This window comes from Pezoporus flaviventris, unplaced genomic scaffold (assembly GCF_033815535.1).
Source record: "Pezoporus flaviventris isolate CSIRO_AGI_PZ_B2104156 unplaced genomic scaffold, CSIRO_AGI_Pfla_v1 ptg000050l, whole genome shotgun sequence".
Lineage (NCBI taxonomy): Eukaryota > Metazoa > Chordata > Aves > Psittaciformes > Psittacidae > Pezoporus > Pezoporus flaviventris.
In genome coordinates this window covers 5232066-5519734 of record NW_026892598.1, presented here as the reverse complement: position 1 = coordinate 5519734, position 287669 = coordinate 5232066, and the positions used below count along the sequence as shown (strand labels likewise).

The 287669-nt window shown below is 44.6% G+C and overlaps 7 protein-coding genes and 1 long non-coding RNA gene across 13 annotated transcripts; 3 read left to right on the top strand and 5 right to left on the bottom strand.

The window, feature by feature from the left end:
• Positions 1-113058: 113058 nt before the first annotated feature.
• On the bottom strand, positions 113059-166065 carry CORO2A (coronin 2A). 2 transcript variants are annotated; one of them, XM_061468761.1, is made up of 12 exons: positions 166015-166065; positions 133895-134095; positions 128891-129007; positions 124184-124333; positions 123462-123641; positions 122660-122776; positions 121671-121775; positions 121387-121483; positions 116282-116394; positions 115398-115488; positions 114837-115108; positions 113059-113773 (listed from the first exon to the last, which is right to left on the bottom strand). In XM_061468761.1, exons 2-12 carry the CDS (start codon positions 134093-134095, stop codon positions 113642-113644), a joined length of 1575 nt encoding a protein of 524 aa, XP_061324745.1. In that variant the 5' UTR covers positions 166015-166065; the 3' UTR covers positions 113059-113641. The 2 variants fall into 2 exon arrangements, with proteins under 2 accessions (XP_061324745.1, XP_061324746.1); XM_061468762.1 differs by lacking the exon at positions 166015-166065 and adding an exon at positions 165891-165911.
• Positions 166066-170301: 4236 nt separating this feature from the next.
• On the bottom strand, positions 170302-188874 carry TBC1D2 (TBC1 domain family member 2). 3 transcript variants are annotated; one of them, XM_061468746.1, is made up of 14 exons: positions 188480-188869; positions 185928-186441; positions 185158-185290; positions 184120-184261; positions 182583-182719; positions 181811-181998; positions 180284-180670; positions 179291-179401; positions 177419-177606; positions 175773-176243; positions 174781-174901; positions 174011-174196; positions 173239-173360; positions 170302-172545 (listed from the first exon to the last, which is right to left on the bottom strand). In XM_061468746.1, the coding sequence occupies exons 2-14, from the start codon at positions 186333-186335 to the stop codon at positions 172344-172346; spliced, it is 2796 nt and encodes a 931-aa protein (XP_061324730.1). In that variant the 5' UTR covers positions 186336-186441; positions 188480-188869; the 3' UTR covers positions 170302-172343. The 3 variants fall into 3 exon arrangements, with proteins under 3 accessions (XP_061324730.1, XP_061324732.1, XP_061324731.1); XM_061468747.1 differs by lacking the exons at positions 170302-172545; positions 173239-173360; positions 174011-174196 and adding an exon at positions 174378-174677 and having other exon boundaries at positions 188480-188874; XM_061468748.1 differs by lacking the exons at positions 184120-184261; positions 185158-185290; positions 185928-186441; positions 188480-188869 and adding an exon at positions 182324-182463 and having other exon boundaries at positions 182583-182632.
• Positions 188875-190611: 1737 nt separating this feature from the next.
• ELP1 (elongator acetyltransferase complex subunit 1) lies at positions 190612-219284 on the top strand. Of its 3 annotated transcripts, XM_061468752.1 has the most exons (36): positions 190612-190820; positions 191262-191414; positions 193078-193159; positions 195056-195136; positions 195471-195556; positions 196797-196896; positions 197771-197861; positions 198336-198459; positions 199181-199271; positions 199707-199937; positions 200215-200385; positions 201027-201126; positions 201623-201805; positions 202584-202690; positions 203187-203290; positions 204118-204171; positions 204273-204378; positions 205119-205234; positions 205949-206022; positions 206648-206726; positions 206963-207042; positions 207973-208113; positions 208659-208744; positions 209292-209440; positions 210193-210316; positions 210774-210871; positions 212021-212222; positions 212910-212971; positions 213469-213531; positions 213650-213710; positions 214413-214526; positions 215179-215290; positions 216465-216592; positions 216991-217145; positions 218164-218242; positions 219146-219284. In XM_061468752.1, the coding sequence occupies exons 1-36, from the start codon at positions 190671-190673 to the stop codon at positions 219211-219213; spliced, it is 4005 nt and encodes a 1334-aa protein (XP_061324736.1). In that variant the 5' UTR covers positions 190612-190670; the 3' UTR covers positions 219214-219284. The 3 variants fall into 3 exon arrangements, with proteins under 3 accessions (XP_061324736.1, XP_061324734.1, XP_061324735.1); XM_061468750.1 differs by lacking the exons at positions 205119-205234; positions 206648-206726; XM_061468751.1 differs by lacking the exons at positions 205119-205234; positions 206648-206726; positions 207973-208113.
• A 2682-nt stretch (positions 219285-221966) lies between these two features.
• On the bottom strand, positions 221967-223225 carry LOC133277082 (actin-like protein 7A). Its single transcript, XM_061468646.1, has one exon. The coding sequence runs from the start codon at positions 223223-223225 to the stop codon at positions 222080-222082; it is 1146 nt and encodes a 381-aa protein (XP_061324630.1). The 3' UTR covers positions 221967-222079.
• Positions 223226-224661: 1436 nt separating this feature from the next.
• APTX (aprataxin) lies at positions 224662-233836 on the bottom strand. Its single transcript, XM_061468770.1, has 7 exons — positions 233705-233836; positions 232248-232294; positions 231173-231502; positions 229624-229683; positions 225743-225969; positions 225386-225489; positions 224662-225102 (listed from the first exon to the last, which is right to left on the bottom strand). The coding sequence occupies exons 1-7, from the start codon at positions 233832-233834 to the stop codon at positions 224948-224950; spliced, it is 1053 nt and encodes a 350-aa protein (XP_061324754.1). The 5' UTR covers positions 233835-233836; the 3' UTR covers positions 224662-224947.
• Positions 233837-235038: 1202 nt separating this feature from the next.
• DNAJA1 (DnaJ heat shock protein family (Hsp40) member A1) lies at positions 235039-242224 on the top strand. Its single transcript, XM_061468765.1, has 8 exons — positions 235039-235407; positions 235569-235746; positions 236916-237020; positions 237119-237346; positions 238763-238877; positions 240530-240645; positions 241095-241195; positions 241850-242224. Exons 1-8 carry the CDS (start codon positions 235276-235278, stop codon positions 242066-242068), a joined length of 1194 nt encoding a protein of 397 aa, XP_061324749.1. The 5' UTR covers positions 235039-235275; the 3' UTR covers positions 242069-242224.
• A 4764-nt stretch (positions 242225-246988) lies between these two features.
• Positions 246989-259022, bottom strand: SMU1 (SMU1 DNA replication regulator and spliceosomal factor). The gene is made up of 12 exons (XM_061468763.1): positions 258925-259022; positions 258481-258691; positions 258197-258349; positions 257548-257658; positions 256684-256812; positions 255780-255899; positions 255263-255379; positions 254939-255066; positions 251981-252107; positions 250590-250757; positions 250141-250293; positions 246989-249143 (listed from the first exon to the last, which is right to left on the bottom strand). Exons 1-12 carry the CDS (start codon positions 258948-258950, stop codon positions 249045-249047), a joined length of 1542 nt encoding a protein of 513 aa, XP_061324747.1. The 5' UTR covers positions 258951-259022; the 3' UTR covers positions 246989-249044.
• Positions 259023-259373: 351 nt separating this feature from the next.
• Positions 259374-262195, top strand: LOC133277095 (uncharacterized). The gene is made up of 2 exons (XR_009746086.1): positions 259374-259540; positions 261563-262195. It is a non-coding gene; the product is annotated as an uncharacterized LOC133277095 (long non-coding RNA).
• Positions 262196-287669: the final 25474 nt, after the last annotated feature.

Sequence of the window (287669 nt, the reverse complement as noted above, 5' to 3'; positions counted from 1 at the left end):
CAAACTGCAGCTTTCTCTCTTTTCCAGACTAAACAAGCTGAAAAGAATCGCTTTGACAAGACAAGGTAGAAATAACAATGATTGATTCAGTAAAATATGTCAAAACTAAAATGTCATTAAATACAAGACTCAAAAAAAAAAGTTTTAACTATTTACTTTTTTATAGATAATAAAAAGTGACAGTGATGGACGATTTTAGGAAAGAAGAATGATGACAGAAGAAATAGGAGAAAGATACCAGATAATATTAATTTTCTGCATTTGTTTCTCCAGCAAAAAGAAACCTCAATAAAATTATGACAGTAGCAAGTTGGGTGGTTTTTTTCCTAGCAGTAACTTTGTGGTTTGAGGTTTGGGGAAGTGAGCTTAGTTTCAAGTTCATTGAGAACAGCCTTTCTAATGTAGATTATCAGATGTTGTAAGGGAAATTGGGCACCCTCTCCACCTGCTCCTCTATCAGTATGAGCTACCACAGAACAAACTCCCATGCTGTGTGATTGCCAGTACACATGCACACAAACTCACTCTTCTTTCAGCTTCATCTGCTTCTACTCTGACCCTGAATTTTACTGGAACAGTGAGGATTTTACCTAGAAAACAGGTAAGATTAGCTCCACTGCATTTCTGCAAGGCAGGTGGAACATCAGGCTCCAGGGCTCCATATTCAGCATCTCACTGATGAACAAAAGCGAGGAATTTTGGTATGTGGAAAGACAAAAAACCAATCAAGCTCTCTGCATTACTGGAGCCTGAAAAATAGTCTCTTTGGGAGTTGTGAGGGATGAAAAGAGATATAGATCCTCTCTAAATTTTTTCCTAAACTGATTCACTCCTCAGTGGTATAAATTGTCTTGGGATGTGCAATTGCTATCTCTTAAATAGATCTTGCTGTGGATATAATAGGAAACTTTAACTTGCTTCTAAAAACATAATTACATGTGTGAATGCAGTGAGCAGCCTGATATTACAAACTGATAATGCCATTCCCCATCCCTACCCTGCTATAAATCAGGGTTAATGACATGAAAATCAGTAAAACTCCAGTGACATAAAACAAGTTGAAAGTATATCAGGATCACTGAGGGCTTAACTGTGACACAGTATTTATTTTTTCTGTTCATTTTCCTCTTGACATTCTTTGTTCAGAATGAAATTGCTACTTATATGAATAGGAACCCATGAAATGTTGCAAGCTGCTCTATTTCACACTTGTTTTAGGCACACCGTCCTACCTAGTCCTGCCCAAAGCCCTAGGGAGCCAAGTTTGCAATCTACTGTGAGAAGACTGCTCATGCTGAGACCATTCCCTGCTGTAAAACTGGGTTTGCATCAGACGGTTCCAACTCTCAATATATAAGACAAGTCACTGATACGGGGATAAAAAGGAAAAAAACAAAAACCCCTTAGAATGGTAAGACAATTGAAAGCAAAAACATCATCACATACCAAAACAAACCACCCAGATTCACTGAACTTGTTCTTTGTGTCACATCCATTTTCCACTGGTAAATTAATAGGGAAAATAAAAAATTATTCTTAGCTTTTGCATTAAGCTCTTCCTTCCCTGAAACCCAAGTGCTGGCCCAGAATTATTTACATTCTTGACTTTCTTTTGCTTCTGTTTCTGGTAACAGCCTTTCTTTCCTCTGTTCCCTTACTGAGTTTTCATGCTATTTTCCAAAGAGCAATTCTGTCAAAGAGAGGGGAGATTTAGTAGCACAGGTAATTATTTCATCAACCGTCTTTATGGAAGCTTGAGTGAAAATATAAAAGGTGGTATGGCAACATGGGAGAGAGCAGTCCCAGATCTGCCACTGCCTACCAGATAGCTTTAGGGAGGTCAGATCACCTGTCTGGTCTGTCTCAGCTTTCTGCCTGTAAAATAAGAATATCCCTACTCTCAAAAGGACCCGTTTTTTTAAGCGATTTCTGAATCTTGTGCCATTTATCAGATATTCAAGGATGGAAAGCAGTGAAGTCAGGTTTTCAGAAACCACATACATTGCTGATGGAAAAGGGTATCATATAGTAAATATCAAAAAAAGAACTTGCTAAGGCACATGAAAAACAATAAGGTGGTTGGTGACAGCCAGCATTGCTTCACTAAGGGGAAATCCTGCTTGACCAATTTGGTGGCCTTCTATGATGGGGCTACAGAACTGATGGACAGGGGTAGAGCAGTTGATGTCATCTACCTGGACTTGTGCAAAGCATTCAACACTGTCCCACACGACATCCTTGTCTCTAAATTGGAGAGACTTCAATTTGATAGGTGGACCACTCAGTGGATAAAGAACTGGCTGGACGGCTGCAGACAAAGAGTTGTGGTCAATGGCTCAATGTCCAGCTGGAGACCCGTAATGAGTGGTGTCCCTCAGGGATCAGTGTTGGGACCGGTCTTGTTCGACATCTTTGTTGGTGACATGGACAGTGGGATTGAGTGCGACCTCAGCAAGTTTGACGATGACACCAAGCTGTGTGGTTCAGTTGATACACTGGAGGGAAGGAATGCCATCCAGAGGGACCTTGACATGCTTGTGAGTTGGGCTGGTGCCAACCTCATGAAGTTTAACCATGCCAAGTGCAAGGTCCTACACCTGGGTAGGAGCAATCCCAGGCATAGCTACAGGTTGGGCAGAGAAGAGATTCAGAGCAGCCCTCTGAAGAAACACTTGGGGGTGTTGGTCAAGGAGAAACTGAACATGAGACGGCTTCACTGTTGTCATGGTTTAAACCCTAGCCAGACACCATGTTAACTCACTCCCAGTGAGTAGTGCCGGGCTGAGAGCAATTGAGCCTCACCCCGCACCCACCAGGGCTCTTTTCCTCCCCACTCCTGGAGGGATGGGGAGGAGGATCAAAAGAGTGCAATTCCCACGGGTTGAGACAAGAACAGTCCAGCAACCAATGTACGACACAAATCACCACCGCTACCACCAATTACAACAATGACAAGAGAAAATAACAAGGGAAGAGAATACAATACCACCGGTCAAGAAACGAGTCCAACCCAGAAACCCGTGTCCTTCTGGGTAACTCCCAGTTACCCCCCACCCCGGGCATGATGTGCTGTGGTATGGAATACCTCCTTGGCTAGCCTGGGTCAAGCGCCCCGTCTCTACTTTCTCCCGGCTTCCCCTCCTCCCTGGCAGAGCACGAGCTTCACAAAGTCCTTGGTCAGGGTAAACATCGCTTAGCAACAACCGAAAACATCGGTATCACCAGCACTGTTCTCAGGCTGGAAGTCAAAACACAGCACTGCACCAGCTACCAAGAAGGAGAAAAATGACTGCTACTGCTAAACCCAGGACAACTGTGCACTCGCAACCCAGAAAGCCAACTGTATCCTGGGCTGCATCAAAAGGAGTGTGACCAGCAGGTCAAAGGAGGTGATCCTGACCCTTTACTCTGCTCTCGTGAGACCTCACTTGGAATATGGTGTGCAGTTCTGGTGTCTTCAACATAAAAAGGACATGGAACTGTTGGAACAAGTACAGAGAAGGACCACAAGGATGATCAGGGACTGGAGCACCTCCCATATGAAGACAGGCTGAGAAAGTTGGGGCTGTTCAGCCTGGAGAAGAGAAGGCTGCGTGGAGACCTCATAGCAGCCTTCCAGTATCTGAAGGGGGCCTATAAGGATGATGGGGAGGGACTCTTCATTAGGGACTGTTGTGGTAGGACAAGGGATAATGGGTTACAACTTAAACAGGGGAAGTTTAGATTCGATATAAGGAAGAAATTTTTTACTGTTAGGGTGGTGAGGCACTGGAATGGGTTGCCCAGGGAAGTTGTGAATGCTCCATCCCTGGCAGTCTTCCAGGCCAGGTTGGACAAAGCCTTGGGTGATATGATTTAGTGTGAGGTGTCCCTGCCCATAGCAAGGGGGTTGGAACTAGATGATCTTAACTTCCATTCCAACCCTAACTATTCTATGATTCTATGATTCTAACTTGTTGGCTAAGAGAGTGTTCATCCAGGTCTTTGACACTGAAGTCAAGACCAGTTCTGCATTAGTTTCAGTTCATATTTCCTGAGATGAAACCTGTAACAAGGACAGCAGCATACAGTTGAAACTGCAGAGCTCTCCATAGGATCTTTGAAAGGGTGTTGGAGAAATATTTAAATAACTCAGACTGGTTTAAGTTGGGGTTACCTTACTTTACCACATCTAATATCTGCATTTACATCTAGGGAAATGCAGAAAGAAGAGAAGATTTCTTCAGGAAATTATAATTCTGTTCACAAGTATGGATTAAAAAAATTTAGGAAGGACAATATTTAATCACATGGAGCAAATGCAACAGCAGGATTTTTTGGGCACAACATCCCCTTAAATATTTGAAAGGGCCTTGCCTTTTTATCTTCTGAAAGACAGGGTTTTAAACACGGAAATTTAGATACCCTCTAAGAAGTCTGTTGACCAACCTCTTTTCTGCATTGCACACATTTCACTCTCAGTCTTCCCAAAGAAAGGTCAATGTAAAGCCATTATTTGCTACGGTGTGTGCAATGCTGTCCTCTTCCAGTTGTCCGTGCCAACCTGAATTCATGTGATTTTGCAATGTAAATGCCTTACGAGGGCAAGTTTTATGAGGTAATGCTACACAACAGAGGTGCCCTGAGCCAGACTGCAGGCTCCAGAAGAGGCACATGCAGATAAGGCTGGGCACAGCTGCTTGCAGTGGGAACAAGGGCACAGACACTCCTGACACTGAATATGATACCAATATACAAATATCAACGTTTAACAATATAACAATGAAACAGGTATGGTTTCCTGGAGAGGGGAGACATTTCACTCCTGTGAGGTGCCCCACAGTCTCCTTCCTGAGATCAGAACTTTTCAGATCTATCCAGAGTCTTTCTCCACCAGGAAGATACAACCATGGTTCACTTCTCAAGCAGAGAAGCTATAAAAATCTAATCAGGGAACTCAAGGAAAGGAGAGGTGACAGCACTGTTAGCACAGCTTAATTGCTGGGAATTTTGCCCTCCAGCCCTATCATGCCTTCCCACATCACTGTCACTCTGATGTGGGGATGCACTTGAGAGCAAAGGCAAAGCTTTAAATGTGCGTTTTTATATAGAGAGAGAGATATAAAATATATATATAAATATATATGCCTTTTCAAATATGTGTATGTGACTGTAAAATTATTATTATTAAAAAATGCAGGCACATCCCTCAGTCTGAGAGGTTCAGCATATCTAATTTCTCTTCAGAGCAAACACACTGAGGCACAGAGCAATGAACTTCCCCTGCTGTTAGCTGTTTTTTAAAAGAGCCCCACTTCACTTTTCAGACAGCTCTTCCTCACAGCAGTATTGCCCTGTAATTTCAAGTCATAAAACTAATACTGAGAGCAAACCAGAGTAAATACAGCTGCCGCATTTTCCCCGCACCCCCAGCCGCTCCTCCTCTGCCTTTCTGCAGTGAGTTCATTAAGAGGCTCACCCATGCATGTTTCACCTGCCTCTACCCTGCCTGGCAGAGCTATGGGATTATTTTCCTAAGGCAGGGATGAGGAGGGTTCAGAGGAGCTGGTGTATTACCTGCAGTGCTGGTTTTCACCTCGCATCAGTTACCTGGTTTTGTACATTTAAAAGGCCATGGTGACATCTCAGTTAAATGGTGCAGTCACAGCAAGGGCCTTTGGAGGATCAGGAAGAAACATTATGATTGAGGAGGTGGGAGGGAAAGATCTGTCAGGTTGGCTGGTGAAGCTATATTAGCACTTTTGTAAGAGGTCTGGAGCAAAACCTGGGGAAGGCAAAGCAAAAAGGAGAATAGGGTCAGGCTGCTCTATCACTGTCCATGCAACGCAGAGAGGAATGGGCACTGCTGCAGCTTTGCAGAGCATGGGTCTGCTTGCTCCCTCTGTCTTACACTGCTAACGCAGCAGCAAGGCAGGGGAAGAGGATTATTTGCCTGAATGTAGCTCTGCCAACAGCCAGAGACGAGAACAAAGAGAAGGTGAAAATAAAAGGGACAGTGTCTTTACGCACAGTGACAGAGAATGAGTCTAAATCAGAAAGGAAGGAGCAGCTTCTTCATCTGCCCCAGGCAAGTAAGAATCAGTGGTGGTGAATGCACCAACAGAGGATACACTCGCAGTAACACAGTGTAAGCCAAATGCTTGTGGCCCGTGCCACCGTTGTCTCTGCAGCAAGTACATAGAATCATGGAATGGTTTGGATTGAAAGGGACCTTAAAGCTCATCCAGTTCCAACCCCCTGACATGGGTAAGGGACACCTTCCACTAGACCATGTTGCTCAAGGCCCCGTCCAACCTTTCCTTGAACACTGCCATGGATGAGGCAGCCACAGCTTCCCTGGGCAACCAGTTCCACCGCCCTAATAGCAAAGATTTTTTTCCTAATATCTAACTAAAATCTACCCTTTTTCACTTTAAAGCCATTCCCCCTTGTCCTGTCAACGCATGCTCTTGTAAAAAGTTCCTCTCCAGATTTCTTGTAGGTTCCCTTTAGGTACTGGAAGGCTGCTTAAAGGCCTCCCCTGACACTTCTCTTCTTCAGGCTGAACAAGCCCAACTTTCTCAGCCAGTCTTTATAGGAGAGGTGCTTCAGCCTTCTTATAATCTCTGTGGCTTCTTCTGGACTCACTTGATCTGCTCCATGTTCCTGTTTTGTTGGGGGACCCACAGCTGCAAACAGTACTCCAAGTGAGGTCTCACGAGAGCAAAGGGTCAGGATCACCTCCTTCGACCTGCTGGTCACACTCCTTTTGGTGCAGCCCAGGATATGGTTGGTTTTCTGGGCTGTAACCGCACACTGAAGCCAGCTCATGTTCATTTTCTCATTGACCAACACCCCCAAGTCCTTCTCTGAAGGGCTGCTCTGAATCTTTTCTCTGCCCAACCTGTAGCTGTGCCTGGGATTGCTCCGATCCAGGTGTAGGACCTTGCACTTGGCATGGTTAAACTTCATGAGGTTGGCATCAGCCCACCTTACAGGTGTGTCAAGGTCCCTCTGGATGGCATTCCTTCCCTGCAGCGTATCAACTGAACCACACAGCTTGGTGTCATCGGCAAACTTGCTGAGGACTCACTCAATCCCACTGTCCATGTCATCGACAAAGACGCTGAACAGCACCAGTCCCAATACCAACCACTGCATTCATCCTTGTGCAGTCAAGGGGCCCTGACTTCCGCCACATCCCTGAATGTCAAGCTGCTGAAACACGATACTCTTTAGAAAGGACAAGATCTGACCAACAAGGCCAACTACAGGGAACACTCCTGGAGATTTTCCTACAATCACCATGTACCACAGGCTTCTTTGTGGGCTTTCCCAATGTCCAGAGAAATTCAAAGCACTAGGGTAAATCTCTGAGGCTTGGTCAAGAGGAACTTGAAAATTTAGTGAAAGGAAAAGGTAAGTTTACTACAGGACTTTCTGCTTGCTAAGTATGAGTCAGCATCACTTCAGATCTTTGTCTGGGGCAGGGCTTCTGTATTTTTTATTTTTGCATTTTCAACAAAACACAGGCAGAGGGTCAAGTCATCTACCACCAGTAGATGCAAGGGTTATAGTCCATCTACCACTGGTAGCAGTAGCCAAATCCTGTGTTATCCATGAACCCCAGTCTTGCTGAAGAGTACTGGTGCCTCATGTGAGAACAATGCAAGCATAAGCAGTAGGAATTGTACCTAAAAGGAAGTAAACTAAGTGGACAGGTAGATACATAAGATAAGAAAGTGGATCTCTATACACAAACCAAAGCCCACTCTTTTTAAATGAGTCATAATGATTTTGTCTAGTCCTTAAAAAAAAATACAGGCTAATAGTAGAAAGCAGTACAGCTCGGGAGTACGTTACACAGAGGTGTTGTAGCGGCTCATCATTGGAAGTTTTGATGGCTCAGTTAGACAAAGACACAGACTTCATGCTAGTAGCAGTTACTCTTTGAGCAGGAGGCTATAGTGGCGTCCTTCACAGTCCCTTTCTACTACCATTTCTAGGATTTTATGGAAAATACTGCAAGCTTCTCCCTAAAGAGGGGTGAGTGAACATCCTAAAATCCCATGGATTTGAGAGTATTCATCCCTCTTGAAGTCTGACATGAAATTCAACGCTTATTTAGCATAACCTCCTCAAACTATGCCTGCTAACAAAGCTGCCATTCTCCCTCAACTTGTGTTAACTAAAATTTCATGAAAACCAACTATCTTGTTATACCACTAATCTTCTATAGGTAAAAGAGTGACTCGTGCTCACACCCTTAAGTGACCTCTTCCAGAGAGCTGATCGGTTCAGCACAAAGCAAAGAAACACCAATTATTTCTGCAATCAGTAGCTGTCAGTAATAGATTGAGCACTCTTTAAATGCATAATTTAATTTCATAGTCCATTAACTTTCCCCCTTCTTAACCTGCCATTGGTCTGGCATTATGTTGTAATCTTTAATCCAGTGGAGGAATACTTCAACATTTAACCTTTAAGATTTTTATTATTTCTTATCTAATACCTCATGTTCTCCATGTTTAAATAAAAAGAAGCTGGGGAAAAAAATAATCTTTTTCTCTTTTTTCTGATTGAAAGTCAGAAAATAACTGAATATTGTGAGCAGGAAGATAACATCTTGTACCAAAGCCCATAGGTTTCCCAGAAAGACTGTAATTAAGTTGCAGTACATAGAAATAAATAAACTTGTTTATTTGCTGTTGAATTGTCAAAATGGCTCTCACTCACATCCTAAATCCTGTAAGAATCAAAGAATGATGCTTCTTCAGAGGAAAAGAAAGATTTCACTATAACAAAATATATGATTATATGTACTATTACAAGGAGCAAGCTAGTTAGCTAGTTCCTTGCCTGATGATCAGCGCTCATTTCTGTAAAACAAGAAAAATAAGACAAATAAATACAAACAGATAAAAACAAACACTTATAAAAAGCTTTTTAGTAGGAGATCATAGAAAGGCATTAACTGCTTAAAAAAAAAAGAAGAAAGAAAAAAAGAAAATAAATTATAATATACTGCATTTGGCACCTCTTTTCTCAGATATTATGCCCCTGACCCAGATTGTCTCTTATATCTGATGATCTTCATGAGCTGATTGAACATCTTCATAGCAGGGCATGCCTGTCAACCTCAGCCATGAGTCTGGTTTTCCGTTCTTCATCACAGGGAGGTCATGTAACTCCAAAGCTAGCTACAGACTGAGACTATACAGGTCCTTCCTACACTGATTGTGAAAAAAAAATACCAATTTTTGTTGCTTATTCAGGGATGTCTCTTTGATTTCTGCTTAGGAATTTGACTTCTTCTGATTTTTAGGGGGCAATGAGAGAGGCCTAAAATAAACCTGTACTCAAAGTAGCAGGGCCCCATTCAGAAAACATGTAGTGTAGAGCATTGTTGCTGTGGTGTTCCCTAGCCTCAGTTTAAAGCTGTTCAGCAGCTTATTAATTTCTGACTGATGCTGCAAATTGAGCAGACATCTTCATCGAGCTTCCACAAAGCAACCCATAGCTTATTTTTTCCCTGGGAGGTGACAACTAATTCGGAAGCCATCGATGTATATAAGGAGATTAATTTGTTCCATCCGATTTGTATTCCCTTTGCAGCCATCAACAATGAATGTAATTTACCGCCATGTTGCCCAACTGTCTCAAGCTACCTGCAGTAGTCTTTTCATCAGCAAGTTTGGCCGCTTTGCTATTCAAATGACTTCATTCAGTAATAGCAGAAACTACTGTGAATTTTGGAAAACACCCCTTCAGGTAAATAAATCCAGAGCTCCTGATAGCAGCCATTACATGAAATAGGGCATAGGAGATAAATTATGACATGGGTTGGATATGGCATTCTTACATATTTATGCACGTGATATTAACCGTAGCTACTTTCTTCCCCATCAACCTAGCAATACATTTCTAATGTGCAATACTATTATTATTCTTTTCTTACTGTTGGGAGAGCAAACAGATTAAGGACTCCAATGCCTCAACGTTCTTCTGCTATTCTGTGGTATTCACAAGTGAAGCCTTTGCTTTCAGCATGTGGAAATCAGAAGGCTTTTCAGGTTTAACTGGCTCTTAGTAGAGAAGAATCAGTGTCATTCAGACTGACTTACAATCATGGGCAGGGAATTATGCTGGACAGGCAAATGTTCCATAACTTGGTGATGATCTGTGTTACCTGCCTAGGGGCGAACAAGGAGTCAGCAATGGAGCTCATAGCATGACTCAGACCTACAATTATTCTCTAAATATCCTTCTACTCAGGAAGAGAGTAAAGTGGGCCACTAGTCTATAAAGTGAATGATATGAAGTGCTTCTGGTGCCTTTTGTAATCTATGCATTGTGTGTATACTTTGCCTTACAGGCAAAGGATGCTTCAGCTCATCCTTAAGGATCTGAACTGCACTAATGGACCCCCACTTAGAGTCACTACTCAAGACCATGCTCGTGCCACATCACTGTTACAATGGCTGCAATTTCCAAAGGCATGCAGAGCATGCTAGATTGGACAATTAAAATATGGAACATCTCAAAGCCTCTGAAGTCTGTTGTGAGAGTGATTTAGAAGTATGAGGTTGTGATTATGTCAGAAACATACCAACCTGCAAATTTCATTTCAAAAAGTCAGTAAACGTCATAATCCTCTTAATTTCAACTTCCCTCTGCTTCTCTTCAGTTTCATTTCTGCTTTAAATGCAGTGCAGTCCAAGCAGTCATTGTGCAAGGAAACAGAATGAAATACACAGTGAATGTCACTTGCAATTGACTCTAGCTTCTTCCCAGAGGAGCTCGGAGAGGTCCAGGATGAGTCTGTAGTCCCACCAGGAACAGGGCTGTGAGTGCTAGAAGAGGCAAGGGCCAAGTGGGATGCTATTGTAGTGAAGTTTATTTACAGATGTGGGTGGGACAAGAAGAAAGAAAACACAAATTGTGCTTCCAAATCACTCTATGCCAATACCATCCCAAGACCTAAAAAAGAGAATTTCTTCACAAAAGCTGTCTATCGATTCACAGGCTGGGAATGTATGTCTAAATGCCTGTAGCCACACCTAAGCTACAAGACCATGCTGTCCTTACTGCAGGTCTTGCCAGTATCTCAGTTCTGGCTTAAAATTGTTACCTCTAGGTATGTCAGCCTCAACTGCTCCTTAGCGATGCCTTTATCTACAATATCTGCTTCAAGGAGTAGCCTTCCGAAGTAACAGATGTAGCAGCAGTTAATGAGGAACCAACTACTTTGGTTTAAAGTGACAACATAAGGGAACAGAGCAGCTGTCTAGCACCCCCCCATGTTTTTTTTCTGGCTAGAGGAGAAGAGCACAGCTGCACAGTATTTTGTGATGAACCACAGAGCAGTGACACTGAACCAGCTCTATGCCATTCATGCTCCCATGTAATGACTCACATGGAAAAGACACAGGGTGATGGGCACAAGTTTCTCCTGGGGAGATTTCTACTGGACACAAAACAAGGTTTTTCACAATGAAAACACTCTCCTAATTGTTCACAATGAGAATAATCTCTGCAGGGGAGTGATGGATTCACCAACATTGGACACTTTTAAGATTAGACTGGACAGGGTGCTGGGACATCTTGTCTAGGTCATGCTTTGCCTGGAAAGGTTGGACCAGATCATCCTTGAAGTCCCTTCCAACCTAGGATTCTGGGACTCTATAATTCTATAATTCCAAGATGAGAGACTCTCATAATAAGAATTTATCAAACTGCTAGGAGGTGTCAGAAGGAGCAGAAGGATGACTGGGTGTAAAATAAGGTTCTAAATTTGCAGGAGCTGAAAGACCTGTTATGGTCTTGCCTATGTGTGAAAGGGGGAATATGTGACTTTACAGTAAAGCTCATCATAAAGTATATCAAAACTTTGTCTACATACAAAGTATCTTCTGTCTTAATATGTGTAAAAAAAAAAAAAAAGCAAAAAACTTCCCCAAGTGCAGTGCTCTTTGTGTGAAACTCAGCACTAGGCGTACAGATGCCATTCAAGAAGCAACAGAGTAGGAGGATTTCATGCTCTGTGGGATCTCCGGCTTTTGTAGTCAGTATTGGCTTTGATTTACCCAGAAAACTCTACATCAATTCTCTCAGGCCATCAGCAACTTATGTAGTAATAGAGAAGAGACAGAAAAACAATTTCCTGAATCTTAAAAAGAACAAAGTCTCTGTAGGAAGGAGGTCAGAGTGGTGAGGAATAGAGTGAGAGACACAACCGAGGTATGCTGCTGCAGCACACCGCCACACCTTCAGGAATTAACAGCACAGTTAGGTTTCCTAAACAACCTCATGCCAGGAATAGTAAGAACAATAATCATGTAAAGGTAAGTCACCAGGGCCAAACAAAATTCACCAGAGAGAATGAGAACAGACTGAAACAGAAGCTTGCAGATTGATCATCCTGGAAAACTGTTAATCCCAAGGAGGTCTCTAGATCCTTCTCACATTAACATTCAAAAGTCCTTAGTTTGAGGCTTCCAGCTTTGTAAAATGATGAATACCATCAGGAAAGACAGAAAAGGCACTGCAGTGATGGAAAGTATATACCTCCAAAGTATATACTTTGACCTTATTTTAAGGAGCAGAGAGTTAAAGTTGGAGAGACAGTGAAGAGCTATCATCTGCCAGGACTTGAGAATGTTGCACCATGAAAGGGTTTTGCTTCCTGCAGTAATCCAAAATGCACTACATAAGTTAAAAATGTAAGGTTACTGTAGAGGGCAGAAGGGTTTCACAGTGTAGGTAGGTACCCAGTAACTGTAGCCATGGTCTTACCAAGCTGCCTGGGCTGCAGCCACAAGAGGCAAATACTCCATGATGCCCTGTGCAACACAATACTGAGCTGCACTCCTCTCCCAGCAGACAGGATTTAACAGATAACGTTTTCTTGTCTCCACTGCACCAGAGGCACCGCTGCCCTTCAGTTTTCACAGTTTCTATTTCAAGGGTCTATGAGTTAATGCTTTCACTGTATTGCACTTGCAAGTGCAAGTGCAAGTTTCACTTGTTGACTTGCACTTAACACGTGCAAGTCAAGTAAGAAAGAGGATTAGGTCTAATGTCTGTAAAGGATATGAAGACAAGGTGTGTCCCTTTAGAAAATATGTTAAAGATGTAAAGACCAATAAGGTAAAAATCGAACCAGGCTTTTTAGCAAAGTTAAAGGATTATTTACCTCCGGGCAGAGCAGAAGCAAATAATACTTCTGCCTGGGGTATGTCTATGCAAACAGTGTCTTTGCTTGTTCTCAGACTCTCAGCCTAATTACTGTGCTGAATACCTGCATTTGCATTAGATGAAATACATATTTAAATAGAAACAGAGGGTCATAAGAAGATATGGGTATCACTTAGGTACCTTACTACTATCATTTAGGAAAAGCCTTCCTATAAACAAAATTTTTTCACTGCAGCTGCAAAACCAAAACAATTGAAGATGAGTTTGATTTGCATAGAGGTAAACGTATATTTTCCAGTGTTTCTTTTTCCCATACATATCTAAAGTACAACAATAATTTATTTTGTTTTTGAAACTGGCATGCCAAAGAAAAGTTAAATGCACAGTTCTGCCCTCTTACTCAAGAGTACCAAGAATCTTTTTTATTCTTGTGTGCAAGATGGTTTCCCAGCCTGACCACCACAAGTGTATTGGTCTCAGCATATTTTTCTCACTCCTGTACTATATACTACACAGCGACGATGTAAACCTCTTCACACACCCATGTCCCAAAATGTTTTATGCAGTATAAAGGAAGGAGGTACTATATCACTACTGAGGAAAATGACATAATACATACTCCATAAATCATTTCAAAACAAATTGCCACAGCTGTGAACCTATCTTAATTTTGTGGATTAATCTTAATCTTGTAATACAAATGCCATCCTGCAGCCTGTAACACAAGCTCTCAGCACTTTCATGACCTGAACAGTACATGTAGCACTGCAGAATACAACATACAATTAACTGGCTATATGCACATGCAGTAGACCAATATCTGCCAAATTACGTACTGTGGTTTGCCCTTTAGTGCCTTAGGTATAAATATAATAAGTAAAGATGATCAACACCCCATTTTGGCATGAAATTGATTTTCAAGGTATGCCATTTTTATAGATAAAGTTGCATTCATGTATTACACTGAAATGTCTCGCTTCAACAGCTACAGAGCATGAGATTGATTTATTTTGTAGCTGGAAAAGACAAACTTGGAATCAACAACAAAGATTCTGTCCCTCCAGAAAGACTCCCTATCAATAGTTGTCATTCTTGCCAACACAAAAGATGTCTCCTCATAACCACCTAGTTACAGAAATGCACACTCAGGGAAGGAAGGGGGGAGGTAAAAGATGAAAGAGAAGTGTTTTTTAAAACAGATGAGGTACAATGAAGGCTCTAGCTTTTTCTGTAGCACAACCCGTGTCAGAGTAGCATGATTTCCCTAAGTTCCCAGCCACCCCTGGAAGAATTAATAGTCACGGTCAGATGTGTGCTTCTTCCCAGCTGCTTGTCCCTCCTACACATTGCTATTACCCCCTCAGAACTACAGCGTAACATCACACATGATCATTCCCTGTCACAGCAGAAGTATTTAGTACCTGTGCTCTTCCAAGCCATGTTCACCAGCCTCATCATGAATTATACTGGAACTACAAAGTACTGTTACAGCTAAGCAGACAGGCTTGCTCTCTCTCAGAATCTACAGCGTTCTTCAGCATGCTTTCCACCCACTTCCAAGGACTCTGAGTTATGTGAAAACTGTTTCCAGTGCTTCAGGGAACATTAGGCGAGTGATCCAGAAAAGGATTCTGCCACACAGGGATCCCTGAGCATAAAATGTAAGACAAGATTCAGAGTCCAGAGCATCTCTTGCTGACACTACTCGGAAAAAATTTTCCCCATAACAGACCAGAGGTTAAACATTTTAAGTTTTATACCTCCCCACTACTTCTCCTTTCTCCCTTCCTTCCACGACTGCAGCCTAGGTCTGAGCAGGTATAAGTTCACCTACTTATAGAGAACACTCTGCGGTCATGAGGGTGAGCAGGCAAAGCAACTACAGTGCCATAAATTTTCTGCATCCCAAAGTTGCAGAGTTATTCTCCTAAAGTAAGTTGATATATTTTTCCCTTTTCCATTTTTCCATGAACATATCAGCATGAATTGAAAGCTGCTTCATGGGAAGATGTGAAGAGAAAGCACTAAGTTTGATACCTACAGACTATAACCTGCCAGTTTAATACAAGAAGACATCAGGTTTGCAAGTAGATTTTGGGTGCCTAACCTTCACAGCCCAGTCTTAGCTATGACCAGTACTCTCTGGACACATCCAAGGAGATGCAGAAGAACTGCTGCAGGAACACACCAGCTAGATTGGTAGCTAATCCAGTGTATGTCACCCAGCTGTTTTTCCTTTTCATAAGCTCTTCCACCCATTTTCTCAGTGCCCATGTGTGTACCAGAATATAGCAGTGATTCATCAGTTTGCATTCTAGACATCCTCACACATCCTCTTAGGGTTGCAAGGGCTTGATGGGTTTCTTCCAGGTCAGAGAAATTAAATCCTGCTTTGTAGCTCTTTATACACCTTGAATGAGTGGGGAAAATTTGCCTCTGATGTTCTAGGCCATAATTGCTACAGCAGTTTCTTAAGATCTAGGGACAGAATATTTTTGTTATTGCTTCTGAAATAAAATTCTTGTTGGTGCCCTAGAAAACCTTCCTCTATATATCAATGATATCAGGAAGAAAGTGTTAGTCTTCTGTGCAGTAGCAATCTTCCATTGGATTAACCACTAGGTGGGAAGACCATTTTGCTAGGGAAAAGGGAAATTTCCACAGATGTCAGCACTGAAACACTCCATAGCTGTTCTCTGGAGTGAATGTAGTCAGCAACTTGAGATTAAGATACAACTAATAACACTACGAACATGCAATAGAATGAGCAAGGTTTCTGTGTTTTACAACCTGTAAAGTTGCTGCTGGAAAGGTAGCATTCAATATAGAAATGTAGCTAGCAGCCCTTCTCTGTGGCAGGGATTTTCTTGTAATCTGTTTTGCAGTATGTTACTGGGGACCTTCCTAGGCACTCCAATGCAATGTGGATTTTAGTACATGTTTTAGTGTTAGCAATAGTGAGATCTTTCGGTTTCACAAGTCCCCTGAGGCCCCTATGACAAATTTCCAATAACATGTAAGAAGATGGCCATTTCTTCATGACTGGCCCTTGCATTACCATCATTTTATATGAGAGATCAGAGGTGATCCCTCTTGTTGCTTACTCTTACTACTGCTCTCTTGTTCACAGTTGCTTTAACCCCAATTTGTTTTTATGGCAAGAGAAGTCATCTGCTCCCTGCAGAGTGAGTAGTCCCTACTTTCCCTGCTTTCTCTGCTTTCACAAACAGCTCAGTGACATTTCCAGCCCAGGTAATGAGGGCACTTTACGGGTATCTCTCTCTGGGAATTTCCCAGTGTCTGATTCTCAGTGGTGGCCATTTCCCACTGTGTTTAACTGTAGCTTGGCCTCCTTTGTCTCTTGGGAGATCATGGAATATGCATGAGTTTAACCACCATACAGTTCATGTTTTGGGTCTCCCTCCACACACTGTTTCCAGGTGCTGACATTTCAGGTAGAATATTCCTTTCCCATCACTGCCAGAAAACTGCCTAATCTACAAAATATCATGCCTAAATGAAAAGCTTTCACCATCCCCACTGCTGCACAGGCATAAAAGCATTTGGCTGATGCTCGCTGCACATCTCCACCTCCCCTAGCTTTCTTACCACGTTCACAGCCTATTTCTGATATCAGACCCATAAATACACTGATCAACAGAGCCAGCTAGTATGTTGAGTGGGAACTGACCTCTGGAGGGCACCTGATCTAGCCTTCTCAAAGCAGCATCAACTTTAGAGGCAGATACAGGATAAGGGGAAAGAAGAAAGAGGCAAGAGCAAGAGCTGTGAAGAAAAAAGGGCAAGGAGATACATACACAACAAATAACAGAGAAAAAGCTCACTTACATTCCTATTTCTAGACAGACCTCTAAGAAACAAAAAGTTTAAACAGAAGAACAAGAAGAATCTTGAATATCACTAGTCTTTTTACTAGCTCAAATTTTCTGAGAGTGACCTGTAAATGCTGGCCTGACGGCCAACCAGGCTGAGCCCTTCAGGTTCCCAGATGGTCTTCTTCTCAAGCACACACTTAAGATTCACAGTACCACTTCTGATTAAACATACACAGCTTCTAGAAACTGCTGCTGCCTTTCTCTACCACCCCACTGTTGTTTTTTCCCCTCTGGCAAGGTGTAACTTCATGGCTGCCTCTTGTGTACCCTTTAATGCACCTTCTTACAAAGGCAGCTGTGAAGATCAAGATTTCTGTTTGTATTCTACATTCATCATACAAAGCAGAAAAGAGTACTGCATGCTCTTGTTCACAGAGCAGAATGGGAAAGCTAAAGCTAGAAAAACACTCAAACCAGAGTGACACAGATACACAGGTTCAGCCTTGCAGGGCTGATTGCACCCATGCAGAGGACCAAAGTATGGCCACTTCTGAATTTGAATTAGTCTTCTATGGAACTACTAATATCTTCATGAGTAGAGAATTAGATTAGACGTGGTATTCAGTGGATTTCTATGTTGCTGTTAGTTCTTTTGGTGTGATCTCCACTTAAAGGGATTTATTTTCTCTTTTTCTTTTTCTTTCATAATTTATTTTCTTTGGTACCAGTGAGTGTCTGTCAACTCAAAGTTCTTTAATAAGTCTAAAGTTCCTGGGAAATGATGGACAAACAGCTCATTATACTTATTTGCATGAGTAAAAGACAAACAACTGAATGTATTTTGTAGGGCTCAGTAACAAACTGCTCAAGAGTAAACTGCTGCAGCAGTATGACTACTGAAAAGGAGGGCCTTCTCATCAGTTTGTTATTGATGTGATTATTTTCTTGGAGTAATACTGAGGAGGATGTGCTTACCCACATCATGGAAGGGAGGAAGGGAGGAAGAAAAGCGGGGAGGAAGGAAGGAAGGTAGGCAGGTAGGCAGGCACGCAGACATTCAGGAAGGGAATATATATACACCTTATAAGTGTATATAAATATATAAAGGGGGAAGTGTCACGAGGATGGAGCCAGGCTCTACTCAGTGGCAAACAATGATAGGACAAGAGGTAATGGGTACAAACTGGAACACAAGAGGTTCCACTTAAACTTGAGAAGAAACTTCTTCTCAGTGAGGGTGACGGAACACTGGAACAGGCTGCCCAGGGAGGTTGTGGAGTCTCCTTCCCTGGAGACATTCAAAACTTGCCTGGACACATTCCTGTGTAACATTATCTAGGTGTTCCTGCTCCGGCAGGGGGATTGGACTAGATGATCTTTTGAGGTCCCTTCCAATCTCTAGCATACTGTGATACTGTGAAGGGAGGAAGGGAGGAAAGAAGGAAGGAAGGGAGGAAGGGAGAATGAGAGGAAGTAATTCTTTCCAGATCCAAAGGTATTCTTCTTTTAAAGGCTCATTTCTAATTTCTTTTGGTAAGAAACATTAGAAACTGCGAGATAACAGAGATGCTAAAGTCTGGGGATTAAGTTATTTTCCTTTCCCCTCTTACATGAATAAATATTAGCCATCCAGTATATTCCTGTCAGCATATTGAACTCTCAGTTGTTAATAACAAGATACCAATTAAAATACAAAGTCAATAGGAGACAAGATTCGCACCATGACTCGCCTATGAGGGGGCGCAAGATCACCCAGGCTAATCTGGGTTTGGAGCTTTGATAGAGTTAAGTGCTGGGCAAGATCAGATGGCACATGAGATAATTAAAAAATATTAGAGGGAGGGCTTCACATATTTGCATTTTGCAAGAAGCTTTAATGACTCCCAGGGCACTTCAATGTAACAAGTATCGTGTTGAGAGAATACAAACCTAGTGTTAAAACAAAATAATTATTTGATTAGACTGTGGGGATGGGTGAAGAGGGAGAAGGAAAATTAATATTCATTTTGCACTGTCTGAATAGCCTGAAGGAAGTATAATTTAATTAGTCCTGCATATATTTTTAAAAGACACCATGTTCATAGCTAAAGAGGAAAGTCTGTGTTCTCAGGCAGTAAAGCAAGAAGAATACTGAGTTTCAGTGTGCTTTCACCAAAATAAATAAAGAAAAAGGACCATATAACTGATTTCCTAAAGGCAGCTGAGATCAGTCTGAATAAAATGTACAGTGAGTAGTACTTGCAAATGCAAAAAGAAAATAACATTGTGTAGTTCAAGAACATACAGACAATACGCACATGAAAATTGGTTACACTGGCTCAAATGAATAAAAAGAAAAGGGCAATGAAGCTGGTGCAGGGTCTGGAGCACAAGTGTGATGAGGAATGGCTGAGGGGACTGGGGGGGTTAGTCTGGAGAAGAGAAGGGTCAGGGGGGACCTTATTGCCCTCTACAACTGCATGAAAGCAAGTTGTAGGAGGATGGGGGTCAGTCTCTTCTCCCAAGTAACAAGCGATAGGACAAGAAGTAACAGACTCAAACTGCACCGGGAAGGTTTAGATCAGAGATTAGGAAAGATTTCTTCACAGAGAGGGTGATCAGGCACTGGAACAGGCTGCCCAGGGAAGTGGTGGAATTACCGTCCCTTGAAAGTGCTCAAAAACCATGTAGATGAGGCCCTCAGTGATATGGTTTAGTGGTGGACTTGGCAGTCCTGGGGTAAAGGTTGGACATGATGATCTGAAAGCTCTTTTCCAACCTAGTTGATTCTATGATTATGTGATTATATGATTATATGATTATATGATTATATGAAATGCGTTAATACTGAGGAGTGGGACTTCTAATAGAAATTTTTACAAAGCACTTTGGAATTTATTTGTAGGGAATCATATGTAAATAATTATCTTGAAAATGGCACTGATCCCTTCCACAGGAGTAGCTGATGACCACGCTATTTTCTTCTCATCCCAGTAGAACACCTTGATGGGATTAACAGGAGAATAATACTGAGCATACAGCAGAATACTAGTAAGATTGCAGCCATGCAGAAAAGCAACCAAAGAAAGGTGCGAAGGCTCAGGGTTAAAAATCCATGGACGCATGCTCCCTGTGGATACAGCTATGAGAGCTGAAGCTGCAACTGCCTTCAGGTGCCTGCCCACTGGCTAACACAGACACCCTCATGCCTTCCCAGGCGAGCCAGAGACCTAAAGTCCTGCAAAGGACTTGGCTCTTTCTGACTGAAAAAAAAAAAGCAGCTCTGAGGCAGAGATATCTTCTTGTGAAAAGGTGGTGCAAAATTAGAGAAAAGCTGTTAATTAGCTGAGAGGAAAACATGGATGGATGCATGTGGAAGGAGAAAGGGAGGATACTCAGGAAAAGTGGTTTTTATTTAAAAGTATATATATGTGTGTAGGTGTATGGGTGATGAATATACAAAGATTGAGCTAGGAGGAGGAAGAAATTATGGCAATTATGTATTTTCACACAGAAAGCAAATACAGGAAAGAAGATGGATTTTTGTATGTCTGCATGGTATATTTCGGTGTGATTGTTTTGGAGGACATAAAAATAGGAGGAAAAGCTCAAATATGTCTAGGGGTGAGAGGAGGGCAAATGTTTCCTACTTCTAAGCTTTAGAATAGTGTTGTCATATGACACTGATCCACACCTTTCCTTTGCATGTTGACTATCTTTTCTTTCAGAGCAAATCTAAAACTCATTGCTTACTAACCAGCTTCACCACTAAGCTTCTGATCTGTACACCATAGTCTTTCTTTACTTCTAGTCTCTTCTCCAGACCTCTCCAGCATGAGCTCCAGTGTGTCTCTTGAGCTCAGTCAGGCTACCATCATCATCCAAAACCCACTTTCTGCATCAACCTGTATTGACCATTCTACACGTCTCCCTGAAAGACACATGTCTCCACCAAAGACACTCTCCTATCCAGCCCACATGTTGCATAGATATGCTGGGATAACACAGCGTCACATCCTGAGACACTTCCCACCCACTACATTTGTGCACAGACTGATATTCCTGGCTGGAACAGAAAAATGTGATTTGTCCCTGGTTTCTGCCTTTCTCCAGTTATAGTGCAATGGCTTCAGAGAAGCAGAAAGGTGCAGTTGTGGCTCTTGGGTTCAGTGCCACTCTTTTTCCCAGTTCATTGTGGTTTCCTTCATAAACAGAATTAGTTATTTTTTACATACTAAAACACTGGAAACACTGCAGTTACTAATCCATGTGTTACAGTGCAAAGGAAAAACATCGAAGTCTCGTAAATCAAGCCTAACCCTTCCTGAAGTTTTTCAACATCTGGGAGGGACTGTGGGGGATATTTATCCCAATCCTATTTATAGAGTGCCTGACACATGGTTAAGTGCTTGGCCTCAACAACATGCATTGTAAAGTCCTACTTAGCACTAGTGCACTGAAATGTCTCACGTTAGCTGGTCAGAAAGCAAAACTTACTTCTAAATTCCTAAATCCCTTGCAGTACCCTTTCACAGATGACCTTTTCTTTTTTTCTTTTCTTCTTTTTTTTTTTTTGACAGCCTTTCTTGTCTTCCTACTGGAGCAGAAGAGACCAGCTTCATGGATAGTTGGATCTTGACAGGACTAACACAGAGCAGATGTGGTCTGTCAGAGAGAACCTGTGACATTTCCATGCCTTAGCAGCAATTTGAATTACAGATTCAGACAAAGCAGCCTGTTGTCTTTGGTTTAGATTTTTATTTGCATTGAAAAGGCAACTTTCAGGAGTGAATTATGCAGATAAAATAGGAAGCAAAGGGAGGAAAACAGGAGGTTGATCAAGATGCAAGTGAATACATATGTCAACTTCATACTGCTTTGCCTTAATGTATGTTTGCCATGGCACCTTGGGCCTCTGAAACACATTGCATGTTGCAATGATCAGCTTACTTAGCTGTTCCAGCCACATAAGAGGTGCATTTCCTCCCCTTTGGCCATGTCCTTTCCATCAGGTTGTCTGGGGACCTCCTGGAGATGGGCAGCTCATCAGGTGTAGCATACAAATCTCTGACAGCAGGTAAGTCTGGCAATAGTTTCACAAACATAAATGCTGTTATTCCCACTTCTGTCAAATTTGGGAAAGGATTTGGATTTTTTTTTTCCTAATATCTGTGAAATCCTCTTTCCCTTAAGGGAGAATGGGAGAGCAGCACCAGAACCAGACCAGATTTTTTGGCTCTCGTTACAGTCTCTTTCTCCCTGCAGACAGCAAAAGAAATGGCTAAGAGCCCTCCACGTGGGAAGAGCAAAAGTTGTAATTTTGATTTCTCCTGGATGGAGGACTCAAAATGCTGAGAAAAATACAGAGCTTCTCTGTGGCTAGTCCCTCCCACCACTCCCCATCCCTCCCACCACTCCCCACCATTGAATACACACTGCTGACACACTTCCTGATGAAGATGATGGCTTTCCAGCCAAGGGACATATTGGTCACAGCCTCATGGATACCAGGAGCCCCCATGAATCTGGTAAGGGTTCTTGCAGGGTGGCAGAGAAAAACTCCATCATGGATGTTAAATTCTGCCACATCCACTACTATTCTGGGCTCTCCATATTGAGAAATGAGCATAACACTCTAAGGAGACACAGGACTGCTTAGAGGAGGTCTTGAGAAAAAGACTCCTTAGAGGACTCCTTAGAAGAAGACTTCATCATTGCTCCTTCCTCTACTACCATTCCAGTTGCTACGGCATAGCTGGCCCTGACACAGTGGTTACATGATAAAAAACAGCAAGCCAACACCAGTGAGCTGACTAAGGCAAACCAAATCATGCTAACAAAGATCCTTCAGTCTCTCCACGCTCAACACATAAAGGATTAATCAAATACATATCAGGTTCATGGCTCATTCCCCGCTCCATGCTATTGCCAATAGAGCCAAAGCCAGCTGGCTTCAAGACAGACCCACAACCGGCCAAAGCTGAGCCCATCAGTGATAGTGACAGTGCTTCTGGGATAACGCAATTAAGACGATGAGAAAGTTGCTGTGCAACAGCAGATGGAGAGAGGAGTGAGGACCTGTGAGAGCAACAGCCCTGGAGACACCAAAGTCAGTGCAGAAGGAGCGAGGAGGTGCTTCAGGAGCTGTAGGAGAGATTCCCCTGCAGCCCATGGTGTAGACCATGATGAGGCAGCTGTGCCCCTGCAGCCCATGGAGATCCACAGTGGAGCAGATTCCACCTGCAGCCCATGGAGGACCCCACACCAGAGCAGGGAGATGCCCAAAGGAGGCTGCGACCCTGTGGGCAGCTGGTGCTGGAGCAGGCTCCTGGCAGGAGCTGTGGCTCCATGGAGAGAGGAGCCCGCACTAAAGCAGGTTTGTTGCAGGACTTGTGACCCTGCAGGGATCCACACTGGAGCAGTCTGCTCATGAAGGATGCACCCCGTAGAAGGGATCCACACTGGAGCAGTTTGTGAAGAGCTGCAGCCCATGGGAAGTACTCACAGTTCATGGAGGGCTGTGTCCTGAGGGAGGGACCCCAGGAGTGTGAGAAGGAAGAAGTGGCAAAGATGTGTGATGAACTGAGGTAGAGAAAGTCAGGAGTAACCCTGAGGCCAGGAAGAAAGGAAGGGTGGGAGAAAGGTGTTTTTAAGATGTGGGTTTATTTCTCATTAACCTACTGTGATTTGTTTGGTAATAAATTAAACTAATTTCCCCAAGTCAAGTTTGTTTTGCCCATGACAGTAACTGGTGACTGTTCTCTCCCTGCTCTTATCTTGGCCCATGAGCCTTTCTCTGTATTTTCTCTCCCCTGTCCATCTGAGGAGGGCAATGATAAAGCAGCTTTGGTGAGCACCTGGCATCCAGCCAGAGTCAACCCACTACACCAGCATAAAGTATCAGGATATCTGTGTTCAGATTTCCCTGGAAACAATGGGTTTCTAAATAAATTGGTTGCTGCATTGCATCTCTTTTCCTCAGGGGAGGCGGGGGAGACAATGAATTTAGAAACAAACCAAGAGTGACCCAGAGCACAAAAGAAAATTAAATCAGAGGGAGAGCAGGGAAGGCTCATAATAAAAGCATATCCCTTTGAAGGCACCTTCACATACATATTTTTCCCTCTAGCTGCAGCCATTTTGCAGAGCTTTATTAAAATAGCATCTCTGCAGAGGAATTACTTAAAAGAGAGAAGTAATGGGGTTTACCGAACCAATGGAAAAAAAAAACAAAACAAAACAACCAACTCTAGAAATAAGAGAGGTTTTCTTCCCCATACAGTAGTTCTTTAACTCCGATCTCATCTGCATCCATCACAGGGGTGAGATGGATCAAACCACAGCAGAGGTCTGTGATGGCAATGCCAAATGCCTTAGAATGCCCTGGCAGGTCAACAAAGCAGTTAAACAACCAAAGACCCTGCTGCTAATGCCCTGCAATGCTGAACCGGGAGACAATACATATCCTTTCTGAAGTGGGTAACAAGGCCATGCTGGAAAAGCGCTTCAGTGACGATTTTGTGGTGGTGGTTTTGGGCAGCATTTCAGCAACTTGAGCAGGAGGGGGAGTGGGAGGAGGTGTGGTCTCTGTGGGCAGCTTGCTGCCTGCGGGAATAAAGCAGAACAGATGCGACCCTTGTATGCAGCCGATCACATTTCCTGGCAGATTGAGATATTTGAATTGCAGATTTATGGCTCTTCCTAGTTATTTTATTTGAATTTATTTTATTTTATCTTATCTTATTTTATTTTATTTTTATTTTATTTATTTTTAATTGAGGTTTTGGTTCTGCATAGGCTTTTTTACCTTTTTTTTTCTTTTATTACATAAACTAGAGAACAACCAGGAATGAGCTGCAATTGTACTGGAAAAGAAATGGGAATAATACTTCGTCTTCCCAATATCAGTGACAACCACAGTTAATTCCTAATAGAATAACTTCTGTGGGTTTCCTTGCACTACTGTGGGTGATGGATTTTTAATTTGTTTCTCCAATGATGAATTATTCCACTAGGTCTTTGGATCTTTGTAAACTAAGTGCCTTCAAGACCTCTAACGCAATGACAGTATCTCAGCAAAAGCAAAAGTGGACCTAATTCATTGTGTCTCAGCCTTCATGGGCTTTCTCTCGAAAAAAAAAAAGTTTTATTTGGCAATCAATCAGCACTTTCAGTTTGACATCTGGTTGCAGACATCAAGACCAGCTGCCTTTTTCAATGCCAAAGCAAAGTTCTAACCCCTACAATGACTGTATCAATGAACTTTATCCTTGGAATCTGGGTGCAGTCCTCTATACTACATGACCTCTGAGAGAAAACTCAGCAAGCCAGCCTAAGTCTGTTTACTGCCTTCACAGCTAAAAATACTGTATCAGTTTCAGGGATGCATTTGGCCAGAGGTACACAGCTTCAGATTTCTTTCCCAAAACTGGCTATCCAAAAGCAATGCAAATATCAAGAAAGCATGGCATTTTTTAACACTTTCCAGCTGACGTTGCAGGATAGATTTATGGGAACAAACACTCAGATATCTAGGGTAAAAAGGAACTCCTGCTGAAGGCTGGAACTGCATTGTGGCAGGGTCAGTTAGCACTACTGCTATGTGTTACCTCATGACCTTTCATGGGTGTGATAGGCAAAATATAAAAGCTATTCTTATCCACCACATTTAACAGATGGGGTGATCTGAGATTACTTCTTGTCCATTAGGGCCGTTAAGGACAGCTAGAGAATGGGACAGGCTGAGCCCGTAGGACACACTGCTTAGCAGGTCTGCAGGAGCACTTTGAAGACCTTCTGGGAGTGTGAAGGGGGTGACCTTTGAGTGAGACCCTGATTCTCAACATGCTCGTGCCACATGTACAACCTCAGGCATGGGAATGAATTTGGGAATGGAGAAGATACAGAAAGAAGAAAGTGATTTGGCAAGGTAATTCAGAGTTCCATTTAATGTTGTCTAGAATTGCTTGTCTGCAGCATTATAAACCTTAACTTTCCTTTGGGGTGAAAGCAAGCTTCTTTTTCTCAGAATCCTGGAGTCAAGGACCTGTGGGTTTGCTGTTAACAAGGAGCTCTCCTGAATGAAGAGCATACTAAAAATATCCCAGGCAAAAGAGGTTCTGACAGGAGCAACAATTTTAAAACAAAGAAGCAACCGTTTTAAATTCTAAAATAGATAAATAAAACCCACCAAGCAGAGAGCAGCTAGCTATGGATCAAGATGAATGACAGAAGCATCAAAACTGCTCTAAATCTGATGTTAATGTTCAACACAACACCCTTTACAGTAAACATATTTGTTGTTCTGCTAAATTGGAATACTGCACCTCTGAAAAGAAATCTCTCTTTGCTAGAGTTTTTGGCATTCGGCAAGAACTCCTTCTAAAAGGTAGTTCATGCCAACATCCTTTGGAAAAAGATTAAGGGATCAGAGAGCAAAACCATCACAACCTCTGTAATGTTATAACTAAATCCCTTTACCCTAAATAACAAGCTTTCTACACTAAGCCTGGGTTGTTTGACTTCTGCTCCTGAAAGCTAGAATCTTGAGCTACTTTAAGTCTTGTAAGCAAAAGAAAGAATCTTATTCTTATATTTCCCCTTTATTTAATGCTTCCAAACAATCTCTGGGACAGCATTGCGCCATGACTCTGGCTTCAGACAATTTAACCAGGCAATTACCGATTTTCCTGCAGATCTCTGTCTGACAGTACTCACTGCAAGCAGAAGATAAATGCTTCATTGGGGTGCACAGAGGGGAGAAGAGGAAAGGAAGAAGGAAAACAGATCATTTTTCTAGATGTGCTTAATTCTCCCAGCTACCTTTCTGGGTCTGCTTCTCTGCTACCTCCTTTCATGTGCAGTTAACATCTTAGAGCAAGCAGAAGATAAGGTGCTACAAGAACACATGGACCGACCTAGTTTTCACCTTTTTCTACTGAGAAAAATTCAAAAGTTCTGTCTCCAAATCTGGATGAATAAATCTGCTTCATCCATTATAGCATATAAGATGGCTGATACTCATTGCAGGCACAGCTGTAACAAATACTGTTCTTGACAAGGAATAGCAGGATTGTATAAGTACAGTATGTAACTGCAGTAACATCTCTTTTATATCTCTGTACATAGCAGTACAGCTATTTGTTTAGGGACCATGAAAAATATCAGTTCTTGCCTTCATCAAAAAGAGCACTCTGCTGAGATGAAGCTAAGTAAAGCAATAGCAATGTCAGAGCAAACCAGTTCTGTTACCTGCCTATGTAAAAGTTACCAATCCGACATATCTATTTTATCTTGATGAGATCGGACTGGCTGCAACAGAGTTAATCCTGCTTTACAATGGCAAAAGTGATAATGATAAAACTCCCCAGAGTTTTCATAAAAGCTGGTGATTTGAATTCTGCACAATTTTGTAGTACACAGCTGGGACATTCCCAACTGCATTCTATCCTAGGCTTTTTATTCCACTTAAGATACCTCTGACAATATAAAACTGCTCTGAATTGCCCCTATATGCATCTATTTACTAAGAATAGAATCTCTTTACTCTATTAAATGCTCACAATATAGATATAATGAAATATTCTCATATAAAAACATTCCCATAATACTGTACTAACCTGTTTTAAAAACTAATAATGGTGATAAAATACTTTAGTTATTGAATAAATATAATCTGTGGAAGCTAGAGAATTGCTAAATAAGGATCAGCAGCTTAGCCTTAGCTTTATCCTGGTCTCACATGTGTAATCTACATACTCTGATATGGTGTCCTACGAGAAGATACCTCACATGTTGCAAGCTACATTGTACCTTGCTTGACTTTCATATCCCAGGGTGAGTTTTCAAAGCTGTCAGGAAATGTGTATATATATGTTTTGTATATGTATATGTATGTGTATATGTATATACACTATATATGTACATTATATATATACATACACTATATATATGTATACAATTGTCATGGTTTAAAACCAGGCATAGGGCTCGTTCACTCACTCCCCGCCCTTTTTGCTCTCCCCCTACTCCCGGTGGGACGGAGAGGAGAATCGAAAAGAATGCAACTCCCACGGGTTGAGATAAGAACAGTTTAGTAACTAAGGTATAACACAAATCACTGCTGCTACCACCAATAATAACAATGATAAAGGAAATAACAAGGGAAGAGAATACAACACCTCAGCACCAGCCGACCAATAACTTGCCACCCCCAGCCCGACCAAGCTCTGACCGATACCTCCTCCAACCCTGCAGTCTCCCAGCCCTTCCGGCTAACTCCCAGTTACATCCTGGGCATGACGTGCTGTGGTATGGAATACCTCTTTGGTCAGTTTGGGTCAGGTGTCCTGTCTCTGCTTCCTCCCGGCTTCCCCTCCTCCCTGGCAGAGCATGAGGCTCACAAAGTCCTTGGTCAAACCAAAGCATCCTTGTTATCAGCTCTGTTCCCAGGCCGAAAGTCAAAACACTGCACTGCACCAGCTACCAAGAAGGAGAAAAATGACTGCTACTGCTGAACCCAGGACAACTATACGTATATATATACATAACTGTATAAATATATAAAGATGTCTCTCTGTGTGCATAAATAAATAACACAATGAGAACAGAAAACTGTAGAAGAAAATCCTGGCTTTCACATGATCAAATGACTTGAGAACTAAGTCATTTGCTTCAGTAGTTGACTGGACACCTTTAACTTCTCCCCCCATGAAGTGGGAATGGCTGTTGCTTCCTGTCATACAAACAGATTCACAGGCTTAATTAACACTAGAGAGTTTGTTAAGCTCAGGGATTGATTATAAATGAAGGACAATTCACTCACACCCACATCCTCCCAGTGTCTTTCCCATCAGCTGGACAGTCCATTCCAGCAGAAACTGCACTTGAGGCTGGCACAAATCTGACACTCAGCAAAACAGTAGTAAAGCTGTTTTTCACCATGGTGTCTCTCCTACTGAAACAACTTTAGCCTTCACATCCCTCCCTGCTTTTAGGATCTATCAAAGTCTGAAGAGAATAAAGAGGTCCACAGAATCAATGTGGTGGGTAAAAGGCTGCCCCTACCATATGCCCCATGAGTACAGAAATGATGCCAAAGCAGCATTCACAGTGCTCTACACAGAACAAATCCTATACAAGGGGAAACTTGAAAAGACTTAAGCTCCCCATCCCAGCCACAGTTATTGCCACCAATTTCTATAGGGTTTTTTTACTCTTCTATGAAATGTCTTTTTCATTCCACAAACTCTCCAATTCTCCAGTAATCAAAATGGTTTGGATTTGGAGAGTGTTATTTCACATTAAAAAAAAAAAAAAAGAAAACAAAACCACACACAACATTTTTTCTCTTATAAATAGTAAGGAGCAAGGAGGTATTTGCTAGCCTTAAGACACTTCTGTTGTCCTGATGCCTTAGCAGAATCTAGGCACAGCAAGAACCCCCAAACACCAAGTGAGTAAAGCCTATAAACAGTTATACAGCATGGGAAACCCTTACTGAAAAGTAAAGAGAAGAGCTGTGAACATCTGGCATCACAGGCAGTGCTCTGAATATTCCACATTTATATTGCATATATGCACAGCGGTGATCGCTTAACATCCTCCACAGCCTCCTGCCAAGTAAACACCCAGAAGCAGTAAAGAGCTTTTGTGAGACCATTCCAGGCCAACACTCTCTGTTGTTATAGGTTGTTATAGCATTGTTATAGGTAGCATTTCATCCAGTGACCCTTCTTCCCCTGCTCACTAGTGGGGTCATTTTAGTCTTCTGGTGACAAGTACCTCTGGATCCTGCTTTGTGCATGGAGAGGAGCTGCAATGGGGATGGAAACATTTCAAGGCTCTTTTCTTGTTGATAGAACAGGAGAGAGAGGTGTTACAGCTACCTCAGTCGCCTTCGCAAGCTCCCAGTCCCTGGTATGTTGTTGAGTGCTCTCAACCTATGTCTAACGGCACTGCAGAGAAGCATCTGCTCAGGAGCATGTGCATGGCCACCCTTCAGCTAGACCAAACAAGGATGTGTCCAGGCTCCATTATTTCATTATTTTATATATATATAAAATTTTCTTTTAATTATAACAAGCACATTGTTAAATAGCCTGAATTTGAAAAGGGAGAAGGGGAGGGAGTCAGTGGATGTTGTGGGACTTGTATTATATTTATTTATCTATCTGTTTGAAATATCAACTGAAAGTTGAAATCTCTCATGCACTTTGAGAGGAGCAGAACTTGTTTTGTATTTGATGTACATATTTTGCCACTCGTTTCCAACCCTTGGCTTGGGATGCCTGCAAACAGATGGTTTAATAATGTTTTTCTCTTGTTGTTCATGCTGAATGGAAATTAGTATTTCTCTGATGTTCTACACCTGTGTAAACACCACAACAAGACACTGCAAGACAAAATCTAATATCCAGAACCTCAATGGTAAGTGGGTACTTCACTTCCAGTGATTTCTTTGGAAAACAGGTCATTAATGCTTTGGGGATAGGTTCTTATGTTGCAGGCTTGAATTCAGTCTAATTTCTAGTGGTTCAGATCTTTCTTCTTTTCCTCTTTCATTTTCAGACTATAAGCTACATCTCAGATAGAGTTTGAGGGAATGCAAAAGAATTGCAAAGCTTGCACAGATTTCTCAAATGTGCCAAAGAAAATATAAAAATGTAACTTCTGCAGGTTCTCACATAGGCTTTCCACTCAGGCCTAAGTTAACATCAGAACATCTATACTCACTTCACAGTATTCCTATACTGTTAACATGATCTTTGTTGAACCTAGCTGGCACACCAGAGTAATGTTAAAAAGTGGGCCAGATAAGAAAAAGTCTATTTAAAAATATATAATATGCAAGTTATAAATGTGTTGAAGTTTATGAGGAAGTGTCAGACATCCCAATAAAAATGTTACTTCATTTTAAATGAAGAACAGAACTGATATATAAGAAAACACAATTAAATTGATATTAGAAATTCTAAACTCATATTTGACTAGAAATTATGATCATCTCTTAGTGGGAGAGGTATGAAAAAACAAAATGCATGTTCCTTTGTCAAGGTGTGGCCCTCTCTGTTTCTAATACGGATCAAGGCTACACTTTCACTGGATCTTGTCTAACCTGAAACACTTCTAGAGGATTTGCAGCTGTAAAATATGAGGGAAAAAGAAGACTTTTTTTTTTTTTTCTTCATTGGCACAGGTCTTTGACATGAAAGCATCTTCTTTTTATACTGACTGCCAAATTCACCTGTAGACTTCTGGAAACTGAATGGATTATGGGCCTGCCACCCCAGAATACTGCCTCACTCTCCACCTTCCCTCCTGTCCTCTGACAGACATCACCAGTAAGACACCTGCTCCATGAAGGCTGGTAGATAGCAACTGGCTCATCATAATCTACAGTCATCATCACACAGCTGGGGTCTTCAGGCTCTGCCAGACAGCAACATCAAAGCCATAGAGACAATAAAACTTACAAACTGAAAAGTTACCTGCCTCCAGAGTTCATGCTTATTTCTGGGAGACCTTGAGCAGTGTGACTTAATTTAAAGGTCTACTGTGCCCAGGGATTCAGTAGTGAAAGGCATCAACCATAAACTGCTAGCCCAAACCCTTCTGCAACACCAGTGTCAGACCAGCATCACAATCCAGTGGGTGTTTCACGAGTAGGCAGATGTAGATTGGAGCTCCCAATTCACAAGCCAAAGCTCAAAGCGAAGGAAAGTGGCAATGCTTAGTTTTCTTGCTGTGCAGGATGCCACATCAGAGCAGGCAATTGTTGCCTACAATCTGCACAGCTGTGCCACACATCTAAAAAGAACAAACCCAAAGTAATCCAGCTTTGTTTTTCTGTTGGTTAAAAGGGTCTGTGTGGTTCAGAGAGAGGATGACACTATCTTTGTGGCAGACTATCTCCCTTGTCGTGGGATCATGAGGATGCAGCATCTCTGCAGGGAGAAGTACTGATGACAGTGTATTAGTGAAAAAAGCATAGTGCTTTGGCTCAGATGTCAATTCCTATTACAATGCAATACTGTGACAGTGTTCTGGTAATACAATACATTTTGGCAGTGTTTTGCTTCATTGTCCTTTTTATAAAATAGGGGGAAATACAGTAATGATAAATCTGCTTAGTGAATTAACTCAGGTGACAATCCTGTTTCTCATATCCAGACCACAGAAGAGCCCTCTTGACCACCATACCTTACATCTGCTCCTACTTTGTCACTTCTGTTCCCTGAAAGACAATCTCATCTGCATTGCAGATGAGCCTTTAATCCTCACGTCCTACCGGAGCACATCCGTTCAGCATGATTTGAGCTGTGAACACACATCTTCTGGCTGCAAATGTGCCTACAGGTTGCTGTCTCTCTGCCTCCCCTGCTCTGTGTCACTGCCTTGTTGAGTCTGACATCTGAGGTATTGTGTGAGCACTTTCTGTTTTAAACAGAATGAGCAAAAATCTACTGCTTACACTTGACAACTCTCTTTTACTGAGCTGTAAGAGCTGGGAAGGTCCCTGCAAGTCGCAGAGCCAGCAGAGCTGGGGGAAAAGTCACCTCCTGCGGAGATGTGGATACAGCAGGAAAGACGGTCTCCGTTTTCCCCACCAGCACCCATTGCCTGACCAGGAGGAAGGTCTGCATCCCCTCTGTTGGCTGTCTTGGAGTTATGCAGTGAGAAAAGCCAGCCTGTTCAACAAACTCTGCAAGAAGGCAGAGGCAGAGCCCCACTAGTCTATAGGTGTGGAATTGCTACCTGCCATAAATCAGCACTCCATCCCTTTTATTTTTGAGTTCCACTGAATGACACTTCTCAAAATGCACAGAGGTTTGGTGCTAGCTCCCACTGGAGTCAGTAGGAAGCCTCCAGTGCTAAATTCTGTCCAATTTATGCCAACACATCTGAAACTCAACTATGGTACACCAGGTAGTATTCCCCCTAACATTATGTTCTTAAACAAGAAAGAAAGTGATAGGTCAATGGCAGTCTGAAATAAAATACCAAGCTACACACTACCAGTTGATTTCATCACCTGCTCTTTTGCCTCAAAACAATTCTTTAAGTCATTAGTTTAACTGAATTTAGCTCCCTCAACTCAACAGCAACCCCTGGTGCAAGGCTTTTTGAAAATCGGTGCACATATAGGCAAATTCACAGCCGTTTATCAATCAGCTGTCCCTCTAGATAGATAAAGTTGGGCTTTGACTATCCTCCCAGTTTGATTATCTTGTTTTCCACTGAAATTGACTTAGACAACAAAAAGCTCACTGAATCAGAATTTTGGTTCTGCTTCTCTTTGTCATATACTAGCCCTATTCTGCTGCTAGGCTCCCACTCGCCTGCATTTTTTGTCCAGTAGTTTGGAGATTTGACAGTGTAAATTATTTCCTTCCCAGTGCTGAAAGAAGTACAGAAAAAATTCTTATGTATTTAGAAAAACTTTGCATATAAATGATATCCATCTTCTAACCACATGATTGTCTTTTTCGTGGTCAAATGTACAGGAGAAGGAAAATCAGCACAGAGATTTTGCATGGGTCACTTAGCAACCAAGTACTGAGCACAGAATCAATTTCCATCAAGGGACCAAAGATCAGGTGCTGGAGAAAGAACATGGAGAGAAAGAGCCTTTCAAAACTGGGACAGTTTGGATTAAAATTGTTGCAGTGTGCTCCTGAGATAAAAGACAAAAAGGGTATTTTCCCCAATTTTTCTTTCCTTTAAGCTTGTGTTAGATTCTGAAATGAGACCCAGCTGAAGAACAAAATGCGCATCTGAGAGAAAGGTTTCTCTAGTAACATGGGATTTCTGTTGGTTATGATAACTGGGGAGTTTGGGTTAAGGTGTTTTTTGTTTCTGAGAGTCCCAGTATCTTTTCTTAATCTTGGTGTTTCAGACTCACAAGTGCACCCTCTGCTTGGAGAAAATCCCTTTTCAAAAAAGCATGGAAGAATATTTGGTTAGTAAGATGGATAGTAGAAAACAAGAAATGAGAAGCATTGTGAGGAGGGAACACATTCAGAAGGCAAGAGGTAAATTAGAAAACACTGCTTCATCTTTCCCTGCCTCTCTGCACCCCTGGATAGTAGTTCAGTAACATCTCCCCCCACTGAAATTTCTGCATTAGCAATTTACACAGTATCAAGTGTGCGAGTGGCACTGTCCTGAAGATGGGTGGAACATCAGAGGTTGCTCAATCATGCTGAAAGGTTATTTAAAAATGTGGCACATTTACAGTTTCTGAATTGCCCTAAGAAGTGAGTTGTCTCTGGCACTAGCTCCTTGTGAAACTTGGGACAAATCAAACATAAGCTCTGCAAAAAATCAGAGGTGATATTTACTTCATAGTGACCCTTTAACTCACCAAGACCCTTGGAAAAAGCCGATGAATGTGCTGTGATTCAAATGCCCATTGCCACTTTGGAGACCCACGTATCTTTTACTCTGTGATTGAAACAGGAGGATGGGAAGTAAAAGAAAAGCTACCTTTAATTCAGTTTTACCAAAATTTTCTCATCATCTTTTTTAAACAGCTTTCTCAGCAATTTCTTCCCTTTCATAATCTGAAAGGTCATTTTAATTCATGGCCCCTTTAACATTATTAAGAGGTTTTTCCCTGAAGGAAAAGTCATTCTTTTTTACCCATATCATCCATTCCAAAACAAATGGACCTCTTTAAACTGAGATTATACTTTGTCATTGGCATTGCTCTGGTACTGCATTGAACTATACGCTCCATCCCTGCTGCTTGCAAATTTTTATCTGCTTTTTTTTACCTGATCCCACATGAACCTCAGTGTGTTTCTCATTATCTGCCACAACATAACTGCTTGCACAGTTCAGTAGAGAGAGATTATTCTGTGCATATTTCACACGTATGTTCAGCCAGTGTTACTTTATATCCAGTGAAAAAAGTGATGATTTCAAATGGCAATCCAAATAAACCCCATCAGTTTCTGTCTGATTGAGTATGTGCTCTCCCACACCCCTTCTCCTTGTAAACAGAGAAAGAACAATGCAATCTGATTCAGATAACTTTAGCCAGTTACTCTGGGCTAGCTTCAGCCAGGATTTCTTCTATTAAAAATAGGTTAGTATTGAGTTCAATGTCCCACAGGATCAGTCACTAATTCAAAAGAAACACTTGCTAGGAGTAGAATGTAAGACAAAACTTTATTTATTTGTCAGATATATGATCAAGAGGTCTGAGATTAGGGTGCTTGGGCAGGCTCTCATGATGGCAAATTCAGCTTCTTGTGTGGCCAAAACTGCTTTGTTTCAATTTCCCAGCCTCTGGAGCAGAGGTGACAGTTACTGCACCTAGCTTATGTGTCCACTCTGAGATTAATTAATACCTGTGAAGTCCTTTGAAGATCAAAAGAGTCATGAGAAAACTAAGGGCTAGGATGACAAACAGACCTTTTCAAATACAGTATTGCAGCTGGAGGTATATTTGCTGGACCTTGTGGCATTTTTATTTTCCTTCCGAAATCCACTTCAAGGAGCCCAAGCAACCACTATCACATAACAGATGCACTGAGATTAATGGCACTGAGAGAGAGAGGAGCTTGGTCCAGTGTGTAAATTCTTGGATAAGTCCTTTGAAACAATGTGAAAATCCTATTCTATCAATGTTATCTTGCCCTCACAGGCACAACCTTAAACCTTAAGTTTTCTGAGCTCATGTTTTATGATATCTCCCTGCCTGGCTTTAAAGCAATAATTTATACAGCCTTCTCCTGCGGGTGTGCTCTGCACCACTGGCCTTGGCTCACAGCACGCCTTGTTGTATATTGCCCCGTTGCCTAATGAGATGTGTGAATGTCAGACAACACTGGATGAGAGGTAGCAAGGCAACTGGGAAGTCCTCATCCAAAATGTATGAAACATTATGCCATTAAACAGCCACAGAGGAGCTCAACCTGTTTTTTCTGCATTTCCAGCTCTCAGGTGTGCTATTTTCATTACTAATAAAGATCCAGCAGCAGGTTAGAGCATGGAGGGAGTCATGGTCATGGTGCTGGACATTACATTTGAAAGCCTAACGAGGATGCCTTAAAATGAAAACAAAGCCCAAAAACCATTTCTGGGCGTATTCTGGAAGCAGGGGGAAGGCCTCCCTGAGCTCCTACCTCCTGTAGCTCATGGCAGCTCACCATCTTCCTTGCAGTACTCTTGCACTTCTCCTACCCCTGCCACTCACCAGCAGGACCTGAAGGAAGAGTGTGTGTTACACTGAAACAGACCACAGCCACTGGCTCACGAAAGGAGGCTCTTTGAAAGATTCCGCTGTCTCTTACAAAGCTTGCAAAAGACTCCAGCTCTTTTTTTTCCCAAAGTTTAACATTTGCACCTCGGTTGCTACCAGCTAAGGCGTCCGCTCACCACAGGCACATTCAGAATTAATTGACCAAGACTTATGTATGCTACTAAAACCACAAGCTTTCTCATTACACAGCAAAGCCTTTCAAACATAACAGCACAGCACACACAACACATGCAGAGCAGCTGTGCCTCACACCCACATTTCTCACTGTGGTCCTTTCCCTTTCTCTCTGCTGTGCTTTAATCTGCCTGAGTCAAGCACCATTTGTCATATGGATCTGATCCCTATGGACTGAAATCCCTGAGGGAAGAGAAAGAAAGGGATATTTTTGCCTGTAGTCTTCTGGCATCAGACTTATAAATGTCATGAATTTTTTGGCTGGTAGAGCAACTGGGCAGTGTTTTTAATTTAAGACATTAGTCATACCATTTAGGTGACAAAACAGTGAACAAATCATATTTAGCAGAAGGAATGAGGGAATTAGACAACTGCTAATGGTGAAATACATTCTAGCTATTATTTCCAGATACCAAATTTAACACCTGTAAGGAAGTCCTTCACCCGTCAGAGGAAAACTAATTTATGGAAGTATCATTATAAGAAGAAAAAGGTTTCTTGCTGCAATGAAATTCCCCCTAACTGAACTGCGCATTTCACTGGCAATGAGAGGAAACTGATCTCTGATTATCCATGACAATAATTTGGCTAATGTTAGCACTTTTAGGAGCCCTCCTGCAAATAGTTTGCCAGCTGCTGACACACCAGTGAGAAAATTAGCCTAATTGCTTTGTCTGCAGCTGACATAATTCCTGGTTAGTATATGCAGTGGTGTGAAATGTGTGTGCAATTTAGACCACGAAGATACCTGCAAACACAAGTTACCTCTCTGTCCAGGCTGACACCTGGGGCTCTTTGGGGCTCTTGCTCTCTTTGCATATCCAGTCTGTTAACTTTGAGCCAGCTCCACTCATGCTGAATTTGATCTAAGAAGCCAGGGCTTTCACCACGCTTTAACCCATTTGGCAAAAGATCACACTGCCTCAGCAAAGACCCTGCAGTATAAATTCTACACAACATTCACTCCTGACACTGTGGCAAGCTTAAAGGTGACCTTGCTTCCTTTTTAATTTAGTCATTCCAAACTTATTATACAAGGTATTAGTATGCAAGCACAGGCCACTGTCCCTATGCACTGAGGAATGCAAATTGCTTCGTAACATTTTTCAGATAAAAATCTGCACTGTAAATAAATCCATACTTGGCAGTGGAAAGATATACACAACAACACGCACAGTTGCCCTATATGCATTAGCTTAGTGAACAAATAAGCAATTATCAAGCACTTTGAAAGCATTGCAAACACTACGAGCAACCCTACCTGACAGGTGAATTTACTTTCAAGTAATGCAGGCTACTAATTATGAATTCCCATGGAGTCTCATCTCCCCCTAGACCAAGGATCCCTGTAAGAAGAGGTCCTGCCATTTGACATACCACAAGCTTTCTCTTCCCTCAGAGCTCTTCACTGAGCCAGTGACTCAGCATGATGTCAGAGGGCAAATGCTTTCCTGATGAGATTTAAAACTGAGGTCTCAATCTGCTGTGATAATTAAAGATTCTCAAGTGCTTTTTGTAAGTGTGGGTTTGTTTCCAGGCTAAATCATACTTCAGGTAATGACATGGCACAGGCTTAAATCACCTCTCTGGCTCAAACAGGACAGAGTCTCCATCCTGGGCACAGTTTCAGTTGGACATAGCCACGTTTTCTTTCTGTACCACTGGGCCAAACATCATCATGTTCAGCCTTACACAACACAGCATTTCACCTCACAGGCTGCAGAATTCCAAGCCACCTGGCGCCGATCCCATTTCACAGCTTGTGTATTAATTAAGAAGACACTTTTACTCAGGCCACACATTGAAGGGTTAGGGTTGGCACAGAGGTAATCCAAAGCTGCATGGCCTGCAGGAAGGTCAAGCCACGCTCTGAATGTCTATTCAAGGAAGAACAAAATGTAGAATGTAATCTCGTGGTCATGTACTGGGCTCCTACAGAGGCCCCTGCAGTGTCACAGGCAAGGTGAGCTTCTGAAGAGCTACTGTGCAGACTCACATTGATGTAACACAACAGGGTATCTGTAGCAGGCTCTGCCATCCATATCAGCCAACTTCAACTAGATGCCAGGGTGTTTAGCTCCTTCTTGTTTGGCACTAAAGGGATGCTGGGGCTCTGAGTTTCTTTCTAGTCTCCAGAAACAACTCAAGACTACTCTTACTCCTGTGCCACCAGCACATCTCTGTTTATCTTAATTCCTGCCCTTTTCTGTCTGGTATTCTTTCTCTCTTTCTTCCCCCTCATCCTCTGTCATGACATCCTTTTTTCCTCAGTATCCCTACCATTTTTTACTTCTGTTCTTCCCCCACTGTCTCCCACATCTACTTGATTTATTTTCTCAGCATTAAGATTTCCACTAAGGCACTAAACGCCTCCCAGACATTACCATAGAAGCCACTTCAAAGCAGAAGACAATACTTCCACTTCTACAATGACATGTCCAGAGACTACCAGTACATTAAGCATGGTATCCCAGAATGAATATCAAAGGGCAATACCATTGACATCAATGGAGATGATGAATCCTAAAGATCCACTTGTGGCGGAAAGCAGGTCAACCTGCTCCTGAAGCTGGTGTCAAGGACCTTTTCCAGCAGACTTTACAGCAGCTTGCCTGGTATTACAGATATGAAGGTAACAGCTCTTTCTGTTGAACTCCATGGCCAACACTGGGGTACACAGGACAGGTACAGGACCCCTCAGTTGCCCCAGTAATGAATAAAAGTACAAACAACCATCAGTCCCTGGCCACTCTTAGATCTAACAGCAAACATCATTTCTAAGCACTGATTGTCAGCCAAAAGCTTCAAGTGTGGTCTCACCACTAACCTTCAGATGGCAAAATTGAAGTGGTAACTTGCTAAATAGTTTAGTGTCAGACAAAATAAACCTAGGAAATATATCCTTTCAATGTCACCTTCCTTCTCCTTGTTGACTATTTTTGCAGTTCTGCCTCAAGAAGACCAGCAAAAAGATGAATCACAAAGAGAAGACAAAAGAAAATACAGAATTACTCCATCTGATCCTACTCTCCCCATCCCTCAGAATTACTTCATTTGCCATTAGTATGGAGTGCATTGAACCAGAAATCTCCAAAGGAAAGTATCAGAGCAGTCCACCATAAAAAACACACAGCTCATATGCCAAAATATCATGAGTGATGTGAGTCTTAAGGAGGAAGGAACAGTGCTGCTACTTGTGTAAAAGCTGCAGTAGATCACCTCATGTAAACAAAGCCAGCAAGGAGTTTCAAACGCAAACATGCCCTCGTTCACCTTATGTGGGATGCAGGTATTTTCCACTGCAGCTACATCTACAGGAGCTTCTCTTATCTGGCGCGAGAGAACTGAGCCAAACGGTGCAGAATGTGCTCTAACTAGAGATGCAGCACTTCTTTCATCTTGTCTCAAGTAATATTGCTTTCTGATTTATGTCCCATATATTAAATAATTTACAGCCAAGGGAGTTGCTGGGCTAGCTGGCATTCTCAGTTTTTGTGCCAGGCACATAGCATAGATTATGTGAGTTTCTTTTCTTCTTTTTTAATATTCTGAAAAGAAAACATTTGGATTCTGTTAAAGGAGTTGTGCAGTTTCCTGCTTGTGCTTTCATTTGTTTGGGGTATTTGTTTTTTTGTTTTTTCTTGTAATTAGAGTAACACAGTTTATATTGCCTTTAATCACAGCATACGCACTCTGTAATTACTCAGTAAATACATGCATATGAATTGTTTATATGTGTGGAGGTGGGAGAGCAAGAAAGTGGATGTAATTATGTGTATAGGGAAATGTAATGATTAATTATCTGGAGTATCTTAGCAAGAGGCTTGATAAAGTGCAAGCACAACTGTCTCTCCTGTGTGCTAATTACTTACAGAGACCTTGATCCAGCTGTTTCTACTCATGCAAATTCCCATTCCAGTCTATCTGAATGGGAATCTATAGGCTGCAACCCGTGAGTGCTTTCCCTGAGCAAACAGTTCTCATCCATACATATTCACACAGAACAGGTAAAGCTGTCTTTAGGTTGTGGGGCTCTATCTGCATTTAGACAAGTTTAACCCTTCAGCATGGACCAGCAGGAACAAAATTGTTGCTGTTCTTCAGGTTCAGAGTAGGAAGAAGAGAGATGTGTCCTGCTGAGAAGGATGGTTTCCCATGCAGCCTAACCCAGAACACCTGAATCAGTGCAGCATTTATGAATGGTCTGTGTAACAACCAAGCATGTGACAGAAATCCTTTTTCTGCACCAGTGACAGATGGGACAGCACCAGATTTGCATGCTCTCCATAAAAAGCATCAACTTAGCTTTCCAAAAGAGCCCAGGAGCCAGTGGGCTGTGTCGATGAAAAGTCTGCTTTTTCCTTCTGGAATTCAAAGCATTAGCAAATGGTACCTTGCAGCAGAACCTAAGTTTGGAAATTCTCAAGGGAAATGCCACTGTGCTGATGAACCAGTCACCACTTCACTCGCTCAGGGCGACAGCAGCAGCATCTGGTCTCCTCTGCCTGATGCCAAGATGAACAGTATGGTTAAATACTGTGTGGTGGTGCTCTGCAGCAGGGAGCAGAGGAGGAGATGAGAAAAAACACCTAAACCCACTGAAAATAAGTTTGTGCAACCCAGGCACGGTGCAGTGATACCAAACTGATATATATGATATCTTAATACACATGCAAACTATCTCAGAGCTTTCCTTTTTGTTTAACTATTTTTAGTTCAAAATAGTTTCCTTTTGTAGTTCATGAAAAATACATTTCTACAGTCCTCAAATGAGGCTTTCGGGCATCAATACTTTTTTATTTCTCATCCTTGCTGTCACAAGAGGCTTCATTTTGCTAGCAGTTGTGGTGACAAGCAGATCCAGCATGGGTGCCCTTTGACAAGGGCAGGGGAAGTAAGCACAAACTTAGTTCATCACTCATAGCTCCAGCTTCTGATGACTTTGGGTTCAACAAGTGGCCAGTGATGACGGCCTCTTTCCTCTCCCACTACAGACCAGAATGTCTTCTATGACAAATTAATGTGCTCAGTCGATGTGAGGGGAGCAGCTGACATTATCTACCTGGATCTCTCCAAGGGTTTTGATATGGTTTCCCACAGCCTTCTCCTAGAGAAGCTGTCTTCTTATGGTCTTGTGCTTGTATGGTCTTGTATGGGTAAAAACAATACAGGACTGCAGCACAGACTGGGATCTGCCTGGCTGGGGAGCAGCTCTGTGGAAAGGGACCTGAGGGTCCTTTTCTGTAAGCTCAGTATGAGTGATCCCTGTGCAGCTGTGGCAAAGGAAGACATCGGGATGCTGTGTTACATCCACAAGGGCATCACCAGCAGATAAAAATGTCATTGTCCCACTCCACGCAGCCCTTTTCAGGCCACACCTGGAACACTGTGCTAGGTTTGGACCCTGCTATACAAAGAAAGGTGTGAAGGGGCTGGAAAGGGTCTAGAGAAGGGCCAGAAAGATGACCCAAGGACTGGGAAGCCATACAAGGAAAGGCTGATAGAACTGGGTTTGTTCAGCTTGGTGAAATAAAGGCTCAGGGCAGACCTTATCACCATGTTACAGTGTTTAAAGGGTGGCTTTAAATGGAGACTCCCTTTCACAAAGAGTTATGTGGAAAAGACAAGGAGTAATTGCACAAGTTATTCCTGAAGAGATTCCGACTGGACACAAAAGGAGAATTTTTCACAATGAGAACAATCAGCCACTGGAATAATCTCCCCAGGGAAGGGGTGGATTCCCTACTTAAAAGTGGATACTTTTAAGATTCGTCTGGACAGGGTACTGGAACATCTCGTCTAGGTCATGCTTTGCCTAGAAAGGTTGGAGCTGATCATCCTTGAGGTCTCTTGAACCTGGCATAATATTCTATGATTCTATGAGATCTTCAAATTTCCTCCCCAGAGCTACTGGTACTACACACCAGCCACGGGGAGTTGTAAGCCTGACTTGTCTGCATGCACATGCTTCTTCACATTTGTCTGTTTTCCCTTTCAGTGACTAAGCCTGTCTGTCATTTCCTGTATGAGCAGAAAACATTGGAAAGCATGTTTTAAAATTTCCTGTTGATTACTGCAAACCTAGATCTGTGGAGAGGCAAGTGTGAATAACACAGCTTTTCCTAACACTCCACTCCTACATGCTTATCCCAGTCTTTCGGGAAAATGAAAAGACCTGGCAGGAAAAAGAATGTCATGGGACTTGTCTTGCACAAGGACAGACATAAGCACGTGCTTGCTGCGCCAAGGACTTGCTGCTGCATTGCTGCTGCACTGCAGCAGTCTGGTTCAGGGAACAGTATACAGATATTTGGCTTTCTATCACCAGTTCATGCCAGATACCAGTGTTCTGTATGAAGATGTCGTTGTTTGCTTTCCCTGGCTGAATACAGCTCTCATTTTACAGAGATTTCTTTCACTGGATTGCAATTATCCCATTTTCTTGTTTTTACTACTCCATTTCTCTCCTAAAACATGCCAGCCTGGCCTAGCTCTTACAGACAATGTACGAGGACACAGTGCAATGCTTGAAGAATTCTGGCATAAAACTGACATAGAAAATGTCCGTATTTTTATTACAACCCAAGCATCAGTTAATTTCAGTCAAAACAGTTCACCAGACTTGAACAGCTCCTTGAGAAGGTAATCTGAGAATGGCTTATAAAACAGTGTCAGATGTTTGGTTAAGTACAGCTGGAGCTACATTAGTCCTTGTAATTTCATTCACATTCCATACAAAAAGGAACACTTCGATGTCTCAGTCAAGCTGTACTGCAATCTTACCCTACTTTTTTATCCTTTCATATCTCTCTTGTAGCAGAGAATAGATGGGAAGTTATAGTCTAAGACTTCTACAGTTCTCAGTTAGCTGTTCATGACATTGAGGCTAATGTCTCTTTCTAAATATTTTTTCCATCTTGACAGACTGTCCTGTAAGTCAAGGATGTGAATATTGGAAAACATCAATAGCTATTTAATATCTGAAAGCAATGTTACTCCTCTTTCTTTCCCACAGTGATAGAGAAGTCGTTTATCCTAATGCTGCTGCTGGCATTTAGAACAATCTATCTCAATCAATAGGTGGAATCTAATTTCTCAGTCCTGATACCTCCATGTCCAGATTGTCTCAGCTGAAGTGACAGCTATCAAAATGGTGTGAGGTCCAGTCTTTGATCAGATGCTCTTTTGCTGAAATCAAGCAAGGCACAACTTCTCTGCACTCTCACCTCCCAAAAAGAGTCACAGGAGCGTGCACAGCATCATTGGTATCAGATTCACTGAAACTCACTGCAGCTTGTCTCAGCCCTGGCAGCACTGAAAAGAATTACCATAAACTAGTGTTTTCAAGTGAAAGCTGCTGGCACTGTTATCTCATTCATATCAAGTACATACCTTGAAAAATGGAGGAACTGGACCACAGTGACAACCATTTGCGAAGTATTCAAATACCTATGGAAAAGACTTTCTAAAAGATAGTGTAGCAACCAAATATAAACTAAATTTTGATTTTCTTCTTTATAAAAAATCACTAACTGGAATTGTTCCATGATAGGTGATAATTCATAGTATCTCTATCATGGTGTAAGTTCCAGGACTAAAACAATACAATCACTCAATCTTTGTGTATGAAAGATAGCAGAACTACATCAGGAACACTTGGAAAATACAGATAACTTGTACAAATGTGACAAGCTCTGTGACTGGGAATTTGGCAACTTTGAGTGAAAATTTACCAACTTTAGCACTTTCTTCTGCTCCCAGAAGTGTACACTAGCTAAAGATATGGTGAGGTTCTATAGACATTTTTATCAGATTTTCAAAGTTCCCCTTCCCCAGTCAGAGGGCACAGGCAGCCTACAGGGTAAACAGGTACTAGATATGAAAGTCAGGCTTTTTCAACAGTACACAAAAGCACATTGCACGAATCAAAGCATAAGCCTTAAATATTTGAGTCCAAGTGAAAGCTTGTCTAAAGAGCCATAATTAGAGTTCATGCTTCATAAATAATAGGCAGGAACTTACCTGTTATTAATAACACATAGGTAAAAAACACCAGATATTTTTCCATGAAATTATCATTAAATGAGCTTTCTCATACCTTCAAGGGCAAGTCCAAGGCAGCGTTCCTCATTCCTTACTGTTGTTGCATTAAGAGTTAGCACTATTTTTTAAATAAATTTAGGTTATTTAATGAATTCTGTACGTTCACATGATTAGCAGTAACAATACAGTGCGTGATTTAATAAATGTCAGCAGCATTGATAGTACTACAGGAATGTTGAGAGGCTCACAGTTGTCAGAGGCTCACCAGAGACCTCTTGCCTACAGAGCGAAGCTATGTATCTCCCTCAGGGAAAAAAACAGAGACCTCTTATGCGGAAAAACATTGAGACTCTTCCTCCCATGGGTCTTTCAGGGGGCAAAGGGAACACTGATCAGTCCCATTTTTACGAAAACTACTGAATAGGGAGTGACTGCAGTTCTCTGGAGATCTGCACCATTCTCTGGGGTAAAACCAGTCTTTACACTGTTATACTGCCCAACTCTTCACACCTCCTTCTCCTAGTTATGGGTCACCAATCCACATGCAAAAGTCAAAAGTAAGGCTTCACACACACATACGCTGACATTTTATACATGTTTATCTTGTTTACTCATAACCCAAGGGAAAGGTTTGGAAAATTGACTGGGAACACAGTGCTTTGTTGTCAAAACTAGTCTACTTAATGCCACCTTTTGTTGGCCCAGTCTCACAAGCAGGAGTTGAGAGGAAACGAACATGCTACCCAGCTGGAACAGCAGTAGCAGGCAGAAATCCTGCATCCACTTTCCTCTAGTTTAAATGCTTACAAAAAGTCAGGGTGCAATGGAGAACCATATCTAGCCTTGCCGTATCTCACAGTTCTGAGATTTTCTATACAATATTTCTATAAAATGGTCTTCCCCTACTGATTTCACTGGAATTACTCTGACATTAACTTACACTCTGGTCCTGTGTTCGAAACAGCAAAGCACAATGTTTTTATAACATATTTTAAGCTGCTGAATGGTTGTATTGTGCTACTGAAATATGATAAATGTAAACCATAGCCTGGTAAAACATAAAAAGAAAACAGAATTTACAATAGTGCAGAAGGTAAATAAGTATTGTGTTCCATTGCTGAACCAATGTAACTTAATTAAAATATACATGAAGTTAATTGTTCAGTTGCTAAAAGGAACTTGTTTAATTCAGAAGTACAAGAAATCTACCAATACCCACTGCAGAGTATTTGTGCCCACTCTTGCTTTTGAATAAATTAAAATAGTAACATATCAGATCAAAAAACATATACAAAAGAAAAACAGTATCAAGAAAGAAGCCCATAAAATAGAATTGATTAGAAGAAGAGTTACAAACCTTAGTATTGTTTTACAGAGAGTTTTTCCTGGTTTGGAAGACATATTGACTAGTCAGAGCTTACTTTGGACTACTCACTGTCCTTCAAACTCCTTTCATTCAGCTTTAAAGCATCCTTTGACTTTGGTGGGCTTTGAATAAGGCCTCACAAGCTGCAGGAACTGTAATTAAATGCCTTCTAATTTACAGTTGACATGACTATTCGTGAATCAATCAAGTCACATGTGCAGCTCTGCAGTAAAAACTAGTCTGGAGCAGATCTTACACTAAGGGACCTTTACAAAAGGCCCCTGAAGTGGAAAAATACCATGCCTTTTTCTGTGACAAAAATCAGTATATTCATGATGCTACACTTCTGGGGAATTAGAGTGACTGTGATAATGAAGTATGGGCTAAGGCCATGATCTAGTATTACTCTCCGTTATTATTCTACCACATAGGTATTGGCACCAGGACCCAGGAGGTTTATAAATGCTAATCAGTTATAATAAGACAGTTTCACATTCAATTTTGTGTTTGGCTAAATGATTGTCCAAGGTTCAAGGATCAAATCCCTTGAAAATTCTTGCAAAATGGATCCCTTGCACCCTGAGCAGTCTACCTGGAGCCACTACACAGACTGAACTCTGGAAAGGGCAAACAATGCAGACTGGGGCAGTTGCTGATTCTTTTAGCAAACACTGTGCTTCATCACCCAAAAGCAGATGCTTTAGCATCATTGAAACACTGCAGTTATGGCCTATATCTCAGTCCGAGGACATTCACCCTGGCTGATCCCATTTGATTTAGCAGCCTAAGTTAAAAGAAACACACTGCAGCATTTCATCTCTTCTGTTTGGTACTACTCAGCTCTGCAGCAAGCACTGTATGACAAGTACAAATACAGAGGAAGATGCCGAAATGAGTTTTTGAGCTCCTTCTGAGTGCTAGAGAAAAAATCAAAGCACCTACTGTATGCTGTTATTGAACACCCTATTGCAATTTCTCAGATTTACCTTTGCTAAAAGACTTAAATAACAAGTGTTAATGCACTCTGTGGAGTGACAGTCACACTCTGCATGAACATCATACCCACAGCAATGCAGTGTACAAGACATGCACGCATAAAAATCTCTGGGAACAACATCAAATTGTTGCACTGGAGCATTTGGGGACATAACACCAGATTCAGACAAACAGATGAAGCTGTGGAAATAGATTGTTTCATTTAAGTGAAAAGCATCTAGGCCAGAAAACACAAGAGCCCTAGCTAAAAGCAAAGTAGCAGGGCAAGTGATCAGTGTCTGCCCCCTCCTGGATGAGCCACCTATCTCTGAACTAGGTTCTGGTTGTCATTTCCCTGCTGTAATCCTAAATCTGTGGTTTGCTTCCCATGTGGATGAGTGACCCATCTTCACTGGGAGTGAAGTGAGTGCTGAACGCAGCATTTCTTCATACCAGTAATCAGGAAACTACTTTGGCCTGCAGGAGCAAAATATCTAGACCCCACTGAGGGCTGAGGAGGAGGATTTCATTACAGGATGAAAAGAAGATATGGAAAAATCAAGTGCAAATACATCATGGACAGGAATCCAGCATCAATCTTTAAAGGCAGAGTCTATGATTTATTCTCTATCTTAGACAGAAGACATTTATTGGAAATTAGAGTGACTCCAGGCTTGACTGCAACATCTTAAGTGTGACTGCTAAAATTTAGAAAATACTGAATTATTTTTTTAATGTCTCTCATTTTTTTATTTTCCTCTGCACAGCAATTGCTGCCTTAGCAAAAAACTAGTTCTTCTTCTTTTAAGTGTGTGTGGAAGGAAGAGTCTCCAAAGTAGCTTTCATGTGACAAAAGACCAGAACTGGTTGATGATCTTTGAATTCATGCCATTTTGATTAAAAAGGTTTTCAAAAAATGTCAGTTTTCACAGGAGCCTTGTTCATTGTAACTGTGAGACAAAAGACAACATCCACCAAGTTAATTAAATAGGAGAGAGGGAAAGAGAGAAAGTAGAAGTTAGGACTTAATTACCATAACAAAGATAATGGGGGAAGGAAACCCTATAAATGTAAGACAGAGAAAAGTATGTTTTGCCAGGGACAGGATGAATAATAACACTTTCTTCTTCACTGAAAACACATTCTTGGCCATCACACAAGCCTTCCTCTTTTTCAAAAGTAAAACGGAAATGTAAACTTATTTATTCATGGGCTTCCAGGATCTGGGGGAAAGATGAATGGGAGATTAGTTTCTGAGAGAGCTCTGTAAGGAGCTAAAATTACAATAGATAGATAGATACATACATACATACATAAAGGCAAAAGAAAGCAGTCTTACTGGTCTTACATATCGTGTGACTGCTGCCTGTCATCATGTACACACTTAAACAGCCCCCAGGCAGCCGGTTTGGTTTTTCACAAGCACTGCTGCCCCACTTCCTGTGCAGGCTCCTACTTCTCTGAACAGCAGATAAAGCCAAACTGCAGCACAATGCTGTAAAATATCAGGGGAAGAAAGGTTTAGCAGTGAAGTCAACTGGTAAAGAGAAGAAGTGAGAACACCATCCCAATTTGTTTTCCCTCCCTTCCCGTTAGAGACTGATTTTCCACCAGAGAGGCATGCAGTGGCAAACTTAGCAACCGTAAAAGGTGCTACTGTTTTAGCTTTGACTGAGGACCCTGGCTGGTTAGCTATACACTGTTGTCAAGGTGCGTTTCAAAGGACTGTTGGTTTTGACTCCCAAGCAGATAGGAAGAACAACTAAAAATTGTGTCCAAAACATACCCACAAATTCTTTGTATCATCGGAACAGACGAGAGCCTCAAGTTGATGCCTACATGGAAACTGAGCTGCACCCTTAGTGTGATTAGCATTGATTTAACCAACAGCTTCTTTTGTCTAACAATGTGAGTGAACAGGGACCAAGGGCCCATTCCTCACAGCTGTTAACTTTTCTGTGTCTTTTACATGGTATTTCATGCATATTCTTAAAGGAGTTAATTTGCATGCTGGCCAATAGCTTACAGGTACACAGAGATTTTGATTTATTCTTCTAAGGTGAGGCATTTGCCAGGACAGAAACACATACTGCACGCTACACTGCGCTACTGACAAAACAAACACAGCACTTGAATTTAACAAAATAATATTAGGCAGGCTATCATTTTTCCTGCATCTGTTTCTTCAGCAGTCTGAGGAACTAAACAGCAAAGTAGGCTGTAGAGCTGATCCCTCTGCCCAAAGGAAAAGAGCGCTTTGAACTATTTTGACAATGGTTTCGTTCATTTTATTTCATCACAGTAGGGAATAAAGTCCCCTGCATCGGGGAAGACAGGATTATAAACATCAGTTTATGGAAGTGAAATTATTAGTTTGTCTTCTTTCTTTTGAACTTTCTTGTTTCTGCGCTGTGGATCAGGCTCTATGGGGGATATGTTGCAGGGGCTGGAGCTAATAGCCTGCAACACCTGTGTTAATGGCAGCATGAAACCTGATGAAAAAATACGAAACTGCTGAGCAGTGATTTCTGTTATATTTGATGCTGACACTTCATGGGCCAGTGTTTCCTGTCAAAGAAGTAGCTCGAGAGCTAGCTGCATCCCACTGAGTTATGTTTTAATCACTAATGCTGTAACTACAACAAAGGGGACATTTGCTGCCTTTAGCTTAACAGTTCTCTCCGCTGTGCTTCATTCATTAGGACCAGTGTCTCCTGATTAGCTGCCGGGAGACCCCTGGAGTCACATTAATCTTGTCAATTCAGTCGGTTGCTGCAGCTCTGCAGGATACAGCTGCTGACTGCAGGACTACAGAGATGCTCTTCTGCCTGGTTTAAGCTCAGTGTGGGTCCAGAGGCTAGCACCTCCCCACTTGTTCTGCGCTCAGAGGGCTGCATGTTGGAGTGTGTCCAGGTAGAGGGACCTGCTTGAGCTCAGGAAGACTGGTGCTTCCAGGCTGTGCCAAGGCAACTCTCCTGCAGATCAGCTAGGCACATGCAAGGGGGCCAGTGCTCCCATGCACAGCAAGGCCTGTCAGCTAGATAGTGTTTCCTCACCATGCTGCTGGTGCCTGAGGTTTAGAGAAGGTACGAAACAATATCAGACATGGCTGGGCAGCTTTGACTTTGAAGGCACTTCCAATGCAGAAAGCCAAAAGATACAAGAAAAACCTGTAGCTTTTCCAAGAAAATTTCTGTCAGGCTTTAGAACACTTTCCAGCATGAACAACTGGTTAGGATTTTGGATAAACACAAAATGGCAACAAGAATCATAGAATTAACTAGGTCAGAAAAACCCTTTAGATCATCAAGTCCAGCCTTTAAGAAGGGCCAGGTTCTGCTTTCAAATTAAAACCCAATGACTAGAAAGGACATAGTGCCAGGCACTGAACAAGGACTGGAGCATGAGGAAAATTAATGATTGCTGTTGCTTTTACTTTGCTTTTATCTGTACAGTATTCCAGATAGATTTGTTCACACCATTGTAAAACCCTAAGGACTCAAGAACACCTGAACCTGACATAGACCAGTGCAGGCACAGCGTTGCACAACAAAGAGCTCCAGGCATCTACCTGAGTGCTTTGGTACCCACAGGTGAGGCTGCTCTCATCCCAGGAATGTGATGACACAAAAAACATAAAGGCTTAGCCACTAGAGAATGTTAAAGAGTGTGGAAAGCAAATAGGAAGGAAAACAGATGGAAAAAGGGCCATGGAGAGTAAGGAGGATGAGCTGGGATTTAAGGAAACCTGGGGGGAAAAGAAGTCTGAAAGGGAATGGTGCAGAGGAGAGAGGAAAGAGGGTGAACCTGAAGTCACTGGTGAAGACGTCAGTCATGTTTAGCGACTGAGTGTCCCCAGTGACCACTCCAATGGAGGTCCCACCTTAGAGCACTCCTGGATGAAGGGCAGTCCTGTCTGCATCTCTCCAAGCACTTAAGGGGGAGGTACTGCCCAGACACCCTTTCTGCCTCGCCTGCCCTGGTAAGTGGCCATGTGGGGCTGCCTTGCAAGGCAGACTCACAGAATATCTAAGGATAAGCTTCTTTTTTCCTCCCTACAACACTTGAGAGGCACTGAAGACCACTGTGATGACTAAATAGATGGTTAAACACTGCTGTGTATTAACAAGCTGGCTGGGTGGGAGAGATTTCCTTGGCAGTTTGCTTTCTTTGCTGCTGTTCAGTTGTAGGCAGCATGAGCTGGGACTTGTATTGATTTTTCTGCTTGTAATTTATCATAAATGCAAATGCAGGTTGAGACCCAGCATGTTCTGTTTAGTAGAAATCATGAAAAGAAAAGAAAATCACTATAAATTAAATGTTCCTCTCTTCAGGCACTGTGATGGAGATTCTGATTTATTTTAGCTGTGGCAGAGAGAAGTAGTTATAACAAAACATGTTTATTTGAGGGGGATTCTCTAGAAGCTTACATCAGCACAGAACTTTTTTATCTCAGTAAGTGCAACAAGAGACTTTAAAATACTGTTAATAGATAAGAGCACAGAAAAACTTTGTCAATAAGTAACATGAGAGCAGACAGACATTTCAAACCTAAGGTTCATCTAGTTCAGAATCCTGCCTCCAGCATGGCTGCAAGCTGAAGCCCAGAAAAGAGCAAGAACAAGGCAAGTACATCCTTCAACCCTACTAAATACTCAACCACAGCTCTATTTGAAGCCCTGAAATCTTTCTGATCCCGATGCAGATGCATTTTTTGATACATCCTTGCATGCCTGATGGTTTCTGTATGTCTGAAACCAAGCAGCACATCTGGCTTCATCCTCCTGCCAGAGTGCCAGTCTGGCATTTCTGATGCAAAGTTATTTCAATGCACATAAGGTAGAAGGGTTGTCTCCTCTCCACAAATGACTTAGATCAGTGATCTCAACTCTCTCTGCATTTGATAGTGTTTAAAAATCCCTACAGACTGCAAAATGCCATCAACTAAAAGCAATATTCAGAGAGGAACTGAAGGCTTTCTTCTTTTACTGAGATGCATGATTTTAAAACCCATTCCTACCCTTGAAAAGTTATTATGTGGATGTGAAATCCTTTACCTTTAGTTGGAATTATATTACAGAACTTTCTCAGCAGCAAAAATAAGTTTGTTTTGCTTTGGTTTATTATGGTTTAGTTTTGTCGGTGCTGCAGATCCAACATGAATATGGAAAAGGGATCAGATTTCATTCTGGTTTGTGTTCAACAATTGAATTATGAACCAAAAGGAGAAGTTCAGACTCAGCAATGTTTCACACGAGACCAACGGTAAATTTAAAACTGGGTAAAAAGGGTTAAAATACATTAATGCATTCAAGGTTTTTGTGGGCTTACTTACTGCATGAAACTTCATGGAGTGCAATGGAAAGAAGGAAGCATAATTCTCTACTGGGCAATCATGGGCTGCTGTTAGTGGTCTAGTGTCCAAATCAGTAGACTGGCCTGATCCCTAGCAATCCAAGTGATCTCTAAATAAACTCACACTGGGGAAACTAAAGCAGTGTGCACAGAGCCCAAGCCCACAGCAAGAGTAGAAAGAAAATAATCATCCCACAGCTCTACACCACTGCAGTGGTATTTCTCAGTAACAGCAGAGAAGTGAGGCTCAGGGTAAAATTAACTTCGCTGTCCTTACACTGGTAACAATGCCAAGTTGGCATAGTACCGCTCTGGTGCGAACAGCCTGAATAGGGCAGTGGGCTCCCATGTCCCTCAGAGGACACATCACCTTAGGAGTCACCCTGGAGTCCCTGGCTGGCTTCACTGACAGCAGCTGCTGCCACCGTGGGGGAATGCCTTCAAAAGCCCCCTTAATTCAAAGGACTATGCGGATAGTAAGATGAGCTACAGGAAAGCAAGGTGATATGAGACATGCTGTCAGTGAGGCATGTGTGGCTTCAAAGGGATATTTATTTCCAGAGAGAAGAAGCTTGTGAGCAGGAGTGAGCCCTCACGGAGAGCACTCACAACTTCCTCAGGCATGCCTCGAGCTCTGGCAGAGACACTGCAGGATTTTGCAGCGCTTTATCCAAAAGGAAAAGAAATAAAATCCAAACACATAAACAAACTCCAAGCACGGTACAGAACTCCAAAGCCCATAATCCTCTCCCTGGGAGAAATGAAGCGCGAGGTAAGTCCTCAAGGCATGACTACAGAGGCAGCAGACACCCATAGCCTGCCACCTATATTACTTAGCTGCTCCACTGCACTGCAGCCTGTGCTGCTGCAGCTCTTGAGACTTCATAGCGTTATCACTCCTGAGCCATTTGTAAAACCTCAGTTCTAGGAGCTGTGTGACAACAGTAAAATGAGTTCCTGGTTTTGGAAAAACAAAAGTTTCCAACCTCCCTTGATGCTGAGGGCAAAAAAAATAAAAATAGGAACCAAGAAAGGCAAAAATAGCTAAAATGTGTGTAATCTTTTTTCAGTATAAGAAACGGGGCTCACAAGTTTTGACAACTTACAGTCCTCCATAAAATTGTGTTTGCTACACAGATTTCCCTCAGGCTCATCTGGCATAATTTTATAAATGTCTATGCCATTGATTTAGTTTTTAGGAGTTTATTCTTTAGAAATAAATAAGCTTAGAAATGTAAAGAAACAGGTAAAGCTATTTTCAAACTCATAAAGATGTTTATAATGGAAAAGTAACAGTTTATTTAAACACAGCCTACAGGGAAAAAAAAAAGAAAAAGGAAACTTTTCTTACAGCTATTAGGTCAGCAAGCGAGATGATGTGGCTTGATTTCCCCCCTACCCTTTGAAGTGTCATGTGATGTTAGCCTATCTCTCTCCTCTTGAACAACTGGGTACCACTTTCCTACTTTGCAGGGATGGGCATAGCAACCCCCAAGACTGCCAAGGCTCCCACCATGTAACTCACCAAATGGGGATGGACGAAGGGTCTCAGGAGGGAAATGCTAAGAAAAAAAGCAAGAAGAAGTGAAGGAACTGGCAGCTGGGCAGCTTTCTAAACCTATGGCTGCAGATTCCCCACAGCATTTCTCTCGTGTTGCTGGAGACAGGAACTCCAGATCCCCAGGGGCATATTGCTGAGCTCAGAGTTGGGAGACTTTCTCCTCACACATTGCTGCAATGCTCCATGGCTGAATTGTCTCTGCCAAGAGAAGCCACCTCCTGATGCCACAACTTCCCCTGCAAAGCTGAGACAGCCAGTCTGTAAACTGAAATGTGAGTGAAAATGAGCACCTTTAACTTTAAGGCAGCAGTCAGTGTGCGCTGTGTTAGAACGAGCAGATTTTAACTCGACTCTCAGGATGTCTGAAACCCTCTAGACTGCACTGAACTAAAGAGATAATGTAGCTAGGACAGAGCAAGCACAGTTCTCCTCTGCTTTGTGCATCATCCAGGCATTGCAGGCAGGTTATGATGGCAGAAGCACATGGCAGAGAGGCCCATTCGTGAGAGTCAAAGGCAGAGATTTACATGGGTTTTGGATAAGTGGAACTCAGGGTCTGTTATGCTTGGACAGCTTGGAAACATCTCACTTTTGACTGGAACCACCATACGTATTGGTTTGTTTAGAAGCACTGAATCTGGCTTTGTTTAGTGGGGTTTAGGGATGAATTGTATGTTCTAACCCATTTTTCACTTCCCTTTGTGACACCTGTCAGTTACTCAACAGCTGACAGCAAACGTTGTTATATTGATTTACTTTTCTAAACACTACAGATCATGCTGGAAGATGGATGTGAACCTGATCTAGCAAAAATATTTCTTTAAAACAGAAAGAAGGGGGAAAAAAAACAACAATAATAACCAATGAGCCAAGCTTGCTTCCCCTGCTCCCCTAAGGTAAATGGATAGCTGTAAAACGTGTGATTTTGGGCTTCTTTTAACTTGGTTAAAGCTTGCCATCTAGCGAAGTGAAAGCAGATCAGCTGCTCCGCTGCTGGAGGAAAACAAGGGAAAACACCCTCTTTCTTACAGAAACAACCGTCTGGTCTCCCTACAAGACAGAAGCTGGATCAGACATTGCTGACCTTGTCTGCCTGGAAAGCTAAATACAGAGCTGAAGAATGATTGTTGGCACATCAGTAGATTTTGAACCTTGACGGTGCAGCTTTATTTAATTTGATCAGCTCACACAAGAGGTTTTAAATTGCACTCAGCAAAGACACACTGCCATCCTCTCATAGATTTTTAAAAGCTAACATTATTTATGATGTATAAGCTAACTATGTTTTATGATTTCAAATGAAATGAAAGAGAATCCCTTGTGACCAAACACCAGACAAATATAATCCTTTATCCTTGAATTAGCCCCTTGTGAGACTTCTTACCAGCCAACCGCATTATCCACCTAAGAGGAAAGGGAAAATGAAGGACAGACAAAGAGCCATGGGGCAAAGACAAAAAGAGAAGGAAAAGAAAGGAGGGTGTGAGGGAGGGAAGGACGGAAAGAAGGAGAGAGGAAGGGAGCGAGAGGGACGGAAAGAGAGAGAAAAAAGAAAGAGAAAGAGACCAGATCATTTATATAGGATTTCTATTAGAGTGCACCAGCAACAGCCCCTTGAAGCAGCTGCTTCAAAAAGTAGGTTACGGAGCTGCCAAGGAAATATGATCATTTTTTCATTGCTGTTCTTCATCCTGTAAAAAGAGCAGATAAAATACACTTATCCAGGGATACTCCACAGCTATCTTTCCCTATTTTTCTCTCAGGCTAGTTACAATTCAAAATTAAAGTGAGGTTAATGTGCCAAGATCTATTTTTAAAGCAAGCAGAAAAGCACTTTTGAATCCATGAGGGTTTTTTCCTTCTCCTTTAGTAGAAAAAAAAAATATGATAAGTTTAATCACTCTTTTTTTCTTCCTCATATCACTAGGAAGAAATGGGAATTGCAGATGAAGGGCTTTCTATCAAAAGCTGAAGCTTGAAACCTTGTTCTACTGAAGTAAGATATTTCTGCTTTGAAAGTGAAATCCTGTTTCTGCTGGAGCCAAAGCCAGAAATCTCTAGTCAAGGTCACAAGGAAGCATAAGTGTTATGTTACATAGCACTGTGAGACAGCAAACACCCTCCTTCCTGCCCTGTTCCTCACCCGAATCGCATTTTGGGGTTATCAGCTGAAGGTATACGTATTAATCAGGGTGTTACTTATGGGAGCAAGAGCTGACTTCCTGCTAAATTCCTCTCCTAAATTGTATGCCATCCACTCCTTATGAAGAACAGAAAGATAGGGAGGGAAGAGCAGGGGATCATGGGAGACCTCCCTCCTTCCCCCCATCCTCCTCTGGTGCAATAGCCAAAAGCATATCTAAATCCGTTCGGTTAAAACAGCTGTGGAAGTGCATGACAGCTTGCAGCCTGCCTCGCCCTGCCCCGGCTCAGAGAGCAGTTACGATCGTGGCTGCTACTCGTTTATACTGCAGTCAGAGCCAGGGGATGAATTAGTGTGATACAAAGGTAGCCCTCTGTAAAAAAAAAGGATTCCGGATGCACTCCTCAGCCTGTGTCCCTGTGTGCTGGCTTAATTCACTCAGTTCTCTGAGAAGCACCCATACTAAAGAATGGTTTTCCTTCACCTTTTTAAATTCCTGACAGTGCTACCCATCAGCACAGCCCCCGAGGAACTCTGGCCACAGACCAGAAACAGCACCTACCATACCTCTTTTCAGACAGTGCAGCCCTCTTCCTGATGAGGCTGTTTAATCCAAAAGACACCAGATGACTCTCATTATTATGCTCTATATGACTTCAGACTTTTCCCTTTGGAGGATGTAGGACTGATGGCAGCTGAGACAGAGCATTACGAAGTCTGTGGCATGGTAATTCCTTTATTGCAAGAAATGAGCAGAAACATTGCACTATTGTGTAGTAAAACACCAAATAAGGACCTTTGTGTGTAAAAGCATCGTATGAAATCATTCTATGCAATAACAAACAGCACAAAAAGCTACTGGTCCAGCACCATTTCTTTTCTGACTTGCTACCTACGTGGGTAGACTACGCCTAGTGGTCAGGGACTTTTATAATTTGTGATATTTTTGTTTTGCTGGTCTACCCCATGTTTGTCTCTTTCTTCAGGATAGGTTGGTGGAGTTTAGGTCCCTCAGCTCTTTGCCTTGCTGAGTCTCTCACCATCCTTAGTGCTCATGATTCCAGCTATAAACTCACTAGGATTAGCTCAGTGTGGGAAACCCTGGAACAGGGAATGTCTTCACTGTCTTCCTGCCAACCCATTGCCTCAAAAAATGTAACATCTAAGAAAGGAAAAGGCTAAATTTTATATACTAATATAACACCATAGAATTTTATGGCAAAATAAAACAACTTGCCATACAGCAAGGCTGACAGAAAGACTTACTCTTTACAGCTGCAATCTAAATTTGTCCCTCATCTGTGAAGAAGGCAACATGTTTCAGTAGCTTACAAACTACCCATGTTGGGGACAAAGTGAGTGCTATAAACTTTTAGATTTCTATTGCATCCAGCTGCAGAAACTGGATTGTTTTTTCAGGCTACATGGAGGGTTACGAATTTCTACACAATGAGTTAAATTCTTTTAAATTAATTCAAAGCCACTGAAATATCAATGGCTTCAAACTGAAGCAGATAATAGAGTTAGGTATAGATTTATGAGTAATTGGCAAAAGCAGTATTGTAGGTCTCCAGGATGACTAGCTGAATAAAAATGCTAACGAAGTTCCCAAGTAAACAACATGCGTGATAACAGAATCACACAATGACAGTATGGTTGAGGTTGGAAGCAGTACCTGGAAATCATATGGTCCAACCCCTTCCCTCAAGCAGCACTTGCATGTTGCCTAGAATCATGTCCAGAGAGCTCCAAAAGTAGAATATTCAAACTTCGCCACCTCTCTGGGCAACCTGTGCCAGTGCTCACTCACCCTCATAGAGAAAAAAGTGTTTCCTGGTATTCGAAGGGAACCTGCTGTGTTTCAGTTCGTGCCCGTTGCCGTTTGTCCTGTCACTGGGCACCACTGGACAGAGCCCTGCTCCTCTTTACACCCTCCCTTCAGATATTTACATACATCAGTAAGACCTCTCCTGAGAATTCACTTCTCTAAGGCTAAACAGTCTCAGCTCTTTCATTGTCCCCCAGTCATTGAAAACTATTGTCCCCAAATTGAAAATTCCAGACAGATTTTTCAAGGACATGTAAATTTTGTCCTTGAAGGTTAGCTCTCACAAAGCTGTCCTGAGCATGTGCTACACTGGATGTTGGGTATACTTCAGTCTTTGCTCCCTACATTTCATGATTGGGTACCCTGCCATTAACTAATGGTTAACAAGAACATGGTGTCCCTTCCCATGGCAGGGAGTTGGAACCAGATGATCTTTAAGGTCCCTTCCAAGACAAACCTGTGATTCTGTGTCTGTGAAAGCCTCAGAGTTTTGAAGTAGTGACACCTACCATAATGCACAGTAGGGCCCAGGAACATGACTTCTATTGAAACTTAGAAACTTCATGGTCTGCTGACATCTTTAGCCACCTTAATTCTTTTCAAATTGTGTACCTGAAACACTAAAACTTTTGTAATAGAATATTAAGTAAACAAGTGCTGCCAAGGGAATATTAAAAGGAAAACACCCAAAATCAATGCATGAATTAAGGGAAAAACAAAACATGAAACAACAATAATGAAAAGAACCTTTATAATCTTCAGCTTGAGTGATTTTGCCATAGTTACTTCTGTGACAGCTTTGAGAACATTTCACAGGACTCCTGAGCAGCCCACAGGACAACCAGTGTTCTCTCAGGCACAACCAAAAATGTGCAATTCTTATCCTAGTGTTGTCAGCTGGTTTCAACAGCCTAGTCTTTGTAGCAGTATCAGGACACAGGAGCCCTAAAAGGGGCAGAACCCCGCTATTCTTAAGAGTTTTGCTTTTCCAAGGCTATCTCCATTGGGAAAGGGGCATACATTCTTTCAAAAGTAAGGTCTCTTTGCTTCTGAGGTTCTGAGGTTCTCTACCCTACTTTGGACCAAGAAGAGGAATTACAATGACTTGAACGTGATCTAACTTGGACATGCACAGAGAGGAAGCACAGATGTGCACCTCCATGCCCTCTCTGTAGCTGAAACAATGTTCAAAAGGCATGACAGTAATACTCTTTGTCTTGTGCTTACTCCTTTACCATCACTTTTACTGATCATATGGCAGATGTTGTCAATTAAAGGCTGCCTTAGTGTACACACACTACAGATTTACATGAAACTTTGAACAAAATTTCAGCTAAACCTGGCAGCTCTTTCAAATCAGGTAGCTGACAGTGCGAGCTGGAACCATCACCCTTCTTATTTGAGCTTGTAGTCCTGGAGTCAGCTCTAGATATGGCTTGCAGATCTGCAGACTCCAGAATAAATCTGCTGTTACACCAAATGCATGCCAACTTCCACCCATGCCTCTGATTTCAAGGCCAGATCAGCAAATGCAAAGCCAATGTGTTAAAATGATAAGTGCCAGGTCTCCAAATGTACTTTAAAAATAAAATTGCATTAGCATGACAGTACAAGGAGCTCTCTCCCTACAGTTTCCAATCTTAATTTATATATATAATATATAGATGATGTTCTGCTACAAGTTCAAGCTCTCTGAAAGCACAGACAAAAGAAACTCCTCATGGAGTTAAACATGGCCTGAATACACTGAAGAACTGCTCTAAGTAGAAATAACACGTGTGTTTTTAAAATGATGCAAAAGCAAGCAGGAGAGAAAGAGAACAGGGGAGAATGAAGGCAGTTCTCTGCAGTGATGTGATAAGAAAGCACATCATATTTGAAAAATCATGGCAGTCAGGTGAAGGTCCTGATGACTGGAAAAAGGGAAATATAGCCCCCATTTTCAAGAAGGGGAAAATGGATGATCCAGCGAACTACAGACCAGTCAGTCTCACCTCTGTGCCTGGCAAAATCTTGGAGCAGATTCTCCTGGAAGGCATGCTGAGGCACACGAAAAACAACAAGGTGCTTGGTGACAGCCAGCATGGCTTCACTAAGGGAAAATCCTGCCTGACCGATTTGGTGGCCTTCTATGATGGGGCTACAGAACTGATGGACAGGGGTAGAGCAGTTGATGTCATCTACCTGGACTTGTGCAAAGCGTTCGACACTGTCCCACACGACATCCTTGTCTCTAAATTGGAGAGACATCAATTTGATGGATGGACCACTCAGTGGATAAAGAACTGGCTGGATGGCTGCAGGCAAAGAGTTGTGGTCAATGGCTCAATTGACCAGTAACGAGTGGTGTCCCTCAGGGATCGGTGATGGGACTGGTCTTGTTTAACATCTTTGTTGCTGACATGGACAGTGGGATTGAGTGCACCCTCAGCAACTTTGCCAATGACACCAAGCTGTGTGGTTCGGTTGATATGCTGGAGGGAAGGAATGCCATCCAGAGGGACCTTGACACGCTTGTGAGGTGGGCTGATGCCAACCTCATGAAGTTTAACCATGACAAGTGCAAGGTCCTACACCTGCATTGGAGCAATCCCAGGCACAGCTACAAGTTGGGCAGAGAAGAGATTCAGAGCAGCCCTGCAGAGAAGGACTTGAGGGTGTTGGTTGATGAGAAAATGAACATGAGCCAGCTTCAGTGTGTGCCTGCAGCCCAGAAAGCCAATCGTATCCTGGGCTGCATCAAAAGGAGCATGACCAGCAGGTCAAAGGAGGTGATCTTGACCCTTTACTCTGCTCTCGTGAGACCTCGGTTGGAGTATTGTGTGCAGTTCTGGTGTCCTCAACATGAAATGGACATGGAGCTGTTGGAAGAAGTCCAGAGGAGGGCTACGATGAAGATCAGGGGACTGGAGCACCTCCTGTATGAAGACAGGCTGAGAAAGTTGGGGCTGTTCAGCCTGGAGAAGAGAAGGCTGCGTGGAGACCTCATAGCAGCCTTCCAGTATCTGAAGGGCAGGCTATAGGAATGCTGGGGAGGGACTCTTCCTTGGGGTCTGTAGTGACAGGACAAGGGGTAACGGGTTAAAACTTAAACAGGGGAAGTTTAGGTTAGATATAAGGAAGAAGTTCTTTACAGTAAGGGTGGTGAGGCACCGGAATGGGTTGCCCAGGGAAGCTGTGAATGCTCCATCTCTGGTGGTGTTGAAGGCCAGGTTGGACAGAGCCTTGGGTGACATGGTTTAGTGTGAGGTGTCCCTGCCAATGGCAGGGGGGTTGGAACTAGATGATCTTAAGGTCCTTTCCAACCCTAACTATTCTGTGATTCTATGATTCTAAGAAAACTGTGTCATGTCATACAAGTAAATGAAATATTTAAAATGAAACAAAATATTTAGGTCTAGAAGACCAATGCAGGCAAGTAAAATAGGCATAATGATTACTAATTAATTATGCCACGTGTTTACCCTGTGATCAGATTTCTTGTTTTGGATTTCTAAAGACTTCTCATCACCACTGCATTTAGCCTACACTGCCACTTGTAATCATTCCTTGTTCCCAACTGATTGTCACTCATCAAAACTTTTGCTGAGCACAGCTCGATAATTACATGCTGCAGAGCGCAGGGGGGTTCCCCATCCCAGGCACACACGAAAGGTAAGGATGTAAACCTTTATGGGAAAGGAAGGGGTTTAATTATTTAAAATAGCGAGAGATTTCTCAGGTAAGAGAAATCTTCTGTTGTTCCTCCTAACCTTGCTGGCAGGGGAAAAAGATCATTTTTGTCTCCTTCTCCACCTGACACACAGTGCTGCTTCATATGAAACAAATTACTTAGGTGCAGCTGTGGATGCTGAATTTAGTTGGTTTCGCTGTTAGGTGAAAACTTGAGCACAGCCTGGCAGCTGGGAATTCACTAGTAAGCAACATGCAGATAGATTAGTTATCCTCAAAGTCCTCCTCTTCCCTTTCATTAATAAGGTCTGACTGATGATTATTTTTAGAAGTTGTTTACCACAGAGGAGGCAGATCTTGATCGACAGAATGGAGCCAGCATGAGGGGACTGAAGGAGCTCAGAGGAAAGCAGCTTCTGCAGCCAGAGGAAACTTTCCAACCCTAACTATTCTATGATTCTACAGTTCAGTGAGCAATTTCAAAGACAGGTTCAAACAGGGAAAGAAGGGAGGTCAGTCTATCAGCTAATAGAGAGGCAGGCATGTGTCTTGAGTTACTATTGCGTATACAGGCACATTGGACCCGAACTACAATTTTTGAACACTGTATATATCTACCCCATATATCTATCCCATATATCTACCTCATAGTCACCTGGCACTGTCACCCTTTCCCCATTTGTTTTTCAGTGCACACAGTGCCACCATGTTGTGGACGTCGATGGGACATCCAGTTTGAAGGTCCACTATGAATAAAATCGACCTGGCAAAGCAGTGAGAGAGAGGAGGAGCTGGCTTGGCTATTCTTAAATCACAACTTGCTTCTCCCAGGTGCGGATGCTGCGGTGAATACCTATGTCTGCAGAAAATAATTTCTAAGGCTCTAATCATAAAATTGTTACAGAGACATCCATATGAACCTAAGAAGCCGGAGAAACACAAGAGACAGGAGAAAAATGTGATTTCTATCTTTATCTCTTCCTCTTCTCTTAAAGAAAGGACCCCATTTTTGCAGCACTGAAAGCTTAAAGATGCCTTGTGCAGTTTACCACAATGTTCCAAAATTATGGCCTATCATTTATAGCAGCGGTCTCAGGCAGGATAATGTAATGACACTTCTCACATCTTCTCTCACTGATGTCAGTGGTAAGCTCTTTACCCCTTTAGTCAGTGTAAAAGGAGACCTGTGATTTGTTCTTGGCACATTTACCTCACCCACTCAAATGTCCTGTGGCAGGTAGAGTGTTTTGGTAATACCAACAGACTACTATTGATCTAGGTCTCCCAAAAATCAGAGGTAGTTCTTAGACAATGTGTGGCAGAGTAGCAGGCTTCTTCAGCAACTGAATGTATTAAAAAATATCAAGAGAGGATGGTATAGATGTGATACGAAAACTAGCACTTTACTATCATAAACTGATAGGATTACTATTCCTAGAGGGTTTTCCTATTTGGCTGCTAAGATAGCAGAATTAAAGAGAGCGTGGGAAAGTGTCATATCCTTGCAACTGTACAGATAAAAAATATGAAGTTTTTCCCTGCTGTGGGTGGATATTAAATTCTACTTCATTGCTTCCAAGCACTACCAAACCAAATGATTTAAGAATGAAAATGCAATCTAAAGTCATGACTGTATTACTTTATACATCCTAACTTTATTGGCTGAGCTGTCAGAAGTGTAAACACATTCATTAATGGTGGAGGTAGTTGGGCTAATCTTTAAAATGCAAATTATCAAAATAAAATCACTCTTGTTCAGTGAAATGCATGGGTTTACACCAGGTTAAAGAGAGAAACATTTCTCTATCTAATGTTACCCTCTGGATAACACTATTTCATGCACTGATCCCTTGCACAAGTCCAGAGCTTGCTCCTTTGAACTGCGGAACACTTTAAAGACAGATCTGAGGTTAACCCATTTGAACATTGAGAAAATGGAGAATTCACTATGTCTCTTGGTATTTTGCTTGAAGCTTAATTAAAGTTTAAGAACAGCATGAAACATTTCCCCTGTAAATTGGCTGTGCTTCTCCCTGACAGATTATTTTATACACAGTGTGTTCGATTTCATCATGAATAGATTCAGGAGACTACACTATGCCTCCAGCAATGGTTCCAAGCAGTTTTATGAGGAAATGGTTTCCTAGTTTCCATAATTGCCCTCATGACATTTCATAGCAATATAATAAGCATGAATGGCAATCTGCCATTCAACACCAAAGATGTTCCCAGCCTCTTCACAGGGACCAGTATTTGGAAACAGATGATGTTTGCATTTTCAGGCTCCACTCCACAAAGAGGAGGTTGTGGAGGGAAGGAGCAGTTATCAGGCATGTAGAAATAAACAGACTGAGAATAATGAACTATACTTGCAGGAGTAAAATTAGGATTTGGGGATCATTTCTTATGTGGGTAACAAAGGTATATGAAGTGAGTGGAATAGTATATATACCTAAATAAATCATCTTTCCATGAATACAGTTTGACTGAGGGATGTCCCTCCTCAGGACTTTAGCCTTGGCTAGTTTTTATTCCTGGGGGAACACTAGTGTTTCTGGGCACTCACCCACTATTAGTGGTGTGCTATGTCCTAGATGCCAGACCCCACGTCTGCTGAGAGAGTAAATTTAGATAGTATCTTCACAGACAGCAATGCCTGCTCTCAGACATCCTTGACATGCCTTGGAGTCATGTCAAGGACTCCAAGCTGTAAAGCCTCAAGTTGGGTTAAAATGTGACCTCAGTGTGAGCTACACATTTTGGCAGACATTATTTAATATTTGTGAAAAGAAGCCAGATTCTGTGGGCTTCAGGATGCAGGAGGGTTTTCATCCCAGCCCATTAGAGCTGAAGCAGGTTGGCTCCCAGAACTAGGGTGTTCCCCCAGCATCTGCAGATCCCCCTGACCTATCACTGATAACAAAATGTCAAATACAGGTTGTAAACCAACCCATAGAGACCTCAACTAGGAACAGTTAACTGGATGATGTGCCGAAAAGATCAACTTTCTTTATCTTTCAGTGAACTGCTTCTAAATTAGATTAGTTCAGCATACACTAATTTTGAAAAGTGTGAATCTTTTTACGCAAGAATGCTGAACTAAGCAAAACATCTTACAAGAACATAAGCATATTATATCAACACAATTCTCACCATAAAAATTATCTGGATTCATTCATTGTATTACCTCGTTGACTACGCTACCACAAAACTTTTCCCCTGATCATTTTGAGAGGTGGGCCCCACTTACTTAGGTTATTATACTTTTCCAAGGACTCTCTGTTTACTGAATGTTGTTTATTTTAAAAGAACAAAGGCTAATTATCACACTTGTATATTATTGTCCTCTGCCCTGAAATGTGAGGAAGAATATTTCTCTGCAGAACTCTGCATAGAGATTTGCAGCAAATTGTGAAACTTAATTTATAAACAGCTTTTCCCACAGACGCCTTCCCGGGAAAGACTGCTGAAAGCTTCACAAGTCTATCCTGATTTTGGAATAAACCTTCACCAGTTCAGAACTTCACATGAAAATCATGCTATATGCAGACAACTTGCACAATTTTACTACAGTTAGCAGGAACATTTAAAAAAAAAAAAAAATTATATTGAAATATGTTACCTTCTGGAAGCCAAGTATTTTCAGAGACTTATTCATTGTCACACATCCTCCTCTAAATCTTTTTGCCATTCTCAGGGGTAGGCAGGAGAAAACCTGGGTATTTATGAATCAGCCTCAGTAAAGGAAAACGAGCCCAGACTTCTGCCTTCCTTGTGGGCATCTTCATTTGAAATTCGCTCTGGAAATTGCACTAGTCTTCTTATGAGAAGTTCCCTATAATTTCCCTAATTATCACTCTGACAGCTTTACATGCAGCTTATATGCAGAAAATGAAAGGAATGATGAGGGAATTTCATGGAAGAGCTTTTATTTCCCTTGATAGAAATATCATCTCAACGTACTTTGCATGTTAATGTTTCAACATCACCCTCCATATCTTATTGCTGGAAATATATCCACTCTCATAAAAACAGAAAAAGAGAATTGATATTTGTTCATCTTGTTCCAGCAAAGCAGCTCAAAAAAAAGAGTGAATTTGGGTCAGACTAAGATGTTGCTGTCATAGTCTATATTCAGACATTCAAATACAAGTGATTCCTTTTAGAAACAGAGCTAAAAGGAGAAACATGATTGCATTGCTGCATCAAAAAATAAGAAATATTATAGGACAACCTAGGATTTACAGGCAAACAAATAATTACATGTCCTCTTTTCGGACCATACCCAGGAAAACTGGGTCGTGCTAATGAATTGTTGCTGCACCTTAGTGGTCATTACTTACCCATATTCTTAACATACCTCTTGACTTGCAAACCTTAGCAGTGTTTGAACTTGAAAATGCTGACAGCTACTGTAAACCAGTAAGAACTTCTGATGCTCATATCCTCAGGACTGCTAAACGGCAAGCTGAGTAATCACAGGTTACTTGGAAAAGTCTCCAGTCACTCACTGCCTCATTTTCTCCCTCTTTAAAATCCATAGTACACCCATCCACAGATTGTTTGAGCACTTCCAATGAAAAAGAGTGCAATTGCAGAGGTCTGTATTAGCGATCACTTGATAACGATTGATGGCTATTTACAAATCTATAAATGGTTGATTCAGTTCCAGTATCAAGGCTTTTGGGCTTTTTACGTTGCTGTAATTTGTCTAGTGACAGACGAATATCTTTTATAGCCCTGGACTGAAAATGTCATTGCCTCAGATTCCTCCAGTAAGCCATTATCCATTTTACTTTAACTAAATGCTATGTGGCTGGAAGATGCACAGAAATTAAGAACTGAAAAGTCTGTGTTCTGGGTTAAAGGGAAAAAGCAAAAGAACAAAAGTCAGTGTAACTATATGTGGTTAACATTATTTGAGTTCTCAGCTTCTGTGCTGCCTAACACTTTCTATTTAAACTGCAGTGTGCCCCAGTAGCATGCATTTTTGTAGGTAACCAAGACACCATGGAAAAATCTGGCTCTAGATCATAATACAAAGTGAGAAGTTCAACTATACACTCAACGACAGTTTTCAGATTTTCTTATTTTTTGTGTGCTTATCTATATAACTTAAAATTAGAATACATATGTTCTTAGAAATAATATGATACACATTCTCTCTAATATTTTACTCACGTAATGTGAAGAGATTTCCAGTAAGTTCTTTTAAACATGCAGTGTGTATTCAATAGGAGAAGGATTACAGATACCTTCTGTGTCTTGTCACAAACAGTACTGGCAACGTCCACATCTCAAACTGAGGTTTTCAAATCAACTCAACAGTAATGCTTTAAACATAATATGCTATATTTATATTCTTCCTGTAGGGAGATAGAAACTTAAACACTATCTTAATTAACTCATAAAGGATAGATTTATAGTTATCACTAAATGTGTCTGCAAAATACTGCTTAGAAAAATATAAGCGTCATTACATGTACAGCCAGCTATTCTGCTAGATAATAACTCCAGAAACTTACAAGTTTAAACCGTTTACAGCATGGAGTAATTGCTGTTGTTACTGCTCTTCCAGTGTGAGCATGGAAAGTGCTGATCCCAGTTTATGTTCAGCACTCAAAACTGTTCAGAAGACTAAAATAGACTTAATGAATGCTTTTAGAAAACTGTTTTATGTCTAAATAAATGGGTGAAAAAAATTTGACTTAACCACAGTCCACACCGTGACTTCAATCTCCAATAAGATTAGAGGTATGTCTTATTTGCCTTCTTGGCTCAATGATTAATCTAAACATTATGATTTTTTTCATGGATAGTTTACACACACTATTTGGCTGCATCCAGGGGAAAAAGTAAAAAACACTTTTGCTATAAATAGTTGAAGCAAGCAGATATCACGTAGATAAGGTGCTGGGAAACACAAAGAAGCAATTTATGAAGCTTACATACATATAAAAAAGCTGTGCTTTGGAAAGCCACCTCATGCAAAGCAACAATGTTACTTTGATTAGCCAAAGTACTGAGCCTCTTGAAGTAAGAAATGCACATCCGTCAGTTATCTAGTCTTTCTATAGGCATAGCACATAAAAATCTATTGCAATTATTTGTCATTATTTAATTTCACTCTTCTCCTCAAAGCTTCATTTTGCTTTAAAGACTGGCTAATTCCAATGCAAGTTAGTACAACTGCTATTTTACAGTAAAAGCAAGCTTCCCTTGTTGTTGCCTCTCTGAGAGCAGAAATTTTGTCAAACTGGCATACATCAAGAACAGCACTGTTCATTTTAGATTGCTGCTGCTAAAATCTCAGGTGAACATTCATAAATAAATCTTTTTTTTTAATTATACATTCATTTCAACTCATTCATCGCACAAGTGCTATTCATTGAGATTTACCTATATTTAATGATTTCTATTTGTTATTCATTATTGTGCAGCATTGCCTGGAGAAAGGTCTTCAGACTGCAGTGTCTCACCAAATAGCTAGACAGCGATTTTCTGGCATTAGAAAATGTTTTTCTCAGTTTAGACATTACACACATGGTTAAACTCAGAGCACTAAAATTTCAGCTTTGTAAAGACAGGACAGAGGACGGCTTGTCCAGCAATCCAAATGAGCTGATAGGAACTAGGCATCTTCAGGCAAGCATATCATCTTCTTAAAGCCATTTCAACTTCAATTTCAGTCTCCCTACAAGAAATGAATCTGGGAGGTCCTATAGCCATTGTTAGGAAGAGGCTTCTGTGGTCACAAGAGTCTTCTAAATCCAGCAGAGAAATTTCTGATGAAGATACTAGAGGCTAAGATCATAGAATCACAGATTCACAGAATAGTTTGTGTTGGAAGGGACCTTCAAAGCTCATCTAATCCACCCCCCCACCCGCAACGAGCAGAGACACCTTTAACTAGATCAGGTTACTCAGAACCATATCCAGCCTGGCCTTGAATGTCTGCAGAGATGGTGCATCCACCACCTCCCAGGCAACCTCTTCCAGTGTTTCACCACCCTCACTATAAAAAAGTTCTTTATTATACCTAGTCTAAATATACCTTTTTAGTTTGCAGACATTACCCCTTGTCCTATCACTACAGGCCCTACTAAAAAAAGTCAAGTCTCTCTCCATCTTTCTTACAAGCTTCCTTTGAAAGGCTGCAGTAAGGTCTCCCTGGAGCTTTCTCTGCTACTCTGTCTGGCAAGCTGTCTGAGGCATGGAGGAGCAGAACCTGAAGGCATTAGTCTCTTCTCTCCATACCTCCTGCCCAGATCTGGTAAGTCTGATGTTTCCAACCTGTCCAGGAAAAAATGGGGCTCCTGTGCAGCACAATGACATTTTAATGAGCTGGTTTAAAGTAATTTTTGTTTTAAATACACAGGAGGATAAAGCTCTCACTTTATCACAAATCTGCACAGTTTAAGGGGAAAAAGGTGACTTTCCCACTGGCGCCTCTGTACATCACAATGAGCTTCATCCTCTGATCTATCTGTGAAGTGAGTTATGCTGATCCTGGGCTATCTGCCATTAGAGGAAACCTTGCTAGTGAGTCCTGTCACAGCAGGATCAAATGCCTGCTATGGGTCTTCTACCAGGCAGGTATTAATCAGTCAAGCACAGCAATCCACATTAGACTTTTAAATGGGTGAGGGAAAAGCTGTTGCAATCAATAACAAATTGCACAGAAGAGAACAACCTACTGGTAATTGGTTGTAACTAATTAAGTAAGCTGAACACAGAGGCTACTTATGATAGCCAGTTGTTAAACAGCTACAACTGTTAATTGTAAAAGTTTCTGGAGCCTTTTGACATGATCTTTAGCAGGTCATATGCAAAGCCACCTGGAGGAATAAATTAATTGCAGCTTTGCCATGTCCAGAAGGAAAATGGGTAGGGAAAATGCAATGCAGGTTAAAAATGAAAAGGTGATTGTCAGAATAAAATGAATTCTTTTAAAAGAAACAAAGTCAGACAGAGGACTTGGTCAGCAGAAGTGTGATGAAATGGGAGCAAGTGTTAGAGGACTTAAGAAAGTTCACTTACGTAAATGTGCCTTAAAAACAGCAAGCGTACCATCATCAGTTACTCAGTATATTGCAGACAGCTGTCTCCAATAACAGAGCAGTGGTTGAGGCCTTACATTCTTACCAATAATTCACAGGGGAAAAAAAAAAGAATCAATCTTAAAATGAAACTTTCTTTTTTTTTAACAGCCAAATTCTATTTGAAGTCAAAGAAAACAACAACAACAACAAAATAAACCTGAGAAACTAAATACCCTAATTATTCATATCTCTATTTTACTAAAAGGCAGCTTGCTCCATTCATCCAACATGCTACCCATATGCCTGTAAATCTGACATTTGATACACCAAGAACAAGAGATTCAGTACACTGGACCAGGGTCACAATCCAAATGATAATTTACCTAAACACTTTTGTGGCAGGCACTGTAGTATACACCCTACCCTAATGCCTGTTCTCCTTAAAAAAGCAGAAAACTCTTGTCTACTTCCAACATTTTGTGTGCCCATTTTATAAAGCATCACCAAACATCACCACTCTTCCCAGCATGGATTATTTACCTTTTAGGTATTCTGGAGTGCATCTATTTCTGTTTGCATTTGCTGACCTAACAGATTATATTTTCTGATGTATTTCATATGGTTAACCCTGCAACTCCATTAATAAGCTCAAGTATGTACACTCTTCCAAGTGGTTTCCATTACAGGGTAAGTATCAAGCCAATTTAAAACTTAGTTACAACTCAGGTTCAGAACATGTCACTGCAAGTTTCAATATAGAAGAAATTCCAGCCTGTGTATCACAGTACATAGTCTAATATGTGGCATCATAATAGAGAGAAATCCCGGGAGGACATAGAATAGCAGGTCTTGTTAGCCAAGAAGAAACGGTATGAAATGTAATTGGCCACATGTAGTCTCTTGACATTCCCTTGGAGTACTGAATTGTCTGATGTGAAGGAGTCTAAAGAAAAAATCAAAGGTGAGGTTGTGTTATTTTTGTTTCCTTTCTTCCTTCTTGTCACAGCTGAACATGGTTCATGTTTTACTTGATACAGTTAGGCATTTACACCCACATTAGTCTCCTAAAGAAGCTCATGTTTCTAAATTCCTCAGAAATCTAGCAGCTCCCATTTGAACTAACACTCTAACTTCAGTTAACCATTATTTTGAACTTCTGCCAAAACCTGTAAGGTTTAACTATCAGACAGCCACTGAATCTCCTATTACATACTTGTCTCATAAAGTGCATGACATTTTACTTTAAAGCGTTCCTGTTACATGTAAGCGTATGGTCAGGTATTACCTCCTCTGAGGTAGTACCACTCTGCCAAGGTTACATGACTGCTGTTCTTTCTATAAGCAAAAAAATTGCCTCCCACTCTTTCAAGATTTCTACAGTTTTCATAAAGACTTTTGAGTAATTTGCAGATGGCAAATGTTTCACCTCTCAGGAGAAATGCTTGTATCCCACATCCTTTGAAGGATGTCAGGGAGTTATCACATGACACAAGGATTTTATTTGATACTGCAAATCTATCTTTTTCCTCTTCAGCCACTCTGTTACAACCCAGGGAGTTATCTTGACTATCAGGATTAACAGAGTTTGCCCAGGTTGTTCCTCCAAGCAAATAACATAAACTCTGTTCCAGGTAATGTAAGGATGATAAATCTCTGCTCTTAATTCTTACAGATAAAGTAACTTCTCTTTCAAAATAGATATGGTTTGTATGCTTATTTTTATTAAATGGCACTTAATGTTAGACATCTGAGAATATCTTCATGACCATCATGGCTTTTAATAGAATCTCGTCTATGTAAGTAAGCACAGTTTGGAGGTCATCCTCTGCAGCAGATACACATCATGTGGCTACCTGGAATGAAATACAGTGATCTTTTTGTTGTTGTTGGGTTGGACATTTTTTATTTTTTTCTCAAAATTGTTACATGCTGCAATAGCTCTTATTTACTTATCTGGCTCTGGAGATGATTTGTCACACTGGAATTGTCCCCATTTCCTATAATGTAGTTTTCAGTCAATGTAATTATACTGCTCTCCTGGTTCTCAACCAGGTAAAAACAGCATGATAGCGTACAACCCAAAATCCATGTGAGGACACTGAGAAATTGCCACATTCCTGTAGAAAACTGGGTTTGCTCTCTCCAAATCTGATCACCCTGGAATAACCTTGTTTGTACCATAAGGAGTCAGCAATCGTTTGCATTATATATAAGACAGTGAATGTGGGCTGAAATGCTCTCTCTGAACCTTGATGATGCAATTCGAAGCAACAGGGTCAAACTCTGGGATTGATCCTTCATATCCACAGCAGTGACAGGAATTACCAGTGAGAAAGGAGAGCTAGGTCATCTGGAATGGATAAGGCTTCATTCTGATGCCTGGGAACTCACAGGACATTCTGTGACTAAGCAGAGCTGACAGGTTAATGCACCATGTGGCACACCCATCCAGGCTGTCTGAAAAGGCACACCATAAACAGCAGAAAGGTGAGTGACAAGGCACCCCCACAAGCCTCACCTTTGACTTCCAGCACACCATGCTTTGCAAACCCCCTGAGGACAGAAAGTACCACCCACTGTGCACTGGCAAGTCTTTTCTGCAAATCATACGGAAACATGCAATAAAACAATAAATTGCCCTGTAAGCAACTGATTTTCAGCAAATTTGACTGTTCTAGCCAGCTGAGTTTTAACTGAACTACACTGAGGAAGTGCTCAGTGCACTCTGCCACACTTCATTAGGCAGCAGAGTATCTCTAGCACATAGAAGCCATAACTGAGGCATTAGGCCTCCAGTGGCTTAGGCAATTGCCCCATGCATATTTCCAATGTATCTACTCTAGCCTATAATAGGGACTGATTTCAAATGTCACTTTTTTCGTTCCACAAGGGGGTCAAAGGTGTCTTTTCATTAACCAAACTAATCTACTTCCATGAAATCCGTGGTGTCTTTGACTATACCCATGCCAATAACCTAAAGAATGACAGGCAGTAGGGCTGGGGATGTACACCCGTACTGTTTAATTATCAAGACATTATCTGGCACATTTTTTTACGGTGACAATTAGCTCCTACTAGGCAAAGTTTGGGCATCATTTCAGGAAGAAGCAATTCCAAAATACAGTAAAGGGACAAGCAAAAGAGACTTTAGTTGTGTGAATGGGTTTTGGTCTGGTTTAATTATTACTAAAGATTGATGGGGTTTACATCATCACCCCTTCAAGCTGAACAAAATCTCTTAGGTGAATTCACATATAGTCTTACAAGTTCATCTGACAATGTAAGCATGTAAACCTCAATTGTTTAAAAATACATCAAAGGAGTGGAAGCACTTCTTGGCAACCCAATTGGTGTTTTCCAATAAGCATTATTGAGTTCCTGTTTTTTTCAGGAGGCCATTACATGCCATTCTCAGATTGGGCAAGCTTATATTTCCAAAAAGCTTTTCTTTGCAGTAATTTACCATGTCCTTACTATCTTTATTTTATCAATAGAAAAACTAGGAAAAGTGAAATGCCATCCCAGAGCTATCCAGCAGAGGAGTTAGCTGGATGTAAGGTGTGCTTCCATTCCCTAGATGTTTACTTTCTCTTCTTCTCCTTCCTCTAGGAGCTGATAATCTTCTTCCACAATTAGTAATTCCCTTTTCTAGGGGAGTTAGTACCCTCCATTAACGCAATATCGTTAAATCTGAAATTATTTTTCCCAGTCACTAGCTGCAAGTATTCCATGTCTGCCTCACCACTGAGTAAGGGCTAGTTCAGCTGTAATCTTACATGCATTTTCTAGTTATGTGGGTCAATCTAACAAATTACAACACTTCTCTTTACAGGTGTCTCTTACGGTCGAAGTTCAACAGTGCTACCAGCATACCAGAAAGTCTACTTAACAACTGGATGCGAAGCTATCAGCACTGAAGACAGGTCTAGATAAAATATTAATATCGTTGATATCCCTTGCTGATTCTTGGCAGAGGAGCCCAGACATCGTGACTGAACACAGATTTGCTGAAGGCCACACACAAGTTCAGTCATATTGTCAAGAATCCAGCCCAGACTATAATCTGCAGTCTTAACCTCAGAAATATCTGTTCAAGAGTGAAAGATGAGGATTACCCGTTATCACTCAAGACTCTTTTGTCAAGTCTTTCTCACTGCAGTCTTGAGAAGTGTCAGAAGTGTTAGACATCTGAGGAGCTTTGATCTGTTTCTTCTGCATTCAAGAAGAACAACATTGGGTCACTTTAGAAAGCTGATTTTTAAAACAACCGATCACATGCACAGCAGCTGCATCAGGTAAGTAACTGCTGGAAGGACAGATAAATATGAACAGACCTCTGCAAGTCTGTTTCATCATCCACATCTTTTCCCTTCTCCAGTCATGCTTCCAAGCCAGCTTGCTTTCACCCAGCAGAGTGAAAGGATGGGTTAAATGCTGTAATACAGATGAATTTTTAGCAGCATGAGAGAAAGAATTCCAAAGTCAATACTGATCTTGTAAAGATTCTGACCTAGGGGAAGCCTGTGAGCACATAATTGTACTCGCCAGTAATATTTGTCTGATTCATACTCTTGAAAAGTCCATTTTTTTAGAGGTGTCTTAGATTTGTCTTAAAAGGTGCTTACAGATTTTATGATGTATTATCTCCAAGAACATGATGCAGAACATGCTCATAATTAATTTTTGCTTCCCCATTTCTTTCTATTCAAACAGTTGTATAGCTAAAAATAGTTTAACTGCTGCGCAGAAACATTGGGAAGATAACTTAAATAATACAAGACACTTTTCTCACTGTTTTTAATTTACCTTGCATTTGGATATACTTTTAGTCACCCATCCTGTTCTGTGATATCCCCAGCCCCTATTTACTTCTTAGGAAAGCACTACTTAGAGATTCTGGAAAGGAATTAGCATGCAAGTAAGTCACTATAATTTTTGCACAGTCATCTTCAACTAGGCTTGCTGAAGGACCCAAATGATATTTTTCCTAAGTTTTTTCCCTAGGGCCACTAAGAATTAGGTTTGAAAACTGTACCCAGCACTAAAATCTCCCAGAGCACAACAGAACAAGTCAGTTATACAGAGCATAAGCTTGTAGAGACTCATGGCAAACATGTTAAAGAAGGCATGAGCAAAGAATGGGTAGCAATCTGTATGTGACTACCAGAAGAAACACAGCTCCCAGGACACTAGTGCCAGCAGCAAAACTGAGGGAAGAGTTGTTTCCGTCACAACCACCAGGCCAGCAATCTTGATGATGCTACAGACCCCACAGATCCTGCAGTCCACACACAAGAAGGATGGCTAGAAGGCTATGGCTTGTCACTGATATTTATCTTTTTGTGTTAGACCATCAGGAACAGACATCTCAAATATACATCACACAAGGAAAAACAATAGACAGCAATGTGATGAAAGGCTTATGAAAGGTGAAGTAAGTACAAACCCAGGGCAAAGGATTTCTTCATTGCAACATGTGATTTGTAAGAGATATAAAAGTCCAAAAATTAATGTCTCCTATCTGACAAGGACTTTCCAGCCAGCACTCCTTTCTGTCTATGTCCAGGCCACATAGACTCACAAATTTTGAAGTTTGTGAGTTTGGAGTGTGAATGTATAAAAGAAACTTGCTTAAAGACTTTGTCAATAAATGCCACGTTCTTCTTCCAAAACTCTTGCACTGAATCTTGTTGTGTTAATTTCCCTGCAAGTGAGAGTCAGAAACCTGCGCACCTGGGATTCTTCTGCAATTAGGTTTGAAAATGCAGAACAGGAAGATAGGAGCAAATGGCTTCACAGCAATGCAGAGGCTGTTCCTTCTGTACACCTCCATCCTTGTGGAAGTGTAGTCCTATTGGAGCTAAGAAAAAGAGGAGGTCCTGAGGCTGGTTATTCCCAAACTTTTCCTGCACTCACCTCCTAAATTTCAGGAAGACATCCCTGTTCCTTTAATCTACACTGCCACTTCAGAAAAAATCTGAGTGCAAAAGAACTTGCTCTAAATTTTCTTGTAACCTTTTCCTTCTTACAGAAAGCAACATGCATCATTGAGACCCGTACTTGCTTTTTCTTAATACCTGGCAACCATCTCCACAGAAAATCACCTGCAACTTTGGCACTGCTAGTCTGGAGGGGGTTTTATCAATGAGAGTAATGATTTTTAGATAATTGGCATACAGATACAACTAAACTGATTCTGAGGATGACTACTGCAGAGGACAGTCTCATTGAGTCTTGCACTGAAATCAATCAAGAATGTGCACATTTGTTCTAGTGCATGGGGGGAAATTATTCTGTATATATCATTGTGCATGGCTGAACGATGTCTGGCAATCAAGAAGATTATTTCTACTCCTAGAAATTTCCCAGCAGTATTTGAATAGTGACCACTGTGGACTACAGTAAATAGGGTAAAACTCAGATGGAAAAAGTACTTCTTGATTCTCTTTTTCATTCCAGTTGCACCTAAAATGCGTCTGGAAACATCCATGTAACTTGATGTAATAATCTTATTTAAAGTCAGTCTGGTTTCAAGTTTGTTGGACTCTTCAGTGCCACCTTCAACAGCTCTTAGAGTGTAGAAGTCACTGCATGACTTACACACCCTTCAAGTGTTTTCTCCCACCTTGCCAGCCTCTCCTCTCTGGACCACCTCCCTGTAGTCCTATTGACGTCTGTCTCCACAAAATACATCTATCCTCGGAGCAAGTGAATCATGCCTGTTGAGTCACATACACCTCTGTATGGGTTTTTTTGACTTCTACATTTGTTTTCCTGTCCTGAGAAAGCCTGGGTTTTTTTTTGTGTTCCAATGTCACGAGCTCACAGGACAGCACAGGAGAAAGGAAGTGGGAGCAAAGCTGGCTGCCTTCTCCTCCATGTGCCCTGCTGAGGGCTGCCACACACAGCATGAGGCTTGCCAACCAGCAAGGCCGTGGTCAGATGTGAGTTAAGTGGGATGAGTATTTGGAGATGAGCTTGGTAGTGACCAAACCGTTGCATTTATTCTGTATCAGTAAAAGCACTTCTGTGTCACTGGCTTTCTGAAGGCATACTGCCTTTGTGTTAAAGATCAAAATATATTTGTGACAGCCCAGAGCAAACAAACATCAGGTCAAAAGCCTGTGTTTGCCTCTGCTGTTTGCTATCTGAGCCTGGAGCTGAACCAAAGTCTTTCCTCTGCCAGGAGGCAGGGCTTAAGCAGGACTACCTGTCTGTCATCTTCCATATTTACAACCAGCAGTTTCATCCCATTCATACTGGTAAAAACCAGCCACTTCAGGAACCAGCAAGCATTTGCCTTCACAGCACCCTGGACAGGTGAAATAGGTGATAGCCCAAGGTCTGCAGCAAATCCACCACCCGACTACTGGCCACCTCCATGAAAGGAGAATGTTTTCATGGCCTGTATTTGGGACCATGGAGGAAAGTTGGCTCTGATGCTAAGTTTCCCACTCCTCTGCATTTTGGGTGGTGTCTATCAGTGCCTCACCCTGGAAATGTAGTGGGAACACACTTACAGGCGCCACAATCGTGCATTTGGTGACCATGCCACCCAATCCCATCCCTACAAATTAGTGCCTCTGATAGCTGCACCCACAGGCAGGTTAGCACAGACCCCACTGAGGGAGGACACTGCAACTACTTGTGCCGCCAGGTTTTCTAACATGTAACGGTGCTCCATCTGGCAACCTCATGAGAAGCAGAAGCTGCAAGTGAATTAATTTACACATCTTGCATACATGAGGATCAGAGCTTGTGCAGGACTTGACTCTAAAGTGCAGGAAGATCGACTTTCAGTTCAGCATCCACTATATATTAGTAGCATTTACAATTTTCTGTCTGGCAGACAAGCAGCTGTTTTGCAGAGCACCACAGCAGAGCAACATGTACATTTTACCAGCTCTCTCACAGTAAAATCAAATTAACAGCCAAGAAGGAATGTTAATTTAGCTTTTTCAAAATAAGGCTTTTGCTGGAAGCCACAACAATCACCAGTTCAAATGCCCAGCTTTAGCAGGTAAAATTTCTGCCTGAAGAGATTGAGCTGTGTAAACCAGCTTGCTTTCTTTTTTCTTTCAAAATGGTATTAAAGTAATTTCTCACCTTTCCATTAAAAATGATTAAATGTTATTGCTTGTCAATCTTATTTAAGATTTTTTTTACTGTCTCTTTGCCTATCACATCTCTCTCTGTCCTTCTTTCCCTTTAGGTCTCAATTATTCTCAAGTATTATGTCATTAACATTATTACTTATACACAAACAGTGATAAAAATAAGTCTTTCTTTCCCCTACTTGCGGTCTGAATTATCACTTTAAATAAATAAATAAAGGCTTACCACAGGCTCCTCTCTTCCTGAACCTTCTTGTTGTTTTCATTAGTTTATGAGTGTAGACATTCATAAACAACAGATTTCGTGAGTTTATGAGCCCTGATGTGATGTTAGATGTATTTCCACATTTCCACATTGGAAAACAAAACAGGACAGGGAGAAGCTTGCTTATAGACTGTGTTAAGGAATATGGTGATACTCTCCCTACAGAAGCAGGCAGTCTGGATCATGCACCTGACACACACAGGCTTTTGGGAACTGCTGCCCTACACTGGAAACAGACAGAAATTAATAGCCTGTCTATGGAAAGCGTGGGCAAGCTGTTAGTGAACCAGTAGCTGTACTCCTGGATGCACCCAGTGTGTGAAGTGTTTTGTCACATCATTTCTCTTTGGGGGCTTCTTAGGAAGACTTCTTGACATTTTCTTTGGACACATGGGGCCTATGACATACCTCTTCTTTCTGATGGGGTAGTGAGAAAAGTACAGGTCCTCAGAGCAAAAGTGTGCCTTCACAAATGATGTTCCCACAGACCTCCCCCAGCACTACCGTTGTACAGAGAGTTGTACAATGCAGTAACACAGCTCTCTTCTACCTCCCTTCCTTCATTTTCTTATTAGCTGCTATTCTTTACATGATAGAGGTCCGCAAAAGTCTAGCCTGGATCAGGACTGTGTTTTCCAGGATGGTGTACCTAACAGGACACAGTCTCTACCCTTAGAATCTCAAACTTACACTGAAAACTTAGAGGAAAAGAATCACCACCCCTGTATCACAGAACCTAGCACTCCCAGGTAGTGGAACTTGTGGCAGCAAAGAAGAATGATTTCCCTGTCATTTTAAGTGAGTGCTGCCATCTATCACAGGCATAAGCAGCCATGTGTCTTGCCCTTACCCTGACTGCTTGGCATTTCAGCTCTCCACTTCATAACAAAGGAAATGCTTTTACGCCACAAGTGGAGGAAGTCTGATACAAAACTAAGAGGCAAAAGCAAGGTGTTTAGTCAGCTTAACTTCACTATGGAGGTCCACCAAGCAACCATATAATGGCTCTACTGGCATGCGGGAGGACAGAAGGAACAAAGAGCCAGGGGCAAAACTGTGTTTTCTAGAGACAGCATCAGTTCATTCAGCTTTGTGGTCATGGCCAAGCTACCCTGCTTTCTTAGCCAGGAGACAAGCTTTCTAGTGCAAAGGAACATGAATTCTGCCTTGCCTTCCTGGTGTGTCTGCAGCATGGCAATGCAAACCTGTACCACCTTCAGTCTGTCCAAAAACAAAGTATCGCTAAGAGCAAAACAGTGCAGTTCAGGGAAGAACTGCCCATATGAATACACAGGTTCTACATAAGCTTGTAAACGAAGTGCCTTCTACCACAATGAATGCACTGGGTTCCCACTGTACAGTAGCCGTGATATCTGTTTGCATAAATCTGTACACAAAAACATTCTGTTAAGGCCTCACACAGCTCTCAGGTGTTAACACAGTGCTATACAATAAGAAGAAATATGTGCCTCTGAAGACTATGTCCTAAAAAATCATCAGAAGAGTATTTACCATTCAAGTAAGAAAAAAAGCAGAGAGGGTTTACTTGCAGAAATTGTGTGGCCTGCTTGGACAGTTTATCAGCAGTCACTCCATCCAGGATCCTCTCTAAGGGTCTTGGACACAGAATGCTGCAACCCAGCCCCAGTCTTCATCTAAAGTAATTGGTGTTCACAGGTGTCAAAGCAGCCCTATTCCTGCTTCCAAAACGTAGTTTTCTGGATTGCAGAAAATGAGTGCACAAAAAATTATTTCATCTGCCTGCTGCAAAATTATATGTCTGTCCTGGGTCTCACTACACTATATGTCAATGTGTTGCAAGACATCTGTTGCTGGGCTCACTGCCAAGTCCACAGGACTCAGCATGAAACTGAAGTTATGAAAGATGCAGTTACAGAGCCACAACAATTTTATTTTCTGGATCCTGTACCATTCTGTTTCTCCACGACTGGTGGGAACAGTAGTCTTTCCAGGTAGCCTTCTCCTCTGGAAAGGGGCCCAACCTGTGCTGCCTGGCAGGAATTCTGATTTTGCTCCTTTTCGTCTCCTTCCTCTTCATCCCTTCCATTTTCCCATCTAAAACATAAAACAATTCAGAAGAAATAAATAGGGCGCTTGCTGTGCACAGAACATATACAAAGTGTCTTTGCACAGCCCTAGGATGAAATTAATAGCTTATGAAGTGAATGCTTGGTCAACAGTCCCTTACAAAGTGGACGGGTGTCTTTCCATCACCTTGAGTGTGCTTTGCAACAAGGCAGAAATTATTAGTGAGCATGTACTATTGAGATGTGTGATAAAACAGTAAATGCCCCAAGCATTTCCCAAAGCATCCCACACATTCCCGCTGAGGAGATGGTTCAGGAAGAAGTTTCAGAGATGGAAGAGAATAAGCTGAAATCCATGAAAATCCAGCACTTTGCTAAATGTGTTGACACAAGTTGCTTGTAGAATATTATTTCCTTTTTCATGCCTCCCTCCACTTTATTAGCCTTTGCTCAGGACTTACAGTTGTATAAACAATTGCACCTCTTCCAATGACCTCATCCTTCCAATCCCTCTTCAGTTGTTCACTTTAGTGGAAGTGCAATTATCTCTCCAAAATACAAATAGACAAATGGTATACAGACACACAGAGAAGCCATTTTGAAGTATTATCTGAATCTGTTAAGTGTTCTGCAAAACACTTCTATACTGAAAGACATTCAATAGTGTTGCAATACAGAGAGGAAGAGATCAATCAAGATGCATAAAGTCTCTCCTTTCTTTCCTACTGTGTCATATGTCTTTTCAGACAGAACAGCCTGGTCACTGCATTATGGGGCTTTGGGTCTTGGGCTTGTTTGTTTATTTTTCTATAAATGAGTCCATTAACAAAGTTGTGAGAGAGATTTACAGGGTTGTAAGTTGGGGTTCATACATGGGGCTGGCTAGGAGACAGACAGGACTGACAATGAAGGAGATAAAACATATAGTTTAGGGGAACAAGGCCATTCCAAAGATGGACAAAGTGACAATAAAAGGGACCTAACATAATAATCTCCTCTAGTTTGTAGAACTCTCTCCCTCCTGTCAGTTCAGAGAGCTCAAGAGAGCACATTGATCAAAGATAGGTTCTAAAATGAAAGGGTAGGTAAAAAGTGGAGGAAAAAAAAGAGCTTACAACTCTAAAGCACATTTTAGTTCAGAGGTGCAGGATGCTTTTCAGATGCTGCTTGAATAGCGGTTAATTTACAGCCAACATTCAAACCAACATCTGAGATCTGGGATGTTTAATTCTGCTGGGAATATGAGAAACAAGAAAAACCTTGTTAGTCACAACATGCCTCTATTATGTTTTTCTTTTGAATATTTGTGCTATAACATCTGTAACCTGTGTCTGCTTTTTTTTTTTTACTAATAAATGTAGATAATAGCACTGTAGAAACAGCACCAACATTAGCTTCACAAAACATCAAACATGAAAGCATTGTCGACACCATGTCGAGAGCATCACAATAAATGATGTATTTTTATGATGACTTCAGAAATGCTTCTCTCTGAGAACTGAATTTTCAGTGGTATTGTTCCACTACAGAATTGCCCAGTCTGATTCCTTGGTGAGAGCACTGGAAAGAACAGCCACAAGAAAAATGAATTTCATTTTGCTGTGCAAGTGACTTTCTAAAGTGATTCTTCTATCCAGAAATTAAAAAAAAAAATAGTTAAAAAGAGAAAATGGTCATCTTGCAGTCTCAGGACAAGCTAACTTATCAATTTTATAGAAGCTGTTATGCTGGCTCTGACCTCAGGCATATTTAGGCCAATATCCTGCTCAATACTCTAGATTTCAGGTGAAAGCTAATAAACAAACTTCTAGCATACACTGTGATAAAATAATTTGCTACTAAGGGAAGGTTTTTTAACCTCATCCAGTTAAATTTAACTTACTTCCTACACTTCAGGAATTTCTAGATAGCAGCTGATCAACATCTGTCCACATAACAACCAAACAAAGACCAAGCTTTCTGAGAACTCCATATTTATGAATACACAAGCTTTAATTTATTAGTTACCATTCAAAAAGAAACTGTACCTTTCTGCCCACTTTAAATACATCATATCCAGTTCCATTAAGATCTCCTATGTCCAGATTCTCTTTGAGGGGAAAAGGGGAAACAGGAGCAGAAAGAATGTTTGCACTATCTCCTGTACAATTTTGTTATTGCTATTAACTCTTATTTGTCTCCTCTTTCAGCTACACAGCTGCAGCCTTTTACAGTATCGCCTTCTTAGGCTCTCCATGAACTAGTCCACAACTGATTCCCTGCTTCCCATAAAACAGCTGGGGGACTGGGAAGCAGGAAGAATACCACCACCACCCTTTTTAACAGACTGCAGCATCCCTAGATAAGCTGGTCTCGAAAAACATGGGATAAAGAGGATTTCCACAGCATTTTAAGCCATGCTGCCCCAGGAGGTGCAAGTAAAGAGTAGTCTCATGGGGTCTTTTTATTTTCTTCAAAGCTCCTGAAGTTGCTAGCGCAACAGCCTCACCCCCCAGTGAATTCCATAGTAACTCATATAAAGCCATGACAATAAAATGTATTTACACTGAGCTGCCTATTTGAACTTGATTCTTTTGCATGCTGTTAAAAAACACCCTAATTTCAGACTCTGGCCAGAGATAGATTGCCATCCAATTGTTCCCAGGAATGAGAAATATAAAAGTAATAATAATTCACCAGACTAATTGAACTACATACAAGTCAGCAATTTTGTAGCTTTTGCAGTGTGGGTTGTAACAAAAATGATGAAGCTGTGATATAGCTATGCTCTGTGAGGCTCCATTTAACACTACCAGTTATGAATACTCTATAAAAGACATTTACACAGATGTGTAAATGCGTACTTTATGTACTGACTTAACCCATTCAAGGCTCTGGTTTCCTGATTGCAAACACTGGTTTTCACTGTTCTGCAATAAACTACATGACTCCCTGGCCCTAGTTTTGATCTTGGAGAATGGATATATGAGTCTGCTCTTTTCTTATTATATACACCTAATCCACAAATTGGTCTGTTAGGGATGTGGCAACAAATTTCAGCTCTTTCCCTGGCAGAGGTTATAGATCCCAGGTGCTTTGCTGCATTTCTCTGAAGCTTCAGAATGTGTTTCCTGCTGATATGCTGCAAGGGAATTAATGCTTCTTAGATGGAAAGAACAAGAGATAAAGAGGGAAGTTAGCTAAATTATTATAATCATTTTCTGCTTGTATTTACAAGAGGCAGCAAATAAGATGTCAGACATAAGATGGGCATACAGATAGAGGGATTCTACAGCATTAGTAAAACACTCTGTTCATCACAGCTGAAGGGCAAAACACTGAAAACCTCTCAAAACTGGGTAAAACTGGAGAGTGTATTAAGTGTATCAGGAGCGTACTTTGCCACTATCTTGTTGGTGTAATTCAATGCTCTACAAAAACTGGGAGAGAAAGCATTTTTCTTTTGTTATTGTGGACCCACTCTGAGAAATTACTCATTAATCACAAAGCATACTGCAGAATAGAGGTATTTTGTGAAACAGAGTCATCTGTTTCATAAGAGCAGGCTTTTGATAAACGTCTCTTGCCTTCAAATGGTGCTACATTATTTTGTACCAGTGGAGGATTTATTCCACACCTTCTCTACTAATTTTTTTAAAGGGTTATTCAGTATCTTCCATCTGCATGGTTGTTACTCATTCCACCCTCCCTACAGTTATTTCAGCACATCTGTAATCTTCACTTCCGGCAACACAAGACCACAGTTTGTCTTTTGCTAAGCCTGGGCTGTCTGATGGTGATGGACCCAGCACCTTGTTGCCTCACATATGGGACAGGGCAAAGAAAAAAATGAGTTCTTTCAGGGGTGATGACCATTTTTCTGTTGTTCTTTGCTGCGGTTTATTCTTCCCTGTATATTTGGTCTTGACTTGCAAGGTGCCACAGGAAAATAAAGAGTAAAAAGCCAAGGGCCTTCTCACCTCAGCTGGGACCAGCTGCACCACAGTGTGAAGTAAGGATAAACATTTCTTGGCAAGGTGCAGAGCAAACCTGAGACAAAAAAGCCTTTTTGTTTTGGCCACAGGCAGGTCACAAATTGTATTAGTGCCTTACAAAGCCACTGAAGACCAAATGACCCTTTTAAAATATCAGCTGCCAGATATTGGGTGATGACTGATATCTGCAGGAAGACAGCCAGCACAGCATTAAGGAGGATGAAGCATTTCTAAAAACAGCACTACCTTCCCTATGAACTCAACTTCCATTATAGTTGGCTTAATAGTTTTGGGTTGTCTTTATCTAGCTGCAGGAGAGGGTTGTTCTGGAAACACAACTGTGTACATAGTGTACATGTACATAAATACATGGGGTACAAAGATTGTGTGCATCTTTTTACATTAATGCAAATAAAGGTCTTCCTGCAGATACTCTGCAAGTTGAGAAGATGCATACTCCACACATTTACAAGCTCAGGAGTGTTGCATCCCAGCTGGAAGGAAGTGCAGCAGGAGGGCCAGGAGACGTCCTTGGATGGATAAGGAGCTGCTGGGGAAAATTTGAGGGAAAAAAGAGGCTTCTAAAAGGTGGAAGCAAGGACAGGCAGCCTGGGAAGAATACAGGGATGTTGTCCGGGAAGCTAGGGACCAGGTTAGGAAAGCTAAGGTCCAGTTAGAATTAAACTCAGCTCAGGATGTGAAAGATAACAGGAAGGGATTCTATAGTTACATTGCAAATAAGACAGACTAGGAACAATGTGGGTGGTCCCAGGAAGCTAACAGGAGAACTGGCTACCCTGGATTTGGAGAAGGCTGAGGTTCTTAATGACTTCTTTGCCTCAGTCTTCACTGGCAAAGGCTCTGACCAAACCACCCAAATCCTGGAAAGCAGATGCAGATGTGAGAATGAAGACCTTGGGCCCATTGTAGGAGAGGATCTGGTTTGAGACCATCTTTAGAACGTGAACGTGCACAAGTCCATGGGACCTGATGAAATCCATCCATGGGTCCTGAGGGAGCTGGTGAATGAAGTTCCTAAGCCACTGTCCATCATATTTGAAAAATCATGGCAGTCAGATGAAGTTCCCGATGACTGGAAAAAGGGAAATATAACCCCCATTTTCAAGAAGGGGAGAATGGATGGCCTGGGGAATTACAGACCAGTCAGTCTCACCTCTGTGCCTAGCAAAATCTTGGAGCAGATTCTCCTGGACACATGAAAAAACAACAAGGTGCTTGGTGACAGCCAGCATGGCTTCACTAAGGGAAAATCCTGCCTGACCAATTTGGTGGCCTTCTATGATGGGGCTACAGAACTGATGGACAGGGGTAGAGCAGTTGATGTCATCTACCTGGACTTGTGCAAAGCATTTGACACTGTCCCGCACAACATCCTTGTCTCTAAATTGGAGATACATCAATTTGATGGATGGACCACTCAGTGGATAAAGAACAGGCTGGATGGCCACACACAAAGAATTGTGGTCAATGGCTCAATGTCCAGCTGGAAACCAGTAACGAGTGGTATCCCTCAGGGATCGGTGATGGGACCGGTCTTGTTCAACATCTTTGCTGTTGACATGGACAGTGGGATCGAGTGCACCCTCAGCAACTTTGCTGATGACACCAAGCTGTGTGGTTCAGTTGATACGCTGGAGGGAAGGAATGCCATCCAGAGGGACCTTGACACGCTTGTGAGGTGGGCTGATGCCAACCTCATGAAGTTTAACCATGACAAGTGCAAGGTCCTACACCTGCATTGGAGCAATCCCAGGCACAGCTACAGGCTGGGCAGAGAAGAAATTCAGAGCAGCCCTGCAGAGAAGGACTTGGGGGTGTTGGTAGATGAGAAAATGAACATGAGCCAGCTTCAGTGTGTACTCGCAGCCCAGAAAGTCAACCGTATCCTGGGCTGCATCAAAAGGAGCATGACCAGCAGGTCAAAGGAGGTGACCCTGCCCCTCTGCTCTGCTCTTGTGAGACCTCACTTGGAGTATTGTGTACAGTTCTGGTGTCCTCAACATAAAAAGGACATGGAACTGTTGGAACAAGCCCAGAGGAGGGCTACGATGATGATCAGGGGACTGGAGCACCTCCTGTATGAAGATAGGCTGAGAGAGTTGGGGCTGTTCAGCCTGGAGAAGAGAAGGCTGCGTGAAGACCTCATAGCAGCCTTCCAGTGTCTGAAGGGGGGGCCATAGGGATGGGCTGAGGAGGGACTGTTCATTAAGGACTGTAGTGATAGGACAAGGGGTAACGGGTTAAAACTTAAACAGGGGAAGTTCAGGTTAGATATAAGGAAGAAGTTCTTTACTGTAAGGGTGGTGAGGCACTGGAATGGGCTGCCCATGGAAGTTGTGAATGCTCCATCGCTGGTGGTTTTCAAGGCCAGGTTGGACAGAGACTTGGGTGATATGGTTTAGTGTGAGGTGTCCCTGCCAATGGCAGAGCAGTTGGAACTAGATGACCCTAAGGTCCTTTCCAACCCTAACTATTCTACGATTCTATGATTCTATGATATTTAACAGAGACAGTGGCAGGCTAAGGTCCAGGCATCAGGGTTGGCTCTAATCCAGTAAAAATGAGTGAGGAGAATCCACCTGGTGAGTTAGGAATAAGCGATAACATCTTAACATCTCACTCGGGAAGAATTAGGGTTCATCACAACTAAGCACACAGAAGACTCCTGCTCTTAAGCAGAACTGGAGCTCCTTTTGTTTAGGAACATTTCTTACAATACTAAAACTAAAATACCCAGTTCAAAACCAACAACTGTTTGAAAAAGCCACACTGACCTGCAGCTACTTGTCAACACTCAAATTCTCCCATTTTGCTACTCATTATCAAATTTTTTACCCTTTTTTACCACTTTGTATCAGAATTGCTTCTTCGTGAGCCGACCACATTATAACCATGGAACACATAAATATTTGGCAAAGCATAGGTCTGATCTCACAAAACATTTTTCCTCAGTAACATACTTTAGTATTCTGCCTCTAAACCATGCTGGGAGTATGAAAGCTGGGAAATTGTATACCTAGAACTGTTCAGGGCCAAACTCTGCAGTCAGTAACTACAATGCAAAAAGTACATGCAGATGACCTGTCCTAGACTGACCCAGATCTCATCAAGATCATTCTTGTAGCAATACTTCATTCTTTCTAGAACTTCTCTGTCACATAGAATCACAGAAGGGTTTGGGTTGGAGGGAACCTTAAAGATAATCTAGTTCCAACCCCCCTGCCACAGGCAGAGACATAATGTATAATGCTTCCAGGTGGTTTGAATGAGCTGTATGCACATTGCCTGCTGATGATTTCTTTTGATAGTCTTTTCCTTTGATCATGGGCAATGAATTCAATGACACTGCAGTCTTTCCTGAGTGTTTTATAAAGACATAACACAGTGTCACAATTCCAGTAACCAAGAAAAAAAAAAAAAATTGGTGTGCGTGCATTATATTGACTGCAACAGCTTTCAGAATGATCAGTTCTCCTCATTTTCTTTCACTTCCTCCTCCTCCATCTCTTCATTAAGTCAGTGAGCTTCGTCTGACCCTTCCCACCCCTTTGCTATGAATAAATGGAAAACCTCTTCAAAAGCTTGGTACTGACAGATTCTGCTTTCTCAAACACTAATGTGCATGTAACCTGCTGGGCAATGTTTTGTAAAAATAATGATGAAATATTCATGGGAGCATGATGGCAACAAATAAATGGAGTAAAGAGAGACTACAAAGCAAGACAAGAGGTCATTTATCGTATTACTCTAAGCCAAAAAAAATTGAAATAACGATGCAGTCCTCCAAAGCCTGCTGGGTGAAGCATGAGCTTTCACTTGGGCCTATCGGTATCAGATTCTTTTCTATCACCATATCAAATCAATCTGCTGGCCTTTGCTTGCTCCTTAGTATGATAGCTACCACTGTAAAATCTATCGGGTATACCAAAATGGAGAGACCTTGCACTACAAACAAGTCTCTGTCTAGATAAGGCTGAATAATAATATACATATCAAGACTGATTGTTCAAAACCAAAACTAACATGAATGAGAAAACATTGCTATAGAAATCACTCCAAACCAGGTCAATGGCTGTGGGAGCTTTGGCAAAGCCTGAAGGGAGTGAAGGAGTTAGTTACAGAAAGACATTTAAGGGTTTATACACCCATATTCCTTTCAATCTTACGCATGCAAAAATAATTGCCAACCAGTTATTTCTGGGAACTGCAAAAACTTCACAGTTGCCAGAGAACAAAGTGGGACTCCAATTTTTAAGTAGTGATTTCCACTCACACAAAGTAGGTTCAAAGCACTAAGCAATCAGAATGGTAACACTTTTACAATGGCTTTGCAGAAGTGTAAATGAATCTAAGTAAAGACTACGGCACCTGACATGCAGACTGCAGTTCGCTACAAGGATATTAGAGCAGGTTGCCCTTGTCTTCACTACTGCAAAGTCACATCTTTTTGATCATGGATTTGATTCATCCCTTTTATTGCCTAAAATGATAAAACATTTTAGTAAAGCAAGGACTGTGAAAATTTCATCTACTGCATAATCAGAGCTGTGCTTATGTGAAACCTTCAACTGCACTTTAAAAAACAATGGTCTATTGTTATCTGCTTCATAAAATCATAAAGCTGCTTCCCACAGCAGCAGCAGCAGGCAGGTACCCTTGGAGGCCCCCCTGTTCACCACATGCACACAGCAGGAGCTCAGCTCTGGGTCTGCAGCTTCCAAGGGTGGAAACTCCAGGGCTTTCAGGGCAGATCTTCCAGGGCTTGGCTATTATCCTTGGAAAGGAGAAGGAGTTCCTTACATGCATCCAGGCACTGCTGTAAAGAGCTTGTCCCTGCCTTGTCTCATTGCTCCCCCCACCAGGCATCTTAAGTGCTGCTAGGTGCCCTGAAGTTCTCTCTGCTCCCAGCTGAATCAACTCCAGCCCCACAAGTGTGGTGTTATCTGACCTCCCAGTTCAGCACTAGAGGCAGTAATGAGGACAGGCCTCAGAGCAGACCCTGAAAGACCCTCCCCCTCCAGGCAGATACAGCCCAGTGACCACCACCCCTGAGCATAAGCACCCAACCAAGACTGCTGGAAGCCTTGCCAATGCCAAAATAAATAATATACCCTGCTCTTCACTTGTCTACAAATGAATTTATTACACAAGGTAACCAGCTAGTTCAGGCATGATATACACTGGTCAATGGTTGGTGACTATCCCAATCACCTTCTTGTCCCTCATGTAACCAGGGATGTGCTCCAAGGGGATGCATGCCATGATTGCTTCAGGGAATTAAATGACTGGCCTGATGTTCCCCAGATCATCTTTTCTCTCCTTTTTGAAGGCAGGTACAATATTTGCCTTTTTCCAGTTGTTGGGAATTTGGAAGGCTCTCTCCACAGCCTTCCAAAAATGCTTGAGGGTGATCTGAACATGAACCTCAGCCACCTCTCTCAGTACCCTTAGGTGCAGCCTGTGAAGTCCCATCACCTTGCATGGATTGAGTTTGTGCAAGTAATCCCTGACTCAGCCCTTATTCACTTGCTGATTGTTCTCCTCTTCCTTGACTCCTGTCTCTGGGGAACCCCTCAGTGAAGACTGAAGCAAAGATAGCAGTGAGCACCTTTGTCTTATCTGTGCCTCTTTTCATGTAATCTGCCTCATGCAGCCCACATTTTCCCTGTTTACCTTTTCACTGTTGATGCAGCAGCTTGACTTACGAGATTAGCTTTTGATAATCATTTTGCCCAAGATGGAAAAGAAATGACTGCTATAAAAATAAAGAATGACAAATTTATTGACATTGTCTGACAATGACAAGTTTTAGGTTACACTGAGTGTCCATCATACAATTACATCACACAACAGTTACTATAGAGGTACCCCTTCACACTGTTCTTTAATGAACAAAGAATCCCTTTTCCTATAAAGAAATTGTTTCTGCTGATTTAAGGTTTGTTTAATAGGAATCAGCTTTGCCAGTTCTTTTTCCTTATTTTCATTCCATCCAGCAGTTTTATCATATCATGGCTTTCTTTCAATTGAGATCCCTGGAGATCCTTTACCAGGAGATTGCCATACTTAGACTTGATGTTCCTAGGAAAGCACATCAATGTAACATTTCTGAAAGGCCAAGTTGTTTCCTGTTGTCCCTTAGGAAACAATATCACTTCGTGCTATCGTTGTTTAAATGTACCAAGAGCTTTCTGGCGCTGTGCCTGAACAGAACTGTCAAGATTGTAAATTCAAGTTATAACCCAAGGAGCATTCACGGTTTTATCTTATCCTGAGCTGCCTAACATCAAAAGAAATATTGAGAACACAACCAGCCTTTTGCATCCCTGAAGAGTGAAGCTGCAGAAACCTCTAATTTAAAGCAGTCAGAAGTACAGCAGCTGGTTTAGGGAAGGTTATAAATGAAACTATGCTCCTTGTAGTTGCTGTTGTCAACCAAGGTAAATCTACATGGTTAGACTTTGTGCGAGGATGAGCTTTTCTAAGAGGCAGAAATGGTGGTGCATTCGTAAAGAACATACTCTGAAAGAGGATAATGCAGCATTCAGTTTCTCATTTCTGTAATTACAGAAGTGTCTTCCTCCTCTTCAAGTGTCTGAAGCCATAAACCTCTATAAATGATGTCTGTAGTCCAAATTTATAGAGATAGAACTGGCACAGACATCTGGCAAACTGAGCTGAAATCTCTTTAAACATTAGCCAGCCCTCTCAAGTCCATGGACTGACCTGTTTCATGGAAAGAAAACTTGATTCACTTTTTGAGTAGTCATGCCTAGATTCCAAGATACCTTGGACAGACCTTTTGATATGTATAACTTCTTGTCCTTCATTCCTCATAAAAATCTGCCCTTTCAATTACAATTTTCACATCCCAAGGGCTTAAGCATACAGTAACTGGAAATCATCCCCAAATTAAATAAAAGCATGGAGTACCCCTGGATAACAATTCAATCCTGTAGCATACACAGTTTTGAAAGGGGCTTTTGGTTTCCCGCTGAAAAAAGACCACTCAGAATCTTCTTAAAAATACAGAAATGTGTTAAAATGCAGTATTTTTAAGTTCTTAGGTTTTCCAGTTCAAGTATGTGTGTCTTTGGCTGGGACATGGGCCAAGCTTGCAAAAATTCCAGATGGAGAACTCAGCCTGAATTTTTCATGTCAGGTAGCTCTGAATGAGATAGATGAGAGACATACATAATATGAGATACATTTCCTATATTTCACATTTACACCCTTACTGCAATACTGTTGAGAGGCAGTATCTCCTGGTGTTTCTTATTTCCTCACCTTAACACGAAATAGTGTTTGTCAGTGAAATATCCTTTGGTCATCTGGGTTTTACAAATGCTGCAATGGTAAATACAGGCATATAAGATGCTGGAGGTTGCTTTAGAATACCCACATTCTCAGTAGCTCTGAAAATACCAGGACACAGAGGTCAAAAATGGGATTAGAGATCAAATGGTTAATTTCATTGAACTATTTTGTGTTTCAAGTTGGAAACTTGACTATCCTAAATTACAATGTTTTACACTGAACATTTTTACTCTTTAAGCCCCAGAAGTCAGATTTAAAGAAAAAATAAAATAAAATCAAGCAATACAAATTAATGAAAATATACCCCTGCTGCCAAACTGGTTGTCATAGAAACAAACGTCATCACATCCAGAAAAAGGATTAAATGGCCATTAGAACTAACCTTCCCACATGTCAAAGCATGGAGAAGCTTTACATGGTAGCACATGACAAACATGACTCACCTTTGGGCGTACATAGCCTCTTGTGACAGGCAGATCACGGTTTGAACTCCATGTCAGTTCAGCTCACGGAGTTGCAGTGGGTAAAGGCAGCTGATGCAATTGTTTCCAAAGCCCTCTGGTTGGAATTCCTTCAGATGGAGTAACAAATTAAAATCAGACCACGAAGAGAGAAGCCCTTCTCCAGTGCTAGACTTCTGGCTGAGGTCAACAGCTCAGCAGCATGGACTACATGAAAGGTCATGAAGCAGCTCTTCTGCACAAGCACCAGGACAGGGTACATAGAATCATAGAATCATAGAATAGCTAGGGTTGGAAAGGACCTTAAGGTCATCTAGCTCCAACCCCCCCTGCCATGGGCAGGGACACCTCACACTAAACCATCTCACATAAGGCTTTGTCCAACCTGGCCTTGAACACCGCCAGGGACAGAGCATTCGCAGCTTCCCTGGGCAACCCATTCCAGGGCCTCACCATGTCAGTATGCCCAGGACCACTTATGTTTAAATTCTTGATCTTGTAAAACCTCAAGACTAGGCTTCAACTCTAAGATGATGCATATATTCACAACCAGGTAACTCTTTACATGCTTCATTATTTGGGAAAGAGGTAATCATAGAATCATGGAATGGCTTAGTATGGAAGGGACCTTCAAAGACAAGCTAGTCCAACCCCCTGCCATGAGCAGGGACATCTTCAAGTAGCCCTTGATCAGACCCTCATTCATCTTAACTTCAAATGTTTCCAGGCATGAGGTATCTACAACCTCACTGGGCAAACTGTTCCAGTGCTTCATCACTCTCATCGAAAAAATTTCTTCCTTAAATCTAGTCTGAATCTCCATTCTTTTAGTTTAAAACCATTAACCCCTTCTCCTGTTGCAACAAGCCCTGCTAAAAGTCTGTCTCCATCTTTTTTACATTCCCTTTTAAGTATTGAAAAGCCACAATAAATTCTCACCCAAGCCTTCTCTTCTTCAGGCTACAGAACCCTAACTGTCTCAGCCTGTCCTCATAAGAGAGGTGGTTCAGCCCTCTGACCACCTTCATGGCTCCGTGTCTTTCTTGTGCTGAGCGCCTCAAAGCTGGACACAGTAGTCTAAGGAGGGTCTTACCATAGCACAGCAGAGGGAGAGAATCACCTTCCTTGACCTGCTGGCCACACTTCTTTTAATGCTAGTTGGAATACCAGATACAGTTGGGATGGATAGTTTCTAGGCTGCAAGCACACATTGCCAGGTCATGTCCAGTTTTCATGGTGACGTTTACTTCACCCTGATTAAGCTTTAGAATAAATCAGGTATTATGACTCACAAGAATAATTAATTCCTTTTAGAATATCCAGTTCAAGGACCTGGCTTTCAATCTGTGAGCTGCACACACTGTAAGAAGTCCCAAAAACTATACTTAGTGCATCTGGAAAAGGTAATTAAGAGTAGTAAGCTGTTGGCTTGAATTCAGAGGGCAGTTGTCTGCATCTCCAACATCCATAGATTTTAGGGGCCTACAAACTGAAGCAGATTAAAAAACGGTGCTTTTCTGGCCCTGACTTTACTTCATAAGGAAGACTTGATTGAAAAATCCCCGTTTGTCCTTGCCTTATACCTTAGGGATCTTCCCTTTAGTTGAAGGACCTTTCACACTCATGAAACTGCCAGCTGCATGCTGAACTCACATGAACTCAGGCCTCAAAAGACTGAATAAAACTTCCTCCACAGGCTACCTGGATCTATCCCAGCTGGACCCCCTTGCAAGAAACTGTGGAGGACCTGGCCCTGGGAAGGACCTCAGCAGCACAATGGCTGTTTACACCCTTACTAGAAACTCCTTTGTGACTCCATCTCATATCAGCTGCTTAACTGAAATTTTCAGTTTAGAGCCACAGAGTTTCATATCACAGACCACCTCTGAAATTTTCTCTCTCTTTGCACTGACTTTAGAGCAAACGCACAGAGACTTCAGTCCTAATCTGGATATCTCAACCCATTCCCCAGTGTGAGAAGTGAAGGGTCCAAGCAATGGTTTGATCTAAGCTCTAGAACTGCAACTGTGCTGAATGGTCCCTGCCCATGCCATAGGTACCTCTTAAGGAAAGGGGAAGGTGAAATTATTAACAGACTAAGATCCGTGTCATGTTGGCAATGTGCTCCCTTAATGTGCATCTTACAAATCTAGTGTCCTTAATCAATAGTCACTGCAGGGAAGCATGCACTTTCACTGTTCATGCTCTGCTGACAAAGGAAATTCGGCATTTCTGATTCATTTCACAACCACCCATCTTACGCAGAGCCTAATCAGGAAGCAAACCAAAGCTTCGCCCTTGACTTCAGCAGACTTTTGGGCTGTTTCACTGCAATGTTTGTGCTCCTAGACCAAACTGTCATGCACCACCTTTCAGGCCACAGTGAATGTTTTTATTGCAGTACTATATTCTCTGGAGGAACAAGTTTTATAATGAAAGCAGTGACACCGACCCTTAACTAAAACACAGCTTTGGAAGCTGCTATTGCTCTGCCTTAGCAAGTCTTGTATCAGCTTCACAGCAATAAAGAAGAAAAAGCCAATTATCATGGTACTGTCAGGGAGCATTTCAGTCATGTTCTGCACATATTATTTTTATTCACCCTACCTTTGCCAAATTTTAAAGTCTATTTCACATCCTCTCTGAATACATCTGCTGTTGTCATTGCACTATAACTTCATTTGCTCTCTGATCTACACAAGCCGTTAGATTTATGTCATCACTAATTTGTCTGTATGCATACAGCTCATAAGCTGATCCATACCTTTAAAATAATTTCTAGTCATCAGCATCTAGGCCAATTCACCAAGGCAAATGTGACATCCACCTACTAGAATGGCCAGAAGGAAGATCCAGGGAACTACAGGCCTGTCAGCCTGACCTCAGTGCTGGGGAAGGTTATGCAGCAAATCCTCTTGAGTGCCTTCACACAGCATGTTCAGGACAACCTGGTGATCAGGTCCAGTCAGCCTGGAATTATGAAAGACAGGTCCTGCTTGACTGACATCTCTTTCTGTGACAAGGTGACCCATTTAGTGGATGAGGGAAAGGCTGTGGATGTTGTTTACCCGGACTTTACTACTAGAGACTTTGACACCATTTCCCACAGCATTCTCCTGGAGAAACTGGCTGCTCATGGCTTAAATGGATGTTTTCTTTCCTGGGTTAAAAACTGACTGGATTGCTGGGCTCAAAGAGTAGTAGTGAATGGAGTTAGATCCAGTTGGTGGTCAGTCAAAAGTTGTGTTCCCCAGGTATCAGTATTAGGGCCAGTTCTTTTAATCTCTATCAATGACCTGGATGAGAGTATTGAGTGCACCCTCAGTAAATTTGAGGATGACACCAAGTTGGCTGGGAGTGTTGATCTGCTGGAGGATCTGGACAGGCTGGATCTATGGGCTGTGGCCAGTGGCACGAGTCTCAACAAGGCAAAGTGGCAGGTTATGCATTTGGGCCACAACAACCCCATGCAACCCTACAGGCTTGGGGAAGAGTGGCTGGAAAGCTGTTCAGGGGAAAAGGGCCTGGGGGTGTTGATTGATGGGGCTGAACGTGAGCCAGTTTGTGCCCAGGCAGCCAAGAAGGCCAACAGCATCCTGGCCTGTTATCAGCAGTAGTGTGGCCAGCAGGGCCAGGGCAATGATCATCCCCCTGTACTGCACTGGTGAGGCTGCACCTCAAATCCTGTGTTCAGTTCTGGGCCCCTCACTACAAGAGACATTGAGGTGCTGGAGTGGGTCCAGAGAATGGCAGTGGAGCTGGTGAAGGGCCTGGAGCACAAGGCTGATCAGGAGCAGCTGAGGGAAGTGGGGAGGTTTAGTCTGGAAAAAAAGGAGGGTCAGGGAAGGCTTTATCACTCTCTACAGCTACCTGAAAAGAGGATGGAGTAAGGTGGGGATCAGCCTCTTCTTCCAAGTTATGAGCAATAGGATGAGAGGAAATAGCTTCAGATTGCACTGGGGAGGTTCAGGTTGGATATTGGCAAAAATCTTTTCACCAAAAGGTAATCAAGCACCAGAACAGGCTGCCCAGGGAAGTAGCTGAATCACACCCCAAGAGGTATTTAAAAGAAGTGTAGGTGTGGTGCTTGGGGACATGCTTTAGTAGTGGACTTGACCGTGCTAGGTTAATGGTTGGACTTGATCTTAAAGGTCTTCTCCAACCTAAGCAATTGTATGATTCTGTTCCAAAAGCAGTCTGGCTTTTCCCTCTGTCCTAGGTAACTCCTCCTCTTGCCTACATGTGTATCGATTTTGAACAGTTCTGTGTGGCCAGACCCTGAAGAGTCTCACCTTCCCATTCTGCCACATTCCTTGCTACAGCATGCAACTAAAAAAAAAAAAAAAAAAAAAAAAAAACTGTGAAGATTTAGGTAAATTATCCCTGGTCAGGATCTCAAGGCTCAAGCCTATGATTCAACACACTGTCTTTGCTTGTCCATTATGCGGCACAAATAAAGCATGACAGAGAAGGTAGACTTTGAAAGGCCAGGATGTTTCAAGCATCTCCTGCCAGCCAGCCCTCATTGCTGATCCATCATTTCACAGATGAAGCACTGCAGAAAGCTGTCAGTATTGCTGTCACTATGATGAATGAGGCCACTAGCTACAACTTTCTCAAACAATATATTAAGCTCATCTATTGTCAACATTTATACCACCCCTCTCCCAGGGCTCTCCTGGGCAGCTACCACTTTAGCAGTTGCTTTATTTGAAGTTGCTGGAGGAGTTCTTTGAGTAAACACCTTAAAATTAGAAATACAGGGAGTAGCTCATAGGTAAGAAAGTAGTTTGTAGCAGTCATCAATCGTAGCAGTTACATACAAAGATGCTTAAAGATCACATGCTCAGCTGCGTTAGCCATTGCAAACTATGTATTTTACCCAATAATCACATCTTTCATTACAAAATATGTTAACCCTAAAACTATACACATAGCCAGGTTTTCTAAATTCTCACCATTGTGACTTTTTACAAGGGCATGTAGGAATAAGACAAGGGGGAATGGCTTTAATCTGACAGAGGGGAGATTTAGATTAGATATGAGGAAGAAGCACTTTACTGTGCGGGTGGTGAGGCACTGGCACAGGTTGCCCAGAGCAGCTGTGGCTGCTCCATCCCTGGTAGTGTTCACGTCCAGACTGGATGAGGATTTGAGCAAGCTGGTCTAGTGGAAGGGGTCCCTGCTTGTGCCGTTGGGGTTAGAACTGGATGGTCTTTAAGGTCCATTCCAACTCCAGCTATTCTGCGATTCTATGATTGTGGCATCTGATTGTGTGATTTGTTAAAGTATCTCCTTCACAGTAGGACAGACTTAAAGCCTTTCTACTACCTTATCACCAATTGCTCTCCTACATTCACTTGTGGAATATATAGTAAGCTGGAAGAGCAAACTGGTCCCAGTCCAAAACGTGGGAGATCTCAAGCTTAGAATAACTGGGCACTGGGGGAAGTTGCATCTATGTTTGCCCTGTTCCTATATTCCCTTACATCTGATTCTGATTACTCCTGAAGACCAAATAGTGCTGCAGACAGCCTTTTGGTCCAGTTCATCAAGACTGTTTTTATAGTCTTCACAGTGAAGAAAATGATCTGTGCCTTTGCACACTTACATACTACCTTGTGAGGTATATGTGTGTGCTTATAAAGTTTTATAGTGTTATCAAGTGACATACTGATGCACTGATAAACTCATCAGCATGGCTGAAATATTGGTTTGAAGTTCATGTGAACAGATTTTTTTGCAATAAAAGCCTTTCTGTATATGTTGGTCCCTGAATCTTTGTTGCAAGATATTTTGTTCAGGTTAGCACAATAAACATGTATTTATTACTTCTGTTTATAAATAGCCAGCTCCAGAAACAAAACTGAAGTCATTTAATGTTATAATTCCAACTACAAAACAAAATTTTGTTGCATAATCCTAGGATCTTAATGGCAGATCTCGGGTCCCTTAACTCCACTGTAATGATCTCCCACAGCTGCTTTCAAATGCAGCCATTAATCAGCAAGTACAAAATGTTAACTGATGTATTTTGTCTTTGCTGTGATTAAATGTGAGACAGAAAAAGAGGAAACTGCTTAACAGAAGGCTTGATTTTACAGTTCTGCAGACTATACAGTGATAAAAATAGCAGTAGCCAGCCTTCATTACTGCTCACATTTGTTTTTTGAAGGGAGATGCATACATCTCCTACTCCCTTGATTCACAGTACTGAGTACCTTTTCTGAGTCTGGAGAGGAAACGAAAGGGTGACTGTTACCTAACTCACCCATGCTCAGGCACACCTTTAAGCTGGTTCTTCCTGCCCAACTTCAGACTGCACCCATGTCATGACCAAAGGAGAATCAAACCATGTAGCTGTAAGCAAGAAAATCCCTAGAGCCATCCTTCATGGGGAAAGGAAAAGAAGAACAGAGCAACCTTTCTTTTATCATTGAAAAGATATGAAAATGACCTACAACAAAATACAGCTCAAAAACCCCCAAAATTAGTCTGCCTGTGTATGAAGTCTGCTGTGTTCAAGCCAGGATCATTGTCATTTTGTTTCAATTTACTGTAATCTACCTGTCCCTAACCCTGGGCAAGTACGTGGAAGACGCACTGCCTGGTCTCCTACCTCTCCAACTGCTGACAGCTAAGGGTCAGAACATCTTAAGCAAGTGTAGCATGAACTGCCAGAACTTCTCCAGAGGCATCCCTAGGACAATAAATTAGGCCTTTTCAAAATGCTAGGAAAAAAAACCTGTATAGCAGGCAAAGTAGCACTAATGATGAATACCAGCCATGTAGCTGAAATGAGGCCAGAGGAACAAACGTCCCAGAAGGTGTTCTAAGGAAATAATAAAAGCCAATTAGCGCTGCATATATCTTTCCATGGGTTTTTGCAAATCTGTAGTACCTATAGTGCCTTACTGTGATATCTGATCATCAACAGCATCTTTGCCCTCAATAAGTTCCTTTGAGTTAGGGGAAAAAAAAACTTCTCCACTTGTGAGGCTGAGACAGATGAAGGGTGGGACTGATCTATCTAGATTACACCTTTGTTAAATCCCTTAGGATCACTGTGACATTGTATTCAGGATCCCTGTACCCTGCACAGACTTTACCAATTTGAGAAACCAACTTTTCCTACTCAAGGCAAAAACGTCCTTTGGAAGCAGACTGCTCCTCCACTGACTTTGAACATACACCAGGTGCCTACAGCTAAACAGGATGAAATCCATCCCAGAAGTTGGCCTAGAGTTGGTATACCTCCATTGGTATAGCAATGTAGAAAGCAGTGGTGCAGCATAATCCTAACTGCTTTTTCATTGTCATTTCTTCCCAGCAAACACCCTGACAATGCTCCAAGAAAACTCACAGGACAGGCAGGTCTCACCCCACAGGTAGAAGATTAAGATTTCTCTAAGAAATGCTCAGCTAATTTTCCAGGCACCGATATTTTAAATACCCTCACACCTTTTAAAATGTTCTGACCCTGACAATTACACTACGTACCTCATCCACCTGTTTACATTTGTAAGCACTATTTCCTCTCTGGTAGATAGCTTGGGTTTTCCTTTGCAAGCCTATGGTGCGATCATCTAAAGGCAGTCTGAAAAGTACCAGCACTACAGCTCCTGGATAAGCCTAAGCTTGTTTGGGTACTGTCTCTTTTATAGATCAAAAAAAAACCCCCAGCGTTTGCAACCCTTCCTTGAGTCCACTCACTTCTGCCTTGGTTGCAACATGAGTGTTGGCGTGCTCCTGCCCCAGCAGTCTTTCAGAGCAGTTGCAGGAGCTATCTGTGTCCCCTGTTCTCCCTCATCCCCTGACAGTTTGTCCATAGGTCTCTTGGGAATTCTGTGCTTTTTAAAGGGACATTTTTATCATTTTTTGTTTTATTTTAAATCTTATTGAAAAAAATAGTCTTATAAGACTATTCCTATCCTTTTCTCCCATGAGTTTCTGTCTTCCACTTGCACTTTCACAAGCTTGTATTGATTGCTCTGCTATATGTGGTACCTATTCCAAAGTTAATATACAATCCACCATCATCTTTTGTGGTAACCTTTGAATTAAAACCAAAACAGGTAACATCTTTTGCATTTTTCTCATGGAATTTCTGAATAAAAGTTGCTTGGGTGGTCCATTAGAAGCTCTTTGTGAAAGTTTCCAGTTGTTGTTCTCTGATACTTTACAGCCTTCAGTGGCACAGTGGCTAGCTGTTAAGTATATCAGACAGAAAAGTAATGACAAGCCTATACACAACTATGTGCTTTTCTTTCCCATTTCTCACCAAAAGGGATAAATTTCTTGGTCACTGCCTAAAGCAAGTAGAGAGTGCACATGTGTATATGCATGAGAGTATACATACATGCATCTATATGCATGCATTTGTGTGGTGTTAAGAGAAAGGTGACAAACTCTTAAGTTGTATCACAGTAGAACTGGTCCTATCCATTGTACAACCCACTGGACTGAAGCAGAATGAGAAGAAGCTAGCAGAACACAGGGACAAGGAATAACAATACTTCATCACAGTCCTGCAGCCAACAGAGGGACAGAGAAATCCCTCAGAAAGGATCTCATGTAAGGTAAAGGTAGTGGAGGACTAATATTCCTTACAAGACAGAGCAAGCCAGTGTCACGTAGAGCGATACCACAGACTCGGTGGCTCTGCCTTTCCTGAGGCAAAAACTGCAAGGAGTGGGGCTGACAGCAGCTGTCAGAGTACCATAAGGCTGACAGCAGCTGTCAGAGTACCATAAGACTGACAGCAGCTGAGAAGGTCAGCAAGAGCAGAGAGTTGGAGGTGGACAGGTGGAAGTGGGAACGCAGGTTACCAAAACTTGAAGCAGCATCCTTGAAAATAAGTCCCAGACTGGTGTTAATAGCTCAGCTCCTGAGTGCATGGAAGTATGTTGACAGTTCCTGAATAAGGAATCCCCTGAAGCAAAGTAAGTGGTGGCAGCCAAGTGCTGAACTAAAGTGTAACCTAGTTCACAGGCATAGTGACTATTTAAGCATTCCCTCTCTTCTGTCCTACAGCATCATTACAAATTAGATTCCTGCCCCTGAAACTGCAACAATAAAAGCCACTGCTTTACAGTGTTATTCCGAAGAAGATACAGAGAAATGGGTCATGACAACTTCAGCTGCAGAGCTAATCCATCATAATACACCATAGCGCTTACAAATTGCTGCCCAAGGCAGACAATGGCAGGCATTTCCAATCAGCCCCAGATGGCTAATATGTGGCAATGTTTTGTAACCTGCGTATGCTAGACTACCACAGCTGCTCCAGTAAGCCATCTTGAAGTATTGATGGATGCTCTTTTTTGACCCAGAACATTGAACACATTTAATAGAGAAGTATTGCCACCAAAATCATTCCCTCCTCTTCCTTTCCTCTACATTCCTAATTCAAAGGTCAGAAGTAAAATCAAGCTCTATCAAATCTATCTGGTTTTCTCATTTTTGGAAGAGATATTTGTGCTTTCATCTGACAGCTCAGTTGAAATATTCTATCCTGTGCCAATAGAAAGGATGGTTCTGCACATTAATAAGCAGCACACAAGTAAAATGACTTTCACACCCTTACCAGGAAGTGTATAGGTTCTCTTTGTAAAGGGGTACACATCAGGTGTTTTCTCTGTCCCCAAAACTAAAATCTGGCTTTTATCTGAAATATGAAGATGGCACACTGTTTACCTTTATTTAAAAGCTAGTTTGTGGTTTAATCATAAGAAATATTACAAACTCACTCCAATTACTTATGTATGTGTTTGTGTGTATACATATATTGGTGTATATACTAACAGTCACACATGAGTTACGGACAGTTTAAGAGGCCAGCCCATGCAGCAATCTTTCATCTGATTTCCCCAGATAGACTTGAACCTTTACTTTGTTACTCATTCTCCCCTCTTTAGAAGCCACATTGTCTACTAGCACTGAATTTGCCTCATTTTCTATGTTCCTTTTCAGCCTCCCACATAATTTGCCTTTGGCATTGTAAACAGCCTGTGTTCTCACCAATCTTTTGCTCATTCAATGATTTTAAGGCTGAAGGGATGTTTGGATTGTCTGATGTGATTTCCTACATGGCTCAGTCCAGAAAAACTCACTCAGGCACTTTCACAATGGAGCCAGTGACTCATATTTAACTAAAATATTATCTAATAATCACCTTGCCATAATCTGAGGACATCACAGGACAAAGAATTCACCACAGCCTTTTTGTCATAGTGTCTTTTGCGTGTCAGCATTTTAGAACTGAAAAGGAAGACTTACTTTCATTTTGCTCTTCTCTACCTTCACTTTCTGCCAGCACTTTCTGATTTTTCTCCAGTATTTTTTGAATACTTGTAGTTTATACTTAATCTTCTTTCTTATATGCAACTATGTGTAGTTCAGTACATAGGAAAATATAAGGCTTTCTGCCTACACTGAAAATTCAAGAAAGAGGCCTCATTCCAACCCTAACCATTCTATGATTCTGATTCAGAGGATGAGATCCTGCTCTATAATACCCTATGGTATTCAAAAAAATCATTCTTGTAACATCCACCATGGAACAAGGTATCAAGACATACAGTCTTTTCGTAAACAAGTACAAGAGGAGGGAATGAAAGCAAAATTTGAGCCAGATAGGCACTCAAATGACTCCATGAACAATGTTGTTGAGTATGGCTGAGCAAGAATGACTGGATAACGGCTCATTAAGGTCCATAATAAAGACAGATTCCCAGCTATTGTAATTCAACATAACATTGTAACATCCAGGAAAAAAAAATCACCTGCTAATTCTTGATGGCACACTTATGAAATTTAAACTCCCATTCCTTCCTCATCAGGCATATTTTTATTTCAAGGTGTTTAGAAAATGCTTTCCGTGAAAACATGTGAAATACTACACATAGGCAAAAATCATCATCTGAAAAATCCAAGGAGGAAAGCACATAGCACCTCTATAAGAAGGGAGGTCAGGATTACAGTGAATATGATTCCACGCATTTCTGCAGGAAAGCAATCATAAAGCATTCAGAAAAAGGGCTACAGCCGAGATAACCTCTGAATGAACCTTTGTCCTCTGGGAGTCTGTGTACAGTGCTGCATCACAAGATTTGAGTAGACCAATTTAAAAGGACCCAGAGGATCAGTGAGACTAATCCAGAGAAGAAAAAGAGAACAAACTGAGAGTAATTTCACCTACAGAGGAGGGACTTAGTGGTCTTCAGCAAGGAAAAGAGCTAATGCAGAATAAAAAAGAATAGTCTATTCTACAGTTCCACAGAATAGGACAAAAAAGTAACAGCCTTAAGTTACAGAAAAGAAAAGCCAGGTAAGACATTAGTGTAAATCCTGCTGAGGGTGAAGATGGAAAAGTCTTGGCACAGATTGCCTGAAGAGGACACGCATCTCCATCACTGGAGCTTTTTAACAGACTAGACAAACACCTGCCAGGAATGGCATGGATGCATTTAATCCTGCCTCAGGCAGAGAGATGGATTGATGACCTCTTTAGGCCTTTTCAGCTCTGCTCTATACATAACTGGAATAAAAAACTAATAAGGAAGACACATTGGACTCGACTGCCCTTACTCTCCCCAGTGAGTTCGGGATCACATTTGCTTGATTTTGTAAGTCTGAAATACATTTGTTTGGTTGTATAGCAAAAATCTTTTATACATACAACTTATAGAGCATTTCACATCATAGCAAATTACAGCTGTAAATGCAAAGATTATAATATAGCCTCAAGGTATTATATGGAGTACTATCTGCTTAGTTTATTGACAAAAGATGAGCTACTCTAAACTGTCAGTGTAATGTCTTGCCATCTTAACTGCAAATTAAGCTATTGTTCTTTCCATTTGGAATATCATTGTCAATCACTAAGATTCAAGAGCTGGAATTTCAACTTCTGATTTTTTTGATGGTTCATAGGGCAAACCATCATAGCTATCTTGCCACTGTGTCACTATTCCTAGCAAAAATAAAAAAATTATTTGGAAAGTACAAGAACTGATGAAGAGGAGGATAACAACAGCCAAAAAATATGCAAAATAGATGTTATTACTCAGAAAACACAGAAAGAGTGAGAACAAGCTCATTACAAGTGGCCATGATTACTTCTTCCCAGCCATAGACTGTAAAAACCAGCATAGCCGTCCTGCAAAGTGCAGTGTTGACATACAGCAGCTGAAAATCTCTCCCACTGGGTTTAACTGGAGTTACCAAAAAAATGCATTTAGCCTATTGGTAGTAACCAGAAGTCATTCTGGGGTGTCATCCTCCAGGCAGCCACACTTTAGAAAGTTCCATCAGTTCTGCTTTTCGTCAGGAAGATGAGCTAGTGATGGCCATGTGAGAAACCAGAGAAAGCCATTCAAAATAGCTGCTAGAATCAGACAACAAATCAGCAAGACTAAAGACAGCTCCAGAAGACAAGTTTTATTGGTCTGAATATATTACCTTTCCGTTTACCAGGAGTAATGAGAATAATGGCATGGTTTAACTGACAAGCCAGTAAATGGAAGTTTATGGTAGGCCCTAGTTGTCTATTCAGATCTAATCACAGGTGCTAGCTAGCATCACTGACAGTCCAGCAGACTTGCTTTCTTGTATACTAGTACTAGGGACACCGTATCTAGGACATACTGTTCACGTATTGTTCTAAAACATTTAAAATAGCATTGATTCCTATTCTCAGTCCCAGAGTATATACCTAGACTTGGGCTCCACAAAAGCTGATGGTAGTTCAATGGCTTCATGTTGTGCCTTCACTTGTAACTTGGCATTCATTTGCATGATTTTATGTATGATGACAGGAGCATGCAAAATATGTCAGGATACAAATACTTCATTTCACGTTGAGGCTAAAGATGGAAACACAGCTAAAAATGGAATCATACCATCATCCCTGGCCAGATTTGAGAAAAGGTTTCCTTCTCCAAAAACATATATTAGCTACAAGAGCACTGGCTGCTAAATTATCTCAGCATATTCTCACAAGAACTGGATAATATAATAATAATTTAAAAAAAGAAAATCATTCCCAATAAAACATTAAAACAAAAAAAAAACAAAAAAAAAACAAAAAACAAACCAAACAAAAAAACACCAAACTAAGCCATTTATAACACCCAAGTTCTAAGTATCAGAGTGCTCACTTAAAGGAATCCGTACACGACGGAAAACATTCCTCCCTTCCGACTTATAGCAATGGCTTACAGCAGAAAGCTGCAAATGAAAGGATTCATTTTTTAATACAGGCGAAGGAACTGGGGCTTTTTCAGCCTGGAAAAGAGAAGGGTCAGGAGAGGCCTCAGACCAGTTCTGAGTGCCTAAAGGGGCCTACACAAAAGCTGGAGAAGGACTTTTAGAAGGGCATGTAAGTGACAGGACAAGGGGGAATGGCTTTAAGCTGAGAAAGGGGGAATTTAGATTAGATATAAGGAAGAAGTTCCTTCCTATGAGGGCGGTGAGGCCCTGGCACAGGTTGCACAAAGAGGCTGTGTCTGCCCCATCCCTGGCAGTGCTCAAGGCCATGTTGGACGGGGCTTGGAGCAACCTGGTCTAGTGGAAGGTGTCCCTGCCCATGGCAGGGGGTTGGAACTGGATGAGCTTTAAGGTCCCTTCCAACGCAAACCATTCTATGATTCTATGATTTAATTTTCCCCAGACAGGCTTAATAAAAAGTACATTTAAACCCAGGTATGTTACCAAAGCAACCTAGTTAACATAAATTTTTTCACATGCCAGAAAATCAGTGGGATTTCGGGTGTTCCTGTTTTATGATAAATATTTCAATTTAATCTACATATTTTTATATCAATCACCAATGTAAGAATACTCTAAAAGCAAAGATACGTGGTATTTCTCTGATCTTTTTTGGCTTTGTCAGAATCTCTAAATAGCTCAGTTTTCATACCTCATCTTTTGTTACCATTAGATAACAAAAAAAGTTAAAAAAAAAATCATCTGAACCCTAGAGTTTATAAAGTTTTTTAAACTATTTGCTTGTATTTTCCATAAATGAAGCAATAGTCCCCTCTTCTGGACTGAAGTAATGTTGCAATTACTGCGGAGAAACCACTGTTGAATGAAATTCCTGCTAATGTTTACTGAGGGTTTGGGGCTTTTTTCCTAATTACAGTAACAAGAAAAGATTTCAGGTCTATACACAAGTCAAGCACACAAAAGAGGTGAAGAAATCAATGAAGTAATGGATTGTGGAGTTTCGTATTCAGTTTCAGCTGAAGGCGCTGATAGCTACAACAGCTATAAGTAAGGATCTGTCACCATTTCAGGAGTGAAACACAAATTCCCTGTAATGCATTGACTCACAAACTCTCAGTGTTTCTTAAAAAAGCTGCACAAATCACTGAGCTGGAAGGAGGAGTTTATTTTAAACAAGTGTTTGATTCAAGGTCTTCTGCTTTCACACCTGAACGTTGATTGTATAACCAAAGACTAGGTTAGAAATCATCACCCACTGAAAGAAGAAACACTGACCAAAGCAAATAAGGCAGAAAAATCTCAAGGGCTCAAATTCACGGAAAAAAATGGCCCCTCAAATACACCAATTCTCATCTCTACCTTGACCAAAGTATTAGGAAACAAATACGCAAGGGAGCATAAGCACCTGAAACTTAATTTTGTTCTCTCCCAGGTTTTAACCTTTTGTTTGCAAGAAGCAGCCCAGAAGAGTAAAGTATAAGTACAGAAGAACGGGAGGAACTGAAGCATCTAAGGAACCTGCATCTGAAGACGAATGGCAGCTAGCCTCAATCTTGCAAACAGATGTTACTGAAGTCCACTCCAGAACAACACATACAGGAAATTTCACACTCCCAGCCCTGCTTCACAGACCTCCATGATTCTTGCCTTGGTGGCAAGGAAACCTGAGGGCCTCCAGAGAAGCCTTCTTGTGCCTCGAGAAAACCAGAGGTGTGAGAGGTGTTGCAGTGGCTGTCATGCAGCCTCACCTCAGCCTGCTTTCCTCTGAGGGGCCGTGCAGGGACAAGCTAACCAGCAGGGACTGCCTTAGTGCAGATGACAAGCAGCTGGACCCCAGCAGAAAGCTCAGCCAGGAGCCCATGGGCTTAAGGTTGTGGAGGCCCAGAGAGCTTTCCACCCAGAGTGGGGCAGGGTCTCCAGTGGGGCTAGGAGGTGAAAGGGCCTCCACCTGGACATAGAGCCCATGCATTACCCTTTTCCTTCTTCATCTCATCCCTCTCCTCCTTCCCCTTCTCCTTGCACTTTCCCCATACCATGGCTCAGCGAGCCAGGACCTCCTCCTGCTCTGACCTGGGGCCTTTGGTTTGCACGAGGCACACAGACTACTCACTCCCAGCAGAATGTCCTCCATCCTGCAGCTCCGGCCAAATGAGGAGGGATGCTCCGGCCAAATGAGGAGCTCCCTCCAGCTCAGGGAGCTTCTCTGGCAGCTTCAGTCTCCACCTTTCATCCCCAAGGATGCTGCTTGGCATTCCTTCCCTATGGAAGATTTGAAAGAAAACATCTGGGCTGGTGGAGACAAGAGAGAGCCTTGGGGTGGTACAGGTGCCCAGCAGCAACCACTGTGCCCCATGCACACAGCAGCAACACTCACATGTCCTGGAATGCCACCTTCTCCCTGCTTTGCATCATCTGGTGGTCGGGTCACTCAGCAAGGCAGGCACTGGGCACCACGTGCACGAGGGTCCCAGCTCCTGCCTCCCTCTGGGGAGCAACCCTGCCTGCACTGCCTGCAGCAAGACTTGGCTGCTGGCCATGTGCTGTCACAGAATCATAGAATCATATGGTTATTGTTGGAAAGGACCTTAAAGATCTAGTTCCAACCTTCCTGCCATGGCAGGGACACCTCACACTAGACCAGGTGATCAAAGCCCTGTCCTGCCTGTTGCTGTGAGGAGCTGCAGGCTGGCAGAGACTGCAATGACAACAACATCTACTTATTCTGACTTGAGCTGCCCCATTATGAATGTCACTGACCCCCTTCTGGCTGCAGCTGAAAGGCATGGGGTTTGGGCTGGACACATGGGACTGTGGGTACCAAGAAGACATCAGGTGGGCTTTGTCCCCCTCAGCATGTTCCTGGCAGCAGCCATGTGGCCCTTCACTCTGAAGGCCATTACCCCCACCGCCTGGCCAAAGCTGACATGCTGTGTCCCAGGAAGCTGAGCTGGTCTTTCCCCAGGATGGACGGCACTCAGAGGCTGTGACACCATGGCCAAGTCCCTGCACTTTCTACCCATGTACACGCAGATGTCAAGGATCAGCTGCTGCAGAGCTCACTGAAGGAAAGGGCCTGTACTTGTGCCATGGCAAGTGTTACACTTGGCCAAAAAACACCCCAAAACAAAGGCTGCTCAAAACAGCCCCTCTTCGAAATAAAAGTGCCCTGTTGAACAGAAAGAGTGAGACTGTGGAAATATCATAAAGATATTTAACAAATATTTTTTTCAAGGTTTTTCTTTTTTCAAGACTCTGCAAGCTCTGAGTGCTCACAGTGTATTAGAAAACTTGCCCACGGCCTGGTCAGACTCCAGTATGTCCTATGAAGCTAGTCAGGCAGAAAAGACAGATATGCTTGTGTTCCATTTTTTTACTGTGCTTGATTGGTTTAATAATTGGCTGAAAGAAAACACAGAAAACTTTAACAGAGAACTGGGCCGTGGCCAACCTTTTCTGCTCTGAGGTCTAAAAAATAAGTGATCCAAGAAATACGTACTCCACAGATTAGTAACCCAATGCTTGCTGCTGGGATACATGATAAAAAGCTCATACCACACATACAAAGGAGCCTGTGGCTAAAACAGGCCTGTGAGAGGACCATCTTCTACAGGGACACAGTGGTCACCTTTAGCCAGCTGAAGGAACAAGGCTCAGTAGTTGGAATATTGACCTGCTTTTTCTGGTCTTGAATTAAAATGAATAGCCAAACATGTCACCCACAGTTGTCTTCCAGTGGGGAGAGAAACATAGGTTTGAGTCAGATGTTTCTTCGTACGTTCTTTTTATGAAACAATCACAGATGCCTGTTCCATCACTATGAGGTGATCCAGGCTAGACACAATGATTTTGCTCCTTTCCAGTGAGCAGGGGAACTGGAACTCAGCTTTTCTTCATTCTGCATTGCTGCATTTCCACTGATTTTCATAACACCACGAAATCCCTCTGGCCACAAGGGCCAGGGGCAAAAGCACTGTCAGTGCCTGAGTGTGAGCTGCTACAATTCGCTTCCATGTCCCTAAAAACAACTAAGTCCCTTTTCACCACCGTTCTCAGATGAAAGGTAGGCATTCTTATCTGCCCCTCACTTTTTCAGGGTGCTTCACTTCCTTGAAAGAGAGCTCCGTATCTAGCTTGAAGATGACTGCAATTTTAACTTCACCACCCCCAAAAGCAATTGAGTGCTTGTGGGCAGTCAAAATTTATGACTGCAGAAAACTGTGTGACACACCTCAGATCAGAGTGTGTCCAAGACTTAGGAACACCAGTGAATTCCCAGTCCCTCCCTAGAATCTATTTTCAAGAAGTTTCAGCAGCAATGGAAAGTAAAATCAATTCCTTATTTTGCAGCTCTCTGTAAATGCTGTTATTTCCACCAGTTTTGAGGCTCCAGCTGGAACAAAGCATCTTTGCTGAGTGTCCTTGATCATGAAAATAGTGCTTGAGCATAGCTTCACTCAAATCTTCCCAAAGAAGCTGCCTCACAAATCATAATGCCCTGCAGGGCAAATGAAGCAGCATCAGCTCCATGCTTGCTTCTGCTCACATCTCCCCAAGCACGCCAGGGGTACACACCCTCAGGGTGGGAAATAAGAATGACAACTATTGTGCAGGTTTGAGTGGAGTTTATTTAGCAGTTGGCAGCTGGCCTGGAGTAGTGGGTGAAGATGTGATGTGTTGTGGCTCTAAATACAGTAGGCAAGTAAAACTGCAGGCCTGTGTTTTGCTCTCTCTGTGGTTCAGCAACCATAAACCCAGGATTCCTCTGCTTTCCACACCAATAAATCACTGCTGCCTTTCCCAAGGCCTTGATCAGAGCAGTGAGCCTATGTCAGACCCACCCACAGACCCATCCCAGGGCAGTGGCTGCCCAGCCACCCTCCCCAGCACAAGGTCCCTTAGTAGACAAACAGGTCAGGATTGTCACAATGCCCTGATTGCACAGCCGGTACATGAAGTTCCCAGCACCAACTTTCTCCAGTAATTTCCACCTGTTTCTGTTTTCCTAAGACTGCCTTGGGATATGTTTTATCAGACAAAAGTTACACCCTGAATGCAGCCGTCAATATTCCTGTGAATATTCCCATGCCCTAAACTGGGATTGATCAACAAATCTGGCTCAGGGATGGGCATAGGCAACGCAGTAGTGTTGCTTGGGGAAGAACAGGAGGAGCCAATTACCTCAATAGAAAAGGGAGTGTTAATTTTGTTTTATATTAATAGCTATATCAGTTAAATGATCAGCTGGTTGTACAAGTGTTCTGAGTTAATCAAAAGGTGTGAATATCTTCCTAAGCCAGCTAGACCAGTATGGCACTCAGACCAAAATAAAGCATAAAAGCTGAGCAACCAGCAAAACGAACTTTGAAGAGAGCTATGGGGTTGAGCTGGCTTCAACACACATATTTCTTACCAGTGACTGGAGATATGTAGCATCATGATGGTAAATGAATATAGACCAGTAATGGCAATTTTGTCTATATTCTGGTTCAACGGGATTTTGTAAATGCTATATTGTGCTCTTATTGTGATTGCTGCTTCACTCTGCTAAATCAAAATCCCAGGTAACAATAAAAGTTTCCAAATAAGTAAATTTAGTAATAACACACTAAACCATTCTCATGTGGAATATCTGAATGAGCTTGGTCAGAATGCATTGGACAAAAGAAGTGCCAGGACTCCAAGGCAACATGGTCAGGACACTCCTCGTCGTGAGGGGTGCATCTCCAGGGGAGGCTTGGTTTACTCAAGACAACATGCACATCACTGTAATGCAGGACGATTTAAAATGTCCACCCCTTTGTAGCATCAAGGGCACATGGGGAATATGTGCTTAAGACGGTGTACGTCTACTAATGTAAGGCCTCAACTTCATGCAAGAAAGGACAGCAGGTGATATTTCTGTCTGACTTTGATTCAGCTTAATTTTTAGCCACTTCAACAATGCAGTGATAATAAGAAACCAACAACCTTGCATGTATGAAAAAGTAGAACTCTAAATACATTTATTATTCAGTTACATTTGTTTTTCATTGCACAAATTTGGTTTTTATCCCCATGGTTTACAGTTTTTTACAAAGTTGTTAGGATTTTTAGAAACTATTAGAATGATCACTTAAGTCTATTTAGGCACAGTTTATTAATGCATAACTGCACTTTCTCCACTTTTTTCTCTGTGTGAAAGATATACACTTGCATTTAAGCTCCAAATTGAAATACATTTCACAGTCTACGCTTTTACAGGCATAATGTCTAAAAAAGAAGTTTTGATTAAATAGTCTTACCTTATCAAATTTTGCCAATAAAGCCTAAATGAAAGCAACTTCTTTTCCAGAAATGCTGAAATCAACACAACCCTAAGACAAGAACCATGGTAGCTGGCCATTTTCTATGCTAGTCAGTCAGAGGGTAATGAAGAAACAGTCCTCAAAATCCCCTGGGAAAATTACTCTAACTTGGAAATAATTTAAATAATTTATTCTGTATGAAAAATAACAACAACAAAAAAAAAAACCACAATGCAGCAAATGAAACACATATGTCGACAAGGATGTGTCCTATCCCCTGGAGTGCTGAGGCTGTGTCAATTGCTCTCCTTTCTGACAATGATAGTTTGAAAACCAGAGTACCATATCCCTGGGGCTACCCTCTGTGAAAATGGCTTTGAAGTTTGAAGCTGTCAGGCCTGTTTGACATGGCTGAAAAACTGTGAGCTTCTCGATTTTTTATGTAGCTCTTCTCTTTGGTGAGAAAGCCTGACTACTTCTGGTGTAATATTCATGTATTTGGATTAAAGCTCTGTAACTTGCGTTGAGCTGCTTCTGCATGTAACTGCATACTGCAGTGCTTGCAGGGCACAGGGAAGTCCATTCTAGAAGACCTGAAATGAGCTGAAGTTTATTTCAACAATTTTGTTATATTATTTTTTATTTTTTTTTACAAAAAGAGTAGTGTTAATTGACCAATGGTAAAGGACTCCTCCTGATGCACATGAACAACTACCCGCTTTCTGTAATGCTGCAGAAAGAAACAACAGTATTTGTGACTTTTTAGCACCCACAGCTGTTGTTGCTATTGATAAATGAATGGAATATTTTGAAAGCGGGTGATGTGTTTGCAGCAGGGAAAAAGGGATGCTGGAGTCTGTGTGATTCTCTCTCTTGAAGTATTTAGTGCCCATGAGCTCCCTGCTGGCTATAGCTTTCAGGGATAACCGGAGGGGTATCTCACATGAGCACAGGCAGTGCACAGCTTTTAGTTCCCTTGCTAAGGATTCCTGTCTTTGGAAATTTCTGACTACAGAGATACTTAAATTTCTTTAGACTTTTGAGAAAACATTAGACACCAGGCAACTAGAAGGGGATAGTATTCATTCCTGCATGTGTCACAACAAAGGTGCACGGATACAGGTTAAAAAGCAGTAGCTTGCTCTGCTTGGGTTTAAGACATCTCCATAAGCTCTGCATTTGGGACATTCCCACTCTGGTGTTGCTGCTGCGCTCTGATCCCAGGGCAACAGACAGTGCACTGCAGGAACAAATGGGAAAAAAAAAACAGGCACCAATGAGGCAGGCAGGTCTATGCCCTGCATGGGTGCTCGGCACTGCGGGCAGGCTGCATAAAAGCTGGTCACAAGTGTCAGCCCTGAAACCAAGGATGGGCCACATCCTACAGCTGCTTTTATTCCCAAGAAAGGTCTGGGGGAGGCAGCAAGCTAGAGAGTTGATGCTGAAGGGAAGATACATGTGTGTGGCTTCAGGGCCTGGGGACACAGGGCAGCCCTGGAGGATGCAGGAGGCTGGGCAACACAGCTGGAAAGAGGGAGCCTACAGCTGTAGATGGCTGCAGGCATTGGACAAGGCGCTGGCAACTTGGAGCTAAGGAAGCAGAAGCTGCAGACAGGACAAGCAGTACTCCAGCAAAGGGGGAGGGCTGTTTGTGACCAGATCTGACAGCAGATCTTTGAGCAAGTGTGCTCAAAACCGCAGCTTTAAATGTTGTTCTCATTTGCCTGATGACCACTGCAGCATCACAGGCCCCCAGCTGACTGCCACTGGTATTTGGCAGAAGGAGGGACAGAAGGCCACTGACTCAAAGGACCCAGAGACCTCCGCTGCACTTGAAGCTTCTCTGCTGACAATCAGCCCACAACACCACCCTTTTAATAGTAGAACCTTCAAACATCAACTCTCCTTTATCTATCACCGTGTCAGCCCCAGTGCAGCCTCCCGCTCAGAGCAGGACTATCTCCAAGTTAAGGGCAGCTATCGCTTTGCCCAGCCACTCAGGTTTAGGGCCGAGCCATGAGGCAAGAGTGGTGCATGAGGATCACTTGGGAGCTAGAGGTGCCTGTGAAGCTCAGTTGCAGAGTGGTCTCCCAGGGTAGGAGGACAGCAGCCACAGGAGCCGCACTGCTGAGTCCAGGAGTGGGAAAAGAAGCTGGTAGCTGCCTTCAGTGTCCATCTTGATGTCATGTGGAGGAACAGCAATACAGGTTGTTCCTAAAGGATCTCCAGGATCCGAAGAGCAAGATTTTCCAAAGTGTCTCACTAGCATTAATGCATGAGCTTCTGACACAAGTGAGCTTGCGAGCAAGGGGAGCCTGGAGAAGCACAGCAAGTCCATAAGTAACTGTCTGGTGATGATTAGGGAAATACAACCACCACAAGCCAGGGAAGTCCATGCTGCCTGACACATCTTTTTTTCCCCCAGCAAAAACACTAGGAGGAGTCATCCACAGAAACAGGAGTCTGCTGCAGTTGTCAGGGGTGCCAAGAGCTGGAGGCCAGCACCCTCAGTAACTGTCTGTGTCCATAGAGAAGTTTCCACTTTCCAGCTTCATCTGTTTAATTTGAACATCTCTCTGGTTTACCAGCTCACGTAGTCTACGGATTTCTTCCTGTTGTCGGTAAAACATCTGCAAAAGCTGTAAGAAAAGTCACATTTTATCTCCCTTACTGTAAGGAAACACAGACTTATCCTGTCAAATGTCACCAGTCCTGTCAAATCACTTCTGAGAGAAACCATTTAAGGAGGAAGACTTCAACCAACAGAATGAACATCAGCAGTACTCCTGCTGTCCTCTAGCTTGTGCTATAAATGCATGTGTTTCTCAGCACCATTTAGTGATGATACCTTGGATTAATTCGGTGGAAAAGATCAGAAAAATTAACTTTCACACTTCTGATCACTCCAAGAGAGCCTAAACACAGAGAGTATTTGGAGTCTAAATTCCTGGATCTGCCATGTCTCCTACTCTGACCTTAGGCATGTCCTTTTACTTCTGGTCTTTTTTCCTATTGATCCTGCACCACTGCACAAGCTTTGGTTATGATACACAGAGGGGTTTGGCTGTCAGTTAAGTCAGATCATGTTGTTGCCAGGACCTTTTCTGGAGCCATTCCCAGGAGTAGGCAGTGACCAGCAGCCAGCCTCAGTGGCACTGTGCTGCCAGCTTGTTCCCCAGCAGTCAGCTTCCAAGACAGGGGCAGAGCCAGCCCCTTTCCCATGTCAGGGTCTACAATATAGCTAAGTGCTCAAGACTATATGGATGCACCCTGGGCCAAGGAAGCAGGATACACCCACTTCTTCCACAGATATCCCTGATGCCTCATGGGGCTATCTGAACACAGCTCCCATAGAAGGTTTACACTGCATATACTCCCTTCTCTTCTCCAGAACCTGGAGGTCACAAGCGCCTCCTTGTCCCCAGACACCAGGCAGGTCAGTGCACAAGAATGCCTAAGAAGCAGGAATACTGACTGCTCTCGCCTTTCCAGACTCCCTCAGCTGGTGCAGCTGGGCCACATTTCTGCTTCAGCTCTGCAGCCAGAGCATGCAGAGCTTCTGCTGCACAAAGAACAAAGAGCTTGCACTGGCCAGGTCTGCAAAATAAACCCTCCCCAGATTCTGTCACCTTGTGAATGGCATCCTTTTGCTGGCTGAGGCTTCCACCCACAGTCCCAACCCTTCACCCCAGATATTCACACCTCATTTTCTGTTTTGGGTGGTGGACACTCAAATATGTCAAAGCTACTGGAGAGGCACATTTGCTCATTTTTTGGCAATTTCTCCTCCACTCTGAGAAGTTTTCTTCTATGTTCAATCTCATTTGGCTCCTGCACATCCTCCAGCGGCATCCTTCCTCCCCAGCCCTGGTGCCGGCTCAGGTCATCAGTCTTTGCGGGTGGCTCTGGCTCAGAAAGCTGTGGTAAGGAATTCACAACTCCAGAGCCTGGTCTCAAGGATACCAAGAGAGGTCCTAGGGGAGGAGGCAGGTGACAGGTTAGGACTTAGGAACCACATTCAGAAATCAGCTGTAGGAAATTCACTCAAACAGCCTGCAGGGATAAATGAGTAGAGCAGAGCAAATTCCTGAGTTCGCAGTGGTGAAGATTTTAGCCACCAAATTATTTTAGCTTACAGCCACATCTGTTATGTCTCTCCTTTTCCTTCCCTTCTTTCTCTGAAACTTGACAGGCAAGGGAGCCAGTAGCAGTTTATCTAAGCCCTGGAGAGCTGGAGGGCTGGGGAGTTCTCCATGTACTGACCTTTGTTAACTCCATTCAGCCACTCTTGTGCTGTAAGTGCTGGCTGGGCTGCTGTCGTCAAAGGGTAGATGTCTTCCTGGTATGACTCCGACTGCAAGCAAGCAAAAGTCCAGAGTCACCGGATCAGTGAGATTTTGGCTTAGAGGGATTATACTGGATTGTGGTGGAGAAAGGAGTTTGTTCCACCTCAGCACAGGATGTGTCATGAGCACTCACCAGCTTGGACATAAAACCTTCTTGTCTGCCCTGAGCCTCTCTTCTCCTCACCCCAACTCAGAACTGTATCTGAAGGCCTATTTTAATACCTGCCAATAAGATCTTTACACATCCAGACAACAGACTGGGGGAGGTTGGTGAAACACTAACCCAGTTCTCTCAAACTCAGCACTCCTGAGGATGAAGAAGTGGATATGAAGGATAGGCACAAGTCACAAATTATTAGCTGATCATCAGCTGACAGAAACTGGCCAAGCAGATAACATTGGCAGAACATGCCTGATTGGTCATTGCAATGAGCATTAGCTCTTGCTGCCTTTCTGAACTCAAGGCACTCATACCTTCCAGTGTTTCTGGAACCCATTGTTCCCTTTTTCCATGGGTAATTCTTCTTTCTTCCACAAGCAGATTTTCATGTAACTCAACAACACTCCAAACTCTTCTCTCTTTCATCATTATGTCAAACACAGACACCTAACTCCCGAGTTACCCAGCCAGGGTTTGTTGGCACGGCTTTCCCACAAACTGACCAGCTTTGTCCCTCAGTCCAGGAGAGCGAAAATCTGTTATACCTACTTTCCTGCCCTCAAGAGTCACAGAGAGAGGGTGCTGCCTTATTTTTCACTGATATTTGTCCCAGACACAAACATGACCTGAAGTTAACTTACCCGTCGAGGCACAATCATGGAGATGGGCTCAATCATGCTTTTAGTAGGTATCAGTTTGTAGAAACGGAAGATTTCACAAGCTGACACTTCAAGGCCTCTCTTTGGCATCATTCCTGGTAGGATAGCATGAAACAAACAGGATATAAATCTCCCTAGGAAAGTTAATGTCATCCATATTGGAATAGGTATGACACTAAACAACAAAAGGAATCACAGCATCAGCTATACAGCAGTGAGGTTTGAAGTTTGCAGTCAAAACTGGCTCAGTGGCACAAATGACAAGACTAAATAATTTTGGTTTCTGTCCAACCATGAAGCTACATATAAGGGTCTGTGTTTTTCATGCCAAGCCTCCTGTTCCTTCTTCATTCTCATGAGCTGCAAATTGAGTGAACAGGACTGAGCAGAACTGGCAGGGAATGCCACAGGATTTGACTATCAAGATCAGCAGGAAGGGATTTCAGGACACCTGAACACATTAGAAGAGCTACATGAGTCATGCTGAAAGCCGTTCCAGCTCAGTATCCTTCCCTCAGCACTGTACCAAAGCAGAATGGAGTAGGAGCAGGATGTGAACATCTACTTTGTCAGAAAGCACCATTTGTCCTTCAGGGACTCACTGAGCCACACAAAGTCTCAAAGTACCTGGTAACCTCACTGGATTTCTATCCCATAAGCTTCTAAAGCCCAAAGCCTACTGTCCTGGCTTCAGCAGTAGCAGTCATTTTTCTTCTTATTAGCTGGTGCAGTGCTGTGTTTTTTACTTTCAGCCTGAGAACAGCACTGATAACACCAATGTTTTTAGTTGTTGCTAAGTAATGTTCACTCTGAGCAAGAATTTTCTGAGGCTCATACTCTGCCAGGGAGGAGGGGAAGCCAGGAGGAAGCAAAGATGGGGCAACTGACCCAAACTGACCAAAGAGGTATTCCATACCACAGCACATCATGCCCAGTATATAAACTGGGGGCAGTTACCCGGAAGGGTTAGATCACTGCTTGGGTCAGGCTGGGTATCGATCGGTGGACAGTGATCGGTTGTATTCTCTTCCCTTGTTATTTCCGTTATCATTATTATATTGGTGGTAGCAGCAGTGGTTTGTGTTATACCTTAGTTACTGGACTGTTCTTATCTCAACCCGTGGGAATTGCATTCTTTCCATTCTCCTTCCCATCCCTCCGGGAGTGGGAGGAGGAAGAAGTGGGGGGGGAGTGAGCAAGTGGCTGCATGGTTCTGAATTACTGGCTGGGTTTAAACCACGACACCTACAAAGATACATCCATGTCAATTCCCTTAACAAAAGGGATTATCTCTCTTTTAGACCTTGCTTCATTATGTCCTACAGAAGCTTTGTTTTTTACTAATACCAAATGACTCCATTAAACAGTAGATTCTACATGAAGGGCCAGTGATCATTACATTGTGCATTCATCTAAATGTAAACCTAAGCTCCACTCCTCTACATCTACATTGTATTCTGTTTTGCAAATACTGGGGGATAAGATTTAGTGAAATAACCTTAGCAGTATGATTTGATCAGGATAACAGGTCAGACCAGGGAAGTATATTTGATTCATTCAGGCCCTTTAAAAACACTTGTACACTTCCTTTTCAGTGAACAAATTTTAAGAAGACTATGACAACCAAAAATTAGGATACTATATACTGCAAGGATCGTAAAAGCTGAGTAACAGACAGATACATATTCCAGTTAAGTTTTAAATAATTTATTCCTTTTCAATAAGTTTTTTTTTGAAGGACACAGGTATAAATCCAGTGCTGCTAAATGTCTGTAACTATGTCCTGGAAGAATGAGAGTGTCTGCAAGTAGTGTGGAGGGGTGGCAAATGGTCCTAAAAACACATGTTTATAGAGGAATACAGCTTACAGGGTAGACTGGAGAAGGTTCAAGAAAAGGATACCAATAGGGTCCGAGAGCTGAAAGCCAAATTGTGTAGCTTGAATGAGCTAAGCAATGGGTAGTAAGTGGACAGGTTAATAAGCACGGGTCTCCAATGGAGGAGGGGTGACCTAATCACAGCAAGTCCATCTATAACTGGGAAATGCCAGCAAAGGAGAAGATAGGCAAGCAGTAAAGGTATTCAGATGTGGAGCACCCATTACCAGAGAAACCCCAGAGTGGAAACAGTGTCAACAGAGTTCAATGCCAAAAATCTTGGAGCAGATTCACAATGGGCAAGAAGCATCCTCCACCTTTAAATCCAGACTATCCTCCTGTCGTGGTTTAAACCCAGTCAGGTAATTTGTTCGCTCACTTCCCCCCGTTTCGTGCCCTCCCCCTGCTCCTGGAGGGATTTAGAGGAGAATCGAAAAGAATGCAACTCCCACGGGTTGAGATAAGAACAGTCCAGCAACAAATCGCCACCGCTATATCAGCTAAAACAATGATAAGGGAAAATAACAAGGGAAGAGAATACAACACCTCAGCACCAGCTGACAGATAACTCGCCCCCCAAGCCCGACCAAGCTCCGACCGATACCTCCTCCAACCCTGCAGTCTCCCAGCCCTCCCGGCTAACTCCCAGTTACATCCTGGGCATGACGTGCTGTGGTATGGAATACCTCTTTGGTCAGTTTGGGTCAGATGTCCTGTCTCTGCTTCCTCCTGGCTTCCCCTCCCCCCTGGCAGAGCATGAGGCTCACAAAGTCCTTGGCCAAACCAAAACATCCTTGTTATCAGCTCTGTTCCCGAGCTGAAAGTCAAAACACTGCACTGCACCAGCTACCAAGAAGGAGAAAAAATGACTGCTGCTGCTGAACCCAGGACATTATCCACCCCTTATTCCATACCATTCACGTCATGCTCAGTTCCCACATTTTCAGTATACCATCACTCTTATCTTAGTGCATGGACCAGTCCCTATAAAGCTGCTGAGTCCATCTGGTCCATGATGGCAGGCTCCATCTCTTGTAACAGTCTTTCAGAGCAGGAGAGACTGTGTGCAGTGTTCACACTCGTGAATCACCTCGGCAATAGTGTCCATTGCTAAGTCCACCCCTCGATCATGAGTCCATCTCTATGTTGCATCTCTGCTCTGATGGCCTGAAGTGCCATGGGCCCACCAGGCTCAAAATAATTCACTGTCCCCTTAAGCAGTTTCTGCAGCTTGTTGCTGGGGACTCCATACAGCTGCCTTCCATCTCCGATGCTTCCAAAGCACTGGAGGGGCCCAGTGGACTAGATACTTGCCCATACTGTCCCACACACCCTGCCACTCATGACTGTTCAGCCTTGGGGAAAACCTCTTGGTCCCCCTATATTGTCGTCTAACCCCAGACAAGACCCAAACCTGACTCTGCTTAACTTTTGAGATCAGACAAAATGGTTGTGGGTAGAACACAGTCTGTGTGTGTGCCAACATGCTGATCCCCATCACAATCAGCAGGCAGGTCCCAAGGGTACCCAAAGGCCATTCAAAACCTTCAGAACTCTCAGTTGATGCTGCTGTACTTGTCACTGGGGCTGGTGTAGCTGCTGTGCTTGCCGGCTCTCCCACCACCAGCTTCTCTTTTCCTGAGTCCAGCTCTTCCTCCTCTGCCTTGCTGGGAAATGCTGCGTGGTCTCCTGCATCCTCCTGGCGCTCGGCGGGCGGCTTCCGGGAAATGCTCTCGGCCATCGCGGGGCTGGGCTCCTCTGCGGGGCTCGGCTCCTCCGCGGGGCTCGGCTCTTCTGCGGGGCTCGGCTCCTCCGCCGCCTTATCCCGCTGCTCGCCAGCCCCTTCCTTCTGCTCCTCGACCGCCCCGACCTCCTCCACCTCCACCGGCAGCCGTCCCTTCGCGGCCTCCGGCCCCGCTCCCACTGCCGCTTGGTCCCCGGGGCCGCTCTCCCGGGCCGCTTCAGCAGCCGCCGGCTCCCGGGGCCGCTCCCCCTCGGCTCCCCGCAGCCTCACGAAGATGGAGAGTAGGGTGAGGGCCACGACGGTGAAGAGCAGCCGGACGGCCAGGTACAAGTCCACGGCCACGTCCGTCCCGCCCTGCTGCTGGAGCCTGCCTGTATTACAAGCCATTGCCATGAAGCACAGTGAGACAAGAACCTTAGCCCAGGCCCCACACTTGATAAACACTAACACAGCAAATACCGGCTCTAAGTAAGTTACAACGGTCTGAAGCTGTGAGATCAAGAGAAACAACTCTGAGAGCCATTAAATCGTCATTGTGACGAGTGACTATTAATCCAGTCAGATCTGTTGTTATCTCAACCCTTCGTGCCCCACGCTGGGCGCCAAAAAGAACTGTCGTGGTTTAAACCCAGTCAGGTAATTCGTTCGCTCACTTCCCCCCCTTTTGTGCCCTCCCCCTGCTCCCGGAGGGACGGAGAGGAGAATCGAAAAGAATGCAACTCCCACGGGTTGAGATAAGAACAGTCCAGCAACAAATCGCCACCGCTATATCAGCTAAAACAATGATAAGGGAAAATAACAAGGGAAGAGAATACAACACCTCAGCACCAGCTGACAGATAACTCGCCCCCCAAGCCCGACCAAGCTCCGACCGATACCTCCTCCAACCCTGCAGTCTCCCAGCCCTCCTGGCTAACTCCCAGTTACATCCCTCGGCATGACGTGCTGTGGTATGGAATACCTCTTTGGTCAGTTTGGGTCAGGTGTCCTGTCTCTGCTTCCTCCTGGCTTCCCCTCCCCCCTGGCAGAGCATGAGGCTCACAAAGTCCTTGGCCAAACCAAAACATCCTTGTTATCAGCTCTGTTCCCGAGCTGAAAGTCAAAACACTGCACTGCACCAGCTACCAAGAAGGAGAAAAAATGACTGCTGCTGCTGAACCCAGGACACCTCCCTTCCACCTTGATTAGGTATGCAGGAGGGGATGGATGCAGCAGTGACTGGTAAAGCTGTGTGGGCCATGTTCTGCTGGTCAGAAGGGAACCCTCAAACCTGTGCCCCTGTAATATCACCTGTGATATAAAGGTAAATTGGGTCAAGCTGGCTGCTGTGCACCTGTAAACCTGAATAGAGACTCAAATCTGGCCCACTCTCTTTTCTAAATGATATTTTAGATAGTCCTGGACTCTGGCAGCCTTTAAAACAAAGAAGCCACCTCTTGTAACATTTGACATATGCTGTCACTCACCCATTCCCTTCTGTGGTAAATGAGAACGATATTCCATCAGGTAGTACAGGTATGGTTTCTCAGGGCTTATCTCATAGTACCGTATATTTCCATCACCCTAAAGGCAAAGAAAATCAACGTAAGGCAACCTCTGCTGCTTAGTATGAAAGCATGAGAAGATTGCCTGGCCTCAGAAGCCATGCAGAGTCAAGAATGAACTAAACATTTACCCCCAGATTCCTATGTGGGAAGGTTAGGGCTCTGCAGTGTGCCTCCCCAGCATTTGCTGAATGGGAAGCACTTACCTTTCCCACCACATAAAGCATGTGTGTGTCTGAGTCGTAGAAGGGAAATAGGATTCCTGAGGAGCCATCCAGATCCTCCTCCAATAAAGGCACAGAAAGGTCATCCTGGCAGGACACAGGAAAAACAGAGAACTTCAATCACTGGCCAGTCACCTCAAGTTAGGGACATCTCACCTGAGCCCCACCTGACAGTGGCACATAAGCCATCTTCTTCAGAAACTCATACTCTATAATGACCCTAGGCCATGGCCAGCTGCCCTGAGCAGAGGGTCATGCAGAAATTTATTCAAAGTTCTGTGGGTGGGAAATGGGTGCTCTGTCCCAGGCTCTCAATTTGTACGAGTATCAGCTCATGATACTCGTACAAAGGGTGACAGCACCACAAAGAGGCAAAAGACTGTGTTACAAGGTAGTTAACACAGAGGGATGAAGTGAGACACTGACAAAGGAAAAGAATATCACTGTGTAAGAGAGGGGTAGAGAACAGCAGGGTTTCATAGGGCTAGCAGGCATCGCGATAGGAGAGCACGTCTTGGAAGTGATCAGTACTACCTCAATACTCTAATGTCAAAGATCATCAGAAAACAAACACACCACATTTTTTAACTCCATTGAGGGCTTCACCTGAGTAGGCTGTGTCTAAAGCTCATTTCTGTTTCCAGTACAAGTATCAATTTACCAGTAAGACCAGGAAGAGCTGCTTTTAAGTCAGAGCTACAGTGACCATCCAAAGGTTCTTTGAATGATTTCTACCCATAGCAATTCTGGTGGATTTCTATGCTGAAAGTTTTGAGAGCTTCTTCAGAAACTCATACTCGATTAACAGTGTCATAACAGTAAGGACTATCACCAACTAAGTATTTGACAGATCACTTCTGAATTGCTGTTATAAACCGGTTGTTGGGTATTTGGCAGGTAGAAAAAGTTAATGAGACAGCAAAAGAGAGAAAACTGAAGCTGGTGTGGTTAAGATTGCTGGTCCAACTCACTTGATCCCATAATGCAATTTGCCTATTATTCCACCGAGATGTTCCAGTAGAGATCAGTTTTTTCATGTTTCCAAGGAACAAGACTTTATTGGCTTTGTGAGAGTTGTAGCTGGCTTCCTATAGGAAGAGAAAGGACACTGTGTGAGGAAGAGATAGCACCCATCGCATAGCCAAATTTCATGTTACGCAAGACCTCTGACTCAGTAACATCTGAAAGATCTGCTCAGCCTGCCTGAACTACAGTGAGCAAGATTTCATGGGCATCTGAGAAAGGCAGCTTAAGCTCTTCAGAGCCATCCGCAAAAGCGCAGTCAAACTAATGAATTACATATGTGCAAAAGGGTGATCTCTTAATTGCTGGCAGGGCTTTGTGCGCCCAAATCTGTGCAAATACCTAGGAATAAGTCAGCTTCACCTTGCCAACAAATACAGAATCCAGGCAACAATAACAACTCTGGCAATGGGACACTTGCACCCTTCTGTCCACCTGATCTCTACAAGCCCTGATCTCTACAGGTCTTCCCTGTGGCATCCCACACGGGACTGCATGAGGCAGCTATCAGAACAGTGCCCTTCGAAAGGAGTTTCAGGGAGCAAGAAGCATGGTAGCAAGATGTGGAAACTCTGTGTTCAACAATGACAGCAAGTGTTCCATGAAAAGTAGAAGGCAATTGCAGCACCTAGTGTGTTGGGCAATGGAAGGCACAGAGGAGTCTTCTTTAATGGCAATGAATCTACCCAGAAGAGAAAACACTCCAAAGGGTGAGATCAGCTGAACCACAAACCTCTGAACCCAACCTACCTGTAGGACTGTTCCTGCACGAGGGTCTATCAGACGTATCTTTCTGTCCCTACAGGCTGTGGCAAGGAGACTGCCATCTGTGTTGAATGACATAGAAAGGACCACATCCCTGTGAGCATTGAGGATCTTCACTGGGTTTGAGATGACGGTCTTCATGGTGTCAAGGTTCCAGATCATTATCTGGAGAAATAAAAGAAAATCAGCCCTTTGCTGCCTGACCAGCTGGGAGCTTTTTGTACCCTATTAACCTCTTCTCTGCATGCATAGGTCTTGCCATCTTAAGTGGTTGTTCTCCAGGATTTAAAATATTCCCTGGTACTTACAGTAATATATCAGGGATACACTGCTCAGAATGTCAAATGTTCTAATTTCCTTCACAGCCACATTTTATACATAAGAGTGGCCACCATCAGTGCAGATATTTGCACTAGCATAAGAATGAAGCCAAATAAAAAAACACAAAAAAGTGCATGGCACTGCATATTGTATCTAATCCAGTAAAGGAGAACGGCAGAGTAGACTTAAGAGAGACTGGAAAATTAGCAAGTCCTTCTGAACTTGCAGCAATGTCCTTTTGCCTTTGGGGTCACCATGGAATTTCACCCTGGGGAAGGTTTATGAACTCTTTAGCATTAGTTCACAGCTTGAAATTAAAACAAATTTCAAAACACCCTGCCAAACAGGGTACCCCAGGAGGAGAGCTGCACATAGAACAGACCCACCTTGTAGTCATACCCAGAGCTGAAGAGGATGTTATTAGCAGTGGGATGCCATTCAATGAGACCAACTCTTCGAACATGCCCAAGAAGTTCCTTCTTCGGACTGGTAATGGTTTTTGTTAGCAAGGGCTTGGGGATCTCCCAGATTTTCACCTGAATGGCACAGGATGGGTCTTTGTGAGATTCCTGAGTAAGGAGCTGATTTGGAACTAATAACTATTATTCCCTTGGTATTATTATGCCCTTGATAGTGAATAGGAATGCTCCTGGCTTTATTGAATGCCAGTTATTTAAATTAGTATCTTTACTTTTCTGTGGGCCTGAGGAATCCTCTTTACCCTCTATCTTTAGCCAGCAGTTCTACCAGTTTGTTTTAACTTGGTAATTCAACACTTACACTTGGCCAAGCTGTCAACACAATTACAAAAACTTATTTCCAAGGGGAAAAAGTAAATGACAGATCTTGCAGACCTTGCCTCATAACAAACTTTGAGCAAAAGCAAGCAAATCTGAAATAAACTTTGAAGAGTCACAGAAAATATTATAGCAGTGATCAATCCAAGCAGTCATCCACTCAATACTAGTGAAAGAACTGAGAACTCCCCTGGTCAGATGACAACTATAGTATTGTTTGTCCCATAGAAACTGCACCAGTGCCGAACACTTTGCAAATGACACAGCCATTTGTCAAAGTAGACAGAGCCCACTCAGGTGGGTAAAGTACTCAGAAGCCCACATAGCAGATGTCCCAAAAAGAGAGACTGAGAAGCACTGCACTGAAGTTTATTCAACTTCAACTGGGAGTGTGGTGTCTCATAACAGGTCTACCTGCAGCCCTGGGTTCTTCTACAGGGATGCTGCATGAAGACAAAAAACCTCTGTCCTCCTGGAGTAGAAGAAGAAATAAAAGAAACCTGCAAAAGGGGCTTGACCTATGCAGGTATAATGAAAGAGTCCCTCACTAACTGTAGACACACAACTATTTAGGATTCTAACAGGTGATGAAGCCTTTGGCACAATGAAAATTACTATGCTTGTCATATTTTTTCCTAGATTTAGCCTGAAGCAAAAGAGTAATGCTCTTTGACGTAGATAGGTCATGGAAGTTAGCCACATCTGCCCAAGTCTCCCATTGTTTGGCTGATGAGGATCACACCTTTCTAAGACAAAGAAGGAGAGCTATAAATCCTGGGACCTGCTGGGAAAGGTCATGAGCATTCTTCTCAACTGAGGAATCAAGGTCATCAGAAACCTAAGGACTGCGGGGTCCAGTAGCCTCTAGACAAACTTCCAGAGTGGTAAGAGCTTCAACAGCAATCACTAAAGCAATAGAGCTGAGAGTGTAAGAAAGGGAAAAATAGGTTGTGTTCATACTGAGAACTGCCTAGAATGAGCCATTCACCCTGCATGCTATTAAATGGTTGGTGGTAAAAGCAGGGAAAAGCCCCTGGTGTCTCAGACTGTATTAAATGGCAGAAAGTGTCAGTGCTTAGTGAGCAGGAGTGGGTCTTGGAGCCAGCCCTGCCAGGTCAAGCAAGAACAATTCATGAACCATTTACCTTGCTGCATCTTGAAGAAAAACTGACAAAGCAAAGTCACAGAATTGCCCTTATAAGCACACAGGACATCTTCAGCAAGCTGAATTCACATGTTCCTGATTGATGTGCCAAAAGGAACAGAAGGGGTAAGAGGATAAGGCCTCTCCCCATACCGTTCAAACTCTCAGTCCCTGTCCACTTGCACTGGCCTCAGTTCTAAGCCTGCCTGAAGCAGCACTGGGAACTGTAAAGGGCAATAGGTGAGACTATTGACTACTGACTCACAGAGACTATCCATCCCCTCCCATGACAAAAATTACCACTCTACAATCTTCAGCTACACACTGCAAAAGATAGCTGTGGTACCACCAAGGCAAGCTCCAGAAAGGCAGATTAATGGCCAAGAAACCTCTGAGGAATGTGGGTAATGGGAAATTTCCACTACCTTCCAGAAGCTTGTGGCCATCCTCAAAAGCTCCAGGGAGACACAGTCCAGTAAGAACAATCAGATGCATCCTTGCACACAAGCCAGAACAGTGGCTAATGCCACAGTGAGGCTCAGAAATGGTGCAGAGCACCATACCTTTAACAACAGAATGCGAGGAGTCTTGGGCTCTGATGTCCAGCCCAGTGGAAGTAGTTGACACCTCTGGGACCCTAGAAACTTCCTCAGACTTCTCTCAGGACAGAGAAAGTGTTGCTGTGGAGACGTGCCAAAAGTACATCCAGTCCAAGCTCTCTAGTACAGGCCAGCACAACACAGATGTTGACACCATATCTGTCAGTGATGTGTGAATCCAACAGCAGGCACTGAGATGAAGGGGGAATGGGAGCAAATCTGAGGAGAGGTGGGATGAAAAGAATTTGTTCAATTTCTGGCTACCCTTCAAGAAAAGCACAGAGGAGATGGAGCCAGAGTCTTTGGAGGTGCACAGGGACAGCACCGAAAACAATGAAAACAAATGGCAATATGGGCACTCCCTGGTGATCAGAGGAGCCCTATTTTGCCTAGAATTTTGCCTTCAACCCCTGGAAGAAGGGACCAGTGAGGCAACAGCATCTGAAGCCTTGGAGATCTTCCAGCTCACCTGGACAAGGCTTAGAACAACCTGATTCAACTGACCTGCTTTGAGTAGGGCTTGGACTAAGTGAGCTCTAGAAGTCTAGCTACTGGCTACCAGGCAAACCAGTCACACTAAGAAACATAGTCTGTTGTCCTCTGTAGTTGGCAGGGATGGAAGAGGTATCCCTACATTATGTCATTGTGTAGGGAACCCCTAAGGTCCTGGTGCCAGGATGACGGGAAGGTGATACCAAAACAGAGAGCATATTCACAAACAGCAAGACTTCTTAGAACAACTTTTATTGATGACACCAGTGACAAGCTCAGTATTTTCATTGTTTAGATCATCAGGGAATGATTCAGCGCCAAGTTTCAGTAGGAAGCTGGAAAAGAAAGCTGACAGGGAGCAGCTTTCCTGCATAGACTCCAGAGTCCTGGGTAGACAACAGGATAAATATGACACAGCAGCATATCCTGGTGGGGATGAAAGCTAGCAACATCCTGGCCTGATACAAAAGGAAGACAGCCGTTAGATCAAGGGAAGCAATTTTTCTCATTTACTCAGCTACCATTAAACAGCAGCTGGAACACTGCATCCAGTTTTGTAGTATCTCAGTGCAATAAAGATGCTGATAAACTTAAGTGATTCCAGTGGAGGCCACCAGGATGCTCAGGAGGCTGCAGCACTTGCCCTTTGAGAAGCTGAGGGAGATGGGCTTGCTTAGCTTGGAGAAGACATGGCTTCAAGGCAAACTTAAGAGAAGCCTTCAATACTTAGAATACTGCTAAGAAATTTCAGCCAGGCTCTGTCTTGAAGAGCAGGGTGGTAGGACAGGATACAGCAGTTACTAACTACACTGGGGAGGTTCTGACTGCATATAAGGAAATATATTTCTCCATGGAAGCAGTGAAGAACAGGAACAGGTTGCCCAGAGAGGTGGTGAAACCTCTATCCTTGGGTTGCCTCCTGTGCTCAACAGACCTGCAGAGGAGAGCACCCAGGCTCCTTTAACACAAATGGTTTTGTGATTCTGTAACTGCAGCAGGAAGTTTTGAAGCTTCTGCTCATTCCTTATCTAAGGATCAAAAGAGAGGTCATGGTAGATCCTTCCTGCCACAGGTCCATCCGGAAACAGTATGAAAACTCAGCAGACAGGTTGGAGGATAAAATGAAACCCTCACAGACAGCCCGGAAATTTAAAGCCTTCAAAAAATAAAAGACAAATATATCCGAAGAAGCAAAGGAAAGTCACTACATGAAGGACAATTAAAAGAGCCTAGATTTCTAATTCAAGAGTGATTTTCGGCAGAGCTGAAATGTCTGAATGTGCACTAAGTCAGGGTTGAAGGAAATGAGAAGGAAAACCTCCCTGATGCTGTGTGGTAGAGAGTGAATATACCCAGTGGAAGAAAACATATGTGGGATCTCTGGAAAAAAGGACAGTAGTTAGTCAGGTGGCTCTATTGCAGAAGTCAACATCCCGCTTTTGACAGGACATGGAAAAACAACCTTTCATGGTCACTTAGATACGGGTTAAATTGCCCATTACAAACATTTCAGTTACTAGTCTGCACCTACACTGAGGCAAAATGTGTGACTGCATCTTAATTATAATAATACCAGGTAAGGCACTTATTGCAGAATGGTATGATGCAGATTCCTCATCTACTCCATAAGTGATCCAACATGACTTTACAGAGTAACTGAGTAGAGAAACAAACTCAAATTTGCTCTGCAGGGAATTAATCTGAAACAGCTGCTCCAGATTACATTGTATTGAAGCTTTTGTTTGAAATTAAAGAGTTTTATAATGATTAAAATTGAATAGTAATTCCATTTTAAATTCATACTCTTGTTTTCTCATGCAAACATACCCAAAAAGACAGAAGTCCCCATAAAACAGATCTTTCTTTACACACTGATTTTGATATATCATCTGGAAGGTCTGACCCCAAGAGAAATAAATGATCTTACTTTTACCTGACTTCTTTATATGTATATGCATGCTTTCACATCTCAGCCATGGGCCTTGTGGTTTCTTTTTCATTTCACTCCCCAAAAAGGATATTAGCTATGTAACAACACCGTCGACAAGCTGGTAAACTTACTGTGGCATCTTCTGAACATGAAGCTATTACAAAGTCATTGAATGGGTTCCACTTGATGTCCAGAACATTCCCTCTGTGACCCCATATTCTGGGATAATGTGGGTCAAGCTTCCCTGTCTGGAAAACACATATCAACAAACCTAAGATGAGCCATGTAATTACAGGACATTTTTAAAGAAGATCCAAGCCAGCTCCAGCAAAAAACCTCTTTCTCCTTGTTATGTTCCAAGTGCCCTGGGTGGCCTCTGTCTATTGAGAATGGGCTTTTGCTGTTCCTGCTAAGCAAGTCTTGATGATACCACTGAAAAGAAAGGAAATAGTTATCCAGGCCTTTCTAATTACACATTGCTATGAAGAAATCTGTACACATGCAGCAGCTGAGACTGCTGAAGTTAGAACACAGTATTTGGTTCAGACACCAGGATAAAACTTTGAGGGGAAACACTCATAAACAAGTTGAATCCTCCATATTTTTTAAAGATCTTGGGGGGAGAAACACACACACCATAAGATTTCTTACCTCTTACCTCTTTCAGAAGACATTTTTTATAAGCAGGAAAAACATGTATATATATTTTAGCTTTTATTCTTTAGTTTCATCAGCTAGAGTTTATTTTTCAAGCAAAAAGGTATTTGTGACACAAATTACAAATGTAGTTTTTCTTTCAACAGCTATCTGTTTCTCCCTGATGGTGCTCAAATCCAGCCATTCACCAGACTGAACCAGATTCCAGACTCTCCTAAAAGACTCAAAGTTTGGGTGGCATCTTCACTACTAAAAATCCTGCACGAAGTGCACAAAGGAGTATTGAGAGCCTGATGCCACATGGGAGCAGTCTTGCATCAGGAGAAAAACATACTGCAGGCACAGTGCTACAAAGCCAAACCAGTGTATTACATGCTAGGAAGCTTGCTGGGAATTTTAGTACCATTGCAGCAGCACTTGCTTCTCCCTGTCAGAAGCAGGAGAAGTACGGACCCACTTTCTATCCAAGACATCTGTCCAAAAGCAAAGGTCAGACACCTAAAGAGATATGGTGGGAAGCTGGTCCTGCTCACTGCTTTATTTTTGTCCCACCTCAAAGAATTACAAACCAAAATGAACACAAATGCATGCTCTCATGGAAAGGAGACACTTGTGTTGGTGCTCTCCCTGCTCCTTTCCAGAGGTGGGCCTTAGGAGTGCACAGCAGAGGGAAATCAGTGCTGGCTCTAACATGGATGTGGCCCGAATGTAATTTTCCCAGCCTTTAAAATGTGTATGGTTCTGAATGCAGAACAGGACACGATATGTAACTATTCTGGCCTCACTGGAAAGTTTATCACATAGACTGGGACTAACCTGCTTTAATCTGAACACTAGAGGGCTTTGAAATGTAAAAGACTCTGCTTTTTTAGACTACAGTCTAAAACAATTGTGACAAAGCAAAGTGACTTGGGAAGGCAGAAGAGAGATAAAAAGCCTTTAATAAGCAGCATTCCCCCACCCACAGTGTCCTTTTGTAGGCTTCAGAGCTTGATTTCAATTTGGCAACTCAATGGGCTGGGCAGCCAGCTCCACAGCGATGCCTTGATCCCTATGGGAACTGTCCCCTCCTAGAGCTGGCTGGCTGACTGCTCCCCATTCCATCTGGGAGACTCCCAGGCTGCCCTGAGCCTGCTCTGCCAGTCCCATCCTGCAAGGCTGTCCTACCACCATGTCCCCAGCAGGCTCAATTGGCCTTGGAAAAGGAGTCCTTGCCCTTCCAGCCACCAGCCCCAGTGCAGCCTTGCATCCATGGGACAGAGCAGGACCCCGCAACACATGAACCCCCAGGCTGCCGATAAACACGTAGGACAGGTAGAGCTGCTGGTCTCAGATGCACATCTGTATGTGGAAGTGAAGCTCTTCACATGCTGGGGGAAGTTTTCATCTCAAAATTAGTTACTATTTCAGTAACTAATGTATTGTTATTCATGCAGATGTACCTGACTTCCACAGAGATTTGCAGGGATTGAAAATTAGTAATTTTTCAACCTCACACTTTCTAAACTCCCAGCACTTCTGAAGAGTAACCAAACTCAGAGCCCCTTGACAAAAAACACTTCTACTGGGACAGCCCTTACAACTCTCCCAAGAGCAGAGTCTGTACAGGGTAGATATCCTTCCTTTAACAGCCAGTGCTGACGCACTGAAAGACTGGAGATCGCAAAGACTTAGATAAATATCTCCTTGTCTCTTGGGACTTTGTTCTCATTTTTCTATCCCTTTGCTTTATGCTGCAGAGACAGATGCAGTCTCAGCCAAGTCTGGTCATTGGAGAAGGAAATAGTCAGGCCTTTGCCACAAAAAGGAAGGCCACAAAACTGCTCTCTCAGTCAAGATCTTTGCTTGCTATGCACTGCATGCAGTTCCCAAACACATCTGTGCCAGACACCAATCTACGCACCCTAAGAAGACCATTCATCTCCCAGTTATAGTCACTGAGCCTGTGTCTCCTTGGACTTGCAAGATTAACAAAGGCAGTCAGTCTATTCAGCCATCTTCCTCCCTGGTGAGATGTGCTGCCATTCAACGGTACATCTTCACGAGGACCTGTCTGACACATCCTGCATCAGAAGACCATTCTCCAAGTGGCGGCAAATATCAAACTAATTCCTCTTCAGGCTGAAAGCAAAGGCCTGCTGAAAGGAGAGTATCTGTGGCAAAGAGCTACCTCCCTATATAACCTCTGCTGCTCTCAACCCTAACTCTCCCCCAGGCTCTCAGAGAGGAAAAACAGTGCAGTAGTTGAGAGCGGGATTTACGCAAACTGACGAGAGAGCTTGGTGCCCACAATAAGGAGCACAACAAGCCAGCAAGGAGGCACAGTCCAGAGCAAGGTTGAGCCTACATTTAAGCACATATTGACGCAGGCAGTCCCTCTAGTAGCATGTGCAGAAAGAACTCCAAAAAGCATTGGAGGGACAAGAGCAGCTCCAAGGGCAGGTTATTCACCCAGCCTGGAAAGTGTAGGCCTCCCTTTCCCAGCTACCATATCCTGCGTTGGCTAAATGTGATGTCCTGGCTCTTCCGCTTTTCCTCCACACGATGGCAAGGTTGTAACGCAGCTGCTGCCTGTGAATCCAGTCAAAAGTAACCACAGATCAGAGGCTCATCATGAGAAGGCAATACTGTCCCATGCATAGTCTCCAGAGCAGCTGCCTTTGGCTCCCTGCAGCTGGGTCCACAGTATGCTGTCTATCATGGTCAGCATTGCAAAGGATGGCAGCCACAAATACCACCACCAGGAGCAAAAGTCAAAAGCTGCCTGATTTTACCAGGTAGGACCAGCTGAGAAGTGTATCACAGTCCCCAGGCTCAGGGAACCTCTTTCTGTGAGGGGCTGAGCCCACTCTCCACACCCAGCAAGGGTCAGGAACAGGTATTCAGAGAACGGCTGTACAAAGCGCAGCACGTACAGATAGTTTCCCCGATCCACCACCAATGGTCAACCCTCAAGGGACATGCATCAGAACTAACACAGTTCATAAAATGCTCTATAACTTCATCCTGGTTTACAACCCTTAGTTCTTCTGGTCTCATCAGCATCTGGAGCAGTGAGCTCTACATCTGAACTGCAGAAGAATTCACATCGGCTGATAACAGTTTGCTCCCTTTACCAGGATTCCAGGGACTCCATACCACAAAAAAACAAGAAGAATTACTCCTTATGCTTGTTCCTCATCCTCATGACAAGTTTTATATATCTCACTTCTTTGTCTTTTTTTCCAGACTGACTGAGGCCTAATCTACATCTTCCTCACATATTTTCATTGATGTACTTTAATAACCTTTTTCTGTACCTCCCAGTTCTACCATGCCTTTGAAATAAGGCAGTTATTTCTGCAGGCAGGTATTTCAGATCTGGATGGAGTGTTAAGCAGGTGTTAAGATGGAAGAATTACTACTGAAGACTAGCCTAGAGAGCTCTAGAGAGCTGAGAAAAGGTGAGAAGACAGAAAAATTAATAGTAAGCAGTGCAAGCACTCTCAACTCATTTTGCCAACACTTTGAGAGCTGGCTCCCACCCCCTGTCCCACAGTCACCAGCTTACAGATGCAGCTCTGTGATAAGGACAAGTTCTTCAGCCTCAACAGATCATCGTTGAGGGGGAAGAAGTGACTCAGTCAAGAAAAACAAGGCAAGGGTTAATTTTAGAAGGACTGTCTTTGAACAGCACCTGCAGAGAAGGAGATGAACAAACAAAGTCTAGGAGAGCCAGGAACTGTGCTAAATTCTTCAAGCATAGCCAGTTCACTTTCATCCTTAGCAAATATATATTGAAAAAGTGGTAATGCAATAACACCATCAATTAACTTTTAATTAAAGGCTGAACTTTTGCCTTTCATCTGTTCTGCCCTGATTCCAGAGAGCTCATAATCTCATATTCAAGTTAATCCACATTAGTGCATGCCTAATTTTTTCTGAAGCAATAAACATCAGATGGCCTGCTTCTCTCCCTCATCAGATCCGTAAGTCATCAAAACCCATAAACATCGGATTTGTTACTGAAAGGGAAGCTTCTCCAGCATCGATGCTTTAAGCTTAAGAGCTTCATTGGCTGATAATCATTTCTCCACTCTTTCACAAAGGAGGAGGTAGAGCGAAACATGCCACATTTTCCTTTTGTCATATCTGAAAACATGCCAGTAATGCAACTTTCAGATTTTGCCCCGTGTCTCCTAATTACTTCTATATTTAAAATTTCTCCTAGCACAGTTCCTGCTCTTTATACAGGAAATGCAAATGAGATGTGAAATGAATGAAGGTGCTAAAAAGCTGCAAGCAGCAATGTAAGAGACAAAACTAGACACAACCCAGGAATCACCTGCCAGAGCATCTGAGGCCCCTCCTATCACTCTGCAATCTGGACAGCTGCATTAACTGAATATCCTCTGTGTGATCTAGCTCCCTAGAAAGCCTGGCTTTCCTCCAGCCTCTTGATGCTCTCTCAAAAGCCAGCCTGCCTCAGGAGAGCTCACCTGGTGTATGGGAATGACAACAAAGGCCCCCCCGCACGCACACTCAGTCACCACTGCAATGAAGTGGGGGTTTACAGCGCAGAACTGGTTGTCGTGGACGTTGTGGGTGATGGGCACGCAGTCATAGCATTTCTCCTTACTGGCTGGTCTGCCATACACGTGGCGGAACTTGGAGGTGCGGTACTGCAGGTTCCACGACATCTGCAATTGGAGAAACACAATGCTCCGTGACATAAGGACCAAGCAAGGCTTGCAGACTCCCGCTCCCCAGCACAGGCTCACCCCTCCGCATCTGTGCTTCTCACATCAACCCTCAGACAGCAAGCAGCAGTCACTTTTTTCTCTGGTGGTCTTCACCCCTGTGGCATGACCTGTGTCTGCACCCGCTGCAGATGGAGTGATGAAGAGAAGAGAGTTCAGGGGAGAGAAGACAGCTCTCTCCATCACCAGCTGGGCTGTGCATGCAGTCCCTATCACTGAGGCAGGGCCACACGGCAGCAAGTTTAAGAGGAGATGAATCTTGGTAGCACAGAGCTCAGGAAGGATAAAAGATACATCTTAGGTGGGGAAAGCCTGAAAGATGGCAAGTGAAAAAGCCAGTCTGGATGCATGCTTCATTTAGTCCTGAGGTGGCTTAGGACCAAAAATAAGTCTAAATTTTGCACATATGAAGGGAAAAAAAGATCTGACAGGTTACAGGAATAGTTGCTGTCACCTCTGGGTTTTTTCCCCACTAACAATGAATGACATTTTGCATGACTAGTTTATAACTGCACCACAGCCTTCTAACAGGCAGCATTTTAAATGGTGTTTAAATTAGATACATAAATCATGCTAAACACAAGAACCCTTCCCACAGAGAGCACTGGAGCTTAACAGAACTCATGCAAGTGCTCTCAAGTAGGAAACTACCAGTGTTGGGCAGAAAAGGTCGTTCAGACTATTAACTCTTGCTCTCTCAACAAGACCTAGACAGTGGGGATGGTCCTACTGCCTAAAGGAAAAGAAATGGAGATCAGGCAAGAAGGTTATGGGTGAAAGAGATCCCCAGTCAGCTGTGAGTATGAGCAAACATTGGGAAAAGGCTTGATTTTACCCAGTACTGATTTCTTTAACATGAATTTGGTGAACACTGTTATCAGCAATACTGGATCAAAATACTCCAGTCTGAGATGGGAACCCAACCAAGCAGCTTTTGAGTTACAGCAAGACTTAAACCACTCACTCATGTGGGTAAACGTTTAAGGGGAGGCATGCAATGGCAGGAAATCAAGAGCGTCATCACCTGACAAGGGGTCTAAGCAATTCTAAACTTAAATATCCTTGTTGCTGGCATGTTTTTGCATCCTCTTATGATGACTGTTTGAGGTTAGGAAACTGTATTGCTTGATCCTGGGCTGTTAAACTGAAACTTTACAAGCACCCATCAACACAAAGATCCACAAAGCTCACATCCCACATCACACCAGAAGATGTGAGCTATCAATAGTGCTAGGACACAAGTCCTGTCCTATCTCCTGTTCCCAGAAGGAGCACAGTGTGGTCTGAAGTGCCATGACATATCTGCAATACAAAAGGGATAGATGCCCATTCTGAACACAACTGTGGTGAGACACATGGAGACACAAGTAGCAGCCAAGATAGAGAAGCTGGGAAGAGCTGGGCTGGGCAAAACACTTCTCTGCAGGGCTGTCCTTAAGCAGCTCCCAAGTTTTGGGAAAACATAATGTTACTTGCTGCACTCCAGCCAGCTATAACAGGTCTTTCATCTTTTATTCTCCACTCCTGCAAGATTGTCAGCCACTCAAAACAGCTTCCTGGCAGTAAGCAGAGCAATCACTTGTGCCACCAGCTCCATTCCCCACCATTCTGTCTTGCAGGCAAGCCCACCCTGAATTCTCTCCCACCCTGGGTGAGTCCTGCAGCAGAGCAGGCCCCACCTTCTCCATAAGGGCCTTTGAACTCCTCGATGACCCCCACACTGGCATGTTTCCATGTACACCTCACCGTTTCCATTCCCCACCCTTGCCCACCACCTCAACATTAGGAGGATGGTCCTCTCCCTGCTGGAAGCAGAGGCAGCAGCGGGCTGCACATCATCAGAGCTGACTCCATGGGCCACAGGGAGTTAGCTGCAAAATCCTCCCCAGAGCAGGAGGCAGAGGCACCTCCATGGGGAGGCCCTCCCCCGTATCTTTCCATGGCAAGCAGTAAACCTTGGTGTACAAGTAACTTTTCCCAGTTCTTCAAAACCTACTGAGGCTACAGCTGCACTTTCCACCTACCTCCCCCATCCGAGGTGCCACTACACTACAGCACCTTCTTACCAGCCTTCTCCTGGCCCTCATCACACAGCCTCCCACTTGCAGAGGAAAAGCAAACTGGACAAGGAGGTCCTGACAGTAGCAGGGCTGCATCCGCCCCCCCTCTGCTCACAGTGCCACGCCCATCCGAGGGCGCTGGGATCTACCAGAGGCCTCTGCTCAGTGTTCCCTGCAGGGTCCTTCTTTTCCATTTTCAGACATTCGCTTCCCTCTTCTCTGTTTTCAGGTTTTGACAGTCACAATTATTTGTTTTCCTTCCTCTCCTTTACTGCCACACATGGTGGAGAAGAACACACAGGAACACCAGGCAAAAGAAAGTGATATGACCACTGTCCAAACATAGAATCATAGAATGGTTAGGGTTGAAAAGGACCTTAAGATCATCTAGTTCCAACACCTCTGCCATGGGCAGGGACACCTCACACTAACCCATCTCACCCAAGGCTCCCTCCAACCTGGCCTTGAACACCACCAGGGATGGAGGATTCACAACTTCCATGGGCAACCCATTCCAGTGCCTCGCCACCCTAACAGGAAAGAATTTCTTCCTTATAGCCAATCTAAACTTCCCCTGGTTAAGTTTTAACCCATTACCCCTTGTCCTACCACTACAGTCCGTAATAAAGAGTCCCTCCCCAGCATGAGGTCTCCACACAGCCTTCTCTTCTCCAGGCTGAACAGCCCCAACTTTCTCAGCCTATCTTCATACAGGAGGTGCTCCAGGCCCCTGATCATCCTTCGTGGCGTCCTCTGGACTTGTTCCAACAGTTCCATGTCCTTTTTATGTTGAGGACACCAGAACTGCACACAATACTCCAAGTGAGGTCTCATGAGAGCAGAGTAGAGGGGCAAGATCACCTCCTTCGATCTGCTGGTCACGCTCCTTTTGGTGCGGCCCAGGATATAGCTGGCTTTCTGGGCTGCGAACACACAGTGAAGCTGGCTCATGTTCAGTTTCTCATCGACCAACACCCCCAAGTCCTTCTCTGCAGGGCTGCTCTGAATCTCTTCTCTGCCCAACCTGTAGCTGTGCCTGGGATTGCTCTGACCCAGGTGTAGGACCTTGCACTTGGCATGGTTAAACTTCATGAGGCTGGCATCAGCCCACCTCACAAGGGTGTCAAGGTCCCTCTCAATAGCATTCCTTCCCTCCAGCGTATCAACCGAACCACACAGCTTGGTGTCATTGGCAAAGTTGCTGAGGGTGCACTCAATCCCACTGTCCATGTCAACAGCAAAGATGTTGAACAAGACCAGTCCCAACACCGATCCCTGAGGGACACCACTCGTTACTGGTCTTCAGCCAAACATTGAGCCATTGACCACAACTCTTTGCATGCAGCCATCCAGCCAAGTCCTATATCCACCGAGTGGTCCATCCATCAAATTGATGTCTCTCCAATTTAGAGACAAGGATGTTGTGTGGGACAGTGTCAAATGCTTTGCACAAGTCCGGGTAGATGACATCAACTGCTCTACCCCTGTCCATCAGTTCTGTAGCCCCATCATAGAAGGCCACCAAATCGGTCAGGCAGGATTTCCCCTCAGTGAAGCCATGCTGGCTGTCACCAAGCACCTTGATGTTTTTCATGTGCCTTAGCATGCCTTCCAGGAGAATCTGCTCCAAGATTTTGCCAGGCACAGAGGTGAGAGTGACTGGTCTGTAATTGCCCAGGTCATCCATTTTCCCCTTCTTGAAAACGGGGGTTATATTTCCCTTTTCCCAGTCATCGGGAACTTCACCTGACTGCCATAATTTCTCAAATACGATGGCCAGCAGCTTAGGAACTTCATTTGCCAGCTCCTTCAGGACCCACAGATGGATTTCATCAGGTCCCATGGACTTGTGCACGTTCAGGTTCTTAAGATGGTCTCAAACCAGATCCTCTCCTACAGTGGGCCCAAGGTCTTCATTCTCACAGTCTCTGCATCTGCCTTCCAGGATTTGGGTGGTTTGGTCAGAGCCTTTGCCAGTGAAGACTGAGGCAAAGAAGTCATTCAGAACCTCAGCCTTTTCCAAATCCTGTGTAGCCAGTTCTCCTGACAGCTTCCTGGGGGGGCCTCCATTCTCCCTAGTCTGTTTTTTATTTGAAATGTACCTATAGAATCTCTCCTGTTATCTTTCACATCCCTACCCAAATTTAATTCTAACTGGACCTTAGCTTTCCTAACCTGGTCCCTAGCTTCCCGGACAACATCCCTGTATTCTTCCCAGGCCGCCTGTCCTTGCTTCCACCTTTTAGGAGCCTCTTTTTCCCCTCAAATTTTCCTCAGCAGCTCCTTATCCATCCAAGGAGGTTTCCTGGCCCTCCTGCTGCACTTCCTTCCAGTTGGGATGCAACACTCCTGAGCTTGCAGCAGGTGATCCTTGAATATCAACCAAGAGTCTTGGGCCCCCTGCCCTCTAGGGCTATATCCCATGGAACCTTACTAAGCAGGTTCCTGAAGAGGCCAAAGTCTGCAGGTTTGGGCTTAGGAAAAGTAAGTCTCACCTGGAGTTGAATCTGACTCATTCATTCATGTGAATGGCAACAAGAAAGTTTCCTGCAGGTACCACAGCAGTAAAAGGACAACTAGGGAAAACTTGAGCCTGCTGAGAAGGGGAGCAGGAGTCTTCTGACAAAGGACACAGAAAAGGCACTACAGCCTTCACTGCTGTATTGGGTTTGCATGGCAGGGTTTTGGTGGTGGAAGGAGCTATCAAACCCTGCTGGGGGGGGGGGGGGGGTCTTCTGCAAGAAGCTTCCCCCATGCCCCATAGAGCCAAATGCTAGCCTGTGCCAAGAGAGACCCACGCTGGCCAAGGACAAGCCCACCAGTGATGGTGGAAGTGCCTCTGGGGTGATATAGTTAGAAGGGGAAAGAAAAAACTGTGCAACTGCAGCCCACAATAGGAGTGAGCTGTGGTGGTTTAAGCCCAGCTAGTAACTCAGAACCATGCAGCCACTTGCTCACCTCCTCCTTCCCCTTCCACTCCAAGTGGGATGGGGAGGAAAAATTGAAAGAATGTAAACCCCAAGAGCTGACATGAGAACAGTACAGTAACTAAGGTACAACACAAAACCACTACTGCTACTAATAATAACAATAAGGGAAATAACAAGGTGAAGACAATAGGAAACTAAAAAGGGAAAGGAAAAACAACAACCAACTCAAGTGCTCAACAATACAATTGCTCACCACCTGCCAAATGGTACCCACCCTGACCCAAGCAGTGATCTGGGCCTTCCGGGTTACTCCCCCCAGTTTATATACTGGGCATGATGTGCTGTGGTATGGAATAGCCCTTTGGTTAGTTCGGGTCAGGGGTCCTGGCTCTGCTCCCTCCTGGCTTCTTGTGCTCCTCCCCACTGGCAAAGCATGAGAGACTAAAAAGTCCTCGGTCAGAGTAAACATCACTTAGCAAAACCCAAAACATCTGCATGTTATAAGCATTATTCTCAGACTGAAGCCAAAGAACTGTGCCACCTGCTAGGAAGGAGAAAAATTACAGTTATAGCTGAATACAGGAGATGAGCATATGAGAGTGCAACAGTCCTGCAGACACCCATGTCAGTGGAGATGGAGGGGAGGAGGTGCTCCAGGCCCTGGGCCAGAGATTCCCCTGCAGCCTGTGGTGCAGACCATGGTGAGGCAGCTGTGCCCCTGCAGCCCATAGAGGTCCATGGTGGAGCAGATTCCCCCTGCAGCACACGGAGGACCCCACACCAGAGCAGAGGGATGCCCAAAAGAGGCTGTGACCCCATGAGCAACCCGTGCTGGAGCAGGCTCCTGGACTAGCTGTGGCCCCACGGAGAGAGGAGCCCACACTGGAGCAGGTTTGCTGTGTTGTCCATGCACAGCCATGTCTGAGCAGAGTGAGCCAGCATGGACAGAGCCCAAGGTCCTGAAAATCCCAGGTATGCAGCACTGGGTAAGGCCTGAAGCCACAGCTTGGGATCCCCAGCTCACCTCACCTGCTTGTGGGGCTGCAAGAAGCCAGGGCTGCAAGGAGCCATGGTCCTCACAGCAGGAGCATGCAGACAAGCCCTGCACACTGGTCAGTGCTCAGGGGCAGTTTAACCCCATCTTGAGAGTGAGCTGGAGCTGAAGTCTGGGTCTTTTCATCTGGCCAAGGAGGTAGAAGATCCTCCCTCACTTGCTGCTCAGGGCTCTAGTGTCACTGTCCCAGGCACAGAGACTGATGCTAAAGAGACAAAAGGATGAAAGGGACTGATGAAGGGACCTCTGCCAGCATGGCACAGAGCCCTTTGAATCTTGGAGAAAGGAGGAAGGCAGCATAGCCTTTGCAGTCCAAGCCTCCTGCCCTCCCTACCCATCATCCTGACCTAATTCCCCATATCACGAGCCTCTCTTTGGGGTAAGGCGAACTGGGATGGAAGGAGACACTGCAGACTGTGCTAGTGTTCCTATGTTTCTGACCGTACAGCCGATGTGAAGAATGTGTTTAACACTACCCTCCCCTCACCCAGTTCCGAAAGACCAAGCCTTTGAGGCTGTCACTCCACTTCTTCCAACACAGAACATCACAGTTTTTTTTCTGAAGCTGCCAAGGAGTCCTGAAGTAGGATACAGAATTCCCTGCAGCACTCCTCAGACCTCTGCTTGCCAGGCTGCAGCAGGCAATCAGTGCAAGCTTTTTCAGGCGGAATGGTGTTTCCTAGGCAGCTTCTGTCCATTGAGATGTGCAGCCCTAGCACTGGGAGTACTATCTCATGAAAGAACATTCAGCGCTTTATAGGAAAGAGTAAAATGCATTCATTTGCTTCATATTTCCTCACTGCTGGCATAAACAGAGGAAACAGCTCCTCTGCCTCTCCAAGCAGGATAATGCAACTGCAAAAACAGAGAAGGGCATATAGATGGTTTAAAATGATACCCTGAAGCCTCTCACAACAGGCATTTCTGGGTGCTTGGTTCTAAGCTGAAGGCAGGGAACAACACAGACTACTCCGAGAGAGAGATCTGACCGTGTAGAGAGTCTCAACTACAGAGCAGAAGAACCATGGAGGCCAGTCTCAAAATACAGAAAGATCCTCACCAGAGATTGCCTCCGATGTGCAGCAGAGTGCAGGCTTCACAGAAAGCCACTGCAAGTAGTCCTACTCTTTTCTATGTGTGCAGAAGTTAAATCATATGTGCAGCAAGCACAGTCAGCAATGGCTCATGCTGACTGTGAAGGAAGACCTGAAGGGAGTCAACCTAAAATTGATACCCAAGTCTGCTGCCTGCAAGACCTTTTGTTCCTCTTTTTTTTCTAAGACAGAGTCATATTGTCCTTGGCTCAGCAGCTGGGTCTGATATATAAGATAAAACAGCAAAGCCATAGCAATTCTCCACCCAGTGTTGAGAACAAGTGGGATTCCTCTTCTTGGCACCTGGAAAGGTGCCCAGAAAGCCACTGTGGTACTCTGATACCCTCAAGCACAGCCTACTCAGCCTTTCTGTGCTTACTTTACATGAACCTGTAAATGCGCATGTGACCTCTAAAGAGCAGACAGTTAAAGATGGAGAATCCAGGTCCATCACTTTTCTTCTGAAGTATGGTGCAGCAGCACTGAAGGGACTTAGGTCTGCCTTAGCTCTGACCTTTTCATAAGGGCGTTTATGAAAAGTTACCTTTCCACGACTCATCCGTGAAACCTCACTGCAAAGGTCCTCACTCTTTGCTGAAGGTGTGAACTCCTAAGAGGGTTGTGAAGCCTAGCAATGTCTGCAGCACCCAGAAGCAGTCCTAGGAGAGCTATGCTGTGGGGTATTTACTGCTGTCCACGAAACATCACACAAAAACAGGCATATGCATGTCCAACTGACTGAATGTCTGCTTCACCATAGACGAGTGTGTTCCCACTTGCCCTACTGCATCCCAGTTAACCTGGGATTAAAGATTTGACCAAAACACTCATGAAATTTTTGAATTTTGGATGGATTTCTCCTGAACCTGGACAACATAACTAGATAGGAAAAGTGAAATATGTTTAAGGAAACCCAGACATATGATAGCCTAATCCAGACCCAGCTGAGAGCACCTTCTCCTCCGGTTCACAGTATTTTGTGAAAGCGTCACAGCAGCCAAGTCAGCCCTAATTGTCTCAAAACTCAACACATTTACAACACTTTTTTTCTGTCTTCTACTATCTTTGGTATCCTTGGCATCGACAGTACCAAGAGCTGGAGGGCGAACAGACCTGGAAGTTATTTTCCTTATACGCTAAGGAAGGCCTGAAAGAAGTTTGATGGGCACCTTATCTCTGGGAAATACCAGCTGTCAGGTTTGGCTCCACATAGGTATGAGCTGACCTCTCTAGTGGTCTCTTTCAGTCCCAGCCATGAGCTGCTTTCTCTTGCTCAAGAGCAGAAAATTAACCTGGGGTGGGAGTAGATGGGGGTTTAAAAACAAACTACAGAATACAGCCCTTGAGCAGAATCAGATCATAAGAAATACCCGATGTGGGTCAAACAGAGAACAAATAGGTGGGAGTCACACTACAGCTGGGAGCAGAGGGAATTGGAGTGTCTTTGACAGCAATGAGATACCCTCAGCTCACCCAGAGAACTACAACTGGGTGGTGTGATGGTCTCACTCCAGGGAAGGAGAGGCTACGAACCAGCCCATGCCTATTCCCTTTTGTATAGGCCTGCAAGTCTCTAGCAATGGCTGGACACACATCAAAGGCTGTGCTGCACCTAGTTAAAGCAGGGAGGAATTTAGTCTACATCGAGGTCAGATGGGAGATGGGTCTGTAATCTGATCAAGAAGTCTGGGGGTCAAGAAATCCCACTTAGCATGCGCAGTTTCTGTACTGCACACTCTTCAGAGCATGCCAGCCTTCTGCTCTCAGTCGCCAGGGAGCAGCAAACTCCAAAGCAGACGCCATCTGCCACCCAGGATCTCCGATCATGTTTACACTCACAAAACGTTAACAGCAGACCCCCACTGGGGCAGGTGATAGGTGATATCAGAAGATGAGGGAACTGGGACCTTCATGCTGGCTGCCAGGAAGGACACTCATCTTCTAATTCCACGTGCAAACAGCAAAACAATCAGCTACCAGGCCCCCATCTGCCAAATGGACACCAGCCACTGAGCATGCATGACTCTTTGTGGAGCCAAGCGTGTCCCCTACCATCCATCCTGATTCCGCAACTGGCTTAGCGTCAGTGACTACTTTCCACTGACTTTATGCAAAGGCAAAGCCTAAACAATACCATCATTTAACAACCTGGATGGTGAGACAAGGAGGCAAAAAAAGCATAAAATGTAATCCCTTTTAAGCAATGTTAAGTGTGACGGCTTTGTAATGGAAAATAACTGCGGTGCTTGAAGGTAGTTGACATAATTTCAGGCCCTCAGGACCTCAGTACAAAAGGTGTGAGAAAAGCAGAATAGAAGGACAGGACCTGGGGATGGGGAGTATCTGGGACTAGCAATTGTCCAGGGTGGGCACAGATAAACTAACTGATAAGTAAAGGACAGGATGATTGCTATGCTTGGGGTGTTAATAAACCCATTAAGCTGGTGTAAGCATCTACTAGGGAGTAACCCGGACTAGCAGATGCCCAGGATAGGAGCAGTTAAACTAACTGATAAGTAGAAGGCCAGGATGATTGCTATGTCTGTAATGTTAATTAAGCTGGTTATGAAGATTGTTGGGAAAAGCAAACGACCCTTAAAGACCACCATCACATTTCTGTATGCATGCCCGAAACTTTCTGGAAAACGATGTAATATGCTCAATGACCACATAAGGATGGCCTGCATGGCGATACGGGGACACGCGTTAGGAGGAGCTATACCCCGTGTCTCCCGGCGCCGCAATAAAGAATACCTGCTTGTCAACTTGAAACTGCTGGCGAGTTTGTTCCTGGAGTTTTCTCCGAATCAATGGTCACTATGTATTTTCTTTCCTCCCAGGCACACTCCCTGCTGTGAAAATACAAGCAAGGAATGAGGTAGTCTGGCTCTAAGCTGATATACTTGAGCACGGCAGGAGCTGTCTTTATTTCCAGAATAGAAATAATACACAAGTGCACAGAGAGAATGATGCTGGACTGTGAGCTCCTGTTGCACTCCACATGCCTGTACTGGGATATCTCATCATAAGCAACACAAACAAGAGGAATTAGAGAGGTGGGCACATCTACGGGGGTATGATATTATAGGCATCCCAGAAACATGGTGAGATGGCTCCTATGACTGGAGTGTTGGAATGGAAGGTTACAGGATCTTTAGAAAAGACAGGCCTGGCAGGCGGGGAGGGGAAGTTACTCTTATATGTTAGGGATAGGCTGGAGAGTATGGAACTCTGTCTGGGGACAGGTGATCAGTTAACAGAGAGTTTGTGGGTCAGGGTTAAAGGGATATAGCTATGGGAGACATTACTGTGGGGATCTGTTACAGACCGCCTGATCAAGGAGAACCTGGGGATGAAGCACTCCATAGACAGATAGGAAAAGCCTCACGCTCGCAGGCCCTTGTTCTCATGGGGGACTTCAACCACCCTGACATCTGTTGGAAGGATGGTACAGCCCAGCACAAGCAATCCAGGAGGTTCCTTGGTTGCGTGGAAGACAACTTCCTTCTGCAAGTAATAGAGGAGCCGACAAGGAGGGGTGCCATGCTTGACCTAGTGCTCACCAACAGGGAAGGGCTCATTGGAAATGTGACGCTCCAGGGCAGCCTTGGATGCAGTGAACATGAGGTGGTCCAATTGGAGATCCTCAGGACAGTGAGAAGAGCGTGCAGCAAGCTCACTGCCCTGGACTTCAAAAGAGCAGACTTTGGCCTCTTCAGGAACCTGCTTAGTAAGGTTCCATGGGATACAGCCCTAGAGGGCAGGGGGGCCCAAGACTCTTGGTTGATATTCAAGGATCACCTGCTGCAAGCTCAGGAGTGTTGCATCGCAACTAGAAGAAAGTGCAGCAGGAGGGACAGGAGACCTCCTTGGACGGATAAGGAGCTGCTGAGGAAAATTTGAGGGGAAAAAGAGGCTTCTAAAAGGTGGAAGCAAGGACAGGCGGCCTGGGAAGAATATAGGGATGTTGTCCGGGAAGCTAGGGACCAGGTTAGGAAAGCAGAGGCCCAGTTAGAATATAAACTTGGCTAGGGATGTTAAGGATAACAGGAAGGGATTCTACAGGTACATTTCAAATAAAAAACAGACAAGGGAGAATGGAGGCCCCCTCAGGAACCTCTCGGGAGAACTGGCTACACAGGATTTGGAAAAGGCTGAGGTTCTGAATGACTTCTTTGCCTCAGTCTTCACTGGCAAAGGCTCTGACCAAACCACCCAAATCCTGGAAGGCAGATGCAGAGACTGTGAGAATGAAGACCTTGGGCCCACTGTAGGAGAGGATCTCGTTTGAGACCATCAGAACCTGAACGTGCACAAGTCCATGGGTCTTGATGAAATCCATCTGTGGGTCCTGAAGGAGCTGGCAAATGAAGTTCCTAAGCCACTGGCCATCGTATTTGAGAAATTATGGCAGTCAGGTGAAGTTCCCGATGACTGGGAAAAGGGAAATATAACCCCTATTTTCAAGAAGGGGAAAATGGATGACCTGGGCAATTACAGACCAGTCACCAGTCTCACCTCTGTGCCTGGCAAAATCTTGGAGCAGATTCTCCTGGAAGGCATGCTAAGGCACATGAAAATCAACAAGGTGGTTGGTGACAGCCAGCATGGCTTCACTAAGGGGAAATCCTGCCTGACCAATTTGGTGGCCTTCTATGATGGGGCTACAGAACCGATGGACAGGGGCAGAGCAGTTGATGTCATCTACCCGGACTTGTGCAAAGCATTTGACACTGTCCCGCACAACATCCTTGTCTCTAAATTGGAGAGACATCAATTTTATGGATGGACCACTGGGTGGATATAGGACTGGCTGGATGGCCAAAGAGTGCCACAAGACATTGAAGCTTCCAACTTCATGAAAGCAAGCAGACTGAAGTAGGCAAAAGGATACACAACTAGAAGGCTCCAGAGGAGATACGTATGCTATTCTCAGCCCTGTGTCAGCAGTCCATGAAATAAAATCTTTAAATACACACAGCTCCAAGCAATAAAACCAAAAGCAAGAATCACTGGCCTTCCCAAAATCTGCCTACGCCCATGATTTTCTCTTGCACCCTCTCTTCCACCATCTTCAACTCAGTTTCATTCATCTTACCCTTCTCTCCTGCTAAATCCTCTCTCCCACCTCCCTGTCCTTCCACACAGCTGATCCTCTCAGAATTCACCCCTCTTCATCCAAAAACAAATAATGTAACTTGCTGCCAAAAGACATGACCAGTCACTCTGGGAGACTCAAAAAGCCCTTAGCTATCTTGTCTCTGCCAATGGCAATTAGATAATGTTTAGAGCCAGATGAACAAAAGCAAGATGCACATGAAGTCAGGCTTAACAATGCACTGAATATCAAGCTGCACATGGAAAATAGGAGAGACATTCCCATTCCCAGTACCCCAGGACTGCTGGTTTTATGCCTGAGAGCCAGCTAACATGCACTGCAAATTTCATTGCATGACCTCATGTGGAACAGATTGTACAAAAGAAATCCATTAAAAGTACTTCTCCTCACCTCACTCTGCTATCCCCACAACAGATTTGTGCTTAATCAGGAAGACAGGTGCTACCTGCTCCCAAACCAGGCTTGTGCAATCTTCACACATGCACAAGGTCTTGGTTTCAGTGTCTTCACTTTTAAAGAGACTGTTGGCCCCTCTTCTGATGAGACAGAGGCATGCTTCTTGATGAATCTTAGCAGAGGAATAGCAGCAGAGCAGCATGCTTCAAACCTCTGCTCTTACCTAGCCAGCATCAGCTAGGAAGCAGTGCAGCACACACACCAGCTCAGCAAGGTTAGCGTTTCTTACTGCACAAGGTAACTTTCATCAGGATGTGGTACAGCAGCAAGCCTCACATACAGGCACTTCCACTGGAAAACAGCCTCTCCTAGCAGATGACTAACAAAGCCAACTAAGACTCAGGTCCACCCAGCTAGACTGGGACAACTTTGGCAAAGACAAGTACATCACATCATTGTATTATGTGCAAAGACAAGTACATCATATCATACTCTAAGTAATGCTACTAGTGCTTCTCCCACAGGAGAAATATCTCTCCCCAGGACCTGGTACTGCAGGCCACATGCAGTAATACACCCTGCCCCTGAGGTTAAACAAGAGCATTCAAAGTGACAAAAACACTGAAAACACAGCGTTTGGAGGAAATTCTCACACCCAGATGGCTTAAAAGCTTTCAACCTCACAGCACTCAGCATGCATTTCTCACCCTTTCTTCTTGCCTTACACAGAGAAAAGGCTGTTGGCTGCAACCCTGATAGAAGCACAGTGATCACAAAACAAGCAAGCAGCTAGAAAGGCGTGTGCAGGTGCCATCCCATGCATCCTTGCTGGCCACCAGCTTTCCTGACAAGAAAAAGGGCTTCATTAGAAACAGCAGAGAGGGCAAACATGTCCCTCTTTCTAAATCAAGTGTTGTGGAAAGATACAGTTTACTACGAACAGCACACAGAGCTGGCCCACACTGCTACAGGGTCATTCTTGGTTTTCTCTGAAAGGTGATGGCAATGGCCTAAGGACTGGAAGAAAGAAGATGTCATCCTTATCTTCAAGCAGGGCGAGACAGATGATCTGGGGAACCTGTTAGAAGGTTTTCAGGGGATGCTGGGGAAAGGAAAATGACATCAAAGTAAAAAATGACATCAAAAAAGTAAAATATTAGTTGATATACAGATAAGAGTGAGATAGATGGAGAGTCAGCCCTGCATTTGTAAACCCTTGCCAGGCCTCACAAGCCAAGCTGCACTAACAAAAGCCGCAATCTCTGTGATACTGCATACCCAGTTTCCAGTGCTACCATGGTTCCTCACCACAGTGATACGGTTAGCAAGAAGGTCCTCAAGTGGATAAGTGGTTTGTGAAAAATGAGTAATACTTGCTTTTTGAGTGCTACAGGCTTAAGTTCAAAATAAACCCTGGCCACCTTGTTCATAAGCCTACATATCTCCAGGAAGGCTAAATTCAAGGAACATAGGCAGACCATCACAGGTTTTGGAAGTCGTCTTTTTCCTATTCTTCTCATTCATTTCTCTATAACCCTTCCCTAGGATCCTTCCCTAAAGATCTTTTTTCTAACATTCTCCAGTAATGGACAGACCATCATCTTCCTGTGAAGCTTATCTGAGCACTTAACTGCCTTTACATGACAAAGCTTTTCCTTGCTTTCAAAATTTAATCTCCTTTTGTGCTATCAATGTCCCTTGCTTATCCTATTTGGCCACATCACAGGAAAAGCCTATTCCCCTCTTTCTGTTGCAAGCTCTCCTCCGCAGTTGACACAGAGCTTTTCCGTATTCTCCAGTTTTTACCTCCTTCTTCTGTCAGCCACATTTTCTCAGCAGCTGATAAATTTGTCCTTCTTGCTTCCAGTCTCTTTGGCTGATCTGTATTCTTCCAGAGCAGCTGCATCTAAAACTAGCATACATCTATTTTACTGATATGGGTGAGCAGATGCCCTCTTTATAATTCACCAGATACTCTCCTGTTCATAGTTACCATTTTCTTGCCTACAGCATGTCACTGTGCTGTGCTCAGCCTGGAAGGAACTGCAGTCCCTGAACACTTCTCTGCAGAACAGCACTAGTCTGATAGTACTGCATCATCGAAAGACCTGAACCTCTCACTGCAGAACTGATTTTCCCATGCCATCTCTTCAGCTCATCAAGGCAATTTTAAAACCAGAACCCTGTTCTCCTGCAGGCTTCCTGCTCCTCCCATTTCCTGTTCAGTATATATTCCTTTGTCCTAATTACTAACAAAAGTACCAAAGAGTATCAGATGGTAGGAAGAACCCTGTAAAACTCTTCTCAATAAATCCTCACATTCTGCTAATTAGCTATCACATGAGCTCTCCGGTATAGTTCTCTCACCAGATTTACTGGTACCTTACCATAGACAGGGGTATCTAGTGCATATTCGCCTATCTTAATTGTGTCAAACTGCACTGCACACTTTCCTAGTCAAGATAAATGATGCCTGCTTCTCCATATCCTCTGTGCTCACCACACTCTCCAAGAGGAGGTCTGAGTGTATTGACATGCTTAGTTTTGCAATGCTCATCTACCTCTTTTGCCTCATTATTTCTCCCACATGTTCTACTTTTTCTTGTTGTTCTGATATTTTCTTTACAGAAAGGCTGCAGCTTCCTGCTATCCAGAGCTCAGGAATTTCCTCCACCCTCTGCAGAGCTCTCAGAGACAACCTGCTAGTTGCTCTGATTTCAGACAGTTCTTTCATGTGTCCTGCAGCCTGCACTCACTGGAGTTCCCACACATCTGCCATGAGCACTGTCTAACCTTCCCTGTCCCACTGTAGCCCAAATTACCACTCATTCCTTCTTGCCTGTTGCAGAGGAATTTAGCTAGGCTTGGGTAGGGCTCTGCATTTGTCCCTCAAAGAAGCCAATATGGCTGGAAGCAGTAAGCCCTGCCAAGCAGGGCTGTGAAGCTGGGCTGATCCCAGGGCACATCAAGCCTGCTTAGGTGGTAATAACCGACCAGTACCCTAGTACACTCTGGGATCCAGGGATAGGAAACTGCTTGTTGTTCTTAACAGCCCACCAGGGATGCAAGTTCTTTGGGATCTCCAAGTTTTTGTTCTCATGGGGCTTCAGAAACAGGTTTGTGAACCTCAGACCTTAAACTGGGCTCCACTCCAAGCTATGGATGCTCTCCTAGGCATACCTGCAAGAGAGCAGGTCACGCACTCCCAGACACACCTCACCATTCAAATTCCACATCTGCTTGTGTAGTAACACTATCAAGGAGAAATTATCAGTAATAAATTCCTTTGGATCCAAAGTCAACGAAACAACATGGTTATGCAGCAGCCCAGAGCTTTAAATATCATTTGTATGTGTCATCTCAAACCATACCACAAGCTCCGAGGCTACAGATTTACTGTTATGAGAGTAATAAACAGCAGATATGTGGTTTTCACTCTTGGTTCCACCTAATGTAGGGCAAAAGGAAGCACTTGCCTCTTCCATAACTGTAGACTGATAAGCAACATCCTGCCTACAAGGATGTTATCAGTTTAGAGTCCCCGTATGGACAACCTGACCAGTGGATCATGACCTTGACCATGTCACTTGACAGCCAGTTGCTAAAAGACAGCAAAAGGTTGCTTCAGTAAGAGACTACCTGGCTTTTTATGCATTCAACCCACAGAGCAGTGCAACTACAGTCAGTGGCCACAACTAGGAAACAAAGTCTGCCTTGCTGAGTCTACCACCAGATGTGGTGCAAGCAGGAAAAGCATTTCCCATCTGTGACTCCATGGTTCACAGCATCACTTAAAGCTGTTTCTGCAAGAAGCACACACTGCCAGCAGCTTAGAAAGGGATCTCTGTGGGTTCAAGCAATCCAGGCACAAGTACACATGCTGCAGTTAAGTCTTTTCCCACAAAAAGAGGGCCCGTATCTCAGAGCGTGGCACCCTCAGCCCTGCATGAGGTCCTCCCACTGTGGCTAGCACGCAGAAACACAGGAGCTGCCTCCCACAGCCCTGCTGCAAGTGGTAGGTGCTCCGGCATCTGCCTTCAACAGTGGGAATCCCCATGGGTCAGACTGCTGCATATACATTAGTGGAGTGTCCAGCATGGGACACAGTTTAAGCAGCCGCCTGGTTTTTCAAACCACGTTGGCATGCACGCCACACCTCAGACACTTGAGCAGTGTCAGAGAAGCAGTTCAAGTCAGTGCCACAAGAAAAGTGAATTACCGGTGAGGTCTCACAAGCAGGACCAGTCTAGCAAGCAGTTCCATATGAATAATGCATTAAAAATGAATAAATAAATCCAGGAATAGTTTGTAAACTAGAGAGGAGGTGGAGAGCCATTAGTGAAGTGATCTCGCATTGCTTTTTCTATCTCAGTATTCAGGGAAAAAAAAGGCTTAAGAGCAATCCAGACTCTCAAGTTAATCAACAAAACCAAAGAAAGGACTACCACTGCTCACAGCCTCCAGGCAGTGCATTAGCTTTTAGGGAAGGTCTCATGAATAATGCAGCATGTCTTCCAGAGCATCTGCTCTCCAGTCAATTCATGGTAGGTGTCGTGGTTTAACACACACTGGGTTTCCAAAAAACACAGCACTACACCAGCTACTAAGGAGAAAAACGACTGCTACTGCTGAACCAGAACAGTAGCAAAAATTAAACACCTTTCAGCAAGTCTTTCTATCAGGCTGCAGGACCTTCTTACAACTGCTTGGAGGCATATCCTTGGAAAATCAACCCTATCTGCCGCCAGAGCTGGAAGCCTTCTAAATAAGACTGCTGGGAGCCAGTCTTTTCAATAACCCATCCTGCAATGGGCCTCGATTTTATCAATTGCCTTTCTTTGTCCACACTCACTGTTAAGGGGCTCAGATCAAGGCTTCAGTCCATGCCACACCAGAAGCATCAGCCCACAGCTTGCAGTCTGCCCAGGTGCCCTCTCTTCCCTACAGGGACAAGGTAGTCCCATAGCACACCAAGCCTCTCTCCTGAGCTGTAAAAGCAGCTTCATAATCAAAGTACCCTTCCCCAGCATGGGGGTACAAGCAAAGAGCCTTCACCAAAGCCTGGCTTCAGCCATACGCTCAAACCTCTCTGTTTTCAGAGGCAAAGCAGCCGATGGACAGCAGTGCTTTGTCCACGTCCATCACTAGCACCAGTTTGAACATCAGTCATCTTCAGAAGCACAAAGGTCCCTTCTCCTTAGCAGCTCTTGGGGAAGGAGTTTCCTCAGAGCTGAGGAAACTGCTTCTGTCACTTCCTTCCAGCAGCAGAATCTGAAGTGAGAATCTGAAGGCTACTGGTGACCTGAGGGAGAGCATGCTTCTGGTGCAGATGGATTAGGGTCTGCATAGGTGGGGTGGGACAAAATGACAACAGCAAAAAAGATCTCAAAGGAGACCATATTCTAGAGAGCTTTCATCAGAAAACCCAGGCTCCAAATAACACTTAAAAACATTTGCAGTTCTCCAGCATGGCAAACATACTTAAATATAGTGCCCTGGAAAGCTGGTTGTGAAAAACACCTCTGCCTGTAGTATAAACATTGCGCAAATGCAGAGGATGTGAAGCAGGGGGTAAAGTTGTCACTCAAGATGGAAATAAGTGGATTCCCTCATCCACAAAACAACGAGGCCCAAACCTTTCCCTGAGCAGGAGCAGCAGCCCCTCTTGCCCCTTGTTTTCAGCGCACACTAGCCAGGGCAGGACATGAGCTCTCACACGTGTCTCTGGGAGAAGGCATGGCAGACCTTCCCTCATGCTAGCAGTAGGTCAGAGCTTACAGAAGGTACATGGTGCCCACAGCCTTAGGAGAGGTGGGACAGCAACTCCTCTACTGACACAGGCATCATCTGTACTTTTGCCTCCACCAAGTGTCAGTTTGGGCTCAGGGAAGCAAACGCTGCATGAAGATTTGGCCTGTACTCAGCAGCAAGGTGTCAGCATCCTATTGCCACCCTGCACCCCACAAACATCGTCACTAACTGATGCCACATCATCTCAGAGCATCCTTCTAGCAAGGGAACCCGAAGCAGCCCACCAAGGAGCAAGGACATACCAAAGCCCCAAACTTTGCAAAAAACACATTGTGCAAATTTTGTTCCTGTTAGAAGATACACTGACTATTGTGAACCTTAAAATAACTTCAGACATGTATGTCTGGACAGGCATGGGCTGCTAGGAGTGAAACAAGAGCCCTCTCCACAAGGCAAAATTGGTTGAGACAGTAAAAAAGCAGTGACCACCCTGGCCGAGCTTCCCAACTGCATTTGTACTCGGTCAAAGCTGAAACCACAGCGCACACCCCAAGGCAGGCAGCAATGCTCAGCAGTGTCCAGCACAGAAACCTCCCTGATGGTGACACCTGCTCGCGGTATTGCCGCATGCCCGCCACCCGGTATTACTGCATGGCTGCACTCTTCTGTCACACTGGCACAGCAGGGAGATGGACGAGGAAACTATAAAATAGCCCAGCCAGGGCTATTTTTAACTGGGTCATCCCAGCACAGCCAGCGGCAACAGCCAGGAGCAGGGAAGAAAGCAAGGAGAAAAGCTGTCAGAGACCGCAGCCTCAGGCGGCTCTTAAGAAGCTGTCTCTGCTATCCACCTGGGCTAATGAGGAGCCCGACTGTATTTTGGGGAGGCATCCCCAGAACAATGTACAGTGAAGCCACATCATGAAGTACTGGCTGAATTGTCACCCATTCTTCACTGCTGGGGTCCCTCCCAAGCCTGACAATGTGTACTTGAGCCTCCCCTGGGACAAGTGGGAGGAGCAAGAAGAAATTAAAACAATAAAGCATACAGAAACACAAGAAAAAATAGGCCAGAAGGCACTTCTGGAGGCCCCAAGTCCTACCCTCAGTCCCAGCAAAGCCCACTGCAAAGGGGCTCATGTTGCTCAGACTTTCCAGCTGAGTTTGGAAGTCCAACAGGGATAGAGATCCCACAGCCCCTGTGGGAAACCTGTCTGCCCACATTCTTGTGGAGAAGCCCAGGCTGCAGGGCTTGCAAAGTGACCTAGATGACTCTGGTCAAACTTGTTGCCCACCGGAACCCCATAGCCTTCACTGACGAGTAGCTCTCTAGCCTGAGCCATTGCAGGGAGCTGCTGCAAATCAGGAGCAGAACTTGACATTTACCTTTACTGAAACTCATGGGGGGCTGGTCTTCCCCTCTTGAGAGGCATAAAGCTGTCAGGAAGCCTTCAGGTTGCTTAGGGAAGCCCAGGGGCTGGGAGGTGCCCATGTAGGGGTCTATTGCCAGACCTCGGACTTCCCTGCAGTGGCCAGACAAACATCGCTCTTCCCATGAGCAACCCAAGTGATTTACCCTGGAGCAAGACAGCCTGTGGCTCCTGCAGCACCATCACTGTCCTGCTGCCAGTGGTGCCTGGAGCTGCACTTCCTGCAGGTTCACACCTCATTGAGGCTCAGGGAGTGAAACACCACCTCACTGCACACACATGCCCCAGGCTGCAGAAGTTGCCCCGTGAATATTTTAAGCCAACATCAGTAGAAATCCAGGTGAAGAGCATGGCCCACCCTGCAATGAGTGTGGAGAACATTGTGCTCAGTCAATACAAAGTCAGCTTGTTCTGATTTTTGTATTGACCAAGCATTTGTATTCCCCCTGGGGACAGGGCAATCTCCAGGGATGCTTTCACTCAGTGACAGCACTGTTATCTGACAGTCCAGCCTCCCCCCTTCACCACATGTCCCATATCAGCTTCATGCGGTGGCCCCTACTCCCCAAGCTCTGGCAGAAAGATGATGCATTAAGGACACAAATGGCTTCAGTCAACAGGGCCTTGGGTCAGGGAAGTGCGAGAGGCTGGTGAGACCCAAAATGATGCTGAAACTCAACTCAGTTTCATTAGGCTTATCAGAGCTCCCAGGAAGGGCAGGGAGCAGTGTGACTGAAGCAAAGGATGGGGCCGCCTCAGCCTCATTGGAAAGCAAGCTCCTCCTTCCCCGGCTCACCTGCAGCTTTCCAAGATAGCCTGTGTAGTCCAGCAGAAAGATAAAGCCCTGCCTACATTCTCCAGAGACAATACCCTCTTTCACTCTGCCAGTTACCAGGGTAGCAAAGAAAATATTATTGCTTATCAACTTCCTTGTGAGTATAATGTGCCTCTGAATTCAATGGGAGAGCAAATTCCACCTTATAGAGCTCTTCTACCCTGGCAAGATCCTGTTCTGTTACGAAAGAAAAGCAAATACAACAATCCTGATTCAAAGAACAATCAAAACTGGAAGCCTCCTCCACCCCACACACTGCAAAAAACTCATTAGAAAGAGGAAGTGGTGAAATGCACAAACTTTAAGAGACATTGACGCATCTCTTGTTAGAAAGGCAGCCTCAAAAAGCTCATAGCCTGACCTTTTGCAAGCTCAGCAGTTTCTCCTGAAACCAGAGCACCATGCTTTTGCTCTCCCAGTTCACAGGAAGAAGCCTCCTGCTATTCAAGGACAAGCCAGATTCTGAGTTTCAGGCACCCATTCAAAAGATGAAGCTGGGTCTCAGTAGCCAGCCATGTGCTTTGGCAAGATAGGGATGTTTCGTCCTACTGCTCTTTATCATCAGGTTTAAGTATGCCTGCAGACATCTGGAAGATTGGGTGTCTCTGCTAAAGGCTACTGTACAGAAGGCTTTCCTTGCAGAAAAGCTGAGATTTACTGGCTTGGGGGGGGGGGGGGGGAGGGGGCTGGCTACCTTCAGAGAATCCCAAGACTTTGATTAGTTGCCCACAGAAGCCCAAATGGGTAATGGGTTCCAATGGGCTAGCCAGGGTTCTTCCCCAAACTCTTCTGCCTAGCTGAGGAGCTGTGGCTGCCCCCAGAGCACAGGTATGTTAGGAAAAGTGAAGTGGCTAGCAGGGTGGCAAGGCAGTGGAAATACACCCGTTGCAGGTGTTTCTCCTGAGTTTTGTGAAAGTTTGTAAGCTACACTTGAATGTCTAAGATGCAGCCCTTAAAATCTAAGGTGATTCAACGCAACGGCACTCCCAGGACTGAAGGTTTGTGCGCTGCCCAGACCACGCAGGTTAGAACGCTTGCGGGATGTGAAGGGATTCTATGGAGCAAGCACAAGCCTGGCCTTAGCATCTCATCTCTGAAGCTACCTGGGAAAACTGAGTCTGATCAACCAGGTGAAAATGGAAACTAACACAGAGCCGGGCACTAACCCAGCTCTGACTGCCTGGGTTGGAGAGCACAAGCACAGATGCAAGAACACAGCCAAAGGGACCTCATTCATCTCTGGGAGTCCCCAGGACAGCCTCAGAACCAACCTGTAGCTCTAAATCAAGGTAGATGTGGAGCCTTCAGAACCCCAAAATGAGGAGCTCCACCAGCCTGGTGACAGGAGATGCAGCTTTCTCTCACGTCTGACCTACTTCCCTCCAGCTGCAGCTTACGTCCTTTTCTCCTTGTCACACTATCTGTCACTGCCAGGAGGAGTCTGGCTCCGTAACCACCCTTCCAGGAGCTGTATCACAGTTCTAGTAAATAAGTTTGGCAGCAAAAGACACAGGTACCTACAACTATAGACTACAGAAGAACCAGATGTGGGTTTCCTACTCATAAGCCATGGAGCAAAGGGAAGTGGTCCCCATCCTTCAGCAATGACAGCAGGACCTTGTTCTTTGAAAGGTGGCAGACAGCATCAGATCTTCTCTGCAGTCCATAGCTGCAGAGTTCCTTCATCTTCCTTGCAGCATCATCTGCCTGGAAAAAACACTCAAGGACGCACGGAACAGCAGAATGTGGAGAGCTCTCCAGCAACCATTCAGTGCCTGTGGAATTGCTTTATGATTGCAATTGAGGGTTTTCTCTTTAACTGGGTGATTAAATAAGAATTGGCATTGCTCTGTTCTCTAGAAATCTAAACTCTTAAAGCACTTCAGCTAACAGCAGGCCCCATTTATCTCATGCATGACAAACCAGCAAGAGAGCACAGCAAAGGCAAGTGCTACAGGCACAACAGGCAATGCTTTCTGCTGCAGTATCACAAGTTTTAAAATCAGTTCACCATTTAGAGCACCAACAGCAGGTTCATTTGTGCTCTTTTCAGTTTTTTTAGCCTATCTTTGACTAATGCTAACTAAGTGGGAGGACTACCAATGCCTTCTTTGCCAGGGAAATGAGATTCTGTGCCCTTTTATTCACCCTGTGGGCTTGGCAAATGCAAAATGTCTTGGAAATCAGTGACATCATTCTGAACTGAATCCATTGGTGCAAGTGCAGCAGTAGTGTTTGGTTCAGACTGGAAGCATGTTTTTGAAGCACATCTCCTTACTGCTGCCATTTACTGCACTCCAGAGCTGTCGTGGAGCATGCAGACAATATTCATTGCAGATGAAACTAAAATCATTCCAGGATCAGAAGCCAGAGCACTCAATCTGCTAATGGGATCAGCTGAGTCAGGTTAAAACATCAAAATGCCTGCAGATATGAAGTCCTGGTACCACCTCTTTCACTTCACAGATCTGCTCCTCTTGCATTGTAGATGTGGCTACAGTTTAACAGAGGGGTGAGGTCGGGCACTGCACAGGCACTCTTCCATAGATACCCCTCTCTTGACCCTCAGCCTTGCCTGCCTTAGAGTCATAGAATAGTTTGTGTTTGGAAAGGACCTCCAAAGTTCATCTAATCTAACCACCACCACCACCACCACCACCCCCCCCCCCCCCCCCCCCGCAAACGAGCAGGGACATCGTACACTAGATAAGGTTACACAGAACCACATCCAGCCTGGCCTTGAATGTCTCCAGGGATGGCGCATCCACCACCTCTCTGGGGAACCACTGACAATGTTTCACCACCCTTACTGTGAAAGACTTCTTCCTCACATCCAGGTCTTCAGATACATGGAGGAGAAGAGGTAAAGAAAACAGTGTGTTGATCTCTTTTAATGGGTTTGAGTGTTCCTCCATCTCTGACCATTTTGTTCAGCATCACTGCTCTGTGACCTATTCCCCTCTTCACACCTCATCAATGAAGATTAGCCTCTCCTCCCATATAGTAGCTTATTCCACAAGTACTTCATTCCTGACAGCCTCTTTGCATATCTTCTCCAGTACAGATTTTGATCATTCTCCCTCTCCTGCACCCCTTACAGCTGGAAATCACCCCACACAGAACCTCCACATCCCAGCTGAGCTCCCTGCTACAGGCTCACTCTCTCTACCGCTACTTTCCTATTTCTCCAGCACAGCTGATATGATGCCAACAAGCCGATCTTTCCTCTGCCTCTGAGTCAAGTCTGGGCACCTGTGCCTCATGGGCTTTTTGAGCCAAGGGCTTATCTGCCTGCTCAGCCAGCCCTAATGGATTTTCCACCTGCAGATTCATCTCATGGGTTTGCTTGAACCACATCACTGACATCCCGTGTCAATGAGTTCCACTGTTTATCTGTATTCTGTTGTTCCTGGGCAGTGATAAACAGAGAAACAATCACACCCTATCTGAACTCCACATCTCATCATCCTACCATATGTCATATCCCTTTTCAGACATACCTTTTCCAAACTAGTAGAGAGGCAGTTGCTCCTCTGCTGCCAGTCTTCTGCACTACCAGGTCCTCAGTGAGCTGCAGAAAGCTAGCATTGCATGAGGCATTCAAGGCACAGCTGCACTGTAGCTGTAGCCAGACAGTGTTTGATCTTTTCACAGCACCAGTAGAAAGGGAAAATAAAAACAAAAATAAGAATAGGAAAGGTAGCATAGGCCTTGAAGTCTGGCTGTGAATTAAAGCAGCATTTGAACTCCTGGTACAATAACGCAGGCCAGGCAGCTTGGGATGCAATCTCCATGCCTTAGGCAGCAAAAACAAAGACTGTCTGTGTGAAGAAGAGCAAGAAGAAAAGCACTGGGTAGGATACACTGGGCTATGCTGCACCTGACTGAATATGCATTTTTCTCTGTATATCTCATATGTGTTCATGTAATTATATCTGCATCTAGGGCTCTTCAGTACCAGGGAAAGTCTTCAGGCTCCAGGAAACTTCTGCAGATGGCTCAGAGCCAGAGGAGCACCCAGCTGCACTGCTGCTCAGAGAGATGACAGCAAGTGGGAACAGCCCCACAGAGGGATGGAGCAGGCCGAGAGCTACCACTGTTCTGTGTGAGATCCTGCAACACCAGGAAACTGAGGCACAGGAAGGACAGCAGATAATGATGCAGGCAGGTATGGAAGCAAAGAAAGGGAAGGAGGCTTAGAAAGAGCTTAAAATAGAGATGAATTTCCTGGGAAAGACATCCCCGTACATTTATAAACTAAGACACCATGCAATCATCTGCCAGTATCAGTTGCACCAGAGGCAGCAGTGAAAGGTGTGTGAAAGCCTTCTTGTGCCACAATGGTGTCTGTCCCATTGATCTTCCAACCCCCACAACTAAGCTTGAGTGCAAGACAGGCAGAAACACTTATTTTTAATATGTAGCTATCCTGAAGCCACAGAAAAGTTCACGTTGCGAGTCATTCGTGCTGTCAGGGAAGGAAGAACAGGTAAGACGCTGGAAAACACTTCTGAAATACACAAAATCGTACACAAGGTAATGACTGGTTTCACTGGTTTCTCAAAGCTGAAAGAAGGAGGAGGTAGAGAAATCGACACTTCAGTTCCCTCTTTACACATCAAACAGTTATACATCAAGCTTTCAGTTAAGCTCAAGAAGTCCTGTTCCACTAACAGCTCACAAAGGGCTGGACATCAAAACCAAGCTCAACAGTCAAAAATTCCCCAAGCTAACAGCAAGATGAGCTTTACTGAAATGCTTTTTGAAGCTGCAGGGATGAGCACAATATATACAAGGACATCCTTTGATATTTTGCCTCCATCCAGTGAACCCATAAAGCAGATGTGTACTGCAGCAGAAAGTTCTCACCACTCACCCAAGTTTAATACTTGGCATGCGTGTTGGGAAAGAAGCATTGGAGATAGGGATCAAAGCAGACTTTACAGGTGGACTTCAGCTATGGGTTTCTTCGGTTTAACTTCATGGAATATCGTCTCCTAATGTCATTACCAGGTTTGCACTTCTAGTATCATGACAGAACCACAGGCAAATTTAGGCTGGTAGGAGACTCTGCAGCCCTAGCTCCTAGTCCAAGCAGCCTCTAAGTCAGCCTAGGTGTGCTGGGTTCAGCAGTAGCAGTCATTTTTCTCAGTAGCTGGTGCAGTGCTGTGTTTTTGACTTTCAGCCCGAGAACAGCACTGATAACACCAGTGTTTTTAGTTGTTGCTCAGTAATGTTTAGTCTCACCAAGGACTTTTCAGGCTTGTGCTCTGTCAGGGAGATGGGGCACAGGAAGCTGAGAGAAAGCAGAGATAGGACACCTGACCCAAACTAGCCAAAGGGTATACCATATCACAGCATGTCATGTCCACTATATAAACTGGGGACAGTTTACCTGGAAGGGTTAGATCACTGCTCAGGTCGGGCTGGGTATCAATCGGTGGACAATGATCGGTTGTATTCTCTTCCCTTGTTATTTCCCTTATCATTATTATTGGTGGTGGTAGCAGCAGTGGTTTGTGTTATACCTTAGTTACTGGACTGTTCTTAACCCATGGGAGTTACATGCTTTCAATTCTCCTCCCCATCCCTCCAGGAGTGGGGAGAGAAAGAAGCAGAGGAGTGAGCGAGCAGCTGCATAGTTCTGAGTTACCAGCTCAACTTGAACCATGACACTAGGTTTCTTAGGGTCTGGCCCACATGAATTCTGAAAATCTCTGAAGGTGGAGGTAGGCAAGCAAACCATCCTGCTGAGGCCCTGTCTGGCTGGTAACTGTGACCTCAACCAGGCAGTACCCACTGCCACAGAGGGAGGTACTGGTCCTGCACAGTGCTCTGTGTAGGGGATGACTCCAAGGGGGTGAGTCACCTACCCCTCCTGCTCCAGAGCTCCAGCCAACACAGTCAGAAGTCCGTTTTCACTTACAGTTAGTGTCCAAAGTGGCTCAGAGGACTGCTGCCTTCAAACTGTCATTCCTCCAGTGACCATAAGCCAAAACTCAAGAGAGAAAGTTAGTTGTCATTCTGGGGAACAAGAAAACCACCTTGGGGCTCTAAAAGCAAAGTCCAGCAGAACACAGAGAGCTCAGAAGAGGAGTGTATGCCCTCCAACATGGTGAGACAGGATGCTCTGGGGGCAACAAGCCAGGGAAAGGAATCTCTGCAGGATGCCAGGTGGCTGCTGTTCAGCTAAAGGCAGGCTGAGAGATGTCACTACCTCCAGAGAACACTGCTGTCTGCACTGAGAAGATCATCCTGTTCAAGTTTCTAGCAATGCATCATCCTGGGATGCTCTTCCCACAATTCCTCTTCTTTGTTGCTAAAAAACACAACCACATCCTTATTTTACCAAATAATAAGTTCTGCTTCCAGCTACTGGCTCTCATGTTGGTTTGTCAGCTGGATTGAAAAATCCATTATCTATGAAGATACAAGAGGATTCTGATCTTTTCGACTCCACAGGAACCAAGAGTTCACCAAAACACAACCTGGATGCCAAGACATAAGTGCCAACTTTACACTTGAGCTTTTACTTATAAAATCTCAGTGAGGGCTTGGGTATTTCTGCTCAAAGACTTGGTTTTCAAGTTGCATCACACCCATTGTTACTGCACAAGGCTTAATGTACAGCAGGGGCAAGAACCTCAAATAGATGCAAGGGGGTCAAGCCCTTCAATCCCTACTAAACTTTTAAGTGAGTGCCATGATCTTTAAAACTGTGAAAAACTGAATTCATATTGATTTCTACTGGAAGCTGTTGGATGCCAGGCTATCATTAGCAAAATCAATCTTTTCAATTAAGACTTCAGGCATCAGTTACTGACACCAAGACCTTCACAAATTCAGAGAAACATGAGCTACAGCCATGACCACAGGCAGGAGGGGTCAGAAGAGAAACTCCGATCTTCCCTGGCTGTAAGGGAAAGAGCCTCTATATGTAGGAGGAGCTGAATATTATGAGAGCAGGAACTTGGAGCAATGCTATTCTGATTTTGTTTTTGTCCCTCTGTGCATGTAGTTTGGTATTTAAATTAAATTAGGGAAAATGGCAGAGAAAAATAATGCGAACTAATTACATTTAAGTAGATGTTAGCAAGACAGTCTTTGACTTCTTCTATTTGTCTATTGCAATTAAAGAGCTGCCTAGGTCCTCTGTGCCTATTACCCTGCAATTCTGTTGCCAGCACAGGCTCATTTCAGTGAGCAGATAGAAGAAACCAGAGGATGACAAGGAACACTGGTCATTCCTGGCATAATTCACGCTTCCAGGCAGTGCTCCCAATAACATCAATATGAGGTTCCTTACAAAGGAGCATTGCAACTGTGCCTGTTTAAGCACAGCTCCCAGAGCTGGAGAAGGAAGAACAAGATGGAGTTTGGCCTCTCCTGTTTCCTTGAGGCTATCTACTCAGTTTCCAAGGACTTTGTCTCAATCTCAGGAATAAAATTACCACAAAGGGTGGGAGTTTCTACTGCTTGGTCTTCCTTATCATTTTCAACTGTGACTTTGTCCCACAGAGTCAGTGCAGTCACTGGTGCAGAAGACCTCCTCTCTGCAGGTAGGAACGTCCATGTTTCGTGGCACAGAGTTAAAGAGCACAGCGACTCACCAGACCAGAAAGAATCCCCTGCACAAGTCCAGAAGGATGCTCAGGAGGTAGAGAGAGGCCAAGCTTTGGGCACCGCATTGGAAAATGTGAAACTGTGTGAAATAGAGCAGGTCAGCAGGAGAAGAGAGAACAGGGCTTGGAGCTGCATGCCATCATGCAGCAGCATGTCTCCACTCTTCAGAAAGGGCTTTGCTTCGCTTGGGGTCAGAAAGTCCTATTTGCAAATCTCAAAGTGCTTTGGAAATAGTAAGCACCAGCATTACCCTAATGGAGCGCTGAGGGGGTGTATTTTCAAAATGGAGACTTGCTGGCAAGCCTGGAGCACCGCAGAGGGGAAATCCCTGGAAATACTAGGCCAGTCTGGCTTCTCCTCGCAAGGCAGTATAACCCTGTGCGTGTCAAACCCCCTCAGCCCATACAGCCTCCTGGGTGATCTAAAGGTCTTTCCTGTTTCTCCTGCAGAGAGGCAGGAGGCGCGTCAGTGTAATTGCTACGTGCTACGGGCTGCTCACCTCGGCTGGCTCTCTGCAGCCAGAGCAGCTTAACGTGCACTCCAGGGAAGCCAGGTAATGACTACATGTGAAACACCTCACCACAGTATCACTCCTGTCTTCTTGACAGGGAAGCAAGAGACCAGCCCACATGCGTGCATCAGGAGGTGCAGCCACCATCCAGCCTCAGTAGGGATGGGTCTGCAGGTGCCCTTGTGTCTGAGCAGGAGGTTCAGCAGCAAGCTCTGCAGCAGTATCCAGTCCTCATATCACTGGACAACTGTGATACTGTTAAATGAATATTTTATTGTTAAAACAGACTGCTGCTGTTTGTAAGTGGCATACAGGAACACTCGGATAAGACAGTGGGTTGTTTGGGGTTTTTTTTTTAATTCAGGCAAACTCTCTTGGAGAGGGCTTATTTATGAAAGTGAAGGACAGGGTCTGGCCATGAAGGTTCAGAACTCTGCTGAGGTCCCCTTGGGCCAACCAGGAGGTGATGGTGGGGAACTGATCTGGGTCAGTCTCCCCCCACCCTGTTTCTTCACAGAAGGTCTGTGTCATACCCTGCCACAACTCACCCTCCAACAGCTCTCCCACTGAAACCCTTGCTGTGGAAATCGGAGCCCACCAGGGTGGAATGGAGGCTTCATGCTGTGCAGTCACTGCACGCCGAAGAACACAAAAACATCAAAGGCAACAAACTGACTGCAACATAGGAGCGGCCTGCAAAGTCACGTGCAAAATCTACCTTATCTTGCACCTCTGGGGCAGCAGCCTCTCACTGCAAAGCATCACCTTTGCTTCTCGAATTTGCTAGAGCTTTCAGCTTTCTCCCCAAGTCTAACACTGAAGCATTCTTGTGCCTGGGCACCTGCAGCTCATATCACAGAAACTGGATCCACACTCACGTGTATGTCCACGAAACCCATTTTGCACAACAATTGGACATCTGGCAGCCCAGAGAGCCCATGGGCAAGGGAGAGCGGACCTTACACAGGCACAGCATACCAGTTCCAGAGACCAGCAGCCTGCACAGTGCCAACCCACCTAAAACAAGACTCACAGAAGCCTGCCACGGAGCCAGGAAATCCAAAATCCAGCATTACTTAGCTACTAACAACAGACACAGACACATTCAAATATTATTATCCAGGAAAGAAAATAAAGTGATAAACCCACCCCATCTGGAGGTGCCCTGATCTGCTGCACACACAGCCAGCACAGTCTGATCCATGGGATGGAGGTGAGTGATGGGGCTGGCCAGGCTGGTGCAGCCACAGAGGGCAGTGGTCTCCCTCCCCCCTTGGGACTTGCACAACTGGCACCCTTATGCAGAGTTGCTTTGCTTCCGAGGAAGGCAGGTCGGGGGGACCTTGGGGTAGAGCCATGTCTGGCTCTTTGTTCAAACATCTCCAGTGCCCGGGACTCATATTTCTCAGGTCTGTGGCACCTCTACGGAGATGACGGGGTTTGATTTGTTGCTATGGCCAAATGGACTGAATTAATTTGGAGCTATAGCTTGTCTGCAATAATACAAATTCTCCAAAAAAACATCAGCACAGATGAAAACACCTCGTTTTTCCCTTGTCTCTAAGAAACACCCAGCTCCTCCCTATCCTGCCTACCCCAGCTTTGCGCGAGGTTTTCCTGAAGTGCTCACAGCAAAACATGAACTCCCTTCATGTCTCCAGCAGTCACCCCTATCTCTGATCAAATCAGGAGAGATCCAAACAGGGCACAGCCAGTGAGAAAACAAAAGGAGCATCAGGGCTACACAAGCTGGTCCTTTGTTAACCCACTGGGGAGCCCGCACTGGGAAGCTTAGAAGGCAACCAACACCCAACCTCCCCCCAAGTGCAGAAATCACTTCCCCTGAGCACCCAAGAGGCCAGAAAAGAACAAAACTGTCCAGGCAGACTCCCTTCAGAGGGACTGCAGCAAACACAGTGCCTTCTGATGAGGTTAAGTGAATGGGGTGAGGGGTGGAAATCTGAACAGCCAGAATGCTCCAGAGCAAGACAAGGAGGGTACCACTCCCTGCAGGGTGAACAACGGGTGTTCGGCAACACGCTGCATATAGCTGGCCTCCCGAGGCCACCGGAGACTTGTTTGCAAAGTACTGTCATCATTACATAGCCCTGCGCAACGGCCCCGTCAAAGCTGCTGGACCAAAGCCAGACCCACGGCAAGAAACAGTTCCTCCAAAGCTCTGTTGGATGAAAGTAAGACCGCTTCCAAAAGCTTGCCCAGAAAGGGGTACCGGCACCAGGAGACCCTGCTGCTGGAGAGAATGGTCCAGATGTCATTTACGTAGCTGTCATCGTAGTCTGCACTAGATGTGGACAGACATCAAGCACCTAAAACACCCTTGACTACAGCACAAAGGGGCCAAATTCAACCACTCGCACACACAGAGCCGTGGATGAGGCTCTCGCTGTACCACTTGCAGTCACACAGACGCCAAGCCACGCACCAGCGGGCAGGGCTGGCGGGAGGAGGAGCGGTGTGAATCCCGCCGCCCGAGTCAGCGGCGAGCCCTGTTGCTCCTTGACCCGACCGCGCATCGCGGCGGCTCCCGCCGGGGCCGGCTCTCTGTCTGCCAGGCGGAATACCGCCCGGGGAGGGCACGACCGGCACCCGCTGCGGCACCCGATGCCGGTGGCTGAGCGGCAAGCCCCGCTGCCGCTCCCCGCTCCCGCCGCACACGCCGGGGGATGCCCGAGGCCCGTGGCACGGGGCGGCCTCCACAATCCCCGGCCGTCGATGCGCTCACGGCTGCGGCGGCCCTGCACAAAGCGGGGAGTGGCAGGAGGGGTCTGCGGCAGCCCGAGCGCGGTGAGCAGGCGCCTCGTTCTCCGAGCCTCCAAGCTCTGCAGGCCCCCGAGCTGCCGCAGGTGCCGCGGCCGGCCCTGCCCACCCGCATCCCGGCCACGCAGCCCTCGCCATCACCCCGACCTCGCACCTTGCCGCTGGCAGCGGGGGTCCAGCGGAGAGCATGGCAACCAAGCCGAGCGGAGCCGAGCCAGCCCAGCTCTGCCCACCCGCGTCCCGGCCCCGCGGACCCCGCAGCCACCCCGGTCTCATACCCTACCGCTGGTGGCGGGGATCCTGAAGCGCGCACAGGAGTGGAACTGAGCTGAACCGTGCCAGACCCGGGATTAGATAGCTCTGCCCGCCGGCGGACCCCGCCCCGGCCGGCCCCTCACGCCGCGCCCCGCATCGGGGAGGTGCCAGCGGGGCTCGGGAGCCGTCCACCGCCCTCTGATGCGGGAGCCCGAGCCCGCAGAGCTCCAGAACGCTTCCAGGGGTGCGTCCGGTACAGAGCGCTCGGGTCCGATCTGGCAGCGCTCCCGTGCCCAGCCCCGAAACGCGAACTGCCGTGGGAAGCGTGGGGTTTGCCCTGCTGCAGTCGTAGGGAGAGCCCTGTAACCACAGAAGAGTGCTCGGGCACCTCTTCTTTCCCTGAATCGATGTGCACAGTTCCCTGTCACCATTACCCATAGGTCCCCCGGGGCTGTGCCTGGAGAACCTTGTGAATCGGAGTACGTTTTCCCAGGTGATGAACTAGGGAATCACCTAGGAACACGGTCCTGACAGCACCAGGACCTTGACATCATCTTTGCGGTGTGTACCCACAGGCCTTGCCTGTGTGAGCAAGTGTGGACCCAAGCTGCAGGGCCTTCACTGGTGGCAAATGTCTCTAGAAAGCTTTTCGTCACTGAGGAACTCACATTCAGGCTTTGGGGTTAGCTGGTACCCTGGCAGCACTACAAGCCCACCTGGTACCCTGGATGAGGAACTTGGCAAGTGGAGATCAATGGCCAAGATCAAAAGGCAAAGGAGATGACCTTGGACAGGTGAGCCACTGAGCCAATACCACTCTGGTCCTGCCTGAAGAGAGCCTGAGAGAGCAGGCTCACCTCCATGCTTCAGTCCCACTGGTCAGTGGGGAGCAGTGGCAGCGCTGGGCTGAGCCATCGGGTATGGCAAGACTGCACAAATGGTGTCCAGTGCTTCCTTTCACACACACTGTGCTCCAGCCCTGATTGAGCTGTAGAAGACTGCATGCAGGACTGACAGGGGGTGCAAAGACGTCTTTGAGGTTATTGGTGAGAAACATTTCTGCTGCCTGCACAGTAGGCATCTATATAGTTATGCACAAGTGCCACTCCTCAGAGGTGTTTCAGGCGCTGACACAGTGAATGGTTTTGCTGCCCACTCGCCTTTGCAGTCTAAGACAGGGTGGCTGGGACTGGTGTCTCTACTGGGGTGTCCTTAGTGACTGGAGTGAGCTCCGCTCTCTGACTTCTTTCCTGGGACATCTCTTCCCAGGCTGGGCAAACTAATGAGAAGTGGGAAGCTACTGCTGCTGGCAGCAGTTAGCTATGGAGGGGAGCCTGACAGCAGCACAGCCAAGCACCACCGTCCCACATGAAACCACATACAGCACTGCAACCTGCAGCAAGCCACTGGGAAGAGCAGAGCCGGCACTTGCAGTGGCTGCTCAGTGCTGCAGGGGCCATATTCGTGGTATCTGTGCAGCTACAGACAAAGCACCTCTCGCCTGGCTGCGGCAGTTCCCAAGGAGCCAGGTACTGCCTTGCAGAGAGCAGCTGCAGAAAGGAGTGAGATGAGACAGAAGCTTTCTGCTTGGTTATAAGCCTTGTGACCCTGTGAAGGGTTTGCAGAGACAATATCCTCAATTAGATTTAGTTCAGGGATATGTTGTATCAGTGCACAGCACTTAACACTGTACTTTGATTCATCCCAGCCCGCAGAGGACAAGGGCCTGACATGCCCACAGTAGGTCTGGATGGAGCCTCATGGAGGAAGCTGCTGATTAATTATACCCAATTAGCATCATATATAACACCTCCCCTGCTGTCATTATTTCCAGCTCTGTGCAGTGACTGTACCCATGTTTAAGGGGCAGGTAGCACAAAGGGGATAAGCTGGAAGCTGAGCCATGCCAAACCCACCAGCTTGGGGGGTTGATTTAAAACACCCTTGTAATGGAAGTGCCAGAACTGGCAGTCCTGTTAGTCTTGTAGCATTGACATTCCCTGTCTTCCCCCCACCCTCTCTCCCCAGTGTGCAAGAACTTTTGTCACATTGAAAAATGTTAAATTATTGAAAGATGAAGCAAAAAATACCAGTTGGCTTTAATTTCCTTTTGGAACTTCTCCTACCTGCAAAATGCTGCCATAAACAATACTTTTGTACGTAACAAAATGGTGTTATAAAAGGAAAAAATAAAGGTGTTTTTAGAAGGGGGCTGTGATGTTGGGCTGAGTGCTATTTTTTCCCAAGGCACCCTGAAATATAATTTTTCTTATCTTGAATGCTGCCTTAAGCTTTCTACCAGCTTGACACCAGAACATGCCAAAGAGGTTCTGTATTGTGAAAATCAAGCTTAAAAGCAGAGCAGATACTGATGGACCAGCTGGAATCCCAAACCCAGGCCTCACACTATGCAGGAAGCCATCAGTTAAGAAGAAATGAGGACTCTGTCTCAATGCAAGTGGACCATGTGCCTAAATCAAGTGTCTGGCTGCAGCGGGACAGGGGAGCCCTCGCCCCACATGTGCTCACCATAGTTAGTGGTATCGCCTCTTCCACACATCCCGGTGTGCTCTTTCCCACTCTGGAGCGTTCCCAGGGCTGAGCAGGAAGCACACACGGATATTCTCACGATCTAGCACAGCCCGCAGCCCCTCACTGAGCTCCAGGAACTACCCTGGAGGGCACTAAATTACATCAGCTCCACCATTGTGGTGCTGGCAGGGGAAAGTGGTTTGTCTTTTTGCACCTGGCCTGTCCCAAGGCCAGGCAGAGCTTATGTTCTGTAGAGGAGCTCTTAGCACTAAGAAACATCTGGAGAAGTCCTAGCTTTGGCTCAGGCCACTAAAGTGAGCTCTTAAATGGGAAGAGTATCAGCAATGGTCTTGTGTCTAATGGGGCAGGTGGCAGCCTGCAAGCTGGGGGAGAAACTCAGCACTGTGGGCTATCTCCCACCACAGGGTGCTGCTGCTTTCTGCTCATGGGCAATGCCTTGTCCCGTATCTCCCTCCTTCATAATGGATGAGAAGCCTTGGGATAAACATTAACTCACACAGAAACAACCTCCCTGGCAATGCTTCTTTCAAGGGCAGCATGCCAGCATACAGCATTAGTGCCGTGCACTAGCACTTTTGCATGCAAGGGCTTCAGCATGTAAAGACTCAAGATCCTTCCAGGCCAGTATCACCCGGAGCCAAAAAGGGGTGAGGAAGGAGGCCTCCCAGCTTCTACCTGTTTGCAGCACAGGGATTTACTGAGCCAGCAGTGGCTTTCTGTGTGTTTGGTCACCCTCCACCAGCCTGTCCTCTCAAAACCACATCAACTCTTGGTGGCCCCAAAGGGCTGCAACAAGGCAGTCTATAGATTAGTTGCACATGGCAGGGAGGGAGGGAATCAGAAACATAATTTTTAGGGTTGGAGCTGGTATCCAGAGGTTTCGATTAAGGCAGAGACTTAATCTACAAATTACGGCTTAATCTACAAATAATGTCATGCATACAGCAAAGCTCAGCAAAGGCTGACTCTGGGGTGAAGAAGCACCCACTTCATGCACAGGCACAAGCACATGCACAGGCAGAGGGAGCTACTGGGTTATGCAACCATGTTAAACTGTTTGCCAACCACAGAAATCATCCTTGTGCACTTTATGCAGGGTCAGCCTCAGTTTAGAGCACCCCTGGCACTGATACTCACTGCAGCTCTTGCAAAGGCTCAAAGGACTTGTGCAGGGCTAAGCTAACCTCTGGGACCAGCTGGCATGTTGCGACATGAGTTCAGTGCTTTTCAGTAGCCCTAAAGTCTGTGGAACAAAAAGGGAGGAAGGCCAACAAGGAATGCCAGCTTGGCTCCAATGTGCAGGTCTGCGCAGGCCTGACAGATACTCCTGCATCCACCACATTTCAGTAAGGAGCAACCACAAGTGACTTGTTGACAGAATGACCAGAGAAAATGGCCCTCAGCAAACACACATGTGGAGCAAAACCAAGAGCTGGTGAACACACAACAGCAGATAAACTTCCAACAACACCGAGATGTCTTTCCCTTCCAATTTCAATTGTCTTCTTCAGAAAAGTTTATTTTTAATGGGTCATTATATATCACACAGACCAGTATTTATTTATATACTGTAGACATGCATCAGCCTGTGGGTTGGTCTAATAATGGATGCTTTCAAATACCTTTTTTAAAAAACATAGTGTCAGGAAGAAAAGAGTTTTGACCTACTGCAAAAGTCTTGAGGAAAAATACAGTACTTAAGTACATTTCTAATTTCCACAGTCTTGATATCAAAGAAGTCCGTAACAGTAGCAAAGATCTGTATTTGTGTGCACCCATGCACATAACAGTATATTAGATCAGCAATATCATCTGTAAAGAAATACCTTTTGCCTTTTGAGCTTCTCTAGGTAGGTGGCATCGTTTTAAAACCAGTGCTTTCTTATTAGAGATAATGTGGTAAGACCCCAGCACCATTATCTTCTTGTCCCACACTTCCAATGTGTGCAGCTGTTAGTGACATGCAGGGGACCTACCTCACTCTTGCCCATCCAACTACTCTTCCCGAAATCTCATATCCACTTTGATTACTTCCATGCTGTGTGATTGGCCTCCACAGCTCTCTCCCAACTCAGACTTCTATAATGCTTTGAAACTGTCTGATTTGTGCAGGTGTGCCCAAGCAGACAATGTGTCTCAGGTGAACAGAGACTGGTGCTGTTTCCACTACAGTCTGTGATCCTGCCTATGGCCCACCTGGCTGAGATCAGTATGGGCTCTGAATACTTCCTTTTGCTTCCTCTGCAAGCACTGACGGCTTCATACCACAAGAGGTTTGAAAGAGGCATCATCCACTGAATGGGCTTCAGTTCAAGGTCAGTCTGAAAACATAGAGCAAAGCTCATCTTACAGCAGGGTCTACTGGATGCTGAAAGTGACAGGACTGCTGGCACACCTGGAATAAAGCACTGCTCAGCAGGAAAGCAGCGCAGTTCTAGCACTGTGTTAAGGAAAATAAGTTGTATTTATCTAAAACACTTGACCTATCCTGGATCTGTGATGGATTGAGCTGCACAGTCCAGGTGATGGCTGATCCTGGGAGGCATGGGAGAATCAGACCCCATTCCCAGAGGTAGGCAGGGCATCTCCATGTGCCAGACCCATAAAGCCAGCTCCTTGGTTCAGAGGAAATTAATGTTTTTTCTAAAGAGTAACAAGCCATCTTCTCTGACCTAGTCCAAGTGGTTTGTAGGTTCACCAGCAGAGGGCCATAGTCCATATTCCGTCAATACTGGAAACTCCTACAGAAATAAACTCCTCCTTTCCATTATGAATGGGAGTCACAGGAATGTCAACACAGAAACCTGGCACAGGAAGAGCAAACTGTGAGGCAGAGGGAGACGGCCACACACTCATCCTGGTCAAGTGTGAAGTGATCAGAAGACCCAGGTGTCCAGAGCAGTCAAATTCTCCGTAACATTAAGTAAGCCCTGCCAGCAGCCAGGCTGTGGTTGATTTCACTCTGAGATAAAAGATTTTCCATGGAGCAAACCCACCTCTGGAAGGCACAGTGCAGCCAGGGTCAGGCCAACTCATAGATGGCTCTGCTCAGAGCTAAACAAAGAGGAAAGGTACCTCCCAGCATTTCCCAGCCAGGCAGGCAGACACATCTTACGCTCCCATGGACTTCCAGAGGAAACAAAATAAACTAGACGCAACTCCGCTCTCCCACAACACATTTCAACTGTCCCAGCCCAAGTCCCATGGGAAGACGCCCTCAAGCTCCCAGAACTTTCTTGGGCCCAACACTCATCAGGAGACTCAGGAACTGCAATGTTAAACACAATGCTTTCCTGGCCGGCTATCCACTGAAGGCACCATGCCTTCATAGAGCAGGTTTCCTTCCTGACCAATTCAGCAGCTTCAGGTACCAATGAGGGAATGCTCTTAGTTCATTATTTCTGGTAACGTTACTTGTATATAAGGGTATCTTTCAAGCCTCCATCAGAAAAGGTAGAAGACTCCTGCTTGGCTGGGTCTTTTGTACCATCTCAAATTCTGTCATGGTAGCACAACTGGTTATTTCCTATGGACCATCAGCTGTAATCCTGAACGGCACAAGACAGGGTAGGCTGAATGAGGGAAAGTTCAAAAGGAGTAAAATGCCTTTGACACCTTCCAGTCGATTACAAAGCTCGGTCCTATATGGTCCCCCAAATGGTCCTATATACTTACAGCCTTGTTTCCTGAGACAGATGAACTCCTGCTGTGACTGCCTTTCCCCCTCTGCTCCATCTCTTACAGACAGTTGCTACCGAAGACTGCAAGGTGAGAGGGAAGTGATGAGGAACTCTTTTTGTTAAATCTCTTCTTCCTCTTCACTAACAACCTCCTTCAGGTCCTGAGGTCCCTGCTCTGCTCTCTCTTTTACATAGGCTGCCTTGATCTGTTCCAGTTCATACAGCTCTGCCTCCAGCTCTTCCCTATGCATCGACCTGCGGTTCTTCAGCAGTTTCATGGGGAAAGGATTTAAGTCATTGAAGGCAATGTTCATCAGCTTCCTACAAGGGAAAAGACAGGCCTGGTGAACCGATTTACTGATTGGTGACAGATGGTAACAGATATGCCAAGTGTATCCTGGGGAAGGCAATGTGCAGAGCCTCAGGTTTCAGCTCTCTGAGCTCAAAAGTCACCAAGCAACAAAGTCTTAAAGGAATCACAGACAACTCCCGACACAAACACCAACCCAAGCAACACTTTAAACAGCCTTGCACTACACCACCTTTTAAGGTATCAGTGTGCAGCCACCAGTCAGGATATGGGGGATCAGATGCCAATTCTGATGGCCCCTAGGGGAGGAATATTCCCAACACCAAGCTCTTCTGATCACAGAAATCTTCCTCTCAGACACACATTGCCATGAAAGGTTGTGAGTGCTGCTGTGTTCCCAAATACCCAAACTACAGCCGAGAGAAACCCAGCAAGTGGCAGCACAAGTTCCAGCTTCTGCAAAAAGGAGGCTGGCCCAGACTCAGGGGCCTGCTCTGCTGTAGTTGCCTTTGCCTGAGCCAAAAAGAGTTTAAGTAACACCATGAAGTGGAAGTCAAAACCAGACAAACTCATACATGTCCTGTGGACCTGCCAATGCACATACACCTCTCTTAAAAGACGGGTCAGAACTCCATTTAGGCTGACCTAACAGGCAAGCAAGTACAAATCAAGGATGGAAGCTTATCTACAACCCACGGTCCTACCTGCCATCCATGATCATTCTTGTGAAAAAGCGTAGGTACTGGTAGATCTCCACACTGTCATGAATTCTCAGGATTTCATCCTCATTGTATTTAAAAATCGCAAGAGCATAGCGGAAAATCACCTGGAGAGTTGAAAGGTATTTGAGTTGTCAATCTTAGGCAGTTGAAAATCAGGCTCTCCTTCTATAAAACTTGGGGTGGGGCACATATTATTGCAGTATGGGCTGGACACTGGGCTTCTCCCAACAGGCTATGTTAGGGCAGGCCTAAAGAAGCACAAAGCCAATATGAAGAGAATGGCCCTCTGTAATTTACAACCCGAGAGGATACCAGATCCTCCAAAAGGATAGGACACCACAGGGATTCTACAAGAATTCTCCAGTTCTCACTATGCACAGGGGCAATGCTAGACTCACTTCTTCAGGTACTAACTCTCTGCCCATCTTCTTTTTCCTTTATCTGTCATACTCTCAGCTTTGTCCAGGTCACAGAACAGAAGACACCATGACCTGTCAGAGAGCTGTTTCATGGCAGGACCACCTGCTCAAAAGTGCCAGGGATCCTAGGCACAGCATCATGGACTAGCTCTGCCTACCAGAAGCAAGTGAACAGACAACACAGAGGCTGGGAGGCATCAAGGCATTTCATCAAACAGGCAGGATAGGACAAAAGATTCAACCCTCCATCTCTTTGAAACGTGTATGTCCATTGCCCTGCCATCATGTCACAGAGGTGGTGCAGATGGGAAGTAGACCTAGACTGAGAGTTTCACCTTAGTTCCCTCATACAAGAAGGCATCCCACACTCGCAGGAGGATGTCGCTGACCAGGCTGTCCACAAAGGCCACAAGAAACCAGTTGAAAGTGATGAGTGAGACATCAATCCGATAATGCTCAAAATGAGCCATAAGGCGAGGCAGCTTCTCTGACAAGAAGTCTCTGAAGACTCTCTGATCTACCTAAAGTTGACAAAAAAAGAAAACATGTCACAAGCATCCAGTTGAATTACAGGGTTACTCATAGAACAACATTTTACATCAAATGGCCAGAGCGCTGTCTCATCTGCAGGGAACCCCAAAGTCAGAACTAATGCTGTATTTGATCATGTACTGAGGCAAGTACAGCGAATATAAAAATCTTCTATTTGCACACGGCACTCCAAAGACAGGGTGCAGGTTCCAAAGAAACATCTGAAGAGCTGCAGAATGGGGCTTTCTTCATGCTCGGTTCATACTTAGGCCCTTCTTAAAATAAGTAACTGTGTAATTAACAGGCACCTTCCTTCTGACTAATCTCACCTTTATGTAATTACTCAGGAGTGGTGCCCAGTTTCCTAGTGCTTAGGGATCAATTTTGCTGCTCCTGTGTGTGTAAAAACTTTGTACTCTCAAGTCTACAACACCTCTGCAATGAAAGGGATTGCAAGGTGGGTTCACTTTCCTGTGGAGAAATCAAACACAACGGAAGTTGACTGCTAGCTTTTAAACCTTTACTGTGAATTACTACGTCACAGTCCAAGAAGATGCGAGTGTGCCCAGCTAACCTGTGATGTTATCAGTGTGTCACTGTAGTAGTCTGCTGGCATTAGGTTCTCCACAATATGGACTAGGCACCAGAAGGCACTTTCCTCATCTTCCAGGACCAGTAGGGAAACAGCTGCCAACCTGTGATGGACAAGACATGGTGAGGCACTACAACACCACCAGCACAGGAACTGCAGAATGCAAGACTCCTCTTGGTATGTCTTTACTTCTATGAGTGTCCAAAACATCAAACACGGCAGGACTGTTGGTCAGAGAGGCAAGTGAACTGTTCTGCAGGCTTCTGACAGAACCATGGGGCTATAGTTTTCTTTTTCATATGCCTCTGTCAGCAAACAGGAAGCATCAAATACAGAACTGATGTGACAAAGCCAGACTTGCCAGCTAATGGGACGCTCTGTAGATCTCCTGAAGTTACCAGTATGCTCATTTTTGCTATTTCCATACAGGAAAGAGGTCTCTCAGAGATACTCCATATTATGGATACATTAAGTGACACACTCCATGTTAAGTGACACAGCTCACTTTCCCATACATTCTTCTAAATCCCTTACCCTCTTCAGCTCCAGCCTTAAGAAATGAAACTTTAAGATTCCCTGAACCTTCCCTTGTCCAGACAGAACAACCCCAGTTTCCTCATCCTCTCCCCATGTCATTTTCTACAACTCCCTCATCTCCAACTTCCCAACATTTCCTCCAACTCTTCTCAGCAATAGGAATCACCAGGATGATTTAGAGTTAGAAATTCAGCCTCAGTCTCATGCTGTTATACTGGGACTGCCTCACTCAACCTCCTATGGCTGCTCCTTCCTATTCTGTAACTATGGAGATGCCAAACAAGTGCATCCTGCTGATTCCTTAATTCCGGCAACAACACTGGATGAAAAAAAAACACACCAAATGCAGTACTCAGGAGCCTGGGGTTGCTTGAATCACACCCTGGAGTACGTGTTTATACCTTCTCAGTGAAGAAGCAGCATACCTGGCTCCTCACCTGTTCAGTCCCTGGCAGTATCCAATGGCAGGATTGTGCCAGGAGAATGCCAGCAACACCCTCCGAAGCTTGGGGATGAGCTGGGAGGTGGGAGAGGAAAAATGTTTGTTGTTAGTCAGTGTGCGGGGCAGATCAAGCTCAATCTGGCGGCAGGCAGGGTGCTCAGTGCTCTTGCTCTGCCGTAGCAGCTGCTGGTAGTGGTCAGGCCGATGGCCGCAGTGCCGGCTGACAATCCACCTCCAGACCCGCTGGCGATGCTCCACTGGAATGCCGCTTCGGATCAGGTTCTTCAGCTCTGCAGAGGGGCTTAGCTCTCCAATGCTGTTCCACCTGTCACGGAGGGGCTTCTCTACTACTTCCTGGCTCCGCAGATTGTTGGACTTTATCTCCAGGGCTTGGATTTTGGCCAGAAGTTTCCAGTCCTCAACTTCATATTCAGGTACAGTCATAAACCCATACTCATCATACTCACTGGAGGGACACAAGTCAGAGATTAGTTCAAAGGACAGTGCTGGTACCTGCATCAAGGACCACTTACTGCCTGGGTCCATGCCAGCTGCAGCCTGCTGCCAGGTTCCCGTCACCTGTGCTGGAGCACAAGTGCTCCTTCACTTCTATGACAGCCGCATATGAGAGCCTGCCATGCCTACTGTCTCAGAGCCCTGAAGGCAAATGAGCCTGCAGCAACAGCATACATGCACAGACTTACGTAACTTTGCTCCAAGCTACAGCCCAATCTCATCAGACCTCTCTCACCTCACCTGCTTCCCTGCCCCTAACAGATTGTCTAGCTCTACCTGTGAACCTTCTCCTTACCGCATTCAAGTGCAGAGACAGTTCTGTAAGAAAGGACTGCAAAGGCTTTGGGGCATGAGACTGAAGAAGAGAGATCCATAGTCCCTTCTGATGTCTCCCTCTACACAATGCAAATCTCCTACTCACTGAAAAACACCAGGAGCACTGAAAGTACAGATCATTGAGGGTGATCATCATCACTCCACAGGCTGGGATACTCCGTAAGACAACATTATATTCTTGACAGAGAGCAAGCCTGGCCTTGGTGATCTCATCTCCAAAACTACCTGGAGAACCTGTGAGTCTGACCCAGTCAGATTACATGGAAACTGCTACAGAACTGGGGCGTTAACTGGCCAGGAAAGCATGAACACAAATGCAAGGACCCTGCAGCACTGGTGTCATGGCTCTCTGGAGGTCTCCAGTCCAGTCCCCCTTCACTGCAGGATTGTCCCCAGAACCAAACAGGGTGATGGCAGCTTTGTACAGGTGGAACTAAAAACCCCTAAAAGATGGAGATCCCCCACTTCCCAGATGGCCTCCTCTCCTATGGAAGAAGATTACCCTCATGTCCCAGGCATGCCATTGCTGTTATCACTTGCTATACTGTCTTCCACTGCCAAGAAAAGTTTAGCTGTATCATTTTTAACTTTTCCTTCCTACAGTGATATGCTTCCGTCAGACACTTGTGGTCTCCACACCACCAAATCAAACCAGCCTCCTCAACATCCACTCCTGGGTCATGGCTTCAACTCCCTCCTACAGAAATGTCCCCAGCTATTACTTGCCTGTACACTTCCCTCCACAACCTCCTACAAGGGTGTGAATATTGCCATGCTCTTGCCCCTCACCTTACAGGGCTCAGGTTAAAACCTTCTTCTGCTTTTTCCTTCACATCCCACTGGAGTGCTTCCTGGATGAGGTTCCTCACCAACTCAGCATGGGAGATGGGCAGACCAGGCACAGCCTCCTGCAGCTTCCGCAACACTGTCAGGTACTTGCTCTCCATCTGGCAGTTTTGTGCTTGCAGGCAGGCACACTGATGGGGAAAGAAAAGCAAATGAGCTGGCTCAGTCATAGTTCTTCCTGCATTGCTACTGCTCTCTATTGGCCTGCTCTGCACATAAAGTTAAGACTCCTGAACAGCAAAGCTGAAGGAAACACATCCAGCCGTTTTCTAGTCAGTGCAACTACAGCCATGAATGATCACCATGGTTTATGAACAAGCACAAGCTGCAGTAGCTAGCATGAGCAGATGTTGCTTATTGACTGCAAGAGCTACTGCAGCATCCCCTGCTTTATGTGGGTGCACTGACAGCTATGGCTATCAACTGAACTGCATCAGTTGATAGCCATATCCCAGCCAGCTCAGTTCAGGACACAATCCAAGACCCACTATGGCAGCTGAATTCTCTGCAGTCTTTTTTCCCTGCTCCTCAGACAAATAATCTATCCCACATTGAGCTGTACCCTGAAAAAAGAAAATACACCACTCCTGAGAGTGAGCTATGGCCGTACAATTTTCAGGGTACTTGGTAGCATCACTATCAAAGTGACCACATGTCCCCCCAGCAACCCCAGGTCCCATGGCAGTGCTACACAACATTTCTCTAAGACAGGAAGCCCAATTGAGTTCAAACAACAGCAGGAGAGTCCCTGCCACCACCATACTCCTGGCACACAAAGCAACAAAAGGACTGCTACCCCCACTCCACAAGTGGGGAACTGAGGCCACACAGGTGACAAGACTCACCCAGTGTATCACACGTAGCTCAATGAAAACTCCTCCTCAGTGGGAAGCAGCAGTTGAAAACAAAAACAAAACAGAAACTACAGAGAGAGTTAGGCTGCATATAGAGGGGACAGAAAGGAGAATAGGATTCTCTTATACTACCACTTTAATCAGCATTCTGCCTCACATTCACTACGTTGGTCTGATTACTTCCTCTCTGATGGTTATGCTGGTTTCAGGATCAGAGAAGGGGACTAAGTTAGGAGGTAGGCAGGGTTTCAGAGGACAAGAAAGTAAACAGATATAAAAATTGTAGTAGTAGTAATAATAGCAACAACAACAACTTCAGAAGCAGGTTTTTGCCCTGCTCCAGAATCCAAGCCTTGGAGACATTCCGTAAAACCCAGGGAAGTAAAACACAGGGAGAATCAACAGTACAAATGTCAGAATACATCACCACCCTGGCCAGTGGTTCAGAACCAGAAGGCAGGATTAGACAAGTCTCAGAGTAACAAAGCTATGCACACTTACAAAGCTAGAAATAAAAATAGAGCTTAAGAAAACATAAGAACCCTGATCCTGCTGCAGGACCTGAGAGCAGTGCCACCTAGTAGTGCCAAACCTGGTAGAGATATCAAGACTAGATGGAACCAGGGCTCAGACAGTCTGCCAGTTCTTAGGAAAAAGTTCTGATTCCCTAAACAGTATTGCTTTTTTATTTGTATTCAAAAGCATAGCCAAAATGCAGAAACCTGGGTTAAGTTTCAACATCCTTAAGACTGAGCTTTACAAGTATTTTACTGAAGAATGAATATGATCATGTCTAATTTGGGAAGAACACAAACTGGGGGAAAAAAAAAAAATCACACTAAAAAAACACATTGAGAAAAAAACTTATTCCTGGTGTGTTTTGGACCAAAATCCATTACAGTACTGGCTTTGGAAAATTAGTAACAGCTCTCACCAAGGGAAAAAAGTCACTTTGCCTTACCTTCATCAGAAGGGCTTTTTCATTCTCAGCAGCATTTGTCCAGAGTTGAGTAACCTGGTGGATCTCTGAATTGAGAAACTGGTTCTGGGTTTTGTATGCCTCAATATCATCCTGCCACAAAGTAAAACAGTCACACAAGGAGAGTTCTTGAGGGGCTTGGAATCTCCTCCTACTTCAGAGATTCCATATATGAATTATGTTAAGGACAAGAAAGTATCTCAACAATTTTGTGTGCTAGGGAGAAGACAGGACTCCCCAAGACAAATATTGCCTACAAAGGAACTCAAGGCACAACACTAAATCAAAATGTCATGCATTGACAAGGCAATACTTGAAAATACCAAGTGCACTGCATGTACACGGTTAGAAAACACAGATACATGGGGGTGATATAAAGCTAGAGAAGCACCTTAAGCAAGATAGAGAATATATGTGGTTTGTCCTATAAAAAAAAAACCCAAAACAACAAAACCAAACCAAAACCAAAACAACACCAAAACCAATCTGACACAAATCTCAGCCCCATAGCTGGCAGCAAAAATGAACACTCTTACCACAATGTGGTTAAGTGGCTCTTTTGGCAGTTCTCCACCCCCTGGCCAACTGGTCATTGTAACTGTGCATATAGTGACACACAATAGGCTGGATTTGAAAGAAGCAGGATGTATTGGGAAATTCTTCACAAGAACGAAAGACAAGGGTAACAAACCTAATGAAGGCAGCGAGGCTGAAGCGGTTAAACAAAAGAAGGGCAAAGAAAGAGGCAGGCACTGAATGGTGACATGAAGTCAAACAAAACAGGCTCTGAGCTGAAGCTGAAAGTAACCCAGATGCTTTTGAGCACACTGTTGGTATCAAGTGAACTCTTTCCAGCCTGACACTGGTTTGGAGACAGATGAGCAATTAGCAGAAGTGTATTCTGTGCTTCCCACAAGGAACACCCTCCCACTGAACAAATGGGACCTCCCAAATGACCCGTGCCATCTCACACACCTTCAGGTGCTCAATCTCCTCCTGCTGCTTGTACAATGTCTCCATAGTGATAGTGTTGGCTTCCTGCAGGGGGTCAGACTGCTCTCGGGCCATCTGCTCTTTCAAGGCCATGATGACTTCCTGTTTGGCATGGTTCTTCTCCATCAGAAGCTGCACATGCTCCTTGAGTTCCTCAATATGGCTGTCTCTCAGAGTCAATATCTGCTCCATTTCCTTCTTTTCTTGCTCAAGAGCTTCCAGTCGACTGGTAAGATCTGCGATTTGTCTCACTTTGTGGCGCATCAGCTCCAGCCTGTCCTTGTCTTCTGCTGCAGTGAGATACATGCTAGATATTCGCTTCTCCTGCTGGGCTGCCTCCAGAGCTTTGTGAAGAAGTTTAACCAGCTCCTGGAAAAGGAACACAAAGCCATCACATCACAGTGCTGCCCAGGGCAACGGCAGCACAGAGAGCACAGACCCAGTCAGTAATAAGCAAACAATGAAGGGTGCTCAGGATCTTGAAATCCACTCCTTCAGAAGCAAAACTGCATGATGCAATCTTGAAATCACAGTGCCTCCTCAGAGGAGTTCTGCTCTCAGAGATTGCCTGAAAGGTCTCTGCAAGCAGGACACAGATGACTTGACTTTAGGTGAATTGCTAATGGACAAGCTGCTGCTCACACTGTCTGAATTCTGGCTTTCCTACAGTCATCATTCCTGGGAGGCCCAGCAGAGACCAGAGAAGCTGGAGATCTGGTCAGCAGTGTGGTACAATAGGAGGGAGAGAAATAATTTAGTCTACATCTATCTGTGCTACCAGAAGGAACTGTGGTATCCGTTCTAACCTTCCCTCTGCCAGAGCCCTCCCTCACTCCATCCCACACAAAGGCACGAAAGCCTGCCCTGGCAACATGCTGCTAATTCAGGCTTAGCCTGAATCTCAGCCACTTAAGGAATCGAATCAAGGATGCAACTGATTGCCCACCATGGGATCTGGCTCTCCTGCCTCTTCTACTAGAAATGCTACCAGCATCATTAGTGCAGAGCCTAGTATTGCTCCATGCTTGTGAAGAACATGACCATTCAGGAGAGAAAGCTCTTTCAGTGACCCACACGCTGACTTCTACAGTCAAATCACTTACTAATGGTGCATCACTGTTCAAAAAGAATGACCTGCTGTTAACAGCATGACTCAACCTGACAGTTCCTGCCAGTACCTATTCAGGACCGTACTTCTATCATTCACTGACCAATAGAGATGCATGAGCAAGACACCTGCAGAGCACAGTTAGATTTGTTTCATCTCCCTTTCTCCCTTTTCCAGACCATCTGCTAGCTGCACTCCCTAGCAATGGCTGAAGGACAGCCCATTCTCCCTTGTGCTGGGCAAAATCTAGCACATACAAAGGGGCACCACGAGCAGCTTCAACTGGTCCCCAGTGAGTGCTGGCTGAGCACTTCTCAGCCTAACACCAAGGTGAAAAGCAGTCCCTCTGACCAGTCTCAGGGCCCTGCCCTTAGAAACAGCAGACTCTTCAACACACTCACCTTCTGTGACTTGACTTCCTCTGTGAGTGTCAGAGTCTGTTGCTGTAGGACACTCACTTTATTCATTGGGTTCCTCTCCCTGGACAGTTCTTCAGGCAAGCCTGGGAAGCCACTGTTCATCCACCTGGCTTTCCTAACCCAGTTCAGCCTGGAGTCCATTCTTTCATCCTCTAGGGTCCCCCCCTTAACTGAAGGGAAATAAGGTTAATTTATATGGAATTGGGACTCCTGAGACTTGCTATGGGGAGACTCACAACAGCTGAGAAAAGACTGACACACAGGAAAACTGACCTGCTGGGATCCATAGGGTTGAAGCACAGACAGTAGGGAACAGCCACAAATATCCCCAGAATAAGAAAAGCTGTACTGTTTTACAGGTAACAGGTACCTGTTAACCCACCTTGCCTCCCAACCATTGGCAAATGCAAGTTACCATCACAGAGAAGTAAATTCCCAAGCATGTAGTGGAGCTGCTGAACTTAGCCTGTAACCATGCAGCAATTTAACATTTACCTTGAAGAAATAACAGCATGTGCTTGCACCATGGATGGTACTTTTGCCTCTGCAGAAGGTTCCAGAGGTAAGAGACAGATAGAGGCAGCCTGAAGCAGAGCTAGAAGAGTCAGTCTTGTGCCAAGAACACAGGAAGGGACCTAAGATAATGTGAGAGTTTTCATATCCCACGACAACTTGCTACCCCCTTCCTGCTAAGTCTGATCCTCTGCTAAAAGCCACCATACTCAGCCAGCTCACGCAGCTCAGTAACAAGCACCTGCACACCCTGCCTCCACTTCTGCCTCTTGCTTCTCATCCGGGTTCTCAGGATGCTCCTGGAATTCACTGAAGGTAAAGACATTCCCATTGTTCCCCCACAGCTGCTTTGAGCCACAAATATTGTAGACAGTGTTCCTGAAATAAGAAGAGATCAAGACAGCCCTGTGAACAGGAGAAATCAAGATCACCACAGTCAGTGCATATTCAAACTATTCAGTGCCTTACTTCTCCTCTTATCCCACCTTTCCTCCCAAAACCTATCTCCTTCATGGGCTAGGAAAAGGAACTGCTCATGGCATTGGTGGATCTGAGGAGAGTGAGGTTATAACTGGCATAAATCAAAAAGGTGCCACAAAATCAGTACCAGCACAGCAATATAAATCAGCTGGAGATCTTTCCCCATGTGACTGTGCCCTATACATAAACACACCAGGCTGCACAGAGGGATCAGAGGTAACAGTAGAGCAACCACATCCCTCTCTTGCTCCCTCCCTCTTCTCTTCCTTTCCTCTCTCCCTCTTTCCTTCTCCTCTCCATTCCTTTCCTTAGCACACTGCAGAAATCCCCAGGTGCCAAGAAAAGCTACAGTACAGCCAAAACTGCCACAATGATCACATTTGAAGCAGTCACAGGTCCTGTGCTCTGAACCACATTTAATAACCTTGCCACAACAGACTCAATAGACTTCAATGCAGTAAACAGATTCAGGAACAGACTGCAATCAGACCCAGAAACTGTTACAGCTGCTGTGACCAGCTATTGCCAGAAGCACTAAGAGATGACTTCACAGCATCATGCAAAACCACAAACGCATGAGTATTTTCTGTAAAACCTACACAAAAAGGTGTGAGAGTTGCTTATTTCTACACAGATACCTTCCCTTCTCCTCCTGCATTGTCCATCAACTGAAACAAAACCAGACCCTTGTTTTGAGGTCTACGCAAGACACAGTGTCAGCTACTTCCTAACTGTAAACGAAGTTGGCACTTAGATATTATTCTGCTTTTGCCTTGCTACTGTAAGGCTCCACCACAGAAAAGCAGACACTTCTGACTTCAGACAACATATTGCCACATAAGATCAGCAGGCCTTCATTCCCTGTAGTCTGCAGCTGGTAACCGTCCAATGAAACTTTCCTTTCAGGGTTCTTTGAAACTACTGGAAAGTGCTAATGGGCTTCTATCACCAGCCTACAGAGTACAGGCACAAGCTGCCTAGTGTCCCCCAAAAGTGATGTGCATATGCATCACAGCAGGCACATTAACTGCTACCTACGCCAAAGAAAGCTTAACCAAGCCCTACAGCTGCCACTAGGATCTTTGCTAAGAGAGCTAGAGGACAGGAAAGGCATTGGAACAGGGTGATGGAAAAAGCCCTCTAGCAGGAATTTTACTTTCACCTGAAATATCCTTCAAAACGCTACTTCATGGCTCTTCTACCTAGGCAAGACTCCCATTTCACACAACATGACAGACAAGGAAGGCACAAAGAGGCAGGCTAGCATGTCAACCACCTGCAGCTCTCCTCACACATACTGTATCTCTGTCCAAGGGTGCTTAAGGGAAATGTTCTGCAAAGCAGTAGATGTTTGGGGTGCAGGCAAGGATGCTGCCTTTAAACCCACTGCTTCTGTTGGCGTTTTCACCAGAGGCAGAAAGTCTTCACTGTCAACACCACCTATGTAAAAACAAACCAGGACACAGAAACAAGTGAGGAAGACAGAATTCCATTGGACTTTGGCTCCTTCAGGTAGCTTGAGAGTCACAACGTTTTACTACAGGTCTACATTCCATGTTCAACGGGCCAGGCGGAAAAAGGACAGCAGAGCATGTTTATGTAGTTTCAAGTCAAATTACAGAAGGTTCCATGTACAGTCATCTATTTAAGGATAATGAAGTCACTTCAACCATTTGTATATGAGAATGACAAACCCTAAGCAATCAGAGTTTAGCCACCTAAAGTAATAAGGAAGTGAGATGTTGATGTTCTTTCCACCCCAGTGTTTGGTGTTTTTAATGCACAGATAACACTCCACAAACACAATTTGTTACCAAATTATCGCCTGCTATAGCAAAACGCGAAGTTATCCAGAATCTTCTAGAGCAGACATTTACGATGGAGGGGGGGTTATTTGTTTCAAACAAAAGTCATAACTAAGCAGGTGGACACCCTGCTTGTGCCCTCCCCTGATCCACTGGACTGTGTACTCCCACTGCTAGGAATACACATCTTACCTGATCACCAGTAAAAAAAAAATTGTTTGCTGTAAATTTCCTCACAAGAGGAAGGGGATATCCCAAATGTGCACATTTCACATGCATGAGAAACATCAAGAGGAAATTAATGACTGTAAGATACCTGAGCATCTCCAGCCACACGCTGTGGATTAGGAAACAGCCCATTCACATTCACCCAGAATAAGTCCAGAAGTTCCAAACATTGACCAAGCATTGATAGCTGGCACCTGCATTTAAAAACCTGGCCAAAACTTCTGCCCACATACAGATGAGGAGCACCATTCATCACAAGGGAGGCTGAAAGCAGAAGAAAGGCTGACATAACGCAACACCTACTTGTTCTGCCAGCCAGAGGTTCATTGACAAGCTGGGAGCTGCCCACAGGAAATCTGCTTTGAGCATTGCAAAATTCCCAACGTCTCATTTGTAGCTGCTGCAGCCAGTACATCATTGCCTGATTGCTGATTGCCTGTATTAACACAAAACAGGAAAAGGAGGAAAGTAACCTCATCAGCATGAGATGTATCCCAAAGGGCTGACCACCACTTCAATGCACAAGTCAGCAGAAATAAAGGCCAGCTGTGTCAAGCCTATGCGCTATCCTCTGGTCCTAACACTGACACTGACTTGGGAGGACAGAGGAAATCTTCAGCACAGCCTTAGTATCAGAACCTCAGTGGGCTGCTGATAAAATTTTAACTGGTTTTTGATTCATTATGCTCCAAGTCTAAGCAGAGATGTCACAACTATTTCAGGCAGGAATCACCCACAGAGCTCCTTAAGAGTAATTTTCACAGAGATAACAACCTAGAAAAAGCTCTTTCTGGGGCAACCATTTCAGACAGAAGAGCCTATTTCTGTTCAGCAAATTATATGTGGACTGTAGGACTCCTCAACGATTTTAACTCAGCCCCCAGTTCAGTTTTTACTCCTATTTTGTTAAACACTAGCCATCTCACAGGTAATGGAGTCCCAGTCTTGCCAAAACAAAGCAAGAAATTTAGGTCCAAACAGTAACACTCCAGGCTGGCCGATCTTAGCAGACATGTGTCTGTACTGACTGGGAATGTTTCATAATAGCTCCACAAGAAGATGCTGCTCCTTACCTTCAAAGTAAAAACTCTGCTTGGTGTTCTGATCTCAAAAACCCCTTCCCCATTTTCCACCTTGCAGTCAAAACTGGCGCTGGAGAGATCAATAGATCCCAAAGGGTTGATGTCCTGTGCAGTTCTGTAGTATAATAAATTACACTTGTTTTCATCATAAAAGAACCAGCGAGACTTCCAGGTCTTGATTGGCCCCTTGATGCCCAGCTTATTTAAATAGCCACAGAGTTTTTTTCTGGATGCATCTCTGCTGGGTTTCAGCCGTACATTTTCCAGTTCTCCAGAAGAGGAAAGCACATCTTTCTCTTTTGCTGAGGCTTCATTGCTGCTGTTACTGTCTGGATCTGACTCCACTAAATTGCCTGGAGTGGTAAGGGAACAAGCTCCACTTTTCAGTCCTTTTTTCATCTCTTTCAGGAAACAGACTCAGAATTGTATTGAAACAGGAAATTCTCTGAGTAAATAAGTAACAGCAGATACCGAACTACTCAGCTCCACATAATTGTTATAAAACCTGCAGCAAATGAAAAAGGAAGAATAAACCCAGGTCTGGCATACAACAAGAGACACTCCCTAGCTTTCAAACTGCCCAGCCAAGGTCTCAGACTTCTACTTTTGGTCACTGTTGCCTGCCTTCCTTAGCTCAGATGATCTCTATGTACCTCTTTTCTCCCTTTTTCATTCCTACATTAGCCTGGACTACCAGCCGAGAAGCAGTAACACAATCCCTTGAGTGAAAAATAAGTACAGTCTATGGACATACCAAATTAATAGCAATAACTAGTGCATTTGAAGCCACAAACAACAACATTAACAGTTGCAGGAAAAAACACTGCAAGACAACAAGCTCTGGCAGGGCAAATACTTAGATCAGGAGATTTCAGGTAATTGCATCCTGCCATTTCCAGTAAATGTTCAGCTAATATTTTAAACCATTGCGTCTGGAAAAGAATCCAGCCTTATGCTGCATCCCTATAAATCCTTTGTGTCAGTTGAGAATTGTTGTTAAAAAGTACACATATCATGTGTTCAGTCTCCATCCAATAGACCTCATTTGATGGATTATGTACCAGACAAAGTAATTCTGTGATGCTTACAAAGGAGACTTGGTTGCTCAGTGGCCAATGTAACCTGCTGGGTTCCAAAGAGAAATGCAGAGTGCAAGAGAAAAATAGAAAAACAAGAAAGGATATGTGGAGAACTTTAGTCCATCTTCCCTCTATTGAGAGGGGAACATCTTCAAAGCTGTAGACAACTACTCACGTCTACATTCTAATGACTTTTGATTACATGCAAGGATGGCAATTCTGCTACATTTCTGGGTACTTTTTCAAGTGCTTAAAAGCACATGGCAGGTGTCATTTTTTGCTCAGAGCTGCAGACACCCATGGCCTTTGTATAAAGAAAGCACTTTATACAACACTCCAACACCTATAAATAACCTCTTGCATTGGTTTTCTTCAGTAAAAACATGGTTTAAAGATCAATAAAAAGACTTCAGTTCAGAAACTAACATATCTGAAGCAAATATGTATGCAAATAAATTGTTGCAGTGTTAAGTTAGTGACACTCCAAGCACAGAAACAAAACTATTGACACACAGCCAGCTGTGTGACACCAGGTGAATGGAGATTAATAGTGGAGCACACAGAGAGGTTGCCCAAGCTCATGCTCTTCCAAACGACTCATCCTCATGACCAAAAGAAGGCTTACCCATCTCAGCGCTGGGTAAGCCTCATCATGTTTATTGCTGCCCCCTCCTGTTCCCACATTAGCTTTCTGCTGACAACGCTTACGCTTTTTGGAAAGCTACTGAACACCTTTTAGTTTATTCCCCTGACATCATGGATCTTCCTGCGGAATTCACTCGCAAATGCCAGGAACAACCCTTCATGAAGATACCTACTCAGCCTCTGAAACACCAAAAAGACTATTTTCCAAGCTAACATTGCCTGGTGCAAAGGAACCATCATCTGGAGCAAAAAGCAGTCACAACTCTCCCTAACAGACCCTGTGGCTTTATGGCAGTGCTAGCATAAGGACCTCCTGCACCATCTGAAGACTCCACCTTCTACCTCTTGCCATGGGTCCACACCATGAACAGCATCTAACAAGCATTTTGGATTCCGGCACCAAGTTACGTGTCATGTTATAAGGTGCAGAGAGAACCTTATTACTCTCTACAACTACCTGAAAGGAGGTTTTAGTGAGGTGGGGATCAGCCTCTTCTCCCCAGTAACAAGCACTAGGACAAAAGGTAACAGCTTCAAGCTGCACCAGGAAAGGTTTAGATTGGATATTAGGAACAATTTCTTCACAGAGAGAGCACTGAAACAGGCTGCCCAAGGAAGTGGTGGAGTCACTGCCCATGGAAGTGTTCAAACCCCGTGTAGCTGAGGCCCTCCGTGATATGGTTTAGCAGTGGTCCTGGCTGTGCTGAGGTAACGGCTGGATCTTAAATGTTGGTTGATGATCTTAGAGCTCTTTTTCAACCTAGCTGATTCTACGATTCTGTGTCAGATCTGCACTGCAAATAACTCTAGAGATCTCACCTTCTTAACAGCAGAGATGCCCTGAAGTCACCGTCCGTTGGCGTACTACTGCAAGTACCACGGAGCAGCCTCCAAACCAAACACAACGGCAACAGAAGAGGGTCTTCTTCAAGTTCCCTTCCGTCCATCCACCGCCTGGGAGCTGTCTGGAAGAGACGTTGCTGGAAGCAGCTCCGACACTGACTCAACAACGAAAAGACAAACCCTGCACAGCCCTTTCTGCATCTGCTAGCGCGAGCTGCACAAGGCAGGCCCCCTCACCCCGTGTCTGCCTCAGCGCCGCAGAAGCACCTCCCAGCCCAGCTGCACCGCGTCGGGGCACACGCGAAGGCTGCCGGAGCCTGGCACCGCGCTGCGCCGCCGGCGACCGGGCCCTGGCACCGCGCTGCGCCACCCCGCCCCGCTGCGCCGGGCGGGGGCGAGCACCCTGGCTGCGGGGGGGGTGGTGGAGGGGGCCCACAGCCCCGGCCGCGGTACCTGCTGCGTCCGCCGCCCCACGCTTCCCGCCGGGTCTGGCGGGGCGGGGCCGGGCGGCACGACGGGGGAGCAGAGCCACGGGGTGTGAGGCGAAGGACGCCCGCTACAGCCACGGAAACTAAAAAGAGGACATTGCAGACGGATACCGGGGAGAAAATGATTCATCGGCGTGGTGCGGCGCGCTGAAAGCAAGCCAGAGCGGGGCAAGGGGGACCGGGAGGTTCCGTCCGCTGGGCGGGATGTGCCCCATGCCTGCAAAATCGCTGGGGCAGTGGGTGCAGACCCTGCTGCGCCCCAGACACAGTGCAAGAGCCACGGTTGTGCAGCTGCGGCTAATCGGATAAGGCAAACGAATTTCACATCCAGAGGTAGTTGGTGCCAGGAGGTTTAAGGTTGTATGATCAAGCTGGGCCAAAGGGTGTAGACTGACCCCTGGAAAAAAACTCCAAAAGAAGTACGGATAGGGAATAGGGGTGTCAAAGACCCTTAATACAGTGGTGCAGATCCACTGACAAGATGGACATGCAGCACAGCCAAGCTCACATGCTGTCAGGCAGCTGCCTCTCCTGCAAAGCCTTGCTGGGCTTTGTGGAAACTGGGCTAGACTAGGAAGGCACTTTTTTCACCCTGTCCCCAGGATAGAGAGCCTGTACAGCTATGACTTTCCCTGCATGCAGTGATAGCTGAGCCGTGATGATGATGATGTGACTCACTTCAGTTGCTCCCAAGAAATACCTGAGTTTAGCCAACTTTACCAAGTTTTATCACCAACTTCAACCAAGTTTAGTACCTCAGCAGCAAGAACCAAGTGTCCAGTTGTCCAGTGGCTTATCCTTCCCCTGGCTTACAGTCCCAAACCATAGGACACATGGAAATGATCACAGCATACAAACTCCACACATTTTCTCACTTAAGGTGATTTCACACACATTTGGCTTATACAGCAGTTGGCCATGAGATTAGATCAGCTGTGTGAATAAGTCCTTCCCTCTGATACCTGAGCTGCCTTGTCCCCCTTGGCTACAGCTGTAAGGAGAGGACCAAGTGTGACTCAGAAGGTGGTAGTAGGGCAGCAGTAGCTCATGTATAGGCTGCCCTGGACACATTTTAAAAGGCTCACCTGAAGTTCCTCAAATTGGTTAGTACCAGTATGGCTGCAAAAGAACTGTCCTGCTTCCAGAGCCGCCTTACACCCTGGCACCAGCACGGACATACGCGACTACGAAAGGGAGCTAAGCTGGTGGAAAACCCAAGTCACGGTTTTGTACTCAAAACCACAACGACTTCCAGACCCAGCACACACTACGTAGCTCACGAAAGGAAAAGCGGCTGCCAGACCATGAGCAAAGGCCCCACAGGAAGAGCCACGCAGCCACCCCAGACCCGCCTCCTGCGCCGGGATCCCTCTCCATACGGGCGGTGGGTGCCGCCGCAGGGTAGACGAGGTGCCCGGGGTGGGGGGCTCAGCGACAGGCTCAACAGAGCAGCGGCACTGCAGGGCGGTTTCCCAGTGTCGGCCGCACTAGGAAGGTCTTGGTCACCCCCACGAGCTCTTGCGCACGAAGCAGGACATGGCGGGGGCGGGGTGCTCCGATAAGGCACAGCTCAGCCGCGCATGCGCTCGTCTCCACGGATGCTCCTCCTCTTCACCGCCCGCCGCGCAGAAGATGGTGGCGCTGTGAGCGGGTCCGCGCTGTCCCGAGTCCGCCCCGCCATGAGGAACCTGCGGCTGCTGCGGAATGGCGGGTGCCGTCCCGCCGCCATCTCGGGCACCCCGCAGTGCTTCTGCCTCGGCGCCGAGCCCGGCACAATCCTGGTGGGTTCCCAGTACGGCCTGCTGGAGCTGGGATCCGCCCGGGACACGGTGAGAGGGTTTCCTTGCCATTTTTTGAATGCTGTGTCTGTGAAGTCTGAATGAGCCCTCACAAGTATTGGCGCACGCCAAGCAGCTGCCCATGAACATCTTCATGTTGACACTGGGTGTAGAAGTATTAAAAGGGGAGGATGAGAGATAACTAGCAACGCATTGGAAGTTGTAGTCTTGCCGCGTTGTTTTCCCTTATGTGAGCTTTCTTCTTGTTTCCTAGCTCTTTTAACATAAGAGGACCTTCATAGTTTTTGTAGGTAAGTGAAGATAAGTACATGCACATTGCATGTTTCCTGCTGCCGTGTACATACTTCTGTGGTGTAAGACTGTGTAATTGCAGTAGGATGAGATGTACCTGTTTATGTTATTCTGTCACTTTTGCCAAAGTCTTGGGGAGATGATGTGTATTTAATAAGTCATTGGTTTCTCTACTTCAAGGTGACAAGAGAAGTTGACTTAGCTGTGGAGGGTTTCATGCCTGAGGATGGAAGTGGCTGCATCGTGGGTATTGAAGACCTTCCAGAGCAGGAGTGTGTGTGTGTTGCTACAGCAGCTGGAGATATCCTACTGTGCAATCTCAGCATGAAGCAGGTAAAATGACAGGAAGGACACAGCAATACTGAGGGATTTCAAAGAAAAAGTTGACACTTTTAATTTTTCAGAGGGCAGTTGTATGTTTAGTGCATATTGAGCTGTGGCTGTTTTCCTTTTTCTGGGAAGATGAGCTGATGTTTGTGGGGGCCTTGAGCAGAAGTAAAGTCAGAATATAGACTCCATGAAAGAGGCAGAATTGTAGGAGTGCCTTGCTTGTTAACAGCCATAGTCCTTTATGTTTGCTCAGGGGGCTCTTGGCAGCCTTAGAGAAGTAGGATATTGCTGAGACTAGGTACAGTGTAAAGTAATTAATTCATAACTTGGTGTTATTTACCTTTTTATTATTATCAGTCAATGCAGAACATTGTGCTGACATGACTTCACTGAAGAGGGGAGAAAGTGTTATGCATTGTGATTTGAAGCCCTAGAAAATACTAAAGGGAAACCAGAATATCTTAGCTGAGTAAATACTGCAGGAACTGAGATATTTGCTTTCTGTTCCTTCCTTGCTGTTAGATTTGTATGATCTTCAGCAAGACAAATACCACAGCAGCAGCCTCTGAAATCTGTGTCAGCTCCTGCAGTACCAGCTCAACAGTGCAGGTGTAGGTAGGCATGAGATGACAGTGGTCTGTCTGGGTTAGCTGTCAGATAGTGGTTATTTGCAGCTCCCCTCTTTGGGTTTTTGCTTGGGTTTGATTTGCAGATACTAAAGTTCGCAGTTGTAGCTGAAAAATGCGTCTCATATTGCAACTTAAAACATGCTGTAAGGGAAGAGAGATGAGCAAAAGATACGATGCCCAAGACTTCTTGCACTGATACATGGGTCAGAGGTTTAATTTCATATCTTTTATTTCACAGCTTTTTGGTTCACTTTCTCAGTTTTAAGGTTTGTTCTTTTGGTGCATTCTGGGCACCGAGAAAGAAGTCCTGAAGGTATTCTGGTTGTTCAGAAACCTTTTGCATGTGGGTATGGTTACCCTGCCCATTGGTGCCCAATCCCACTTTTTTTACCTTAGAAGATTGTGACACCCAACTTAATTCCTTGAATGGCCTCCTCTTGCTGTTTATCACAATTGTTCCGTTCCATGCCTTTTGCAAATTAGGGTAACAGTGCATGACAGAAGTTCCCTGCCCACTGCTATTGCTTATGTACTTGTGATGGCCCAGTAAAACTGGCCCAGTTTTTCATAAACTTTGGAGTTAGTGCAGCTATATACAATTGCCAAATTCAGCATGCACAAGCTGGTCAAAGTTTTAATGGATACGGTGCCTATTAACTGCATGTTGAAATTCTCAAGAACCATTATGACTGTGTTTTGTGACTTCAGTGTGTTTACCAATGTAACTGCAGACCTGACCAGGCAATATTAGTATTAACTAATCAGGCTGACTTAAGACTGACAGTTGCAAAATAAAGAGCTTATTAAAACGCTGTATGGCAGAAAATGCTAATCTGTAGGTTATGTGGGCTGTCATACCTAAACATTCTGGAACTATCTTTGGTTTGAAATGTTTATTTTGTTTCATTCAACAAAAAGAGCAAAGTAAGGCTTGTTACTTTCCTGAGTAGGAAAGGATTTCAACTCTCTTGGTGACTGATGGCTTTTGTGCTGGGATGGTGTTTCTGCACTTCTGTGATCTTACTTTGGTCTTACAGGTGGAATGTGTTGGGAGTGTGGACAGTGGCCTGAGTACCATGAGCTGGAGTCCTGACCAGGAGCTTGTTTTGTTAGTAACAGGTATCAGCAACAGTCTCTAAGGTTTCTGCCAGTGAAACTCACTGTGGCCACAATCACAGAATCACAGTTAAGTTTAAGATAGAAGAAGCAAAATACAAATTTATGAAATTAGAATTCAAAGAGATTAAAAGACCTCACCTGATCCAACATAGGAGATTTCATTTCGTGGTGCTTGAGATGTTTTGGTGATAAAAGCAGAAGCTATTCACACCCAAAAAGCTGAGTGTTATAGAACAGTAATTTGTCTTTCAGATCTTCCAAAGAAATATATATGATCTTGCTTCTAAATTGTGAAGACTCCTGCTTTATATATCCATGTGATTTCTTAGTAACAGAAATTGCTTCTTGTTCTTTAGTAGGAAATTCATGTGTCACAGGCTTAAGTACAGAAATTACAGGCTCAACTTAGCTACAGGTGTGTGTTACCCAGAAAGTAAAGTTAGCTTCAAGCAAAACAGAATCACGGGATGCTTGAGATTGAAAGGGAAATCTGGAGATCACCTGTCCTACCCCCTTGCAAAAAGCAAGTTACCTGGAGCAAGTTGCTGGGAACTGTACCCAGTCAGGTTTTGGATATCTTCAAGAATGGAGACCTCACAACCTCTGTGGGCATCCTGTTCCTGTCTGTGAATGCACTTACAGTAAAAAATGGTTTTCTTTTAATGGAATTTGCTGTGGTTTAGTTTGTTCTTATTGCTTCTTGTGCTGTCACTCTACATCACAGTCTGGCTTTGTCATCTTTACTGTACCCCACCTCCCACATAAGATGTTCATACACACTGATGAGTTGAGCCATGAGCATGGCTTCTGTCAGCCTCCCCTCATGTAACAGATTCTCCAAACCCTTAACCATATGTGTGACCCTTTGCTGGACTCACTCCAGTATGTCTTTTTCTGTCTTGTACTGGGAGGCCCAAAACTGGAGCCAGCATTATACGTGAGTCTCACCAGCACTGAGTAAAGGAGAAGGATCACCTCCCTCAACCTGCTGGCAACACTGCTAATGCAGCTCAGGATGCTGTTGGCCACCTATGTAGCAGGGACATACTTCTGACTCATGCTCAGCTTGGTATTCCCCAGGAAACACAGGTCATTCTTAATGCCAAGCTGTTTTGCATCTGCTTGGCTTCCAAGTCTGTCCTAGTGCATGGGATGATTTTATTCCAGGTGCAGGTGTATTGATGAGGTTCTTGACATCCCCTTTGGACTGCATAACAATGTCCCTGTGGAGAGCAGCACAACCTTCTGGTGTACCTGCTGTTCCTCCCAGTGTCACCTGCAAACTTGCTGAAGGTCCCATTCTCCAGATCATTAATGAAGGTGTTAAACATTGGCCCTAGTGTCCAGGGACATATCCCTGGTGACTGACCTCAGGCTGAACTCTCTGCTGCTGATAGCAAGTTTTTCAGCTTGGCGGTTCAGTTGATTTTCGGTCCAGCTCACTGTCCTTTCATCTACCCTGTTCTTCATGAGTTTGTCAAAAGCTTTATTAGAGTCAAGATACATGACATCCACTGTTTTCCCCATATCCCGAAGTTAGTCATCTCATTGTAGGAGGCCATCGGGACTTCCCCTTCATAAATCCATGCCAACTTGTTTCCAGGCACCTTGTTCTTCGTATCTCAACATATTCTAAGAGTGCCAGGTTCTTTGAAGGGGAAGTGGACTTTTTAAGGTAATGCCAGGAAGAATGTTTTTGAAGTGAGAACCTTAGAAGTGTTCTTCTGTTCCAGTTTGTGATTTTCTGGTTTGAAGGATATTTCACTTTAGTGTCATATTGCTGTTAGAAATGTTTCTATGTTTGAGTTCATAATAGAATAGTAGGACAACACACGAGAACATTTAAGTTTTTATTTGCCAGAGATAACATTGCCAATACTGTTTTCTACCCTGCAGGTCAGCAAACACTCATCATGATGACAAGGGAATTTGAACCAATTACTGAGAAGCAGCTCCACCAAGATGAGTTTGGGGAAGGTGAGAGGTGCACTGAAATGAAGTTCAAACTGATGTCACTGGTGTGTGGTGAGCATGTAGAAAGTAACGAGCTGAGCACTTACTGGGCCCAAGGAGGCGTTTTAGACTACTGCTGGTGGGCAACTGAAAGGGAGCACCAGTATTTTACTTGATGTCATACATTCAAGTGAATTCTCTGTACTAGAGGACTTTCTGGGCTATGTGCATTTCCTGCAGATTTTTAGAATGAAACCTGGATGGAAGGTGTGAGTGGCTTGGAGCTGTGGTTGCGTTTACCATACCGTACAGAGTACTGCTGTAAAATCTTCCACTAAAATGATTATTCCTTTTTCAGGAAAGCTTGTAGCTCTTGGATGGGGTAAAAAGGAGACGCAATTCCATGGATCAGAGGGAAAACAGGCAGCACATCGCAAACAGGTGGTATTATACTAGTTCTCTTACGTTAGGCCTATAGCTGTCTCTGGTAAACATGTATAAAGAGAGTTTCTGTTATTCCTGTGGTGCCAGTTTGCACTGCCTTTCTGGTCTTCATAGACTTCTGGTCTTCATAGAAGTCTTCATAGGCTTCTTCTGTTTCTGTTGTTACCTGAAATCTAGCATCTTTATCCTCCTAATTTAAGGCAGCACCTGGGTGTACTTAGGACTGTTCATACAGAGCTCAAAGAAAGAAGGTTTGCAAATGATAGTACTTGCAGCAATAAAGCTGCCCTTAAATCAGCATGACAGGTTTTCTTTAATATATGCTCTATAGCAACATCCATATGACAAGACAAACAGCATGCAATTTGGCTGAGAGGAGCAGAAGTAGCAGTAGTTTGATATCCCAGAAGGCAACAGTATAACATTTTGTGCTACTGAGCATCAGCAGTCATATGAGGCACCTCTGTGTTCCTGCGTATTTTAGCTCTTTGGTCCTTTGTCTAGCACTTCCTTGTTTTAGTCTTGTTTTCTCTACCTTTTATTAGCTGAAAAAACATTCCACTGCTGGATTTTTCTTTCTTTGTTTAAGTTTGAAAATTGAAAAGTCCAGCTGAAATTTGGCAGGCCAGAGTGCAGGCGTAAAATGTAGCCTCTTCTGTCTTTTACTGTTAGGAGGGACAGGACGAGGCTTGGCTGTATCTGGGAAAGTGTGCTTGATTTGGCAAAGTTAAACCTTTGAACAGCTGGGTCTTTATGTGTATTCTGTTGAGATTTTGTTTTTTCCCTGTATTGTTCTGAAAAGAGCCTGTTTGCCTCAGAGAACACTACTCATCCCAGCCTCTGTCTGCCATACAAACTGCTTGGATGGCATGCATTTCTCACCTTTCCCACTTTTCTCCTTCCAGGGGGTCATGACTCCAGGAATCAATCAAACCCTGATTTACCCTCATTTCCAGCTTATGCACAGCTGGTCTAAGGTAGAGGGGAAGGATAGGGTGTGGTCATGTGAATAGACAGCCATTTGCACTTGCAGGAGGAGCAGATTGAATTTACAGACAGTTTTAATAACTATTTTAATAACATCTGAGTAGCGAATTTTAACTTTGAAGCCTTAAGATTTTTAATGGTTTGATTTCATGCCAAGGCTGTTGAAAGAGCTGGCTTAGCAATGCAGCTTGTTTAGACAAAGACAGCAGTTGCCTCCCAAGCTTTGATGCAACTTTCTTTTGCGTGACTTCAGGAAGTATCATCTGCTTCAGCCTGGGATGATGGCAGACCTCGGGTGACGTGGAGAGGAGATGGGCAGTTTGTTGCAGTGAGTGCTGTGTGTCCAGAGACAGGTATGGGACCAGACTTCTTTGAAATACAAACATATAAGAGGATTCTAGAACTAGGTGGTGTTCATGGTCTCTGGGCCACATAAAGCAAGGGTGAATTGAGCTATTTACTCTTTTCTCTGTTTTCTCTGGTGTTCTCAGAGGCATTTTATACGCATGATCTTTTGAACACTTTATTTGCAGTTTAGTTTTCAGTCCAGTGAGAAGCCAGAAGAGGTTGCTACTGAGTAGTTATTATCTGAATTACTTCTTTCACGGGTCTTAGATCACCACTCAAGCTCTTAAGCAATCTCTAGGCTCACAGTGCCAAGTGGATCGATCTGTTTGGGTTGCCATACCTACTGTCCATCATACTAGCAGTTTGGCCTTGCACATTTCTGTTTAAATGCTAGCAATACTTTTCCCTAGGTTTTACCCTACTGAGTACATTTCTTACATTACACTCTTACATTTCTTGTAGGACTGTAATTGATGTCCTCTATGATAACTACTACTACACAGTTTAAATGTATCACTCAGTATACTGAACTGCACCAGATTACACTGCTTTTCCACTAGTTCAGGTTTTTGCCTTCAGTAGTTTAGGTTAGGGAGGATCTTGCATTTTAGCAGGACTTTTAACATTTCTGTAGCGAAAATTGGAGAGGGAAATGGCTATGACTGAGCTACATCAGACCAAAATTCCTATTCAGTTCCTTTAGGGTCACTCGTTTACTATGGGAGAGCTGACTGAGACAAAATAAGTTCTTGTCCCTGAAGGTGTAAAGAGAAATCTCGTTTTTCTTCATGTGCATCAAAACTTGCCCTTCTACCCTCATAAAACTAGAAAAGTCTCTTCCCAATGATTTCTTCACCTCATTGCTCTCTCAACCTGTAGGTGCTCGGAAGGTCAGAGTGTGGAACAGAGAGCTTGTACTACAGTCAACAAGTGAACCTGTCTCAGGATTAGAACAAGCACTGTACTGGAAGTGAGTAGTAAAAGAATCTAGATGCTGGCAGCAGTGTTGCTTTTTATTCCCTGGTCACAGTCTTTAATCATAAATTTCATTTCTCCTGTCTATTTTCCAAAAATTTAAAGAAAGCTTCCTTTTGATCCAGCATGAGGAAGAGTAGTCCTTAAAACTTTGAAAAGTATAGTACTTGGATTACTTGTGGGAAGAAGGGATAGACTGTCTGCACAGCTTCTATGTCAAGTGTTTTTGGGCCCAACTGTGTAAATAGCTCCCTTTGCCAATGCTGACATTCAGTTGCTTACCTGAGAATGTCATGAGCCTGGAAAAATGTCTCTGCTGGACCTATGACTTTATCTAAACAGTGCTGAGTGAAATACATCCTCTGCTGTCCTTTTCTTCATGTCTGGAGAAAATATGAGATGACTAGTGTTCAAAATGATATTAAAGTGATTATGTGAACAACCACTTTTCATGTGGCTCTTTTTTAAGGCCCTCTGGAAACCTGATAGCATCTACTCAAGAAAAACCCAACAGGCATGATGTGGTTTTCTTGGAGAAGAATGGACTTCTTCATGGGGAGTTCACCCTCCCATTCCAAAAGGGGCAGGTTAAGGTAAATGCTGTGTTTAGGCTACTTTGGTTAGAGTGTAATGGAGACAAGGATTAGGTCATTTCCAGATTCTAGGAGGAAGTTTTTAACTTAACAGTGCTAGTCCTATTTGAAAAAGAGACCTGAAAGAGAACAATGAAGAAGCCCGTGGAGAAAACGCACTGCCTCCTGCAGGCCTGTTTTACAGACACATGTACAGGGCGATCGTAGCCCGGGGCGCTCCTGGGCTCTGTATACTTTCTACTAGGCAAGTGCTTCAGAAATGCTGTTCAGGATGTCAGCTATTGCAGGAGTGAGGCAAAATACTCATCCAAAATAAGAGAAGTGAGAAGTTACTGCTATGGTGTTACTTCAGATTCTGCCTTTGGAGGCTGAGAGGTCTTTTGGCAGATGCTTCCTCAGTGCCAAGGAAAGCAGAGAGAATACTGTTGGCACATTTGTGGGTGTATCAGCTCTTCAGCTGTGTGGAACCACTGTGAATGGTTCTGCTTCAGGTTCTGCTCCAGCTCTTGGAAGCTTTGCAATATATGAGGGCTATGTTAACTATGTTAATTATTAGTATATATAGTTAGTGTGTGTGTGTATATATATATATAGTTAAGATAGATAACAGTGCACCATTACATAAGGAGCCACTTATGGTCTTGCAAAACAACTGGGAGCATACCCAGCCTACACCCTACAGAAACAACAATATTAGTAAGAGCTGTGTGTGTTTCTGCAGGTTAATGAGCTGCTTTGGAATGCAGATTCTACGATTCTAGCTATATGGCTGGAAGACTTGAAGGTGGACAACTCCAACCCAAGCAGTTATGGTGAGAGCACTGTGAGGGGCTCTGGCTTTTACACTTGTCTGTGTTGTTAGAGGTTGGTATTCCTCTACAAGTTAGGGAGACGCTGGGGAGGCTTACCTCCAGCTTTGAGACCCATATGCAGCACAGGAAGAACTGGTAATTTAGACTGAGCTCGAAGCATCTTTATTGCGCTTTATTAACGGAATTGTAAAGGTGTGAGCCCTTCATAAACCATGCATGCCTTCTCACAAGGGAAGCTCAAAGAATTCTAGCACTGGCTCTTTTGCAGGTAGTCTCTTGCTAAGTTTTCTTATGCTGCGTGTTTTATGGCACAACTCGTGGGTTGAACTACTATTTTTGTTGCACTTAACTCACCCCTTGAAGAGCAGTGGTGGTGGTGTGGGCTCGAGATGGGTCTCAAGTAGCAGTCTGTAGTAACCATTTGTTTTTATGTAGTTCAGCTGTGGACCACAGGGAACTACCACTGGTACCTGAAGCAAAGTCTACATTTTGGTAGCTTGGAGGAGAATCGGTTGGTGTCGCTGCTGTGGGATCGAGAAAACCTGTATAGACTGCATGTACTCTGCAAGGGTTGGCATTACCTCTTCTATGACTGGCACTGGACCATAGACCGTGGTATAGGGGAGAATAGCCAGGACATGGCAAATGTGGCTGTCATAGATGGAGGTGAGCAGTGGGACTGCTTGTTTGCTCTAAGGTCAAAAGAAGTGGCTTAGCCTTTTGGATGGGATTATGGTAGTTCTTCTGTTAGCTGCTGTTTCTACAAAGCTGTTAGTGAGGGTCATTTCACTAACATTGCTGAAAGCTTCAGAGGTGGTTCAATGGAATTAACTACAGCTCTGTTTCCAATAACATTGTTCCTACTTTCAATAAAAAACCTAAGAAGAGCCTCACTAACATTTGAGCTGGATTACATCTTGGCTTATTTTTTTCTCTTCCACAGATAAAGTGCTTGTCACAGCATTCCAGCATGCTGTGGTGCCTCCACCCATGTGTACCTATGAGCTCCAGCTCCAACAGGCAGTTAATCAAGTTGCATTTCACACAGATCCCAAACATAGTGGAGACATGGCTGTCCTGGATGCTGATAACAAGATCTCTGTGTACAGATATGGTGAGAGCATGTTGCGCTGTCTTATTAAAGGAAACCCTCTGTTCCTGAAAGCATCAGCTTGGAGGACTAGTAGGGTGATGGTCACTCAAACCTTCAGTCATAAGGAGCGAGATACATCTGGTTAATCTGTGGGTTCAAGCTCCATTCTTTAATCTCCAGTACTTTTGTGTGACACAGGACCATTTTGGTGGTACACCGGCTGCGTGAGAAGGAATCATTCAGCACTTAGCTATGTGCTTATGCTGGTAATATCTCCCTGCCTAGTTTTGGCTTGGGTAAAGTGCAGCAAGCAGTATTTTATGTAATCTGTGCTGATGGCTTGCTGCTGGTTGGCACTGGACATGTCTTGAAATGGCTACCCAGGGTCTGTCTGATGCATCTAGCACTTCCCAAAACAGTCCTATGTAAAATGTAATATTCAAGACATTTCCTGATGTCTCTTGAGTTTTGTAATGTGACATTCCGAGGTAACTGTGTTCCTCAGGGTAAGTGTTAATGAGGATTAGGTGATGGCTGTGCATGGAGGGATGCTGTTTTCTGACTTCTGTAGTTACCTGAAGCATCTTCTTTTGATAAGAATGAAAATGGAAGGGGCTTTGTTTGCAGGATCTCTAAACTCTGCTTTGTTCTGTGTTTGCTAGGACAAAGCACAATGAGTGACCTCAGTGTCAGGTTTGGAGCTGTGGGTGGAAATGGATTTAAAGCAGCAGTAGAAACGCCATACCTGGATAAAACCCACAGGTAATACAGAACTCTAGTATAGCTGTAGTGGAGAGAAAAAGATAGAACCTGGCCATATGTTTTAGAGGTCTTAGATCTGACCATTTGTCTCAAGATACTGAAGAGGTGGTCAGATAACATGGTTTCATTGTGCTGACACTGGCTGCAACTACTGCTAAGGATTGGGCAGCACAGTAGGCACTTTATCCTGAGAAGCGCTCTTGTCTGAGCTCTTGGTCTAGTGGGAGCAGTGACTGTCAGTGACAGCACTGAAGTAGCCTTTCCTGTACCTGATGCTCTTGGTATTGTGGGGTTCCCTGTGTCTCATCCTTCCATCTCCAGCCTAGCCTGTGTCAGGGTTCATGCGTTTGCTGACTGTGTTTGTGTACTGGAGCCTTCCTAGCCATCCTGTGTCTGAACAGCCATGCTGTGCCTAGAAAGACCTTCACTTCTGCAGTGAGGTGGCCTATGGAAATCAGATTCTATTTGCTTCCCAGTCTCTCTTATTTTGTGACAGAGTTGATGTGGGCAGCAACAACAATGAAGTGATGAATCCTCTGGGCCTCCGATTTCTCACCTGGCTGCCAGATGACAGCTTCCTGGTGGTTGGTCAGGGCCAGCATGCTGCTCAGTCTGTCCTTCACCATCTGACTGAAGTGCCTCACAAGACTGTAGCTGAACAGCAGCGCCTCAGTTTACGGTACTAGAGATCTGACAATTGTGGGTGAAGTCTGAGAGTACCTCTGAGCAGTGTCTAGAAGGAATTAAGCCTCTCAGTAGACATGGAGCCTGGAGGCTGTGGGTTGGGGAATTTGACTCTTCCTGCAAAAGAATCAAACAGCTCATGAAGCTGCCCCCTGTTTAGCACTTGTATGTAGTCCTAATGTCTACACCCAGCCTGACAGGAGGCTGTATGCTAGCATGCCTGTGTCTATACAGGATAGCTCTGTTCCTTGTATGAATTCCAGGCCCTTGGGGTGGGAGGAGGGACTGAATTCCTCCATTCTACCCTATGCTCACCGTTTTCAAGGTCAGGAAGGGGACTGGTAGCCCTTGTTACTCCTGTCTTCCTTCTCCTCACCTGCTGGGCTTTGTGGAGTCAGTTAAACTAAAACTAGATCACAAAAGGAAGCCACCCAGGGTTTCCCAAAGGGATCTTGTGAATTGCTTGCTGCAGAACTGGCACAGCAAAAACAGGCTGATTTGCATACAAACTGTGAAGCGGAACAAAGAAGTGTGGGCTCTGCAGAGTGCTTTAAGTATGCAGTGACTGCACAGTTAGGCAAATGCCTGTTGGCTGGAGTTGCTGGTGCTCTGTATTGCCAATGTTAGCTGATATAGGCATGACAAGACTGCAGAAAGTCGTTATCTGTCCATGCCGGAGGTGTGTATTCTTCAGTCAGGCCATAAAAAATTCACTATCTAGGTATCAAGTATATCTCCTGTGACTGATCTGTGTCTTTTGTGTCTTGCTCTAGGTTGTCTGTGCCTGTAGATGGAGAAGTGATCAGCCTGTGCTGCAGCCCAGCAACCAAAACTGTAGCTCTGCAGCTGGCTGATGGACAGATCCTGAAATACCTCTGGGGTGAGCTGGGCCCTATTAAACTACCTGGTCTGAGGTGTAGTTATTACATACTTCTCAAGAGGTTTAATGAGATGATTTGACTTTCAGGGACGTAGATGATTCTTGCTGATAGTCGGTCCTGCCTTTCATGCTCTGTTTGCTTCCAGAAATGGGCCAAAATTAGTGATTTGTGTCAGAAAGCAGTTAGTGTAGTTGAGAATAATAGTTCAGACTTTGATTGAGAGGAATGTGATTGGTTTAGTGATTTCAGAAGTGTTGACTGACTGCCACATCATTGGCACTTCTCTCTTGTTTCACAGAGGAAAAAGGTGCTAAGCTCCTAGAAGCTACCACCTTCTCTGCTGTGTCCTAGACACCTTTTGTGTCAGCCGTCCTCCTCTCTGTCAGATAATGTAGCTTATTTCCAGCTCTGGTTTTCTTCAGATACATGCCATGTGATTGTAATGTTTGAATCTTCAGTTGCCTGGGAAACTCTGTGATCTTCTTTGCTCTTCAGAGGCTTCTGCTCCGGTCCTTGAGCCCTGGAGGACTAGCAGTGGCTATGCTGTTCAGTTCCCCTACCCTTGCATGCAGACGTCTATCACAAGGATCGGTGGTGAAGTAAGTAAGACTGTGAGCAGACTAAATCCCCTATTCAGTTTTCTTTATATCATATGTGCACCATGACCCTCTCCTAACAGCATTCTTTGTAAGACCCTATGCAGAGGTGAGGGCGTACCTTTCCTTGTCTTGTAGAGCATTTCTGATGTGTGGCATTTAATACCTGCAACACATCAGAATCTCAGAACACATAGAATCTGCATATTCTATGAATAAAATTAATAATGTCATTGAAGAGTGATAAATTTCAGATTTCCAATTTCCAGTAATCACTGCTCCACTGTTTTGGAAACAGCATTTTGTTCCGCCTTACCTGAATGTACACTACTAGCAAATATGGCTGCATTGAGTTACTGCATCTTTCCTTCTACTGGTCTTTCCTATTGTAGATGGTTTCTTGATAGTTACAGCAGCTTAAGGAACAGCTAGCTCTTTTCTGGCAGTTCGAGTTTCTGTTCTTCAGCATGCATCCAGGTGAATGCTGTATGGAGTTGCTTTGCTCTGAACTACTGCTTTTATTTTGGTATTTTGGAGCAAATGCTGCTGAATAAAAAACGTAAATTATCTGGTGTGGTTTCTGCTTCTATTTTATTACTGTGCAGTTTCTGTTACAGCGTAAAGGAAGCTGGGTTTCCAGCAAGAAGTGTTTAAAGACACTTAAGTAAGTGCTCCTGAAATAGAGCCTGCATAACTTCTTGTCCAGCTACTCCAAGTAATTCACATGGGGTACTTGGTATCTAACTGTAGGGCACTTCAGTGCTTGTCAGTGTTGTGAAACCCTGGAGGTTGTGAAACAGCTTATATTTGTCATCTTTTTTTATTTACAGGAAGTGATCTTGGGCCTCACAGATCGATGCCGGTTTATTGTTAATGATACTGAGGTACCAAAGTGTTTGCTTCTCATTGTATCCCCTTTTCCTCTGCCAAATGCAGCTTTCCTGTTCCACTCCATACAGTGATAAACTTCATCATGTTTCTACAGGTGGCTTCCAACATCACATCATTTGCAACATACAATGAGTTTTTGTTGGTGACCACAAACTCCCACACCTGTCAGTGCTTCTGCTTGAAGAACATGCCACTGAAAGGTAAATGCCAGGTGTGGCTGCCTGCTGCTGGCAGCTCATGGCCATTGTCTGGGAACCACAGGAAGTCCCTGTTTTTCACATCCAGACCTGCTACCTGCTGTATTTGGGTCACTCAGAACAACTGCTTAAGAGATGGAAGAAGAAAGCTGCTTTCAGGAATCTACTACAGAGCAAGGAGCACAGGGAACTAACTTTGTATGTCATATGTCCTTCCCAGAGAGCAGGATTTGTCCTGTAGTTGTTAGCCCTTCACCGTTTTCAACAGCTTAGCCCTGCATTCTTTCCCTCCACTCCAAGTCCAGGAAAAAAAAGGGCTGTGCAGTATTGCAGGTGTGTGGTAGAGAAAGGATCCCAGTAGAAAGAGTTTCTGGTGGCATCTGGCTGTAATAGGTATGAGGACCCTGAGAAAGGCAGGGTGACAACTTACTGGGCCTATACATCTTTCAGTGCACTTTCATCTGTTGAGCTTTGTGATCCTGTTGTATAGAGGACATAATGTCCTGTATGACAAAGTAGGGTATAGAGAATGTATCTCCTGTATGTCCTCTGTATTCTACTTTGTGTACCGCAGAGCTGAACTAAGGACAAAGAGGTTGTCTTCCTCTCTGGAACCGTTGAAGATCACTGGCATATTATTGACTCAGTGTGTCCAGTATGACCTTGCTGGGCCACATAGGAAAGCCTGACTGGGGCACTATGCTGCAGTGTGCCATGTATGCTGATAAATATGCTGTCTTCAGCCCTTCAGGCTGGCCTGAGCAGTGCTGCGGCACGCAACAGTGAGACCCTGCGCAAGGTGGAGCGAGGTTCCCGTATCATCACCGTTGTGCCCCAGGACACAAAGGTTGTGCTCCAGGTCAGTGCTCTGCCCACGTCTGCTGTCAGGGACCCTAGTGAGGCTCTCAGTGGGCAACTGGCCAACCTGCAAACAATGTGTAGTGCTACAGAACTGCTACCCTATACTGCTACAGCACAGCACCTCACAAATCTCCAGCTGTGGAGGGATTTGGGGCATGCCTGTGGGAGTTAGGTTCAGCACAGGCAGCTGGGAATAAGTGGGAAGATCTGTTCAAATTCCTAATGGCTGAGGTAGCATAATGTTACATATTGTGGCACTCACAATGCATACCTCATGGTGAATCTCAGACACACCTCCTAGTACTTGCTGTGTTTGCTAGCAGCCCTCTATTAGTCTTGGCACTAAGTTTTTCTGAAGTGCAGAGCTCACTCTTCAGAACCAACAAAGATGCAAGAATGGAGAAGGATGGCATTTGAAAAACATGGCTGGAGGTGTGCAGCCCAACTTCCTGAAAGCAGGTCTAACCTAAAAGCTTGATCAGGTTGCTCTGGTTCTTGCCTGATAGAGTGGAGTCCAGGCTCCTGAGAAAGGACTGTTTCTGAGCTGAGAGAATTTTCAGGTATTTTTCCACACTCATTGAAATTGCATGTTTTTTTAAGTGAACAGGTCCATGCATCTGGAAGTGTCAGACAGGCCTAGAAGATTGACTAGTCCTCCTTTGCCTTCAGTGTAATGCTACACGTTATTAATTGCATGGATTTTGTCTTGTAGATGCCAAGAGGAAATCTGGAGACTGTTCACCACCGAGCTCTGGTTCTTGCACAGATTCGGAAGTGGTTAGACAGGTAAATGGCACTGGTGTAGTATGGTCTTCCTTCCCCCGGTATGAGCTGTTAGAGGCTGGCTGGCCTGGTTGTGTTGTGCTGGAGAAGGGAGGGAGGCTAAATTCAAAGAAATTGGCTGTCAATGAGAATGAAACTTTCTGACACTACCAGCTGGAAATGCAGCTTTCAGCAGCCCCAAGTGCCTCTCACTTCACCACTGGGCTTATAAGTGTACTGAGTCTGTGTGGATAGCAGAAATCTTCATCTGCTCCATTATCCAGATACTTCAGTCACTACATGACAGAGCTTGCTGGTTTTCATATTTTGTTTAATTGATTTACACTGAAGCTTTTCTGAAACAGAAGTAGGTCCATTAGATGAAAATGTTTGCTGTTTTAAGAGAGGAAATAAATAATGTAAAACCTGCACTGCTTCCTGGTGTGCTGGTCTGTCCCACTGCAGAGGCTGGCAATGAACAGGATTGACCTTGCACATTTTTTTTTTTTCTGGAAGGCAATCTTTATGGGTTATTGCCTAGGCTGTTCCTTCCCCAGGGGATCAGTGCTTACCACCAGTCAGTTGCCTTTATTTGCAGATATTGCACCTATCCACTGTCTTAATTATCCTTCTTGACTCATTCCCCCAGGCTTATGTTCAGGGAAGCTTTTCAGAGTATGAGAAAGCTGCGAATCAACCTCAATCTTCTCTATGACCACAATCCCAAGGCATGTATACCCCGTTCTGTTGTTTTCAATATCTGTCTAGCCTGGAATCCATTGATACTGAAGAGTGGGCTCAAACAAGTAGGTGGTGCTGTCATTTCTGCTTTCAGAAGAAATGGCTGCTCTGCACTGCTGCATCCTCATGCAGGCAGATCAGATTTAGTATTTCCTTGTACATTCAGAGAAGGTCTTAATGTACTTTTTCAAAATAACAGTAGTAACATTCTTGTTTGTTTCAGGTATTTCTGGAAAATGCGGAAAACTTCGTCAGGCAGATTGATACTGTGAACTACATCAACTTGTTTTTCACAGAGCTGAAGTGAGTATAATTCTCTCAAATGGAAGCATGCATATAATCAGTGGCAGTATATCATTTTGTCAAAATGCTGGCAGCTCTTCAGTGTGGGTGTAAGGAGTCAGCCAGAAACATAGAATGTTGGGTCATAAAGACTCAAGCAAGCTCAGTAGTTTCAGGGACAGTGAGTGTGTCTTTTGGGGAATTCCAGCTTGCAAACAGCCAGTAGATATTTCCAGCAAAGAATTAGTACATCATCTGACAGTTTTGACTTGTCTTCTGATTATAACTGTACTGGGATAAATGTGAACATAAAAAAGTTTTGTTGCCTCATAAACAGGAGCAAGACAGTACTGCTTATCTGAAGTCTGAGGCCAAGATACTTGCTTAGATTCCCAAATTAGGTCCCCTGACTTCTTTCTCCAAGGTTGAGTGGCAAGAGGCAATAGCACATTGATCATTTCAGGACTTTTCAAGCTTGCTGAAGTAAATAAATTTTAGGAGCTGGAACTATCACTTAGCTATTTTGCTGTATTTTAAATTTTGACCTGACCTTAAGTCGTTGTTGAGAAATAAAAGCAAATGTTTTAATTTTCAGAAGTGCTCAGGATGTCCCCAGTGGGTTTTGTAGAGACAGCTGCATCTTGAAGATCTTGCTTTCTGTTTTTTGTCCAACTAACGTAGTTGTTCTGACCAGTTTGTTTTTTTGTTTTTCTTTCTTTTTGGTTGTTTTTTCTCAATGCCTGTCTTGGCTGAGAATCACTTGGGATGGCTGACAGATGCTGTAGAGTTTTCTGGTAGTGTGGCAGGTTGTGTGTCAGTACTGAATGACATATGATCTGTTTTGTTGTGTAGTTATTTTCTGCATACATTTGTGTTTCTTAATGTTACTGCCTTTGTGCTGGGGTAAGTGATGGACCGTGCTGGTATTCATGTTAATCTGCTTTTATTTAGAGAAGAAGATTTCACAAAGACTATGTACCCGTCTCTGAATGGTAGCAGTAAGGCTCAATCACACCAGCATCCTGATCAGAAAAAAGTAAACCTTATATGTGATGTGATGAGAGTTGCCATGGAAAACATTGACCCTCAGAAGTGAGTATATTCTTATTGTACATAAAGGAACCATTAGAGAGATTTCTCTTTGGAAACTTTCGGAAAACAAAGCATCACCTTAGCTGGGAAAGCTATTTTGAAATAATATGTGTGAAATACATGAAAGTGGAAATAGCCTTCTAGAAAGCTTTCCTTTTATAAAAGAAAGACCATTTTAATGCCTAATTTGATTTGGAAGACTGTGTCCGGCTATCCGAGCTTTTGGAGAGAGGTGTTCTCCATTATGCTGGCTGGCATGGTAAGGAAGTTCATTCTACTCGAAACACCACCAGTCTTGTGACATGTTTGGGGGGACATGCTGAGTAGAAAAACCATTCTTGTATATACAGTTCTCTTGCCATTTTTCCTGCCTTCCTTTAAAAATATTGAAAAACCTGAGTAGTATTGCTGTGGGTTTGGTTTTGTTTGTGTTTTTTTTAATAAAATGCAGACCAGGACTTGCATAAACTGTCCTAAAATAAGAATAAGCAGTGCTTCTGCATTCTCATTTTTTTTTTTATGTTTACTGCTTCTGTTTCCTTCAGATACTGCCTATCAATACTGACAGCACACGTAAAGAAAAGTCCTCCAGAACTGGAAATTGCTCTCCAGAAAGTTCATGATCTTCGAGGTGTTGTATCAGGAACTCAAAAGTTTTGAAAGTGGGTGGTTTGCAGGAGCTTTCATTGTTAGCATTGTTCACACTGAGAATTATTTTAAGGAGGGTGTTCATGGAATCAGCCAAAAAACAGAAACTTACTTGAAGCTAGCTGTGTGTTAATGGAGAAGCAGCATATACACTGATGGTCATGCCCTCAGAGCTCATCCTTTTACCCAAGTATGTCAGCAGACAGTTGTTTCCTCTTTCCCGTCAGAACTCTAGTTCTCTCAGCATGGAAAAGGAGGTTCCCATTCTGGGTTCTGCTGTCTCAAGCTGGCATATTTTGCTTTTATTCTGTGCTGACACTTCTGACTTGTCACTGCTGAACACTTAACAAGTCACTGTGCTTGGGCTAGTCCTTGAAGTTTCCCAGGAAAGGCAAAGTAACCCCTCCTGCAAGACAGAAAGAGCTGTTGGTTTGATGGTCCCTATCTGGTGTCAAGAATGTGCTTGACTGTGCGTCCACACCCTCAGAGTGGGGTTCTGCTGCTGATGGTGCTTTTTTATCTTGTTACAGAAAATAATACTCCAGATGTCAAAGCCGTGAGTGCAGAAGAAGCACTGAAGTACCTACTTTTCCTTGTTGATGTGAATGAATTGTATGATTATTCACTGGGGACATACGACTTTGATTTAGTCATCATGGTGGCAGAAAAGTCTCAAAAGGTCTTCTTACGGTTCCAGCCAAGGAACCATTTTTCTGCTTTCCTAAAAGTTCTTTATAATCTCTGGATTAACCCATGTGTTTTGATGGTCATAGCTCTTCACCCAGGCAAGGTTCCATTTGCTCAGAAGTCCTGTGTGTGCATGGGATGATGCTGTGAAGGTGATATGTCTCTGCTGTCCCTTAATATATCCTGAGCACAGCTTTGGAAAGCTGCTTTTGTTCAAGGTGAAATAGGACTCTTCTAGACCAGCACAGCAATATAGCTTAGAAGAAGGGAGCAGCTGTGGTCTGAAGTATTGTGACTGCATACCTTACATTCCCAGTTCTGTACTCTTCATTCTTTCTTATTTGGTGGTGGCCATTATAATAATGTTTTATCTTCCAGCAGGTATAATTTCAAATCTCTGCATGGAAATACCCATCAGAATCTTCGGAGTTTCTTAGCGTTATAGCAGAGCCTACTGTCAAGTCAGTTAAAACACTCTATTCATGATAATGGATTCCCTGTAGTGAGGGAAATTGGTCAGTTTTACAGCTGCAAATTTATACATAATGATAGCTGAAATCCTTTTGGGAACCTGGTAATTTAAGTTAGTCATTCTTGGCAAGAGTACATACGCTGAACTGATGCTTTGAGATGGCCTTTTTAGTGTACTATACGATTTCAAATACGGGACTCTGTTGGTGACGATGCGGGCAAATAAGGATCTTGCGAGACTAGTTCAACTGCAGTTTTCATTATTCTTTGCAGGACCCAAAAGAGTACTTGCCCTTCTTAAATACCCTCCGGAAGATGGAAACAAATTATCAGCGATATACAATAGACAAATACTTAAAGAGATACACAAAAGCTCTTGAGCATCTCAGCAAATGTGGTAGGTGTTCTACATATGCACTATCTCTAAGGAGAAATTCTGCAGTGGAACATTTCCATTTTGAAGAGTCTTTTGGGGGAAATAGCAGAAGAAAGAGGAAGGTCGTACAAGGTCATCTTCCCTTCTCTTAGCGCATGGTTAACTTCTGCTGCCTGTTTGTGTAGTATGCGATGGTGCAGGGAGAGAGGAGTGAGAAAGTTTACTGCTTTGTGATCATGAAGCACAAGTCTTGTTTGCTCCTGTTGTAGGTGACTTATCTCCAGTTAATATCGCTGGCAGAAGTGGAGCAAACCTCAAGGAAGTGAACACCTTTATTTTACAATAGTAGAATAGGTTCTTTTGTGCTCTTCCAAACACCTCTAGATGCTTCTTGATGCAATGAACTCGGGCTGGCTGGAAGCCATGAGAATTGTGTGCTTTCTCTTTTATTGCTATGAAAAATAAATATTTTCTTCAGGTCCTGAACACTTCTCTGAATTTTTGAATTTGGTGAAGGATCAGAATCAGTATTGTGAAGCCTTGAAGCTGTACCCCCCTAGCACTCAGGAGTACAAGGTGTGTAAGCATGTTACGCTGCAGTGTGCAAGCTTTTTACTCTCTCACACGTGTGTTTGCCTGTCTTCGGCACCTTGAGTGAGGGCAGGGATGAGGCAGCAGCTGCTTTGTGTTCAGGTTTTCCTCTGAGATGATAGCAGGAATTACGCTCAGCGCTGACCCTGTGAGGTCTGGTTATTGAAGGAATGTCTGTTACCTCTGTGATCCAGTGACCAGGAGAGCACCTAGGTGTCTGGTTTCTGCTGCACATCTTAGGGTGTGCTGAAGAATTTGTGTAACCGCAGACTTTTCTTCTTGCATTGACCCTTGTGAGACCCACTTTCTGTCTGGCGCTTGTAGATTGTCTGGACACACTTTGTTATCCTTAAAGTATTCTGAAGAGTGATTGAGAGCTTGTAGTGTGTCCTGTATTGGTTTCTGTGCATTACTGTAGCTTGTCCAAGGCTGAGGTAAAATGTAAATGAATGCATTTAATATAATTTAATTCAGGTATTGTGAATACACAACACACAAGCCTTTGTAAAAGAAGTAGAGGAAGAAGTAAGAGGGGAAGTACAGAAACTCTTTGTCTATTTGCAGCATGGTGAAAGCAGAAGGGACTTTCCTCATAAGGGAGGTCTGTTCCTGACTCTGACCTGTTGGGAGTCCTACTTTATTCCTTTTGTATTTTTCCAGTCAAATCCACCCACCCGTTCTTGATGGAGACTGTGCGGTTTGAATAGCATAGTGAAGCTCAGGATATTAATACACAGCAGCCTGTGCCTATAGAGTTGCAGGGCTTGCATCCTCCCTTGTGCCATTGTTTGACTCCTGGAGTAAGCTGGTTCAGAGAGACATTCTAACAAAGACCATTCACATGAATGGGGAAGAAGGGGCTGATTTCCTGCAGTATGCAGTTTACCCAGCTTTTGGCTTGAAGAGTTAGATACCTCTCCATGCCTCTTGCTTTAGCTCTGTGAAATGTCTCAATGTGCTAATCATCAGCCCTTGGCTTCATACGAAGTTTGAAATGGGTAGGAACATTGTGCCGGGATGTTCCTTGAGAGAAGGGGGAAATAAGCAATTTTTGGTGGACACTTAATTTATACTAATGGAGAACTGCTGACTCCACAGCTGATTTCACATTTCTCTTTTGTCCCTTTCTTGCAGGATATCAGTGATGCGTATGGGGAGTACTTGGTTCAGAAGCAGCTATATGAACAGGCTGCACTGATATTTGCTCGTGCTGGAATCTTTGCAAAAGCACTTGATGCTTTTCAGGACAGTGGCAGCTGGCAGCAAGCCCTGTGCATGGCAACACGGCTTGGTTACACAAAGGATATGCTGTCCAGCCTGGCACGGAGCATGGCAGGTAGGCCTTGAGGAGATGTAAGTGTGCAGAGCAAAACTGGCTGCTGTTATTTTTGGTTCCGTTTGATTTTTCCTAAAATTTAATGAAAACCTTGGTCTGCAGCAGCTTTTTTCTTTAGGGGAGAATGAAAATCCTACATTTCCCAAGGCTTTGTGTCATTGCATATCACCTTTGTTACTCAAAAGAGCAAAAAGAAGTTGGAGCTGAGTTGGTAGGCACCCAGGAGTTGCCAAGCTAAGCTGTGGTCTTCTTGGCTGCCCCATGCCAACTGCTTCTTGCACTTTTCCCGTGTAGCCAGTTCCTGAGCTGCTATTCCACATTGCCTCCTTGGTTAACCTCAGAAAGGGGGCAAAGTGCTCCCTGCAGATAGCAAGAACAAAATACACTGGAGCTCTTAGGAGAGATTTACATCCTGATGCCCTCCACTTCACTGTTTCTGTCTCAGACTGAGAGGAAAACTGTCTCCAGCTGGCCTTGAGGGACATGCACCAGCAATTTCACCAGCAGCTGACTGATTATGTTCAAGTTAATGAATTCTTGACATCAGGCAGCCATTCTTTTCCCTAGCAGATTAAGTGTGTGAGCAGGTAGAAAGTGCCTCGCTGAGTGGGATTTTCCTCTGCTTTGTAGTTTTGTGGCACAAAGTACAGCTGCTTCTGAAATGCTGAACTCAGTCTTTTCTTGTAGGAAAACTGGTTGAACAGAGAAAACATGCAGAGGCTGCCATACTCCTCGAGCAGTACACTGAGGTAATAATCACGCTCCTGTCTGTGTCCAGTAATACCCTCTGTGTTTTCTCTGTTTTTCTGGGCCACACATGACTCCATGCATGGTGACAGCAAAATCATCTGTGCCGTGAGCTGTTTTGAGGAGGTCAGAGCAGCCCCAGGTGCTGCAGTAAGTAGAGTGGTCCTGGATGCAATGTCCCTGAGTTTCTCCTTCATAAAGCTTTGGTATGAAAAGGTTTTGTCTTAGAAAGCTGAAGCATGAGGGCTGGAGTAATGAACACAGAGTTCCAGAGGGATTTCCCATGGTTTTAGGAGAAGTAACTTTGTTTTTTGGGTTTGGGGGTTTTGGTTGGTTGGGGTTTTTCCTCATGTTACCACTTGAGAGTACCTGACACAGTAGTGAGTACTGTTTTCCTGTCCTAACAATGATACTGCTGTGTAGGAATGTGCATTTGAGTAGGTGCTACCTGAACGTGTATTAGCATCAGTAGCAGTACATGGTTCCTTTATCCTTCTAGGACTATGAGGAGGCTCTTCTCCTGCTCTTAGAAGGGGCTCTCTGGGAAGAGGCTTTAAGACTGGTAAGGCCTTTCAGAGCACAAGAACCAGAGTGAAAATATTTCTTCAGAATGCAAGAACAGAGGGGTGGGGTCTGGGTTAGATCCTTAAGTAATACCTTGTTTCCTTTCCCTGATCTAGATTCACAAGTATGGCAGACTGGATATCTTGGAGACCAACTTCAAACCTGCTATTCTGGAAGGTGAATCTGTGCAAGAACCTGAGACTTGTCTGTGCTACAGAGGCTGAAGAAGGTCTTTACTGGGTCTGTGGGAAGTCACAGCACTCCAGTACTGAAAGCCGTACGGAAGGATGCTTTGATTCTGCTTGGCACTGCCCACTTAGCTGCATTTGGCTCTCCGCAATGCAGCTTGAAACCGAGCAGTGTCGTGTCCTCTTTTCAGCTTAGTCAAGCTCCTTCTAAGCTTTTCAAGACCTCACAGTCACAAACTGCAAAGGCGTCATGGTCTGCATGCCCATAAACAAGCAGGATAGTCCTTACTCCAGAGCACATGTAGCACTAGAGCCATGAACTGAAAAAAAGGGCCAGCAGTCCTATAAACTTTTACGAGTATTGTTTAAAAGATTTCCTCTGATTCAAACCTAATTGACATAAAGAGTTTTAGATGTAGATCTTTCAGCTCTCCTTATATCAGAAACACATTTTTATTCTAGAAAATGCTTGTCTGTCAGACTAATTCACTCTGCATCTAGGTGCATCTTGTTTGGTGGGCTCCTATATTACAACCTTTGAATTTCCTTCCCCTTCAGTCGTTTTGTGTGCTTTGCACCTGACTTCCGAGCTTGCCAAAGGACTATGCTCCTTCAAACTTCTTGTGTAAAAAATAACATTTTTCTGGTTTTCTTGCACACATGTTCATGTTCTGATTTTCTTACTGAGCAGCTCAGAAGAGTCAGCTGATCTTCCTATATTCTCAGAAGACAGCATTTCTTCGCCATAAGAGTCGCCTGCAGGTGGTCCGAGAGCTGAAGGAGAAAACCTGTGAGAGCCTGCAGGGTAGGTATTGAAATGCATACCACTTTCTCCTGCAGAAGTAACTGTGATCATCTTTTCCATTTGCCCTGGTGGAGCTGTACTCTCTTGTACCTGTGTTGGTATCTACAGTAGTAGAATAGCATTCTCCTCACCCCTCTTCACGCCATAGTTGGACTTGTTATTGTTTGACCTTGCATATTCTGTAAAGACAGCTTTATTCTCAGTGCTGTGTCACGGCTCCATGGGATCAAAATGCACCTGAGAGCTCTTCAGTTCAGCCTTGTTGCCACAGTGTCAGCTTGGCTGGGTCAGGCAGCGCTCAGCATGTCCTTTGTGCTGAGTACCTACCAGATACATTCACCGACAGCTCCTGCAGGCTTAGAGAAGTGTTCTGAAAGCAGAATGCTTTGTCCTGGTCCAGATTTGCTGCAGTGACATTGTCATCCTTCTGATTGTGCTTTTCAATATTACAGGCCCCAACAGGGACTGTGATATTAAATAGCACAGTTGCTTTTTCTCTTGCATGCTAGCTGAGTGGGTTTGAGAACTGTAAGGCCAGCAGGTAGAATGAATCTACACCAGCTGCTCTTCCAACAAACCACATTACCCAGAGACAAAGCTTGGAATAACTAATTCTTTTTGATACTGTGATGGTTGCTAACATGTTTTGCAGATTATGAAACGCCAAATTGCCCAAAATTGGATCTTTTCTCTGAAACGAGCAGTGTTGTGACAGCCAGTGACATGAACAGCAGATATTCACACAGCAATTCAAGGATATCAGTGTAAGTGTCTGCTTTCAAATTAGGTAGTAGCTGCGCTGGTATTTGGGAGGGCAGCTTGCTCATGCTTGGCAGGCTTCTCCTCGCAGCTGTGCGTAGAATCATAGAATAGTTAGGATTGGAAAGGACCTTAAGATCATCCCATTCCAGCCCCCCTGCCATGCCTTGAACCTGCATTAATTACAGGCATTTTGTGGTTATTTTGGCTCTTGTTGGGAGGGAGAGAGCAGAAAATGGCAGAAGCTACTTAGTGCAACAGGAACTGAGTGGCCAGCAGAGGAGCTGTAAACACAGACTCTGGGCTGGAGCTGGCTCTGTGTTGGGCATGTTGCCAGAATAGCTGGCTGCAGGAAGCTTGACACAGAATATGGGCAGAGTACCTCAAACATTAACAGCTCATGCACATGGCCTGTGCTCTTTGCCCTAGTTTTTCTGCTTTAATGGGTGGGAATTACTACTAAATAATCATGCCAATGTCTTCCCACAGTGGGTGTCTGTGTTGCTTTTGAGTGCTCCTAAGAATGTGAGCTGCAGTGTGGGGTAGGGTGTGCTAGGGGCTGCTGTAGTCTGTGAGACTGCTTCTGAATTCCGTAGCTGAAACATGGAGCAATACAGCTGTGGAAAACTGAGCTGCTTAGGACACTTGTCCCAGATAACAGGAGCAGAACACAACCTGCATTCAGCACACCTGTGTCAGAGCGTTTTGATCATTTAGGGATATCATGCAACTAATACTGGCCTATGATTAGAAATTGCTTTCCTGTGAGAATGGCCAGGAGCTGAGCTGTATCAGTGCCTAGTTTGTGGAGATAGCAGAAACGAAAATGTGCACAGGCAGGCATGGACTCTGGCACCAAACAGTTTTAAATAGAGCTCAGCTTTGCCTGATAGTGACTACTGCCAAACAATTTACTCTGCTTTGTGCTTAGAGCAGTGCTTTAACTTTGCTAGAACATAGATCAGTCCTTTTTGTAGTAAAGAAACAGCCCAACTACTTGTGATTCACACCACAAAGGATATTGGTTGAGTAGCAATGGAAACATTAACATAAAGGTATATAAGTTTACATGCAGTTTCCTGACATTGGGAGAGAGTAATAAGTAACTTGTTACTCAAGTTAATGTTCCTTCAGACTTACCCTGATACAGCTGATCCTGTTGTGCATCCTTCTTTTCAGGCGATCCTCAAAGAACCGGCGCAAGGCTGAGCGCAAGAGGTACAGCTTGAAGGAGGGGAGTCCTTTTGAAGATATAGCCCTTCTAGAAGTCCTGGGAGAAAATGTTCGTGCTGTTGAGACTGTGAAGGGTACGACACTTGATGATCCACTCCACAGCTTGTAAAGACAGCTGAGGCAGCTTGCCCCTTCTTGTTGTTAATGGGTGTGGTGGGGAGAGAAGCTGCCTGGTCCGTAAGACCACCTGTCTTGGACCTAGATTTAGCTCATCTGCCTCTGTGCTTGTTAGAACACATAATGATGTAAGCTCTCCACACTTGAAGTTTGAGAGCAGAGAAGAGAACCCTTGCCAGTGCTATCACAGATTTGTCTCATATTTGTACTAAGGCACTGGAGGTGCTGGGTAAGGACAGAACCAGTTCAGATTTGATTCTCCTCTTTCTGTGCCCTGAAACCCAGTGAAATACAGCTGTTTATTTAGCACAACTGTGTTAATTGCTGTTGTTTGTGCTTCTGTTCCCTCTTGCAGGAGACATACATATCCTTCTGAAGCAGCTTGTGTTGTTTGGTTACAATGAGCAAGCAGGGGCACTGCAGCAAGCCCTGGAAGAGATTTTGCAGCTGATGGAGACCTCCATCCCAGAAATCTGGACTCCAGACCTGCAGCAGAGCTCTGTCAACCTGGTCTGTGCTCATCTGCAATAACTATTGTGTTTGCTATGCAATAACCAAGTGTTTAGCAGTATTTTGCATCCTCCAGTAAAGAGTCCAGAATGCTTCCTTGGCTTCCCAAATCTGCTCTTTTTTTTCTGAAGAGCTCAAATAGATGATCTGTACAGTACCTGCAAAGTCAGTGCACTCTAGATGTGTACTACAGGTATAGCCGGCTGTGTCCCTTGCGCTGAATGGCATGTTGGATATGGTGAGATCTCATAGTGCTTGTGTTACCTTGTCCTAGGGGTGACTTCATAAGCTCTACTTTAAGCAATTTGTAGAACATGAAACCACTGTTGTATTTTGGGTGATTTTAGGCCTGATGGTTGAAGTGTTTGCATGGCTTTCATCTACTGGAGTACTGGTTGTCGGACCTCATGTTGTGAAGGCTACCAGACAGTCAATTTAGTCTGAATCAGTCTATCATAAGGAGTATATTGCAAAAAGAAAGGTTATGTCAGGCTTCCAAACTTCAGCTTAATGCAGAGTAAGGAAATCACAAGGACTGCACTTAGTTCCCTTCCAAAGTAAAAGTCTTTATTTCTGATAAGTAGTTTCTGGGCATTCATGGTGAGCACAAGGTATTTGGCAGTATCTTCTCCCTAACTACTGACTCTAAGGACAGATTAAAACTGTTCTGTGAGACAGGGAGCTGAAGCTCTCAAAAGAACTTTAAAATATTGATAGAACTGTAATGAAAGTAGTCCTGCCAAGTCGTGACACAGTGCAGTGAAGAAGTAGGTGCTGGGATTAGGATTCTGTGTCCTGAGAAGCTGTCTGAAAGTGGTTCTCTCTTTCTGCCTCTGTTAACTTTTCTGAGAGATCACTGGACTTTGATCACATATTCCTTGTCACTTTGTACTGTGAGGTCTCCTGCAGGCAGCTGCTTATGCTTTTGGAGACTAGCAGCGGAGTTTTATTTGTAGCTAACCCTGCTCTCAGCCTTGCTTTGTGCAGTTTGGAATGTGGGTATTGCTTCTTCATACAGGTCCTGGGACCCAATTCAACAGCAAACAGCATTATGGCTGCCTATCAGCAGAAGAGGATGGTGACTCCTGTTGTACAAGGTTGGTTGAGACTCTGAGTTAGGTGTGGGTGTGAAATCTCAGTGAGGTCAGTGGGCTTGAGGCTTTCCAAGCTTTGCTACCTGCCAACATTTGTAGGAGCTTCTTGTTTTTCTTTAGGGTATACCCTCCTGCCTTGTGGCAGGTGAGCAGCCTTCTTAATAAGATTTCATTTGCTCTGGAGTACTTTGCTAAAACTCCTCTCTGGATTGTGCTCCTTAATTCCTTGTGTGTACCATCTGTCTGTTATGAGGAAAATGGAAGTCTGATTTCTTAGGGGATGTGTTGGATAATTCTGCTTGTAACTTACCCGCTGAATTTTTCTGTCTGGCTTTGGCAGCCAGGCCAGGCTCTTGAGCAGGCCAGGCTGCAGTCTGCCATTCAAAGTTGCAAATACAACCTTAGGGCTGAGAGACGTACAAGGGCTGGTTCCACCTCCCTGTCTTACCTCTTCCCCACTAGTCCTACAGTCTGTTCCGCTGCTAGTCCAGGAATTACCAGGAGAAATCCTCTAATAAACCTCTAGATGCGATCTGCATGTTGCCACTTGCCAGGGAAAAACTTGTGCTGCTTCTTCAGAGCCAGCTGACTGTTGTGTGTGATGCTTCTGTTACTGGTGAATGAAGGAAATTCTGCTTTCTGCCATTGGTTGTTGTCTCCTTGTTCTGAACAATCACACTTAATGGAGAGGGGACTTGATCTGCCTCATAGATTTATTTCTGTAAGCAGTTCTGCTTGGGGTACTCTTCCCTGTGCAGACAGGTCATCAGCCACTAAAGGGAAATGCTGTGTCAGACTTCCCAGTGTTCTTTAATGTAAAGAAAATTAAACTAAGTAGTTGACAGCTCCTGGAGAAACTGTATGGTTGTTACCTCTGTTCTGACACTTACCATGTTTGCCTTTCAGATCCAGAATTACTTATTCCACCAAAACTCAATAAAAGTCTACAATGGAAACTGCATCTTCTCCAGTAACTAAAAGCAAGAAATCCCAGCGGACTCTGAAATGTAACTTTTCACATAATTTCATTACATCTTTATGGAAACCCTTGTCCTGATGTTTCTGATAAACTGTTCTTAGGCTGTGCAAGAGAAGGGTCCCTCCTTCTGGTGCAGCTGTTGACTATGACCTGTAAGGCATCGTGCTAATGTGGACAGCTGCTCACACCACACTGCAGAGCTGGTTTGTAGTTGCTGAACGAATGAGTTGTGTTTTCTGTGTTGAAGCTGGATGTTGGTAGTACCAGATTTTCACCAGAATCACTTTGTTACATCAGAGTGAACCCTGCAGTACCGACAGCATTGCTGTCCTGAAAGTGTGCCCATTCACACCAGGGGGATCTTGGGGAGATGCAAGAATTAATAAAAGCAGGGGGTAGATCCTGTGTCGCTCTCTGCTGGGTTACACTTGATGCGCGGATAGACTCCACAACTCGTTAGAAGTTGTAAAGTAGGTGTGCTTTTTATTCAGCGCTGAGACGCACGGGGATAATTCCTCAAAGTCATGCGTACCTCAGTGTTGTTTCCCTCTACATTTACTCTCTAAAGTTATATATATTCATAAGGTTGCACAACACGCCTATACATATTCATGTCCTATCCCCACTTCATATTATAATGAGTTAGAAGGTCCTTTGCACCTGCGCAGTGCCCCCTCTGGTCATGGGCAGGGGTCTCAAGATGAAGTAAATGAGTCTGTCTCATGTGGGTAGGAGTCTTCAAGATGAAGTAAATGAGTCTTCCTCTTCTTGAACTTTTCACCTTTTAGTCTTCACGTATGGCCTTAGGGTTTGGTCGGTGTCCCAGCCATAAACCATCTGCTTCTCCCCCTTATCAGTAGATTCTGCTTTTCCTTATCAATAGCTGCTTATCAGTAGAATCAGGTGTCTGCTTTTCCTTGTCAATAGAACCAGGTGTCTGCTTTTCCTTATCAATAGAACCAGGTATCTTTGTTCTGCTTAGTAGGCATTTACAACAGACAATACTTTTGTTTAAGCAAACCAATTCCTCTAACCCCCTTGTACAAACTCCCTGTACCACCCCCCTGTACTTTGGTCGACCCTCTGCATCACACTAACCTAGATTAGGTCAGTTAATGCTGCTGTATCAGATCAGCAGCTGTACCCTGATTATGCTGTGCAGTATTGTGGAATGGTTTCAGCTGGAAACTGAATATACCTGAGAATTAGGTTTTACCCCAGAATACTTGTGCAACCTGACTCAAGAGGTAACAGCAGCCGTCCTGGGAGTAAAGGATGGGGACAAGCTCTGCAGGTGAGGGTGGCAACACCTCCAGAGGTAGCAGTTCCCTGCTACCACATTCTGGTCTGACAGCTACTGTGTTCAATGCAAGCCATTTCAGTTAGGTGCAGTGGAAAAACGCCAGAACAAACAAGGCAGTTCCTGCTTGCTGGAGGTACCTCAAGACATGACAATGGGTTGTGTTCTTACTCCATGGCCTTAGCATGTGCCTAGTGCTGCAGGTCATTGATTCTGTGATGTGAGAACCCTATTGTACTGAGAGGGATGGCCACATGGGCTTTCACTGTACATGCTGTGCTGGCTTGGGGTTGTTGGAGTGGTAAAATAATCCTTTGTCAGTGTTGCGTGAAGCATTGGAGTGTTCTTCCAGCCATTATGAGTTATGTGGCAGTGCAGGGACTGCTTAACCCTGTTGTCAAGCACTGTGACTGCACTGGAAACATTCTCCAAGAGTAAAGCCTTGAGATGGTAAAACACATGAAAGGCTGCCCAGGGGTTTTATTGGATTTGGGTCTTTAAAATGGTAGAAGATAGCTGCAAATGAAATACAGAAGCCATCTTTCAGACCTGTAGAAAGGGGTAGTGGGAGGGAATGCATGGTCCTCTCCAGGCTGTGGAGGGCTCTGGCCCTGCAACTGAAATTCAACAAAGGACTAATCCCTGACATTTCTTAACCTGATGCCAGGAAATGTGGAGGTCTTGTATGGCCTAATCTATTGTCTAGGAAGTTCCCCCCTGAAGAACCCAACAAAAGGTGAAACTACTGCCAGCTCATTGAGCTTTCATGCTTGTGCCCAAACACAGCAGTTCCCTTAATGTATGTATATGGCTACTTGTGCTTTTTCTTTGTGGTGATGGCCAAAGCTGAAGACCCTCTAGTCTTAGATGGATTTTCCTATCTGCTTATCAAGGCAAAATCACTGTAAATCTGCCATCCAGGTGAAAGACCAGTCTTCTAAATCATTCATGTGGTAATTCACCATCAGACTCCATTGTCTTCCCCTACCCCTCTGCCTCCTGAGTGAACTTTGACTAAGGAGTGGTAGAGCTGGTAGCCACATCTCCTGTCCTTGAGCCTCCGGGGGAAATTCCTGCCTCCTTTTCAGCAGCAGCAGCAGCAGCCAAAAGCCTGCTTTCCCTTGGTTTCTGCTAGGATACACTTTTTCTTTCTCAGTGACACGTCATCTTAAAATATACCCTGCCTTAGCTGATGTCTGTGCAAACAGGTTGAGTTTGCTCTTCTGCGTTCTGCGAAGGCTATTACTTCAATTCCTGATAACTGCATCTGTTTGTAAGCCATCCGTGCAGAAATAATAGAGAAAAGGAGTTAGCTTAAGAAGCAAACATGGCTTCATGGAAGACTGATTCTCTCACTAGAGAAGTTTGTCACCTGTCTGCTGTCTAGCTTCATTAAGTACAAAATACAAAAGGAAAAGTATTAAAGGCACACAATATCACAAAAATAATACAGCTGTGGTAGAAATTTCTTAATTACAGCAAGGGGTGGAAGGGAGGTGCTTTCGAATTTATTCCGCACCCTTTGTCAGCACTGGTCTTTCTAAAGCACCCAGTCTCTTCCTCAGAAGCACTTCCTGAAAATACAGGTAGAACCATGTTCTTCATATTCGTACCTGTGCACCCAGAGGTCCTGGAAAGAGTTGAGTGAGGCCAGAATAGACCCACCAATCCAGACAGCAAACTTTCTTTGAGGGGATGTGGCTATGATGGGGCTGTCACAGGGGAACATCATGGCAAGTTCCTTCTGGAAGCGTTCAGCAAAGCCCTCCATCATAGTGCTACCCCCACACAGCAGGACGTTCCCCAGCATTTTGCTGATGATGTCAGCACTGCACTTACTGAGACAGGCAAGTGTCAGCTGTGAAAGCCCTTGCTGCTGTGAGCCAGATAATTCTGGTTTGAAGAGTGCTTCAGCACAAAGGAACCTCTCCTTGCCTACAGTGATGAAGTGCCCATCCGGCAGCTTGTAATCTACTTGTTGTTTCTCAACAGGCAAACTCAAGTCATGCTTAAGATCCAGAGAGGTGTAACAGCACTTCTCTTTGAGATCTTGTATGGTGTTAAGCTGGTGTTCTGTGAATGCATTTCCAGACTCATTTAGTAACTTCATGAGGTAACATGTGATGTCCGAGCCAGCATAATCTACTTTGCCAGTGATGCTGTGTAGAATATAACCTTCATAGATAGGAACCACGTGTGAAACACCATGCCCGCTTTCCACCACGAGAGCTGAGGTTTTCCCATAGGAGTACATGGATAAATGGGACTGGTATGCAAGGTGTATGGCAGGCATGTGTAACCCTTCAAACAGCATCTCAGCATATTTCCCCTTGTCAGTGGTGGAACACAGGGGAGGCACTGACATCAAAACAGCATGGTCCTCTGGCTGAATCTTCATCTCCACCTTGAAAATACACTTCAAAATATCTCGGACAGAGTTCCAGTCCACCACTGTGCCGTGTCTTACTGGGTTGGTGCGTGCTGAGGATATGCTGCTATTCTGAAGCTCTTTTCCAACAAAGGTTTCTCTTTGATTGCTCCCAGCCTCCCACGTGGTCTTACCAAATGTAGGTGAAACAACAGACAAAGGCCACAGGTCCCCTGCGAAGCCACACTTGAAGTGACCCATGCCAGTGTCTACAACTAACGCTTTAGTTTCCTTCATTGCCTTGAGGTTAGCTGTGGTGGCGGATTTGTGGCTGACCATTCCTGCAGCCCCTTCCTGTGCAGCTGTGACACCATTGTGTCACAGTGCTGGACACGCTCTGGGTAGTGTTGCCCTGCCACCGCTCCCTCCTAGGTCACCACAAGCTGCAGACATGCACCTGATGGCAGTGGTTCTGCTGATGATGCTGGCCTATGACATCATACCTGGGTTTGCCCCTCAGAAATCAGCACTCCACAGGCAAGGGTGTGACAGTCATGCACCTAGCTGCATGCTGTGTCTGTACAGAAGGAATGCACATTTGTGCTTCGCTTTGACCTGTTAAGAGGTACTAAAACACATGACACCCACTCAGACATTATGGATCGTGGGCCATAAGATGTGCGTTTAACTGGAGGAGCATGATTCCATTTCTGGCCTGTGTCTGCCACATGAGGATGACCATGGTTCTCCAGCCTTTGCAACTGCCTTTGGTCCAAAACAGTTCCTGTTGTGAGGCATTAGCACCAATCCACCTCTGGGGCTAACTGAAGCCCTAGTTCGTGTTAAAGAGTGAATCCCAGGATTGGCTGTGCTTCTGTTTCTCCAAGTTTTGTTTTATAAACTAAGACATAGTATTTACTAATGTCAGCAGAAACTAAAGAGTGACAAGTGTTTGAAATTAGGCCACACCCAACCCCTACTGTTGCCCATACCACTACAGGAACATCTTTGTTCTTTTCCAGCAGCAACAGGTCATTGTTTGCCCCACCAGGGTATGTAGACATGCTGCTGAATGGGAGACACATGAAGACACCCTCTCCACACAGTGCACTGTTAGGAACAGCATTCTCCCTGTACAACAAAAGCTCCATCTGCTCTTTTACTGAGAGCCATTTCACCCAGAAGGCACCTTACTTGAGAAGTCAAAGCTGGGTTTAGAATGAAACCACCACAAACCAGTTCTGGACCCAGAAACAGATTTTAATCACTACTGCTCTGCTGCCTATCTGGGAGTTCACATCTTTACAACAATCAAATGACAGAGGCTCCCCAAAATCTAGATGCAGAGAAACAGGACATCATTAAACCACACAATTTCTGTGCCAACCTCAACATACGCAGCCAAACAACTGCAAACTATAGTTCATTACTCTGGGGAGCAGCAAAGGTGGTCATTGTGTGTTATTCATGTATTTCTGTTAAATCCTTGTACATGAAAAGCTGCCCCTCTTAACGCCTGAGCAGTGACTACCCTGGCACGTGGTGTGATGCAGTGCCTGCTCCATGGCCAAGGGGAAGTTCTGCAGCACTGGAATTTCAGCAGAGTGAGTTCACAGTAGCTGATGCTCCTTCCCATGCACTCTCAATATACTCTGTTGACAGCTTGCTGTCAGCCTTACCAGCTTCATCAACATTATCACTTCAGACAAACTTCAACATCAAGAGAAACTGTTTTATTGCTTTCTCAGTAGAAACCTAGACTTTGAATTAAAATAATCCAAACAAAATCTTCCTTCAGACTCCAGTTCATATACAAATTAGTGTGGCTGTACCATAACAAAGCTGCAAACACACCTTCAATTCAGAAGTCATTTTATTTAATATTGGGCTTTGCTTTTGCCTGAATAATTACAGTTAGCGTGCTGCTGTTTCCAGGTTGCTTTTTCACATATTACGTTTGTCATTCCACTTAACAAGAAGTACACAAGTTCACCAACATTCTGAGGCCTTTGTTCTAGCCAGAAATCTAAAGACAGACTGCAGGATGATTTATTTCCAAAGTCACTTTGGCGAATGTTTCTTGAGATGTTCCTTTAACTGTGGGACAGTGGAGAGATGTTGCTTGCAACGATGGCATCTGAGGGGCAATTTGAGAAGTTCAGAGACATCACCTTTCACCATCACTTTTCCCTTGCTTCGTACCATCTCTATCACATCTGAACAAAAAAAAAAAAAAGAGAGCAGAGGTATTGGGACCATGCAGAACCCCTGACACTGCTTTGCATGCACGGCGAGTCATCACGGCATTCCAATTTAAACCAGGCACAAAATTCAGCTGACTTTTACTTAGTGCTATTCCCCAATATCTGAAATTATACAAAATATTTCAATTATTACAACAGAATTTGTGGCTTACACATTTGTTTGGGGGGAAAAAAGCCCAAAGCCAGAACCCACAAGCAGGATTACATGTAATAAAATACAGTTTCTAATCATTACCTTGAGAATTTAAGAAGTAATCTGTAGTAAATGAGTTCCAGTGCTTTTTGGTTTTCAGGGCCGGAGAATCAAAATCCTGGCTGATTACATGCAAATGTAGCTGACTGAAACAAATACATTGGGTAGATATGAGACAAAAATAACGTTAATGCTTGAAGTTCTTTTGCAGTAGTACCAGTTGTAAATGTGACTCAGCAGTCAGACCACCAAACGTATGGGTCAGTCTTGCTATACCTGACCCACAGCCCTGCCACAAAAGAAACGCCCTCTGTTCTGGAAGCACTGCGTCATTCCAAGCATTTCACGTTACAGATTTAGCCCCAAATCTATACAGGGGTCTCCACCTGGTGACCTTACCTCATGCTGGGGATAGCATGGTAGCCCAGTCTGAACTCCAAACTCTCTCGGGCAGGGCACTCTTCGATTATTTTTTGCCCAACTGCATGCATATGTTCCAGGAGTTCAAGATGGTCCCTGGTGACTGCCTTGAGGCTTGAAATGGGGTCCCATGGTAAGATAAGCCAGTGGTAACGTGCTTTGGGATATTTATCCTTGATGACTACAGTCTTTTCATCTTTGTAAACCTTGCAAAACAAACAACTAGATTACTTACTGATTGAAAGTTAAAGTATCAAGATTCCTATAAGCACTGTATTGGCTGGATTTTGAGATGTTACCCATCCCACTGTGGTTGCAGAGTGCCTAAGCACAGATAGGTGTTGCTAGTGCAGGTGGGACTGTCAGGAAAAATGCGTGGGAAAATTACTATATGGAAAGACATATCAAACAGCAGAGCATTCACTTCAAGGGGGACTTTTGCTGTAACTAAGTTAGTACAGGATATGCACCCATGTGAGAACCTGGACACTGAGCTTGTCTCAAACACCGCTTACATTCCATAGTGTGAGTAAAAGACAGGAAACTGAGCTTGTCTCAGGCACCATTTACATGTGACTATGGGAGGCCTTGAATGTAAACAAAGCAAATAATAATAATGTTGGCTATTATTATATACTGTGTAGATAGGATTGTTCTGCCCCCTTTGTTCGAAGCTGATAAGCCTCCACAGGAATGTGAAAGGATGATTTAAGGATGAGCTGACTCAGAGGATGGAGTCAAAAAGCAGTCACCATGATAGAAGGGACAATGACCAGCTGGAGGATCCTCAGTGCTCTCTAAACTGTGCCCATCATTACCACAGTAATGCTTCTCTATGCGTCGTATGAAAATTATGGATAACACCCCAAGAGAATATGAACATAAAAGTTCAGGGCTCAGGTCAGAGGGAGAGCTCCCACCACCAATGATACCCAGGGTGAAGGGGACCAACAAGGCATGGTTGGATCCACAGGTGGTGATACTTCTCTCTCTTCCTCTCCCTTTCTTTCTCTCTCTCTTCTCCTCTCTTTTTCACTGAATACTAACTACACCTAAGTAAAAACACATGGCACAGGACTTGCTGATCCAGCTGAAGTTAATCATTGTTATTATATCTAACCACATGCCTTGTATTTTGTGTTAAATAGGTAGGCTGATGTCATTTCACCTTAATTCAGTACAAGGGTATCAGGAACTTTGTCACTGTTCCCAAGGGGAGGAAGGTTGTCCTAAACAGCTCTTTTCAGATCAAAACAACCCTTTTCCATACCATGTATGAGGCAGCTACAATGAGATGTTCCAACATCCCTCTTTATACACTTCAAGGAAAAAGCTTTCTATTCTTACAGAGCAGTAAGTTAACCATTGCTCCAGGTGGATATGAACTCTTCTGAAAACCACCTGGACTCAGATACCAATGACATCTAGGAAACTCTTACTTCCATCAGGTAACATTCAAGTTTTGCAGTCACTGAAACAAAACTCATGGCCCTGTACTCAGTGTGGAGCATGCAGGAATGCACTGCACTGCTGCATCCCTTGTGGATTTCTGGAGAGAAACACAAGTCTCAGAGGCGCTACCAACAGTGTGTTTTGGTGCTGCAGACCTCCGCCAGCGATACAAACACAGAAACATTCAAGTCCCACCTATTTCAGCTCATGCCACCCGATGTGCTACTTTGTAAGATCACTCACAAAAAGGAGAACAGTTTCCTTGCTCATCATGCCTTTCTCCTGTTTTCATTTTGGTTTACCTTCTGCAACAATTTGATGCTGAAGAGAAACAGTAGCAAGGCATGCGGCTAGGAGGGTATGGAGACAACCTGACGCAGGCGATAAAAACCTGTCTATTTCTCCAGCAGAAGCTGTGGGCTGTGCCTCTGATAACTCAGCAGCATGTCTACTGGTGAGAGATGGATGATGTCTTTGTCATCTTTGCTAATCTCATATGTTTATATACAGATCTGATCAGTCTTACTCTACAGGAAGACTAAAATTTTATCAGCACACAAACCACAGGACTGATTCTTTCAGTAGCAAGACTGGTTGATACTGTCACAGAATGACTGGGGTTGGAAGGGACCTCTGCAGATCATCTATCTAATCAACCCCCTGCTAAGGCAGGCTCACCTAGAGCAGGTCACACAGGAATGTGCCCAGGCAGGTTTTAGCTATGTCCAGAGAGGGAGCCTCCACAACCTCCCTGGGCAGCCTGTTCCAGTGCTCTACACCCTCAACATGAAGAAATTCTTCCTCATATTCAACTTTTTATATACACACATTAGTGTCATCATATCCCAGTGGGAATGGGATCATGATCGTTCAGAAGAAAGAAATATCACCATTTATTTAATATTTGATTAAAAAACAAAGGAATTCTTTGGTTTGTATATTCAGTTCAGACGCACTACTAATAAAGTTAACACTAAATCACAAACAGTTTTTTGTGTTCTAACACACAAAGAACAGTTTTAAAACACCATCTTGATAAGTGCTATATGAAATTTCCTTAAGAGATGAAAATTAAGCTTCATGTTTAGAAAGTAAACAAGTATTTCAATAGCATTATCATTCCCCATAGAAATACTCATTTGAAACTCCTGGCATTTCCAGAAATCTACGCAGTTCAACACTTCACACCTAAATTAAAAAAAAAAAAAAAAAAAAATATATATATATATGTATAAAAATAGAAATAAGAGACCTTCTGATCAGTATCAAGGACATTATTTTCAGCTGGAGGTGATCATGACCTTAAGGGGCCCAGTGAGGCTGCCCCTGGAGATCAGTTCAAAGCCTAAGGCAATCACACCAAGTGCAAGTGGTCAGACTGAGTCACCTCCAAAGGTCGTTTCCAACTAAAATTGTTCAAGTATCATAGGTGTCTGTGATATTTGTCCTCCTGAACACATACTCTTGCTGAGAAGTACAAAGGGAAAAACACATCTCTAATGTTAAGATGACCATGCAGCAGCCAGTGAACCAAAACCCAAGCTAAATGGACACACGCTTAAAGCCTTACTCCACCAGCCAGTGCGTTCTCCCTATGCTGGGGCCAAACAGCTTGTTTTTGAGAAAGAGATGCCTACGTATTTGCCATATCTTAAAAACAAAAGGAAAGTAGGTTCTACACATGGACAGGGAAGATTCTCCGATGGCCCTCTCAGAATAGACTAACAAGAAAGTATGCATACACTACAGCCACAAAAGACATTTGTCAGATTTCTGCATCTTGAGTCTGACCTCCCCAAAACCTGGCAGCAAAGAGCTCAAGGAAAACCATTATGCAGCCACAGGGGAGCAGGGGGAGTGAGGTGCATCTGGAGTATCTGCAGGAGGTTAAAGGAAACAACCAGGAAATTCCTGTTAGCATGAAGAAATGGAGTGGAATGAGGAGCCAGAGGTCACATCCTGCCAGCTAGTATGGAGGTGCTGCAGTTTAGTTTGCTGGATACCAGGAATCTGCCCCATGCTTGGTAAAAATAGTGCCTACTGCTGGGAAACAGGAACCTCCACTGCTTGCTCAGCTTCAGACTACACCTCCATTTTAGATGGTCCCCCTGAGGAAACAAAGCAACAGCACGGCTCACCTGCTCTCCCAAGAACCTTTCTGAACTGTGGGCTAAATTTAATAATGTAGAGAGCTTAAAGGTAATTAGGATAATGACATTCTGCAATATCAGTATAGTAGAGACTCTTAAATTAATGCTAGGACAGACAGAGATGCAAGTACAATCAGCCCTTATGCAGTACTCCACTGGTTAATCAGGTCATAAAAGTAAACTGCAGAAGGAACAAAGAAAGCTCATTTAATTTTGTTAGACAGGAGCTGTTGTATAGTACAAGTGTACAGCTTTCACCTGCATTTTTGGATCTTGCATGGAGCTCTTTAGACCCTGACTCCAGTGTCCTGAGTGTTCCTGAAGCACACAAAGAAAAAGAAATTATTGTATAAGATAATCAAGAACCCAGTTGAATGTTTTAAACATTCAATGAAGTACTTTCATTAGTATACAGCAGCAAAAGAACACCTGAATGACAGCTGAATGACTTCCTTTCTACAAATGCCAACATGCCTGCTCCAACTGCCCCCACAGAGCTATGTTTGAAACCTTTTAAGGAGATACTGTTAAGATTTAAGGTTAAGTCTTTCAAATGTTGGAAGTTTAAAAACACAGGGCTCTAGTTCTGCTGGAATTTAATAACTTGCATGCACATGCTATGGCACAGTCCTCCATTGCTACTGACGACAGATTTTACTAAAAGGCCCTCTGCCTCATGGATCACAATGAGTGCAAGGGCCAAAGGAAGCAGAAGAATCTCCATGTCCTATCACATGCTGCTCTGCACAGAACAAAGAAATGGTTGTGCTGTGTGGCCCTACTCTTACATATATCTATTTTTTCATATTGTGCGAGGAGTGGCTTGTACAGAAAACAAGAAAGGCACAAGAAAATCAAGTCAACACAAGCAGGTATTTCTTAACTTGGTTACTGAATGCCTAATAGAAGGTGCCTTGAGCGCACTTTTTTCCAAACAGATAATGTTTTACTTGTTCAGATCACTTTACAGGCATTATCAATTATGATCTTTACCGTATTTTTACAGAGAGAGATGTTCAAACATTATAGTACTACCAAAGAAACAGGGTGAATCGTCCTGTCTGGCACTAATCTAACCTGAATTCACAAATTAAATGAGTGGTCAACCCACCACAACCTGTGACTGACATCTTGTCTTGAGGGGTTTCATTTCCGTGACTCCTCCTCCAGCAACTGCACTGTTATAGGTCCAGATGCACTAAGCAGTCTCTTATTTTGTGCACATCAGCCGGGCTAAAAATTCCCTTTTTGGGAATACCAGATTATGGCTGGTAGCATTCACTAATGTAAACATGGTTCTACTGTAAGGAATGACCCAAGCAAGAGGAAAAAAAAACCATAAGAATCAAAACAAACAAACAAAAAAAAAACCAAACAAAAAAAAAACCAAACATAAGAGTGTCAAGTTGTCCCATTCGCTGTATGTAAGCTTTTAGATAATCACTGCTGCATCTGTAACACTGCAGAATGCATCATAAGAGCCAGCACCATATCCTTGTGTGACTCCAGATAAACCCAGCACATGTGACTTGTCCTTCTAGCAGAAACTGCAACAGGAACCGGAGATTAAATCCTTCCTGACTCCAAGCAAGCACCTTCACACACATGCATCCCCTTCAGCACAGGTTAGAATGAGTCCCAGGAAACTTTCTCAGGACTGGGTTTCATATTTCACATGCTCCGAACACTCTGAGGATCTGTGTTCACCTGAGACACTCCCCATCAGAAGTACCCACAAAAGTGAAAGACCAAAAGCCATGATGGAAGAGACAACCCCAGGAGAAACAGCACAAGCATTAACACTTGCCGTTTTGCTCGAAGTTCCTTCATGGGGAGATACACCAGTATTGCTTAGCTTGGGATTTGCAGAACTGCCTTTTGTATCCCCCACCTCCATCTTCATTGTTTTCCTGGGCACAAACTCTATATCATTATTCTCATAGGAGTCCTCACGTGACACCTGTTTGGTTTGTATTTTCTCTTTTGCTTCGGTAACAGTTTTCCCTGATTCTTCAGCGAATTGCACTGTGTAAGGGTAAAGTTTATTCACAATATGCAGAACTTGGCCTGGCTTCATTTTCACCTCTTCGCCCTTGCCAATATTCACGAGATCAACACTAGTTGGGTTGACTCCTATCTGTGGTAGGGACAAAAAGGAAAATAAATAGCAAATGATATTGCAACTGGAATCACCAACTACTGCTCCACTGTCCATTGATTTTCATTTTGCACCTCACACTTTCACAAAACAAACTGTTTATTCTGTTCTAGGAGAAAATGAGGACAGCAAGGTGGTCAAATTTTTACTTGCTTCTTTTATTGCATCCATTTCCAGCTTTATGCAACTCTAAAATATTCCCCCCCCCCCCCCCCCCCCCCCCCCCCCCGCCAAAACAGTGTTTTGAAGACTGAGAATTTACCTGATGTTGAGCTGATAATTGAAAAGCAATACAATTTCCTCCCTCCCAGGCATAACTGATAATGCAAAGTGGCAGGGGCAACCTACAATGACTGGCTGATAGAAGGATTTTGCCTGATCATTATCACATCTTTGGCTCTATCAGCCATCAAAAAAAACCCAAACCTTCCACAACTGCCCAGTCCCATCTCCATGACAAAGTGCCTGGAAGAACGGGTTGAGGATTCACAGTAAGGTTCCCTGATGCTGTCTGAGACTGGAGCACATCTGGAAGGAATAGTGCAGTCTTTGCAGTTCAAAAGAAAAAAAAAGAAGAACATATCATTTCCAAGGCCCACTCACTGTGCAATCCTTGGTCATAGAACAGCTACAGGTCGTTCAGACCCAGTGAACAGAATCATCACTTGCAGCATGCGTGGAGTTTAAATACGTATCAAAAATATTGTACACCCTGTTAACGTACCTGTTGAACTGTGACATACCCCTTGTTACAGTCTGCTTTTAACTGAACTGGAAGGAAAGAACAAAGTGTCACAATGCTGTGTAAACAGAAAGGCCAGAACTTTGCTGAACCACCCTTGCAGAAAGCACTCCTGTATTTTAAGACCTGCTACTTTCTGAAGCTGATCTCTGTGAATGTACAAAAAGAATACTTCTGCTTCATCCTCTGTTTCCAGGACCACAGGTAAAACAGAACCAACCCATACACTGAGTCATACCTGAGTATTCCACAGCACAACTACTTAGAATACAGACAAAATCTGTGGAAGTCTTTTACACACTCCTGATATTCTCACCAGCCCTTTTTGACTTTGTGTAATTATAATTAACAGGGCATGGAACAGGACTGTGTCCAGAGGGAAAAAAAGGCAGGGAAAATGTGAAGTATTTTTCTGGTTTTGACAGGGACAGAGTTAATTTTTTTCCTAATAGCTGGTACAGTGCATGTTTTGGCTAGCCAAAGGGGTATTCCATACCACAGTACATTGTGCCCAGTATATAAAGTCGGGGGAGTTACCAGGAAGGCCCAGATCTCTGCTTAGGTAGAGGCTGGGTATCAGTCAGCAGGTGATGAGCATTGTGCACCACTGTTGGGGTTCTTCTTTTTGTTTGTCCGGTTTATTCCTCTATCTTTTTATTATTATTGTTGTTGTTACCATTATATTCTACTTATTTGAATTATTAAACTCTTGTTATCTCAACACACAGGTTTTACCTTTTTTCCAGTTCTCTCCCCCATCCCTTGGGAGAGCAGTGCTACATAGTTGCTGGCTGGGGCTAAACCATGACAAGTATTTTATAGACCACAGGGATTTTTATATACTCTCACACTGCATCTATAAAATAACTCATACTAAAAACCAGCTGGTGGAAGACTAAAGAGATGAAGTGCTACTCACAAAGCAAGAGCGCAGGCTGTGGAACATGACTGTGGGTCTTTGGACCCATGTCCAGGTTCAATGCCTTAGTTCACAAAGGTGAGCTTCCTGATATTAGGTGTCTCCTCCACTTTTTTAGGACTCAGAGAGGTCCATAAGTGCTTATGGAAAAAGCTTGATACCTTCAAGAATCAGGCAACACTATGGACCATGTAGAGAAAGGAGACCATAAGCCAGTGACTGCAGAAGCAAGCCGAAGGAAAGCCTGCTTCAGTTTCAGGGAAAAACTGTGATTTCCCATTTAGACCCTGCTCAAAGCAAGCTTACAGCTTATGCAGAAGCATTGGTTTGTTAGCTTTACTGTAATTTAGCCAAACAGAAGAGTGATATTCATGGCCCATGGCACAGAGTTGGAATTGGATGATCTTGAAGTCTTTTCCAACCCAAACCATTCTACTATTCTGTGATAAACACCGCACACTTTTCACAAGTAAGGTTGTTGCTGCTGCATGTAGGAAGTGGGATTTGAGCTAAACCTTACCTTGCTGACGTGAGCACTTCTTATCCGTTATCCCAGTCTCTGGGCCGCGCCCAATCACCACTGCTTCCATGTGTGGCAGTTTCACTCTCTGACTGCATTTCTCCTTCCCCACCAGCCAGCACACACGCATCACTGTGAGAGCAAAACATAGAGTGTGTTACTAACAATGGGTCACTGTCCTGTGGAACGGGGTCCAGGGATTCTGCTGCCAGTCCATCCATTAGCTGAGTCTCTTCTGCTAACTGGGTTCATGCTTCTGAAAGTCAAGGCCAAGTGCTGCATTAACACTAGCGTAATCTAAGGGCAAATTGCTGTTGAAAGGGCAATCCTATTTCCTTCCTTCCATATCACTATACATTCTTACAGATCATGTATGGGAAAAATCAACTGGATCAACAGCTCCATCTGACAGACAAGCCTACCCATAAAAAAAAAAAAGATATTTGTATCCCACTGAATCAGGATTGATCTGAGAGATTCATTTATGTACCAAAACAAAGCAAGAGGCAGAGAGAGGGTGACAGAGGGGAACAGGTTCATGTAGGCACAGCCTGCAGATGGACCATACAGTGAATCCGGGCCTCAAGTTTATACCGAGGTGACCCTGCAACGATCCCTGCCCGGTGCTTGGCATTAAGGGCTCCTCCTTCCAACTCCCGGTGTAAAGCGACCCTCCGTCCCCACTGCAACACACTCAGCAATGTCCGGCACGTGGTTATGCCCACCGAGCAGCACCTCCCGCTCGGCCTGCTGCCCGGGACTGCCGCCCTCCGCGGAGGCCTCCCACGCGGCAACCACCGCCAGCACCTTACGGCCCCCGCGGCCAGCCGGGCGCCTCCCAGCCCCGCCGGACCCCTGCCTCCGGCCGCAGCACCACGATGGTTACCGGTGGGTACCGGCCTGCGACGGAGGGTATCGGTAACCAGGCCCCGCGCCCATGGCAACGCCGGGCCCCGCCCTCACTGCACGCGATGCCTCAACGCCGCATCCAACCCAACCAATCGGCTGCTGCAGCGTCAGCAGAGCGCAGGCGCGGCAGTATAACAGGGCAGCGCGGTAACACCCGCGGTGCCACGCGCCCGCCCACGGGCGGTGGGCAACACGGAGCCGGCCGGAAAGGGGGGGGGGGCACCGATGCGTACCCGCCCGTAAGAAACGGCCCGCGCCGCAGCGCTGGGCACGGGAGGCGCGGGGGTAGGGCCCGGAGACGGCCACGCACCGCCTGGCGCTCGCCAAACCGCCTCCGTGGAAGCCACCGCCCCCCTTGAGCATGCGCGGAGGGGCGCTCACCCACCGGGGCACGCCGGGAGTGGCGGCGGCGGCGGCTGAGCGCGGTAGCCGTTGGGCTGCGGTGATTGGCCGGCCGCCCTCCGCCTCCCCCTACTATTGGCTGCGCGCTGCTCTCCGACCGTGGGCTGGCGGAGCGGCCCTTCCGGGGCGGGTCTGTGCCGGCTCAAAAGCGCCCGGATGCGGGACCGGCTCGGAACTTTCCAGAAAAGTCGGGATCGGCGTTGGGAGAGCAGCCGCCGCGGAGCGCGGGACCGCCCGCAGCCCAGGGGTCGCCCTCCGCCATGGTGAAGGAGACTACTTACTACGATGTGCTGGGCGTGAAGCCCAACGCCTCGGCCGAGGAGCTGAAGAAGGCCTACCGAAAGCTAGCGCTGAAGTATCACCCCGACAAGAACCCCAATGAAGGCGAGAAGGTCGGTGGCGCGGCGGGACAGGGCTGTGGGGCCGCCCGCCCTGCGGGTGCTGCCGTGCACGGCAAGGGGGTGGGGAGATGCAGGGGGGGGTGCTCGGCCCGGCGGGTGCCGAGCGGGGTGCCGCGGCGCGGGGTCTGAGGCACGGTGCATGTCTTCCGCAGTTTAAGCAGATTTCGCAAGCTTATGAAGTGCTGTCGGACCCGAAGAAGAGAGATCTGTATGACAAAGGAGGCGAGCAGGCCATCAAAGAGGGTGGTTCTGGTGGTGGCTTCGGGTCGCCCATGGATATATTCGATATGTTCTTCGGCGGCGGTGGGAGGATGCAGAGAGAGAGACGAGGTAATGTGACACAATCCGACGCTTTCCCGGGCATTTGCAGCGCGGTCCGTGCGGTACGCAGGATCGGGGCCTTGGAGAAGAATGCTGTAGATGAACGGCTTTAAATAGCGTTAAAGTGAAATTACAGGGTTGGTCTCAAATTGGGAGAAAACGTTGTTCCGAGTTCTTACCACGTGAAGAGAGCAGGGCCTCGAGGGCATTTGGTTCATATGGTGGTAGTTTGATCTCTTGTGCATTGTCTCATGTTAATAGCTAACTGGTTTCCGTGTTTGAAAAGCCTCTAGCAGAGCCTAAGCCTAGCTGCTAACAGGCTAAATAGGGAACGGAACAGTGACATACCTTAAAATAATTTTGTAACTTAGGTACCGTAAGCGTTAGTGTCTCAATGTAAATTTGGCCTTTAATTGTATGTAACTGTGTCTAAAGAAGATAAATCCAGCCTGTGAAGCCTTTGGGTGCTGTTCACTGGCATTGAGTTGGAGCTGTAGTAAAATGTTGCTCGGAAAGTCCAGGTTGATCACACCAGTGTTAGTTACATTTGTTATGGGTACTGCTGACCGTGTAACTTCTTATATACCTAGTAAAAAAGGGAAGAAAAAGAGTTTGTGTCAGACACAAACTGTGTCAAGATACACCGTCTTGTATCAGTGTTCCTAGTAAGCCGGAACTTCGTATTTTTCACAAAATTAAGCCTGCAGGAGCTAAAATTCTAATTAATTCCCAAGTGTACAAATGTAATTAATCGATTCAGTTTCCATAAAGTCCCCTGGTGAGAGGAGGAAAGTTCTTTCCTGGTGCCGTACAGTGGCTCCCACTTCCTTGTAGGAGATGTGTTCCGTTACTTTGTTAAAACCGGAGTCCTGCATTGTAAAACTTAAATGTCTGAAGTTCTGCGTATTTTGCTTCTGGTACTGGCTTTGACTCTCTGAAGAATCCCTGACATTCTAATAGAGAAACATTGCTGACAAAGCCATTAGAATTGTAACCTAATCCAGCATCGGGTAGGAAGGCCCGACTGACTAATACCAGCAAAACAAGACAAAGCTATATTAAAACAGGATGTTAAAGCTCGCAGACTCAGTTTATCATGCCTCGAGCATAGTGATATGGGAAGTTTCTGTTACTTGGAGACTGAGCTTTCAAACTTGAGTATCCATTTTCTCCTACAGGCAAAAATGTGGTCCATCAGTTGTCAGTAAGCTTAGAAGATATGTACAATGGTGCAACGAGGAAACTTGCACTGCAGAAGAATGTTATCTGTGACAAATGTGAAGGTAATGGAAAATGAAACTAAACAAGCTGCATCTAAAGATTTTGTTGTTTTTTTTTTTCTGGCAGCACATAACCATCTGCTTCCAATTTTCGCTCTCAGGTCGTGGTGGTAAGAAGGGTGCGGTAGAATGCTGTCCTAATTGCAGGGGAACAGGCATGCAGATTAGAATTCACCAGATCGGGCCAGGAATGGTGCAGCAAATCCAGTCAGTGTGTATGGAGTGTCAGGGGCACGGAGAGCGCATCAGCCCCAAGGACCGGTGTAAGAGCTGCACTGGAAGGAAAATTGTCAGAGAGAAGAAGATACTGGAAGTTCACATTGACAGAGGTGAGGTGTCTTACTAAGGTGAAGTATTGAACCTGGATATACTGGCTGACTTTGCAGCCATGAAGCAGAAGCTTTAGCAAGCTCATGATGTTTATTTGGTGGTAACACTGCTGAATATATATAGTTAAATTGCCTGTTGCTGCCTTTAAAAAGTATGAGACTTGTTTTTAGGGAATGTTGGTTACTTCTGTGTTTGCATCTAATGCCTATGCATGTAACTAGTATGAATTCTGAAACCTGCAGTATTGTAAGCAGTGCATGAATTTTGAGCAACCTCACAAATGTGAGTCTTGATCAGGTAGCTGGACAGAGAAAAGTGAAACTCGTCACTCATTGGCTCTTTGTGCCTAATGAGTCTTCACTCCCTGTAGGGAAACCCTGCAGATTCCGATCTCTTCTGCTGTGCTTCAGTATGAAGGGGAACCAGGTCTGCTACAGAAATAGGGTGCAGAGACAGTGCTAAGCCTCACATGCTTAGGACTGTTCACTACGCAACCCTGACAGTCCTGCACAGCACAGGCACTCTTTGCCTGGGAAAATGCAACTCAGTACACAAGCCCTCACAGTGGTGGGAGAACGCAGCAGTGTCAGTGACAAACACATCTCCATTGAGGAGGCTGCTCAAACTGGTGGGAGAAGTCTCTGGAGTAGTGCAGCTTGTAAGACAGAGCAGGCTGACAAGCACGTGTCTTCTGCAAACTCGTGCCTGATCATCACCTGCAACTGTTAAATGTGGAAGCACACCTTACGCAACGCCTGCATATAGTGGGGGAAATGCTACAGTAAAATTAGATATGAGGGCTAGTAAGGGTATGTTATTGGCATTTTAAACAGGGAAATCACTGAAAAGAGGGGCTTTCCCCCCCCCCTTTCTTATGGAAAAACAGATTGTGAGCTAACATGAAGCAGCTAGAACTTATGGTAGTGAGACTTGTGTGGGTGAAAGGGTTTCTTAGATGACAGTCCTAGGGAGAGTGCTGCTTGCACTTGGCAGGCACTGAGATCATGTTTCAAAAGTAGCTCTGCTGCATATATTTATAACTCTGAAGAAGTTGATTGGTCACTTGCTCTTAAAATGTACTTTGCATGCAGTGCTTCTGTTTTCTATTCAGTGCTTGTGCATGTAATGAATGCTTTTTGATAATGTTTTAAAGACTTTATCTTGGCAGGTAGCTGTTTTGAACTACGGTTTAGCTTAATGATCTTGAGACATAATTTGGGTTGGCACCACTGTACTGCTGGACATGAAATGGGATTTAAAAAAAAGTCATGAATACTTTAAGGGGGGGTCTTGCTATTCTAATTTAAAGATTTAGAGATGTCCTGGTACCAGTGTGTGCTTTTGAAAGTCTTATTTTGTTGCTGTTTTTTACTTAAAAATATGAAAAATCCTTGCTTGTTTGTTTCCTGCAATAGGAATGAAGGATGGTCAGAAAATAACATTCCATGGTGAAGGGGACCAAGAGCCAGGACTGGAGCCAGGAGACATTATTATTGTCTTGGATCAAAAAGACCATTCTGTCTTTACAAGGTAAAAACTCTGAAAGCCCTTTGTGTTAGCTCTTGAGATGCTTGTCCACGTACTTCCTTGACCACCACTCACCCTTTACCTACTGTAAATATCAGGTGATAGGAGCATGTGGCTGGAATTCACCTGTGAATTTGGGCGTCCAGGAATGGCATCCTGGTATAAATAACTAGTCAACAGCCATTTGTGTTGTATTAGTACAAGATATTCTTATGTGAGCTTTGGCAGTGGAAGGAAATGAAAGACAAACAAAACCGGTTACAAAGAATTTACAAAACTTGAACTTCTAAGAACTCTTAAAATACTGATTTTTTTTTTTTTTTAATAGATGTGAATATTTGTGATTATTTTCTTGCTCTCTAGAATAGTGTTCCATCACTTAGCTCAGAAAATTACCACTTAGTGTAGGCAGCTGCTCATTTGCCCACTTGGCTTCAAGGCACAGAAAACTTCCAGCATGTTCCCTTGTTATATGTCAAATACACTGAGTGTAGCAGTAATGAGTCCTGTCTGTTCCTTCTTGCAAAAGCAAAAAATGACTCAAGCAGCATTGACTGTTTCCATTGTTTCATGTTACTGGACAGTACTGCTTGGTGTTGCAAGCCTCCTGCTTTCAAGTTACTGTTTGTGTAATGAGTCTGTCCAGTACCTTTTGGTCTGATTAAAAGCAACACTGGTTGTCCTGCAGAAATGTGTTTTGCTTGATAATCTCACTGCAGTTCAGAGCAGTCACAGGGAATCAGTGGCTGTAGAGAAAGCATTTGTCTCAATGCCAACCACACTAGCATTGTACTTGTAAATAGGAATGGGGAGTTAAAGGTTCTTGGGAAACGGGCTGCTGGTCTGCCTGACTGTCATGTATGGAGCTGAGCTCTGTAAGTTTGTGCCAGAACTCTGTGCCAAAGAGGACTGAGCTCACAGGTTAAGAACCAGTTCTCTTCAGTTTGGATAAGCTTACTCAGCTGATTTTTCTTTCACTGAAACCAGATACTGAATCAGCTATGCCAGAGGGACAGTCTGGACCAAACTGTCTGCATGGTTAGCTGGGACTTGAAGTCACAACCCTGCTGGCATATTTTCATCTGTCTTTCTGCTCACTACCTTCAGTTTTAGTGTCCTTAGATAACCCTTGATATTACTGGTCTAGTGGGGTTATGCTCTGGGACAAGTGGAATGTTCCCCCTCTCCTGTCAGAGTCTAAAATTAACTTTCCAACCCCAGAACCAGATCTTCAGAAAGAAATGTAACAGAATCTAGCTAATGCACGTAAGATATTAATCTGCATAAAGGAAGAGTTTAATTGTCCTATTGGCAGTGTTTTTTTCTATAGCTGGGAAGAAACAGTTAAGTAAAACTGGATGCAATTGAGCCATGTTCTAGTTACTTCTGTTCAATAAAACCTTCCACATTTGGATAGCTGGACTTGGGCAATAATGGCTTTCAGTGTGGCTATCATTCCTTTAATTGCTGGCTTGAGGTGTTGCATCAGTTTTAACCGTACTTTATTTAATTGCTTGGGCTTCTATTAAAACTACAGTTTTGTTGTCCTTAGCAAGTTAAAAATTGAATGTTGGTGTGATCCTGGTACTGTTACAGTAACAGGTATGATCGTGGTACTGCCTCTCTGTGACTGTTCTTTATTGGTTCTGCCTTAGACGAGACGAAGACCTTTTCATGTCTATGGATATTCAACTGGTTGAAGCGCTATGTGGCTTTCAAAAGCCTATCACGACGCTGGATAATAGAACTATTATTATTACCTCCCATCCTGGTAAGTGTTGGTTTGCTTTCTGTTACAAGTCCAAGCATACAGTGAATGCAAGCTGAAAATCTAAAGAAAAAGAAACATCTCATCTTGATGTACAAGGGGTGTGTGCTGGTGTCAGTGTTTTTTCCTAGTCTTTGTGGTGCAAAACTTCAAGCAAATAAAAGAATTTTTGGATAGCAGTCAGCAGTAGCTTTCTCTCTGCTTGATATAGTAATAGACCTTACCTTATGGAAGTATGCTTCCTAAAGGAAGCATAACAAGGCTACAGGAACGTAATGTAGATGTCAACCCACTTTCCTACTTGGAAGTTACCAGCCAATAAGTCCCTGTTAGACTACTACATATTGCTGTAGCTAACCGTAGTGTAGAAGGTTGCATAAATATTAAAGGGAGTTGAAACTAAAGCTGCTTCTGTTGTCTGCATAGATCCTTTCTTTTTTGTCATTTTTTAGGCCAGGTTGTCAAGCATGGGGCTATTAAGTGTGTGTTGAATGAAGGAATGCCAATTTATCGCAGACCCTATGAAAAAGGACGTCTGATCATAGAATTCAGGGTGAGTGAATCAGCTTATTTCCATGGTACAGTTCAGCACTGAATATCCTTCTGAAATTTAGTCTTTAAGCATTACCTCAATCAGGAAGAGAGAGATGTCCTTGCTTAGTATTTGTTTTTGACAACACTGAGAACTTGCAATCCATCAAACACACAGTTCAGAACACTGTGTTGAAAGCACATTAAGTACCAGGAGAATTTGTTTGGTAACTCTGAATTTTCATTTGCTTGTCATGTTCCTTGCATGCACTAGGAAGGATGGATTAGTAATATCCCCTGTGCTGGAGCAAAGGAGTAGGCTGGAAAAGGACAGTTTCTTCTCTGGAGAGAAGCTAGTGCTGAAAGCTGTGTCATTTAGAGGAGACACAACCTAATGTCAGTATATCCTGTACTTTACTTTTAGAGTGATTCCAGAGGGCAGCCTGAGGCAGAAGAAATGTTGGATAAGCCTTGGTCAAGTTGCCATGTTAGAAGCTAACTTCTTACAGGCACTAAAAAAAAAAGCCTAGTGACTTAGATGTTATTTTTATTCAAGCACTTGGTTTAAGTCATCTGTGGTGGTAAAGATACCCTTGGGCATGTATTTGACCTGTAGAGGGATGTTGAAAAGCCGATTCAGACAGACTTGAATAACCCCAGTTCCTGATGATTTCAGGTGAACTTCCCAGAGAGTGGCTTCCTCTCTTCAGATAAGCTGTCTCTACTTGAAAAACTGCTTCCTACAAGGCAGGAAATAGAAGAAACTGAGGAAATGGAGCAAGTGGATTTAGTGGACTTTGATCCATCTCAGAAAAGAGAACACCACTATAATGGGGAAGTCTATGAAGATGATGAGCATCACCCTAGAGGTGGTGTTCAGTGTCAGACATCATAAATGAGCCAGTGAATAACTTGTGATGCTTGTTTTGTATGTATTAGTGGATGAGTGAAGGACTACAAGCAGTTCACCCTCACTTACTGTTATCTGTTGGTCTATCCAGCCATAGCTGTTTCTAAAAACATAAAGAAATAAACAAAGCTATTAAACTGACTTGGAAATTTGTATAAAGCTCCAGGGTGCAAGCTCAGATGAAGTTGATTGCACTTCACCCCTGCCTCTTGGTCAAGGAAACTCCCTTACTTGCTTGTCTTTTATTCCAAGCCTTTGTAATTCCTGTATGTGTGCAACTGCTGAGACTTAAACTTTAAAACTCTGTGATGTTTTTAGGAATTCTAGGTCTTATACTCTGTTAAAGTATGCACAAGTACTTATAATTCATTGTAAGATATAGTAAAATTTTGTACCCTTTAGGGTAATATGTTAGTGTTTTGGGCTTGTACTGATGTTTGTTAAATGGGGATTGGCTTTAATGCAGCCACAAAATACATGAAACTGACAAGGATGTGGCCAGTATTCACAGGCCCATTAAAATAGCGTGATCCACAAGCTCCCTGAAGCCAGTGCACTTAAGGTCAAGTAACCTCTTCTTCTGCCAGCATTTGTCCTGACCTTGGAGCTTGATGTGAAGCGTGCTTTTGGTTCATCACCAGCTACTGTTTGGCTGTTCCTCCCACACTGTACTGCATATAGAGCCCATGGTATAGAGGTGCTGCAGGAGCTTCCTTTGCTACCATGCATGAGCAAAAACCCCCAGGCTTTATCAGCACACACACACAGTTTGTATTAGCCTGCTGGCATGTGAAGCTTGACTTCCACCTTGCCTACCAAAGTTGGGCACGCCTCCCTCGGTGTGTCCTGGAAAGCAGTACCAGCCATGTTAGGGGGGCATACATGATCTTGCAGGGGAGAGAAACTGTGAATACAACTAACTGATGCATTTAGGATGTTCTGGAATTAATGTGTTGCGTGCATTATTTTAAGCTGACTCTTGAAGTTTCTGTATGATCTAAATACTGTAGATGAAGCATTTCCAATATAATTACAGAATCACTCATTGCCTCTTTTCTTAGACCAGATGTTGGTTTAAAGACACCGCCCACTTAATTTCAGGCAGTTATTCACTGAAATGCCCTAGCAAAAAACTTCCTTCAGAGAATATGCTGAGAGGACAGGTCTAGATTTAAGCTCTAGCTCGGTGGGTCTTCTTCTGCCATCTGGCTTGGGACAGAGCTTACGCTTTTCACACTGCTCTGAAGCAAAAGTGTCACAAACAGCACTCTTTCTTCCTGGAAATAGCTGCTACATGACAGTATATGTGTGTCATAACTTGAGCATCTGGAAACTGTATGTAAACTTAGGAAACATCTCTAGCTATTGTGTTATGGGCTTCTTTTTTTTTTTTTTTTTTTTTTTAAAGACATCTGGTACTGTGGGTTTTGAACCTGACATGTAGTTCCCTTTCAGGTCCCTACAGAACAGCCAGGCCCTGTATGTTTTGACTGCTGGAGGTTTTTTGTTTCAGCAGGGATAAAATCCTGTAGACAAAGTGCCTTTCCAGATTGTACCTGAATGAGCTCAACAGTGAGTTGTATGGATGTGACTAGCAGGAGCCTTTGCTCTTATCAGTAAAGAAGAGGAAGTAATCCTGTGTCTGGCTAGGGCTGACTTGAGGCTAAACAGCACTAATATACGCTGTGTTCCAGTTCAGTAAGCACTCTTCTGTACCCATGGATCAAGCAGCTGGGACAAACCAATTACCTTGGGGATGACGAGGACATTTATCTTGCTTCAGGTGACTGTATTATATATATAAAACCATTCCATAGCCTTTTTTTTCCTGGGGACACTTGGGGAAAACTAAAGTTTTCCTTTCATCACACCCATATTTGCATCAGCACCGCTCAAGTAATGTTTCTGTCTTGACTTATTCCCAAAACCGTGGTGGCCAATTCTGCTTCATGCTTGGCGCCATAGCCAGTCTAGAGGAGGGGTCAGGTCCAGCTTCCAGGAGGGTGGCTGACCACAGGTTTCCAGAAGCCTTGTAGAGCATCCTGTGGAAAGATGATGCTGCTGGTGCAGGGAGGGCAGCAGAAGCACCACCAGCCTAGCACCCTGCTTTGACATGAGCTAGTGACTGACGTAAAAGCAAGGTCCCAGAGAAACACACTGGCAGCAGTACAGTAAGCTGGCAGCAAAAGGCATGAACAACTGAAGGCAAGAGTGAGCAAGGAGGAGGACCCAGCCCTTAGTCCTTCAAGTGGGATATTGAGTACAATATATGGCCTTTTCCATGTATTTGTTCTACAGTGATCCTCTGGGTACCATACAGCTAAAACAAGCAGTTAAACATGTTACGTGCCACCAAAACCATGAAACAGGACAATTTCTTTCTGACATCGTTTTGGGAATGAACTGAATGGACAGCCACAGAAATTAAGGACATAGTAGCACAAAATAGCTGCTTTCCTAATGACCTGTGTAGTAATCCAACTTATCATAACCTTAGTTGGTGTTCGCAATTGCATTGCAGTGTTTCTGTATCAACACCACCAAATTAATTTCATCAAGCTTATAGTGCTAGTCTGTTACAGGGATTCTTTTCACTGTGCACCAAGCATGCAGGACTTGTTTATTCCCCAGAAATCCAGCAGCTCTGCTGTTCCACAGGTTCGCTGTGAAACTGGGAATGCCCACTGCAAGCTCACTTAAGAGCCTGCCTGTAAGACTGCAGGGCTCTAACTGGCCTACCTAATTGTCTGAGCATCCAGGGATAAAGTTATGAAAGCTAAAGCTCTACTGGAGCTTAATCTGGTGTAGGATGTCAAAGACAACAAGGCCTTCTATAAGTACACACATGGGAAATGCTAGTGAAAATGTGGGCCTATTGCCAAATGAGATAGGGCACCTGGTTACCTGGGTCATGGAAAAGGCTGAAGTACTGAATGCTTTCATTGCCTCCATCTTCCTAGCAACGCTGGCTGTCAGGAATCCCAGAGACCATCCCAGGGGAATGTCTCGAGCATGGGAGATGTACCTTTGGCAGAAGAGGGTCAGGTCAGGGCAAAATTGGGCATACATAAATCTATGGGTCCTGATGGGATGCACCACAAGTGCTGTGGGAGCTGGCAGATGTCATTGTGAGGCCAGCCTCCATAGTCTTTCATTGATCATGGTGACCAGAAGAAGTGCCTGAATACTGCAGGAAAGAAAAGGTCACTTCTGTCTTCAAGGCCAAGACGAAATCCAGGGAACTAAAGGCCAGTCAGCCTCACCTCTATCCCTGGGAAGGCAATGGGGCAGCTAAACCTGGAAACCATTTCCAGAGGCATCAACCACAAGAGAGTCATCGTCACCAAGGGAAAGACATGTTTGACCAACCTGACAAATGTTTACACTGAAATGACTGGCCTGGTAGATGAACAGTGGACATTGTCACCCTGGACTTCAGTTTGGTCTTTGACACTGTCTCCTGTTAGATCCCCACAGAGAAGCAGGGAATGGGTGTAGGGAACAGATGAGCAGTGAAGTGGACTGAAAACTGGCTGAATGGCCAAGCACAGAGGGTGGTGACCAGTGACAAAAACAGTAATTGGAGGCCAGTGACTAGCAATGTACCACAGGGGTCAGTGCTGGCTCCAGTCCTGTTAAACAGTTCCAGTGATGATCTGCATGAAGGGACAATGTAAACCCTGAGCGAGTTTGCAGTTGACACAACTGGGAGAAGCAGCTGACCTACAAGAGGCTTGTGCTGCCATCCTTGGACACCTTGACAGGTGGAGAAACGGGCTGACAGGAATCTCATGCAGTTCAACAGGGGAAGTGCAAAGTCCTGCAGCTGGGGAGGAACAACCCCAGACACCAGGACATGCTGGAGGCCACCCAGATGAAAAGCAGTAGGGTACAGAAGAAACCTGGGAGCCCAGATGCACACCAAATTGAATGTGAGCCAGCAATGTGCTGCTTTTCGAAAGAAGAAAACTTGTATTCCAGTTGCCAACAGGTCAAGGCAGTTGATCCTTCCCCTCTCCTCAGTGCTGGTAAGGGCATACCTGGAAGTGTCATGTCTAGGTTTGGTCTCCGTCATACAAGAGGGGTACAGTCCAGGTCATAGGTTTTATTTACAGCTATCCAGTGAACACACTGGTGCCCACGTCACCAACAGGAAGTGCAGATGAAGTGATCATGCTTAAGGACTCCCAAAAGCCATGCAGACATGAAGCAGGAAGTGAAGAAAAGCTGTACTTGATGCCAGAACTGAGTTATAAATGCTCTTAAATCTTTCCTATAAATCTCGGCAACATACTTCCTTTTTTCTTACCTCAAATGAACACTCTTGTTACCAAGCTGCCCCAAGCCAGAGGTCAGCCTTCCTACAAAGCTCATGGTGCAAGTCCTTCAGCAATATGCATTATCATGGATTCACAGGGACTGGCAGGCACCCATGGAGATGCCTACTCTCTTGGACCTCAAGAGAATTTGGCTGCTTTATAGGACTTGCAGAAGATCTTTGAGACCAAGAAGTCTTCAGTTTTTAGCTGGTCTCTCTAAATTGTACTAGGAGTCAGGGGAGGGTTTGATTTTAATTTGCACATTACAAGCTGCTAGTGGTGGGTACCATATCTACAGGCTTACACGTTCCGTAACATTAAAAACGTCACCGCCACCAATCACATACATGTGAAGGAACCCAAGATCACGTATTTTGACTGAGATGGCAGTAACTCCTCCACATGTATTCTGCAAGAACATACAGACATGCACCCAATTCCATCCAAGCCAGGCTGGAATTCACTCACTGATCCCCAATCCAGAAACAGGAAGATGAACCGACATAGGAGGCTGTCACTACTTTGCACTCCTCAATGGATGATGGAGCTCACCAGTTCCAAGCAAAGTATTTCAAGAACAAAGCAACAAAGGTGAACAATGCTTGCTTTAATGTTAGTTAAACCACTAGATGTGGCCTTGTGCAAGTCTTGCATCTGGGGAAGCGGTGTAGCACCAGGCTGCTTCTCCAGAGAGGATTACACTAAAAAGTTTAACATTTACATCAAAAAGAAAAATGTAGGTTTTTGATTAAAAAAAAGTTAACATTCAGATCATCATTGTATGTTTGTGCCAACTGCCAGCTATTTTGCAAATTACAGCTGCAGCCCGGGAGTTTACTATTGCCCTTGTATAAGCATTAGTTAGTACTTTCACCTTTTGTCTGAAGTACTTGACACAACAAACTACAATTCTTAACAATCAAATGCCAGATTTTCTCACATTTTTAACCTAGGGAATCTATTCCAATGTTTAAACATCCAGGAGTTTCATGTGCTACAACGACTTTTCTTTCTAAGGGAAATGAATGATACTGTTTGCATTGAGGATGAACAGTTTTGCATGACTGAAGGCAAAACGAAGCACAGGTCAGGTAACATTAAAAATACTATGACAACTTCTGTACAAGTAGTATTTGCCAATGGAGCTTTTCAGATGTATCACTGTCTGATGTTTCTGACACGTGGGTGTCTTTTCAGGCAGGAAAAACACTTTTTGCTATCTACAAAATAACTTTATTGCAGTATCGAGGGAAGTAAAAAAAACTTAGCAATTAAAACATCACAGCTAAACAAAACAAAGCGCTACAGTTGTAGTACACAAGCAATGCTGTGTGAGAAGTTAAGCTGATTTCTTTCTGCATCTCCTTAGACCAGTATTAACACAGACCAATGACGTGTGTGGGTGAGTGCACTTGACACTAGTTGACAACCAACACTTTTATAAAGATCGAGCCCAATTAGAACTAATTTAGGCAATTTTTTAGGTAATACTTTGGAGAAGATTCCTGTGCATATTCACTGAAGAGTGCATTAGTCAGGATCTGAAACAGAATCACCACCTACTCCAAACTGAAGAGCCTGAAGGATTAACTTTACCATAGTGTGCGAACCAAGTAGCACTTCAACTAGGTTCACAGGCATATGGAATTTTAAAATGAAACAAAAACCTTGCTAATAATTACTTAGACTATGCCATACCCTTGGGAAAATAGGAAGCTAAACTGAGTAAACTAAAAAAGCTCAATACAACTGTAGCATGTGCAGTGTCACAGCACTAGGAACTTGGCCTATGTACACCAGATTTTCCATCTTTTAAAGTATTGATCCCATGCGGCTCACTTCAGTTAAAGACTGTATGAAAAGATTATGCACTTACAGGAAGAGGGCCCAAGTAACAATTCCTTTTAGCCTGGAAGTGAAGTAAAACAAAGGACAAAAAAAAACCCACAACAAACAAATCACAAAAGCCACCCACAATAAAAGCCCAACTGTACCTCACTGTCACATTAGGAAGTGCTGGGAGATGAGGAAGAATAGTTTGGCTCCAAGGAAGCTGTGTGACACTACTTAATATACATAAAATTGGAAAAAAATATAGTGAATACTGAATACTATTCACTGTACTAGAAAAGTATTCACTGTACTAGAAAAGTACACTGGACTAGAAAAGCCTCTGCCTCCAAGCTGAGGATAGAGTAGCCTTATCTGCATTCTGGGAAAACTGCCTCTGTTTCAGTGGAAAAAAAGACATTCTTTTCATTCCACATAATTCATTCAGAAAAAGTATTTTACCATGTTCTAGGAAGTCACCAACCATTTATTTTTAGATGTATATAGTTCCTAGCTTATTCAACTTTTATAAACACTATAGGAAGAGTACAGACTTCAGGAGACAGAAAAAACACTCACTTGAAGTTGCTTCGGCTGCTCTGGTTAAAATAAAAAGTATCTGAAATTAACCGATGCTATATTTAAGCATCAATCTACCTAAACTTAGACCAAGAAGTAAAAACATCATTCTCTGGAAAACTGAACTGAAAATGGAGCAAATATCACACCCTCTGTATTCAGACCTTGTTAAAGCACAAACACCAGTAACCTGCAACTAACAGGCACACTTAATAGCTTGTTATAAAATCAAGCTATGGCTTCCAGAGCTTGAGCAGGCCATCTTCACTGTAAGTGGCAATCAGGTTCTGGTGGGGGTGGTGAGCAATGCCGATGACGTCTTTTTCATGAACCTAGAGAATAAGCAGAAAGATTAACCAGGAGATTCATCTTTTAGTAAATATTCTCTTCAAACAAGAACTAGAGAAAAGTTGGTCTGAGGTTTAACATGCTTTGTGCATACAGCAAAAACGGAGGAATATTTCTTCCCTTCTCCTCCCCCACCCCACTGGCATACCTAACAGCTTTAAATATTGACAGCTTGGTCAGATTTTTCATCAGACAAAGCCCATGTCAAGATATGCTCTAGTTCAAGCTTTGAACAATTCACTCTTGGCTTTGTGGATAAATATTTTCGTAACTTTTTAAATTAAAAGGGTTCTAAAAAGAGACACTGTCCTGGGTTCAGCTGTAACAGGTATTTTTGTCCTTCCTACTACTGCCGGCACAGTGCTATGTTTTGGCTGTTGCTACGTAATGTTTACTTTGACCAAGGACTATTTACTCTCTCATGCTCTGCCTCTGAGGAGAGGCACAAGAAGGCAGGAGGAAGCAGAGACACGACACCCAACCCAAACTAGCCAAAGGGGTATTCCATACCACAGCACATCATGCCCAGTATATAAACTGCAGAGAGTCACCCCGAAGGCCCAGATCACTGCTCAGGTCGGGCTGGGTATCAGTCAGTGGGTGGTGAGCAACTGTATTGTGCAGCGCTGCTGGTTATTGTTTTTAATTTCCTTTCCCTTTTTAGTTTCATATTCTCTCCCCTTGTTACTTCCCTTACCAGTAGCAGTAGTAGTATCTCAACCCATTCTATCGATTCTCCTCCCCATCCCACCTGAGTGACTGGGCAGGAGAGCCACTGCATGGTGCCGAGTTACCGTCTAGGTTTAAAGCATGACAACATCCTACAGCCAAGTGTTCTAGAATTCATCTGTTATCAATCATATCTGCTAGAAGTGAAAGAGTCCTCAATATGACACTTCTCCTTACAGACTTGAAACAGCACGAGCATTTAAACCATCCTTGTGTTTAGAACTCCCCAAAAGCTCAAAACTAAGAACTTACAGTCAGAGTTCTCTCCAGCTTGCCAGTCACTGTGCTAAAGCAATAGAGCACAAAGTCTTCACCAACACAGTAGATCCATTCACCACGAGGTGAAAGTGCACAGCAGACAAAGTCACCACCTTCTCTCTTACCAGAGCTAAAGCTTCTTACAATCTGTAATGACAGCCCCCCAAAAATATTTGACAGGATTAAGCTACAGCACCTCGTTATTATGTTCAAGACAAAAATATTTAGGCAGTACTAGGCCTGTTTAGAACACAGGATCTTTCCATAGCTACATTTGCTTTCTGCAAGTCAAGTTGTTCTATAATCTGGGTACAGAGTAGTTCTCATGAAAGCAAATGGAAGAAATGGGGTTTAACCCAACGCTAGGTTATTAACTAGGTTTTGAGCATTTTTAAAAGGAATTAGACAGAGAGACTTGAAAGGCCACTATTAACATCACATACTTGTCCTTGCATATTCATAATGACGACTGTATTTGATCTGTTGCAAACAACAAAGTGTTCTGGGTTTTTAGGGAGCAGAATGACACAATTCACAGTAATGTCTGTCCCAGCAGTGCTGCCAAGAGATTTGAAGGTGTTTGAGCACTCTGTCGTCTTCACATTCCAAACCTAGTACAAGGAAGATATGCAAAACCAATTAACAAACAAAAGCCCTGATTCAGAGTTCAGATTTTTTAAGGCTCATGAAGGGAAATATGAATTCAGAAAACTGTAGTTTAAAGCAGATAAAAGACCACAAAACAATAAGTTATCATGTCTGTTTTGAAGCCTGGACACCACGAACAATTTCACTACCACTGAACTGAATGTTATTTTCCATTACTCAAATTCAGCCTGGCTCCCTTTTGTTAAGCATATTCCCTAAGGGGTGAGTCCAGACTTGCTTTCTCGTTTTAACTGGTATCTGTGAATGTATGTGCAGTCTCTGCACATACGATTTGCCTTCCACATGACAGACACAAGAACTGCAGGAAAAAAAAAAGCCTCACTGATATCAGTGGGAGAAACATCCCAGATTCCAGCTGCTTCAGGCCCAACACCAGGCTGGTCCAGCTGTTTAGAAACAGGAAATGCAACTGCTTGTTTAATATCTAAAATAAAATGTGGAATATTTTTGCTGTTTGCATACTAGTACAGTCAAAATGAAAGGTACAACCCTCTTACTCTACTCCCATGATTTGAGGCAGTCTAGCAAGAGAGTGCAAGTTTGAAGTAACACCCCATTTACTACCATCAAGATCTATCACATTCTCCTAGGCCAAATCTATAAACCAGATATGTTTATCCATCCCCTCCATGCACTACATTGATGCCCTACTTACGGTGGCTGCTCCTATACTCCTCCTAACTACTACACACCAAGTAGTTCCAGACTTTGCTGAGACTAGAAGCTACTCCCACAGTCAGTTTTATTAATGCTAGATTACCTAGCTTACACAGCAAGGGACTCCTAAACACCAAGAAATAAACACATGTCCAACACAGTAAGCAAGAAAATGCTGTTATTTCAGACCAAGGAATCCCCACATTCTAAGATGACAGGTGTCAATTCTATTTCTACAATAAAGCAGGAACAGGCAGAGAAGGGCTGCACTTCTATCCTCCTTTAATAAATACAGCAGAAAGACTCTACAGCAGTCGGTGAACACAGTATGAAACTTTATCTGTTCTCATTTACAGCAATCTACAGCAAAGGTCACAAACAGAAAGACTTATTACTGCAGATAACCCCAAGTCCTTCTCCAATGACTGCAACAGTCATAACACATCAGCTCCAACATGCAAAGTGTCTGAATACATTATTTATATAAAGGATAAATAAATGTTCTTACCTTCACTGTGCCATCAGAAGATGCACTAATAATATAATGGCCATCCTGGGTAAAAGTAGCTTCATTGACAAAGGAAGAATGACCACGGAATTCTTTTAAAGTTTTCCCAGATTTTAAACCATGAATCCTGTCACAAAGAAAGGTCAAACAGTGAGTAATTGAGGTAGTGTGAACAACCCCTTGGCTTTACTGTGCTTTACTTCCAAGGTACCTTTCATAGGTAACGATAAAAAGTGCCAAAAATCCACATGCTGTCTTTAGGACAAGCCCCTTTCAAAGCTATTATGTGTTCCCCTGAAAAGCTTAGGGAAATATTATCAACCTTCAGCCTCAAGGACCTGTATGTAATACACACTGCACATGTTACTTAACAGGACTATTAAAGGGGAAACTATGAAACTGACAAAATGAATTACAGAATTAAGTTCAAAAGTCACCAGTCTAACCAAGGTCAGTTTGCTCAGGCCCTTGACCAAGCCCCGAGTTAAGAAAAATCCTCTCCCTGGACCCAGCCAGACTTTTTCTCTTTTTGAAGCTGTTGCCACTGCCTCTTACTGTGCAATTCTGCAGAATTTGCTCAGCCATCTAAAATGAAATTATAGAGGCGATCCGTACCAGCCTTAAATTGTACTACCTACTGGCTGCAGGAATATAGTTTTCAAGCAGAAGTTTGAGAATGAAATTACTTATTCCATTTTAAGTTTCATGTCCTTGATTCAACATCCAAGCTTACACAATTTCAGTTAAAATCCTTATGCTACAGTTCATATGTATCAGGATTTCAGCAGATTAACATTTCTTAATAAGATGTTTCATAATGCCAGTTCACTGTGCAGTTGTTTCCAGATCCACACATCTCTTCATCTAAAGCAATATTATTGGTGACACTGGGTTTTACAGCAGCCTAATGCCACTGAACATATTACACAATCCCATTCAATTAAACAAAATGTACACACTCATCAAGCACTGGATCAATCTGATTCATAATCTAAGTCCCATATTCTGCAACTCAATTCTGAAAGACAGATGAGAACTTTTGAAACCTTGACAAACTGGATAGATGGACTGAGGTGCTGTCACCCTGAGAGGACTGTGTTCAGTTTTGGGTCCCCACTAAGGAGTCACTAAAATAGCTGGAGGACAGCACTACAGAACAGTGAGGGGAGGCTGAAAGGGCTACGTGCACTCAGTCCAGAGAAAGGAACATTCAGGAGCATCTAATTGCTGTCTTCCTCGTAGACAAAAAAGGTTAAACCAATTATTACTAAGTAAGTCAGAATAACCCTAAAGAAGAAACTGAACCAGACAAAACTCATCTAAGTCACTTTCAACTGCAGCAAAGTGGCTGCACAGCAACAGAACTTAGCTGCAAACCAAATCTACCCAGCAGTGAGCAAATTCTAAATAGGTGCAGGATCAGAATTACTGCACTACACAAATGTTAAGTAATACTTTCCAGATGCTAAGGGCTGCAGGAACAAGGGATTCATAAGGTAACTTAGATTAGGACAGAGTTTGAGTACTGTAGTGACTATTTGCTATTATTAGCAGTTACAATTAACTTTCATTCTTGATTTTATCCACTTTGCAATGATCCTTAAAAAAAAAAGAAAAGGGATATCTAAGTCCTTACTAAACACCTGATAAATTGAAAGTCAGGTTCTTCCTAGAGGTTCCCAAGAGGCATATGCACAAGAGGCAAAAGGACAAGAGGCAAATGGCACAAGTTACAAAGGTAAAAACAAGCCAAAACAAAACTTCCTTCCTTATGTCCAAACAGGATTTTCTCCAACACAGCTGTACAGCCCTAAGACAGATGCCAGAATCAGTGGAGTTTCCACCCATGGAGATTTTGAGAACTCAGTTAGACAAGGACCTGACTGAGCATGCTGTCCTAACTGAAAGACTGGCTGTGTCTTGAGAAGCATAGTGCACTAGAGACCTCTAGAGGTACCTTCTAATTAAAGATATAATTTATGCATAGTCTGCCTTTACACAGATTGCACAGACACTTGGGCTTTCTTAGATCACGGATACAAGCCCAGCCACCTACATACCTATCCCACTACAATCCACTGATTTATCACATTGTTGCTTTAACAGATTACATGCATGCCAGGTAAGGTGCAGTAGCTGTATGCATGTAAGTCTTAGCACATGGGAAGTGTCAGGTAATGCCATGTTTGTTTAGTTTAGTCCAACCACATTAAGAGGGATGTACCTCCTTCGATTTTCTGTAGACAGATCTCATATCCAACCACTGTAACTAGGCTGACACACTATCAACTAGCTGAATACACAAACTGGACTGTGCATCAAAGAAACTCCAAAGTCTGTAGAAAAACTCAATTCCCATTCCCACGGTTCCAAAATCACAGCCTGTAGGCCTTCAACATCATGAACTGCTTCACTGCCCCCAAAAGAAAGCCAGACATTGGGGAACTGAACTATAGACCATAGCAGTGGGGTTGGAATCAGACCATGTTTAAGGTCCCTTCCAACCCAAACCATTCTGTGATTTTAAACTGGATGGAAACAACCACTTTCAAGTCATGTATTAAAGACAGTGAGTTTGATCAGGCTGTTTAGGTCATTTAAGAAAAAGAAATGTCATTATCCTGCTATCCTCAGATTTTTTTCCCCCTACACTTATCATGAAAAATGTTATTTTTGAAGGTTGACACAACTATCACTTAAGCTAGGAGACTCACAGAAAGAAAGTGAGCAAAGTCAGTGTAAGCAACAATAGATCAGAGGTAGTTGGCCTCTACTCCTGAAGTAATTAAGTTAAGCAAGGTAAAAGGTTGAACTTTCAAACTGCTCCGCTCCAACCCTCAGCAGTCATGCTATCCTATATACTAAAACTCAGTGCAAAAGGATCAAATCCCAGATCAAATCAATATATATTCAAGTTTTTCTTATGCACTGTAGGTCACATATTTACAGTTTATTTACCTGATTGTCTGATCAAATGAAGCACTAAGAATTTGGCTGCTGTCTTTAGAGAAGCTGAGGCATGTAACACCTTTGCTGTGTGCTCGTTCAAATCTTCTCAGACACTGACCACTCTGAATTTTCCAAACCTGAGAGGAAACAGCAAATGAAACAGAGGTGGTCACTTTGTTATGAGATCATAGAACCTTAAAAACATTAGAGGGAATATATATCTGTTTCTGAACCACACTAAATTTGTTTTTAGAAGGAACTGCAACATCACTATAATTGAAGTGCATCTTTCTGGTAACCATTCCTACCAAAATACTGTAGAAAGATTTGTACCTTGATCTTTCCATCCTGTGCTCCAGTTGCTAGCATTTCTGTATCTCTGCTGAAGCACATGCAAAGCACTGCATCATCCATCATCATAAAATTATCTTGCGCCTGGTACTTCAGATCCTAAACAAAAGCAGAAGATCCACCAATCAAAATAGCGAATTCAATTAAATATATTTTAATGCAAAGTGTAAAATTACCACGTGTTTGAACTTCACTTGTATTTTATAACCCAACAGCAGGCAGACCTCACAACCTTGTAACAACAGGGGGTACTATTGTCACCATTTTAGAGGCAACAATGATGATCCAGACCCCTCTTCCTTTGCAGAGGGAAGTTTATGACAAACTGGACAAATGAATCCATGTAAAGATTTCAGAAAGGCATCTGAATCACCCAGCCAGGCACCCTTTACAAATTCACTGTCCCCAAGAAATTAAAATAAAGTATAAAAATCAAAGAATAAAACCAGGTGCTCTGTCCAACGAGCCATCCATATGAATAAAATAAGGCACAATTTACCTTCCTAATCTTTCCAGTAGTGAAGTTCCACACTTCAATGAAACCATCAACAGAGCCAGTAACAAGATACTGTCCATCTGGGGAAAACCGAGCACACTCCACATGTGACTTCTGCCCAAACTGTTTTATGGAAGATAAATTAAGCCTGATAAGCAATTTTTAAACAGCAACTAATTAAAGCAAAAATGCAGACTAATTTTGGTAGCAAAAATAAGCCATTTTCTACAGGTATGCTTTCACATATTTAAGGTTAAAGTACAAAAACGCCTGTCAATACCAACATATTCTAAAAAAAAAAAATAAAAAAAAAAAACCCTTATCTTTCGTTCACTGTGAGAACTGGTAAAACTATTACCTAACACTTCTTGCTTGAAGTTGAAAAACCGTCACATGAGGAAGCTGCTTATTCTACATTGTGAGTGCTGCAGGACTACTATGTCATTACAGCATAGTTTTCTTTCTCTTATCTATATGATTAAATCCTTAAAAAGGAGATACTGATCCTATTAGTACACCTCGTAGGTCTAAAACTTCAATGGTTCACAAAACCTAATATACACCACCCACAGAAGTTCAAGACACAAGTACTGCCTTGCACAAATAAAGAAAATAAAGAACCACTTCTGAAAATTGAATTATTCTTAATTGTGAAGTCAGACAATTAAAACATTTATCATATTCACAAATATTATGAGCATCCGATTTCAGAGTCTCATGAAATGCCTCCTGATGAGATAAAGCATGGAGAAAAGGGGAAGAGGAGGGAGAGAGCTGAAAATCATTTAAAAAAAAAAGAGAGCTGAAGAATTCAGAAGGTTTACTCTTATCTCCAAACATAAAGGCCAGCAAAGGAATAAGCTGGAACACCACATATCAAACACAAACCAAACAAACACAACATCACCTTAATATGTCTGCTTAGCTGTGTTGGGAACTTTTCTTCCTCGACGTCTTTCACAGCTGCTTTGCCTCTAAACAAGTCAATTGTCATACCAGGAGGAAGCAGGCCCTGATGCTGCTGCCATTTCAGTGCCTGGAGGAGTTGAAAGCCATACTGTTACGTATCAGTTAACATATATCTTCCTCATCAAAGCTTGCTTCTAATTAATATAGTACAGCAATTTCTTGTACCCTTTCAATTTACACACCTGAACAGTTTGAGACTGTATATAAACTGGGAGGAGTCACCTGGAAGGGTAGGCTTGGTACTGGTCAGCAGGTGGTAAGCAATTGTATTGTGCATCACTGCTGTTTATTGCATTTTTTCCTTCCCTTTTCAGGTTATATTCCCTCCTCTTCTTACTTCCCTTATAATTAACATTAGTAGCAGTAGTAGGTTTTATATTATACCTTAGTTACTGGACTGTTCTTAACCCATGGGGTTTACATTTTTTTTGATTCTCCTCCCCATCCCTCCAGGAACTGGAGGAAAATAAGGCAGGGAGCAAGAAGCTGTGGGGTGCCAAGTTATCAGCTTGACTTAAACCACTGAAGTATGCACCTTAAAAATACACTTCTCTACGCTCGCAGTACCTATTCTATGGCAAAAAAACTATTCCTGGAGTGCTGACTTCCCTAAATCTGCTAAATCCTTGTCACATGGAGAAAATATAATTTTACCTATACCACACGTAAATGTGCAGTACGTAAGCTTTACTTCCATAGAGTCTGAGAACCAACTAGACAAAACTGTGATCTCACGGGCAGTTTTATGCAGCAAAGATCCACAGAAACTCACATAGCTACTAAAATATTATTTACAAATTACCTGCCCCAGCAATGCCATGAGACGAGAGGGAGGCACCACACTGACTTCTCCAGCTAAAGCTTGTGCAATAGCAGCTCTCCGTTTCTCTTTGCTACTTCCATCCGGGTATGCCTAGGGAAACATCATTTGTATAAAATGACCGTTCTAAACTGCTTTCCATAAAAACATTCACTGCTTTGAGCAGAAGCCCCTTCCACATTAATTTCCTATTAGGCCTTCAAGACAGCCCTTCCTTTTAACACCAAGCCTCGAAACACTTGCAATATATTTTCACTACAAATTTCTGGCTGATGTAATCAGTCAGAAATAATAACTTATTACTATATAACAATTTTATTTACAGAAATGTATATTTTCTTCTGCACATATAAAGACAAGAAAAGCACAACACAGACATCATCCCATGACAGGGCACAGTTACAAACCCCTGAACTCCCACCTGCAGTATACTTCCAAAACCACTGCCTTGTGATCAAGTGTTACACATCATTGCCCTAACACTTCATAAAACGTGCAAAGTCATGAAACTGGGCGGCTGCATGTTTTTACTTCTAGAGTGGAAAAATAAAAGCTGCAGTAAGCACCTGGTACTGAAGTCAAGAGTCATGCAAGAGACCAGTGTGAAGTCTCTAGGGAGAGCATAACTTACCTCACGAGGATCAAAGTAAGATCTGGCCAGGAGGTTTTCAAGATGTATGTACCGCTCTGGCTGAGTTTGTTTTAGCATAATCATGGGATCTGTTTGTCTCAGGAGAGATCTGGCAGCACCTAGCTCCCGGAGCTCTATCAACTCCAGCACAACCTACATCAAGAGAAAAACATCTCCATCAGTAGGTGGAAAACACCAGAGAGAGATCTACACCCAGACCAGAAAAGTGTGACCAGAAAAGTGTGACCAGAAAACCAGACCAGATGCAGCCTGCACTCACTCACCTGCTCATAGAGATCAATGAGGGTCTTGTCGGGTAGCTTCAGCGACTGTATGGCTTGCAACACCGTGTCCCAGTGCCCACTGTTGATGTCCGCCACGAAGCTTTCAATACTGTCCACAGTGTTGAGGGACACGGTAGTTTCCTCCTGAAGGGTGGCGAGGGCTCGGTGCAAGCTGTTCTCCTTCAGGTACTGCATGATCAGGCGGATCACACTGCAGAGGCACGGCACAAAGTCATAAAGACGGCCCTGCGGCCCCTCTTCCCCTTCCCTCCCAGAGCCCCGCGGCCTCTCTCCCGCCAGGACGCTAGGCCATAGCAGCAGCGCCCCCGCGACCGCTTTCACGTTCCCCGATCACCTCGGGAACGGCAACCCGCGGGGGCATCGCGCCCCATTACTGCTCCCGTTACGTCGGGGGCACCCCGACACCCCCAATACTACACGTACTCGGAGGACTCGATTTCGATCGACATCTTGCTGCGCCGACACCGTCACGACGCACCGGCCACTACCGCCACCACTAACAATGGCTTCCGCCCTCACTCTCCGCCTCTTCCGGCACACGCCGCGCCACGCCCCCTCCCTCCTGACTCACCACTCAGAGCAAGGGTGGATGGACGGGGGGAGGAACCAATTTGAGCGTGCGCACTGGGGCACCCCGCGCTACGGCAGCGGGTGGGCGCCCCCTGTAGGTGGGGGGTACTCCCTGCGGCGCGTATGGCGGGGCACATGGCGGTGGAGGTGGGGGGGGAGCGAGGGAGCCTCCCGACCTCGGTGTTCCTCGCCACACAGGCGAGTTGGTGTGAATGCTGGGGTTAATACTGCGCTGTGATGTAGCGCGAGCTAAATGCAGGCGTCGTGGAGTTGCAGCTGAGCTGAGCAGGAAGGCTGAGAGTAAACACGCGAAGAAAGAGCATTAGGAAGGTCGGGACTACTGTTCCGGCAGTCGTGGCTGCTGGCTCTGGTGGTTTTGTTCATTCCCTGTCCCTCCCAGCGGCAACACTCCAAACAGAACGGCCGCTTGGGAGAGCACGTGTGGCATCAGGGAAGAGCACTAGGCCGAGTTACCCTGCGTGGTTCCTGTGCAAGCGCAGCGCTGTCTCACAGAACGGTCTGCATCTCCTGCATAAGTGTGAGGGGTTTACAGCCTGAATACACTGGTTTCCCACGGAGCTGCAGTCCAGCCACTGTCTCTCACTCATCAGGATCTCGGGAGGCTCCCTGCGGTGACACGGGCTGACTGCAGGTCAGCTCTGGCATGGATGTGGAGTAGCTCCTCGGCCGCTTGCTTCTATGCATATGCAGGTTTGCCGATGCAAAACAGGGATTTTGCTTGCTGTTTTGCAAGCCTTAACCCATTGTGAGCTCTGCATTTCAAAAGCATGGTCGCGTGTGAAAGGTGGCACTGCATAAGGTAATATTTAATTAGTAGGGAAGTTAATAGCGTATTAATTATGGACCAAGAATTGGGAAAACGCTGCTGTGCCCAGGCAGACCCCTGCAGAGGTGTGGGGGGACATGGAAGATACTTGTCTTTTAAACACAAAAAGGTGGCTGTGGCAGCCATCCGTGCTGCTTGGACTCTGACCGAGGCCAAAGGTCTGGAAGCCCCGGTTAATGCTGAAAGACAAGTAAGGCTGACTGTGTCCCTCCTGAGTTCGCGTAGGCTTAGGTGGCCTTGCTGGGAAGGGAGCTCCTGGCTCCATTGGTATAGGAACGAGGGGGTTAATAGCACACCCTAATAGAGGTGATGGGCTGCTGATGGGGGTGACTAGGCTGAGAGTTGATTAGGGGTGGAGGCCGGATGGGCGTTAATGGCTGCCTCAGCAGTGTGAATAATGGAATGTGTCACAATTCCCACCTTGCACAAGACCCACAGCCCTTTGAGCAGCCAGACCGAAGGTAATCAAAACTGTCATTCACTTACATATAACAATACACCAAAGTGAGATCCCCCACACCATCTATGATGGCAGCAACAGGCAGTTTGAAAACAGTCTCAACAGTATAAACTGAGCATTTGAGCTCCTCCATGGCAGAGCATGAGAATACGACCCCGCTCTGCGGACAAGTCAGCTGGCTTTCTGCAGGGACGCACTCCTCTGTGCCTCCTACAACACTGGATAATACCCGGGTGAAACTAAGCTCAATGGTTTATTTTTCTATACAAACTCAATTAATCATTGGCTAGCTTTGGATTACAGTGCTAATGAAGTAAGTGAATTTATCAATGGCAATTCAGAATCCGTATTAATGTTGCTTCAATAAACTGCACTATTTGTGGATCTGTAACTGTGAAAGTTCTTACTGAACACAAAGGGAGCTTGAGTCTTGAATTAGTGATAATCAGAATCGAGCCCAGCCATCCCCAGCCTCTCTGATCACTGGCTGGAACACAGCAGGGACATTTTCTATACGTGTAATGCAGCACTGGGCAGTGCCAAGGATGCTGCTGCTTGTGTCTTCCTGGTGCGGGGCACTTCCCACCTGCACCAGTAAGTGCCCAGTACCAGTGCTACACTGCTAGTGCACGGGGGTGTGAGATCTGCTGTACTCGGGCCCTCTTGGATATACTTGTTCCTTGCTGGCTTTTTAGGCTTAGTGTACAATTTGTTGGATGAGGCATGGAAAATAGAGCCGTGTGTGAGAAAATGCCTGCCTTTGCCAACAAAAGCTGTTCTTTGCTGTCGCTGTCCCCTGAGTGCTTAAGAAAGTAATCTAATAGCACAGAGTTGAAAAAACAAGGAGTGAGGCACATGGGTAACGTTTTGCTTGCTGTTGTTTCCTCTCCACTCCTCTTTTTTAACTCCTAATAGAGGTGCAGGGGTTACTGCTGAGTACTAGTTAATTATACCAGGTATTTTGTTCTCAGTGACAGGTGTATTGATGTCTATTGAAGGTTGATTTGAAAACCAGTCTGATCCAGACTGTAACAAAGCAAAGTCCAAAAACAGCAGCTATTTTTGTTCTGGCAGCACACAGGGCTCTGGCTCAATTCATCACTAAATTCAGCTGCATATAGTAGTATTTATGCTAGTAGTATGCTGTCCTGCCCGCCCTCCGTCCCGTGTTCTGGTCCCAGCAGGAAGAGCTGAACAGACAGGCTGCCTGGTCTTGAACCATCACAGTCATCAGGATGACATTCTCCTGGAAGGTGAAACCAGCACAGGAACAGGTTAACAGCCTGGACGGATGTCAGTGCTATATATGCCACCTGGCCTTCCTTCCCTGATAGCAGCAGAGGGAGGTAGACCCCCCAACTAAACCTCCCTGTGTGGAGTCAGCACTCTCCATGAGCTTCATCCAGGGAAAGGGTCATGACACACCAAGTGCTGCGCAAGCACAAGGGAAGCAGACTTCGGCTTTGTGGCTAGACACAGCTAAGGCCAGCCTGATATGGTGCTGGCAGCAGTGCTGGGTCTGGAGACCTCCAGAGAGTGTTCCACCCACCACTCACAGGACGCCAGCTCTGGCAGAGCATTATGTAAGGGAAAGAAAGGTGTTTATTCTATATTTTGGCTCCCCTGGGAAATGGATGCAAAAGGACATAAATATTCTTGCTGCAGTTAGGCAGCACAGATGATCTGCAGTAGAACAGTGTTAAGCCAAGTCCTTGTAGGTCCCAGACCCACTTTTTAAGTGGGAGCTCAGTCAGATTTTTTAAGGAAAAATATCTTTTTCCCTGGATGAAAATTTAATAAAATACTTTTCATATCTCTCCCAGTGGAAGATTAGTCAGTTTTCTGCACTCCCCTTCTGCTCCCTGGCTTCCCTTAAACACCAAACCAGGAATGAGCCATGCGTTACACTGACTGGGTCACCTGAATGCAGTGGCAGGGGAGCAAGACCTGGGTGCCACTGGGGTGCAGAGTCACAGCTTAGGGGTAGCTGTACACCCATGAGGACCTCACTTTCCCTGCCAGATGGCCATCTGGCTTCATGTGCAACTGCCTGCTGCCTCGCCAGCTGCAAGGCTTGGTTTCCTATGCTCCAGAGCTGTGCTACAGCACCAGGAGGCCACATAAGCTTACGGAGACAATGATGTCCTTTCTCTGCTCTCCAGATTACTCTAGTGACCTGCCGTAGGGTTTTGCTTTTCTCAGCTTTCAGACCACAAGGCCGGAAATTAGTCCTTCTGCCAAAGTGCTTTCACTGTAGTCTGAAAATAAGAAGCACCCCCCTGAGGCCAGCATCTTGAGAGAGGCTGCATGGGGGAACCAGCTTGTGTCATTTCTATCTCTCTGTTCTTGAGAATACTTTTTATAGGTCCCAAAACAAAAAACCACCCAAGACCTGCGTCTTGCAGGGAGGGAGATGCGCGACTTGATGTGGTCCCAGAGGATCCTTAAACCTGTGCAAGTACAAGCTTTGTTTCTCAATGCTGTTGAGGCAAACCACACTCTGGGCCATGCAAAGAGATGCAGACCATGGGACATTATTTTCCCCTCTGCTAGGCATCCACTATGGGGGGATGCAGAGAAGGTATAGGGTTCATGCATGAACAAAGAGTTGCATGAAGGGGCATGGGGCACATGGCCTGCAGGCAGGAGCTGGGCAGGGAGCTGGGTTTAACGTCAGCCTAAAACTGCGGGAAGGGCAATTCCAAATGGCTGGAGGCTCTTTGGTAGCCTCAGCAGACGCACCTAAGGACAATAACCACATGGCACTGGGTGAGTTCAGTCTGCACAACCCCTTTGAAGGCAGTCCTGAGATAAGGCACCAAGGAGGTAATCCCAGACCTGGGGAGCAGGCTTTAGCTGTGGCCACACAAAACTTGGAGATCTGGGAGAGCCTTGCCACCAGTGGGGCTTGGGCTGAGCCCCCTCCAGGAGCCCTAGTGCTGCTGGGGCCCTGCAAACTGCAGACCACATCCTGGCTTTATCCAGCTGTTGGCAGCACTGTGGGGAGGACTGGTAATTTAGGCCTGTCTCTAAGAGATATCCAATGAAATGTATCTTGGACTAATTAGGCTTTAGGGCTCAGGAACTCGGTTCCAGTTGCCTGGCCTCTGTTTTGACCCCTCTTTTCTTTGAAGTTCATAGAAAAGAGGAGAGAGGAAATGAGAGGAGAGGCCCTGCTTTTCCTGTAAAATGCCTCATTCCTCATAAAATCATTTTGTAGGGATCTCTTTCAGCTGGACAAGCTGAATACTTTAATACACTCCTGAAGTCATTTTCCTTTCTTGTCTCATTCCTCTGGCTGCTCAGTCACTGCTCTGCATCAGTGAAACTGTGTATGTGCAGACACGAGTGCTCCTTGAATTGGTAGTGGAGGAGATCTCCAAAAGCATGTTAAGGGGCTCTGAAATGCAGCTGTATTGTTTCCTGGACCAGCTGAAGTGCACAGCCCTGCACAGGGCAGTGGTGGCAGATCCTGCTCAGCTCTGGGGTTTTAGACCTTCCTTTCAGGCAAGCCTGCTGGTGGACACAGCTTCCAGCCCTCCCATCGTAACACAGAATCACCAGCTTTTGTTGGCAAGGCATCTCTGGAGGTCTATAGTCCCAGCTCCAAGGGCCAAAGCTGGATCAGATTGTGCTGAGCCTTGTTGAGTTCTGTGCACCTCCAAGGACAGATATATGGTTTCTGAGATGCACCACTCTCAGTGGCGGGGTTTTCTCATGCCCAGCTGGAATGTCCCATCCTGCAGCATGCACCCATTGCCCATGTCCTGTCCTTGTCTTCCTTGGAGAAGAGCTTGGCTCTGTTTTTTTCCAAAACCACCATTCAGGCAGTGGATGACACCTATGAAGACTCCCCAGTTGTCTCTTGTGGCTGGAGAAGCCCAGTTCTACCAATGTCTCTTCATATACCTGGCGCTGCAGCCTCATCACCACCCTGGGAGGCACTGCTGGTCTCTCTGCAGTTTGTCAGTATCTTCCTTGTACTGAGTAGCCCCAAAATACTACTACTGCTACTTGGATGCAAGTACAGCGTCTTCAGCAGCAGTAAGTTATGCGGCAAGATCATCAGTATTGAACTTCACAAGGTTGCTTCTGCCCACTCCTCCACCCTCGCACTGGGTGGCAGGCCTTCCTCCCAAAACATAGCAACTGCTCCCACAGTTGACGTTAGCTTTTTCTCATTTTCTTGGAATGGGATTCAACCCACCTTTCCACAAGACAGCAGGACCAAAAGGGTCCTGGCAGCTGCCCAGGGTTTCCACCTCTCTTGGCCAGGCATGCAAGACTAGCCACGGGAGCTGTTGTTTCCCTGGAAGGAAGGTGGCCTTTCTGCAGAAGATGATATGCATGGAGTGTGGTTAGAGCTGGAGGCACTCTTCTCCTTGTGGAAGGTGAAAGGATGGCCCGAGTGTGGTCAGAGATTTCCTGCAGCTACACTCAGTGGTTGGCCACCTGCAGTCCTTTAGCTGGAGGTTTCACATCCTCTTCTCGACCAAGCCTGCCTCGCTGCTGTGGGAATGAGGACTTAATCTACCTCCAGCAGCACCTGAGCTCTAGTTTGGATGAACAGTCAGTTGGGGAGTTTCCGGCTTGCCTTTGTGTGTTCCTGGGGGTCTGGAGGAGTCTGCAGCAGCGTGTAAAGAGTCTGTTCTCAGACTGCCCACCAGCATCATCTTGGCCCTCTGACTTCTGGATTGGGCATCTCAGAAGCACTGGCTGACCTAAGCAGCAGCTGACCTAAAGCTGGGAGAAAGCCAGGGAAGGTAGTGCTAGCACCAGGTTGTGCAGGAAAGTTTTCTGCTATCTGCAGTGAGGATCAGCAGCTGAGGAGCACCGGGAAATCCAGTACAACTTGCAGTTGGCCAGGCAGTTGGTGGTGCTCTCTCAGAGAACAGCTTTTGGGTTCCAGCCCCATAGTGTTTCCATACGCAGTTAGCGCTGAGTGTCTGCAGAAGCACACACGCAACTGTGCAACAGTGCAGGGGCAACAGAAGTGCATCAAAGCAGAGCCACAGGTACCCCTGCAGAGTTTTCATGGAAGTTCCTGCTATCCTTCTTACCTGCATGGTCTTTGAAGTTCCAAATGACCTGTGATATGAGGACAGCCAGGCATTTATTTGAGTACATACAGAGCAGAGGAGGCCTCCTGAAGGCATAGCACAACATGGTGTACTTAGGCTGTACCACCTTGGAGTGGGAGACCTCATTACAGTTATATTTCTGTAGCTGCACCTTGCAGCCCCTTGGAGTTATTTTAATGTGTGACTCATGTCAAAACTGCTTCAACAGTTAGAAGTTGAAATAGGAATTAGGCTGAAATGGCTGTTATTCAGAGGCAAAAATTGAATAAAGGAATTTGCCTTTTGTTTTTAAGGACTGCAGGCAGGGGAAAACTGTGAGAAGAATAATTTCTGTGTAACTGGAGACTAATCATGAATAGTGACACTCCCTGATGACGTTAAATAGAATTGAGCTTATTTAACTTGCAGGCTGTGTTGTGTTTCCAAATTGTAATCTTGGGCAGGGCTCCTGCACACTGTTACAAATGAGGTGAGAAGTGATAAAATGACTGATAGGAGTAAGGAAGGGCCAGGGAATGATGCCCATGTCATCGCACGTGGCAGCCTTTATTTAGGGTTAGCCCCAGTCCCAGTCCCTGCCTGGAGATCCTCCATATCCTCCTCAGCAATGCACTCAGTCTACTCTCCCCAAAGCAGTGGTCTCACTCACCCTTGCCCATGACTGAGACTTGGTTCTGGAGCAAAATGAGCATCTGACAGTGCAGAGAGGCTCATTTGTGCCCGGGCTGCAGACTTATGAAGCCAGGATTTCATGTTACACACTGGCCATCACGCTTTACTGTGGAGCATGGCAGGACAGCACCCTGGCGGCTGCCATTTCAGGCACCAGCAGCACCAGCACAAGCTGTCTCTTCAGGCCATTCCTCCCTGATACACCAAACAAAAGCACTTTCAGTACCTCAGAATATCTGAGCTGCCTGCCCTTCATTTGTCTGTGTCTCTGCCTCTGGGTGCCCCTTGGGGCTGCAGTGCAGGGGACAGGCTGCTGTACCTTTGCAGCATCCCACTGGAGAGCAGTGCTTTCTCTCGGGTTAAGTGGGGGCAGGACAGCCACAGCTCCTCTCACTCATCTGTGTGGGAGCCTGAGCAAGAAGAAAACTCTCCGGGCTTTTTCCCCAGCCAGCAGGCGAGGTGTGTGCTGACGGGAGTGACAGCCACTGAGACAGAGAGACACTCCAGCAGCCTGTACTGCTGGCAGGCGTGGTGCAGTGGCAGCGTAGGAGCTGGTGTCCTCTTGCTGCTCTGTGTGCAGTTAGCATTACAAACCTCAGCATGGACACAGCACAGTTTGGAGGTAAGTAGAATCCTCCCATTAGAGTGGTTGGTTTGTTGTTGTTTTAAATTAGTATCAGCAGGCAGCAGGGTGGCTGCATGAGATCCCCAAGTATCTTGTCACTGAGAAGCACATAGAGCATACAACTCACAGAGACTGAAGTCAAAGTCTGAGTCTTGGAAATACCCATCTACTGGGATCCTTCCCTTACTGTTCTTATACCCAGGACCCCAAGCTGAGTGGGGGGAAGCCCAGCTCTTCCTGGCAAAGGGAGAGAAGGCACGTACTTGACTTTCAGTAAAAGCAAAGATGTCTCTGACTTGCCTTTGTTGCCTGCAGGATACCCTCTAAGCCAATACCGGAATGCCACACCACGGCCAGCAGGGTGTGTCAGCTAGCACCCATGTCCCTAACAAAGGCAGATTCAGCAGGTATTTGCACCTAAGCAGGAACATATTTTATTTGTCACAACGTGAGAAGCTGTAGGCATTGCTCAAAGGTTCAGTTTCAGTTGTGTACCATAGGACATGTTTTGCACTTCACTGAATACCTTCAGCTGCTGTTGCTTATGACCAATTTGTCTCACCTGAATAGTTTTCGCCCTCCAGCAGTGCTGGTGATGGAGCCTCTGGTGGGTCTCCATTTGGTCCCTCTGATTCAGACCAGGGCAGAGCACGCAAAAGCAGCTCAGCTCAGAGGTGGCAGGGGCTGGAGGTAGCCCTAAAGTGATAGAAGTGAACACCCATGGCAGCTCCCGGTGCACCTTGGCCATGACACCTCTTCATGCTTTCCTCCATGCGCAGAATGGCCAGGGGACCTCGTGGAGACCTTCGGGATTTCCCAACTTGGCTGTGCAAGTCCTTGAAGCTGCCTGTGCTGTGAGCACAGGTTTGGATCTGGGCACCTCCGGAGGTTCCTCCTGACCTCAATATTCTCATAATTTTGCTGTCATTGCAGGTTTGCTGGGCTTTGGTTGTTGTTCCTCTAAACAATAATTTGTTGAGAACAAATTTTACAGAGCTCCAGCACTGTTACGAGAGTGCTGTACAGAGCCTTCTTCCTTTACCTGTAGCCCTTAGAAAAGCTTTCTCCTGACTTATACCAAAAGGGCAGGTTGCATTCAGTGTCAGACCCTTGACCACTTTTGAACTTGTTGGACAGGTCACATCACGCCAAGAAAGAGAGGCCAGGGACTGAACAGAAGATCCAAGGGTGGTCCTAGAGTCATTGCTGGCATTTAATGAAGCGGTTTGTATCCCTGCGGTGATATGTGTGTATAAGGGAGCCTCTCCTCTCTCCCAGCCCCACATGGCCATGGGGAGCATGGAGAGTTGAGCTTGGGCTGTCTCCATCCTGATGTTCCTCTCAGAAATAACACCCTGACAAAGCACCCCATGCTCTGCCCTGGAATCAACCCCTCCAAAACCAAGAAGCATGGCTGTTTTCTGAAGGCAGTGCTGCATTCTCATTCACATGCCTCAACCAAGAAAAATGTTACAACAAATACCTATGCTGCTTGTGGTTCCCTGTGACAAGAGTACAATTTCTTTCACCTTTCAGCTTCAGCCATCAGTTTGCTGTGCTTTTGCTGAGCCTTTATGAGTGCAACAAAAAGAGGGATAAGGAACCATCCATCATCTAGAAAAGCTCTTCAGATACTTTTGTAGGGTAAAACCAAAACCACTAAACCCACCAAGGATACATCTAGTGATGCATTGCTTAGAGTTTGGCTTCATGGTGTGTGATAGCAAATGTTGAGAAAATGACTAGGGTAACCATTTCACAAATAATTAACCTTGCCACTTTTCAGTTGCTCACATAAATTACCAACAGCATCATGCCTCAGGAGAAACCTGCTATTCAAAGTTTGACCAGGGAAATTATTACAAGCATCATGAGGGGTCAACAGGTAAGACCCTAAGGAAAACTCTAGTTCCTGTTGTTTTCCTCTTTGGTAGACTGGTAATTTTTGGCTTTATTGCTTTTAATAAAAGTCTTCCTCTGCCAGGAAACATCAAAACTGGGTAAAGTGTAGCAACACTTGTCTGCAGATAAAAGATTTAGTTCTAGAAAACAGGAATTTTATATACACACACACATATGGTGTGTATACATGTGTATTTACATACTTTTCTTTGTTTTTTTTACAGTGCTGGAAATAGCCATTTTGAGGGAGTGGCTGACATGGTGAAAATCAGAGCCTCAGTCTGGCGTACCTCTCTAAACGGGAGGACAGGGATACCTGGGTGCTAACAAAGCCCCGCAAGTAGCAATGCCAGTGATGCTTGGTACACACGGGTGAGGGAGAAATAACCCTGAGCAGCTGTCCAGGCTGGAAAGTGACTGGTGGAGCTGCTGGATAGGACTTGGAGGTAACTGTGAACATGCACTTGAACATGTAATTCTCGATGTGAATAATGCAAACTGCTTACTGGCTGTATGAGGAAAACCACAGTCAGCCCAGTGGAGGGGTGTTGGAGACTCTTATGTTTCTGTAAGTCTAAAAAGTTCTTCAAGGTGATGCATTGTAGTAAGGACAAATAGGCTATGCTGCTGCCAAAGTGCAAGAAAGATTCCTTTGCAACCCTCTGGACCTGTCAAGGTTGTGGGTTGTCAGACCAGTGGGAACCCAAGTTTTTAGTCAGAGACACCAAAGTGTGCAGGCATACTGGCAGAAGGTGGCAGGCAAGATTTTTGCCATGTGTTAGGCACTGGAATGAACACTCTACAGCTTGCTGGCATTGCCTAAGTAATCATTGCCTCGATGGGTCAGCTGTGAGAGCTGCACTGGGGTGCTGGGTGCTAGCAGCACTGTCCCTTCTGCTTCCTCCTCGGGCCATTGCTTCAGGCATGCTGGAATGTTAAAGGTTAGGGTGGGTCCTGTGACACAGCCTGTTTCCTTTGCAGTCAAAATGGAAGGGTTTTGGCACTGCCTGGTGTCCTTCGGCTTGTTCTTATGTTTTGCTTCCGCTAGGCATTGTTTTGTCTGGAGGCCTAGGACCCTTGGCCACACCATGTTTCCAGTGTTGCACTCTCTGTGTTTTCTGCTGGATGGGTTTCTGACTATTGTACCACCTCATGTTAGTGGGGCAGGGGTTATTGGAGCACTCTTTGCTCTGAGCTGTTGGTGCAACAGCAGACCATGGAGTTAAACATTAGCAGAAGTCGCTTATTTCCCCTAAAGGAGGATCTTTATGGCTCTGCCCTTATTTTATATTGTAGTCCCAGCAGTACTGTAACTCTGACAGCAGGGGTTAGAAATCTGATTTGTTAAAACATTGCAATGTCATTATGGCTGGTGCTTTTTCAGAGTTTCCTGGATGTTACTTGAAACCGGATAATTATTTACTCATGTGCAACCAGTGACCACATGGAAGCCGCTCACAAAAGAAGCCGCAGCCTTCGCTAACAAAGGAGCTCCTTTCTGTTCTAGTTCTCCAACCAGAATTCCCAAAACAAAGTAATTGAATTTCTCCCTTTGTTCTGGCTTTTGTGTTTGCTCTCACTTACAAGTAACCCAGTGGGGGGATGGAAGATACGGGACTTTAGTCTTAGGATACGGACCTTGGTTTGAAGTTTTTCCTGTAGGTAGTTGTTCCTTGTCCAGAAATGTCAGAACATGCAAGGTTTTTTTCTTCTTTGGACTCATTTGTCTCATGCATTCATACTACTATAGATGGTATACTTTGGGGAAAACAAAAGAGAAGGATTTCAGTTTAATCAGGTCCAGGCACAAATTTTGGATCAACAGCTAATACAGCAGAGTGTTGGCAACATCTGTCTTCTCTCTGCACTCAGATCCAAGAGGACTCAAGAGCTATCCAGGCATTTTTATGACAAAGATTTGCTTATTTAAGAACCTACTCCCCTCTTCTCCTCTAGTTTTCTTCTTGCTCTCCCAAATGCAAATCAGTAACCTTTATTAACACCAGGTCTGAAAAACACTTCTGTGTTTAAATGTGAGCACAGATGGGTGTTTGTTTTTTTGGGGATGTCAGTCAACCAGGAATGTGTAATCTGCATGAGTAATGAATTACACCCAGCATCTCCATCTGCTCCGGCATCCCTGGGAAACTATAGCTGGACTGGGCTGGGATTCCTGCCATTGAGAGTCCGTTGCAGGGGCAAGGTAGGGAGTAGTCAGCTTCCCTGCAGGGAATGAAGCTCAGGTGAGTTGGGGTAGAGCTGTTCACATGTGGCACTGCTGCAGTGCAGGAGATAAAGCAGAAGGGATTGCTGATGCAGGAAGGCTTTGCCTGGTAGCTGAGAGGGTCTGGAGGATGGGTGAAAGGCTGGGCTGGGTCTCTGGCCCCAGCCAGGTCTGTGCATGAGGTGAGCCTGTGATAGGGTACAGGGGGTAGAGGGTGCTGCAGCTCAGCCTAGGACACATCAACAGGAGACACCCCAGGGCGAAGGGTCAGATGCTGCTTTCACCAAACCATTTTCCATTGAGCACCATTCTGGAAGCAGAGCCTCACCCAGCACTGCCTCTGCTCATCTTCTGTGGTTTTAGGCAGGACCAGAGGAAGGGAGGGTTCAGTCTGCCCTAAGGCTGCCTCTGAGATGAATTGCTGGACTTGATGATCTTGAAGGTCTTTTCCAACCTTGGTTCTATGATAGCTGTCTGTAGGAGGTTGCCTTTTCACAGCCTCAACCCCTGGGAGTGATGCTTTGTGGCCTTTTGTCTCTCCCTCCATGTTTGCAGATTTGGTTTCATGGGCCCTTGCCAGAGGCAGCCAAGGCTAAATCCACCTGGTGTTAAGGATCCACCTCAGCTTCTAAATCTGGAGGACCTGCAGTGGCTTTTGTAGCCACTATGAGTCACTTCTCTTTCTTGCCCATGCCCTCATACAGTGAAACAGCTGTCTCTCATTTGTCTCTCTGTGGCAGGCCAACAGGCTAAACCATGGACCCTCATGACAGCCTCTTTGCTGGCAGGTTTGCTGTGCCTGGCACCAGAGAACTGTCACTCAGCAGGACATGATGTGCATCCTTGCAGTGGTGAAGTGGCACAAATGACTCATGCAGTATCTAGTTGCTGCAGTGGAGGGTTGCTCAGTTATGTGTTGTGCTTGTTACAGTCCCAAATATAGAGAATGGGGATCTTTCACCGACATGCTCTTTAGAGGTCCTGTGAGATTTGGACAGCCAGCTGGCTCATACTAACAGGAAACCAGAGGAACACTTAAGCTAGAAGGGAGCTCTGGAGCGCTCCTAACATATCCTCTTCCCAAAGCAGGCTAACTGCAACATCAGATCTGGTTGTTATGAGCCTTATCAGTTTGGGTTTGGGGTCTCTCCAAGACCAGAGACCCTACCAACCCTCTGATCCCTATCTGCACGCCCCTTGCAGGGAAGCAGCTTTCCCTTGTGTCCAAACAGTATTTCCCCCATGGCAACCCTTTGCCCAGGCAACAGTAAAGTAAATGTATGCATCCACATTACACAGAATCACAGAATCCTAAGGGTTGGAAGGGACCTCAAAAGATCATCTAGTCCACCCCCCCTGCAAGAGCAGGGTAACCTAGAGTACATCACACACAAACTTGTCCAGGTGGGCCTTGAATACCTCCAGTGTAGGAGACTCCACAACCCCCCTGGGCAACCTGTTCCAGTGATCTGTCACTCTCACAGTAAAGAAATTTTTCCTGATGTTCACATTGAACTTCCTATGCTCCAGTTTACACCCATTGCCCCTTGTCCTATCACTGGACATCACTGAAAAAAACCTAGCTCCATCATCCTGACACTCACCCTTTACATATTTGTAAACATTGATGAGGCCACCCCTCAGTCTCCTCCAAGCTAAATAGTCCCAGCTCCCTCAGCCTCTCCTCATAAGAGAGATGCTCCACTCCCTTAATCATCTTTGTAGCTCTGTGCTGGACTCTTTCAAGCAATTCCCTGTCCTGGGGCCCAGAACTGGACACAATATTCCAGATGCGGCCTCACCAAGGCAGAGTAGAGGGGGAGGAGGACCTCTCTTGACCTACTAACCACACCCCTTCTAATGCACCCTAGGATGCCATTGGCCTTCTTGGCCACAAGGGCACATTGCCGGCTCATGGTCATCCTCCTGTCCACCAGGACCCCCAGGTCCCTTTCCCCTTCACTACTGTCCAGCAGGTCAGCCCCCAACCTGTACTGGTACATGGGGTTGTTCTTCCCCAGATGCAGGACTCTACACTTGCCCTTGTTGAATTTCATCAAGTTCCTCTCCGCCCAACTCTCCAGCCTGTCCAGGTCCCGTTGAATGGCAACAGAGCCCTCTGGTGTGTCAGCCACTCCTCCCAGTTTAGTATCATAATTAGTATCATTCCCATGCACATACTCCTCCTTGGGCACACAGGGAGTGCAGTGAGATATGCGCCCATTGGAAAGGGTTTTTTGGGGGAGGGGAGGCAGCTACGTGCTGTCTAACTGCATGGGGAAGCAGCAAGGAAAGCCATTCCCTGAGCCTGTGGTGGGCTGGATCCAGCACAGGGAAATGAAGTGTTTCCTGAAGCTGGGAGTGTGGCCGGTTGGAGCCATGCTGGCCAGGCGGCTCTCAGCCTATGGGTGGCTTTTTCTGCGTCTGGCAGCAGTGGGTTTCCAGACAGAATGATGACATCATTTTATGAATGAGGACTGCCGTTTCCATGGCAACCTGCGGGCGTGAGTCAGCATCTCCATGCCGCAGGGGCCTGTGGCATGGCACACTTGGAGGATCGCAGGGAGGGGAGTGCTACCCCGAGAGCAGGGGAAACCTCAAAGGGAGGATCAGACTGGTTTTCCTGACAGTTAAATGTGGGAATCCCTTTGCTGAATGGGGCTTGTCCCTGCCCACCTCAAGGACAGTGCTCTGCATAGCAAGAAACTACCCTTAACTTCCTCCCAGTGTAACTGCTGGTGCTCTTACCATGAGCTGGCGAGGGCTGTGCCAGTGTGCAACCTGCTGTGTCCAGACCTGATTGTGCCAGTGTGCAACCCGCTGGCTCAGACCTGACTGTGAGAGCAACAAGAGGGATGAAACATGGTCCTTCCTTAGGCACAGTGGTAACTGTCTTTGTCTTTGCAGCTGCAGCTTGAGGGAAGGCGCCACCAGCGTGAAGCACTAGCAAACACCACTGTGTGCTTTCTATGCGACCCACTGCAGATGAGGCCCTACACAGAGCATGGAGCTGTTAATTACTGTTAGCAGCAGCAATCCAAACTCTTATCTTCTGCATCTGTGGGAGACAGAGGGCATAAAAGCTTCCAGGCAGTGTACCATGCAGCCCTGCCGTGTGAGCATCTGCTTATAATGAGGGACCAGGAGAGGAGGGTCAGGAGACAGACTAGGTGAGGACTTCACCCAGCAGGCACCAAGCCTGTCTGCCCAGGCTGTGCACCCAGCAAGTCCCCTCAGTAGTCAAGGTGCAGGGTTTGGGTGCCAGAAGAGATTTGGAGTGTCTCCTCAGGATGTGCAAGGAGCCAAAGCCAAGCCAGTAAGAAATGGAGAGTCTATTGCCCCTCTGTGAGCCAGGAAAAGGCACAATCCCATCAGTCATGCAAGCACTGTCAACCTCTTTAGCATTCAAGGTGGGCTTCAGACTTACATGTTACTCAGTCCCCACTCACAGACTGTGTGAACAGATTCACGTTACAGGTTCATTGTCTTTACCCTGGGCAGCAGGTCTGGGTGACAAGTGGCACTGTGAGGGTGTGGGGAAGTCCCCCAGTGTTCCTTAAAGTGCACTGTTTCGAGATCAGCAAGTCCTGTGTAAATACTGGTGTGGTGGGAGCAAGATGTGCTTGAAACATGAAACTGCTCTGAGAAAGGTGGTGTGCTGTGTCTGGGTGCAATGCAGAACTGCTAACCTGAATAAAGCACAGGGCGGAAAAACCTGTCCAGCATCCGTCCCCCAAGACACTGCTGCCGCCATGCCCTGCCACCCTTCTTGGCTATGAACACCTTGCTTCTAAGGGGCCCTTGGCCTCAACCTGCTGGTTTCACACTTCTCCTCATCCAAAGCTGTGGCCAAGTTGCATTGACCTCCTGTCACCTGCAAGCAGTCTCCTGGCCCCATCTGCCCAAACATCAGCAGAGCCTACCTTTGGGGCCACAACAGCTGGAGCTCCTCTCCACAGTACAGCCGCAGCTTACAGGACTCATCAGCTGTGTTGCAATATGTATGTAAATATCTGTGTCTGCAGTGAAGCGAGGTTAATTTATTTCCTGGAGGTCTCCCAAAAAATGTTGCAATTCAGCATTTTTCTGCCATAGGATTTTGGTGGTGTGCAGGGTGTTGTTTCTCTTCTGTGCACTGACCCACAGGACTGCTCCCTGTGGGAGGGTCTGACACTCCACAACTACCCTGATTTGACTGGAGCCATGAAAAATGGCAGCTCCCTAGCCCAGCTGCCTTATTCTCTGTTCTGTGGTTCAGTCCAAGATGTCTCTGCTGCCTTTTAGAATACTCTAACCTTGCAGAAACGCATACATGAACAGAGCCGTACATGATCCTCAGGGTGATGCTTTGCCAGGTATAGTACATCCAAGGTAAGATACATATAGACGTTGTTCCAGACATTGTGAGGACCCACAGCACAATGCAGTATTCGGGCAGGTGAGGGTGTGGGCATGCCCATGGGCTTTCAGCCTCTGATCGCTCCCCATGCTTCCCAGCTTTTTGTACATCCTGCAGGCTGTTTCCCGTCTCTTGCTCACCTGATGGGGTCAGTCTGCAGTTCAAAGAACATGCTCTCTCACTGTAAATAGATGAAGTGCTTCAGTGTCTGAGGAAAAAGCCCACAAACTGCTGGATGCAACACAGCTTTGTGGCAGGCAGATTTTGGGGGTCCCCACAACAGTGTCTCCAGGCTGACTGGCATCCAGACACCTGCATGGTCCCTGACAGCAAGAGGTATGCACTCACTGCATGTGCATTGTGTCAGACCCGTATGTCGCTCCTTCCACCTACAGAGGCAGGGAGGTGTTTTGAATATGCTGTGTCATGGATCTATCCTGTGCATGGCTTCCTTCAGCCAGCACAACTGTGAACGTCTTAGTGGGCAATAACACAAAATGGAGTATGGTGGCCACCAAAGGGAGCAAATCATACCAAAGGGCTTGGCAGCACTGCTGTCAGCTCCCTGCTGCTGAGCTGCAGTCCTTCTGCCACAGGAAGCGCTTTCTCCTTTGCCTTGCACAGTCCTGAAGCCAGGGCAGGCAGGGGTTAGGATTTGGAGCAGCAGGGCTGGAAAGAGTACACTGCTGTTCTGTGCCACCACCTCTGTGCAGCAAACTGCTGAACCACAGAGGGACTGTAAGTGATGGGACAACATCAGCCAAATGCTTAGCAGCAGGGGGACTGGGGTGTTGCTTCCTCCAGCCACCCCATTGGGTGCAACATGGGTAAACACGGGCAGCCTGCCATACAGGACTGGGGCAACCTGCTCCTGCATCCTCCCAGTTTCTTATCCTGAAACCATTCAGGAGAGGAATTTCCAAAATGAATGTTGCTACTCCAGGAATGCAGTGAGGGGAGGGGGGAGGAAATAATCACAACAGAGATAAGAAGAAGACAGTCGACTCGACAATTATGCTGAGCAGCCTCCTAAGGCTCCGGCTGGTTTCAGATGGGACTCTGCAACCTGCCTTTCCCAACCCCGGGCAGCCCGTGCTGCGCTAACATCATCTCTGCTGGTGTGGGCTGGGGTGGCAGCTCTGGGACAGAAGCAGGGAAAGGAGGAATACACCAGTGAGGCTGGGGCAGTGGGGTAGCATCTGCCTCTGCTCCCCTCTGCGTATGAGCCACGCCAGCTCCTCTTCTCGGCTACTGTCCACCAGGCTTCCGTCTCACTGTTCCATAGAATCACAGAATGGTTTGGGTTGGAAAGGACCTTAAGATCACCCAGTTCCAACCCCCCTGCCATGGGCAGCATTGCCTCACCTTAGACCATGCCACCCAAGGCTCTGTCCAACCTGCCCTTGAACACTGCCAGGGATGGAACAGTTTCACTATACCACATGTGCATCTCCTCACAGCCATGCAGTTGTCCTGTCCCATCCTCCCAGGGGGAATCTGGGGGCTTATCTGCTTTCCTCCTTGTCCTGGGCTGTGCTGCACTCGGCTGCCAAGATTCCCCTGTCCTCGCCACTGCTCCCCTTGGGGACCAGCTCTGTTTAACATCTGTCTGGCTGCGTGGCCCTCCTCTGGCAGGCTGCTGAAGCCCTTGTATAAATGTTCTCCTGGCAAACGACATCCGAGGTCCGGGGTCTAGTCCTCTAATCCCCAGGAGAGAGGAAAAGCTGCATTGCTCTTGGCTGGAAGTGCAGGGGGAACTTGACTACTAAAACCAGGTGCCTGCTTCCACTTCCGTTGACACCATGCTGAGGCTTTCGCACCTTGCAGTGGTTCGGAGAAAACTCCAGGAACAAACTCGCCAGCAGTTTCAAGTTGACAAACAGGTATTCTTTATTGCGGCGCCGGGAGACACGGGGTATAGCTCCTCCTAACGCGTGTCCCCGTATCGCCATGCAGGCCATCCTTATGTGGTCATTGAGCATATTACATCGTTTTCCAGAAAGTTTCGGGCATGCATACAGAAATGTGATGGTGGTCTTTAAGGGTCGTTTGCTTTTCCCAACAATCTTCATAACCAGCTTAATTAACATTACAGACATAGCAATCATCCTGGCCTTCTACTTATCAGTTAGTTTAACTGCTCCTATCCTGGGCATCTGCTAGTCCGGGTTACTCCCTAGTAGATGCTTACACCAGCTTAATGGGTTTATTAACACCCCAAGCATAGCAATCATCCTGTCCTTTACTTATCAGTTAGTTTATCTGTGCCCACCCTGGACATCTGCTAGTCCCAGATACTCCCCATCCCCAGGTCCTGTCCTTCTATTCTGCTTTTCTCACACCTTTTGTACTGAGGTCCTGAGGGCCTGAAATTATGTCAACTACCTTCAAGCACCGCAGTTATTTTCCATTACAAAGCCATCAAACTTAACATTACTTAGAGCTGATTACATTATGTATTTTTGTGCCTCCTTGTCTCAGCAGAGAGGCTATTCTCTTGCTGTCGGGCAATAAGGAATTTGGCAGAGCTGAGGCTGCTCTCCCAGGACTGTGCACATCTGTGGCTTGGCAAATAAATGGTAAGAGAAAACAGGCCTCCTGGCTGGACATCCTGCAGAAGGAAAGGTCAACAGACAGTGCTTAGGCAGGTGGATGCAAGGTATCCCGCTGGCTGTTCCTAACGCACTCGAGTCATGCTGTGCACCGAGAAACAAAAGGGATTCCCTGAGCGTTGAGATGTGGAAAGATGAGGAATTAAAGATTTCAGCCCTTCAAGGTGAAGTTGTTCACCCAGAGAAAAGCCTTCAGTTGTGCAGGTCTATCCGAGCTCGCAGGTGTGCTCAGGTTTGCTTGTCCACCCTGTGCCATTCAAGCATCCTACAAACGTAGTTTATTTTAACTCACTGCTGTGCCAAACCTGCTCAGCACTTTCCTCTCTAGTAAAACAGCCATCAGGATCTAAAACAGAAAATGCCGGGCAAATAAATGGTAAAGAGGGGATATTCTTCCTGACCCCTGCAGAGAACTAACTCTGCAGCCTAAGCCTTGGTTTATAGTCCCTGTTGCAACACAGAGCCGCAGAAGGTATCTGCAGAATTGTCAATGCCTCCTCCCCAGAGATGTACCTAGTGCCGGGGGAAAAAAGGAGCAAAGCAGAGACCTTATTGATGGAAAGACTGAAGGTCAGAGGGAATCCTCAGAGCCTTCCCTTTTGCTGCACTGTAACATTCAAGAGGGCTCAGAGACACTTTCTCCCTCCCAGATGTGTGGCACAAGGTAATCTTCCTGCTGTAGCACTCCTTGCTCATCTCTGCAACCTCTTTGAATATGTAGATTTAATTGTTTCTTGGGAAATACTGGCAGCAACTGAGTGCTTTTTCTACCAGGGCTATGCACAGAAGCAAGATCCCTCTGTTTCTAATGCTGTAACCCCACTTGCTTACAGCTGGGGGTTGCATTATCCCTCTTAACTGCAGCACAAATTGCTCGTAGTGTTATTCACAGATACATTTTAGTCTCTGCAACCTTGCTTTGCAGGGCAGATGTCACATCTGGCATTACTAGCCTGTAGTTGCATTTCAGTAATTCATTTATTAATTTCACCAGACTATAATGATTTATTTAGACCCAGAGCCTTCTGCAGCAGACAGCCATTATTTGCTATGCCACCATGTTCCTGCCATCTGCAAACTTAATAAAGGTCTTATAACAGCTACTCTCTGAAATGTCGCTGAACTACTTTTTAAGCATTGTTTCTTTTGCATAAGGCCTGGGTGCTTGGCAAAGCATCAGGTGATATAAAGTAAAAAATGCTCTGAGGAAATCCTGTTATGTAACAGAAAAACCATGCCCTTTATGGGGTTTGAACAATAATTCTGAGCCGCATTTGTTTGAAGCAGGAAAAATAGGAGAAAACAAGTTTGTTTGACAATGCTGTGACTGTGACTCGGGGCCAATTCCAATAGCAGTTTCCAGCTATCCCGATGTTCAATAAGTGGCCAGCTGTTCTCTTGCCCTAACTTCTATTGTCATGGAAATACTGTGCTGGTTTTCTTTTCCTGCAAAGGAGCTGCAGTGAATACATTGACTGCTGTGGATGGAGTCTGTGTGGGTACCGGAGCACCTGCAGGAATAAGTGGCAGGAGTGGCCACAGGCCTGGCAGCCAAGCATTAGATGATTAGTGCTTTCCACACCACCCCAGAGAAGGAATGGTTTTAAGTATGTGAGAGCCTTAGGCAGGCTATCCTGCAGCCATTAAAAAAAGTGTTTGGAAAACAGGGAAAAGGGAAGGAGACATTAAGGAGACAGAAAGCGATGAGTGCATCTTAATAGTTCCCAGAGGGGATGTGAAGAGACAGGAGACCACAATCACCGTCAGCTCCTAAGGGGTACAAAATGGCAGAACTCAGGAGGAGCGTGCAGCTCCTGAGACAGCAAAGGAGGAGCCATGGTAAAACCTCAGTTACAAGTGTGCCTTTTACTCTGCATCACCATTAAGTGTCCCTGGGCAGACTTCTTTCATTTTGGTGCTTCCATCGTGGACAGACAACTCAGATGCCCCCATCTTGGACATCCCTATGATTAAAGGGGTGTCGGGGGTGGCAGTGAGGAAACTGGCTTAGCTTCAAAATAGTCCTCCTTCCCATTGTGCCCCACAGTGAGCTCTGATGCATTGTTGCAGGATGACCTTTTGCCAGCATTTTCGTGGTGCTCTGACACTTCTGGTTTGCTTTTCTATTGCTGCTGTGGGCCAGGGCTTACCCCAAAAGGACACTGCCACTGCTGGCAGCAGCCTGTCCTAAAACCCCATCCTGACCTGTCCTCTCTGTTGTCAGCTTGCCACGAGTCTGGTGTGTGAACTGGCCCACAGTACCAGCTGTCTCTTGTTATTAATGTGTGATGTAAGTGCAATAGCTGTAGAGGGCTTGAGAGTTTTGGAACAGGTCACACGCAGAGGCACCAGGACTATAAATAGCTCTCTGGTGGTAGATCAGTTGCGCAGGCTCAAAAGCTGGGAAAAGCCTGTGTTAAGTGTACCAAATTAAAGCAGCAGCAGCAGCAGCAGCAGCTGAGCCCTGAGAAACATCTGAGCAACAGGATAAGGCACCTGCTGCTCCCTGGGAAAGCAACAACCATCAGTGCAGTGCAGGAAGAGGATGGGGGATGAGAGCTGTCTAGGAACTCAGACCCCTCGAAGGAGTGCTTGGATGCTGAAGATGGTGTGTATCTGTGGGTTCTTGTCCCCACAGTCACTGCTGCAGGACCAATGTGGGGCTGTTGAGTGTCCCTGCTCCGTGCAGTCTTTCTCTCCTGGGGACCACACGCAGCCACAGAGCAGTTGAGGTTGGAAGGGACCTTTGCACACAATCCTCTCCATCCCCTCTGCCCAAGCATGGCTGCCTAGAGCCAGTACCATGTCCAGGGTGCATTTGAACATTTCCGACGTTGGAGATTCTCACTCTGCCTGGCTGCAAACCCTGACAAACCCCTTTTGAGTCGCCAGTGTCACCCAGGCTAGTGCGTGGTGCTATGAGTGTATCTGAGCATGGGGCTCTGTGCACATTTCTCCTGTCTAATGCTCCAGTCTTCAATGAAGCTTTACGATGTATCAACTCAATTGCGATTGGAGATCACAGTTTTGGGCAGTATTACCATCTAGCACCTGTGGGACAGGGCAGTCCTTAGAACAATGCTTCAAAAGCAGGCCAGTGGCAGTGTTTTAGACACACTGATTTTCAAAGCAGCTAATTTTGCAGAGAGCAAACTTGCAGGCAGAGTGCTGCCTTAGCTGGGTACAACTGCAGTTTGCAGGTGCCACCACCAACTCGGATGTTCAGCTGCCCTTTATGTGTTAGGGATTTGTACCCTTGACGATTTTACATCACCTCTGCAATCACCTGGCTTCTTGTCCACCGGAAATTTTAACTTCAGTGAGATCACAGCTCTTTAAGGCTGCCAGGTGAACCTCCCCAAGGAAACCCTATTTCCACCCATGTTCCACATGGTGTCTAGATGAATTTCATCACATCAATGAGGCATGCAGGGTCCTTGTGTCTATAGAGTTCCTGGCGAGAAGTACCACAATGTTCGTGGGATGTAGAGGTAACCAAATCACAGCAGCTGTGATTTGTAAAGGGATGATAGTGGATTAGAGTGATTTAGGCAGGAAAGGGTCTCTGGAAGGTCTCATTCAATCCCTCAGTCAGCCAGGGGTTTGCCCAGGTGAAGTGTAAGCTGTAGTCTTCCCCATCCTATTGCTCCAGAGACACCCAACCCATCCCTCAGCTCTGTGCTCTGTAGTAGGACTTCTGCTCAGACCAAGCTTTGGAAGACTGCTCAGACCTAGAAAACATGTGGTGCAAACTTTTGGCAGCTGGAGGAAAAGTGAGCTGTACAGACATAGGCACCGGTCAGTGTTTTCTGCCTGAAACTATCAAAGCAGGCAATCTGAGAGAGCAACTGCACCTGTGGACTTGTTTCACCTCCATGCTTCATCTATCTCACCTCTGCCACTGATGATCCCACACAGCCTTGGCACTGCCTTGTCTCAAGCATGTCCCCAGGCACTGATGCTTAGTGAGTGAATGAATGAACTGCATGCGGAACCCAGTGCCTTCGCTGAGCTGAGCTTAGTGCTGCCTCCTCTGTAAGAACACATCTGCCCTGGTTGCGTTGGTCAGGAAGGCAAAGGAGCTCGACCAGCAGCAGAAATATAACCTCTTTTCCCTTTGAAGCTAATATTCTCCAGTGCTAGTCTCTTCCCTGGCACATCATGCTCTTCGTTGGGCTCAAGTACCTCTGAAAGTATTTCTGGATATGGGGAGTATAATTGTTATGCTGTAAAGACATTTCCTCCCAGGATATGCTGGAGCATATCCTGCCCTAGAGTGATGCTGTGATCCCCTTCCTCAGCCCTGCAGTGAGACCTCATCAGGTTGTCAGCCGTGCCCTCCCTATGAGACCTCATCAGTCCTCAGTCATTAGAGCAGTCACTACATCCCATGTGAAAGAGGTATGGTGATGACAATGTTTTTTCCCATTTTTCCTTTCAGATGAGATTTTTTGGTGGTTTGGGGAAAGAAAACCGGGGCACTGACAGGTGGGGTTGCTGCTGGGGGTATGACTTCAGCCTGTGTGTGTTTCACCTGGGAGTCTGACAACGTTCTGCGTTTCTTGACCAAGCTCTTTCTCTCCCTCTCAGGAGGGTGTAAAAAAAACATCAGAAAGTGAGCTTTTATTGCACATCTGCAGGTGCCTGGAAGAAATGGGCAACAGACATGGGCTCAGTGTCCCTTTGCCACCTCTGGATGAGTTAGGCTCAAGCATGGAAAACTTCCCGACTCTTCCCTTTCTCTCTTGCAACTGGGAGGATGTTCACAGTGGTAAATACCACACAGAGGTTTGGCTTTGGAAACACAGTGTAAAGTGGGTTTGGAAAGCAGAGGCAATCATCTGGCTCCATGCTTTTCCCCTGGCAGTGCCATGCAGGCTTCTTCAGGCTTGCTGGCATCACCCTTGTCCCTGTCTCCTGCAGTGTCCTTTTGCAGACGGGCTGCAGTCTCCTGCTTTTCCACTGGCTCCACCTTGGTGCTTGCAGGGTCCGGTTTGTCGCTGTGTTGGCCACACATCTCGGGAAATGCTGACTAACCCTTGAAACCTCCCAGGGATGGAGATGTCCACCATGCTGGGATGCTGTCCCAGGGCTGCACCGTCCGCCTGAGGAGGGTTTTTTTCACAGTGCCCATTCTGAATATCGCAACCCTTCCCTTCTGCAGGAAGACAGGAATTCCAGTGGAAGTCCTGCTTGACTAAAAAGGGAGCTTCTTGCACTACAATGCAACAAAAGATGCATGTAAGGAAGGGGAAAAACCATAGACAGCTAAACAATGTAGCAGACCTTGCTTGATGTGGGAAGCATCAGCCTGTAAGCTCTCTCATTGTAAAAAACATGAAGCAAGACCTCTTGGAGATCATTTTTGAGCAAGTGAGGGGCAGGAAGGTAACCAGAAAGAGTCACAGGTCCAGGCTTTGGACCAATCCCCAGCCCCTTGTCTTCCCCGCTACTGCAAGATCTAGTGCAGCCTTTGAGGGGTCAGCTACCTCTGACTCTGCAGAGATCTTGTCTCTGTGCTCATCTGCGTTGCTGGTAGTAATATTGAGAGCCGGGGATGGGAAAGAAAAACAGGCTCTGGTAGTGGGGCTGTGGCCTTACGTAGACAGAAAACAGGTCTCATGCTTGTGTGCACAGACATTCTGTAAATGGGACATAGGCAAATAAGAACAGATCCAGTGTCACCACTGCTGTGCTAAGACAGAATGAGAGCAGAGGGCAAGCACACCCACTTCAGGCTTGCTCCAAGGGGGTGAAAGGAGTCAGCAAACTCCAGCTTAGCCCTTTTCCTCCTTCTAACAACAGCTTCACTTTTACTGGGAATTTTCTTCCCCATGGGCCGCAGAACAGGAAGGTGTGGCAGGTTAAACGCATGGGATAAATGTCAGAGACCTCTGCTCCATCCTCACTGCTGGCAGGCACGTGGAGCCGGAGGTGGGAAAGGAAGTCCTGCTGGAGTAAGTATGGTCTCACAGCAAAGGAGTCAAGGAATCCTTTACAAGGCACGTACTGATCTGGTCCAGGGAAGCCTTGGTAACCAGTGGGGAGAAGGGCGACACTTCCCACCTGCTGCTTTCAGCAAGGGACAAGATTTCCACACAGGGTTTCCTCCAGCCACTGAGCTGTGCAAGTCCTGCCTGATCCTCACCCACCTGAGCAGAAATGGGCAGGAATGGAATAGTCTGGGGACAGAAGCATGAGAAAGTGGAAATTTCCCATTGGACCACGTTTCTGGTCCATGGATATCAAACCTTGAAACGTGATAATCAAATGGCCACAATTCCCATGCAATGCCTTTCAGGGTCCAAAAGCCAATGAAAGATGCCACAGGGCCTAGCAACCTTGCCCCACTGCATCCCTGTCCCAGCCCTCTACTGCATCCTGGTTTGATAGCAACTTCAGTGATGCTCCTGCACTGTGCCCAGTGTCCCCATTCCCAGCCCTGGGGGGATGACACAGGCAGAGGCCAGTAGCCTGCCTCTGTCAGTATCATTACCTCCAAGCAACTGAGAGGCTTGGGGATGTTCTGCCCACTGTGCCCCAGCTGGGAGCAAGCTCATCTCTCCCTGCTGAGCACTCCCGCTAGCCGCTTAGCCTTAGCCACTGCCTTGCAGCCAGAAGAATCTCTTCCATGGAAACTGTGTTCATGAGAAAGTGCCAAGGAACACAGGCAAATGTTTTTGCATCAGTTTCCCAGGAATGACTTCTGCATTTCCACACTCAGACCAAACCCACAAGCACCGGGGGAGCAAGCAGTGGCCTGTTTCCCCCAAGCAGCCAACAGACAGCCTGGGTTAGAGCTTGTATCCCCTGCCTGGTTTCAGCAGGGGTTTGTGTGCTGTCCCCCATCCCACTGGTAAATGGCTTATGCTACGGTTTTCTGGCGTCAAGTGGGGATCCCCGTTTTTCTAACGCCAGTAAAAACATTGCAGTGCAGAAATTCACTCAGTGGGACAGCCAGAGGGGCGGAAAGCTAGAGAGAGCTTAAAAGATTGGACACTCTGGACAGGGTGCTGGGACATCTCATCTAGGTCATGCTTTGCCTAGAAAGGTTGGACCAGATCATCCTTGAGGTCCCTCTCAACCTATGGAAGTTACTGCAAGGAAGCTAAGACATGGCCCAGTCCACCCCATCAACCAGACTCCCACCCAGCCAGAGGGGTAATTCAGAGCAATGCAGGCAGACAGCATAAGTGAAAATACTTTATTTGACAAGAATAGCAAAGTAAGAACATCGGATTATACATCCCTTGATGCAGAAATGATAAAATGCAAAAGCAAAACCATCTACAGGGAACCCATAAGCAGTCCAGTAGACAAGTAACATCCCAGGGAAAAGCTGCATTCCAGGACTCTCTTTCATCCCAACAGTCATCCCAAAGAAACCAAGCATTACCATTTCCTTTGCAGCTGTTTGCTCTGGGTTTCAGCCATTACACACAGTATCACTTTGAGTGCTGTTACTAGTATGAGAGAGGAAAAACCACCACCCACCACAGGCTATGGCCAGAATTCACTTGTGTCAACATGAGGGTTTGTAGGAAAGGCCCCTGAAAATCCCAGTGAGAGAAATTTCATGGGCAGATTGAGTCAAGAGTGTTTCACGAGTTTGATATAGTTTACATGGGGGTATCTGGAAATCACGGGTCAGCACCAAAAGGTGAAATGAGTAACAAAAGGCAGCTTCTGCTTTTATATGGCTTGCAGCTTGAGCAGCAGAAGAGAAACTAAGCAAGTTTCTTCACTCGCTAGTGCCTCTCTGCTGAAAATGGTTTTCACATTTCCTGGTTTTCCAGTTTCCATTTCTCCCCCCTTTCAAGACTCATGTGTAGACACCTTTGATTGCAACATCCAGAAACAAGTGCTCAGACCACCACCACAATATCCAATGATTTCAGCAAACAGCGGAATGAGTTGTTATACTCTTCTCTAATCTTCAGAGAATCCCAAGGCAAGGAAAAAAAAACCCAAACCAACCACTCAGTTACAACAGGCAGCCCCTTTGCATAGCCTGTTACAGACAGACACCACTACAGCCGAAGGTCCCAACTGCTCAACTTGCAAAGGGCTCAGCGCAAACCTGAGGTGCTCTCTGCCAAGACCTGACATTTTCAGCCAGCCTCCATGAGTTTTGGTGCTGATGTGCCACCTGTGGGAGCAGGGCCCCGCTTCTAAGGCACCTTTGAACCAATAAAACCTGAAGTCCCCATCTGTGTCTCCATTACTGGTTCAGACTACATCCATACCACTGTTTTACAGGTAGACTTTTGACCTGACTTCTGCCACACATTCTCTTCCTGTACTCCCCTGTACCTGCAAGAACTGGAGCCTGACCTGCCAAAGCACAGTCAGGTTTTTCATGCAATGATAAACACCAGTGAGCAGCTCTGTATGGTATATGCTTTCCTTGTGCTTTGCTCCTGCTCCATGCAAGCCCACCTTTGCTCAGCTCCCAGCATGACTGAAGCAGCACGTCTGGACAGCAACAGCTTCTAAGCAAAGGGAGTGAACAACTTTTCAAAGCAAGACTGAAAAGGCAGTGGGTGTCTCCCTAGTAATTGAAGTCTCCGTGTATACAATGAGCCTAATGAGAAACACAGTGTCCCCTGTCCCCTGCAGGATCCCACCCCTGCAGCGCAGGGTTCAGCAAAACCTTCGGGTCTCAACAAAAATCCAATCAAAGCCACAAAAACAGAAAAAAAAAAAAAAGGCAGCGCTGAAGATGATCCCCAATCCAACAATGAGTGTCCCTGATTTTAACAGCCTTCAGCACGGGCCAAGGAAGTGCAAATTGCTGTGGTCAGAGCTGCTGGCAGCATACTCGCCAGAAGGAATTCAGTTCTTGGTTCTGGCTGAGAGCTTTAAATCACTGAAACCGGCTCCCTGGGTGTCAGCGCTTGAGGCTTTCACACGGTCACGGGAAGGAAAAGCAGGGTATCTGACAAAAAACAGTATTTCAAGCGTGCGTGAGACTCAGAGCCTGAGAAAGTCAGAAAGGAGTTTCCTGGTAGAGGACACACATTGCAACAGGCTTAAGGCAAAGAAAGACCAATTGGATGTCAGCCCTGATGCAAGTATCTCAGCACCGCAGGAGGTTTTATGGACAAATACACAGAGCAAATATAATACATGTCTTATAATAATGACGCACATAAAGAACCTACTCATCTGAAGATAAAAGAGGCCTTGAATCATACCCTATTATGCTGCACCCTAGTTTAATCTGGTATTAAATATATTGCTTATGATATACAAATTACTTTTAAAAACTTTTAAAAGTTATTAAACTGTTACAACAACAAGAGTAATAAGTGAATTCAAGTTTTATGCATGACCTTGTAAGAAAAAAACCTCATTTTAGACAATGTTTAAATGGTAACCTTTTACCGCTGTTAACATGTGTCAGCAGATTTTAAGGCCAGAATTTCTTTGCACAATCCAATTAACCCATCTTTATTTCCAGGGGAAAAAAACCCAACCACCCTCCCCCACCCCTCCCCAAAAGACCTCAGGTGATGTTGTGGTGAGGCACAAACTCAGTGTGACATCCAGAAGCAAGGTTGTCTGAAGCCAGTGTTTTTTGCAGATGACATCTGTGTAGCTCCTACCCTATGCGGAGAGCTCACTGGCAAACTCCAGTTCAAGTCATTCAAAGCCTCCTTTGAGGCTAAAAGAAATGGCATTCAGTGAATTCAGGTTGCTCAACACTTGCTCTGCACTCAGAGATGTTTGTTTTGGTCACTATAAGGGAAAAATATATGGTGATGTCCCCGTTA

Excerpts from the sequence above, each read along its gene's own strand:
- APTX (XM_061468770.1), bottom strand. The coding sequence starts at position 233,834 with ATGCGTGTGTGCTGGCTGGTGGGGAAGGAGAAATGCAGTCAGAGAGTG. Across the intron at positions 229,684-231,172 it reads AAGGAACTTCGAGCAAAACG|GAACACTCAGGACACTGGAG; the intron begins GCAAGTGTTAAT and ends TGTGTGCTTCAG. Across the intron at positions 225,970-229,623 it reads TGCAAGATCCAAAAATGCAG|GTTTACAAAGATGAAAAGAC; the intron begins GTGAAAGCTGTA and ends TTGTTTTGCAAG.
- ELP1 (XM_061468752.1), top strand. The coding sequence starts at position 190,671 with ATGAGGAACCTGCGGCTGCTGCGGAATGGCGGGTGCCGTCCCGCCGCC. Across the intron at positions 198,460-199,180 it reads TCCAAAAGGGGCAGGTTAAG|GTTAATGAGCTGCTTTGGAA; the intron begins GTAAATGCTGTG and ends GTGTTTCTGCAG. Across the intron at positions 210,872-212,020 it reads CTAGCACTCAGGAGTACAAG|GATATCAGTGATGCGTATGG; the intron begins GTGTGTAAGCAT and ends CCTTTCTTGCAG.
- LOC133277082 (XM_061468646.1), bottom strand. The coding sequence starts at position 223,225 with ATGGTCAGCCACAAATCCGCCACCACAGCTAACCTCAAGGCAATGAAG.
- DNAJA1 (XM_061468765.1), top strand. The coding sequence starts at position 235,276 with ATGGTGAAGGAGACTACTTACTACGATGTGCTGGGCGTGAAGCCCAAC. Across the intron at positions 235,408-235,568 it reads ACCCCAATGAAGGCGAGAAG|TTTAAGCAGATTTCGCAAGC; the intron begins GTCGGTGGCGCG and ends TGTCTTCCGCAG. Across the intron at positions 240,646-241,094 it reads TATTATTACCTCCCATCCTG|GCCAGGTTGTCAAGCATGGG; the intron begins GTAAGTGTTGGT and ends GTCATTTTTTAG.
- TBC1D2 (XM_061468746.1), bottom strand. The coding sequence starts at position 186,335 with ATGAAAAAAGGACTGAAAAGTGGAGCTTGTTCCCTTACCACTCCAGGC. Across the intron at positions 181,999-182,582 it reads AGTGGAGGCAGGGTGTGCAG|TTAAGGGGGGGACCCTAGAG; the intron begins GTGCTTGTTACT and ends ATTTCCCTTCAG. Across the intron at positions 174,197-174,780 it reads ACACACTGATAACATCACAG|GTAGATCAGAGAGTCTTCAG; the intron begins GTTAGCTGGGCA and ends TGTCAACTTTAG.
- CORO2A (XM_061468761.1), bottom strand. The coding sequence starts at position 134,095 with ATGTCGTGGAACCTGCAGTACCGCACCTCCAAGTTCCGCCACGTGTAT. Across the intron at positions 123,642-124,183 it reads GCTCTGGGTATGACTACAAG|ATAATGATCTGGAACCTTGA; the intron begins GTGGGTCTGTTC and ends TTATTTCTCCAG. Across the intron at positions 116,395-121,386 it reads TTTACCACAGAAGGGAATGG|GAATGATGCCAAAGAGAGGC; the intron begins GTGAGTGACAGC and ends CTATCCTACCAG.
- SMU1 (XM_061468763.1), bottom strand. The coding sequence starts at position 258,950 with ATGTCGATCGAAATCGAGTCCTCCGA. Across the intron at positions 258,350-258,480 it reads TCATTGATCTCTATGAGCAG|GTTGTGCTGGAGTTGATAGA; the intron begins GTGAGTGAGTGC and ends CTCTTGATGTAG. Across the intron at positions 255,380-255,779 it reads CTACTGGAAAGATTAGGAAG|GATCTGAAGTACCAGGCGCA; the intron begins GTAAATTGTGCC and ends GCTTTTGTTTAG.